Source organism: Ascaphus truei, chromosome 3 (genome assembly GCF_040206685.1).
Source record: "Ascaphus truei isolate aAscTru1 chromosome 3, aAscTru1.hap1, whole genome shotgun sequence".
In the NCBI taxonomy this organism is placed as follows: Eukaryota; Metazoa; Chordata; class Amphibia; order Anura; family Ascaphidae; genus Ascaphus; species Ascaphus truei.
This window is the reverse complement of record NC_134485.1, coordinates 37,638,542-37,926,899: the sequence shown is the minus strand read 5'-3', so window position 1 is coordinate 37,926,899 and position 288,358 is coordinate 37,638,542.

Below are 288,358 nucleotides of genomic sequence, written 5' to 3'. Positions count from 1 at the left end.
AATAAATAATAACATACATTGCAATGTTAATGACGTTTACCACATTTGGGTAATTTCACACAAACATGCATTGAGTGTTAACATTGCTCATGTGCATGAATGAATGTTTTACGTTGTCAAAATTACATGTTATGTAATGTACGTAATGATTTGAAAACACACTGCACAATAACCACCAAGTGTAAATAAATGCACAGACACAATACAGAAATGACATTTTTCAATTGTCACATCTTTTTCATTACGTTCTCTTTATACATCCTGTAACTATACCTGTATCGAGGTTTCTACATCTTATTACAGATGTGAATTCAAATACATACCATGAGCAGTCCTTGGAGTGATATACCTTGAAAAAGAAAACATGAATGAATATAAATCATTGTCATGACATGTTCATTAAGGTAAGCAACACACAGAAGTGACAATTTTGTATGTGATATGAAACAAAATCTAGAATACGTCAAATATGATCTTAAATACACAATAGTCTACACATCATTGTGACACACATGTCACACTCCAAAAGAAAAATTGTATGTAACCATATTGCACTAGCTATTGGCTACCGACATAGTACTGTAGGTTTATTGTGTATGCATAACCAAAAAGAGCATGTACAGAAAATATAGATTTAGTACACATTATTTCATCACGTACAGACAACACCTTATATTTGTAAGAAGTATAATACAACCTGTTGATGAATGACATACCGGTGCCACATGCAATTGTCCACACAGCAGAGAACAGAAAGGTGGGAGAACCATATTCATCTGTTTCCTAAATGAATGGTATTTGGACACATGTATTTATCATTACAATGAATTAATACATCTATGTAGTACTATGAACATATATATATATTTGCTTACATGAAAAATATATGTTTATGACATTCAGACGTGTCTCCACACCACAGGCTGTTTGCTCAGTGTCAGCTGGTAAATTTACGGGATGCTCCTCCTTCAAGCCTGACGAATGTCGGTTTCTAAATTATTGCGGAGTGCCAGATTGTGCAAAATGCAACATGCAATTATAATATCTGAAACTTTAGCAGGCTTATATTGAAGTGCCCCACCAGTTCTATCTAAACACCTGAATCGTGTTTTCAGAAGCCCAAATGTCCTCTCTATGACGGACCGTGTAGATATATGTGCCACATTATACCTCTCCTCTGCTACACATTAAGGGTTTGCCACCGGGGTCAACAGCCACGGCCTTATTTCGTATCCTGAGTCACCTATAATCCATCGTGCACAAATATGATACAATTTGTGTTAACATTATTACATTCAACAGTTCATAGAAAAACAAGAGTTGTTTGTTAACACATCATAATATGTACTCACCCACCAGCCAACCAGGTCCAAAATAGCCTTCTTCGAAAGCATGGAAGACTGATGAGTTTCTCAGGATAGAGGAATCGTGACTGGAACCAGGAAATTTGGCTACCACATGCATAATCTTCATCGTGGCATCAAATACCACCTGTACATTCAGGGAATGGTAGTGCTTATGATTGCGGTAAGCATGCTCACTCTGACTAGGCGGGATCAAAGCAACATGGGTGCAATCTATTGCACCCATCACACATGGTGTCCCGGCTATGGCATAAAAGCCATTCCTCACTTCCAGCCACTCTGTGTGCTCTTTAGTAAAATGAATATAATTCCTAGCGCGTCTATTCAGTGCACATAGAAACTGGGTAAAGGCCCACGAGAATGTAGATGGCGAGACACCGCCCACTATGCCCACAGTTGTCTGGAATGACGCGGAAGCAAGATAATGTAATGAGCACAGCATGTTAACAAGCCCAGGGACTGCACGACCTCTAGCTGTCACAAAATCTAAATCTACACGTATCTCTTCATAAAGAGCTAAGATTGCTGCTGAACTCAAACCATACCGACTTATAATCTCCTCCTCACTCATCCCATCTAACATGGTTCTCTCCCTGTACAAATGAGGATGAGGCACAACTTCTCTCCTCTCTCTTCTCTCATCTCCTTGCCCTCTCCCTTGCCCTCTCCCTCTCCTCTCCGCGTCCCTGTCCCTGTCTCTGTCCCTGTCCCTTCTTTGGCCTGTGACATCCTGTCCCTCAGCTAGCCTCTCCTCCAATAGAATCTTCCTCCATCTCATGAACATTCGTATCTATTTCAGGTCTGTAGCTGTCAATGCGCAGGTAATTGGCCTCCTTTAAATACCTATGTGATGATGTCAGGTGACTTGATGAAGTGCAAGGTGTTACATTAATATATCCAAGTAGTTAACTCCAAACGGGTATCCAGTACGAATTAAAAGGATTATTTATGTGTGTTCACCAGGCAATCATGATATTTGACAATGATGTAACGTTAAGCTTTGTACAACAATTTATTCGCAAGTATTTATGGAATGTTTAATGCATGTACCACTTCTGAACGCAACACTCACTCATCTCATTAGGATACAACCATGACATTGACGTTGAAAAACTACGTTGCAACATGTCTAATTTCGCATGTTATTGTCACATGTTCACATGAACTAATTGTAAAGTGCATATGCATAATTTAATACCATCAGGATACTTACTATTGATTATGTTTCAATCGTGTAAAAATGAGTAACTATTATAGATCTGTGTATAACTTAGCATGAAGTGATTATAATGCATTGTGTACAATGTAAATATGCAAGTTATTGAGTGTCCAATTGCTGACGTCATCAAAAGAGGGAGGTCACAAAGTACATGTAAACATGAAAACAAACAGCTACATTTACATTTGATCATGTGTTACACATTCAAAGCATTTTCTAATGTATACAAACATTACTATACGCTGGTTCTGTTAGATGTGTGAAATCTGTTACATCATATAATAATTTGAAGCAGACTTAAGTAACATGTTTCATATTATGTGACCTCTTCCTTTAACAATTTACTATAGGAGTTTACCTTGACACATCATAACATTAAGACTAATGTGACACGCAAATCATCATAACATAGAAAAGTACAATGTTCTGCCAATAAAAACCGTAAGCGGTGACACGATGAAGTGAATCACATCGACACTGTAATGCCAAGCACATTTGTATTAGGAGCAATAGAACGTAAACACTCCTATAAAGTTAAAAGTCCACGCTCCATTGACTCCATTGATGTAGAAATGAGCTATTTTTTCTACAGTAGCGACCAACTTTATTCTAACTTGGCTTGCTCCGCGAATTTCGGAATATCCCGGTGATGTGCGGTTTTGTGTCGTTTTCTCCCGGGGTGTATTGCGTTATTTTTGTGGCTGTGATTTAAGCATTTTATTCCCGCTGGCTGCAATACTGCAATGCCGTGTAAAAACGCATGGGGGCGTTTGCGAGCTGTTTTCTTTGAAGCCGAGAAATTCATGAATTGTAATGCAGTATATACTGTAAATATACAGTATATACTGTATAAAAACAACCCCTATAACCCCTAACATACACATACAGTACTGTATATGCACATCAATGATACTATAGGCCGTCCCCTGGCGAGATGTGTTTTCAGCAGAGAGAGAACCGCTGCTCTCTCTGCGTAAACATCAGCACATTAAAAATTATTTAAAATACATTTTTATTCATAGTGTAGATGTGCAGGGGGTCTCCGGAGCTGAACCGCATTGGTTTCAGGTCCGGGGACCCCCTGCTTCCCGAGAAACAGACCCCTTTATGAGGTGCCGGTATCCCTCTGCATTTAAAGGTCCCGATCACGTGACCGCGGCATGTAAACAAAGCAGAGGGATACCTGCACCCCCTAAAGGGGCCTGTATCTCGGGAAGCAGGGGGTCCCCGGACCTAAAACAAAACCTTTCTGCTCCGGAGACCCTCTGCACATGTACAGTATAAATAAAACACATACTGCTGCGGCACAGTTTATTCGAGCATTTGCCCGTTCTGTGCCGCAGCAGTAGCCTGGCGCGCGCCCGAGTGTGACGGGCGCGCGCCGAAGCAGCGGAAGAGCGCCCTCCGATCGGGGCGCTCTCCCTCCCGCTGCCGGGTCCGCCGGGTCCCCCGGAACCCCCTGCCGCCGTCCCGCAGATCGCGGGACACCAGGGCTCCCTCGGGGAGCCCTGGACGCGCGTGCAGGGGGCGCAGGCTCCCGAAGACGCGTGACCGCGCGTCTATGACGCGCGGCATGCCGAGGGGCGGCCACTAGCAAGCCGGGAAATCTCCCGGCTTGCGGATCTGGCCGCACTGCGATAAAGTGTGTCGCCAGTGTATATAAATAAACACTCGTTCCTTACCTTTGCGGCTATGTGCTATGGTAACGAAGCAGCATTTCTGTATTTTAATAATATTGTACAGTTAGCAGGAGGTTCCCTGAGCCAGAAATTAATGCTCAGGGGACCCCCTGCTCCTGCACAATATTATTAAAAATACAGAAATGCTGCTTCATTACCATAGCTGATAGCCGCTAAGGCAATGAAGGGGTTCACCCACCGTGCCCGCTTTATTGTGGGTAGCGGGGGTGGGTGAAGGGGGTATTTGGCCCTTGGTGTGAGTATAGGACTTGCGGGGGGGTTGCGGGTGCACTTAACCCCTTCACGGCCATAGCAGTTAATACCGCTACGTCATGAAGGGGTTCACCCCTCCCGCTACACCCCCGCAAGCCCTAAACAACCACCGTTGGGGCTAATACCCCCTTCACCCACCCCCGCTACCCACAATAAAAAAACTCACACACAGCAGCCGTCCAAAAAAGAAATAAATAAATCAAATTAAATAAATAAATAAATAAATGAATATAAATAAATACATTTAAAATACATTTTTATTCATAGTGTAGATGTGCAGGGGGTCTCCGGAGCTGAACCGCGTTTGTTTCAGGTCCGAGGACCCCCTGCTCCCCGAGATACAGGCCCCTTTATGAGGTGCCGGTATCCCTCTGCATTTAAAGGTCCCGATCACGTGACCGCGGCCTGTAAACCAAGCAGAGGGATACCGGCACCCCCTAAAGGGGCCTGTATCTCGGGGAGCAGGGGGTCCCCGGACCTAAAACCAAAATGTTTCTGCTTCGGAGACCCTCTTCACATCTACAGTATGAATAAAACACACATCAATAAAGAATCGTTCTTTACCTTTGCGGCTATGTGCTATGGTAATGAAGCAGCATTTCTGTATTTTTAATAATATTGTACAGTGAGCAGGGGGTTCCGTGAGCCAGAAATTAATGCTCAGGGGACCCCCTGCTCCTGCACAATATTATTAAAAATACAGAAATGCTACTTCATTACCATAGCTGATAGCCGCTAAGGCAATGAAGGGTTAAGGCAGAATAAACAATAAATACATTAAATACATATTTTTATTGTGTGTGTTAAACCTCCCTGCCTTGACTGTAATCTGTGTAAGACCCCCTCCCCCTATTGTGTGTGTTAAACTTCCCTGCCTTGACTAATCTATGTAAAACCTCCTCCCCCTATTGTGTGTGTTAAACTTCCCTGCCTTGACTGTAATCTATGTAAAAAAACCTCCCCCTATTGTGTCTGCTAAAATTCCCTGCTTTGACTAATCTGTGTAAGCTCCCCTCCCCCTATTGTGTCGGTTAAATCTCCCTGCCTGTGTTTCTGTGAGTGCAGTGTACTGTATTTAAATGTGGGGAGGGGGAGGGGGAGGGGGATCCCATGTAATTAACCACACCCACACCCACTACCCACTACCCACTACCCACCTGCACATGGCCCCTCCGCTGCTGCAAAACAGAGACAAAAATTATAACATACAAAGTAATGTCCCCTAACCCCTTAATCACCATTGCGGTTATTAACTACTACAGTCATTAAGGGGTTAACCCACCCTCACCCACCACTCGGGAGGCCTACATAACCTCCCACACTAACCCCCCCCGTGAGGCCTAACCACCCTCACCCAGTACCCACAAGGGAGGCCTACCCACATACCGATGGGGAAACATCCCCCCCCACCCCCAGTACCCACAATAAAAACAATACAGTGACCCACAATAAACATCATTCTATTTATTAAATACATTACCCACCCCCTGTGCCCCCCCATAAATACATGATTTATTCTTTTACATACAGGGTTCATAACGCAGCCCCACGCGAGTCCCCGGTGGGCTGGCGGAGCACCTGGACAGACCTACAGGGTACCAGCAGTCCTTTTTAAACAGGTTCTGGAGGCCTGCTGGTGGGTCCCGACAGCACCATGGCCCCCAGGTGGTCTCCTTGGGTCAATTGGTAGTGTGTAGGGGAGTGAACCCCAAATGTCCGGTGCTGCAAATGTCCACAACAGAACTGGTTCAGTGGAAAATCTCTGATGTGCATATAGAGTTGATGACTACTAGGCAGGCATGAATGTCCTGCACAGGGGGGAAACAAAAGCCAGGCTCCGGCAGATAACGATGACGATTATAACCTGGGTGGGGGGCTAGTGCACAGGAAAAACCGAGACCAGAGAAGGAGCAACCGCAGGCTACCCCTCTCGAGTACTCACGCTGGAGATGCCTGCTGCCCTTACCCAACCCGGTCTCTTCACCGCCTATGCCTGGTTGATCCCGTCTCCTCAGATGTCGCGGTAGCGTCTGACGTCATCACCGAGGGCCGTCGACTCAGCGATTGACGTGTGGAGGGAAATGCTGCGTCTCAGCGATCCTGTATCTCCGTGAGCAGGCAGAGTTTGAAGATGAAAGTCTGCTCACCAGGGGGAGGGAGACCTTGAATGTCAGCTCCCAGCTCCGCGTAGTAGCCTGCGTGCTCCACACCGATAGTATCAAGATTGTGAAATGTAGTTGATGGGTGGTCACAGCTTCAGGAACTCAGCCAATTACAATATGAGTAAAAGCAATTTTATTGCACTGTAGTGCTGCACATCACATCACAGAGAACACCTCTGACGCGTTTCGTTCCGTGCAGGAACTTTATCAAAGAGTACAAAGATCTCTCACACTGGAGTGTTATATACATGGTTCCCTAACATGATTGGTCAACACAAAATGCAAAACAGGTAATATCAATTAGCAATCAGTGCTTGACAATGACGAGGGTGCTATGTAAACATCACAGTGTCTGAATTGGAACAACCCCAACTAACCGTGATAACATATAGAAAATACAACAATAACATATAGATTAAAAACAAAGATCTGTGAGTAGCAGCATGTATAATTACAAAAGCAACATCCTTGAACATTTGTATAAAAGAACACAAGGATAGAGGATGTATATGGAGGAGTAACTGCGGGGACATATGTCAAGCAGACTTATACAACATGTTCATGGCTAAGTGTATATTAAATGATGAACATAAGGCAATCATTAATGTGTTTGTAGAAATTAATTCATAGCTTAACGTTCATTAAGTGGTATGTATGAAACAATAATTTTGTATGTAAATAATACAGATGATTTATGCAATAACAAATTATTGGCAAGGAAAAGGGAAGAGGATCATCTCTGATTGATAATCATTTAACTCCTTAGAGTATATATGAGGTGAATTAGTATATATGAGGTGAATTGGTATACACACTCCCAAGACCCTCCATATAATCAACCCTGCAGGAAGTGTTTCAACTCCCATTCAACATTGATCCCATAGGGATGGAGAGTGTTGAGAGTGTGTATCCAATACATCTCCCTTTGATTCAGTACATTTTCCCTATTTCCACCTCTGGGATGACATGGAACATGTTCTATAGCATAAAAAGAAAAACTGGTAATGTTGCCCGATGGCCCCCAGGTGGTCTCCTTGGGTCACCGTGGGCCACAATTGGGTCCCCACGGTAGGCCCGTGGATGTCTGGGAGCCCCGGGTCAGACCCACAGGTGTCTGCAGGGCCTCGTGTGGTTCCCACGGGGTTCTGGGGAACTCACGAGTGCTCACTACGGGTCCGCGGTGCCCTCACAGAAGTGGGACCACACCTCATCATCCCCGCACCTACGGATCGGCGGTGCCCCCACAGAAGTGGGACCACACAGCTTCATCTCCGCAGACTATGGGTCCACGGTGCCCCCACAGATGTGAGGCCACCGCTTCATCCCCGCATGTGTCACCCGTGGAACCACCAGCCTGGTACCCGTGAGATACCCGAGGAAACCACAGGTGGTCTCCAGAGGTCCCACGCGGAACCTCGGAACAAACCCTGAATGTAAAAAAAATAAACCTGGCCTATACATTCAATACATACACCCCCCCCCCCCCAACACCTACAGTACAATAATGTGCAAAATAACTATTATCCAGATAAGGATAATAGATTAATTGCCCATTATTAAAAACATTAACTAACATATTCAAATGAATAATAAAGTGCTACTGACCTCATCAAGAAGAAGTCTCCATCGCCAGCAACATTCTTGTCTTGTCCACAAAATACATTGCCAAAACAAAGCCAATACATTGCAATTACATTCAGATATCAATTAACCCCTTAAACACCTTATCGGATAATAACCGCAAAGTTAATTAAGGGGTTAAGCCACACTGGCCCGATACCCACTACATTACAATGAATTTCCTTTAATAATCCTAACCCCCCCTTACCACCCCCTCTCACGTCTTCCCCCCCATGTTTGTTTTGATGTTGTATGTCACAATGAAAAACAAGTGACATTACTGTGATACTGGCATGTACTGCACCGACACACTTTATTCGAGCAAATACCCGGTATGTACCTGGCAGATACCTGGAATGCGCCGCTCCTCACCTCTGACAAGCCCCGTTGCATTTGCCTTCCCAGCCTGGGTTCATGCCTGGCTGACGGGCGGCTGATCTGTTAAATGATAATGATTAGGATTTAATAGGCTGCAATGCTTCGCGTGTCTACCAGATGGCATAAATTCATGAATTGTAATGCAGTATATATATATATACTGTGCAGTATTGCAGCCAGGGGGAATAAAATGCTTCAATCCCTGCCTAGAAAATAACCCAATATACTCGGGCAGAAAACAGTCACAAACCTCAATACACCCGGGTATACCCGAATTCGTGGGACTAGCCGAGCTCGAATAAAGTGTGTCGCCAGTGTACTATCATTGAAAAACCCAATAAAAGAAAGTTATAAAAAAAAAAAAATAATCCTAACTGATCTTACAATCTAAATCATCAAATGCCAATGAAAAAACTGCACATTCCAATCAATACATTGCATTTACATTGTATAAATGATGCATAAAATCTATGCACCATATACATTCTGCAAATGAATGTGAACAATATCATTGCAAGCTAAATACAAATACAGTAAAGTACCTCCAAACAAGTCAACTATTTTAACCAATCAAGTAAACAAAAATCAATTAGCAATCATTATTTACATCCCTAAACAATTGACAGTCCATCCCGAACAATGAAACAATGAACTAATTCATGCCTCGAGCAGAACAATTCAGCATGTGAAAAAATATAAGTACCAACCAGAATACAAACTTTAAAACCAAGGCTAGCCCTGACCTCCCTCAAACACACAATATCAACAATTACATCTATCTAATTTTAAAATACTTTAAACTCACAATAAAGCATAGCAGCATAGACAAATTAATTTAAAACACATCAAATCAAGCTTTTAAAACAACATAATTTCTTACCCTGTATGTATATATCTCTCTAGACATATATACATACATACATACAGTGACAAGAAATGATATACCACAAAAAAAAATACACATGTTAAAAAAGCTTTTAAAAAAATTAACAAGTTAAATAAAATACATTTCTTTAGCTCACTTACCATTACTTGGCTCCTGTTGCGCAGCTTACTCACGAACCAATCCACGAACAGGAACCCATAAAATAATAAACCATACAAAAAAATAAACATTAAACTAAAAATCCAAATCAATCCACGGGTCTTCTATTTGTAATCCATCTTCATCTGTATTCTTCTTTCTTCTTTCTTCTTCCGGGCGGGGCGGGGTCTTCTTTCCATCTTCGGCCACGCCCTGGTCTTCTTTCTTCTCCGGAGGTCCTTCCTCCGCGGCGTCTGGCTTCAAAATCAGACGACATAGGCTTTTAAAGGCCTATGACGTCACATTTTCGTCATATGGTTCCCACGGCCCTGATTAGGCTGTGAAAACCATGTGTTTTGGCCGATAAAAATAAAAATGATGACGTCACTTAAAGGCAATGACAGCACAGCCAATCAGAATGGCTTTGCTTCAATTGCCTTTAAGATGACGTCATGAAAAGACACATTGCCGCCCTCACATGGTATGGTAGCCAATCAGAGCGTGGGAACTCCATCCCTACTTTGATTGGCTCTAGTATACCATGTGACAGAGGCTTGGGGGGAAAAAGGATGTGACGCACTACAGCCAATCAGAGTAGGGATGGAGTTCCCATGCTCTGATTGGCTCTAGTACCATGTGACAAGCTTTCAATGACGTCACATCCTTTCTCCCCCCAAGCCTCTGTCACATGGTATACTAGAGCCAATCAAAGTAGGGATGTTATTTGTAGGACAGTATGGTTTTGATAACCCTTCTACATTTATTTGTATATTGGTACATATATATACTGTATATATAGTTGCATGATGAAGCCACTGTACAAATTCATGGGTGAAAGGTAGGTATCGGGCCAGTGTGGCTTAACCCCTTAATTACCTTTGCAGTTATTATCTGATAAGGTGTTTAAGGGGTTAATTGATATCTGAATGTAATTGCAATGTATTGGCTTTGTATTGGCTATGTATTTTGTGGGCAAGACAAGGATGTTGCTGGCGATGGACACTTCGTATTGATGAGGTCAGTAGTACTTTATTTATTTTAATATGCTAGTTAATGTTTTTAATAATGGGCAATTAATAGTTATTTTGCACATTATTGTACTGTAGGTGTTCTCCGGAGAAGAAAGAAGACCAGGGCGTGGCCGAAGATGGAAAGAAGACCCCGCCCCGCCCGGAAGAAGAAAGAAGAAAGAAGAATACAGATGAAGATGGATTACAAATAGAAGACCCGTGGATTGATTTGGATTTTTAGTTTAATGTTTATTTTTTTGTATGGTTTATTATTTTATGGGTTCCTGTTCGTGGATTGGTTCGTGAGTAAGCTGCGCAACAGGAGCCAAGTAATGGTAAGTGAGCTAAAGAAATGTATTTTATTTAACTTGTTAATTTTTTTAAAAGCTTTTTTAACATGTGTATTTTTTTTTGTGGTATATCATTTCTTGTCACTGTATGTATGTATGTATATATGTCTAGAGAGATATATACATACAGGGTAAGAAATTATGTTGTTTTAAAAGCTTGATTTGATGTGTTTTAAATTAATTTGTCTATGCTGCTATGCTTTATTGTGAGTTTAAAGTATTTTAAAATTAGATAGATGTAATTGTTGATATTGTGTGTTTGAGGGAGGTCAGGGCTAGCCTTGGTTTTAAAGTTTGTATTCTGGTTGGTACTTATATTTTTTCACATGCTGAATTGTTCTGCTCGAGGCGTGAATTAGTTCATTGTTTCATTGTTCGGGATGGACTGTCAATTGTTTAGGGATGTAAATAATGATTGCTAATTGATTTTTGTTTACTTGATTGGTTAAAATAGTTGACTTGTTTGGAGGTACTTTACTGTATTTGTATTTAGCTTGCAATGATATTGTTCACATTCATTTGCAGAATGTATATGGTGCATAGATTTTATGCATCATTTATACAATGTAAATGCAATGTATTGATTGGAATGTGCAGTTTTTTCATTGGCATTTGATGATTTAGATTGTAAGATCAGTTAGGATTATTTTTTTTTTTTTATAACTTTCTTTTATTGGGTTTTTCAATGATAGTACATGCCAGTATCACAGTAATGTCACTTGTTTTTCATTGTGACATACAACATCAAAACAAACATGGGGGGAAGACGTGAGAGGGGGTGGTAAGGGGGGGTTAGGATTATTAAAGGAAATTCATTGTAATGTAGTGGGTATCGGGCCAGTGTGGCTTAACCCCTTAATTAACTTTGCGGTTATTATCCGATAAGGTGTTTAAGGGGTTAATTGATATCTGAATGTAATTGCAATGTATTGGCTTTGTTTTGGCAATGTATTTTGTGGACAAGACAAGAATGTTTCTGGCGATGGAGACTTCTTCTTGATGAGGTCAGTAGCACTTTATTATTCATTTGAATATGTTAGTTAATGTTTTTAATAATGGGCAATTAATCTATTATCCATATCTGGATAATAGTTATTTTGCACATTATTGTACTGTAGGTGTTGGGGGGGGGGTGTATGTATTGAATGTATAGGCCAGGTTTATTTTTTTTACATTCAGGGTTTGTTCCGAGGTTCCGCGTGGGACCTCTGGAGACCACCTGTGGTTTCCTCGGGTATCTCACGGGTACCAGGCTGGTGGTTCCACGGGTGACACATGCGGGGATGAAGCGGTGGCCTCACATCTGTGGGGGCACCGTGGACCCATAGTCTGCGGAGATGAAGCTGTGTGGTCCCACTTCTATGGCCTCACATCATGTGTGTGTATATACTGTATATACTGTATATATATATATATATATATATATGTTAGAGAAAAAGAGAAAAGAAGCGCCCGATCCTTGTGTAAAATCAGACGGAAATTTTTTAATACATCACGGACAAGACAAATGCACACTTACAATTTGTCTGATAAATAAGGCATAATATGGGACCAGCCCATGCACCAACTGAAGACTCAATGGTCACCTCTGTGTGTATTGAAGTCCACAATAGTTCCGAATCTTGTGTCTGTGTAAGCCGCTGTCTCCAAGATGAAGGATCTTTACTTTTCTTTCCTTTATGACCGCCATTCACCTCTCTCGTGGAGCACCGGGACCCGGAAAGGACTTTTTCACACGTCTTTACGTCCTCACGCTGGTGCTAGGAACTACTCGACCACCGTAGATTCAATGCCAGAAATCCCTACGCGTTTCTTCCGTCTTTGCGGATTTCATCAGGGGATGGATACCACACAGAACTGCCTGGTGTTAAATAGTCCCTTAGACCAATAAAAATCGTTTTTTCACAGCTGTGTTCAGTTCCATAGGTATCGTTAAGCTAATCTATACCTGGTGCAACGATGTTAATCTATTGCTGAATTAATTGAAAGAGAATATATTTATAATACATTTGAAACAAATAAGAGTGAAAACATATATAAAAACAGAATCAAATGAATTAATATGATGTAATTAAACTAAAAAATTCATGTCTACATAATGAAAGCAAATATAATCATAATAATGTTTAGCAACAAAGGCTAATTGCAAATAATAAATAAAACCTATTCAAACCTAATCAATATTAGTAATATTGCATATTAATTAATTAAACATATATATAAAAGTAATGAAACTCCTGTTACATGTATAATAGCCCTTGCTAAAAAACTCAAAAATTCAAATGTTATTAGAGGACAACATTGTATAAACTTTCTATTGATTAGTGCTAACCATAATAGTATAGCTAATTAGATATCATACTATTGTTATTAATTAGTGTTTCAAACACTACTAAGGTTTGGTTAAGCTTGTTTAGAGAGTGAATTAAAATTTGAAACTCTCCATATATAATGCAAAGGAAGAGATGAAAATAGTGCAATAATGCTTGATTAATTACAGTATTGAGACCTTATATCTGACATTAGATTATGTTTATGTAGGTTAAATCAAGTACTGGATAAAGAGTTAGTAATTCGTAATTTTAAAATTGCTTTGTTTTGTTTGTATTTATACTAACCCTGGAAAAATTAGTTATTTGGTGGGAGATTATAATAATACTATTCCCACTGGAGATCCACACTGGTCTCCTATGTGATTGAGCTACAAATAACATATAAAATATATCAATATTACATAAAAGCAAAATAATCCCCCTTAATCATGGAAGATTTGAGTTTGGAAGAATACAACCAGTACAGCATTTAGAAAGAGATGAACTAAGAGGCAGCAATCCAAACTGTTGTGATAAGATTGTATAAATAAAAATGTCTAAATAAAAAGTGTGTGATGTGCAATATGAGATGAAAAATCAATTTTCATTATAATATATGTGATAATTATACAACAATTTCAATATGTGAATGTTAAGTGATTTAATAAATTATTGGATATAGTGAAGATGAATTTTATAATATGTGTATTAATAAAATTATAAATTTATTGACATTAATTATAATGTCTCAATTGTGTCTATGTGATTGTGAATAATATATAATACAAGTGATAAAAAATATATAATAGAATATACACAAAAACTATATATTACATATATATTTGTTTGAAAAAAAATCTTGTGATATTTTGTTTCAATTCAGACCAGGGGTCCCCCATTGTATACACCGACTAAGAAATCAAAGGGAGCACGATAAACATGCTCAACCCAGACCTCTGAGATCCCATCAATGTAAACATGAGAATAGTTAAACGATGGTGCTTATATCGATACAGTCATTGAGACCTACTGGACTCAATGTTTCCAACATATATATCCAGTAGGTCTCCCTTAAATTCAGTTTCTTAACTCTATCACCACTCAGTACCGTTAAGGGGATGTGTTCCAAGCACAAGACTCTTAGAGAAGATGGATCCTTATTATGTTTGTCCAAAAAAGGGTCTAGACAGGTTATGAGTTGTAATTCCATGTATGATGTTTCGTCTGTGTTCCAGAAATCTTGTGCTTAGAGTTCGTGTGGTTCTCCCCACGTACTGGTACCCACATAAACATGTGATAACATATATAACAAAAGAAGATAGACAGTCCATATGGCTTTTAATTTTATGTATAGATTTATTGTGATAGGACATAATTTGGTCAGTTTTACACATGTGTTTACAAGTTAAGCATCTACTTCTACCGCAAGTAAAATTACCATTTGTTATTAGTCTAATAATGGGAAGATCATTGATTTGTTTCAGGCGACTAGGAGCCAACATGGTTTTTAAATTCCTGGCTATTTTATATACAATAGGAACATGTGTTGGTAAATTGTTCCCAATTATGGGGTCACTTAGCAGTATGTTCCAAAGTTTATTAAGAATTGTTGTGATACCTCTTGCCGAATTATTATAGGTCGTAATGAATAGTGGTGATTTGAAACTATCTTTAGAGTTACCATCTGTCCGTCCATCCCTTTTGGATTTATTAAGCAAGGATTCGCGATCTAACAAACTGACTTGTCGAAATGTCTCAAGTATGGTATGTTTATTGTACCCCTTGGCTAGAAACCTTTGTACCAATACCTCCCCCTGGGCCAAATAATCAGAATGTAAAGAACAATTCCTCCTAATTCTGAGGAATTGGCCCCTGGGGATATTGGCAAGCCATCTTTTATAATGATTACTATTATTATGTAAATAACTGTTTCTTGAAAATGTTTTGAAGTGGGTTTTAGTGATGATATCACCACCTGGACTAGCCTCCAGTTCGAGATCCAAAAACACTATACTATTTTTGTTTATATTAAATGTGAATTTTAAATCCATGTCATTAGTGTTGAATGCTTGCAATTTGTGTTCTAGATGTTCCAATTCTCCATCCCAAATTAAAATTAAATCATCTATGTAACGGCCATAGTACACAAGACTCGCCCCCAGATCCGCATCACCCCACACATGGAGTTCCTCCCACAAACCCATGTAGAGGTTAGCATAGCTGGGGCAAATCTCGTGCCCATGGCCGTCCCACAGATCTGCAAATAATATGTGTCCTCAAACAAAAAATAATTGTGCTCTAATATAAATAGAATTGCCTGTAAAATAAATGTGGACTGAGTATTGCCTATATTCATATCCAAGTCGAGGAAATGCTTGACCGCTTCAAGACCTTTATTATGTTTAATGCATGTATATAAAGATGTTACATCGCATGTAGCCCAAATGTACGTTGGTTTCCATTTTATTTCAGAGATGGAGTCGAGGACATGCAGCGTGTCTCTCAAATGGGATCTTAATCTGCTCACTAGTGGTTGTAAAAAAGAATCCACATATTGGGACACGCTGGACGTCCTCGACTCCACCCCCGAAACAATGGGTCTACCTGGCGGAATGGAAATGTGTTTGTGTAACTTAGGAATGTGGTAAAAAATAGGTGTTCTGGGATACCGTATATATAAAAAACTAAACTCCGCTTTTGTGATAATGTCCAAAGTTAGGGCTTTGATGAGAAACTCCTTGTACTGTTTCTGAAATTCCTCCATAGGGGCCTCAGTCAAGGCTATATAAGATGTACTATCATTTAGTAGCCTAAAAGCTTCTGACAGATAGTCCATTCTATCTTGCAGGACTATTCCCCCTCCTTTATCTGCTTGTCTAATTACAAGATCTTTCATATTGCTAAGCTCTTTTAGTGCAGTGTACTCCTCTTTTGATAGATTTCTATTTCGTATCGAAGTGGTATTAAGACACATTAGCTCAAAATCTTTAAGTACCATTGTGTAGAATGTTTCTACAAAAGATCCTTTTGAGTGGTAAGGAAAATACGTGGATTTGGCAGAAAAAGGGGAATGGACTATTTTGATGTCTTTTAGTTCCTGAATGTCAGTTGGCTTGATTGTACTTGGTTCAATCGCTAAGTTTGATGATGACACTACTTCTAATGTATTTGGAATAGGATTCTTATTTGATGGAATGGAACTATCTAGCTCATACATGGATAATTGACGATGATCTAACAAATGTACTGATTTTTCAGTTTGACTGTTTTCCCTTAATAATGTGGTCATTGCTTCAATGCAGGCAATCTCTTGCGTGTTGGATATACATTGTTGTTCTTTATTTTGCATAGTGAAATGTCTCATTAAGGTGATTTTTCTAATGTATTTATTTAGGTCTACAAACAGATCAAATCTGTTTGGAAGACTGCTCGGTGCAAATGAGAGGCCCCTGGTCAGAAGCGAAACATGATTGCTTGACAATATAAAAGTGGATAAATTAAAAATGCCGTGTGTCTCTGGATTGCTGGCTCTTAGCTCACCTTCCTTCTTTCTTTGCTCGCGCCTCCCTCCCCTGGCTCCTCGCAACTTCTTTTTCTTCATTGAGGGGTGTTTGAATGATAGGTCGGTTTCCGATCCCACAAAGGATAGGATTTCCCCCTTTCTCGGTTTTCTTCCTGTGTCACCAATTCTAAAAAAGAGGCAGTGTGAGATTTGACAGTGGGAACAGTGCTATCTGATCCATTTTTGCTATCTCTATTTTGAATTTTAGGTATAGCACCACTACTCTTAGTAACCACCAAATTCTCCTCACATGGTTCCCCTGTATCTTGTAGGGCCTCAAATCTATTCTCTGTGGGGCAAGAAAACTGGGCTTTTGCTGGTTTCTTTTCACTTATATTAGTGTCTGGTCCCTTTCCGTTTGATGTTGAAGGAGTATTTGAGTGATCTCTGCTATTGTCCCTATATCTATCATTTTTATTCTTCTTATAATATTTATTTGGAGTGTAGTGTTTGGATCAATCTCTCCTGTCATATCTCCTCCAGTCTCTAATTTTGTCTGTGGCATAATCAGTTTGGTCTCTTACATATTTACTACTCTTGCGTTCACTGATATCTTTCTCATATTTGAGTACCCTAGAGTCAACTAATTTATCGAGTTCTTGGAATTCTTCACTCTCCACATACTGCACCGACACACTTTATTCGAGCAAATACCCAGTATGTACCTGGCAGATACCTGGAATGCGCCACTCCTCACCTCTGACATGCCCCGTTGCGTTTGCCTTCCCAGCCTGGGTTCATGCCTGGCTAACGGGCGGCTGATCTGTTAAATGATAATGATTAGGATTTAATAGGCTGCAATGCTTCGCGTGTCTACCAGATGGCATAAATTCATGAATTGTAATGCAGTATATATATATATACTGTGCAGTATTGCAGCCAGCGGGAATAAAATGCTTCAATCCCTGCTTGGAAAATACCTCAATGCACTCGGGCAGAAAACAGTCACAAACCTCAATACACCCGGGTATACCCGAATTCGTGGGACTAGCCGAGCTCGAATAAAGTGTGTCGCCAGTGTAAGGGATCATGATATGCTGAGTTTCCTCTATTTCTTTTGCAATTTCATTTAGTTTATCCTCCCTATAATTGATTAGTAATTTAATTAGGGTAAAAGAGCAAGATTCCATTGCATCGTTCCATTTAGTTTTGAACTCAATATTTGTATCAAATGTGGGTTTTTTTGTAAACCTTAATCCCCTAGGGACTATTTTGGCATCCAAATAATTTTGTAGTGATAGGAGATCAAGCCAATGTTTCATCTCTTCCTTTGCCAACCTTTCAAGCTTAAAAAAGTTGTTTTTTAAATCAATGTTGTCCTCATTATGTTCTGTCATATCTATTTCAGCGGATTCAGCATATTGCTGTCTCCTAATGAGACGTTCCTTGCTAGTTTTCATCATCCTGCCAGATGTATCAGACTTTGCAAATTGCAGGATAGGTGTATATGGAGAGGGGTGCTATCTGGTTGAGATGGATGATAAAGTAACAGAAATATAGACAGCGCCCTTCACCCAATACACCTAAATTGCTGCAGTACTGACATATGTGGCAAGTGTTTGCACCAGGTATAATAGTTTATTGTAAATAGATAAATATCAGTATAAAATGGCATGAATCAAATGTATAACTTGCCTAAAAAATAATAAAAAACTCATTGGATGATTAAAAAACAAAAAAGAAGTGTGCATATAATTGAAAAAATGGGTAAAAAAAATTAAAAATAAAAATATTTTGAAAAAATGAAAATTAAAAAATGAATTTGCTATGCAAATCACAAAAATGACTCAATAAGTCATAGGACTATACTAAACATATAATATAAGTATAATAGGCTCATAAGAAAATTGTGAACACATAAAAAACATGTGAAAAATAATGAGCCAAAATCATATATAATAAAAAAAGAATACTTAAGTCCTCATAATGTCCATGATATGTGAGTAACAAAAGTCCAGGCTGCTTCTTCTTGGGCTCACCAAACTTTCTTTTTAGAGAAAAAGAAAAAAGAAGCGCCCGATCCTTGTGTAAAATCAGATGGAAATATTTTAATACATCACGGACAAGACAAATGCACACTTACAATTTGTCTGATAAAATAAGGCATATTATGGGACCAGCCCATGCACCAACTGAAGACTCCACGGTCACCTCTGTGTGTATTGAAGTCCACAATAGTTCCGGATCTTGTGTCTGTGTCAGCCGCTGTCTCCAAGATGAAGGATCTTTACTTTCCTTTATGAGCGCTTAGTTGTAGCGTGCGTCCGCCATTCACCTCTCTCGTGGAGCACCGGGACCCGGAAAGGACTTGACACACGTCTTTACGTCCTCACGCTGGTGCTAGGAACTGCTCGACCACCGTAGATTCAATGCCAGAAATCCCTAGGCGTTTCTTCCGTCTTTGCGGATTTCATCAGGGGATGGATACCACACAGAACTGCCTGGTGTTAAATAGTCCCTTAGACCAATAAAAATCGTTTTTTCACAGCTGTGTTCAGTTCCATAGGTATCGTTAAGCTAATCTATACCTGGTGCAACGATGTTAATCTATTGCTGAATTAATTGAAAGAGAATATATTTATAATACATTTGAAACAAATAAGAGTGAAGTACAGTATATACTGCATTACAATTCATGAATTTCTCGGCTTCAAAGACAACAGCTCGCAAACGCCCCCATGCGTTTTTACACGGCATTGTAGTATTGCAGCCAGCGGGAATAAAATGCTTAAATCACAGCCGCGAAAATAACGCAATACACCCCGGGAGAAAACCTCATATAGGGGGCTGTATCTCGGGAAGCAGGGGGTCCCCGGATCTGAAACCAACGCGGTTCAGCTCCAGAGACCCCCTGCACATCTACACTATGAATAAAAATGTATTTTAAATCATTTTTAATGTGCCGATGTTTGCGCAGAGAGAGCAGCGGTTCTCTCTCTGCTGCAAACACATCTCGCCCCCGCCGGCCTATAGTATCATTGATGTGCATACAGTATACAGTACTGTATGTGTACAGTACTGTATGTTAGGGATTATAGGGGTTGTTGTTATACAGTATATATATATATATATATATATATATATATATATATATATATATACACAGTGGTTGACAAATCACCAAAAAATCTACTCGCCACACAAAAAAAATCTACTCGCCACCTAGTACCAAACGTATGCTGCTTGGGCCAATATTTACTCGCCCGGGGGTTAAATCCACTCGCCCGGGGCGAGCAAATGTATAGGTTTGTCGAACACTGTATATATATATATATATATATATATATATATATATATATATATATATATATATATATATATATACAGGCATACCCCGCTTTAAGTACACTCACTTTAAGTACACTCGCGAGTAAGTACATATCGCCCAATAGGCAAACGGCAGCTCACACATGCACCTGTCATCACATCCTGAACAGCAATACCGGCTCCCTACCTGTACCAAAGCTGTGCGCAAGCGGGGAGACTATAGAGCTTGTTACAAATGCGTTATTTACATCAGTTATGCACATATACAGTATAATGATTGCAGTACAGTACATGCATCGATAAGTGGGAAAAGGTAGTGCTTCACTTTAAGTACATTTTCGCTTTACATACATGCTCCGGTCCCATTGCGTACGTTAATGCGGGGTATGCCTGTATATATACTGTATATATATATATATACTGCATTACAATTCATGAATTTATGCCATCTGGCGGACACACGAAGCATTGCAGCCTAGTAAATCCTGAACCATTATCAATTAACACATCAACCGCGCGTCAGCCGGGCATGACCCCTGGCTGGGACCGCGGCATGCTCCGGGTGAACAGCGTGGCATTCCAGGAACATGCCAGGAACAAACCGGTGATTTGTTAGAATAAAGTGTGCCGCAGCTGTAAGTGCCGTCCCGGCAACCTTGTCGATCCTTCTCCCCTCCAACTTGCCAATTTTAGTTGGCGGGACAAATTGCCGTAGAAATCTCCATTTTTGAGTGCCGATCAGCACCTATAAGCTGATCGGGGCTACTAGAATACAGCCGATTTCAAAAAGTGCCGAAAAGTGCTGATAAGTTGGTTATCGGCAGCCGCATGCCGATAAATTTTTGTCGGGAAGACAAAATGCCGATTTTGACCACTTATCGGCGCTTACTGAATCTCAAATGCAATTTTGGCGGGAAAATGCCGATAAAAGCCTTATCGGCGCTTACTGCATGAGACCCTAAGTGTCATTGGCTGCTGTTGACTAACTGTATGGTAGAGCAATCGGGTTTTAACTTGGAAATATAGAATATATAGTGTAAGAATGTAATTTTTCCCTTTTTGTATACCGTATTGCTAAGGGAGCACAAATGCTGTTAGCCAGGTGGCCAATGCTGGCTGCTGCTCAGGCTCACAGAGTGACTGACTATCAACAACATGATCATGTTCCACTTCACTACTGCATTTGCTACCACCATTATTAACAGCTATTATAGAATCAACAATTACATTAGTGTCATGCAAGTTAGCTCTTCAAGCACAATAATATTATGATCAGAGTACAGGTACAACTGCTGGTTCTATGCAACTTGTCTTGCATCATCTCCTTAGCCGCAAGATTCCAGCGGCCCGACTAATGGCCCATTGGATTAACACAGCGGGGCTCCCTCCATTTTTATGGGACTCGCGTTGGGTGAATCCTACCAGGTTCCACATATCTGTTAAGGACAAGCATTAAGAGATACACTGAATCAGTCACTCTACCTGCGTAACTCTAACAGGCGATTGCATTGTTTTAATTTGAATAACATATTATAACAGGGGGTCTCCTGAGCTGAACAACAGTGATTTCCCGAATTGCAGGCCCCGTTATGGGGTGCCGGTATGCCAGCGGCCATGTTAAAATTGTCACGTGTCACAGCTCACGTGATCTGGAGATTTAAACAAAGCAGTGGGATACCAGTACTCAATAGAGAAGTTACTCCAGTTCATCTCTGGAGACACCCTGCTACAATAATATGTTATCAAAATAAAAGCAGTTTAATTAACTTAGCGGCGAATTGCGAAGGCAATGAAGGGGTTAAGCCAAACTAACTGGTTTATTGGGTATAGAGGGGGTGAGTGAAGGGGGTAGTTTCCCCAGGGTGGGTGGCTATGCCCAGTGGGAAGGTCGCAGAATGGGTTAACCCCTTCATTACCTTTGCGGTAGTAAACGCTATGGTAATGAAAGGGTTTACTCCTCCCATTAAACATTTGAGAGTCCTAACCACCCACCCTGGGGCAATTACCCCCCTTCACCCACCTTCTCTGCCCCCAATAAACATTGCAATACACAAATCCATACAATACATTGAGCAACCCCCCTCCCCCCAACACATACAGTACAGTAATGGGCAAAATCCCATATATCCGAATCTGGATATTTGCTCATTTGCCCATCAAAAAATAAAAAATAACCAAACATCACCAAGCCAGCATATAGTAAATTAAAGTTATACTTACCCCTGCAAGGATGAAGGCCGTCATTGTCCTCCTCATCTTTCTCTTCTTCAGTGGACACTAACAGTAAATAAATAAACTAATTACTGGCCACTAACCCCTTAATCACCTCAGCGGTTATTATCCACTATGGTAATTAAGGGGTTAACCCCCTCTCTCAATATCCACTCGGGAGGCCTAACCACCCTCCCCCTCCCCCACCTCCTCTACACATTGATTGGCCCAGTGGCACACCAATTCCCTATAGGCATGGATTGCCACTATGGCAGTCGTTGTGCAAGCTGCAAATGAAAAAAAAAAACAGCACCAAATAAAAGAGACATTCAAATTTGTTGCCGTAACGGCTATCTGCTGTAGTAATTAAGCATTTTTAATGCCATTTTTATTAATAGTGTGCGGTAGCAGGGGGTCTCCTGAGCAGAAGTGCTTTGATTTCAGCCTCAGCGACCCCCTGATCCCGAGTTACAGGCCCTGGTTTTGGGCATCGGGTGCCAGTATTGCAGCCATTTTTAAATCATCCACGTCATGTGACACATGATACCCCCTCCATCCCCCCCAGCCTTCATTTTTTAGTGCAGCAGCTGTGTCTGAAAAGAAAAGAAAAAATGAGTGCAGTAAAGTGCATTTAAGGCATTGTGTACAGTATATCACTACTGTATATTGGACTATACAGTTACAACTGTCAAACTATACTGTATACTGTTTATTCTTCTTATAATATTTATTTGGAGTGTAGTGTTTGGATCAATCTCTCCTGTCATATCTCCTCCAGTCTCTAATTTTGTCTGTGGCATAATCAGTTTGGTCTCTTACATATTTACTACTCTTGCGTTCACTGATATCTTTCTCATATTTGAGTACCCTAGAGTCAACTAATTTATCGAGTTCTTGGAATTCTTCACTCTCCACATAAGGGATCATGATATGCTGAGTTTCCTCTATTTCTTTTGCAATTTCATTTAGTTTATCCTCCCTATAATTGATTAGTAATTTAATTAGGGTAAAAGAGCAAGATTCCATTGCATCGTTCCATTTAGTTTTGAACTCAATATTTGTATCAAATGTGGGTTTTTATTGTAAACCTTAATCCCCTAGGGACTATTTTGGCATCCAAATAATTTTGTAGTGATAGGAGATCAAGCCAATGTTTCATCTCTTCCTTTGCCAACCTTTCAAGCTTAAAAAAAGTAGTTTTTTAAATCAATGTTGTCCTCATTATGTTCTGTCATATCTATTTCAGCGGATTCAGCATATTGCTGTCTCCTAATGAGACGTTCCTTGCTAGTTTTCATCATCCTGCCAGATGTATCAGACTTTGCAAATTGCAGGATAGGTGTATATGGAGAGGGGTGCTATCTGGTTGAGATGGATGATAAAGTAACAGAAATATAGACAGCGCCCTTCACCCAATACACCTAAATTGCTGCAGTACTGACATATGTGGCAAGTGTTTGCACCAGGTATAATAGTTTATTGTAAATAGATAAATATCAGTATAAAATGGCATGAATCAAATGTATAACTTGCCTAAAAAATAATAAAAAACTCATTGGATGATTAAAAAACAAAAAAGAAGTGTGCATATAATTGAAAAAATGGGTAAAAAAAATTAAAAATAAAAATATTTTGAAAAAATGAAAATTAAAAAATGAATTTGCTATGCAAATCACAAAAATGACTCAATAAGTCATAGGACTATACTAAACATATAATATAAGTATAATAGGCTCATAAGAAAATTGTGAACACATAAAAAACATGTGAAAAATAATGAGCCAAAATCATATATAATAAAAAAAGAATACTTAAGTCCTCATAATGTCCATGATATGTGAGTAACAAAAGTCCAGGCTGCTTCTTCTTGGGCTCACCAAACTTTCTTTTTAGAGAAAAAGAAAAAAGAAGCGCCCGATCCTTGTGTAAAATCAGATGGAAATATTTTAATACATCACAGACAAGACAAATGCACACTTACAATTTGTCTGATAAAATAAGGCATATTATGGGACCAGCCCATGCACCAACTGAAGACTCCACGGTCACCTCTGTGTGTATTGAAGTCCACAATAGTTCCGGATCTTGTGTCTGTGTCAGCCGCTGTCTCCAAGATGAAGGATCTTTACTTTCCTTTATGAGCGCTTAGTTGTAGCGTGCGTCCGCCATTCACCTCTCTCGTGGAGCACCGGGACCCGGAAAGGACTTGACACACGTCTTTACGTCCTCACGCTGGTGCTAGGAACTGCTCGACCACCGTAGATTCAATGCCAGAAATCCCTAGGCGTTTCTTCCGTCTTTGCGGATTTCATCAGGGGATGGATACCACACAGAACTGCCTGGTGTTAAATAGTCCCTTAGACCAATAAAAATCGTTTTTTCACAGCTGTGTTCAGTTCCATAGGTATCGTTAAGCTAATCTATACCTGGTGCAACGATGTTAATCTATTGCTGAATTAATTGAAAGAGAATATATTTATAATACATTTGAAACAAATAAGAGTGAAGTACAGTATATACTGCATTACAATTCATGAATTTCTCGGCTTCAAAGACAACAGCTCGCAAACGCCCCCATGCGTTTTTACACGGCATTGTAGTATTGCAGCCAGCGGGAATAAAATGCTTAAATCACAGCCGCGAAAATAACGCAATACACCCCGGGAGAAAACCTCATATAGGGGGCTGTATCTCGGGAAGCAGGGGGTCCCCGGACCTGAAACCAACGCGGTTCAGCTCCAGAGACCCCCTGCACATCTACACTATGAATAAAAATGTATTTGAAATCATTTTTAATGTGCCGATGTTTGCGCAGAGAGAGCAGCGGTTCTCTCTCTGCTGCAAACACATCTCGCCCCCGCCGGCCTATAGTATCATTGATGTGCATACAGTATACAGTACTGTATGTGTACAGTACTGTATGTTAGGGATTATAGGGGTTGTTGTTATACAGTATATATATATATATATATATACAGTGGTTGACAAATCACCAAAAAATCTACTCGCCACACAAAAAAAATCTACTCGCCACCTAGTACCAAACGTGTGCTGCTTGGGCCAATATTTACTCGCCCGGGGGTTAAATCCACTCGCCCGGGGCGAGTAAATGTATAGGTTTGTCGAACACTATATATATATATATATATATATATATATATATATATATATATATACAGGCATACCCCGCTTTAAGTACACTCACTTTAAGTACACTCGCGAGTAAGTACATATCGCCCAATAGGCAAACGGCAGCTCACACATGCGCCTGTCATCACATCCTGAACAGCAATACCGGCTCCCTACCTGTACCAAAGCTGTGCGCAAGCGGGGAGACTATAGAGCTTGTTACAAATGCGTTATTTACATCAGTTATGCACGTATACAGTATAATGATTGCAGTACAGTACATGCATCGATAAGTGGGAAAAGGTAGTGCTTCACTTTAAGTACATTTTCGCTTTACATACATGCTCCGGTCCCATTGCGTACGTTAATGCGGGGTATGCTTGTATATATACTGTATATATATATATACTGCATTACAATTCATGAATTTATGCCATCTGGCGGACACACGAAGCATTGCAGCCTAGTAAATCCTGAACCATTATCAATTAACACATCAACCGCGCGTCAGCCGGGCATGACCCCTGGCTGGGACCGCGGCATGCTCCGGGTGAACAGCGTGGCATTCCAGGAACATGCCAGGAACAAACCGGTGATTTGTTAGAATAAAGTGTGCCGCAGCTGTAAGTGCCGTCCCGGCAACCTTGTCGATCCTTCTCCCCTCCAACTTGCCAATTTTAGTTGGCGGGACAAATTGCCGTAGAAATCTCCATTTTTGAGTGCCGATCAGCACCGATAAGCTAATCAGGGCTACTAGAATACAGCCGATTTCAAAAAGTGCCGAAAGTGCTGATAAGTTGGTTATCGGCAGCCGCATGCCGATAAATTTTTGTCGGGAAGACAAAATGCCGATTTTGACCACTTATCGGCGCTTACTGAATCTCAAATGCAATTTTGGCGGGAAAATGCCGATAAAAGCCTTATCGGCGCTTACTGCATGAGACCCTAAGTGTGATTGGCTGCTGTTGACTAACTGTATGGTAGAGCAATCGGGTTTTAACTTGGAAATATAGAATATATAGTGTAAGAATGTAATTTTTCCCTTTTTGTATACCGTATTGCTAAGGGAGCACAAATGCTGTTAGCCAGGTGGCCAATGCTGGCTGCTGCTCAGGCTCACAGAGTGACTGACTATCAACAACATGATCATGTTCCACTTCACTACTGCATTTGCTACCACCATTATTAACAGCTATTATAGAATCAACAATTACATTAGTGTCATGCAAGTTAGCTCTTCAAGCACAATAATATTATGATCAGAGTACAGGTACAACTGCTGGTTCTATGCAACTTGCCTTGCATCATCTCCTTAGCCGCAAGATTCCAGCGGCCCGACTAATGGCCCATTGGATTAACACAGCGGGGCTCCCTCCATTTTTATGGGACTCGCGTTGGGTGAATCCTACCAGGTTCCACATATCTGTTAAGGACAAGCATTAAGAGATACACTGAATCAGTCACTCTACCTGCGTAACTCTAACAGGCGATTGCATTGTTTTAATTTGAATAACATATTATAACAGGGGGTCTCCTGAGCTGAACAACAGTGATTTCCCGAATTGCAGGCCCCGTTATGGGGTGCCGGTATGCCAGCGGCCATGTTAAAATTGTCACGTGTCACAGCTCACGTGATCTGGAGATTTAAACAAAGCAGTGGGATACCAGTACTCAATAGAGAAGTTACTCCAGTTCATCTCTGGAGACACCCTGCTACAATAATATGTTATCAAAATAAAAGCAGTTTAATTAACTTAGCGGCGAATCGCGAAGGCAATGAAGGGGTTAAGCCAAACTACCTGGTTTATTGTGTATAGAGGGGGTGAGTGAAGGGGGTAGTTTCCCCAGGGTGGGTGGCTATGCCCAGTGGGAAGGTCGCAGAATGGGTTAACCCCTTCATTACCTTTGCGGTAGTAAACGCTATGGTAATGAAAGGGTTTACTCCTCCCATTAAACATTTGAGAGTCCTAACCACCCACCCTGGGGCAATTACCCCCTTCACCCACCTTCTCTGCCCCCAATAAACATTGCAATACACAAATCCATACAATACATTGAGCAACCCCCCTCCCCCCAACACATACAGTACAGTAATGGGCAAAATCCCATATATCCGAATCTGGATATTTGCACATTTGCCCATCAAAAAATAAAAAATAACCAAACATCACCAAGCCAGCATATAGTAAATTAAAGTTATACTTACCCCTGCAAGGATGAAGGCCGTCATTGTCCTCCTCATCTTTCTCTTCTTCAGTGGACACTAACAGTAAATAAATAAACTAATTACTGGCCACTAACCCCTTAATCACCTCAGCGGTTATTATCCACTATGGTAATTAAGGGGTTAACCCCCTCTCTCACTATCCACTCGGGAGGCCTAACCACCCTCCCCCTCCCCCACCTCCTCTACACATTGATTGGCCCAGTGGCACACCAATTCCCTATAGGCATGGATTGCCACTATGGCAGTCGTTGTGCAAGCTGCAAATGAAAAAAAAAAACAGCACCAAATAAAAAAGATATTCAAATTTGTTGCCGTAACGGCTATCTGCTGTAGTAATTAAGCTTTTTTAATGCCATTTTTATTAATAGTGTGCGGTAGCAGGGGGTCTCCTGAGCAGAAGTGCTTTGATTTCAGCCTCAGCGACCCCCTGATCCCGAGTTACAGGCCCTGGTATTGGGCATCGGGTGCCAGTATTGCAGCCATTTTTAAATCATCCACGTCATGTGACACATGATACCCCCTCCATCCCCCCCAGCCTTCATTTTTTAGTGCAGCAGCTGTGTCTGAAAAGAAAAGAAAAAATGAGTGCAGTAAAGTGCATTTAAGGCATTGTGTACAGTATATCACTACTGTATATTGGACTATACAGTTACAACTGTCAAACTATACTGTATACTGTACAGTACACAGTAACTGTATAACTACAGTATACTGTACAGTATATACTGGAACTCTATATTACATTATAACTACTGTATAACTACTTTATAACATGTTTTTTTTAGTGCAGCAGCTCTGAAAAGACAAAATGAGTGCAGTAAAATGCATGTAAGGCATTGCGTATATATCACTATATTGGACTATACAGTTACTACACTGGCGACACACTTTATTCGAGCTCGGCTAGTCCCACGAATTCGGGTATACCCGGGGATATTGAGGTTTGTGACTGTTTTCTGCCCGAGTGCATTGGGTTATTTTCCAGGCAGGGATTGAAGCATTTTATTCCCGCTGGCTGCAATACTGCACAGTATATATATATATACTGCATTACAATTCATGAATTTATGCCATCTGGTAGACACGCGAAACATTGCAGCCTATTAAATCCTAATCATTATCATTTAACAGATCAGCCGCCCGTCAGCCAGGCATGAACCCAGGCTGGGAAGGCAAACACAACGGGGCTTGTCAGAGGTGAGGAGCGGCGCATTCCAGGTATCTGCCAGGTACATACTGGGTATTTGCTCGAATAAAGTGTGTCGGTGCAGTACTGTCAGACTATACTGTATACTGTATACTGGAACTCTATACTACATTATAACTACTGTATAACTACTGCTGCGGCACATCTGAGTCTAACACATCGCCGGTTTTTACCTGGCTTTTTCCTGGAATGCGACGCACTTCACCTGGAGCATGCCGCATTCATTTTGCGTTCCCAGCCGCGAGTCATGCATGGATCATGTGCGGTTGACGCACTGTTGATGCGTTTATTGAGAATGGTTCGGATTTAATAGGTTGCAATTCATCGCGTGTCCGCCAGATGGCAGATATGCATGAATTGTAATGCGCATGCGCTTCAGTAATGTGTCGACTTGCAGGTGTTTCGTTTAAAAAATATATCACAGTGTGCTATTGTAACTTGGCCATGAGACTGAAGGAAGAGGTTGCAAAAATGTATCAATTTAGGCTTTTCATATTAAAGAAAGACAAAGACCAGTTTCGGTTACAGTATTCTCCAGAGACCCACCCAGCCATGAGTGTTCAAGTGCAGCCCGTTTTCCAAAAACCAGACAGAAGTTACGCGTATTTGATATGGGCCGCGATAAATGCAACAGATGATAAGATGGAAACAGTTGTTCAAATTTATCAGTATTTTATCGAAAACTATGACTTTTACAAATTTTCACCAGCTCCTCATACATGGAAGCGTGCAATAAGGAAAAGGTTATGTAGCGATCCCTGTTTTAATCGTATTGAGCCACAATTTGTTGGAGGGTATTGGTGTGTATCACCGGCTTTTTCCTGTATCTATGATCATGCAGACGGTAAAAGGCGAAGAGTCGTGTTAAAACTAACTAAGAAACGACAATCGCTGCCAAGCAATGCACCAGCACCGGCTTCCAATGACGGTTCCGCCGTCAGTGACAACCCTGATCCTGAGCCGGATTTCGCGTGCAGTTTCGATCAAGCTTGCATGTACCTAAGCAATTTCCAGCCTCATCAGCTGACTACAGGTGGACTAGTCCCGCTGCAAACTATCTACGTGGATGATCAAGAACGCTGGACTGGCAGTGGACCGGCGCCGGCGCCAGCTGAATGGGAAATTCTATGGTGAGTATTGTTGCCGTATTATTTTCTGTGTTTTTTTTATTTTGACAATACAGTATCAATATCGGTGCGATTCAAAAGTCAAGCGATTCTCCTGTAAGCAATATTATTGGCTGAGCGGCTTCTACAGTACTGTACTGCAGATACTGAACTACAGTATTGGTGGAACGCTAGGCGCATGCGCATTGGAACCTTCTTGAAACGCATACAGTATGCGTGTCATTACATCGACGGTAGGCGCATGCGCATGTGAACAGGAGACGCCCCCCGAGAAAATTATTGGTGGGACTGGCTGGGAACTTCTTTAGACCATTACAGTAAAACTTTTCTTTTTGTTTTTCCTCAGAAAATAAAAACGGCTAATGGAGGGATTTCGATGGATAATATCGCTTTGTGTAACAATGCATGCACATTGCTGAATCGGATTTAAAAACCCACGTACCGGAGTCTACAGTTTAGTGGCTGATGTACACTATGCTGCTGTTTTGCGGCCGTACAGTATACAATACTTTTTTATAAACAGTATACTGTGTAATAAACCCGAAAAAATAAAAACTATGCATTTATTCTACATGTATTATAGTACTGTACATACAGTATGTGTCTTCTATACAGTGCCAGTACATACAGTACAGTACTGTACTGTATGTCTTCTATTTTTTTTAATATTCTTGTACTGAGCATGCCTACAGTATACAGTACAGTGTGCCAGGACAGTAGTGTACATTCTAGAAACACTGTATTTTGTTATAGTAGCAAAGGAGCCAATGGAACAATGTAAAACAAATCAACATGTTCTTATATTGGTGGAGTAAGTACAAAAACATTTATTTACAAATACTGTACAATGTAGAAACATTTTAAGTGCACAGCAATTCAAAACATCAACAGGTGTATGGTTTACTGCTACAGCTGTGAAAACATTTATGTATAGAAAGTAAATGTATGGTTTACAGTCACATGTTTTAAAAACAAATTCTTTATTCATAAAATATACAAACCGCAACATCTCCTTTATCAAAGAACGGCAAGTCAAAACATATACAGTGGGATGGTATGCAAAACAGTCTGCACCAGTACAGTCCTCGAGCGCAGCAGACAGGCCCGGTTTTCAGAACAACCTTGAAAACCGTGCCTGTTTGCGGCCCTCAGGGGCTGGAATTGTGCAGGTCCTGTGTGTGTGTACAGCAAGTTAAAACATGTCTGTATAAATACAAGTTAAAAAAACACACAACATCTTCTTTATTTATGTACAGCAGGTTAAAACATGTACAATACAGTTCAGCACAACAGTATGGTCTTACCTCTGATTAAAAAAATTCTTTATTCATAAAATACAGTATACAAAACGCAACATCTACTTTATTAAAGAACCATACAGTATACAGTACAGTGGGATGGTGTGCAAAACAGTCAGTCGGCCTGCACCACTACAGTCCTCAAGGGCAGCAGACAGGCCCGGTTTTCAGGACAACCTTGAAAACCGTGCCTGTTTGCGGCCCTCAGGGACTGGAATTGTGCAGGTCCTGTGTGTGTGTACAGCAAGTTAAAACATTTCTGTCTAAATACAAGTTAAAAAACACACAACAACATCTTCTTTATTTAAGTACAGCAGGTCAAAACATGTACAATACAGTTCAGCACAACAGTATGGTCTTAACTGTGATTAAAAAAATTCTTTATTCATAAAATACAGTATACAAAACACAACATCTACTTTATTAAAGAAACATACAGTATACAGTAAAGTGGGATGGTGTGCAAAATAGTCAGTCAGGCCTGCACCACTACAGTCCTCGAGGGCAGCAAACAGGCCTGGTTTTCAGGACAACCTTGAAAACCGTGCCTGTTTGCGGCCCTCAGGGACTGGAATTGTGCAGGTCCTGTGTGTGTGTACAGCAAGTTAAAACATTTCTGTATAAATACAAGTTAAAAAACACACAACAACATCTTCTTTATTTATGAACAGCAGACCCAAACATGTACGGTACAGCACAGTTCAGCACAACAGTATGGTCTTACAGTTCTCGTGATTAATCCAGAAAGTCCACCACATTGTCCGTCCATGGCGGATTCCTTGCATGGCGCAAAACACCATTAATGCAGTCTTGAACGCCTTTCATTACAGGATCTGTAATTGGATAAAAGCACCGCATTTCATCCAGAATGTTCTTTCTGAAATTGGCAACCAGCGCCTTTTTTACGCGATTTCCGTCGTAGTTCACTTTGAAGGCCCAGTCGCAGTACAACGAGTAGGGAACATGGTGCTTAAAAAGTAACAAGGCATACTTGTGGGGTGCACCTGCACTCATCACCTTATACTTCTCCCTAAGCGCCGGTGTTAGATCACGCAGGGTGATGTCGGGCACCGTATCGATGCGAGCGATTGTAGGTCTTCTGCGAGCGGGTGAGTTTGAGGTGACGGGCGATGGTAGGTTGTCTGGGAGGAAGCTTTCCTCCGGTATTGGTCGCCGTGTTATCTCCTGTCGTGGTCTTGACGGGGTTGACATGTCCTCCTCAACGGCATACATGCACACTACATCTTCTGGTGGAGGGGGTGCACTTGGTGATGGAAGGGGGTCGACGCTCCCATTCATCACATCCATGTCACCCCCCTGCTCCAGCGTCGGGGAAATAGGGGCATTAACACAGAGCAAACGATGTATACCCGCTATGTCAGCCTCTATCTTCTCCATCCGTCGATCCATCCGTTGATCCATATCTAGCATCCGTTGATCCATATGTATCATCCGTTGATCCATATGTAGCATCCGTTGCTCCACATTTAACATGTCTCCAGAAGCAGATCTATCTTTGCTAGCACAATAGAGTTCCTGGGGAGATCCACACTTATCCCATTCAGCATCTGGTCTAACGAGCTGCTTCTTGTGCATGGCGTGTGGACATCTGGGTGGATGGGTGCAACGGAGGATGAGATGGGGGTTCCATGGAGAGAAGCGGCAGCGACATCGAAGAAGGGTGGAGGAGGTGACCTGTGGATATCCGGTAGAGGAGAAGCGGCAGCGTCGTCGAAGAGGGATGGAGAAAGTGACCTTTGGATTTCCAGGTGAGAAGCAGAGTCGTCTAAGAGCAAAGGAGAAAGTGACCCGTGGATTTCAGAGGCGGCAGCATCGTCGGATAGAACCGGAGAAGATGGCCTATGGTTTTCCGGGAGGGTAGCGACAGCGTCGAGGACGAGGGGTGTAGAAGACGGGCTGAGGTTTTCCGGTACAGCGGCGGCAGAGTCGTCTAAGCGTATGGGAGGTGGTGGTCTGCGTGTTCGATGGGTTGGCTGCCAATCGTTTTGCGTCGAGAGTACATCACCGTATATCTTGTTGACATAATAAGGCTGACGTCTATGAAAACCCTTAGCCTTAGGGGTCAGCAGAAGGTTTTCTTTATTGGCCTTAGCCTGTCGCTTTTGCCTTGGGGTGGAAACGGCAACCGCCTTTCGCTTTTTCTGCATGACAGGCACGGCAAAGGCGAGAGGGTTCCTGCGTCCATAGAATCGGGGTTGCTCCATGGAAGCAGGTGGCACAATGCAGTATCTGGACAAGGGCAAGTTCAGATAAAGATCATCGAGTGGTGGGCTATGCAAAGTGTGTAACCTTTTATGCATGGCGGCGAGGTACAGGTGCTGAAAGTGGGCGTACTCTAATGTGAGTCATTACCGTATAAATATACCATCCATTTTGTGGATTCACTGCACATTGAATACACATCGATTAAACATCGAATATACATTCTTGTGTTTGTATTTCTTTCTACTCGCAGCAATGGTTGTTAAAAAGATTTCCAAGGATCTCAGCATGCGAATTAAGGAGATGTACACGAGCGGACACCGAATTGCTGCTATCCAACGCTGGTTAGCTACTTATAGCCTTGTTGTGCCAGCAACCACCATGAGCTATCATGCACACGTAAAAAACAGAGAACGCAAAAGGGCACCAAGGGTAACTAAAGCATAAGAAATGGGCCAGATGAAGAGGTAGTCCCTCGAAACGTCGCCCCCCTAGCATACTTTCCGTTCTCTGTTTTTTTTTTGTATATATTCCTTGTGTTTCATGTTTTTTCCCCTTTTCCTTCTTTCCCCCCCCCCCCACCCCTCACTTTGTGACATGCCCATTTGTGATACTGGTTTCTGCTAACACATTTGATTTATTTCTGGTTCATTTTATTATTAAATGTTTATTCTGCATTACAACTGTTTTCATCATTTAGCTATTAGACAGTGAGTGCTGGTACTTACGTAGATTTGTTAGTACTATACAGGGGAATAAGGGTCCCCTTTTGTTCCGTGCACCCTGCAATTGCATATATTTAACACCATCAGAGTGCTGTCTATCGTCCCCTTTTACCCTCAGGTCTATGTAGTGGCCATCCTTGTGGGTGCTGGCTGCAGTCCACTGTTGAAGGCCAAAAGAAGAGGTTAGAGAAAGAAATCGGGAAGCCCAAGGGAGAGAGGGGTCATCAATGTGGCAATTGAAGTCCCCAAGGAGAAGAACAGGGGAGTCTGAGGAGAAAAAGAAAAAGAGCCAGGATTCAAAGTGAGAGAGAAAGGCAGAAGGGGGATGAGTAGAGGTAGGTGGGCGATAGATGACCGCCACATGGACAGGGAGAGGAGAGAAGATCTGGACAGTGTGAGCCTCAAAGGAGGGAAAAATAAGAGAGGGAGGAATAAGAAGGGTTCGGTAATGGCAGAGAGAGGAGAGCAGGAGCCCCACGCCTCCACCCCTGCCATCAGGGCGCGGAGTGTGGGAGAAGGAAAGGCCACCATAGGAGAGGGCAGCTTCCAGAGCAGAGTCAGACTGAGTGAGCCAGGTCTCAGTTATAGCAAAGAGAAGCAGGGAGTGAGAGAGAAAGAAGTCATGCACAGAGAGGAACTTGTTAGAAAGGGAGCGAGCATTCCAAAGTGCACAGGAGAAAGGGAGAGAGGAGGGAGGGTGGCAGGGGATGGGTATGAGGTTGGAGGGGTTAACACCAGAAGGAGTAGAAGTTGCATGTGGGAGGCGAGGATGACAGCAAGTAGAAATAAGATAGGGACCAGGATTGGGAGAGATATCCCCAGAAGCAAGGAGGAGAAGCATGGATAGAAAGCGGATGTGTGAGGATGATTTGTAGGGGTGTGTTTTAATGCAGGATGTATAGCTGTGTGGTGTCAGAGGATGCAGGTAAGAAAGGAGTTCATGTGAACTGAGAAGTGGGGAAGAAAGGAGAGATGGAGATTTATGAATAGGGTTAGAGACATAAGAAGACTGGTGGAAGGATGTGCATAATTTGAAAATGAGTGAGGTTACAGCAAATACAAAAAATAAAGGCGGCATCACAGCAATAGTTAAGTGTTGAGATGTGTAGTCTGTGATAGATGAGATCCTCCTTTCCAACGTAGATCAAAAGCAGGAATCAGAAGTAGTAGGTGTTGTCCACTTTTCCACTTCTTTTTGAACTTCCTTTTTAAACTTCATAAATACTTGAAACATATATACTTAAAAGCATATCTGCTTGGAAGCACGGCTGCAGGCAGCTAAGGCTGCTATGAGTTTACTTATATACCTTTACAAAGTCAAATGGCTGGCACAACAAACTTAATTAGCACATGTGAGGGACGTTTAAGCAAATGGTTTTCTAAGATTGGGTGTTGTCTTGCACAAGTGTGAAAGCTGAATTAAATTAAGACATCAGGAGATGATTTATAGACAGACAATTTGGAATATGTTTTTACCTAAATAGAACTAAATACACAGCAGAGGAGGATATCAGGACAGAGACAATTTGGAATATGTTTTTACCTAAATAGAACTAAATACACAGCAGGGGAGGATATCAGGACAGAGACAATTTGGAATATGTTTTTACCTAAATAGAACTAAATACACAGCGGGGGAGGATATCAGGACAGAGACAATTTGGAATATGTTTTTACCTGAGGAAAGAGAAGATATGAGATGAGATGAGATTGATTCAATAGTCTTCCTTTTTAAACTTCATAAATACTTGAAACATATATACTTAAAAGCATATCTACAGTACTTGGAAGCATGGCTGCAGGCAGCTAAGGCTGCTATGAGTTTACTTATATACCTTTATAAAGTCAAATGGCTGGCACAACAAACTTAATTAGCACATGTAAGGGACGTCTAAGCAAATGGTTTTCTAAGATTGGGTGTTGTCTTGCACAAGTGTGAAAGCTGAATTAAATTAAGACATCAAGGGATGATTTACAGACAGACAATTTGGAATATGTTTTTACCTAAATAGAACTAAATACATAGCAGGGGAGGATATCAGGACAGAGACAATTTGGAATATGTTTTTACCTAAATAGAACTAAATACACAGCAGGGGAGGATATCAGGACAGAGACAATTTGGAATATGTTTTTACCTAAATAGAACTAAATACACAGCAGGGGAGGATATCAGGACAGAGACCATTTGGAATATGTTTTTACCTAAATAGAACTAAATACACAGCAGGGGAGGATATCAGGACAGAGACAATTTGGAATATGTTTTTAACTAAATAGAACTAAATACACAGCAGGGGAGGATATCAGGACAGAGACAATTTGGAATATGTTTTTACCTGAGGAAAGAGAAGATATGAGATGAGATGAGATTGATTCAATAGTCTTCCTTTTTAAACTTCATAAATACTTGAAACATATATACTTAAAAGCATATCTACTTGGAAGCACGGCTGGACTGTACTGTACTATTGTGCAGTTTTTTGAGCACTTTTCTTTTCTTGCTATAGAAATCATGAATAAAGCTTTCTACCCAGACAACATTGTCCCTGAGATAGTGCAATACATCACACGCGAGTTCCCGAATGGTCACCGCTTCTACAAGGACAACGATCCGAAGCACAACGCGTCAACAGCGCATATCCTTGAGTGCGGTATCAACTGGGTGAAGACGCCAGCGGAGTAAGTGCGGTAACCGTGTCTCATTTGTTTCCCACAGTTTTTACTGTGTACTGTATCTCTTAAACTAATTGTCCTTTTTTTCCAATGACAGATCACCAGACTTTAATCCGATCGAAATGGTCTGGCATCAGCTGAAGGACCATATCCGGAAAGTGGTGAAACCCTCCAAAAAGGACGAGTTGTTGAAAGGCATAATGATTTTTTGGAATGACGTACTCACCGTGGAACGCTGCAATAAATATATAGACCATATTGCCACTGTGTTGCCCATTGTCATCGCGCGTAATGGGCAAGCATCAGGAAAGTAGTACTGTGCTGTAGTATTGTAAGTACAGTATGATACAGGTAAGTATGGCACAGATTTTTTCTTTCCTAATAGTTAGAGTATACAGTAGTTACAGTTTTTTCTTTACAGAGAGAGCAGCACCAGCCATCAGGTTACAGTACATAGTATTTAACAGTAGTCAGAGTATACAGTAGTTCCAGTATAGACTTGTTTGACAGTACTACAGTAACTGCCTACAAACTGCTCAATTTTGTTTCTTTCCAGAGAAAGCAGCACCAGCCGTCTACAGTAGTACTACACATTACACAATGCCATAATACAGTACGCACATAACTGCACTAATTTTTTGCTTTCTTGTCGTTTCAGGAAAAAAGGGTGGCCTGGGGGGAGGTGGGTTTTGTGTCCAGTCTAATCTGTTTGTACAGTAAAATGTACAGTATATAAACAGCAGTAATGATGTACACAAAACCTCTCCTCTCGCAATGAACTACTGTACTGTACACAGAATGAGGAACAAGATAAAGACGGAAAAAACAATATTACTATATATATATATATATATATATATATATATATATATATATATATATATATATATATATATATTATACATTACAGTATATATTATTAAATAATATTCTTATAAATGTGCATTATTCATGTTTCCCCATGTTTTAGAAATGTTTTAGAAATGTTTTTCCAATTTCAATCTGCCAAAAGAACTTAATAAAGACTGCATTATGTATTATTCATGATTATTTTTATATTTGTATTTTTTGGTTCCTGATAAAATAAAATAACTATTTATTCACATTCCTGCTAGTCATAATCATTTACAACAACCACAACCCCCCCCCCCACCCCTACAGTACACCAATGAATCAGTTAATGTTTTTTTAACTCTCAATTCTCACAATGCTGTGCAAATCGGATTTACATTTCAAAATCGAGAAGGGATTTTCCAAAGCGTTACCGTAAACAAAGCCTCAAAGGGTTGGTGGGGGGGTGATTACACGCAGGCGCGCTAAGGCTTTGTAGGTCGGCTATGGACGGATTAATAACACAATGGCAATATTCAGAAAATTAACGACTCTGTGGAGAGAGGGGGTTGGGTGACTCATGCGCAGTAAGCAGCAAGCTCCCATCTCTAAAAGGATTAGAGTACACGCAGGCGCAGTGAGGCGATTGACGCTCGGCTAGGGACAGATTAAAAACACAATGACTAACTAACTTCAGAAAAAGAATGTCTGTCGATAAGGGTTTGTGTGTGCGTGGGGGAGGGATGAAGGATTAGTTGTCCAGCAGTTCAAAGAAATAACATACTGTATTGTACTGTAGAGTACAGTAATTTCAAAAGGCAGTACATCATAATACTGTAATTTGATCCCTACACCCCCCAAATACAGTACATAAAAAGCACACAAATCAACCATGTGCAGGCAAACGCACAGATTTTAATATCGTAATATCAAGATTGTTTTTGCAGGCTTGTGGATAAAATAACAGTTAAAAAATCATAATTAAAAAATTTTGGGGGGGCACTCAAGCAAGCAGTGGTGGCTGAAGTTACAGGCGCATCTCAAAGAGAATTACATGCAGGCGCAGTGAGGCTTTGTAGGTCGGCTATGGACGGATTCAGAACACAATGGCAATATTCATAAAAGTAACGACTCTGTGGAGAGAGGGGGTTGGGTGACTCATGCGCAGTAAGCAGCAAGCTCCCATCTCTAAAAGGATTAGAGTACACGCAGGCGCAGTGAGGCTTTGTAGGTTGTCTATGGACGGATTCAGAACACAAAGGCAATATTCAGAAAATTAACGACTCTGTGGAGAGAGGGGGTTGGGTGACTCATGCGCAGTAAGCAGCTAGCTCTCATCTCAAAGAGAATTACACGCAGGCGCAGTGAGGCTTTGTAGGTCGGCTATGGACGGATTAAGAACACAATGGCAAGATTCACGACTCCGTGGAATTTCAAATCCTTGAGCTAGCGTTCATGGGGGAGGGGGCTGCAGGGTACAGCTGCATGTAGTTCAAAGCTAAAGACATACTTTGATTTCAAAAGGCAGTTCATCATAATAATACACCCCCAAATACAGTACGTAAAAAGCACACAAATCAACCATTATGAATCCTGGTCCATGTCAAGAGATGGCACCCCACACATGCAGCTTGACTGGGTATTTGGGACGCGGCTTCAGAGATATGCGTCCTTTTTTCTGGAATGCAAAAGTGGCAAATCTCTCAAGCGATACAGTTGACTCATCAGTAAAGATGCAATCCTGAAAAGTCTCGACACTTTCGATCCATGCCTGTGCCTGGTCCACTCTTTTGATCTTGTTGGTTTCCCTTATCATAGGATACGCTCTGTAATGACAAGGAATAATTTTAGAGGTACAGATAAACCACACGTTTACCTACTGTACTGTCCAGTACTAACCTTACACATCCATATTTCCATCCCAATCGGTTTCTCATCACTTTGATGCTGCTCTGAAATGCGTTTATATTGGGATTTTGCTCTAGAATGTACTTCACCCTTGTGGCACACCTCTCATCATTTTCTTCACTTATTTGGTCAACCAGAAGCGTTGTCGCCCTACAGTGTAAAATAAAAACAACAATTTGTTACAGTAGGCCACAAAAATTCTCTGTATTGTATTCTTTGTCATTTATACTCAGTATGTACTGCATATACAGTATAGTGTATGGGGGATACCGTATACAGTATGTACCAGTACAGGTATACACTTTTGCCGCTATATAAAAATACTGTAACATTATAATTTAATATTACGTGTACTGCATGTGTGTGTGTGTGTGTGTCATACTGTGTACAGTATACAGTATACTGTATACTGCATTGGGGGGTGAGTGAGTGAGTAATAATGAGTGATATTGAAATCAGTGATAATTAAGTGGGGGTGCAACTCACTTTGAAATACAATGGATGTCATGGGTGTCTTAAAATGAATTGATTATAAGAATGTAAATCTTGATCAAATATTAAAAACATGCACACGACGTTCTAAATCAAACTGTACTGTATGTAGAGGACAATTTTTTTTATCTCAAATAATTGCTTGGAAAAAGGTTCTTTTAAAAACACTAATGCATTTAATCTGTACTGTACAGTAAAGAAAACATACTGTAAATACTTACTCAGTAGTGACTGTTGGGGTCCGCTTAACACTTTTGGCCTTACCATGGGCATGATAGCTCACAGTGGTTGCTTGTAAAACGAGGCCTGATGTATTTAACCAGAGATGTATCTGTGAAATTCGGTGTCCTCTCTTGTACATATCCTGTATTCTCATGCTGAGTTCCTTTGAAATCTTTTTCTTCAGCATCGCTGCATTTAGGAAAAATTACAAGCACAAGAATGTATATTCGATGTGTAGGCGATGTGTATTCAATGTGCATTGAATCAACAAAATGGATGGTGTTTTTATACTTTAATGGGTCTTAACCTCACTCGACAGGTTTAGTACACAGTACGGAATATGGAAAATAGCTGAAGCGCTCAAATGCAGGTATATCTCAAAATGATAATAAGCCAGACCACTGTACCAGGGTACTAACAATTGATATAGTACCTATTGTGTCATATAATGGGTACTATCCTCCTGAAGACAGGTGGTGTGTGGTGCAACCCACTCACCATATGTCTCATTGGCAGGTTCCCCTGAAAAATATGCAAATACTCACATCCTGGTAGGGCAGGCAGGCAGGCTGTGCAGCTACTCAATGCAATACAGGGAAAAGGGAGACCAAAAAGCGCACCAGCACAAACGGAGCAGGAAGAAACCAGAACAAAAAAATGATTAAAAGGGCACTTTAATGTGGCAAAAGACCCATCCAATGCATTTCGAACGTCGCAGCGTTCTTTTTCAAGGATAAAACACAATGTGATAACATCCATTATATACCCTCTTACCTGTGGGCCATTTCGCGCCAAAAATCAGAACCTGATGACGTCATAACAGAGCGACTCAGTGCCGATCTAAGGGCAAAAGGAAGTACCAAAGGCAGTGTGGCCATTTTGGATGTGGGCAAACATAGGAACACAATAACAAAGCTTTATTGACCATTCCAGCAGAACAAAATACATTGCTGCTAACTGGACAAACATATTTAAACGAAATAAAGCTATATTAAACTAAACTAATGCTTAATAAAGGATACTATTATATCAAGGAAAAACATGAACAAGGTGGATTAAAAAACTAGCTGTGTTGCAACTAAGTTATATACAAAAAAAAAAAAAAAAAGTTAAAAATAAAAACCTCTAGACATGATTAAAAAAATGTGCAAGAAAAGTAAATTTAAAGACATATTACACATACATACTGCATAACACAGATTGTGTACCTAAATCATAGGAACCAGGGAAATACAACCATTATAAAATATGAAGTATTATCCACAAGATACATCAAAGAACAATTTAAGCTTACATATTAGCATAATATTTGCATGATAAGGCATAGGTTCAAAGGTTATAATGACAAGAATATAATGTCCAATATAATGACAATTGTCTTATTTAATCTGTATTACCAACTAATTACACCATAATACGTCTATCACAAAAATGTTTACAAAAAATGTGTTAGTTGCCAGTCAATGTTCAAGCCCATAGGGAAGCGCGTTTGGAGAGTGAAGATCCAATACGCCTCCCTACGGTCCAGAAGGTTGATATGATCACCTCCTCTAGATTTAGAAATAACTGATTCAATCCCCAAAAAGGAAAAATTATTAATTCCTCCCTGACCACATTCAGTGAAATGTTTTGAGACTGGATGATTAGTGTCTCTCAATTTTATGAGCCTTAAATGCTCTAACATCCTGACCTTAAGGGCTCTAGTCGTCCTCCCCGCATACCTCTTGCCACAACCACATGTTATTAGATAAATCACAAATTGACTTTTACAATTTATAAAACTGTTAATCTTAAATTCCTTATTTGGTAATATATTCACACCATGTGGCGGTGGCAAGGCAAACTGGAAAAAACTTTTGGCAGGCTTCATGTGTTTACATGCACTACAAGAGCCACATTTGAAGGAACCCCTAGTGATAAAAGTTTTTTTGAGACCAGAAGATTTGAGTTCACTTGGTGAAACATGAGATCCAATTGTTCTCGCTCTACGATATACAAAAGTAGGACCAGAATCCACATATTTTTTAAGGACAGGGTCCATGGATAAGACATTCCAATGTTTTGAAATTATAGAGTTTACTTTTCCACTTTGTTTACTAAATTGTGAAATAAAAAGAGGACATTTGTTTTTTGATTCTGTCAGTCCATGTGAGTCCTGTTTAATACCAATTGTCTTAACATTGTTAACAAGGCGAGAATCTCCAATTGGATGTGTGGGCAACAATGATGCTCTCTCTGTATGTAATGCATTTTCAAATGCAATTGCTAAATGTGATTTGGGGTATCCCCTTTCCAAAAATCTCCTTGTAAGCTCCTGAGACTGAGAAAGGAAACCACTCATAGTGGAACAATTCCTTCTCAGTCTGAGGAACTATCCCCTTGGTATGGCCTTTATGACATGGGATGGGTGGCAGCTGTCCGCCCTAAGAAAGGTGTTCCTGGCATTTTGCTTCCTATAAACATCCGTTTGGATTTTTTTGTCTATGTCTACAAATAATTGTAGATCCAGAAATTCAATGTGATGGAAATGAAAATTTAATGTAAATCTTAGATTATAAAGATTATTATTAAGATAAGATACAAAAGTGTGAAGTGTAGTGACATCCCCCCTCCAAATAATAATTAGGTCGTCCACAAATCTTTTATAAAAAACAATATTGTGACGAAATAAATTAGTGCTCGAATAAATAAAAAGTGCTTCCCACCATCCCATAAATAAGTTCGCAAAAGAAGGAGCAAAACTTGTACCCATAGCAGTGCCAATAAGTTGCAAATAAAACTTACCATTAAATGTGAAAAAGTTGTGCGTGAGTAAAAAGTGTATAGCGTCCAAAATAAAAGCCGATTGAAAGATTGATATTTCTGGTATCTCAATAAATTGGCGGACCGCTGCCAAACCATGGTCATGTTGTATAACAGAATACAGAGAGGTAACATCAAGTGTTACCCACAGGTAATCATTACCCCATTTAACATTTTTGATCTGATCAAGAAGATCACCAGAGTCCCGTATAAATGAGGGCAGTTTCCTAACAAATGGCTGAAGAAAACCATTAAAATATCTTGACAGACCATCTCCCAAAGATCCAATACTAGAGACAATGGGACGACCTGGAGGGTCGACCAATGTCTTGTGGATCTTTGGGAGATGGTGGAAGATAGGAATAATGGGATGAGATGGAATAATGAATTTAACCTCGTCCTTCGACAGAACTTCCATAATAACACCTGAGTCAACCAGTTCTACAAGGAACTCCAAGAATTGCGGTGTGGGGTCGGCGGATAGTACACGATAGGACCGGCCATCATCCAGTTGGCGTAATGCCTCCCTGATGTAACCGTCTCTGCCCTGCACCACCACCGCACCCCCCTTGTCCGCACTCTTAATGACCAATGCAGAATTATTTTTCAAAGATTTTAAAGCTAAACGCTCACTTTGATTCAAATTGTCATGATCTATATAGGATAGGGAAAATCCCTGAGCTAGAAGACGAAGGTCTCTTATAACCAGATTTTCAAACATAGTCAGAAATTGACCCTTGACATGAGTGGGGTAGAACACAGAACTCCTTTTTAGGCCTGAATTCCATTCAGAAAATGTAGGAATATTAACATCATCAACCGTCTGTTCAGATAAAAGATCATTCATATCTTGCAGGGTACAAAAATCATTAAATGTATGTAAAGCAATAGATACCGGAGGAACAGAGTCGGGTGAGGGGACATCACTCTCGGTAGCGTGTGATGGCCCCCCATCTAAATCCTCATCTCCGGTCGACCTAGTAACATTTGGAATAAAATTGTCAAAAAACTTTTTCAAGGATAATTTCCGAACAAACTTATACACATCAATAGTGGTTTCGAACAAATTAAAGTTCATTGAAGGTGAAAATTTTAGGCCTTTATCCAGTAGTGACAACTCTGTAGGAGCTGCCACCCATCCCATGTCATAAAGGCCATACCAAGGGGACAGTTCCTCAGACTGAGAAGGAATTGTTCCACTATGAGTGGTTTCCTTTCTCAGTCTGAGGAGCTTACAAGGAGATTTTTGGAAAGGGGATACCCCAAATCACATTTAGCAATTGCATTTGAAAATGCATTACATACAGAGAGAGCATCATTGTTGCCCACACATCCAATTGGAGATTCTCGCCTTGTTAACAATGTTAAGACAATTGGTATTAAACAGGACTCACATGGACTGACAGAATCAAAAAACAAATGTCCTCTTTTTATTTCACAATTTAGTAAACAAAGTGGAAAAGTAAACTCTATAATTTCAAAACATTGGAATGTCTTATCCATGGACCCTGTCCTTAAAAAATATGTGGATTCTGGTCCTACTTTTGTATATCGTAGAGCGAGAACAATTGGATCTCATGTTTCACCAAGTGAACTCAAATCTTCTGGTCTCAAAAAAACTTTTATCACTAGGGGTTCCTTCAAATGTGGCTCTTGTAGTGCATGTAAACACATGAAGCCTGCCAAAAGTTTTTTCCAGTTTGCCTTGCCACCGCCACATGGTGTGAATATATTACCAAATAAGGAATTTAAGATTAACAGTTTTATAAATTGTAAAAGTCAATTTGTGATTTATCTAATAACATGTGGTTGTGGCAAGAGGTATGTGGGGAGGACGACTAGAGCCCTTAAGGTCAGGATGTTAGAGCATTTAAGGCTCATAAAATTGAGAGACACTAATCATCCAGTCTCAAAACATTTCACTGAATGTGGTCAGGGAGGAATTAATAATTTTTCCTTTTTGGGGATTGAATCAGTTATTTCTAAATCTAGAGGAGGTGATCATATCAACCTTCTGGACCGTAGGGAGGCGTATTGGATCTTCACTCTCCAAACGCGCTTCCCTATGGGCTTGAACATTGACTGGCAACTAACACATTTTTTGTAAACATTTTTGTGATAGACGTATTATGGTGTAATTAGTTGGTAATACAGATTAAATAAGACAATTGTCATTATATTGGACATTATATTCTTGTCATTATAACCTTTGAACCTATGCCTTATCATGCAAATATTATGCTAATATGTAAGCTTAAATTGTTCTTTGATGTATCTTGTGGATAATACTTCATATTTTATAATGGTTGTATTTCCCTGGTTCCTATGATTTAGGTACACAATCTGTGTTATGCAGTATGTATGTGTAATATGTCTTTAAATTTACTTTTCTTGCACATTTTTTTAATCATGTCTAGAGGTTTTTATTTTTAACTTTTTTTTTTTTTTTGTATATAACTTAGTTGCAACACAGCTAGTTTTTTAATCCACCTTGTTCATGTTTTTCCTTGATATAATAGTACCCTTTATTAAGCATTAGTTTAGTTTAATATAGCTTTATTTCGTTTAAATATGTTTGTCCAGTTAGCAGCAATGTATTTTGTTCTGCTGGAATGGTCAATAAAGCTTTGTTATTGTGTTCCTATGTTTGCCCACATCCAAAATGGCCACACTGCCTTTGGTACTTCCTTTTGCCCTTAGATCGGCACTGAGTCGCTCTGTTATGACGTCATCAGGTTCTGATTTTTGGCGCGAAATGGCCCACAGGTAAGAGGGTATATAATGGATGTTATCACATTGTGTTTTATCCTTGAAAAAGAACGCTGCGACGTTCGAAATGCATTGGATGGGTCTTTTGCCACATTAAAGTGCCCTTTTAATCATTTTTTTGTTCTGGTTTCTTCCTGCTCCGTTTGTGCTGGTGCGCTTTTTGGTCTCCCTTTTCCCTGTTAGTACACAGTATACCCACTTTTAACACCTGCACCTCGTGTCCATGCACACGAAAAAATTCAAATAGGGACATAGTGTATAAAAGGTGACACAAATTGCATAGCCTACCACATGCTGATCTCTAACTGAACTTGCCCTTGTCCAGATACTGCATTGTGTATTATGCCATCTGCTTCCATGGATCACCCCCGATTCTACGGGCGCAAAAAGCAAAAGGCGGAAGCTGTTTCCAAGCCAAAGACAAAGTCAAAGGCAAAGGAGAATAAAGAAAATATTCTGACGTCTCCAAAGGCTAAGAACCATGGGCCTTATTATGTCAAGAAGAAATTTGTTGGCATGCAAAGAAAGCAAAACATTTGGAAACCACCAGCACCCATCCACAACGCTGCTCTCCTTGGAACACCCAGGTCACCTGTTCCAGCACCCATCCCCTACGACGCTGCTGTCGTGGGAACCCCCAGGTCACCTGTTCAAGCACCCATCCCTATGATGCTCTCCTGGGAACCCCCAGGTCACCTGTTCCAGTTCCCATCCCCTACGATGCTCTGCTGGAAACCCCCAGGTCACCTGTTACAGCACCCATCTCCTACAATGCTCTGCAGGGAACCTCTATCTCATCCGCTCCAGCACCCATCCACACAGATGTCAACAGCAATCCTCACACCAGATCCAGCTCGTTCGCCGGCATGCTGAATTTTATAAGTTGTGTCGATATCCATGACGACTCTATGGTGCAAAAGATTGATCTTCTTTTAGAAACCATATTAAATATGGATAGGCATATGGATAAGATGACGAGGAACATGGAGAAGATGGAGAGTAACATAGCTGGTATAAATTCTTTGCTTGGAGTTCCTGGCCCTGTATGTCGGACGCAGGAGAAGGAGGGTGGCCTGACGTGTACCTGTATGCCATTGATGAGAATGAGTTGACAACCCCGGTAAGACCACGACAGGAGATGACAACCCCGATAAGGCCACAACGACAGAAGGAAAGCATCCTCCCAGATCACCTACCCTCGCTTGCTGCCAGAAGCACAAACGCTTCCATTGAAACACTGCCAGACATCATCTTAAGCGACCTGCCCCAGCAAGTCCGGGAGAAATACAAGATCGGAAGTGCTGGTCTAGCCCAGAAATATGCCCTGTCCATCTTTAAACACCACGTCAGTTATGAGGTCTACATCGGGTGGACCCACAACGTTAATTATGAAGGGAATAAAATCATGAAGGCACTGCCAGAAAATTTAAGGAGAACAATTTTGGAGGAAGTGCAGCGTTATTTTAGTGTTACTGATCATTTAATGAGAACTGTGAGAGGCACCATCAATGGCCTTTTGAGGCATATAAGGGCTCGTTCCTGGAAGGACAGACTATTGGGGAATGATTTTGCTGCTTGATTGTTCTGTTGTTCAAAAGTTATACAATAATGTTTTACTCAAAAAAAAAAAAGTTGATTTTTTTAAATTGTTTCATTGTGTTACCTTTTATAAAACATAAGTATAACATTTCACATAATGATTGGTTAAAATAAGTCAGTCCTTCAAGAAAGCTACAAGAATTGTCATGAATGGCTCGGGGGGGGGGGGGGGGTGTTGATAAGCGGTTGCATTACCGTTGTCTTGTTAGTAAGACTTTGTGTGCGAGGTGGGTGGGGGTGGGGAACTGCTACTGTAGAAATTAGTGCAAGATTAGTTATTAAAAAAAATGAATTAATGTGTTTGCGGGAGGATTAGTTCCACAGTAAGGGCTTATCAGCCTACAAGAATTTTGATGAATGGCTCAGGGGTGGGAGGGGGGGGGGAATATGTGTGGTGTCTCTTGTTCACATACACGCTTGCGCCTAAATGTGATAACATGCATATGCTTTTCACACGTACTGTACGCATGTGGGTTTGAACTCGGGATCGGGAAGATTATACTAAGTCACAAAGCCAGCAATTACAAATCAATGGTTTGGGGGAGGTGTCTATAAGAAGTAGAAATAAATTAGCCTTGTGTTTGTGGTGGGGGGGAGGGGGAGAGGGCTGTATGCTGGATTATTAGTTCAAATAAATATTTTCAAAAGGTAATCATAATGTTTTGAACCCCATACCCCCAAATAAAAATCACAGTATGCCAGCCACCTCATAAAGTACATACATGACTAGTGTAGAATTTAAAAGCTACAGTATTGATTGATTCTCAGAATAGCAAAAATTGTTATGCAAACCCATGTCGAGAAACGAAAAAAAGTTTTTTTTTCCAAACATTAAATTCACATTAAATGAGAAGTCATACACGCATGTGCCTAAATGTGATCACACGCATATGCGTTTCAACAAGGTTCCATGAGACATACACGCATGCACATTAAATCAAAACAGTATTAAAACAATATACTGCTGCGGCCGAGTTTATTCGAGCATTTGCCCGTTCTCGGCCGCAGCAGTAACCTGGCGCGCGCCGGAGGGTGCCGGGCGCGCGCCGAAGCAGCGGAAGAGCGCCCTCCGATCGGGGCGCTCTCCCTCCCGCTGCCGGGTCCGCCGGGTCCCCCGGAACCCCCTGCCGCCGTCCCCCACATCGCGGGACACCAGGGCTCCCTCGGGGAGCCCTGGACGCGCGTGCACGGGGCGCAGGCACCCGATGACGCGTGACCGCGCATCGGTGATGCGCGGCACGCTGAGGGAGTGCGGCTAGTACGCCGGGGCATCCCCCGGCTTGCAGTGCTAGCCGTGCTCGGATTAAACGTGTCGGTAGTGTATGTAGAATACATACACTGTAAAATAAATACATACTGAATAGAATAAAAGATTATACATTTTTATTTTGAGGGTTTCTTATAAGCGTTAATTAAACATGCAAGTGTATTGCTGTACAGTATGTAAAAAAGTATTGAATATGAAAACAGCAGCATACTGTTTAAGATTTTCTATAAAGCTCACAATTATTCTATCCTAATCAATAAAAATTGCACTGTCACTAAATTGTTGCCTACTGTAATTGGATTTTTAAATCAGATTAATCAATGCGCTTAATAAGAACTAAATAACCATGAGCAAAGCATTTGATTAAAGGAGAACGGACCGATCTGCAGTATCTAATCACTTGTCTGTGTGCATAATGTATTGATATTTAAAAAAAAGAATAAAATACGGCAGCTTGAACTGCACATAGTGTAATACAAGTAGTGTAATACAGGTAATGTAATACAGGTAGTTACTGTAGTAAATTATACTGTATTTACCTTCATTATAGACTTTGCCAAACAGGTGGTGATTAGCCACTGTCACTCCTATAGCCTTCATTATACACGTAGTTGAAAGGTAACAGTGGGCCTGCTACACCTGTAGTTAACAGCTGATGAAGCTGGTAATCTTTTTGGTACATGCAAGCTTGCTGGTATCTCTATGTGAAATCAGGCTCAGGCTGGAAGTTGTGTAAGTATCCTGACGGGGACAGATACAGTATCAAGGGTTGCCGGTCACCAGGTTTTCACTGATGGTCAGACCGTTATTGTAAGCCGGTGCTGTCGCCGGTGCAGGTGCTGTTACATTGCTGGCCTGGGATTGACGGATATTATTTGGATTAAACCTGACCTTTCTCCTTTTGAAGTCTCCATGATCAAAGATACTGGAAACATCTGGCATCACACACCAATACCGTCCTCTAACTCCAGAACATATTAAAAATGCATAAGTACAGTCAGGTCTTTTGCACACGTACTGCTGTGTACTCATTGAGTCCAGTCATCAATTGTGCAGGACAGGAGAAAGAATGTAATAAAGACACAGAGCATTGAGTATTTATTATAAAAAGCCTAAATTGATACAGTATCTTCTTCAGTACAAAAGGTCAATTCACAATGGACACTGTGGTAGACTTAGTTTATACAGTATCTGTTTTTTTTAAATACCTGCAAGTTGACACATTACTGTAGCACAAGTTGTGTACACATTAGAATTCATTACAATTCATGAATATTTGCCACCTGGCGGATTCGCGAATAATTGCCCCCAATTAAATCCGAAACCCTTATAATTAAACAGATCAACGTATGTGCGGGGCAGAGCGAATGCGGCATGAACACGGGGATGCAAAATTTATAGCGCATGGAATACAGCAGATCCAACAACAACGGCTCTGAGAAGTTTTAGAATAAAGGCTGGCGCAGTAGTATAATGCATTGAAGTTTGGTTCACTCTTTTGTTGAAATAGTTACCATTATGCTATAGGAGAATCAAATTTAACTGGTAAGCTAATTGAGTGGGGCCTATTATTTTACAATACGCAGCATGTTATACTGTATCAATCCCACAAATTCAGTGGATCATTAATAGGCCCTACAGTGTTTTTCCCATCTTTATACCTAAAAAATGAGTTTTTGTTTGCTGTCGAGTCATAATGTGGGCAGAAGCCTGGGTGATACATTATGCAAAGTCCCAGTGCAGCGGCCATGCTAATTCCAGCCACAAATCCAGTTATACTTTATATAGGTGTAGTTTATGCATAAAACAAACAGACAAAATAAAACAGGTGGGATGAAATCTCCATGTATATCTAACATTTTACTCATGCATAGATACACACGCAGGCTTACACAAATTTAACTTTGAATTATCCTTAAATAGATAATTCATTAATATATGCCAGCTTTGAGTTGCTTGGGAAAAAGGGTAAGGACTATTGTTTTGTAGTGCTGGCAAGGTGAAAAGCAAGCTGCTTTTAGAGCATGCTTCTGTTGGTCTTGCATGGACCGCTTGTGTAGTAAAGGGTCCCTCTTCCTTTTTTTATATTTACCTTGCTGATAAAGGCAGAATGCAGGGGAGAGGATGTGAATGAATGGTAGAAGGATATATTACCTCTTCATGCTTTTTCTGTTATCCTACTGTACCACAGCTGTGTTAGATTTGTACTATATCTAGATTCAGTCTTGTGCCTTATTAAATAGTGTCCACTTAAACATCATATTTTAACTGAGCAACACATCATACTTTTTAATCAGTGAAGCAGGGTTTCCCCTGGGCACCCTTACCTCCGGTTGTGTGCGCGCACCCATGCGCGGTGCGGGCAGCACTGTGGATGATGTGGAGTGGCGAGCATATCATCCGAGGCTCTGGTGGCTCCCTGTGAAGGGTGCCGCCATCTTTGTTATGCGTGCACATGTGCTGTGTGGTTGTGCATTATCAGAGAAGTGCCAAAAGTTGAGGCAGTCATTAGGGAGTTTTGCGCATGTGCAGAAGCCAATGCAGGGTGGCCATTACATATAGAAGTCCCAGATAGGGACTACAAGTCCCAGCAGCACTCAGGGCTGAATCAGCACATGAGCAGGCTTAGCCAATAGAGTTTCAGCCTTTCTCCTGGACCCAAGTTGATACTTTTTGCATGCTGCAAGTCACAGCAGTAGAAGCTGGAACAAGGACAGGGTAAGAGGTATGCGCAGGTGTCTGTGGCACCTGCACTAAGCCAGAGACCCCCTGTTAGGACCCAGCTAGGCCCTGACTCCCACATTGCTTGTGGCTGCTGTAGGGACTTGCTCCTCAGATAGGGACACTGTCCTGCTTAGCAACATACAGTAAGTGTCAGGGACACAGTGAGACACCACACTGTGACTTTGGCCTGTGGTCCAGGACCGGAGCACCCTCTATTGAAAGCGACATTGTATGTTGATACACTACACGTGGGACCCACCCAACGTAGAGGTGAAGTCTTCGCGGAGGACCAGCTTGGCTCCGTGGATCCCATCTACAGCATCTGCGCACCCGGGTGGGGACACATCCAGCAGGTACCCATCTCTGCAAGTGCACTATCAAACACTATAGTGGGTAGCGCTGTACCACACATCGGGTGGGGCATTGACATTGTGGACACCAGGTTGGTTGGGTGCCCAAGGGCCCCCTAGGTACTGTGGGGATAGTGACCCCAGTGGAAAGGTACGGCAGTGCGTGGCCTGGTGGGTAGGCTGTATATTATATTCCTTGGCACATAGTAAAATTGTTCTGTTATGCCACGTGTGTTTTTCTTATGTGTCCTGTAACAGGGTCATTTTACACAATAGAATCCCGTACAGGTGGAGGTGCTACCGAGCATCACTCAGGTGCGCCCCAGGTTCCCAGCAGCAGAGGCTCAGATCTCCTGGGCATCAGCAGATATTGCACCCAGGGGGGTGGGGGAAAGTGCGCTACATCTAATTATTCAGAACTGAATAATCCCAATTTGCTATAATGTATTGTGTTAGTCAACTTTGATAAACTCAAAATATCAGTATGTGCATGTTGAACAATTTAAAATAAATAACCTACATTTTAAGATGCACTGCACATCTATGGAAAACACTGTCTCTAAAACATTATTGAAATAACCTAATTTTTAATTATACTGTTTTTGAACATCCACCTAATATACTGTACTAATTTTTAAATCAAAGAAATTAAGCAAATAATTAAAACAGTAGGAAACATATTGAAGTTATATACAATAATCAAGTGATTGATTTTCCGGGAACTCTATTATAGTTAATCAAATTTGAAACAATTTAATAAGCTCTCAAAGAACTTCAATTATTATGTACCTTGAAATTTCTCCATCAGTACTTAGTAAAATCACATTTTGGTTGAGTGTTTTAAATTCCATTTTAATAATACCTTATTCTACATTTGATTTTAATATTTTTTTAGTACTGCTAAATTAAATACAATGTTTGTGTAATGGCATGTTAAGATATTCAATTTAAAATTAGTCCAGTTATTAAATGATCACTGTAAGATGTGTTATGAATGCATTTTTCATACTTTGGGTAATACTTTACTGTAATATTTACAGTATCTATGAAGTCTAAAAATATAATTAACCAATACTTAATCAATAGTTATTTTAAGCTATTGGAGGAATCAGAGAAAGAAAATGTATGATTTCTGATCATTACTCTTCAGATCTTGTGGCTAACTATATACATAACTTTAAATTATATCATATCTTACCATGTCAAATATTTCCTTTTATTTCAACGTTAAAACACTTAAGGATTCTCTAATCACCAGTATAAAGTATCACACTGAACTGACGTTTATTGCACTAACTAGAATCATTCTGCTATAAATAATAATAATAATAATAGCATGTTCTGTATAACGCTGCTAGTTTTATGTAGCACTTTACAGATACATTTTGCAGGCACAGGTCCCTGCCCCGTGGAACTTACACTCTTATTTGTGGTGCCTGATTCACAGGGAAATAAAGTGACTTGCCCAAGATCACAAGAAGGAGACACCGGGAATTGAAGCAGGTTCCCCTGCTTCAAACTCAGGGGGTCATGCACTAAGCTCCGTTAAGTCGTTTTTAGAGTGCAAAGTGCTCTAAGAACGTGATGTTGCGCTGAACACGATGCACTATAGCCACGCAAACAGGCACTTTGCGCTCTAAAACTGACTTTTTTCAGGAAAGTCCAACTAAATCCAAGACGGCCGGCGTCTCATGGTATTTCAGCCAATCAGAGTGTGGAATTGGTTCCCACAATCTGATTGGCTGAAATACCTTGTGACGCTTGCTTCGTGACGTCATCTTAAAGGCAAATGAAGCACAGCCATTCTGATTGGCTGGCATCACTCCCTTTAAGTGACGTCATATAAAAAAAAATAAAGTCGGAACATGGTTTTAACAACCAATCAGGTGGCTGTTAACCATTTTGAGGCTAAATGTGATGTCACAAACCTTATTTAAGGCAACTTTGAGCCCAAGAAGACGACGAGACAACAACGGTTGGGATTTACCATGGGGTTTTTTGGATTGACAGGTGAAGATTGAAGATAAATAAGATCAAGAAATAGTGACAGATGAAGAAAGAAGAAAGTGATTAAAGAAAGAAAAAATAAGATTTGGGTACCTGATCCGGTTGGAGGCCTTCAAGGTAAGTGAGTTTTCTGTTACCCCGGGAGTCGGAGGGCCACCGCTTCTAATGGTAAGTAATATATTGAATGTTTGTAAATGTCTCTTTTTACAGGTTTTTTCATTGGATGTGTTTGTTAATTTTTTGGGGGAGGCACATTGACTGATAATATATTAATCTGTTCCACTATAGGGTATATGATATATGCATCCCTTCATCATCCTCTCAAGGATGCCCCACTGCACAAGTAGACCCCTCCCTCTCCCACTTTCACCACTCAAGAGGATGGCCTATAAGTATTTTAAACTTGGTAGGGAATTGATTTACTCTTTCTACTCCCTCTTTTGGGAAGTCACTGTGTGATAAGCAATTGCTTGCACAGCCAGAGTTCCCTCTCCTCATCTCCTCTTAATTGTTTCTCTGATAAGGACAGGGTGGGATAAGGGTAAAAAAATAACCACTTGATTGACAAACACTTCCCTATTCAGAGGTTTGTAAAAAATTAAACTAGACAATTATGGGGGATTGCAACTTTAATCGGCCCAATCATCACCTAAAAAACAAGCCTTTTAATGAAGACATGCAATACCTGGTAAGGCACAAGTGACTCTGGCATACTAGGTGTGTCTAAAGGTAACTTGTCCCACACGACCAGTAATGGCCAAATCTCCCACCGGGTGGGGGAAACACTGTTACAAAACCTTTGTAGTAATGTGGTGAAAATGTAAAAATTTTGACAATTCCCAAGCAATGTCAACTTTTGTAAAAATTTAGCAAAACAGTTATAGTTTACGGAAAACAATGAACAAGAGTTTTACAAAACAAATTTGTATACAGATGCAGCGGCTGTTATTCAAACATTTCTCGGAGCCGTTTTCATAAAGTCTGCTTATTCCGAGCGTGATTCACTCATTATTCTCGGTGAACACTAGCGTTAATGCGGCCAATCACACCAATCACACCTGTGTTTAGAGTTGTTGATGTATTTGAATTACCTGGATTCTGATTTGTTTGGGTGCAGTTCTTAATGTATCCATCAGGTGTCACAATGAATCCCCTTTGCACTAGCCAGTACATACCGTAGCACAGTTACGTGTCAATTGTATGTGTCAATTTGCAGGTGTTTAAAAAAGAGATAAAAAGAGAGTCCACCACAGTGATCCATTGTAAAATGACCTTGGTCGCTGAAGACGTTATCAAAATTAGGCGTTTTCATAATTTAAGTACTGATGAGGCGGCCGTTATTCGAACGGATCTCAAATTAGATTTCGTATTGACCGCTGTATTCCATTCGGTATTTCCGCGTTTTGAACACTATTCATGTCGTGTTTGCGCAATCCGGCACTGGGCAGCCACTCGCGGTTGATCTGTTTAATTTAATGGTTTATTGTTTCTTTGTCCTCGTCTGAATACCTGGAAAATTTCCAGCCTGAGCATGATTTCGCGGACAGGTACCAGCGAGCTTGCATTTACCAGTATCAAAATGATTTCCTGCTTCATCAGCTGTCAACTGCAAGTGTACAAGGTCAGCTGTCACCTGTCAACTATAATGCAAACTTGAGGAGTCACAGTGAGTCATCACCTCCCGTTTGGCAAAGTTTATAATGAAGGTAAATATACAGTACAGTAATGTACTACACTGTATTACACTATACTGTACTGTACAGTACATGACAATATTACTGTAAGTTTAAAGCTGCAGTTCAAGCTTGCGTGTGTCAAAACAAAATTATTTTTTAAACAATACTGTACGTACTTTACAATGCATCAAAACAATACTGTATGCTAGTTGAGGGGACAATACTGTACAATACTGTATGTGAGTTGAGGGGATGTTTCTCTGTTGCGTGCACTTTGAAGAATGATTTGATTGGCCGTAAAATTACGTGACGCTGCAGCTTAAAAATGTAGGGAGAGGGTGGGGCTGAAGAGTCAGAGCCAATCAGAAGTTTGTTCTCATCCTACAGACACAGATGTAGGATATTGCTTGAATGGCTGCTTTTATTCCCAATGACACGACTTGACGCATGTGCAATACCGGTAATAATAGCATATTTGTTTGTTTTTCCCCAGAAAAGAAACTTTGACATCAAGCGGAAAAAGACAAAAGAAGGGATTTGGATGAACCTCTAATATCGCTTTATTTAAAAGTTGCTTGCGCATTGTTTGCCAAGTAGGCAAACATTTAGTGACAGTGCCATTTTTATTGATAGAACAATTGGGAGCTTTATAGAAAAACTTATACTGTACAGTATGCTGCTTTTTTAATCTTCAAATCTTTTTTTTACATTGTACAGTCATCTTCACAACTTTTCTTATAAACAACAAAAATAAAAATGTATATATTTTATTCTATACAGTATGTATTATTTACTATTCAATGCTTTCAACTTTTACAACAGTACTACTGTTTTTCTTTTACTGGTATGCACATGCGTGTGCTGTATGTCTCATTTTGTCAATTTTTTTTAATAACAGCTAAGACAAATGTCCTTGCATTACATTACAGTATGTGAAGTGCAATGCTTTGTTGAACTGTTAATAAGAATTTCAGGTCTGCAATAGTGGGTCGGTCAAAAAATACATTTTATTTTTAAATTCAAGTTTTACAAATATATATTTTTGGGGTTATCGCCATGGGCTTGCATAGCAATTATGGATATTATGAGATTCAAACAGTACTGTTGCTTTTTAATTCCACACTTGTCATGTACGTTCTTTCTGAGGTGAGTGGCATACTGTAGTACTGTGATTTTTATTTGGGGGTGTGGGGATCAAAACATTATGATGACCTATTGAGAATATGTCTTGAATTACAGCTTTGAACTTCATACAGCTCGCACAGCTCGCACCCCTCCCTCCCACCCCCGCACACACACAAGGCTCAAGGATTTCAACTTCTTATCAACACCTCTGACAAACCATGCACCATGCCACGCATGCGCAAGTGCAATAAACTAAGCCCTTCTATCTTACCTTTTCTTCAACACAACACTTCCCCCCCCACTAGTAATAATATTAACATGTTGTGTGAGATACAGGCCTAGCTAAGCAAGCCCTTCTAAAACTGCTATTGTACTGTAACAAAATAAGTCAACTTGAAGTTCAAAGCTTATCAACAACACAACAACAGAGCCCTCCAACAGAGCCATTCACGTAAATGTACTGTCGCGTGATTATCATGAGCTGGGCAAAAGACATGTTGGATAATCATTAATGCAGGAAAATAGTATTTTTCTATAGAATTTTATTGCATTATTAACAGAAATGATTGATTAAACAATAAAAATATAATAATTTTTATAAAACATTTTTGTTTTTCTATATATTTTTTCCCAAACTAATGGGAAGTGCAATGCTTTGTTTGTTGAACTGTTCATAAGAATTTCAGGTCTGCAAGAGGGGGTCGGTTTAAAAAATAGATTTAATTTTTTAATGCATAATACAGTACAAAAATACAATACTGTAGCTCTTGTCTTTCTCTTCGTTATGGCATTGCGAGATGGGGGAGATCAGGAAGAGAGGGGGCTGAGGCTCTAAAAATACAGTATTTCAAAAGATTTTTTTAAAAACAATTTTTTTGGGGGGCAAAAACGAATTTCTATACAGAAACTACTGAGAGAGGGTGGGAGAGGGGGGGTTTGTGTAAGATACAGGCTGGTTTGTACATGACCACCGTACTATTATCTTACACCCCCAACCCCTTCCTTTTTTCATTGTGGCAGTTCTGAAAATGAAAAGAAACAATAAATGCAGACATGGTTAGTTTGAGTGCCATACAGTACTTACAGTGCTGTAAAGTGCCTGCATCATACTTACCTGTGCCTGATTAACAGAAATAAATTATTAAACAATAACAATACAGTATTTATTTCAAAAGATATTTTTAAAAACACTTTTTTTTTTGCAAAAACGAATTCATACTAACCTGTGCCTGATTAACATAAATAAATGATTAAACAATAACAAATTTTCAAATCAATAAAAATAAAAAATAAAATAATTAAACGCATTAAACCATAAATCCATTTTTTTTTGGTAAACTTTTGCACTACAGTAGAGTTTGGGAAAAGTCGTTAGCAAGAGGGTTGCCACTCCAAGCACAAGCCCTTGTATGCCTCAACGGGCCATTTATTGTATCACTCACAGCTCTCATAATTATTGGGGTAACACGGAAATATCGCTCCACTTCATTCAAAATGGTCTTCCTTAAATTTGCTGGCAGAGCCTTCTTTCTTTTATTTCCTTCATAATTTACATTGTGTGTCCAACGGCTGTACATCTCAAAACTGACGTGGTGTTTAAATATTGACAGGGCAAATTTATGGGGTGCACCAGCACTTCCAGTCTTGTATTTCTCCCGGGCGTACGGGGTCAGGTCTGTCAAGATGATGCCTGGCAGCGTTACAATCCTGGGTGCTGGTGTACTTCTGGCAGAGGTGAGGGTAGGCGGTCTGGGAGGATGCTTTCCTCCTGTCGTGTCCTTACTGGAGTTGTCATCTCGTCCTCAAAGGCATACTGGAACAGATGATCTGGTGATGGATGGGGTGAGCGTGAAGGGGCTTGGTGAGGGAAGCGTGAAGGTCACATCATGCAGGTCACCCTCCTGCTCCTGCGCCGGACATACTGGTATAGGGACAGGGACAGGAACTCGCAGGAAAGAATAATCCCCACAATCTTCCTTTCCATCTTCTCCATGTTCCTTTCCATCTTATCCATGTTCCTTTCCATTTTCTTCATGCACATATTCATACTCAACATGGTCTCCAAAAGAAGATCAACCTTTTGATCCGTGCTGTAGACATCTGCGTAGGTGGGTGGTGGAGGAGGTGGCCAGGAGAAAAGTGTCGAGGATGGTTGGTGGAGCTGATGATCAGGGGGTTGGCAGGAGAACAGCCTGAATGATGGGTTGTGGAGCAGGTCGGTACGGGGTTGACAGGAGAGCCGCCTCAATGATGGGTTGTGGAGCAGGTCGGCAGGGGGTTGACAGGAGAGCAGCCTCAATGATTGGTTGTGGAGCAGGTCGGCAGGGGTTTGACAGGAGAGCAGCCTCAATGATGGGCTGTGGAGCAGGTCGGCACCGGGTTGACAGGAGAACAGCCTCAATGATGGGTTGTGGAGCAGGTCGGCAGGGGTTGACAGGAGATCAGCATTATCGAGGATGGGTTGTGGAACAGGTCGGCACGGGGTTGACAGGAGAGCAGCCTCAATGATGGGTTGTGGAGCAGGTCGGCATGGGGTTGACAGGAGAGCAGCAGCGTTGAGGATGGGTTGTGGAGCAGGTGAGCGGGGGGGTGCAAGGAGAGGATCGGGACTACACTTGACTTGCACTGTGCTAAGGGCGCCAAATTTCTTCTTCACAAAATAAGGCCCAGGGGTCTTAACCTTTGGAGCCTTCGGAACATTTTCTTTATTCTACTTTGGTTTTCGCTTAGGTTTTGGCTGGGAAAAAGCTTCTGCCTTTCGCTTGGCCGGCACGCCAGAAGCAAGCTGGTTCCTGCATCTGTAGAATCGGGGTTGATCCATGGTAACAGAAGGACGAATGCACAATGAAGAATCTGGACAAGAGCAAATTCAGATAGAGATCAGTATGTGAGAGTCTATGCAATTTGTCTCACCTTTTATTTGAAATTTTTCGCGGGCATGGACACTAGGTGCAGGTGTTAAAAATGGGCGTACTGTGTTCTAATCCTGTCGAGTGACGTTGAGGCACATTAAATTAAAGTATAAATACACCATCCATTTTGTGTATTCAATGCACATTCAATACACATCGAATTTACATCGAATTGCTCTGTCTGTGCTCGCATTTTTTTTCTAACAGCAGCGATGCCAAAGGAAAGAATTTCAAAAGATCTCAGCTTGAGAATAAAGGATATGTACCAGAATGGACACGGCATTTTACAAATCCAACGCTGGTTACTTGCTTGGGGCTTAATTTTGGCAAAAAGCACTGTTAGTTATCATATGCATGGGAAGGCCAAAAACGTCAAAAGAAATCCGACCGTCACTACAGAGTAAGTACACTACTACTGTACATACAGTAGTACTTCTTGTCCTCCATACTGTAACTCTAACAACGTCTTGTACTGTTCTGTATGCCTGTGTTTGCCTGAGGTAACTAATAATCCTGCATTTACAGTACACACACACCCACAAAGCATCAACAGTACAGTACTGTATGTCACCAGCTTTTATAACAGTGATTGGGGGGTACAATAGGAGTGACTGAGTGTGTGACAGTGCAGTCTATTGGGATGCTTTATTTGAGGGTGGGATGCTTAATTTGCCTACTGTAACAAATTGTTCTGTTTTTCTTTACACTGTAGGGCGACAACACTTCTGGTGGACCAAATAAGTGAACAGAATGATGAGACGTGTGCCACAAGGGTAAAGAATGCACTAGAGGCAATTCACAAAATAAAAGTGACCAGCATCAGGCAGATGAGACGGAAATTGGGATGGAAATATGGGCGTGTTAAGTAAGTACTGTACAGTACTGTATACCCCCCACCTCCCTCCCTTTCCAGACTTGTGATTTCTTGTTTGCCCTCTATTTTCATGTTAGGCTCCCTCCTAGCCTACTGTACAATAGGGTTGGCCAACTGTACTGTATGTAATACTGTCCATACTGTATACTGTATTGTTTTAACACATTACTGTTAGTTTTCTATACTGTACAGGAGATGTCTTTGACTTATTTTTTAATTTTTTCAGTGCTGGGAACCATCATACTGTATCTCCATTATTAAGTACCTCTAACATTATTCCTTGTCATTACAGACCGTATCCTATGATAAGGGAAGCCAACAAAGTAAAAGAGTTGACCAGGCACGGGCATGGATCGAAAGTGGCGAGACTTTCCAGGATGTCATCTTTACTGACGAGACAACTGTAGCGCTTGAGAGAGTTACTCGTTTTGCATTTTACAAAAAAGGACATCTATCTCTGAAGCCGCGTCCCAAGCACCCAGTGAAGATGCATGTGTGGGGTGCCATCTCTAGACAAGGACCAGGATGCATCATTATCTTAGAGGGTAAAATAATGCACAAATACACATGCTGTGCCTGTGGCCTTTCCTCATGCACTGGACTGCTATACCGTACAGTATTTTGCACCCTAATGTTACTGTACATTTTTCATTCCTTATTTCAAGGAATCATGAATAAAACGTTCTTCCAAGATCACATAATTACACATGTTGTCGAATACATTAGGAATGATTTCCCATCGGGTCACCGGTTCTTCCAGGACAATGATCCGAAACACACTGCATCACCAGCTCACATTCTTGCCAGCAGTATCAACTGGGTTAAGATGCCAGCGGTGTAAGTTGGGTACCCATTTCTCATTGTTTTACACAGTTTATATCTCCTTACAGTAGGTAATTAACCTTTTTCTCCCCTCCTACTGTATTCCAGATCACCAGATTTTAATACCATCGAAATGGTATGGCATGAGTTGAAGGATTATATCAGAAAAGTGTGGAAACCGTCAAAAAAGGATGAATTGGAGAAAGGGATACTGCATTTCTGGAACAACATACTCACCGTAGCCAGATGTAATAAATATATCGATCATATTGCGACTGTGTTGCCTATTGTTATACAACGAAATGGCCAGGCCTCAGGAAAGTAATAAGGCAATGGTAAGTATGATACAGGTAAGTATGGCCCTAAAAATAACCATGTCTGCATTTATTGTTTCTTTTCATTTTCAGAACTGCCGCAGTGAAAAAAGGAAGGGGTGATGTGTAAGATAATAGTACGGTGTCCATGTACAATCCAGCCTATACAATATCTTACACAAACCCCCCTCTCCCACCCTCTCTCAGTAGTTACTGTATAGAAATTCGTTTTTGCCCCCCACAACATTTGTTTAAAAAAAATCTTTTGAAATACTGTATTTTCAGAGCTGCAGCCGCCTCTCTCCCTGATCTCCCCCATCTCGCAATGCCATAACGAAGAGAAAGACAAGAGCTACAGTATTGTATTTTTGTTCTGTATTATGCATTAAGAAATAAAATCTATTTTTTAAACCGACCCCCTCTTGCAGACCTGAAATTCTTATGAACAGTTCAACAAACAAAACATTGCACTTCACATTAGTTCGGGAAAAAATATATAGAAAAACAAAAAATGTTTTATAAAAATGATTATATTTTTATTGTTTAATCAATCATTTCTGTTAATAATGCAATAAAATTCTATAGAAAAATACTATTTTCCTGCATTAAGGATTATCCAACATGTCTTCTGCCCAGCTCATGATAATCACGCGACAGTACCTTTACGTGAATGACTCTGTTGGAGGGCTCTTTTGTTGGGTTGTTGATAAGCTTTGAACTTCAAGTTGACTTGTTTTGTTACAGTACAATAGCAGTTTTAGAAGGGCTTGCTTAGCTCAGCCTGTATCTCACACAACATGTTAATCTTATTACTAGTGGGGGGGAGTGTTGTGTTGAAGAAAAGACAAGTTAGAAGGGCTTAGTTTATCACACTTGTGCATGCGTTGCGTAGTTTGTCAGAGGTGTTGATAAGAAGTTGAAATCCTTAAGCCTTGTTTGTGTGCGGTGGGGGGGAGGGGATGCGAGCTGTATGAAGGATTACCTGTACCTTGAATCTCATAATATCCATACTTGCTATGCAAGCCATGGCGATAACCAAAAAAAAAAAAAATGTTATACAGTACAGTATATATTTTTAAAACATGAACTATCTTCCAAATGAATGAGAAGTTATACACGCATGCGCATTAATAATCAACAAGGTCCCAACCAAAGTGAATTACACTCAGGCGCAGAACTGTAAAAGCAAGCTCGGGAAGATTAATGAAACCACAAAGCCAACCATTTGAAAATGAATGGTTTGTGAGAGGTGTTGATAAGAAGTTGAAATCCTTGGGCCTTGTGTGTGTGCGGGGGAGGGTGGAGGGGGTGCGAGCTGTATGAAGGATTACCTGTACTGTAGTTCAAAGACATATTCTCAACAGGACATCATAATGTTTTGATCCCTACACCCCCAAATAAAAATCACAGTACAACAGTATGGCACCCACTTCAGAAAGAACGTACATGACTAGTGTGGAATTAAAAAGCAACAGTACTGTTTGATTCTCATAATATCCATAATTACTATGCAAGCCCATGTCGAGAAAAGAAAAATAAATACTGAAACAAAAAAAAACTTTTTTTTCAGACTTGAACTTCTACTGGGAAGTCATACAGTATATACATGCGCAGGAATGTACTAGAAGGCCACACTCGGGAAGATTCAAGCCAGAAAGCCATCCATTACAAATGAATCATGTGGGAGAGGTGTACTATAGATAAGAAGTTGAATCCTTTAGCCTTGTGTGTGTGCGGTGGCGAGAGCTCTGTTTGATGGATTATCAGTTCAAATAAATATTTTCAAAAGGTCATCATAATGTTTAATGCGCAGAAATGTGATACTGTGACATGCCTATGCATTTCACACTGCTCTGTGTATAATACAGATACAGTACACACACTGCTCTGCGTACTGTATACTACAGATACTGCACAGTACAGTACACACGCTGCTCTGTGTATAATACAGACATTGAATTGCTATTGGATTTTTATGACAACAACTCGCGATCACCCACTTGAGTTTCTCGACGGTATTGCAGACAACGCTAAAAATGTCCTTTTCTGACCCGGACAATACGATAAACAAGCCGCGTGTTTAAGTCGGCACAATTCAAATAAATTGCGCGAAATCGCGTGGGTGTTCCGATCTAAACACTGCGTTAAATGTTCAAATAACGGCCGTCCCATCAGTATCTACAGTAAACATAATGTTGTGTACATTATTCTCAATTGCTATACCCGTACAATTGCTGAATAGACCGAACCTGTACGCGCAACATCATGCCAAGTCTTTATTCAAAACAGAACATCAGTTACACATCACTAATATTTTCTACAATTAATGCTGGAACAGCTAAGATGGAGAAAGGAGAAAGGTCGGGTTCAATCAATTTAAGATTCGTATTTCCTGACTCCGCAATGTACCAACCCCGCTTTGCCAATACGATTGCAATAACAGGCCGATCATCACTGACGCCACTGAAAACCTAGTGAACCCGCCTGATTACAATCCTTGCTACCTGACCCCACCTGCCAACAATGATTGCTACTTGGCACTGTCTGACTACTGGCTTCAGCAGTCAACTGTCAACTGTAATGCAGACAACATGAGTGACCCCTGCTTCTACGCACAATACACCTATGACATTGGCTCATCTCCACCCGGTTGGCAACGTTTAAAATGAAGGTAAATATAATGAACTGTAGACAGTATTATCTTTAATTCCCAATGACAGTACAATAGTGTACAGTATGCTTGTAGACATGCACCATATAGTGCAAGTTGACACATGCGCAGTACCGGAAATAATAGCATAATTTTTCCCCCCAGAAAATAAACTTGAAATCGAGCAGCAATAGATAAGGATGAAGTTCGATGGAACTCTAATTTCGCTTTTTTAAAACGTTGCCTTTTTTAATTGTATACAGTCCGTCAGTATTGCCAGCTTCACGCTTTTAAAACTTTGCCACGCTAATATTTTTGACACACTACAGTATGCACTGTAGTACTGTACAGTACTGTACAGTATGTGAATGATTCAATTACTGCGCGTCATAGCCTGTACTAAAATTTAATAACAAGATTTTTTTTCTTTTGTTTTTACAGTATTCCTCTTCCTGGTTAATGGAAAACACTACTGCATGTTACTGTTTTCTTTTATCAATAATGTTGCATTTTGCAGTATACAGTAATTAGACTTTGCATGTGTCATTAATTCGGGTAACTAAATAAATAAATAAAGTCCTGCATTGAGATTTCTCAAGAATCACTTCACTGGCAATGTTAATTTCAAGCCTGAAAAAAAGAGGTATGTCTTTATTTTTTTATTTCTCGACAACGGCTTAATAAACGAGTGATTTTGAGAAAACATAATGTGATGCAATTATTTTATATTTTTTCATTTTTTATATTCATAACATATCTTCCTTTTTATTTCTTGAGGAGATGGCAAAAAAATGTATAAGGAGGGGGAATACTATTCAAAACCTTCCAATTTGTTTATGGAAATATCACACACAGAAGCATATTTTCAAGGGAGTTTAAACTTTTATTACATTTCAAATGATCCAAATGATTGTCATTCTACGATCATCAATGCTTCATTGCACCTTTCCCCACCCCCTCACCCTCCCAAAACTAAAGCCAAGGAAAATGCATTGGATGGGTTCTCCACACCTCCCCCTGCTTGGTCATGAGACGTGAATTAAAAAAATCAAAAAGGCACATTATCTTTGAGATTTTGATTCTAGACTGAGAAATGTTTATGCCATTTTCACACGCATGCGCAGGGGTGATAAGTGGTGCTTTGTAAGTTCTTCAATGTCAATGTTAATTGTAAGTCAGAATAAAGAAAAAAAAAACATTATCTTTGAGCCTTTGACTCTTGGCTGAGAAATGTCTTTGCCATTTGCACAGCTCTGATATGACCTGCATTGTGATTTCTCAAGAATGACTTCACTGCCAATGTTAATTTCAAGCCAGAAAAAATAACAAATAAAATAAAAAGGCAGATCTTTATTTTTTTTTATTTTTCGACAAGGGCTTAATAAATGAATGATTTAAAAAAAAACATAATGTGATGCATTTTTTAAATATTTTTCCATTTTTTAGAATCATAAAATCACTTCCATTCTTTTCTTGAGGCGGTGGCATACACTTTTTCTTAAGGAGGGGGAATACTATCCAAAACCTTTCAATTTGTTTATGGAAATATCAAGCACAGAGAAACATGTTCTCAAGAGAGTTATAACTTTTATTATATTTTTAAACAGTTCAAATGATTTTCATTCTACTGTCATCACAGCTTTAGTCAAAGATGGCTTAACTTCATTGCACCTTTCCCAACACCTCACCCTCCCAAAAGCAAGGAAAAAGCATTGGATGTGTTCTCCACACATCCCCCCTCATGAGACGTGAGTTAAAAAACAAAAAGGCACTTTATCTATTTTCCTTTGATTCTTGACTGAGAAATGTCTTTGCCATTTACACACGCATGTGCAGGGGTGATAAGTCGTGCATTGTGATTTCTTCAATGCCAATGTTAATTGCAAGTCAGAAAAAAAAAAAGGTACATTATCTTTGAGCCTTTGTTTCTTGGCTGAGAAATATCTTTGACGTTTTTACACGCATGCGCAGCTATGTTAAGACCTGCATTGTGATTTCTCAAGAATGACTTCACTGCCAATGTTAAAGCCAAGGAAAAAGGCATTCTAAAGTACAATACTTGATCTCCACACCTCCCCCGGCCATGAGGTTTAGCCGAGTAACATCACTCGGTGTAAAAAAGACTGGATTTCTTTTGTCATTGAGAGAGGGGGGATTAGGACAAACATTGTGATGACACGCATATGTGATTCAACAAGGTTCCAATTTGCCATACACGCATGCGCAGAAATGTGATGACACACATTGCGTTTCAACAAGGTTCCAATTTGAGAAACACTCATTCGCAGAAAACATATTTTTCATTCGTAAGAAGAGGCGACGTTGTATTGTTCTATTATTATTTTTCTCTTATTATCCTGTCCAAATAAAAATGTTCATTCATTAAATATACTTTATGTGTGTTCATGTTTTTACGGTCTAAACTCTTACAGTAGTACTATACCAAAAGTTCTAAAGGCATTTAAATATATAAAAATGTCATTGATACTGTATACTGTACAGAATACAGTATGCACAAAATACAGTATAAACTACAGTAGAAGTTTCCAATTTGCCATACACGCATGTGCAGATATGTGATGACATGCATATGCGTTTCTACAAGGTTCCAATTTGAGAATCAATCATTCGCGGAAAACATATTTTACATTCGGCAGAAGAGGCGATGTTGAATTTTTATATTGTTACTAAGGAGCCTCAGAAAGGACTTCTTTCCCATGTATACTGTATGAACTCATTACGTTATTCTACAAATTACAATTGCACACACTTGAAGTAATGTACGGCAATAAAAGACAGGTTGATTTGCAATTTGATTTTTAACACAACTCTTGATCGCCCACTTCAGTTTCTCTACGGTATTGCAGACAATGCTAAAATACTATTTTCTGCACTCAGTCAAAAGACAAGTAATCTCGCATCTTAACGTGAGAATATTTCGAGAAATCGTGCACCATCACATGGTAAGCAAAGGGATACAACGTGTGAAATATTCGAATAACGGCCACTGCATTTGTATGTTCACACAACTATTTAGAATATAATGAAATGTCCACTGGATGTTATAAGGACAGACATGAGTATTACCCTTGTGTCCTCCATTGTCATCACTGTTTTGCTTGTTTCTAAAATATTTAACTGAATTTGTTCTGTTATTTAGCTTAAGCACAGTTCTTAAATGTTGCACCGGGCAAGAAGGGAATGAAACATAAATAGAGTTAACTTAATAAGGAGAGACACATTTCTGGGGATGAATCCCATCCTCTGACCAAATCACAGAGTAAAAAAGAAACACTGGTAATTCCATTTCTTCTCTTTAAATATGCATAATGGGTGACTATTACCGTAGTAAAGGCGTCTCTACTACCACAAGCTCAACAGAAAAAAATATATGGAAGCGCTGTCAAAGGGGTACTGGTAAGAAAACACCTTTATATTAAATTATGTCAATATAATCACAAACAATAACAACAATTGTCAAATTAAACTCAAAGGCTAATAATAAAAAACAAGTGGAAGTGGGTGCATTACTGAAAGGCGATCAAAGCAAGTTCCTGCTAATTGAATGTCAGAGGGGTTACACCAGGATAACTCCTGGCTTGAGATCAAAGTCTTGTGACCAGGGAAGTGTCCCCAGATGAATACGTAAAACATAAGGGGATATGTTGTTGAGGGGGGTGCCCGTGGGTTGAGCATTGACATAATGTAATATAAAGGTGTTTTCTTACCAGTATCCCTTTGACTGCGCTTCCATATATTTTTTCTTTTGTACTACCTATCATCTCAAGGACTGGGGTTCCTTGTTTAGGAAGCTGCGTTATCATTTGGGTTTTGGTTTTTCAACACATTTACCTTTTTGTTGCCAAACCCTACATGCTCCGGATTGGTTCATATCACATTATATATTGTATATTTATTTGAATTATTTTATAAGAGTTAGTCCAGTATTTTAAGTTGTATTTTCTATTTGGCGCACCCACTATTCTTTTTTTCTTTTTGCTTTTGCTCTTACCACAAGCTCAACGTTTGTAATGGGAACTATGTGGGAACTCATTTGACTTTTCACTTTTGGACTCATGTTCAGTTATCCACTCAAATCACCCATTTGGCATATCTAAATAGGAGAAAGGGAAGTAGCAGTGTTTCTTTTTTTACTCTGGGTACAGGCATAAAGATGGGGTTCATCCTCTGAAACGTTGTCCCCCTTATTTAGTTAACTCCATTTATGTTTTATTCCCTTCTTCCCTTTTCTGCAAATTTTTTACTTCACCGTGCCTTTGCAATGTTTGGGACGATTCACTAGGGTTACTGAATTCGAGTTGCTGAGATCTGATGCCTCACTGGGCTGATAATTATATTATCTGTATCCCTTACTGTCTTGGAACGTCTATCCTTTTGTTTTTTGTGTGCTGTTTTGATCGAGAAGCCCCTGCTTTTTCCATATACATTTTTTTGTTATTGTGTATTTAGTTTCTATAATGGCTTTTTGTCGATAAAATATTCTCTTTTGGTAAATTTTTCACTGACTATAGTTTTTTCCTCAATGAGTGTTTGGAAAATGTTATATGTATGTTTGAGATTTTAAGAGGATAGGGCTTCTTTTTTTCCCCTTCCTATAGTATCACACATCAAATTAGTGTTATCTAACCACATTAGGAAATGTATCGCTGTCTAAAACATAGATCTCTCTAATTTATGTAATTTCAGTTCAGTACGTGTTTCCGGCAGGTGGCGTACTGAATGTCATCACCTACCTGTATGATACTCATTAGCCACAAGGGAGTCACAAATTGCAAATAGATGCTGAGGATTTACACTTGTCTTTTTGTTGGCACAGAGAACAGTACATTTTTCTACATACTGTATATACATCTATACAGACCTGTAAGATTCAATTATTGCATAGAATTATGCAAATGGCGCTGTACAGTATCTGTGCCCATGCATGCCAAGAATGTCATACTTGTTTCAGTTCAAGAAACCTGCAAAACATTAATGAACAGAAGAATTAAACAATTACTAATGAAAAAAAGGCACTGTAGTATAGCGCTACCAGTTCCTAAATAAAAAAAACAAATGTGTATATCCAAAAATTATCACAAACTTATTAGAGTGACGGGTGGCTGCCAAGATATAAAACTGACTACTTATGTCAGAAACAAAAAACTGTGCAAAAAATATGTAACTATTCCGGCGCCTAATGTATCGAGTCTTGGTTCAATATTACTAATATTGTGCAGGTGTAATAGATACGACCGTTTGTAATCCAAAACGCGACAAATTTTCTGGCCCCTCTGAATGAAAATTATTACGGATGTTGGTCAAAGCACATGAAAAAAGATAGATAATAACATAGCATAACACTGTTTTTAACTCAGACAACCGCACTTTAGTGTGCTAGATATATATGCCCTTGTCAAGGATTGGACTTTGGCTGAAGTGGATCCCAGTGGCAGGAACAGCAGGGAGCGAAGTCAGGAAACAAGCAGAGGTCGGCAACGAGGAAACTGGAACAGGATGATAGCAATAGCTAGCACAGCAGTAAACACAGGAACCTTGCAGAAGCTAAGGAACCAGTATAAACAGGCAAAGAGGAACAGGAAAGGGAGGTTTATATAGGCAGGCTGGGAGGTGGAGCACAGGTGCAGAGTTGTCAGGTATAAGAGTCTGGAATGTTCCTTAGTTTAGCAGCAGCACTCCCGGTGGGCAAGTATAGGTACTGCAGGCTAGAACCAGACATTGAGAGTGGCAGCACTCCCGGTGGCCAAGCATGGGAACAGCAGGCTAGAGAATATGACATTACTCCCCCCTCCCAAGAGCGTTCTCCGGACGATCCTTGCTAGGCTTGTCTGGATATCTCCGGTGAAAAGCTTTGACTAGTCGCGGAGCATGTACAAAATCTTTGGGTTCCCAAGACCTTTCCTCTGGGCCATAGCCCCCCCAGTGAACAAGGTACTGTAGTTTCCCTCGGTGTAACCTGGAATCCAAAATTCTCTCCACAATGAATTCCTCTTCGTTATCCACGAGGACGGGTTCAGGGGGAGGAAGTCTCCGTCCAGGAAACGGATTCTCACGGAAAGGTTTCAGCAGAGAAGAATGAAACACAGGGTGTATTTTGATGGTCTCAGGAAGCTCTAATCTGAAGGACACTGGATTTATTAGTGCTCAGATGCGAAATGGCCCGATGTATTTTTGGCTCAATTTAATGGTTGGAACCTTTAGACGTAGATTTCTTTTAGAAAGCCAGACTTTATCCCCGACTTGAAATTCTGGGGAGGGTCTGCGGTGTTGGTCTGCAGCTCTTTTGTACTTTACTTGAGTCTCACGAAGTGTCTCTTTGAGGGTCTCCTGGATGTCTCGCAGAGTCTCCAGTTTCTCTGTAACTGCCGGAATGGGGCCCGAAGATGGAAAACGAGGAATAAAGGTTGGATGAAATCCATAATTTGAGAAAAAGGGGCTCTTCTGAGTCGAAGAATGATGTGAATTGTTGTAAGAAAACTCAGCTAATGGTAGGAAATCAATCCAGTCATCCTGGAGATGACAAACAAAACATCGTAAGTATTGTTCCAAAGTCTGATTGGTCCTTTCTGTCTGGCCATTGGATTGTGGATGATAGCCAGACGATAAATTTAAACGAATTCCTAGAGAGGAACAGAAGGTCCTCCAAAATTTTGAAGTGAATTGTACCCCTCTATCGGATATGATCTCATCAGGAGCCCCGTGAAGCCGAAACAACTCTTTCACAATCAACTTGGCTGTCTGGTCTGCAGAAGGAAGATTCAGTGCTGCAATGAAGTGAGCCATCTTTGTAAGTCGATCCACCACTACCAGGATGGTATTATGTCCATTTGATCGGGGCAGGTCAACAATAAAATCCATTGATATAGACCCCCAAGGACGAGTTGGAACCGGAAGGTCTGCAGTAAACCCACAGGTGATGCTCGAGGGGTCTTGGTCCTAGCACAAGTCTCACAGGAGAGGACATAGTCTTTAACATCTTGTGCTAATTTAGGCCACCAAAAAGAGCGAGACAACAGTTCCTGTGTCTTGAGGACAGCTGGGTGACCAGCGGGTCGGGAGTCGTGCATTAATTGGAGCACCTCTAATTTTACCTCCTTAGGGACGAACAGACGATCCTTATAGTTCCAGAGACCATCACATACAAATAGTTCTGCTTCCGGAGGAGGTTTTTTTAGAAAAGAGTCATTTGAGTAGGCTCCCTTTATTCGTGTGAGGAGATCGTCGGAGAATGTGACGTCCAAAAAATTTCTTTTTGGAAGAATAGTTTCTTCTTGCTCTTTGTCTGAACTAGGATTAGGAAAGGACCGTGACAAGGCATCGGCTTTTCCATTCTTGGAGCCAGGGCGGTAGGAGATGTGGAACTGAAATCTTGCAAAGAAGAGAGCCCACCTGGCTTGTCGCGCAGACAGTCTCTTTGCGGATCGAATGAATTCTAAGTTCCTGTGATACGTAAAGACCGTAATTGGGTGATTGGCCCCCTCCAGTAGATGTCGCCACTCAGAGAATGCGGCTTTTATAGCCAAGAGTTCTTTGTTTCCGATGTCATAATTTCGTTCAGCTGTTGACATTTGGTATGAATAAAAGGCACATGGATGAAGGAGCATCTTGGGTCCAGTTCTTTGTGACAGAATGGCACCAACAGCGGAGTCGGATGCATCCACTTCCAAGATGAATGATAATTCTGGATTTGATGGATGAGGATAGGGGCAGATGTGAAGAGTAACTTCAATTGTTCGAATGCCGCATCCGCTTTAGGAGATCATTTGAAGGGGAATTCCTTCCGTGTGAGTTGGGTGATTGGGGCAATAATGCCAGAGAAATTTTTAATAAAACGTCTATAGAAATTTGCAAAACCCACAAATCTCTGAATGTCCTTTTCATTCCGAGGGATTTGCCATTCCACCATGGCTTGAATCTTGCCTGGGTCTATACTCAAACCCTCGGGAGAGATGATGTATCCGAGAAATTGCATGCTGGTTTTTTCGAATTCGCATTTTTGTAACTTGATGTATAATTTGTACTTACGGAGACGCTCAAGGACAATTCGGACATGTCTCTGGTGATCCATGATGTTATCTGAGAAGACTAGGATGTCATCCAGGTATGCCACTACGAATTGGTCCAATAACTCTCGGAGGACATCATTGATTAAATGCTGGAAGGTAGCAGGGGCATTACAGAGTTCGAAAGGCATCACCAGATATTCATAGTGCCCATAACGGGTTCGGAAGGCTGTTTTCCATTCGTCACCGGGTCGAATGCGGACCAAATTATACGCTCCTCTGAGATCTAATTTGGTAAAGATTTTGGCTGACCGAATTCTTTCCACTAGTTCAGGAATCAGAGGTAATGGGTACCTGTTCTTCACCGTTATCTTATTTAGTTCCCGATAGTCAATGCAGGGGCGTAGAGAACCGTCTTTCTTTCCCACAAAGAAGAGCGCAGCGCCTGCTGGAGAAGTAGAGGGTCGGATAAAACCCTTTGATAGGTTCTCCTGTAGGTAGTCATTGAGGACTTTCAATTCCGGTTCTGAGAGGGAATACATTCTTCGAAACGGAATAGCAGCACCCGGTAATAATTCAATGGGACAGTCATAAGAGCGATGTGGGGGAAGCGTATCTGCGTTCTTCTTGTCACACACATCTAAAAACTCAGAGTAAGGAGCCGGCAGAAGATTTTCTTGAGACGAGGAAATCTTATGTATTCCTACGCACTCTGGTATAGGAGTTTTAGGTTGACAGGCTAGCTGACAGTGCTCCGAGGGGAACGTGAGTGTCTTGGTCTTCCAGTCGATTAGTGGGTTATGGATCATGAGCCATGGAATTCCCAGAATCACTGGAAACAAAGGTGATGGAATGAGACCAAATGAAATCTTCTCCTGGTGATTGGGCTCCATGATTAGTGTTAAGTTACTGGTTTCATGGGTAACAGGTCCAGAGCTCAAGGGAGAACCGTCAACGACTTCCATCCTTTCTGGCGATTCCTTGGCTACAAATGATACCGAATTGTTCTTGGCGAATTCTATGTCCATAAAATTCCCTGCCGCCCCTGAGTCGACCATTACTGTGGTTGAAAAATGATGTGTTCCTTCCTCGATGATAATAGGAACCAGGAGGTGAGGGAGTAGCGAAGGAGGGTTATCTTTCCTTTGAGAAGCAGAGAGAACAGTTTTTGAAATAGCGTGCAGCTGATTTCTTCTAGGGCTCTGGAAAGAAGAACGCCTGGACTTGTTTGGGCAATCAGCGAGATAGTGCCCATCGTTTCCGCAATATAAACAGAGATCTTCTGTTCGGCGTCTATTCCTTTCCCCGGTTGAGATGGGTCCCCGCAGTGTATTTACTTGCATCGGCTCCTCCTCAGTCTCCCTGGAACGTCTTGGGGTACTGGCATTTCTAAACCCGGGGTTGCTTGGCATGAACCCCTGTCTCTCCAATCGTCTTTCCGTAAGCCTGCGATCAATTTGGATGCATAAACGGACAAAGTCCTGAAATCTCTCTGGGGTCACCACCCGGGCTAGTTCGTCTTTAACTTGCTCCGAGAGACCCTGCCGAAAATAATATTTCTGCGCGGCCTCATTCCACTCAGTATCGTTAACCCATCTGCGGAATTCAGCGGCGTACTCAGCTGCCGAGCGTCTTCCTTGACGAAGATTGTTCAGAGTTGCCTTAGCCTTTGGGTCATCAAAAATAAGACTCATGGCATTAATGAACTCCTCCAGGTCCGTTAGTAGTGGGCTATCCTGTTCTAACATAGGGGAGACCCAAGCAAGGGCCTCATCCTTGAGCAGGGTTATGATCAGTCCAACCTGGGCTTCATTGGTATTATAGATGGTAGGCTGAAGCTTGAACACATGTCTGCATTGATTAAGGAAATCCCGAAAAGATTGTCTTTTTCCTCCAAATTTTTCCGGAAGGGTTACACGGGGCGCGGTTTGCACAGTCAGAGTCTTTTGAACAGATGCGGTGATTAAAGCTGCACGTAGTTCATGGTTTTCAGCTTCTGCGGCAGCAGCTCGTTCCTCTGAGCGGAGGGCACATCCTTCCTCGCGGACGACACATTCTTCCCAGCGGGCATCACGTTGTACGTGGCAGGCATCCCGTTCTTTCCGGAGGGTATCCTGTTCTTCCACGTGACCAAGACGTTTGATAAGGTGTCCTTGTTGTTCTTGGAAACCAACCATGATACGTTGTAAGTCCTGCAGTGTCCAAGCCTGGGCCAGGTCTGTTCCGGTGGAAACCATGGTACACTGGCGACACACTTTATTCGAGCTCGGCTAGTCCCACGAATTCGGGTATACTCGGGTGTATTGAGGTTTGTGACTGTTTTCTGCCCGAGTGCATTGAGGTATTTTCCAGGCAGGGATTGAAGCATTTTATTCCCGCTGGCTGCAATACTGCACAGTATATATATATATATACTGCATTACAATTCATGAATTTATGCCATCTGGTAGACACGCGAAGCATTGCAGCCTATTAAATCCTAATCATTATCATTTAACAGATCAGCCGCCCGTCAGCCAGGCATGAACCCAGGCTGGGAAGGCAAACGCAACGGGGCTTGTCAGAGGTGAGGAGCGGCGCATTCCAGGTATCTGCCAGGTACATACTGGGTATTTGCTCGAATAAAGTGTGTCGGTGCAGTAGGGCCTGTTTATTCTGTCAAGGATTGGACTTCGGCTGAAGTGGATCCCAGTGGCAGGAACAGCAGGGAGCGAAGTCAGGAAACAAGCAGGGGTCCGAGGCAGGCGGCAGGTAGCGAAGTCAGGAAACAAGCAGAGGTCGGCAACGAGGAAACTGGAACAGGATGATAGCAATAGCTAGCACAGCAGTAAACACAGGAACCTTGCAGAAGCGAAGGAACCAGTATAAACAGGCAAAGAGGAACAGGAAAGGGAGGTTTATATAGGCAGGCTGGGAGGTGGAGCACAGGTGCAGAGGTGTCAGGTATCAGAGTCTGGAATGTTCCTTAGTTTAGCAGCAGCACTCCCGGTGGGCAAGTATAGGTACTGCAGGCTAGAACCAGACATTGAGAGTGGCAGCAGTCTCGGTGGCCAAGCATGGGAACAGCAGGCTAGAGAATATGACAGCCTTATAGGTGATTGGTAAATATATGGAACATGATAGGGGAGTGAAAAAAGGGTACATTTAATAAAAAATATTTAAAACACAGAAATACAAAAACAATGTACAGAAGGATAATACAGTTGAAGATCAGATGATGGTCCGCTATGTAAAATTGAAACCCTACTTATGAGACGCAGGTAAGAATTGTGCAATGGATATATTGTTGGAGAATGTCCTCTCTCAGCTGTGGCAGTAACAGCCCGAAAATCCAGCATGCTATCAGTGGTGGGATTCAGAAATTTTAGCGACCTGTTCTCTGTCCCCTTACCACCCTTTCAGAGTAAAAAATCACAATCATCAGCTTCTCCCTCTCATCATCAGATCTCCCCCAGTCCCCCTCATCATCAGATCTCCCACAGTCCCCCTCATTATACTACACAGTCCCCTCATACTCCTCACATCTCCCCTAATCACCCTCACATCTCCCCCAGATCTCCCCCTCATAACATCTCCCCCTCATCTTCACATCTCCCCCAGATCTCCCCCTCATCTCATTACATCTCCCCCAGATCTCCCCCTCACATCTCATCACATCTCCCCCAGATCTCCCCCTCATCTCCCCTTCACATCTCCCCCTCACATCTCCCAGGTCTCCCCCTCACATCTCCCCCAAATGTCCCCATAACATCTCCCCCGAAATTCCCCTCACATCCCCCCCTCATCTCCTCACATCTCCCCAAATCTCTCCCTCACATCTCCCCTAATATCCCCTAATCTCCCCTCATCTCCCCTCATCTCCCCCTCACATCTCCCCCTCATATCTCCCCCCCACATCTCCCCATCACATCTCCCCCTCACATCTCCCCTCATATCTCCCCCAGACCTCCCCCTCACATCAGCTCCCCAAGATCTCCCCCTCTGGTCTCCCATGCCTACCTGGGTGGACAAAGGCACAGGAAGATGGTTTGCAGCGGCAGAATAATCACTTGAAGCAGTGTTCACATCATCTTCACATCTCCCCCAGATCTCCCTCTCATCTCATTACATCTCCCCCAGATCTCCCCTTCACATCTCCCCCTCACATCTCCCAGGTCTCCCCCTCACATCTCCCCCAAATGTCCCCCTTACATCTCCCCCAAAATTCCCCTCACACCTCCCCCTCATCTCCTCACATCTCCCCAAATCTCTCCCTCACATCTCCCCTAATCTCCCCTCATCTCCCCCTGACATCTCCCCCTCATTCTCCCCCTCACATATCCCCCTCACATCTCCCCCCCACATCTCCCCCTCACATCTCCCCCTCACATCTCCCGCAGACCTCCCCCTCACATCACCTCCCCCAGATCTCCCCCTCCTGTCTCCCATTCCTACCTGGGTGGACAAAGGCACAGGAAGATGGTTTTCAGTGGCAGAAGAATCACTTGAAGCAGAGCAGGAGAGAGCAACATGAGATGAGCAGCGCTCTATAGCAGCAGACACCATAAGTTCCGGGTCAGACTGCTAGATGGTGCACCTCCCCTGCAATCCTGCTCTGACAGACACAACTGATTCTACTACTGGCTAATGCACAGGTTCGTCAAACTTGGGAAGTTCCAGGAATAGGTTTGCATGAACCGGTACGAACCGGCTGAATCCAACTACAGCATGCTATGCCGTATCCCAGGTGCAGGGGTATGCATCTCCACAGGAACAAAGCTGCATGGTGCTGGTGTCCAAGAGCACAATATTCTCCAGCTGCTTCCTGCTGTCTCAAACAACTTTCATTCCAAATGTTGTGGGATGTGAAAAAGCCGGTTCCGGCATATGAGGAATCATCTGGTGGCTCCTGGTCAGTGTCAGCATCCGTGTGCTGTACAACGTAAGCAACGCGGGGCCAACAAAGATTAACCCTATGCATTTCACGAGTTCACTCACTTCTTCAGGGGTACATGATGGAGGTATAGCTACTTCAATGTTATATAGTCTCTTCAATAAATCATTAATCCAATAGACCTGTGAACGCATCTCTGTACATGCGCAATTGACATGCAAACTGCTAGACATCTAACTCTAACTAAATTAATCCATAGTGGGAAGACACAATGTAAATATCATTCTATACTTCTTTCTCATTATGTACATTGAAAATGTATAGCAGATGTAAGCTAAAAATTACTAACTTTTGGACAATAAAGACTTTATTATCTGACTGCTGCTGTTTCTCTAAACATATGCTGATCACATATTATTAGTTTACTTACAATGTTTACATAATATCTACAATTTTAATGCGTACCAAGACTGTAATCTTTCCCTCAATAATTTGTTATCAGATGGCAATATACATATTTACAGCATAAAAATATTGTTATCTCTGAAGAAAGACATTTCATTATAGTGTATATTTGAAATTAGCCAATGGTGGAATCGATCACTACACCTTCAAGTATTACTTCATATATTTGGGGAAAACAATTATTTACATATTTTGATATGAATATTTATTTATCATTTTGATATATCCCATATCACTGTTTGTATGATATGGTACTACCCCCTTCACCCAGCCCCTCTAATCCTAAGAACTCCACCCCTTTTCCCATTCAAATACAGTAAAATAAATACAATAAGATACATAATAAATTAAAGTAATACATGTTTTACTTACCATTCCAGGATGAAGATGTCCTCCTCTTCTTTTGCCCGAACATGTAAGGACCAATGACAAACCATTAAAACACTAGGAAACCCTTAATTACCTTAGCTGTTACTACTGCTAAGGTAATTAGCAATGGAACATTTGGGTAACAGTGATCATAACATGGTCTCATTTGAAATAAATGATCAAAAAACAGATTACTTGGGTTCAACAAAGACCTTAAACTTTAGAAAGGCAGATTTTAATAAACTGAGGTCTAATCTAGTAGTAATACAATGGGATGATGTTTTTGCAGGGAAAAAAGTAGAAGATAAATGGGCAGTCTTTAAAACATTGTTAGAAAAGCACACTTATCAGTGTATACCCTTGGGTAATAAGTATAAAAGAAATAAGTCAAAACCAATGTGGATAAATAAACAGGTAGTGGAGGAAATGGACAAGAAGAGGAAGGCGTTTAGATTCTTTAAGTCAGAAGGGACAGAGACATCGTATCAGAATTATAAGGAATGTGACAAAAAATGCAAAAGGGCAATCAAATTAGCAAAAATGGATCATGAAAAAAGGATTGCAATAGTAAGTAAGGTCAACCCTAAAAAGTTATTTAAGTACCTTAATAACAAAAAAATGAGAAAAGAAAATATAGGACCCTTTCAGTGTGAGATGGGTAGGCAGATTATTGGAGATAAGGAAAAAGCTGAGTTATTAAACAAATTCTTTGCCTCTGTGTTTACCAGGGAACAATCAAGTTCAATAGTAGAGCCACAGGAGGAAGCCACAACCTCCATATTAATGAACAATTGGTTAACTGAGGAAGAAGTTCATAAGCGACTTGAAAACATTAAAGTAAATAAGGCACCTGGCCTGAATGGCATACATCCAAGAGTTCTCAAGGAGTTAAGATCAGTAATAGCAAAACCATTATATTTAATATTCAAGGACTCCATTTCCACAGGCTCAGTACCACAAGATTGGCGTAAAGCAGATGTGGTGCCTATATTTAAAAAGGGAGCTAGATCACAACGGGGAAATTACAGACCTGTAAGCCTGACTTCAATAGTAGGGAAACAACTTGAAGGTTTAATACGGGATAATATTCAGGAATACCTAATGGAAAGCAAAATTATTAGTAATAGTCAGCATGGATTTATGAAGGATAGATCTTGCCAAACTAAGATTATTTGTTTCTTTGAGGAGGTAAGTAGAAATTTAGACCATGGTAATGCAGTTGATGTGGTCTACTTAGATTTTGCAAAGGCTTTTGATACGGTTTCACACAAGAGGTTGGTGTACAAAATAAAGAAAATTGGACTCAGTAATAATATATGCACCTGGATTGAAAACTAAAGGACAGACAACAGAGGGTTGTCATAAATGGAACTTTTTCAGGTTGGGCTACCTGAGGGATCGGAACTGGGACCCCTGCTTTTTAACTTGTTTATTAATGACCTTGAGGTTGGGATCGAGAGCAAAGTCTCCATCTTTGCTGATGATACTAAATTGTGTAAGGTAATAGAATCAGAGCAGGATGTCATTTCTCTTCAGAAGGACTTGGAGAGACTGGGAACGTGGGCAGGTAAATGGCAGATGAGGTTTAATACAGATAAATGTAAAGTTATGCATTTGGGATGCAAGAATAAAATGGCGACTTACAAATTAAATGGAGATATATTGGGGGGAATCCTTGATGGAGAAGGATTTAGGAGTGCTTGTAGACAGCAGGCTTAGCAATAGTGCCTAAAGTCATGCAGTGGCTGCAAAGGCAAACAAGATCTTATCTTGCATCAAACGGGCAATGGATGGAAGGAAGTAAACATTATGATGCCCCTTTACAAGCATTAGTAAGACCTCACCTTGAATATGGAGTACAATTTTGGGCACCAATCCTAAGAAAATACATTATGGAACTAGAGAGAGTGCAGAGAAGAGCCACCAAATTAATAAAGGGGATGGACATTCTAACTTATGAGGAGAGGCTAGCTAAATTAGATTTCTTTACATTAGAAAAGAGGTGTCTAAGAGGGGATATGATAACTATTTACAAATATATTCAGGGACAATACAAGGAGCTTTCAAAAGAACTATTCATCCCACGGGCAGTACAAAGGACTCGGGCCATCCCTTAAGGTTGGAGGAAAGGAAATTTCACCAGCAACAAAGGAAAGGGTTCTTTACAGTAAGGGCAGTTAAAATGTGGAATTCATTACCCATGGATATTGTGATGGCAGATACAATAGATTTGTTCAAAAAAAGGTTGGACATCTTTTTAGATGGGAAAGGTATACCTGGATATACCAAATAAGTATACATTGGAAGGATGTTGTCATGCTGTGCTCACCACGGACAAGGAGGGACCCCGAAACTGAGGTGAGAAGAGTAACACCTGCACCCACAGCTACGGGGACACGCCTGGAAAGTGGAAAATAGGCGTCTGGAACGTACGGGAGTAAAAGATAAAGTAAGATACTCGCCGGACGAGAAGGGAGGTTCAAGAAGGATAGTTGGTACCGAGAGCCTGGTATCCACAGCCGGGAGGTAGATTGGAATCCGTAAGCCGAGGTAAAAGGTCGGAGAGTTCAGGAGGTCAGGATACAAGCCAAAGGTCGAAGTCCAGAGCGGATCCACAGCCAAGCCGTTTCGGTACACAAAAGATCACTAGAAAAGACAAAGAGACAGTAGCTAAGGCAGACACGACCGTGGTAAACACTGGTCATACAAAACTATGCTCAGCCAATGAAGGAATGGCTGAGCAGGGTATATGTAAGGAGAGAGACCAATGGGAAGAGGGGGAGGAATTGAGGCGCGATCCCATGGGGAAAAGGGATAGGTGGAAATACTGCCCCAGCTGATTTGCTTGACGCAAGCTGGTGAGTGGTGCACACGCATCAGGCATGTGCCCCGTGCAGGGGAGGTGCGCGTGGCCTGAGCTGGTGCCGGGAGTCCCTCTCGTGGGAGAAGATAAAGGTGTGCGAACGTGCGCGCGCATGCACGCTTCTAGTGGTAGCCACGGGAGCCCGGGAAGGGGAAGGAGAGGTCCGCTCGCGGTGGAGATCTTGTGGAGCAGGAGTCGGAGGGCTCCTGGTGAGTTGTGGCCTGGGGGAAACCCTCTTGGGGAGAGGTGTTCCTCGAGGTCTTACAGATGTTGATCCAGGGATTAATCCGATTGCGAATTCTTGGAGCCAGGATGGAATTTATTTTCCCCTTATGAGATATCATTGTATGATATGACACTGGGGTTTTTGTTTGCCTTCCTCTGGATCAATAAGTAAGTATAGATAAAGGATAAAGTATCTGTTGTCTAAATTTAGCATAGGTTGAACTTGATGGACCTACGTCTTTTTTCAACCTCATCTACTATGTAACTATGTAACTATGTAATTAAAGGGTTAATTGTGTTTTAATGGGATGGGTGAAGGGTGTACTGTAGTTGCCCCGAGGTGGGTGGCTAGGCATCCAGGGAGGGTTGAAAAATGGTTTACCTCTTCATTACTTTAGCAGTTGTAACCCCCATCCAACAGCGGCACCAACTCTTGCTCCATTGCACATTGATCCTCATCAACAATGATGCAAAGAAGCCCACGATCATCAGTTGCTTGCACATGAATCCTCAGTGAGTAGTTCTTTCTTTTATTTTCTTTGTATCTTTATTCTTTTCTTATTTCTTCTCTAACAGATCTAGAAGATGTTTCTCCGCCGGCTTCTTGTGGTCAAATGAGATGACATCACATGTGACTGACAAATGGTACATCTACGAATCCGATTGGTGGATGCACAATGAGATGGCTTCCATTTTTTTCAATGATTTGACAACATCTTAAAGGGATAGAAGCCAGTCAATCAAGTAGCATGACTCCCTCCCTTTTTGGTGAAGTCACATCGCTCCAAAAAGGAAAGGCATCACATGGTAGGCTGAGTCCATAGAAGGCACGTCCATGCTGAGCCGTGCGGACGCTCCGCGCTGAGCCCCTGCATCCTCAATGAGGCGTGCTGAGGCACTGGATTTTTCAGCCGACAGCCAAACTGTTTTTCAGAGTGCTGTCGGCTGAAAACATCCAATCAGCGCGGAGCAGCGTCAACGTCACGGTGCCGTGACGTCGGCGCCGTGACGTTGACGTCGGTGCGTCGCGGGCGATTGGCCCATCGACGTCACTGCCCCACCTCCCTCAGTCTCCCCCCGCCTCCCGATCGCGTCTCCCCCCGCCTCCCGATCACGCCCGCTGGCTCGCCTGCATGGGCATGAAAATACGCAGATTTCAGCAGACGAGCCTCAGCGTCAGCGCGCCTCAGCCCTGCTACTCCCTCTATGGCCTCAGCCGTATATCCAACAAGAAGATACAACCGCTAAATTAATGGGGGTTAACCCATCCTGCAACCATTCCTAGAGGCCTTGCCACCCTCCCCGGGGCAACTACAACTACTACACAACTAAACCCACCCCTTTAAAACACCAGTAGCGCCTTAATTACCTTAGCGGTAGTAACCACTAAATTAATTGACGGGTTACTGATGTTTTAATCATTGGGAATCGGCCCTTACATGTTCAGGCAAAAGAAGAGGCGGACGCTTTCATCTTTGCAGGGATAAGTAAAACATTAATTACAGTAATCAAATTTGTTATGTATTTTATGGTATGTATTTTACTGTATGTGTTTTACTGTATTTGAATGGGCAAAAGTGCTAGTAGCCATCATTGGATACTAGGGCATTTACTCCTTCCTTGGGGGAGGATTTTAGAGTTAAAGGGGGTGGGTGAAGGGGTTATATGTCCTGAGGTGGGTGGTTAGATCTCTCGGGTGAGTAGTGGGGCGATTAACCACTTCACTAGCTTAGTGCTTAGTCATTAGTCATGGCCTAACTACCCAACCCCTTCCTTATCTTAGCTGCTAGCCACTAAGGTAATGAAGCTGCTTTTATTTTATTTTAATGACATAGTATTGAAGCAGGGGGTCTATAGAGCTGAACCACATTAACATCAGCCCCAGGGACCCATGCTCCCAAGTTACAGGCTTGGGGTGCTGGTATCTCCCTGCATGTTTAATTCTCCCGCATCATGTGACCGGGACATTTAAATGAACATGAAATACCGGCATCTCATACTAGGGCCTGTATTTCGGTAAGCAAGGGGTTCCTGGGGCTGGTATTAATGTGGTTCAGCTATGGAGACCCCTGCTTCAATAATATGTTCTTAAAATAAAAGCTGTATGATTGCCTGTTTGAGATGTGCAGGGAGAGTGACTGATTATGTCTACCCTGACCTACGTGCCTCTTACAGAGAGATGAAGGCTGGTAGGAATCACACAGCGGGAGTCCCTTTCAGAAGCAGGGAACCTGCTGTTTTATCCAGATGGGCCATTTGTCTGGTTGTGGGGATTCCGCGAGCACATGGGAGCCAGGACCATACCCTTGGCGGATTACATACTTACTACGCAACCAACTATCACGCTACATCTGTAAACTATTGAGAGTACAAAGTCCTTAAACAAAGAAACATAAATACATTTTATCCCCAACATTGGAGCAAGTAAGGCACTTGCTTCAGATATTGAACTGCACTGTACAGTAACATTCAAAATCCTATAGGCAAAGATATTCAATGCGCCACCTGTCTCACACGCACTGGACTACAACAAGATAAATAATAATTACGTCTGATTACAAACACAATTCAGATAACACAAGAACGGTATGCCGCAGCACCCTGCTATTTGCCAAACGTAGTGACAGTGATGGACGTATAGAGAATCTGGGGACACTTAGATATACAACTAGCTGCATCTGTAGCTGAATCACAAGCAGTGGCACAAAGGCAAACTAAATGGTCCTTACTTTAGGTTCCTTAGGAAAGTCCACCTCAAGTGCCATGCACATCCTCTAGGCAGCTGGACTTCCTCCTGGCTAAACTGGTTCATGGTTGCAGGTCCTACAGCTCGCAGGTACACCCTTCTGGGCAGTCACCACAGCCTCTTGGCCTGTCTCTGCAGGTTCTGGAATGGGTAGCACTGACAGGGAGCCATCTTGCCTTTTAAAGCCCTGCTCTGGAGCTAATTGCCTACATCTAGGATTTGCTCTACCTGCCTGCAGAATGAGGGAAGTAATCCTTCAGTCCCTCACAGTAGATATAGCCCCACACCATGAAATGGCAGACACATTCTGATTTCTCTGGTGGGTTTTCCTTGGACATACTGTAACAAATTGGTTTGCAACATATCTTGATGGATACTTTGGTACAGTCTCTGAGGCCCCTACAAATCTCATACTTGGTCAAATTAATTCAGTTTCTTGGTCCCATTCCTCCAAATTCCCATCTTCAGGAAACCATGAAAGTGCGCCCGCTTTGCCATTTGAAAAGCCCGTACGAAAAGTAATTATAAAGTGATAACCTACAAAGAATAGGGGTCACCTCAATTGATCCGTGGTTAATTAATGTGCTTGTTTAGTAACTGGAGGTTTTGATGATCTTTGTAAATAGTGACCAAATTATGTGCTCCAATAAAATAATCTTCAAAGTGACTCTTACGGCCAAGAGCTCTTTATCTGTGATAGTATAGTTAACTTCTGCAGGTGAGAGTTTCCGTGCAAAGTAAACTACTGGGTGAATTTGACCGGTTTCTCGATGATGCTGTGAAAGAATTACTTCAACAGCAGCATTGGAGGCATCCACTTCCACTATCTATGGTGATTGGGGTCCAAATGCAATAAGACAGGTGAAGTGGTTAATATTCTTTTCAAGCTAGTAAAAGGCTCTTCAGCTTCTGTTTTCCAGTGTAACCTGATCCCTTTTTTTAGAAGCCGAGTAATAAGGGCAATCATTTTTGAAAAATTTCCAATAAACCTACGGTGAATTTTTCCAAATCCCAGAAAGCATTGGATGTCTATCACGGCTGTTGGAGGCAGCCAATCATTCAGCGCGTGAACCATTTTGGGTCCATCTTGATGTATTTTGGCATATTAATAAAACCCAGAAATTCCACTATAGAGACATGAATTTGACATTCCCCCAATTTTACAAATAGTTTATATTGTCTTCATTCTTTTTAAACTACCTTTACATGGTGTACATGTTAATCATAGATGTGGAGCAGATCAGAATGTCATTTGCTCCTATGGAGCATAGGACATGCCCGAAGGGTTACATTTTCTCAAAATACTGCTCATCATAAAGAGTAATAAGTAAATTTGGCCCTCTTTCAGCACAAAGCAAGCTCAGTGCAGCGAGGAAAGTGACACTGCTTGTGATGATTTATCTATATGTTTAACCATACAATGTCAAGGACGTGTATTTATAAATAACTTTGATAGCGAATACTATGCTACCACATCATTGGGCTGGCATTTATTTGAATCACATAATTAAGTTTTATTTTAATGAATTTTTAAGATTTTACGTCTTGATTAATGTAACATTACGCACCATTTTTGTAGGCACATAGGCCCAATCTCAATTTTCTGTGAAGCAATCTTCCCCTTACTGGACAAGGGTTCAACTCCATTCAAATGATTTACACTCATTTTCTTCACAATATATTAAATAGGATCCATAGAGCAGAAATGAACAACATACAGTGTAATATTGAAATATAATGAAATAAATAGGAAAAAGACTAATAGATTTCACTTTGTATTTATTAGCGAATTGTTTCTTACTGTTTTTGAATCCAATCTGTTAAGCATGAAAGGATATACTCAGTCTTCTATATGTACAGTATAAATTGCGACTTTCATAAACTGCATACTGTGGCAATTCAGTGTAAAATATTGTAGTATTTGACCTTTTTACATAAAGCACTATGCAGTATGATGTTGACCTACATTTTATGTAGTGCTATTACCAGCAATGCTTGCTCAATTTACTTTATTATTTGTACCTGTATTTATGCTACTTAATCTATTTTTATTACAAATTATTTTCACGTTTAAGGACTCCTCTTTGACTATTCAATGTTATTGCACACAAGATGTACTTTACAATTTCTGTTTCATTTTTTGTTATGTGAAGTTTTAGTGTAGACACCTGCCAAAATTAAATATGTTGCTTGCTATTTCACTTGAACTGATCAAAGCTATTTACACAGACATTTGAGTAACATCACAATACAATTCAACCATATTCAAGGAGGAGACAGCTATTTATTATTGGGAACCTATCTTCCAGTTGGATTACATCAGGTTATTTACATCAGTACTTAAAAGAGATCTACATTGAAGTTATTTAAAAGAACGCATATGAAAACACTGGGCCTTAAATTAAAAAATAAAGAATATAATACTGTATGTACTGTTATTTACACTAGATTTATTAAACATACATATACTGTAGATATAGCTGCATGTTCCCATGTTCTCTCTGGTTTGATATACTGTATTGGGATTTGTTGTGATATATTATGAGAACACTTAGTAAATCCTCTGTGATATTTTGAGGAATAGTAGGATATGTTGTATTATCTGGGGGACACAATGTTATGTGATTCATATGTTTTCCCATTTAATCCCACTGTCTCACATCATTGCTTAAAATTTTTTGAAATAGGGATTCTCTCTCATCAATATTTACGTTGGTTGTTCTCAGAACCCGAATTGCAATATATCTGACTAATACAGTAAATTAATGTATTTTAAATATTCTTTTATTATTTTTGAACTTAAAGTAATAACTTGCAGTTGAGCTACAAAATGCATTTTTCTTTTTCGTTTTTAACCAATGGCAACTGTGCCAAAATATTTTACATTTTAGAAAACTCTGCAGTTTAGACAGATGCTATTTACAATTTACATAGTAATGACACTAGACTAAGCAAAAATAAGCGTTCATTCTGAAGAATTATCTCATTTCTGTTGCAGGGGAAAATAAAAAGCAAATAGACTTTATCTCTTGAAAACATTAAATGTCACTTTTGCCAAATGTACACTTTCCGTACATAATGTATGTGCAAAAGCAATGACTGAATCTTTTCCCCTGGGTACTCCTTAACATTTTGAAACATCATCATGATCACCAAGGGAGAACTTAATGGTACCTAATCCTGGAATTCAGCTTCTAAAATGCAAAAAGAAACCTAGCAAAGTAATTTTTTCAGAGCAAAATTATTTTCTTCCTTTATACAGGGGCACTTATCGTAATCAGTATTATAGTGCAGTAGCCTTTAACTGCCCCATTTCCAGATAAAGCAAACTAATGCAAAATACATTTTAATGTTCAATTTTATCTCTTACATACCTGTACAGTACTGACAATTATGTTTCATATATTTTAATATTAGTTGAGTATCAATAAAATATATATGTATGCTATAAATGTTATATACAGTAGGTAAGAGGCACAATACTACTCTTGTCAGCTATAATAGACTTTTTAACAATTGACTGGCTTACCTTAAAAATATAACAAACAATCAAGTCTAAATATGTCACATTGCTAATACAACTGCTTAGCAACTATGATCTGAATGCATCATTTCATAATTGTATACAGTGAGCTTTATTTTGTGATAATTATTTTAAATATTTGTATAAAAATCACTATATATTAGACTGTTATATATATATATATATATATATTATATATACGTATACATGTAGAGGTATCAGTACCGTGTTAGCCGAGCTTCAATAATCAAAAAATAAATAAATAGATGATACCGTTCTGTGGCTAATGAAATGCTTTTATTTGTGCGAGCTTTCGAGATACACTGATCTCTTCTTCCGGCGATGTTACAATGACTGAAGCAAGCAAAAGGTATACTTAACAACAGTGTCTATTGGAATGTTATCTGTGCTAGTCCTTCCCCCGGTGTGGATGTGTTTTATGGCTAGAGGTGTCAAAAGGTTGCATATATGTATATGTAGCCCCGGTAAGAAATGGGGGCTATATATCTTTCTCCTACTGGTGTAAGTCCTGTTAAGGGCAGGCCGCCAGTAGTTATGAGATCTGCTACATCTGTATAAAAACTGCAGGTATGATAAATGGAGATTCTCCACTTAAGTTTCTTGAAATTGTGCACATGCACCCTAATATTACTTTTCCAACCATGAATCAGGAGAAAGAATATCATTATAGAAAAGCTGTATGCTTTAATATATGAAGTCTGAAGATATGATTAATAGAGAGCCACCACCCAAAGTTCTAAAGATGTTTCCCACACACAAATGCAGATGCAGTCACCAAAATTCGAACACATCTTGGGATAAAAAACTAGAAATGCCACAATTCCTTGCGAGTTGGACCGTAGCAGACTAATGGCCCAGCAGATTAACACAGTGGTTGTTCCTTCTGTGTGAATTCTACTGGGTTCCAGCTGTCTTTAAGAGAAGCGCAGTAAGAGATAATCTGAATCAGTCACTCTACCTGCGCACCTCTAATAGACGATCGCTAGGGTCTATTTAATTTTCATATTACAGTATTGTTACAGGAGGTCTCTGGAGCTGAACCGCATTGATTTCAGGTCCAGGGGACCCCCTGCTTCCCGATTTACAGGCCCCGTTATGGGGTGGTGGTATCCCGGCAGCCATATTTAAATTCTCCCGCGTCAAGGCCCACGTGATCGGGGAATTAAAAAAAAACCAGGTATACTGGCCCCCCATAACGGGGGACTGTAACTTGGGAACCAGGGGGTCCCCGGACATGAAATCAATGCGGTTCAGCTCCGGAGACCCACTACAACAGTACTGTAATTTTCAAATTAAATAAACCCCCTGCGATCGCCTGTTAGAGGCACGCAGGTAGAGTGACTGATTCAGTAATATCTCTTCTATGCTTCTCTTACAGACAGCTGGAACCCGATAGGATTCACACAGCAGGGACCCCGTTGTATTAATCCGATGGGCCATTTGTCTGCTGCGGTCCACCTCGTGAGGTATCTCACCGAAATCTCAACATTTGCGGTGAGAAATGGTTGAATCTTGGTGGCACCTTGATAAAGAGCGTTCTGCTTAAAACGCGTTGGTGGGGGCCCGTGGGCTCACTGTATTTTTATGGTTTGATCCATTAAATATTTTTATGGGACACACACTCTCTCGCAGACTATTCTTCTTTTTCCTGTGTCCAGTTTTGCTCCAACCTTCCTACACTGCTTTGAATCTTGGTGGCTGCATTTTTATTACACTCTCAATGAGGAGAAACCCTGCCATTATAGAAAGAACAGTGCACTTGAAGATAAGAGGAATGAATATATGCAGACTAAAGATTAGAAATGGGTGATTTTTTTGCAAGTTTAATGAAACTTGGTGAATTTTACCCATTTTGAACCTTTAAAGAAATTTACTTCAATATAAATCTTAGCAGAAAATTTGAGTAAACCCTAAAAGTGAGTAACTTTTCAGCTGAATTTAAGTTTAATCAAGTTAGATTTCAAATGAGAAATTTGATACTTAAGCAAATGTATTTACAAATTAAGATATGATGGATTTTATTCAGTAAGCTGTTATAGTGCTGAAATCTGATGACTCTCGCTTGAATTCCACACTATTCGCTATTCCGCACATGTACCAAAGATTGTTACATAGTTGTATAGTAGTTACATACAGTAGTAGTAGAAGTGACATAGCATTTACAAGCAATCTGGTGGCAGCATTACATCAGAGCAACCTGGATCGTATCCCAGGCCAACATACTATACTTAAAAGTCAACCATTTTGTACAACAGTGTCTGGAAGTTCACAAAATATTCACAGTATCTCAAAAAATCTGTGCCCACTTTAGATACTCCTGCACAGCATGTAATGTCCTCTGTTGAATGTAGCAGTGGAACAACCTGTGGCGCTACCAGTTCAAAGCAGTGGAACTCAACCATGTACATAAGGATGTAGAACGGAATTACTGTCTTTGGTACCATGACAAGGCGCAAGACTACACCAGCGGGAATAATTTGTTCACAGCGATTCGCCCGCAGGCAAGTCACCGTAAGATAGCATTATTATTTGTGGGGTTTATTTATTGAATTGCAATTCAGTATATATCTAGCATATGTCGCACTGAATATCTTTGTCTATGTTCGTGTTGGACTGGACAAAAACTTAACACGTTTCTATACAGTATCCAATGTAACAATCTCACTCAAAATTTCTACACAACACCAGCAGCATGGCTGTAGTTAGAGTAAAACTTGCAATACGTGCAAGCCAGTACATTACCTGGAGACCCAGCTGCACCAACAGAACCTACATCCCCAGCGGACACCACAATACCTGCCGATCCAGCAGATCGTGGATAAGTTACTACTATTGCCACATCTGAGAGGTAAGTTTCAGTGCTATGGGCTTAGTGTCACTTTCATGGGTTTAAGTGTCAGTTAACATTGTTTCTCTTTACATATTCTGTAGGCACTCTCCGGAGTATGTAGGGTTGAGTGTTTAATGTCAGTGCCATTCTTCGGTTCAATTACAGCAATATTAAAATTACTCTACTGTATGCATCTAAACTATGGGTTTAGAGAGTGAGAAAAGAGAGAGAACCCTCTTAACATATTTAAATTAGCAAACAGGTTTTTGTATAGATTAGTGTTTTGGGAATGATAGAAAAGGGGGATGAGAGGGCGTTAAGAGAGTTGACTGTTACTGCTTAATACAATAGTATTTTCAAAATGCTAGTGTGTATTAAATTACTTTTCTTTTAAACTGCAGTCTCTTTCACAAAAAAGTACTGAAAAGTTCTGTCCTCAGCACTCCTTGGATACCCTGCAGTTAGGAATATCTACATCAGCATGTACAGTACCAATCCTTGGCTACCCTGCAGTTAGGAATATCTACTATCTGGAATATAAAATGACATTATATTTTGTGGTGCTGGCATTCCTGCAGCAGTTATATTTGGAATCTACAATGACTAGAGATGGACAAAACATTTTTGATGATATGGATCTGCCTCAGATCTGCCATTCCTTTGGCCTGGAAATTTCTGTGCATCAGTCTCAAAAATGCCAATCCACTGTTTTATCACTGTAGCTTCAGATTTTATCAATCTGTACAATGGATTCATAATTTGAAACAAAATTTGTAATCCGTGTAATCAGTGATCTTCTGGATAAGGAGCCCAGAAGGAGTATAAATAAAAGCCATTTGTTTCAGGATTTAGCTGTGGATTGGTAAGTCACTGTGTTGCGGCTGTACTATTATACTGTATCTGAAAAAAAGAAATATTCACTTCATTATAGTTTTTGCATTAACATGCTGTGATTGAATGGACTTTCAGTGAAGGGAGGTTCAGCCTCATTCTACACATGTTTCTGTGATTGTAGTATATTATCTTGATATATATAGCAACAGATTATTATTGGTATTACTGTGAAAAAGTATCCCAACAATAATTTTTAAGCTTCCAGAACAGTTTAATTGTAACTCTGAGCACTGAAGAGAAGGTGACCAAGTTCACCAAAGGCCCCTTAGTATGCACTCATGGTTGGAAAAATATACAGAGGATATAATATCCAAAAGGAGGCTAACAAGTGCAAACTAACCAAATATCTAAGGAAAATAATGGTAGGGCATAACTGCTAAAATAAAAAAATAATAAATTTTTAATAATGTACAATATGCACACGGTCCATGTGTCTCACCAGACTTTATCACTTTTCATCCATTATCTAACTCAATATATTGTTCAGGACTTTATTGAGATATATGTACCCTATGCTTACTGAGCACCGATCTTTGGAACTTGTTCCTACTTCCCTACTACCCACCTCCTCTACCCCAACAACCCCCCCCCAGCGAGGGAGGGTGGGTTAACCACTTAAATTACTAAAGCTGTTATTAATCACTACAGTGATAAATGGGTTAGGGGCCATTAGATTGTATTTTTTCTTGCACTATTGCTGCCAACAAAGGACATGGACCAGGAGTATACAAACCTTTCATCATGGCAGGGATGAGTAGAAAAATGTATTTACTTTATTTATGCTGGCTGGCTAATGTTTGATTTTGAATGGGCAAATTAGCTATTATCCATATCTGGATAATAGTAATTTTGCCCATTATTGTACTGTATGTGTTGTTGGGGGTCTCGGAGGTGTGTAGTAGGGTTGTTGTGTTTTTGAATGTTTATTGTTGGTAGCGAGGATGGGGAAGTTGGCATTTGGCCCTTGGTGGCTGTTTATACCTATCGGGTGCATAGCGGAAGGGGTTAACCCCTTCATAACCTTAGCTGTATTAAACGATAAGGTAATGGGTTAATTCCAACTGAAACCCCACAAGGCCTAAATACCCACCAAGACCCAAATACCACCTTCACCGACACCCGCTACTCACAATAAACATGGCACCAGTAGAATTGCACTAGTTTCCAAACCTGCCGATAAGTGGCTTATCGCGGCTCACTTGGCTATGTGTTTTGGACGAGAGCACAAATAGCTAAACAATGCATTCGCTGACCACTTATCGAGGCTTTCTGAATCGCTGTAGGCATTTTTGGCCGATAACAGCTAAAACAAACCTCAATAAGTGGGTTATGAAGGCTACTAGAATAGGCCCCTTTAACTTTGTGGAGATACCAGCACCCATATTGGGACCTGTAACTCAGGAAGCAGGGGGTCCTCGAGGCTGAAATTATTGTGGTTCAGCTCCGGAAACCCCCTATTTCAATACTGTTTTATTAAAATCAAATAAAAACAGCTTCATCACATTAGTGGCTAGCCTCTAAGGTAATTAAACCTTAAAGCCGAAAGGCCCAACCACCCTCCCTGGGCAACTACCCCATTAACCCACCACTTCTACCCCCAAGAAACATTGAAATACAGCAACCCTACTACCCACCCCCTCTACCAACAACACCCCCCACCCAACACATACAGTAAAATAATGGAAAACATTCCAATTAGCCATATTTGGATAATAGCGCATTAGCCCTTTAAAAATAAAACAGTAACCCCTAAATCCCGTTAGGGCTTATTAACCACTATGGAAATTAAGGGGTTAACCCCACTCCCACGCTACCCACCCGGGAGGCCTAACCACGCTCTCTGGGGAAACTACCCCCACCCCCTCTACCCATTTATTGTAACTGTTATAAACCATGCCCACAATATGGGCATTGTAACAGGGGAGTAATCCCTGTTCAAGTAATGTGCCTTTAATCTAGCAGTGTGGTGGTTAACTGCTGTTAGTCAATTAATAAACACAACCTGCCTGATTTGATTGCTTACAAAGCCTGTCTGTTGAGACAGGAAGTGACTCCTTAGCTCACTTGTGAGCTGACCTTTGGAGACAGAGCAGGGGTTCTTGAGTCTCCCAGGAGAGACTGACCAAGAGACCACAGATCTCTGGAGCTGACCGTGTCTTGAGCTTTGTCAGAAGACACAGCAGAGCTGATCTCAAGACACAGGGAAAACTACTAAACCTGAAGCTGACACACCCTGAGGGAAGGGAGCTGAACCAGGAACTGAGAAGATTTTCCCTCCAAGAAACAGATGACTTTCATTCTTAAGAGACTTCTTATATCTGCTTATTTCATGCTATGTGTTTGGGGCTGGGAGAAATGCATGACTAAGGGAGATGTGAATTAATTGCATAGTGTTTCACTAGAAATACTCCCAAGTGAATAGAAGCTTTGTTCCCCCCCCCCCCTGTGTTTGGATGGATTTCCTGATGAAAAGGAAAAGGCACAATAAAGCCTTATTATAATTTCACCTTATAAAAGTCTCCAATTGTGTACCTCTGTGAACGTCCGTCAACAGGCATGAATTGCCACAACGGCAATGAATGGGAAAACTAAAAACCCAAAAAATGAAACACAAAACAATACACATTACATTTAAATAAAAACAAGCATTCAACATTAAAACCATTGTTTTTGACTGTGGTAAACCATGCCCACAATATGGGCATGGATTGCTACAATGGCAATGAATGGCCAACCTAAAAAAAAATAAAAAACATAACAAATACAATACATAACAATAAAATAAAAACAAGCTTTTGCTAAAAAAAAAAGCATTGCTTGTCACTGTTCTTATCTATACCCAGAAAGGAGCATAAATAAACACGTTGGTAGTCAATGGGCATCCTAACCCCCCCCCCCTTACAATTAAAAAAAAGACAATCAATGTGTTTCGTACCTTTGCCGGGCTTCACGCTTGTCATCCTACTGTGACACCAACTCTTGACCCACAACACAATGCACCTCATCTCTGTGATGCTAAAAAGTCTATGATCCACTGTTGATTGAAGAGGAATCACCGGTGAGCCCTTCAGTTCTTCCTTCTTTTCTTCTAAGCTAATTAAGGGGTTAATGGCCAGTAGTTGTTTTTTTAATTTTAATCTTGCTGCCCATGGAGGACGGGGAGGATGTGATGAGGATGAGGGTGACCTTTATCCTAGCAACTGTAATGTACTTTATGTTGGTTGGATAATGTTTTATTTTTAATAGGCAAATACGCTATTATCCATAAACCAAGAAGAAGGCTGCTCAAAGCTCAGAACGGAGAGCAATAAAATATATATGATAAAGTCAATGATGTATTGGACAACTGTGGTTGCACATGAGGGAAAATACAAACGTGGGATTCAGCATGTGTTGCTTGGAGAAGTGACCGGAGACAGAAATGTGCAGTGTGGGAGTTCCAATGGACAATGCTACCTGGGATAAGCATAAAACAGAGGGGAAATATATTACCTCTGTTGATCCCATAGTTTAGCACTCTGTTAACACTGCATATCTGTCCGGTCTTGGGCGTAGGCATCGTAGACTCCAAATCTGCTGCTGCTGCTGCTTCCTTCTCTCAAGACTCCTTGAGAAAGGGCTTTTAGAGCCTGAAACGCGTAGGAGGTTGTGTTTTTTTGTATTTTGTTTCTCTTTTTTTTCATTTTTATGTAGTTAAATAAACGTTTTTATCCATTTCATATCTGGTGAGCTGAGGGTGCTTTTTTTCTGGATGCTGCAGTCTCATACCAATCCCTATCCTCCTGTACGCTATTATCCATATCTGGAAAATAGGGATTTTGTCAAATACTGTACTGTATGTGTTAGGAAGGGTTGTTGGGTGTAGACGGGATGGGTAGTAGGGTGCCATTCATTGCCATTGGGGTTATCTTTGCTCCCATTGAGGGCAAAGGTAACCACACTGGCAGTTAATTGGTGTTTTGGCAAGTATTTGTGTTTGTATTTTATTTTAATGTTTATTAGGGGCAGAGGGGGTGGGTGATGGTGGCATTCAGCCCATGGTGGGTGTTTATGCCTACCAGCCTTCATTATCTTATCGGTAGTAACTGCCAAGGTAACGAATAGGTTCATTCTTCCCGCAACCATCCCGATAGGCATAAGCACCCACAATGGTCCAAATACCAGCTTCACCCACCCCCTCTACCCCCAATAAACCAGGTACCGGTATTTAACCAATTTGTTACCTAAGTGGTTTGCTGCTAATTTAATGAAGCTGCCCATAAATGTATTTTTATTACATAGAATGGTATCAGGGGGTCTCCAGTGCTGGTATTAATGTGTGTCAGCTCCGGAAACCCCCGGCTTCAATTCAATGCAGTAAAAATAAACATTTTCTTCAGAGTCACATTGCAGATACCACCCTTCAGGTGGCGAGATCAAAACCAGCAAGTTGCTGCTGCGATGTGAGTCTCAGAGCTACTTGAATAGCTCGATTTGACATAAAATGCGAGCTTGAGCCTTATTTTTGAGCTCCTGCATGGTTTGTCTGAGCGGGAGCACTACCGATCAGGAAGAAATACTTCTCATGTGAGTTTGGAATGTTATCAAAGCTTTCTAAATAGCTGCACTTACAAACTCGTTCGAGAAGTGCCCCAAATTCTCGATAAGTCACTTATCGAAGCTACTAGAATAGGCCACTATGTCAGGCTAATTAAAACCACCCATTATGCAAACATGACCTAGTTTTGAGCCTTTTCCATTTGCAAAAGTATTTTGGCTTCCTCAATATTACAGATATTTGGTGGTTTAGAGCATATCCCTACAAACATTTTCTTTGTACTTTTACCTCCACTGCTAATTTATATCCACAAGTTCTCTACATTTTAATCATTCCCTTAATAAACATCTTCCCTTATAATAGTTGTAGGATCAGATTTAACATATAAACATACTCCACCACCTCTTCTATTTGCTAAATCCTTTTAAAAAAGGGAATAACCCTCTAAATGAACTGCCCAGTCATAAAATTCATCCCACCATGTTTCTGTAATCCTACAATATCATACTACTCCTTTGTAGCTATTAATTAAAGCTCCCTCATTTTATCTGTCATGCTTCTTGCATTATCAAGCATGCATTTAAGGTTATTTTCCAGTCTGTGCTATTATCTTATCTTCTCTTGCCTTTTTACTGAAAATGTGTTTAGCCTTTAGAAGCTTTCTTGTATTATTGGTATTTAATATTGGAGTCTCCCTTTTTGCCAAACACCCACTTGCCCCCATTCTACCTCCATGACCCCTTGCTATTTCCCCATCCATATCTATTCTATTTAGTTCATTATCTGTTTCTTGTCCCTCCCCGTCTGTCCTAGTTTAAAATCTACTAAAAACTTTCTTTAACATCCTTCCCCCTAGCACAGATGTTTCCTCTTCATTGAGGTGCAATCAATCCCTACCATAATGATAGCACCACTCAGAAAAGGAATCCCAGTTCTCAAAAAAATGCAGACCCTCTTTCCTACACCACATTCTTAGACATGCATTAACATCCCTAATCTCCAACTGTCTCCCTTGGGTAGCGCATGGAACTGGTAGTATTTTAAAAATTACTATCTTGGACGTCCACGCCTTAAGTTTGTGGCCTAGATTCCTGAAAACATTTTTTAGGAATCTCCATTTTTCTCTTACTTTTTCATTAGTGCCAACTTGTACCAATGACACATACAAACCCAGTGAAATAAAAAAATTATATGTTTTGGGTTGAAATGATTCATTTACCCTCAATAGTTTCTAGATCACCCATTTACTGAAGGATAGTTCAGTTTCCATATACAGCATGAAAGTGACAATTATATTACAAAGCTAAAAATATATAAATTATATTAATAATAGACTATGTAACATATCAAAAATCTAATTGGCTTGACTGTCATTTTTGTTTATCAGTATACTATATTATTTGAAAACTATATTCAATTATTACCTTTGTTCTTTTTAATATTGGTTGATAAAAGGGATTATTACAGAATTGTTCTCAATTCATTTTAGACCAAATGTCAAAAATGGAAATAAATGTACATTGTATTTGCACACCCTCTATTCATACTGAAGGTCATTTCGTTATGAAGCTGCCAGTAATTTCTATAAAGGCTATCTCAGTTGTCTGACTGTCAATTAAAGGAAAAATGGTCAATTAGTTGATATAGAACATGCAGCAGACTAATTTGGTATAGAATAATAAGTTACTGATGATACTGCAAAAATACTTTATATAATTAGCTCAGAGAAAAAAAATATTTTTCATCTTCAGTTTACACTTTCATATCTCTGTTTTAGAAGTCATTACATTAACCTTTGAATATCCTACGGCTTTTATAAATGGCAAAATAATTTCATACAAGCACTGTAGTACTACTGGAGATGGTCAAATTATTTGCAAACATTCAAATTTGCTGCACATATGGTGTTTATTTGCAAATGAGAATATTTATGGATTGACAAAAAAATAGATTTGCCCACCTAAAAAAACTTTAAATATTAGTGTGTTTTTATGCAATTTATGTATTATGAAAAAATGGCAATAGTATCTGAAAATATCTTATTGTTTTCTTTCACATAATTTACAGATGTAGTAAGATTTATTTCCTCTGGTAAAACAGACCAACAAGACTGAAATCTGTGCACATGTGGTTGGTAAGTGGCCCCTGAAAGCAGTACATTCATTGTCCCAGGCCAGACTGTCTGTTATAGCTGCACAGAGTAATCCTAGAGAGAAAACTTCTCTCTGTGCCTGCCCAAAGCTACTCTAATATTCTCCGGTCTTTGGAAATAAAGTCTATAGGCACAATTTCCCAGGAGCTCGAATAGAGCTGGAAACAGTCTCTGGTCAGTGGCGCCTCTCACAACCGCTGTTACTCCTCTGGAGCATCTTCCTTCGTTCTGCCGCTGTAGTATTGAATCTGCAAACCTTAGTTCTTACGAACTCTTGACTTTGGTTACGATGGTGTAAAGTCTTAAAATTAAGCTTTGATGAATCTTGTTACATGATGAATATCAGGTTGGGCTGTAGGGTTTCTTATACACTAAACAGGCCTATACTTAACCCGTGCAGCCAATCTACACCATGGGAATAATATTCCCCACCTGTCCCGGAGTTGCCAATACTTTTCAAAGCCTGGCAGAGGGCTTCTTAGTTTTCCAAGGGCATGTGCGAACCTCGCACCTTTGACGCTTAGCATACATGACCCGGCCCCCATACCTGGCGACATTTTGTCTGAGCTGGTTGGACATCTGGCCCATTTGCCCAGACATTTACTAAGATGGGGATACTTGTGTTACACCTCCCAACTTGACACCTTAGTATGTCGGCGCCTTTCAACTCCGGACTTTTTCAGATATCCTGGCAGCATGCCAGCGGGGTGTCTTCGATGTCCAGGGCTGTATATGCGCCATTATCTTGCAGCAATTTCCTGCCATACATTTCTAAACGGAAGGATCTAGCGCTCCACGGATTTTAAAAGTTCAATTTTATTGCGCCATACACAACGACCGTTTCGACCTTAGTAGGTCTTTCTCAAGTGCCTTTTTCACTTGAGAAAGACCTACTAATGTCGAAATGGTCGTTGTGTATGGCGCAATAAAATTGAACTTTTAAAATCCGTGGAGCGCTGGATCCTTCCATTTATGCAAGACTGGATGATTGTTACAGGTATCCCTTGTACCAGCAGCACCGCTAATACTGTTATGTATATGATTTATGGTGTGCAGCATATAATTGTTTTTTGTAATACATTTCTAAACGACAGTACTTACAAATTAAGGGTTTCCGCTGTCTCTGGCGTGTCTGATGAAAATTCCAATATGCCTAACATAGTGGCACAGTTAAAATAGGGGGACTTTAATTCATCAATTGTTCCTGATTTTACCCGAACAGTGCTCACAGCAAATCTCACTGCACTAGGAGCTTCCTAGCGAAAGATAGCGAAAAGCCTCCTGCTATGCTGCTAAGTGCTGGGTTTTAAACCCATTTTTCCTTTGCACGGTTACAGGAAAACACTGCCACAGTAATATCTTTTACATTGAGAAATTAAATTAGTCTCGCCATCTTTTACCTGGTGGGAGACACATACGTTTATATTGAAATTACAGTGTTCATGCCATTACTGGGTTGCAGAGATGGCAATCTATGATTTCCCATTATGACTCAGCGGCACCCAGCCAGGCCAAATACCTTTATTAGTGGCCTGGATACCCACTTACCATCACAGTGTGTGGAGGGGGCTTTGTGTGTGTATGAAGGGGGCGTGTGTGTGTGTGTGTGTGTGTGTGTGTGTGTGTGTGTGTGTGTGTGTGTGTGTGTGTGTGTGTGTGTGTGTGTGTGTGTGTGTGTGTGTGTGTGTGTGTGTGTGTGTGTAGGGGGTGTGTGTGTGTGTGTGTCTGTGTGTGTGTGTGTGTGTGTGTGTGTGTGTGTGTGTGTGTGTGTGTGTGTGTGTGTGTGTGTGTGTGTGTGTGTGTGTGTGTGTGTGTGTGTGTGTGTGTGTGTGTGTGTGTGTGTGTGTGTGTGTGTGTGTGTGTGTGTGTGTGAGAAAGTTGAGAGTGTGATATGAAAGTGGTGGGGTCTGAAATAAACAGCACTAGGATCTAAGCAGCCATTTTGTTCACTGTTTGTATTCTCATTTCTGTGTGTCACCCATCGTAGTATCTGTCTGAATGAAAGCTGTATGAAAGTTTGAGTTTTGAAAGAAATATTTTTCCTTCCTTCGCTCTCAGCATATATTGTTGATATTAAGCCATCAGCTAGCTGCAAATCTTGACGAGAAGATAAGCCGTTGTGAAACTAGACAATGATAACAGTCACTTCTCACATTAAAGTTAGAAATAGAGGGTGGTCTCATGGTCAAATGTATCCCTGCAAGAAATACACAAACAAAGCAGACCCTGACGTATGTAGATGAAAGGTTACAAGCTTGCATAATGATTTTCTAGCTGACTCAATTAACTTTTTGTTATTCTTATGCATTTTATGTTATATATTAATGTTCTCATATTCATATTTGTTTATCTTATACGCATATGTAATGACGCACAAGCTTCCTCATGAAGGGGGTGTGAGCTTTAGTATTAGGTTATAAATATGTCTTGTAGGCCATATACCTGGCAGAGAGCTTTTGTTTATAAGCTGCCTCCTGTTTGCATATGTACGCAATAAATTCATTTGTCATTCTGCAATTTAACCCTCAACTTGTGTTTTTTATTCACACTTTCATAGATGGCGCCTTTTTGAATAGGGACCCAACATCCCGGAAGCTGAGCACCTGGAGAAACCACTCCTTGGTCACTCAAACCTGAGCGCTCATATGAATCAAAGTAAGGGCTGTCTGTTGCAAAAATGCCTACGTCTAAAAAAATGTTTGAGTGATGTGTAGAGAGCTTGGTCTGGAACGGTGTCTCAATCTGGGTGACGGGTAAAAACCCTAGCAGTTTCAAGTGAGTTTACTAATCTCTGCTCCTGTAGCCATTTTTAAAATATTACAGTTGTAAGGTTTTATAGGGACTAAGGTACAATCCCTTAAGCATACAAATATTTCCCTTCATCACCAAAACACCATAGCTTTTACCGGGACTCTTACAGGTGCGACGACGAGTATTCCAAAACTTGCCTTGGAAATTCTGGGGCAATATCCAGGTAATGTTGCCAACATTTCAGTGAAATTTCTGCAGACAGACTAATGGCCCATAGGATTAACACAGCGGGGGTCCCTTGCAGTCCCATTCAAACTGAATGAGACTGCCTGAGACCCCTGCTGTGTTAATTCGATGGGCCATTAGTTTTTCTGCCAAAATGTCACAGAAAATGTTGCAGCATTACTGGGGTATTGTTGGTGATTGCCCTAGATTTTCCAAGGCAAGTTTTAGAATACTCGTCGTTGCACCTGTAAGAGTCCCGCTAAAAGCTATGGTGTTTTGGTGATGAAGGGAAATAGTTGTATGCTTAAGGGATTGTCTTCAAACCTTACCTGGGTTATGGTACAGCATTTGTTGTCTGAACAGGACGTGTCATTGAGTGTATATTCACTTTGTCTTGTTAATAATATACAGTACCAAGTGAATTGTGTGTAATCAGGTTGTTTTACTCACAGAATTAGAGTTGTAAAGTACATTGTCAGTTAAATTTAATTATTGTATCACAGGATTGTACATTGTCAATTAAATTTGATTACTTTATCGCAGAATTGTACATGATCACTTAAATTTGATCATTGTAGCAGGAGAATAATGGGAAACCAAAGTTCTCAAAGTTTGCCGTTGGAGGTTATGTGTCTGCAGACAAACATAATTAAAAAATGGATAGAGGACAACTGTGCACATGTTTAGTTAAAAGAGGCATCTTTTTCTTTGTGAATCCCACAGGGAAACATACCTTATGTTAATATACTATAGGCCAAAAGAATTCTGTTGAGGATCAAGGAAAGAAAGTGTTATAATTGTAAAAAGTCAGGACATTTTGCCAGTAATTGCAGAACAGCCTAAGAGAGAGAACCAGAGAAATCAAAGTTATTCTCAAACAGATTTTGTCTAAACCAAAATGGGTCTTCCACACCAGGATTTAGAATCTCAGATTCTCAAGTATTGCAAGTCCCAGTGAAAATAAAAACACGCAAGTCCCAGTGAAAAACACGCCACCTCATGAAAAAAGTTTGTTTGAATCCCTGTGTGTGTTTGTGGCAGTATAAATCTTCGAATTTTATGAGTTATTTGTGGGTAAAGTTAGGCATTGAAAAACAAAGAGTGTTATCGATTCGCTCTTAAATCTATTAAATAATATTATATAATATTGATATAGGTGAATAATATACTCAAACAAAGTGATTTATAGTGTCTAATCAAAATAAATCAATCGTGAATTTTGTGCTTGTAAAAATAAATATACAAACAAGCTCAATCAGACGCAACTCAACCTTTGAAGAGGATTACTTTCTCAATCCACGCTATTCTTAGAAGTCCAGAGGGGTCAGGGAGCGCAAATACATGTAATAGAGAAAATAATATACAATTGTGCAATATGTCTTTAAATGCAGAGAGGTATTCATTCGCCCAGTAGAAATATACTCACAGATTTCTCTGTGTTTAGATGTATTTAAAGGTTTCTTTAGGCTGCGGTGCTTGTGAGATGATCATATATAGGAATTGCATGGAGTCAAATCCTCAATGTATATGACATGTAATAAAAGAAACATATGCAAATTGCTCAGTATATTTTTAATTCACAACTTGGAATCAGTGCTCATTCACCCTGTAGAAGTTATACTCACAGATTTCTCTGTGCCAGGGTGTTCATAAAGGTATCTTTGTATTGTTTATATGGAAAAACGGATACCTGGCGTTCAAATGACACTGTCCATAGGATGAATAGTCTCTTGTGAAAACCCCCCTGGAAAGTCCAAGTATTTGAGGATGGAAGATAGAAGATGGAAATTCTCTTGACTGGCCCAATTCTTAATGTTCCTCCTAAAAAGGTTAAAAAAAAGGCACACCATTGTGCAGTACCTCAGGACTATAAAAATCTTAACAATCAATATACAATGCCTACTTACAAGATTGCTCTTATTGCAGTGTAGTTGAGAGAATCTGTGCTTTGTCCCCTTCTCAGCTGATAACACGAATCCCATGTGTAGGTCCTCAATCTCTTGTGATCCGAGTGCTTCCAGATGTCCCCAATCGCAAATGGCCCTAATGGAGAGAGTAAGAGCAAAATATGGTGTAGACAGTACAACAATTTATTAAAACACGGCTACAACAGCCAAATGAACACTCACTTGTAGCCGTGATTTAATAAATTGTTGTACTGCCTACACCCCTGCGGATGGACCCCTCAATTCGAAGATCTTTACCCTTTGGACATTTTACTATCACAATGTGGCATGGATGGTCTCATGGACTATGGTAACTGATGTGAACTGTTAACCATTGTTGATCCCATACTAACAGTCTCTTTTTGGTACTGTGCCTGGTTTGCCTTGATTATACCAATTGCAGTTATGGTGTATGTATATAATATATGTATTTGACATCAGCATGTATTAGGCAATTTGGTGCATGTGTTATCTATGCTTGCTGTGTGGTTTTATATTTACTAGGGGTGAGGCCGGCCTTGTAGGTTCAAGGGATTATTGTTAACCCTTGTTCTACATATATTTTGTGCTTATATGCTTTTTTTCCCTTTCCTTGGGTATTAGGGGTCCATCAGTATCTTCATAGGGGATTTCCCCTGTCTGATACATATTCTATCACAGGAGGATGTCAGGGTTTGTTTAAATATTTTTGTATTTTATGTTTGATTATTTGTGCTGTTAAATAAATCATAATTTTCTTTGATATTTGTTCTGAGTATACTTGAGTGCTGAGTTGGGATGCTTTTCTTTTTCTTTTCATTGTTATATATATAGGTTCTGATTGGTGCTGGGATGTCTAAAAGCTACAGTATCTGATTGGACAAAACCTAATAGGCTAAGAACAGACTGGGGGAGGTACTAACATAAAATGTAAACATTACACACAATGGCTAATACACTATCTAAAAACTATATTAAATCTTTAATACATTAATAATAAAAAAAGTACATAACTAGACTAATAAAGTTCATATATAAACAATCTAGTAAAATACATGTTATGCAATATATTCAAATATAAAATCAAAAACGATAATGGCACAAGTAGATGGAACTAAGCTATCCCTAAAATGACTAACATTCAATACGATACTCATGATTCATAACAGAGCAGGGGGGAGATAAAGGAAATAAAATAAATAAAAATAAGAAAGTATCAGTAATACAATAAGGAATAATCACACATGAAAATCGATAATATATAAATAAATACATAGTTAAAAAAAGACGAAAGACCTCTACTTTTTTAGACGGGAAAAAGTCTCCCAATGTATTACGATAAAAAGAAACTAGTTAAAGCCTTTAAGAAGAAATTTGGTCAGATTTGGTCCGTTGTCAGAGAAATCTCCTCAGCTAGGCATATGAAGGAAAAGAGATTCAGAAGAAGCAGAGGTAGAAGAAAGGGTAAAGGTGTCAAAAATATCCAACCATTAAATATATTTAATTTTAGTCTGACCTTCACCCCCCACATCAGGTCCTAGCAGTTTTAATTTATTTTTTGATGCTATCAAGTTTTTAAGAAAATTAACTATAGGGGGCCTATGCAGAGAGCAGCGAATTTTCGAAATTCGCCATTTTTTGGAGATAATCGCGCAGAAAACAGCAGAAAATGGAGATTTCTGAAAATCGCGCCAATTTTTCATTTCTATTTGTAAAACTCGCCTCGCGGCTGGCGAGAACCGCAATCTCGCCAGTTTAAAATATATCCGTATGCAGAGAGGCGCGAACGGCATCTAGCGGCTGTTCGCGCCAATAAAATGGCGCGATTGTCTCCGTTTTGCCTCGCCAAAAAAAACTGGCGCTCGCGGCCATTGCAAAGGGAAAAAAAAAGGCGCGAATTTGTTTTTACATGTTTCCGAAGCGCGCATCTCGCCAATTTAAACTCGCCAGACGCATCCATGTTAAACATAGCAGAATTCGCACTTTTCTGCATATGGAGATTAAAACTCTCCAAAAAAGCTCCTTTTTATGAAATTCGCCATTTTTAAAATTCGCTGCTCTCTGCATGAGGCCCTAAATCTTTTTAATAAAGAACTTTGAAAATGCAATTTTAAGAAATAGAAATCTTAAGTAGTATGTTTGCTAATTCACCAACATCAGACAAATACAGTTATACAAAATTAAACCTAGGTCAAAATGTAATCCAAGTTATGTTAAAGGTCATCATTTGGAAATGTTCTTCCAAATGCTAAATAAAGATTTCGAAAAAATAGCCACAGATAAAAGCAAGTTTAAAAATAAACTTACAAAGAAAGAAAGACACATTGGAAAAGTTAATTGAAGATGAAGAATTGGTTAGCGCCTAAGCACTTTTTTGTCACTGCCACATCACACGAGGTATATGGGGTTAGCGGACTTATTGACCTGATCCAGATGTTGCTAGCCCCACGCACTTGGGGAATCTACCTCTGTGCTTGGCACATATGGCTAGTAATCAAGGAAAAGGACACAGTTGAGGTAAGCGAGGTAGCAATGCGTGGATCATTAACTTCCGACAGGCCCAGGACGCAGCAGGGGCAACACGGGCCAGTGTTGGGGCCATGTTTGCCGGTTTGCTTTTTTCCTAAAACACCACAACCGCAACGACATAACTAAGGATTTCATAGTAAGGAGAAACCTCAGAATGGGATGGGGCGAAGCCAAGGGAACTGACGGTAGGGAGCCGGTAACGCCAGACAAGCTTGAGGTATTGATGATGGCAACAAAAGAGGTATGTTTCAATACAGCAGAAAGGGATCTGTTCAGAGTAGAATTTGCCATGGCTTTCTTTGGCATCTTCAGGGTCGGCGAGCTTGTGGCGGCATCTAAAGCAAGCCAGGTTTTTGGCTTGTTTTTCGCGATCGTGTGGCATTTAGTATGGATAAATATCCATTTGCATAGGAACCAAGGGAAGTTACTCTGCCTCTGAGCTTCAAAGAATCAGCTTCAAAGGCCATCAAGGATGAAGGTGTTAACCATGGGTTAGCAAGGATATGGAGGTGTTAACCATTTGGTAGCAGGGAGGTGAAAAGGAAGAGACGTTCAATAAGCCATTCTGGCAAATGGCTACTCGGTCCAGACTCTCTGGCGCTGAGCCGGCAGGGGTCTCGCATGACAAGTGGGGGAAGATGGCGGTTCACACATGCTCAGTTGCTATACTGAAGCTCTCTGCCAGGTTCTGTAAGAGACTGGCAAAACCTGAAGATAGGTGGTTTATTTAGTTCCCACGCAGCAGTTGGCTGCAGACTGTACAGATAGAGATTTAGAGGGTTTAAAAATCTGTGCAGCCTCTCAGGTAACATTTCCATCTGACATTCACCTACTGCACCGACACACTTTATTCGAGCAAATACCCGGTATGTACCTGGCAGATACCTGGAATGCGCCACTCCTCACCTCTGACAAGCCCCGTTGCATTTGCCTTCCCAGCCTGGGTTCATGCCTGGCTGATGGGCGGCTGATCTGTTAAATGATAATGATTAGGATTTAATAGGCTGCAATGCTTCGCGTGTCTACCAGATGGCATAAATTCATGAATTGTAATGCAGTATATATATATATAATGTGCATTATTGCAGCCAGCGGGAATAAAATGCTTCAATCCCTGCTTGGAAAATACCTCAATGCACTCGGGCAGAAAACAGTCACAAACCTCAATACACCCGGGTATACCCGAATTCGTGGGACTAGCCAAGCTCGAATAAAGTGTGTCGCCAGTGTAAGATCCACCTAAGATTCATCATGCGGTAAAGAGTTCCATCTAAGATCTTTCCTGCAACAAGACATCACATTGTAACTACAGTAGCAAATGTATTTTCATGTTATTTTGTAAATCAAGCTGTGTATGTTCATTGTGTGAATAAATTACAATTTATTTTATCTTCTGCTTTTCTCAGTCAAAGGATCAGGGTATTAAGGTGTTAAAAGCATTGGTTTTCCATGACAATCTCCCCCTCCCATTTTGCAGTGCTTTGGGAAGGGGGAGGAAGCGTGGCCAATTGCTGGCTGCTGGACAAGGATCTCCTCCCCATTCACATGCTATGGGCGGGGGGAGGGAGTGCAGCCAATGACTGTCCGCAGGGCAAGGATCGCCCCTCCATTCACATGCTACGGGTGGGGGGAGGGAGCGCGGACAATTGCTGGCTGCTGGGCAAGGTTCTCCCCCCCATTTGCATGGAGCATGCTGGGCTGGAGGGTAGGCTGGTAGGATTTTAACAGCAGATGTTAAAATAAAGCTGTGACCTTTTCTTCCAAGATTATGTGTGGTCTCTGTTATTTAGTTTAGCGTTACAAAGTAGGGGTGGCGCATAAATCCTCATGGAATTAGTTGATGATCATGACAAATATGTGCAATACTGTAGATATTGACAATCTGCATTTTGGAAATGTATCAGTTTAGAATTGTTGCATGATGTATTATACTGTATATGTTTTTTTTAATGAATAATGGTGTAGGATGTTTCACAACCACTTACTATTCTAATTCTTCAATGTAAAAATATTTACATTATACTTTCTTCTGTTGCTTCCTCCATGACCTATTCCTCTGCCATGCTTTTGACAATGCTGCGTCTGCTGTTATACAGTTATACTGTTTCTAAGCCTCTACACAATTTATTAGATAAGTGTGAGTAAGTGCCAGAAATATTATAAACATTTTGAGAAATCTGTGCCCACTTTAGCTGCTTGTACAGATGCAGTCAGATCTCTTATCGCCCTGCCCCGCACTTGAGCGGGTGGACCGCGGACTAAGTACGGACTGATCACTGCCAAGGACAAAGCAGGGGGATTTCCCCGTTAGGATTAACACAGTGGAGGTCCCTACTTCTGAATGGGACTCCTGCTGGGGTAATCCTACCCATTGCACCAGTCTGGAAGAGCTGTGCAGTGATAGCAAAGAGAAGCAGTCCTCTCTGTCCATTTCTAACAGGCGATCGCACTGCTGTTATTTTATTTTAATTACATATTCTTGAAGAAAGTGGTCTCCGCAGCTGAATCACATTCATTTCAGATACAGGGACCCCCTACTTCATGAGTTACAGGCCCCTGTATGGGGTGCCGGTATCTCCTGCGCGTTTAATTCTCCAATGTCACGGTCCACATGATTGGGACATTTAAATGTGCAGGAGATGGTACTGACCTCCCATACCGGGGCCTGTAACTCGGGAAGCAGGGGGTCCCCGGAGCTGAAATGAATGCGGTTTATCTCTGGAGATCTCATGCTTCAATACTACAGTATATAATTAAAATAATAATTAAAGTAGTTTAATTATCTTAGTAACTTGCCACAAAGGTAATGAAGGGGTTAAAACAAAGTACCAATTTTTTGCGGGTAGAGGTGGCGGATGAAGGTTGTTGTTTCCCCAGGGTAGGTGGTTAGGCCTCCCGGGAGGGTTGCAGGAGGGGTTAATCCCTTAATTACCTTAGCAGTAGTTACACCAAGGTAATTAAGGGGTTAATCTCTCCCACTGTCCACCGGGGAGGCCTAACCACAACTACAATGGGGCAACTACCCGATTCACCCTGTCCCCTCCCCCCACAGAAATGGGCAAATGCCCTAGTAGCCAAATATGGCTACAAGCACTTTTGCCCATTCAAACATACAGTAAAATGAAATACATTAATACATGTTACTTACAGTACCCCTGCCAGGATGAAGGCCCTCCTCCTCCTCTTAATCTTCATCTTCATCCTCACTATCATTGAATAAAGAAAGGGCAGATGTTCAACTATTAAAACACCAGTAACCCTTTATTACCTTAGGGGTTACCACCGCTTAGGTAATTAAGACGTTACTGGTGTTTTAATGAGGTGGATGAATGGTGTACTGTAGTTGCCCCAGGGTAGGTGGTTAGGCTTCTGAAGGATAGTAGGAGGGGTTAACCCCTTAATTACCGTAGTGGATACTATCATTAAGTTAATTAAGGGGTTAACCCCTCCCGCTGCCCACACGGGAGTAGAGATGGACGAATGTTTCTGGCGGATTTGGATCCAAAGTGGATCGGCCAATTGCTTTGGCCAACGGATTTCCATGGATGAATTGTATCAGCGGATTACCGTTGTTTCTCTTAAATACCTTTACGGATAAAAAATATTTTTCATTCATTTAAAAATTTGCATCCCATCAAGGAGGGGGAGGAGTAGACTAAGGGGAAGGTATAAATACAAGTGCAATTTCAAGAAGCCATTTGTTTATCTGCAGTTGAGCTGTGTGACTGCACTAATTAAATTAATATTTACAGTTATATAGAAAAACATTATTATAAAATGTATTAACTTCATTTATTTTGGTATTTCTTTCAGTGAGGGGATCTCAGGGTTCTATGGATTTCCCATTTGTACCAATAGCCCCAGGCGGCTAAATTTGTGGCAGTAAATGTTGTGAAGAGGAATATTTTTTTCACATTTTCTTTTATAACCATAAACTTCACCACTGATTGCCGCTGTAAAATTCTTACCTTCTATTTTGTGCAGCCCTTCATCAGCTTTGTGACATGAAATGATGCTGCAAGGTCATATGTCGCATAACCATGGACATAACAGCATAATTTCTCGTTATGCACCATCCAGACTCTTGCGTTCTTCTCAAGGAAGTCTTCTTTCTACCCCCTTTGTATCTAAAGCCCTCTCCCGCCTTAAACCTTTTTCACTGACTGCCCCACACCTCTGTAATTCCCTCCCCCTCAATATCCGACTAGCACCTTCTCTATCCACCTTTAAGACCCACCTTAAGACACGCTTGCTTAAAGAAGCATATGAATAGCACTGTGAACATTCTGAACACATGATACATAAAGCTTGGCCCCCTGCAGACGCACTTACCAGAACTCCCTCCTACTGTCTCTGTACGTTCACCCTACCTAACAATTAGACTGTAAGCACCTTGTGGCAGGGACTCCTCTTCCTTAATGTTACTTTTATGTCTGAAGCACTTATTCCCATGACCTGTTATTTATATTATCTGTTAATTATTTGATTACCACATGTATTACTACTGTGAAGCGCTATGTACATTAATGGCGCTATATAAATAAAGACATACAATACAATACAATTTCCTGAAGTGACACTGAACAAAGAGAGCAGAGCTGCAGGAGGAAGTGGCCCGGGGGCACCAAGGTAAATGCCTATGTGCGGCAGATGTTTTAATACGCCGCAGACTACAATGATAAATTGTCTCCTAAGCTCCGACTTTTATTCATGATTATTGGAAATATTAATATTAAAATAAAAAATTATTCACGTATAGATAATTTGAAAAATGTTGCTACAATTTTTTTTATATTTGTATATAATAAATAACAGGATTATAAACAAGGAGTCACACACACACAGTCACACACAGTCACACATGCAGTCACACGCAGTCACACACATGCAGTCAAAAGCAGTAACACTCAGTCACACACACGCAGTCACATGCAGTGACACACTGTCACACACACACACAGTCACACGCAGTAACACACAGTCACACACATGCGGTCACACGCAGTGACACACACACAGTCACACACACGCAATCACACGCAGTGACACACACACAGTCACACACATGCAGTCACATGCAGTGACACACAGTCACACACACAATCACACGCAGTGACACAGTCACACACACACAATCACACACAGTCACACACACAGTCACAAACACACACAGTCACACACATACACCCACAGTCACACACAAACTCACAGTCACACACACACACAGTCACACACACAGTCACACACATGCAGTCACACATAGTGATACACAGTCACACAAATGCAGTGATACACAGTGACATGCAGTGACACACCCAGTCACACGCAGAGATACACAGTCACACACACACACACACACACACACACACACACACACACACACACACACACAGTGACACACACAAAGTCACACACACACACAGTCACACATACTCACAGTCACACACACATTCACCGTAACACTCACACAGTCACACTCACACAGTCACACGCAGTGACACACAGTCACACACACACACACAGTCACACACACGCAGTCACACACACACACACACACACACACACACACAAAGTCACACACACAGTCACACTCACACACAAACACACACGCAAAGACACACACACGGACACTCACACATACGGACATTCACACACACACACACACAGTCAAACACACAAACACAGTCACACACACACACACAGTCACACACACAAACACAGTAACACACACAAACACATACACAGACACACACACACACACACACACACAAAGTCACACACAAAGTCACACTCACACACAAACACACACGCAAAGACACACACATGGACACTCACACATACGGACATTCACACACACACACACACACAGTCACACACACAAACACAAACACACACACAGTCACACACACAAACACAGTCACACACACAAACACATACACAGACACACACACACACACACACACACATACGGACACACACACACACACACACACACACACACACACACACACACACACACACACACACACACACACACACACACACACACACACACAGTAACACACACACACACAGTAACACACACTCACACACTCACACACACACACTCACAGTCACACTCACAGTCAAACTCACAGTCACACTCACAGTCACACTCACACAGTCACAAACACACAGTTACACACACACAGTCACACACATACAGTCATGCACAAACACACTGTCATGCTCAAACACACAGTCACACACACACACATACACAATCACACACACACATGCACAGTCACACTCACACACACAGTAACACTCACACACACAGTCACACACACACACACACACACACACACACACACACACACACACACACACACACACACACACACACACACACACACACACACACACACACACACACACACACACACACACACACACACACACACACACACACACACACACACACACAGACACTCACACACAGATACACACACACACAGACACTCACACAGTAACACAGACACTCACACAGTCCCATAGACACTCAAACAGTCCCACACACACAGTCACACACACAGTCACAAGGAATTAACAGTTTGTATAAATATATTAGTGCCGTGCACGTGCATTCTAAGTCACACTTCTTTGTTTTTTGTCACAGAATTATTATTTTTTTAATTAAAAACATCACCATCATAAATACAATTTGTGTGACAAAAGACAAAGAAGTTTCGCTTAAAATGCATGTGCTCAGCACACACACCCTTTTTTTTTGGTGATGTGACCTCCCCTTAAAGGAAGGAAAGCATATGGTACCTCATTGGTTTGCTTCCCTCCCTTTTAAGGTGACACCACATCGCTCCAAAAAAGGAAAAAATCACAATTGGATTGGTGGATGTACCATGTCATTCCATCAAGTTTGGTAGAGGTGTCATGGGGGACACTATTTAATTGCATCACCCTGCTTATGTTTTTTTCAATCATGTAAATGATTGATTTGGAATTTTTCTCCTTAGGCTTCAAATTTGTGAATTGCAGTCTCTCTTGAGTGCTGTGGGTGTTGTGGTAAATGATATATGTTGTGAGGATTTGGGAGGTCCTTCATTCGCGTGCACCAATTCACGATGTAATCATTCATTTTCATATTTGGTAGTGCTGACTGACTTTTATTTTTTGCATCTATGCAGACTACTTAAACCTGTAAAGGTAGGAATTCATATACGTTTTCCACCAGCTGAACTGTTCTTTGGGTAATCCTGTTTGAAACAGGTGTGATTAAGTAATTCATCTTAACAATAGCATATTTCTAACATTCCTGTAATAAATTGTCTGGTTATTGCATTAGGAATGTTCCATCAGTTTGAAATATATTTCATCATTTTCTACTCGCTTTGCTTTTTATTGCATTGTATGTTTTTAACAGTTAACTTCATATTTTTTTATGAGCCTTTTACATGGAGTCTTGTGGATATAGACCCAACATTTTTTTAATTAATTGACTTGATTTTTGAATGAAGCCTCCATTCCTCTATAAATTATTTTTGAGCAGACATGCTTTACCTGACTCAGAATAATACAACAGTGCGTAAAAGCTGTTTTTAAAAACTACCTTTTGGATCACATTTCCTTTGCAAACATACTGAATTAATTTGGTACGGTTTTTCATTCTACTGGCTATAGATCCAATGTTGGTCTTTCTCCCTCCTAATACAGGTAAATGAGAATTTTAATCCTAAAAGAGGTATATTCATATTTTATCTGGTAGTGTTAGGACATGCAAACTGGGTCTGCCTTGATGTGGCTTGCAGGCTTACGATGTTGTGGCCAAATGGTTAAACTAAAATACTCTTTTTCAAGAGAATATATAGGTATTTTACTTTGTATTTTTGTCATATTGGATGTAGCATTGGGCTTCTCTGTATACATTTGCCCTGTTCAGTAGCTCTCCTTTTTGACACATGTATAGATATATATTTTGTGGGGGCTCAGTGGTTCCTAAAATGAGCTTGCTGGGGTTATGTGTGTTGTTTGTTACGGTATATACTGCAGATTGTATGTTTTAATATCAATTTCAACTCTATTAAATCTATGAAGTTCAACAGTGTTTCTGTTTTTTTATTTTGTAAAATATATTTTATGTAAATGTAGTAGAGAGATTATTAACTACAGGTTCAATAGTAATTATCAACTGTCTTTTAGTTACAAAGTTACATAGTAGATGAGGTTGAAAAAAGGCATATCCATCAAGTTCAACCTACTGTATGTTCAATTTAGTCAGCTAATATACTTATTCTATATTTATGTTAATAATGATCCAGAGTAATGAAAAAATAAAAATCCAATTGAAACATTAGACAAGTATGTCTTATAAGTGGAAAAATAAATCCCTTCCATCATCAGTAGTGGCAATCAGATTTCTCCCTGGATCATCAGCCTTCTGATGTTTGGCAAACAAAAATTGAAACAAGGCAGAGCACTACCAAAAAATGATTCGGAGGGGCTCACATTAGAAAAATAAAAAAGTGTATTGGATCATCATAAACCCCTGATGTAGTAACAACATGCGTTGTTACTGCATCAAGGGTTTATGATGATCCAATAAACTTTTTTATTTTTCTAATGTGAGCCTTCTCCGAATCATTTATTTGCAGTGCTCTGCCTTGTTTATATTTCTTTCTGCCTACCTTCTTTGATAAATTCTGCACACCATTTGATCTTCGGTATGGACTCCTTGGACAGACAGGATACATGGATACCCACTGAGTGAGTCATTTCAGCCCTGTTTCTATATTTATTGTTCATTATTCAATTGGGGGACATATATTGTACTTGTATTATTGTGTTTATGCCATTGGCAGCACTAGGTACTAGTTCCCCACTCCCTGGGTTTCTGATATCTTCTACAATTCATGTGGAGTCCAATTGAGGAGTGTTTATACCATTATATGGATACAATCCATCTTTGAAGCACTGGTTTGTCCTATCTCTACTATTGCCTTCTGATGTTTACCTGATTTAGTATATCCCTATATACTTTTCCTTTCATATATTTGGTCTAAAATGGTCTCAAAGATATCTATTGTATCTGTCATCACAGTTGCCATGGTTAGTAAATTCCACATTTTTTACTTTCCTTACTGTAAATAACCATTTGCTTTGCTACTGGTAAAATCTCCTTTTCTGCAATCTCAAGGGATGACAATGTGTCATTTGTACTGCCCTTGGAATGAAAAGTTTGTTCAAAGGTTTCTTGTTTTGACCTTGAATATATTATCTCTTAGATGCCTAAATTAGCTAGCCTTTCCTCATAAGCCTTCTATCCCCTTTATAATTATGGTGGTTCTTATCAGTACTTTTTCCAGTTCCACTGTGGGGGTTTTTATGGAGCCGGTCCAAAACTGTACTCCATATTCAACATATGCTTTAACCAAGCATTTATACAGTATCATAATGATGCCGTTTTCCCTTTCACCCATACCCCCTTTAATCCGGGATAATATCCTATTAGCCTACCTGATTTTGAGCACTATGGCTGCCTGCTGTTTCCAAGCACCCCTAAATATTTCTCCATCACGTTTTGACTTACAGATGTAAAAAATGGTTATTTCACCCGCTGGAGCGTTATGGTGGAAATATTTTTCAACAATCTGTGTTATTATCACTGCCTTTGAATCCTATGGAAAATATGTTAAATTCTGAGTTACAATGCACTATTATGCGTTATCAGAGGGTGCAATAACCTTTGCTACATTTCTAAATGTGTCCCATTTATTTTGCTTAATCTTGCATCCCAAATGCATAACTGTACATGTATTTGTATTAAATATCACCTGCCATTTACCTGGTCAAGTTTTCAGTTTATCTACTGTAATTTCATCTGTAGATAAATGTCTGTAAGCCAACCTCAAGGTCATTAATAAATAAGATCCAAAAGCAGCAGTGCATATACTTAACCTTGTGGTACAATAAGCCATTTATGAAAACTTTCTGCTGCCTGCAGTATACCAGTTTTCCATATGTGCAAATAATTTCACCTAGACTAATTTCCTTTTTTTAAAACACTAATCTCTTGAAACACTAACATCAAAATGTAAATGTATTTATTGTTTTGAGCAAGCCCTGTTGGCCTTTCAATGAATATTTATATAAGATGAATATTTATATTATTATTATTATTATTATTATATAAGAAAATGTAAATAAAGTTGCTATGGAATTAAAAATAGTGAATTAATTGTGATGGGAAAGGGGCCCAGGGACCAGTAAAACAAAGGTTAAGCCCGGTCCCTGGCCCCTGCCGTACTCACCAGACCCATGCGTTCCCTGTTCTTACATGCTCAGTAGCCCCTGGCATCATATGTTCTCATCAGCATATTGTAGGTCCATGTTCTCTGATGCCAGCAAGAAAACATGAGGAAATAAAATCTAATGGCCCCTAATCCCTTAATCAACTTAGTGGTTAATAACCGCTATAGTAATTAAGGGGTTAAATCCCCTGCAACCCACCGGGAGGCCTAAACACCCACCATGGGACATTTATAATCTCCCTGTACCCATTGATCGGCATAGCAGTACATCATACCCATATAATATGGGCATGAAAAGCCACTATAGCAGTCAATAGTCACCCTAATAAAAAAGCATGAAGGCCAAAAATACACAATAATAAAAGATATACACAAGCACCTAAACACCCCAAATAAATAAAAGCACTAGTCAACCAATTAAATAAATGAATGCACTAGCCATCCAATTAAATAAATATAAGCACTACCCAACCAATTAAATAAATTAAAGCACTAGCCAACCAATTAAATACATAAATACATGTGCTGTGTTTGCAGCCCATGTTTGAAGCAGCCAAGTTTAAAGTAGCATGCAGTGCTAGATTTAAAAGGGAGTTCAAAAGGAGTAAACAAGTGGACAACAACTACTGGCCCTGATTCCTGAATTTGATCTATGCTAGAAAGGAGGATATTACAGTATCTATCCCAGACTGCACATCTCAGGACTTTACTATTGCTGTGATGCTGTCTTTACTATTTATATTTGCTATGGCCTCACTTCTTTTCAAATTATGCAGCCTCATTTCTCCAACTCTATTCATATATCTCCATCTCTCCTTCCTTCTCCACTTCTCAGTTCACATTAAGTACTTTCTTACCTGCGCCCTCTCACAGCTCCCTGCACTAAAACACTCCCCTTCAAATCATCCTCACATATTCTCTTTCTATCCATGCTTCGCCTCCTTGATTCTGGGGATATTTCTCCCAATTCTGGTCCCTGCCTTATTTCACATGCTCTAATCCTCGCCTGCGAAATGCAACATCTGCTCCTTTTGGTTTCAACCCATTAGACCTCATACCCTTCCCCTGCCACCCTCCCTACTCTCTCCCTTTCACCTTTGCCCAATGGAATGCTTGCTCACTCAAATGATCTGCTGGTATATACTATCCCTACTTGCCTGCCTGGCACATACAGCTGGCAAGTGGCACTGGCAGCAGCAGACCATTTACCTCCCATCACCACCCACACCCCTCCCAGTCCTAAGCCAGCCATTCACCACACCAGACACTCCACTAGTTTGTACCAAATAAATGCACTTTATGATTATATTACTAGTTGTAGTAAAAATAAAAAATAAATTGTAATTATATATAATAGATTAACAAAGAACAAGGACACTGAGACCAAGTGAGTGGACAAGTGAGACACACAGACAGGGGTCAGTCCTGTCAGTCACAGATAAATAATTCAAGTTTTATTAAGTTAAAAGTTAATGTTTGAAATGTTTGTACTGAGTAATGTGGCTATAATATAACTAATATAAAAACAAAACAACTATATACAGCCCGCAGTCAGTCTTAAATTCAAGCAACCCAATTAAACTGATAGTTTGGTTTAGCAGAGAGAAAATGTGTAAATATTCTAATTAGATATTATATATTTTTATTATCATTAACTAGTGGTGGCCCTGACATAGCATGGTCACTGGTCAGTGGGCTTGTGTGTGGAATCTTGATTTGACACAGTGTACGATGGTGTACCATGTAATGTTAATGACATTTTTTTAATAACAAAATAGATAACTACTTTATTAATTTGATAGTAAACTTGGGTATAATAATAACAACAACAAGTGATAACTGTATAAAAAGTCAGAAATCTCTATAAGTTATAGTGTATAATGACAGTGAGATATGACAAGAGTGAGTGATTTTGATTTAATCTCGGTGCTGCTTTTGCACTTTGTTCAGTGTTCTTGACTTGCTTGGCTTGGTGCTACTCTTGTTAATGTAAAAATGACAGTGTACTGGCACCAATGTGGCAGCAACTCTAGTAATGGAATGGAAGTAGTTGCTGGTCTCTAAGTGCTGACAGAGACCGAGAGAAACTAAATGTGTTCAACCCTCCTTGAAACTAATTGACAGTATTGTTTTTATTATTATTATTATTATTATTATTATTATTATTAGTAGTAGTAGTAGTAGTAGTAGTAGTAGTAGTAGTAGAAGTAGTAGTAGTAGTAGCAGCAGCAGCAGCAGCAGCAACACCCAACACCCAAAACCCAACACCCATTACTACTAAATAATTAATTTAATAGACACAGAAAGTACAGGAGCCCATACCACTGAAGCTAGAAAGGCCCCAGCCCCAGGGAGTTGTCTGGACACACACACACAAACAGTAGTCAGTCCAGTCAATCACAGGTTAATATTTAGGCTATAAGTTTTATTAAGTAAACAATGTATAACCTATAGTTTAGTACTTCAGCAGCAGCAGTAGCAGGCCAACTAATCCCCATCCAAACCCTGGCTCCAACACAATGGCTTACAATTGAGGATGCACCCCTATTTATATTCTCCTCCTCCCATAATAATTCCACTGACGGATCCAAATTCTGTTTGCAGGTTCGGATTCAGTATCCGTTGGACTGATTTGAAGTCATTGGATAAAAGTTATACTGCCCTTTAAGATTCATCCGCAGATGAAAGAAATGTGCCAATACACAGCGAATTCAAAATTGTTGTCATTAAACATAACATTTATTCATACATAACTTTAGTGGGCTTATAATATGCACTACAAATATATGAATAGAGAGAACATTAGGGTGTGCTGCTTCCCCAATTAACCAATGCTGCAGAGCTGATTTCCACTTGAACAATAAATATATGTTGCTTTGTCCGGAAGAACAACTGTATTTAATAAAAGCCCTCAGGGTGAATCGCGTAAGAGTTGCGGGGGGTGCCTTCCCCTCTCTCTTTTTTAAACTTCCATGATGCATTAAAGAATTTTCTATGCCCAGCCCAGCCTCTGCTATCTATTGCGCGGCCGTGCCCGCTGTTTTTTCCTCCCCGGTGAGGATTCCCAGTCTACAAATATATGAATGACTGGGACTATGCTATGCCTCAATGCAGAGTTTCACAAACCAATCTGGTGTTAACTGCCAGTAAAGTAAATGGCAGGAAACCCTGGATTGGGGTGTGATACTCCCCATTGCTGCTTAGTGAAGACCGTCAAAAGTTTCAATTGCATGACACACATAATATGATTTTGCAAATTTTGCATCTTTGTACTGTACATCCTTTTTCTTATTTCTGTCTGGAATGTAAAAATAAATTCACCACGACTGAGGTGGTATAAACTTCTCCTGCTAAAAATCTTTGCCACACATGAGAGCAGAAAATGGTAATATATGTAAAGCAAACATTCAATCCAACTGACACACAGGCTATGTAATATTATTTTTTGAAGAAATTTTAGATGCCAAGGAAACAAAGAAGTTGTCAAATGAAAAAATAAACATGTTTATAAATTGTATTATTAGTGACAAAGAGCATAATTGGCATTAATGCAAAGTCAGTCATCACGGTTTAGTTTTGATGTTAAGAAATAGGAAAACCACAATGTGTCATAACATGTAACAATAGCTTGTCACATTAATATATTCCTAACAAACTGGTTAATTAGGTAACATTATTAGTTTAACTATTCAGTATACCCACCCGCCCAACCCCCCCCCCCCCCCAAAAAAATGAACTCTAATTTTACTGTGATTTTGTTAGAATATGCATACAGAACAAATGTTAATAATGTTAAATTAATCAACTGCACCTACTGTAAAACTGCACTACTAATTAAAATAAAACTAGCAAGCTTTAAAACAATTATCTTTGTTAGTTTCAGTTTTAATTTGTAGTATTACACACCAGTAGGAGGGTAGATTTGCTTTTTCAGAACAGTAGGTGGTATTTTCTTGTTGGTTGTTTGCATTACAACCCTGATGATAATTATTGTAATTGAGAATCTCAGCTAGTCAAGCAAATTATCTATATTACGGTATAATGTTTCTCTGGAACCATAGGAGGTACTTTAAAATATTGCTTTAAATGTGCTTTCAAATTGTTCTCTTTCTGTAACATGTAGAACCCTATCACGCAGGTACTTAATACAGTATGTTCTTCTTAAAGTTGATTGACATGATCATTATTTTTTTATATTCATAATATTAAGGATTCTTACTTACACCTGTTTGCCTCATATGTGCTGCTACTATTTGTAGCTACCTCAGCTGGGTTTTTTTTTAACAAAGAAATGGCATTGTAGTGACAGAAATAAACATCCATATGAGTAATACAAGGGATGCAAAAAAAAAGACTTGATGAATTAAAATCCTGTTGATTATTCTGTACTATAGCTCTAATCTACTGACAAATCTCCATAAAACATTGATTCAGTTTGCCTCATGTTGAAGGATGAATAGAGGGAAAACTATCATGAAAGCTATCAAGTCATCATTCGTGTGAACTCCATCAACTACATTTTGCCATCGCAGATGGAGGGTGTGGTGTGGGTGGTGTTTACTTGTACTGTAGATTCCTCAGTAATATTCAGGAAGGAAGTTTGTGTAAGAAATCTGGAGATTGGAAGATATTTAAGTTAAAAAAGCGTGGAGACTTTTAGAAACAAAAATAAATAATTTAGGGCAAAATAAAATATTTGTAACACTGTCCCCTTTTCATATTTGGGTGAGAAGCCCAGGTATTTGTGTGGAGAGGAATTTATCCAGTGTGTCCATAGAGGACAAAGTTTAATATAATATCTACACCATTGATTGTATCTTTTAAGGTGTCAACAAAAGGTTTTTAATCACATGTAACGGCATAATGGTTATATTAGCTACTTTCTGTGTGCATATCCGGTAAAGACTAGTTTGGGTTTGCTATGCTAATGTGCATATCATGTGAAACTCAACAGAGCTATTTAACATTTTCTATCCTCTTACCTTTCTTTAATTCACAGAATGGAATTATAGGATAGTATTGTAAGTGTTGCTAATACCTACAACTAAAGATAATTGTATAAAAAGTGTGTGAAGACCGCATTCAAGCTCTCCAACATTCACATATAAATGGTTCTCCCCTTGTTGCTAGTTTGCTGGAGCACTCCAATCAATTCCTAGGGAGATCTCCCAAAAGAAGTCGCCAGACACAAAAATAATACAAAGCAAATAGCGCACTAGGGATCAGTACGAAACAGTATTGTATTTAAATAAAAAATATATAATAAGAATTACTACAATATTACTTACAAAGCAAGTGCAGTATAACTTATAAAAATTAAAAAAAAAAAACATTCAGCCATTCTGTCACATGGGGAAGTATGGAGGATAGCTGAGGAGCTACAGTATAGATGTTTATTTTCCAAAAATGGCCTCCATCAGCACAAGATGGAACCTCTTACAAAAATCTCCCAGCAGCTATGGCATCAACCGTGACGCATTGCATTGCATAATCTCAAGTGTCATCTATGAAATTCGCACTTCACGTGCTTCCTCAGGGGTGACGTTTGAGGTTCATCAAAATAAATACCCCATTTGACCAATTCAAATAAAGCAATGAAGATTTGATTTAAAAATGTTAATTTAATAGGGTCAAACTTATTATATTCTGTTGTATCATCATAATTGGATACAAGTGAGTGAGTGATAATTAATACAATTATATTAACTAATTATGTTTTTCATGCAATATGTTTATACATATAATTTTATTATATATTAAAACATATACGGAATTGTGACAGTTAATATGTGCATAATACTTTTTCTAAATAATGTCTAGTATTGTAAAGTACTATATTAATGATGGCACCGTAATCTACAGTATAATGTCTCATAGGCATTGCAAAATGAATATTGCAAACATATTGCAAATATATATGTGATAATTTAAATATAAAATTTAGTATTGTTGCAGGGTACACGCAACCACACGTGGGTTTCTTGCAAAGGCTTATTTATTGAGCCTTAAAAAATACAGCACACAAAAACAAAAACAGCTTCTTTTCAGCATACAAAACAGAAATTAAGTCCTGAGCAGGGCTTGCCCTTTCCCAACAAGGGCTGTTTAGATTCCAGCATAAAAGTACACAAACAGTTTATCAAAATGTATTCTGAAGACAAACCTTATTGCAGTAATCCTACTTCAGCATTTCAGTACACTCTCTTGTTCAGTGTCACGGGAGACTCCTGTGGCGGGTAGGATCTCGGTGGCCGGAACAGCAGGAGTGTAGTAGGGATCACAATCAGAGGGTCCAAGGCAGGTTTCAGACAGTGCAGTCGGGTGACAAGCAGGGGTCCGAAGCAGGCGGCAGACAATGCAGTCAAGAAACAAGCAGAGGTCAGCAACGAGGAGACTGGAACAGAACAGGGGAGCAGGAACAGGTCCGGGGAGCAGGGACTGAGACCGGGGAGCAGGGACTGAGACCGGGGAGCAGGGGCTGAGACCAGGGAACAAACAGGGACAAGCCAGATTACCAGCAAGGGCCTTTATTATGAACAGAATCAAAATACAGGAACAGATCAGGATCAAAGACAGAGGCATGTGAATAGGAGTATGACTCAAAGCAAAGGCAATTGAACCAACCAGGAAGCAGAAGCTATAAAGGACAGAGACAGGAGCAACAAGAAGACAGACAGACGGAGGAACCCTAGAGCACACAGAAGGCAGCAGCACACCCGGTGGACAAAGAAGAACTATGGCTAGGCGGGAGGTCTAGGCGACCCTGACATTACTCCCCCCTCTCGAGAGCGTTTCTCCGGACGATCCTCCAGGCTCTTTAGGGAAACCTTGATGGAAGGCCAACTTAGTGTGTACGTCAAGTGGTGATGGGAAATCTGTGAGAGGTGCATTTGTCCTAATCACCGGAGCAACAGGTACATTGGGTGCTGCAAGGAACCTCCGAATGGGTGCATTCAACCCAAATGCAGGGGCAGAGACATCAGGAACATGGGCATCAAGGATGGGTGCAGCCTTTCCACATGAGTCAGTGGAGGACACAGAGTTCGCTCTCCATGGTCTTCTCTTGCGACTGCCGTTTCATTGCATCACCCAATGAAAGACCAGCTATTTGAGTTTTCAGCTGTTGAAGCTGTCCTTCTGCATTTCTTTTCCCACTCAAAGCAGTTGTCAGTTCAGCTTCTTTGGAGTTGAGTCGCGACTCCATATCTCCCAGCTTACTTAGAACAAGGCTTAAATGTGTTTCTTTTTCTTTATTTCTAACCTGTACTGCACCGACACACTTTATTCGAGCAAATACCCAGTATGTACCTGGCAGATACCTGGAATGCGCCGCTCCTCACCTATGACAAGCCCCGTTGCGTTTGCCTTCCCAGCCTGGGTTCATGCCTGGCTGACGGGCGGCTGATCTGTTAAATGATAATGATTAGGATTTAATAGGCTGCAATGCTTCGCGTGTCTACCAGATGGCATAAATTCATGAATTGTAATGCAGTATATATATATATACTGTGCAGTATTGCAGCCAGCGGGAATAAAATGCTTCAATCCCTGCCTGGAAAATACCTCAATGCACTCGGGCAGAAAACAGTCACAACCCTCAATACACCCGGGTATACCCGAATTCGTGGGACTAGCCGAGCTCGAATAAAGTGTGTCGCCAGTGTAGCTGCCGGTACTCCTCCCAGACCTTGTCCAGCTGCAGCCAGGCCTCCTCATGGGCTGTGTGATTCAACACTTTGCAGGCATCAGTCATCTTGAACCCATAGCGCAGTGTCAGGCCAGCCACTTGACGGACGGACACCTCCTCCCTCTCTTTTTTGGCAAGCTGTGTCTTGAGCTCAGCGATCTGCGCCTGCAGAGCTGTGAGATACTGTGATGTGTGTTCAGCTGTCAGCTATAGCTCTTTCATTTTTAGGTGTTGTTGCAATTTCCACTCCTCAGTGAGAGATCCCTGGTTAAGTGCATCCCGCAATTCTCTTCTCAGGGCTTTTATCTCTTCACTGTGATCATTTTGAGCTCGCTTCCATGCATCCCTCATCACGTCTTGGAGCTCTGCAAATTCCTTTGCTATGGTCTCAGCAGCTTGTCTTTTCCAGGTCTTTTTCTCTTGGGTGTACTGGCTGTTAGGGATGGAGTAGTGTCTCTTCTCCTCTAAGTCTTGCTTCAGTATCTGGACCACTTTGTGCTCCCTCTCATACAGGGTTAACTGGGCTCTAAGCTCCTCCTCCAGAGAGACTCTGGTTATGCTCAGTGTGGCCTTCAGCTGCTCATGCTGCTCTTTGGGGACACACTGGGTACTTAAATACTCTTGCAGCATTTTTACTTTGTAGGCATTCTGGAAACTTTCTTCCTGCAGAACTTGCTGCATTTCCTCAGCATTCACCCATTTCTCTTTCATGTCCTGCAGATGTGTATGCAGTTCTTGCAGCTGATTCTGTAGCATATTTTCTGCTTGTGTGCGCTGCTCCTGGGAGACACGTTCTTCTTGCAGCACGCTCTCTGCATCCTGCAGTGCTGTTTGCATGTCTATTTTTTCTCCTCTCCTAATTCATGGAGTTTCTTATCTCCTTCACTGACTTGGACATAGAGATTCTTGCACTCTTGGGTTACAGTTTCAAAACTGATATTTAACCCTTCGAAGATTTCTCTCAATGAACATAGTTCTGTGTTGAAGTGGCAACTCTTCTCCTTAGAGGCTTCCAACTCTGTAGTAAGCCTGTGAACCACTTTCTGAGATGCTTCCAGTGCTGTGTCAACTTGAGCCATGAGAGTCTGGTACTGGACAGAATCAGCGCAGGCCTTCTCCAGCTTACTTGACAAGATCACCCTGTCATTCTCCAACTGATATTTTTCATTTTCCCAGTCACCCTCTGCTTTTTCCAATGCTAATTGCATCCTTGACTTTTCTTCTATCAATAGTTTCTTCTCCTCTTCTGATTCATGGAGTCTTTTATCTCCTTCACTGGCTTGGACAGAGAGGGTCTTGTACATTTGTTTTGTAGTTTCAGACTCACTTTTCCACTCTTCGAAGTCCTCTCTTATAGAACGTATCTCTGTTTTCAAGTAGCATCTCTCCTGCCGAACGACTTCCATCTCTTTTTCAGCAGCATCAGCATATGCCCTCTCCAGCACACCTGACATGACATCCAGGTCACTCTCCTACTGGTGCTTTTCTTTTTCCTGGAGAACACACTTGGCAATTGCTGAGGATAGACAGCTTTGTAGTGCAGCCTTGGCTTCTTGCGTTTTATCTAAACGTCCATGAAGACAATCAATCTCTTTTCGTGCAGATTGAAGTGTCTGAGTTAGGTCATCTTTTCCTTGATTAAATACTTCTTTCTTTTCTTCCACTATTCTTGGGATAAGTCTGTGAGATGCCTTGAGCTGCAGCATATCTCTTTCATCAAATGCAGACCCTCCTGAGGTTAAAGGTTCATCCTTAATTCCTTCTGCAACTTCCACAGTAATACCTCCTTTCTTTTTCTTCTTCTTCCTTGCTTTGAGAAGATCTGAAGAATCAGTGGTACTGTGTTCACATTTACTGCTCAAGACTGTTTTCAGAGTGGGAGCCATACACTGGCGACACATTTAATTGCACTGCGGCCAGATCCGCAAGCCGGGAGATTTCCCGGCTTGCTAGTGGCCGCCCCTCGGCGTGCCGCGCGTCATAGACGCGCGGTCACGCGTCTTCGGGAGCGTGCGCCCCCTGCACGCACGTCCAGGGGCTCCCCGAGGGAGCCCTGGTGTCCCGCGATCGCGGGACAGCGGCAGGGGGTTCCGGGGGACCCGGCGGACCCGGCAGCGGGAGGGAGAGCGCCCCGATCGGAGGGCGCTCTTCCGCTGCTTCGGCGCGCGCCCGTCACACTCGGGCGCGCGCCAGGCTACTGCTGCGGCACAGAACGGGCAAATGCTCGAATAAACTGTGCCGCAGCAGTAACTTCGGACATACTGTAGCGAAACCAAACTTCCCAAGAAACCAGTAAAGCGGAAATGTGTCTTTAAAGCAGAAGCATTAGAATGAACAACAGGAATATTAGACACAGAGAGACACAAGATAGGAGAGTTGACCTTTTGAGACCTTAGCATAAGTCACAGAGGTATCATAAATGCAAGGAAAAAACATAGACAGAGAAACCTGTAGTTATATCTGAAAATTTAGACATCAGGCGTAGGGATATCATATAGACAGAAAACCTGCAGTTAAATCTGAATCTTTAGACATCAGGCGTAGGGATATCATATAGACAGAGAAAATCTGCAGTTAAATCTGAAATTTTAGACATCAGGCATAGGGATATCAGACAGAGAACCCTGTAGTTAAATCTGAAACTTTAGATATCAGGCGTAGGGATATCATAGGTTGCAAAGAAACAACTTTCAGGGGAACTTGCAGGTAAACCTGAAAACTTAGAACCAATCATAGGAAGAACTACAGATGCAGGAAAAAATTATAGCATGCAGTAACAAAATAATGGAAGCACTCTTGTCTTTTGAAAAGGGAAACCTGTGAACAGCAGTGGTCCAACCAGGGAAAGCAGTAAATCAAGGTAACCGTCTTAAATAGAAATGTGAGTCTGAAAATCTGCAGTGGCCCACCCAAAAATGCAGAGACAATCCTTATCCAGGCAATGAAAGTCTGAAAATACAAAAACAGGTACTGCAGGGAAGCTTTTTTTTTTTTTTAAAAAGGGAAGTCTTCTCAGGGAGAAAGTGGGACAAAAAACCCTGCAGAAACCTTTTTAGCAACAAAACCTTCAGGATCCCAACTGGGATTTCTAAAAAACAAAAAAAAGTACTTATCTTCCTCTAAGCGGATGGGGTCTGCTGAAGCAGGAAGGCAGAGAATCTGTTCCAGCGAGATCCAGAAGTGGCCTTTGTTTTCTGTCATGGGAGACTCCTGTGGCGGGTAGGATTTCAGTGGCCAGAACAGCAGGAGCGTAGTAGGGGTCACAATCAGAGGGTCTGAGGCAGGCGGCAGACAGTGCAGTTGGGTGACAAGCAGGGGTCCGAGGCAGGCGGCAGACAGCGCAGTCAGGTAACAAGCAGAGGTCGGCAATGAGGAGACTGGAACAGAACAGGGGAGCAGGAACAAGTTCAGGGAGCAGGGACTGAGACCGGGGAGCAGTGACTGAGACCGAGGAGCAGGGACTGAGACCGGGGAGCAGGGGCTGAGACCAGGGAACAAACAGGGACAAGCCAGATTACCAGCAAGGGCCTTTATAATGAACAAAATCAAAATACAGGAACAGATCAGGATCAAAGACAGAGGCATGTGAACAGGAGTCTGACTCAAAACAAAGGCAATTGAACCAACCAGGAAGCAGAAGCATTAAAGGACAGAGACAGGAGCAACAAGAGGACAGACAGACAGAGGAACCCTAGAGCACACAGAAGGCAGCAGCACACCCGGTGGACAAAGAAGAACTCTGGCTAGGCAGGAGGTCTAGGCGACCCTGACAATCAGGCAGCCTGCATGTGTGTACAGCCTGGGGGTATTAAAACTCCTTGATGAGGGCAGCTGAGGTCAGACTAATTGACTCAGCTGAAAGTTAACCTCGTCACTGCTGCACTGCAGACCTACCTATAAGTCTGCCAGGCATAGAGCTGGTGACATTCATTCACCCTGTCACAGTGATAAAGTGACTAATTTAACTACCATTATAAGTGCATATACTATACAGTATGTATATATTCTGGAATCTACATTTCCATTGCAGCAGAGTCCAACAGATATATGTAGTAATATAATAAAAAAAATATACTGTATCTCTATACAGCACATACATAATATATAATATTTACAAATAACATATTGCTATAATAAACATGAAAAAAATGAACATAAATTAAAATTAAATTACACGATACAAACTTGATTATACTACTAATAAGGCAGAATGTATCTAAAAAAATCCGTTGTGATCAAATGAAACCACCTGCAGATCAAGTTTGCAATGTATAAATCCAAAATGGTTCCCTTTTTAGTAATCGGAGATCTGCCTCCTAGGGGATTATGCAGTAAACATTCATAAGCCACTTATCAAGCCCTTATCGTCCAAAATGCCTACTGCTATTCAGTAAGCATCGCTAAGTGGGCGATAAATTACCGAATCAACGGAAAAAAAATTGTTAAAAAAAAAAGCCAAGAGTGAGCGGCGATAAGTTCCGAATGTTCATAAACTCCTGCAATTCTAGTAACCGCTAATTCGTTATCGAGGCCTATCACAGCTCAAGAATAGCGATTTTCTCCCCAAATCCAAACATCAGGAAAAGTTGGCGTGAGGGTGGTGAGAAGCTGCGATGAGCTGCGAGACTGGACTTAGAAAAAAAATGCATTTTTCCTGCATTAGATTGATGCCTGGGGTCTCTGGATTTGCTACCTATTAAGGAGACCCCTGGCAAGAATCCGATGCATTAAAAATGCATTAACAGGCAACTTCACTACCTTAGCAGCTAACCACTAAGGCAATGAAGTGGTAAACCACCAGTGCCATGCTTATTGTGGGTTTCAGGGGTGGGTGAAGATGGTATTTGGCCCTTGGTGGGTTTAAGGCCTTGCGGGGGGTTCTTTTCTGGTGGAGTTAACTCCGTCATTAAGGTAAGGCAATGAAGGGGTTAACCCTCTTGTTACCCACCCGGTAGGCCTAAACACCCATCCTTGGGGCTACTACCCCTTCACCAGGTGATGTTAGAATCACTTATCAGAAGAGTACTTATGATTCTGACATCACCTGTTTTAGCTACGTGCCTTATGTTTTGTTACTGTAGGTTGATTGGATTTTTTCATCCACCAATTGTTGTTCATTAAGGGGTATACACTGGCGACACACTTTATTCGAGCTCGGCTAGTCCCACGAATTCGGGTATACCCGGGTGTATTGAGGTTTGTGACTGTTTTCTGCCCGAGTGCATTGAGGTATTTTCCATGCAGGGATTGAAGCATTTTATTCCCGCTGGCTGCAATACTGCACAGTATATATATATATACTGCATTACAATTCATGAATTTATGCCATCTGGTAGACATGCGAAGCATTGCAGCCTATTAAATCCTAATCATTATCATTTAACAGATCAGCCACTCGTCAGCCAGGCATGAACCCAGGCTGGGAAGGCAAACGCAACGGGGCTTGTCATAGGTGAGGAGCGGCGCATTCCAGGTATCTGCCAGGTACATACTGGGTATTTGCTCGAATAAAGTGTGTCGGTGCAGTATATGCCATTGTATTCATGATGAACATACATCCTTGACGAAGTAGAGTTTTCTATGAAACACGTAGGATTGTACTATTACATGACACTCTCCTATGGTATCTGCACCGTGACATTAATCTGAGGCTATCGGTGGGACTTTGAAAGTTCCAGAGTGACGTCAACATCTAGCTCTACCAATCCGGGAGCACGGAGGTCCTCTGCTTCTTGGCGGGAAGCCGGGGGAGCAGCGGTTTAGGAGAGTTGTTCCAGTGTTACTTCAGTGTGTTCTAGGAGTTACTTTGCTACGGACATTTCTTTATTGACTGGATACCCATAGCTACAGTGTGAGATATTACTGACCGGACCGGATACTGTATATGCAGAGGGTTCCCTACAAGTCGAGTCATCTGTATCCTGAAGTGGTAACATGTACCCAGAACATGCCCTGCTTGTTTAACTTAACTTCTTTTACGTGCATTTATTACTTTTGAATTGTCACATTATATGTACTATATTACCCTATGAGAGTCGTGCACATTGTTTTCTCTTTTTTTACATGCTTTACTGTGTGCAGCAATGCTGCTGTTTTATTTCTACCAAAGAATCCCTGGGTCATCAGCAAAAGGGTGCCAGAGTTTGTTGCCATCTGCCAATGTTTCAACTTCCCCTGCCTTATAGATTGCAAGCGCCTTGATGCAGTGCCTCTTTTAACTCAAGACATTGCAGCAGACCTATCTTACCTCTTGTAACACAATTTTAATCTTGTCTGTAAATGTTACATATGCCCATAGCATAACTGTATTTTAAATATCAGTGGCGGATCCAGCGGAGTAGCGGCTGCAGAAGATGGTCCCTCTGTGGCTAAACGCTGGCAGGGAGTTGGTATGGTGGGATGCCCGCAAACAAAAGTCCTCTTTCACCTGGAGACTTTGATAAATTTACTCCCAAATTATGGGCTTTATGCAGTAAGCGCCGAAAAAGTGCAATCGCCAAGGGTACCTTATCGGCATGATTCTGTCGATTTTCCCTCGCCGTATGCAATAAGTGCTGAATCCCTTCCGAATCAAGCCGAAAAAATTTGTTCCCACTCTGGCGATGATTTGCCGATCACACACAGGTGTATCGGCGTGCATGGCGAGGTGGTGTTAGGTTCGCCAATTAAACTTCTTGCTGAATCTGCCGAAGCAAGCATGTTTTGGATTGAGCGGCCCATTTAAAGGCAGCGTGTATTTTTATTCATTCTCTGTGTTGTTGGGAGAGAGAGAGAGACACACAGAGCTGGCCGATTTACATATTTCATATTGACTGAGACAGTTGTGGTGTATTGGGAGAGGTTTGTCCTGTGTTGTTTTGTTTACATCTTTGGTTTGCTTTCACTTTGTAAGTGTTCAGTGCGATTGTCTTTAAATTTCTTTTCTGTTCTTTGTGAGTGCTAGAGGTATGGCCGAAAGGCGTGGGAAGAGTGATGCTGGTGTGAGTGGTACTGGTAGTCGTGTGAGTACGCGTCTGAGTGAACGTAGGATTCAGGGGAGTGCTGTTGCTGTGAGTGCGAATGGTATTGCTGGGAATGCGAGTGGTGTTGCTGTGAGTGCGAGTGCTGCTGGTGGCTGTGTTGCTTGCGCTGCTGGGGTGTCTGGTGGTGGGGTGGTTGCTAGTGGCCCGCTTTTGGAGTCTCTTCCATTGGAAGAAGGAGAGTCCAGTCAGCAGCAGCCAAACTCTGGGCCTGCACGTATTCGGAAGAAACGTGTGGAGCGGCCACGTAATCCTCGGTTCAATGAAGAGGAAAACACAGTTCTTGTCACAGGGATTCTGGAGCACTATGACTGTCTGTATGGGCATTTACTAGGTAAGTCTATCTTTGCATTGATTCTTCAAAGACATGTTATCCTAGGTCATGTGAGATGTCTTAATATCAAAATATTATTCTATAATATCTATCAATTAAACTTAATTGTTACACACATATTCCTTCATGCTTTAGAACGACCATAACAATTAGTCGTAAAATTTGGGCAAATTTCATACAATATTCATGCAAGCTTCCTTACATTTGTATGTTTACACATTAATGCTCATGTGGTACACATATTACACCTAAACCAGCATGTTTGGTATCTCTTGGAACAGGTAGCAGTTTAGGAAACTGATCGTTTTTATAATAATAATTAACGTCATATATTTTGTATGTATTTCAAAGGCGGACAAGTTCAGCATCAAAAAAAGAAATGTGGGATCAAATAACCTTGGCTGTGTCTGCGTGTGGGAATCATGTCAGGGACCAGGCGAATTGTCGGAAGAGATTCGATGATAATTGGGCAAATTAAAGAAAAAAATACAAGCACAACGGATGCATGCTTCTGGCACTGGAGGTGGGACGCCAGCACAATCTCTAATCTTAACACCATTGGAGGAGCAGATGCGGGAAAAATTTCTTCCTGTCGTCGTGGAGGGTTTGCCCGGGGACAGAAATATCGGAATTAATTCTGCTCCATTTCCACCAGGTGACAAATGTTACTGTACTAGGCATGTCGTAGGTTACAGTTCTTATCTATATTTCCGCTGCAACTTATACTTTCTTCCCAATATAAGCATACCTACATATTTCTGTATATATGTCTCTCTCTCTATATCTATATCTATATCTATATCTATATCTATCTATATATATATATAGATATATATATATATATATATATATATATATATATATATTTATATCTAGTTGTCCTACAAAAAGTAAAAATTAATATATATGGTGGCAAAAGGTGGCACTGAGTGCTCATTTGCATGTCATTTCCCAGAATCCCTTGCTGCAGTGGAAGCGCTGTATGCTGGCCGATAATGGGGAAAGACAGGGTTGCACACCTGTCTAAGACATGCAAATGAGCATACAGTAATATTTACAGTTGCTATATATATATATATATATATATATATATATATATATATATATATACAGTGTTCGACAAACCTATACATTTGCACGCCCCGGGCGAGTGGATTTAACATCGTGGTGAGCTCCTATTGGCCCAAGCAGCACACGTGTGGTACTAGGTGGCGAGATTTTTTTTTTCGGCGAGTAGATTTTTTGGTGATTTGTCGACCACTGTATATATATATATATATATATATATATATATATATATATATATATATATATATATATATATATATATACATAAATTAGTGATAATCTATGTTACACCTATAAACAGGCCATTACTGCCTCATCAAGTCGTGCATTCAAAGGCGAACATTCATAATTTGCACAAACACATTTTGTTATGTTTAATTAAAGCTCTTTTTTCGCTTCATGTAGTATACTGAGAGCATAAATAGGAACATGTACCATATGGTATTTAATTGTGTTCATATGTAGCTCACTTCAGATTTGACTTTCGCTCATGTACCGGTGTGTGAAACCAGCAGCAATAAATTTCATCACAGCATAGAGGAGAACACAGGGGGTGGGGTTGGGCACCGAGCCAGATCACAGGGTCATGTTACGGTCAAGTCTTGTGGGACGCCTTACAGGTGGTAGAAACAAATAAAAAGTCAGGGTGCTGTCACGTCTTGGGGGAGGGACTATAGTTGTTAAAAGCTGACAAGGTGAACAGAAGTTCATCACATTCATTTGAATTGGTAATTCTATGCAGAATTTCACCCACCAGGCCACTATATATGAAAACGTACATTACTCATTCGTTCACTCATATCTTCTTTTAACCTTATAGATACGCCACATTATCACACCAGTAGCATCTGTGAGCGGCACACTGCATGTGTTGATGAGTGTCAGCCACATTGAGCACTACACCTGCTTCTCTTAAATGTTCAGACAGATCATTAAAAACATTCATTCACATTTCCACAATTAGGTACTGAATTATAAGCAGAGTCAACTTTGCTGTCATGGTAGTGATGTACATTATTATTGTTAGATTACTACACAACATATGCAGTGTATGTACAACAGAACACTTAATTTTACAACGCATTCCTGCATGAACATTGTATGTTGTATGGTTTTTACAATAAATGTGCCAATTAGGTTCACATGTACATTGATGTTAAGAAGGAAAATGTACAGCTTGCCAGAAACATATTGTCATTTCCTTGTGTGATGCTGATATTTAGCCATAAATACTCCCACTACACAAACGTTATGTTAATTATGTACACATGTCAATAAAATTCTTATGTTATTCTTCTATATAGTTGCTCCTGAAGCTCATGTGTCACCTGACACTGAACATGTCTCATCACCTGGCTCATCCAGCTCATCATCAAGCATGGAAGGTGAGTGTATGAGGTGCAGCACATCTAATGTGTACATTTGTAGATGTTAATTTGCCATGCAAAATAAATGCCTTTCACATGTAATTAACTTCACATCAGTTATTGTCACAGAAGATGTAGTGTTTCCTGACAACATGTATTGTGTGTGTTGTAAACTATCAGCTAGGAGTTGTGAGGTTACAACAAACTTTCATCCATTCTTCTTTCACACTGAGTCGAAACATCATTGTTACTTCAAGCATAAACTTTTAATTTGACACAAATGAAAAATTATGGAAACATGTTGTGTTACACTGTGAGAACAACTCTCATTATATTGAAAAACAAGTGAAAGTTCCATGGCAGTTCATAATGTCTCTTTATTTGTAGAACCAGATATTGCCACTCAAGGACAAATTCACTCAAGTGACCATGAAGATGTTTCCACTCCTGGATTAACACAGCATTCAAGTCCTCCTGCTCGTGACACATACTCAGCTATTGCAGCTTCTGAAGAAAGAATCTTGGGTGAAGAAAATCGTCGCCATTCAGAAATGATGTCAGTGCTTGAAAGGATAATATCACTGCAGGAAAGGACAATATCACAAATGTCACAAATTGAAAGAGTTATCATCCAAGTTCCTAAAGAAATCCAAAATGTAAACAGGACATTACAAGCAATAGTTGTGAATCTAAGCCAAGCAAATCAGTTGCGAATTACTGGAAGAGAACAACAATTCCACTTTACCCCATCTGAGGATGGATCTTTACATGCTGCTACTTTTTCTCCAGAGTCATCAGTTCTTCATTCCCCAGTTGTGGATGATACCGGTACAGTAGGTGCAAGTTCTGTGCAGGTCCCTGTCAACATCCAACCACTTACATCTGTTCAAAATCAGGAACGGACACCTACAAATGAGACACGAAAAAGAAAGTTAGGGCAACAATTACTACTGTTTTATTTCCCATACGGGTCACTAAATCACTTATCACTTTTAATACAATTTATGAGCGCAGATCACATTTTTTGTATCACAATTACTACTAACCAGCTTTTGGAAAAAGATTAAAACACCAAAACAAGAAACTGCTCCAACCTCAGTCGTGCAATGTATAGCAACTGGTTCACAACTGCCACAGCCCACACCCAGTGCCCCTGAAGTGCAACAGCCCACACCCAGTGCCACTGAAGTGCCACAGCCCACACCCAGTGCCACTGAAGTGCCACATCCCACACCCAGTGCCACAGAAGTGCAACAGCCCACACCCAGTGCAACTGAAGTGCCACAGCCCACACCCAGTGCCACAGAAGTGCAACAGCCCACACCCAGTGCCACTGAAGTGCCACAGCCCACACCCAGTGCCCCTGAAGTGCAACAGCCCACACCCAGTGCCACAGAACTGACACAGGCCAGTACAAGTCATACAGTTACGGCCAAAGTACTTGGCAAAGGGAAAAGGCAATCACAACAGCCAACAAGCAGGCCTGTGACTCACTCTCAAAAGGATAAACAAAAATAAATAATCACATTCACTAAATGTGTTGGTGTCCTGGTGGTGTTTACTGCAGACTATTTCATGCATAGTGTATGTATGATCATGTACAGATGCTTGCTAACATTCAAGTATGTCCTTGTACACATGAATGTTTAGAAATGTTCACTGACTGAATTAAGGCATATTTAATAATATATGAATATGTATTAATCATCAGTTGATTAATGGTACAACATTACACACTTGCTATGTGTATAGAAGCTGACATTCACTTAGCTCTTGTTCAAGATGAGATGTATGTGGGTTTGTTTGGTAATGTAGATAGTCATTTCATGCTAATATTATTGACATACAACTTTAAGTAACTATCAATATAACAGCATACATTTTGATGTTGTGTTTTCTGGTGCCTTAACTCTGTAACACATTACTTACCTTAATCTTCTTTCATAGTTCATAATGTTGGCATGTGATCATGTATGATTTTTGGTTACAATAACAGATCTGTTAGTGTGTATGAATATATCTGTAGTCTCTCTGTATCTCTGTGGATATATGTATACACACACACAAACACACACACACACACAGACACACACAAACATACACACACACACACACACACACACACACGTGTGTATATATATATATATATATATATATAGATATATATATTAACTGATATATATATATATATATATATATATATATATATATATATATATATTAACTGATATATATATATATATATATATATATATATTAACTGATATATATATATATATATATATATATATATATATATATATATATATATATATATATATATATTTATTTATCTCTGCCACTGTTGTCAGCAAACAGGCCTTGTGTTAATGAGATATAAATGTTAGGACACTTGCTAAAATTATGGGATCAGTATGATTGAGCCCATAATTCACTCACCTGTATTTAACTTTGAATATGATTACAACAAGGCCTACTTACACACATCTATGGCTTCAGTTTAGCACTCTATATATAATATATATATATATATATATATATATATATATATATATATATATAATCAGAATTAACAGTAAAGGCCTTCATGGCTCAAAAGAGGCCTTGTTTGCTGTTAAATACAACTTCTACACAGCTGACTCAAATAGGACCTCAAACATACTCACCCAGTAATGTTATAAACTGTAAAGAAGTGTTAATAGAATTACAACAAGGCATGTTAGCACACAAGGCCTTCAATGTACAATATATATATATATATATATATATATATATATATATATATATATATATATACATGTAGAGGTATCAGTACCGTGTTAGCCGAGCTTCAATAATCAAAAAATAAATAGATGATACCGTTCTGTGGCTAACAAAATGCTTTTATTTGTGCGAGCTTTCGAGATACACTGATCTCTTCTTCCGGCGATGTTACAATGAATGAAGCAAAGATAACTTAAAAACAGTGTCACTTGGAATGTTATCTGTGCTTGTCCTTCCCCCGGTGTGGATGTGTTTTATGGCTAGAGGTGTCAAAGGGTAACTGAAAGCAAGTGAAGAAAGAGTGTGTATGTGTATCAGTGTGAATAAAAATTAATGGAGAGCCCACAGTATAAACAGTGCTCTACACAAGGTGTGTGTGGAGTGAGAGGGATATAAATGGTGTGGGTGGGTGTGGAAATGTGAGAGTTTTTAGCACAACTAAAAGTGTGTGTGGATACTATGTGGTCCCTATTGGTGTATAGGGATGGAAAAATAAGGAGTATTAGTATATGTGAGAGACAGCTGTGTGTGCATATATATAGCACAGTATGTACAGACATGGCCTTTAGCGCTCATGGGAAGAGAGTTCGCAAGTGTCAGTAATGACTCATAAAATTTCGATCTCTGTTTAGGCCACTGCTAAGTGTCCCGAACAGTTGCATAAATTTGTATTCATGCAACCGTCTCTCTTTCGGGGTTTTAAGATTACCTTTGAGTATGGCAACCCTCAGATCGTTCATCTTATGGCCAGAGTCAGAGAAATGTTCGCCAACAGGACTGTCTCTTGTTCCGCGTGTGATGCTGTGGCGACATTGCTGGAGGAACAGGTGAAACCCCTTACATACCTTCGCTACATCGATGACATCCTCCTGATTTGGACCTCTGGCGAACAGGACCTCCTACAGTTCTATGACAACTTCAATACTTTCCACCCGACCATCAAACCTCAAACTCACCCATTCACCGGATGAAGTACATTTTCTAGACACCACCATTACTATAAAGAACAACCAACTACAGACTTCTGTATACCGCAAACCTACAGACAGAGCCAGCTATTTGAGGGACAACAGCTTCCACCCGACACACACCAAACATGCAACCATCTACAGTCAAGCCATACGATACAACCGGATATGCTCCGACACAGCAGACAGAGACCAGCGGATTAAAGCCTTGAGATCAGACTTTATAAACCGTGGATATAACCACAGAATTGTAGACCAGCAAATTCACAAAGCCACCAGAATACCAAGAAGTGATCTCCTTGAATACAAACAGAAGGAGACAAGCGACAGGGTACCTTTGGTGGTCACATATAACCCACACCTAGGAGCCCTACGCAAGATCGCCAGGAAACTACAACCCATCCTCCAGGAAGATACAAGACTGCAACAGGTCTTCCCTGAAGCACCCTTATTATCATACAGACAACCCCATAATCTCAAGAATATTATGGTGAGGAGTAAAGTATTCAGCAGTACAACTGAATGCGGGACAAAACCATGCCAGGACCCAAGATGCAAAACCTGCGCAATGCTCTACACAGCGGACACAATACAAATACCACACAAGAATCGGGAATACAAAATCAGAGGAGGGTTCACCTGTTCCTCCAGCAATGTCGTGTACCTCATCATGTGCATGAAATGCCCAGAGGGCTGCTACTACATAGGTGAGACAGGACAGGGGCTAAACAAGAGAATGAACCTGCATCGCCACAGCATCACACGCGGAACAAGAGACAGTCCTGTTGGCGAACATTTCTCTGACTCTGGCCATAAGATGAACGATCTGAGGGTTGCCATACTCAAAGGTAATCTTAAAACCCCGAAAGAGAGACGGTTGCATGAATACAAATTTATGCAACTGTTCGGGACACTTAGCAGTGGCCTAAACAGAGATCGAAATTTTATGAGTCATTACTGACACTAGCGAACTCTCTTCCCATGAGCGCTAAAGGCCATGTCTGTACATACTGTGCTATATATATGCACACACAGCTGTCTCTCACACATACTAATACTCCTTATTTTTCCATCCCTATACACCAATAGGGACCACATAGTATCCACACACACTTTTAGTTGTGCTAAAAACTCTCACATTTCCACACCCACCCACACCATTTATATCCTCTCACTCCACACACACCTTGTGTAGAGCACTGTTTATACTGTGGGCTCTCCATTCATTTTTATTCACACTGATACACATACACACTCTTTCTTCACTTGCTTTCAGTTACCCTTTGACACCTCTAGCCATAAAACACATCCACACCGGGGGAAGGACAAGCACAGATAACATTCCAAGAGACACTGTTTTTAAGTTATCCTTGCTTCATTCATTGTAACATCGCCGGAAGAAGAGATCAGTGTATCTCGAAAGCTCGCACAAATAAAAGCATTTCGTTAGCCACAGAACGGTATCATCTATTTATTTTTTGATTATATATATATATATATATATATATATATATATATATATATATATAGTGTTCGACAAACCTATACATTTGCTCGCCCCGGGCGAGTGGATTTAACCCCCGGGCGAGTAAATATTGGCCCAAGCAGCACACGTTTGGTACTAGGTGGCGAGTAGATTTTTTTGTGTGGCGAGTAGATTTTTTGGTGATTTGTCAACCACTGTATATATATATATATATATATATATATATATATATAGAGAGAGAGAGAGAGAGAGAGAGATCTATATATATATATATAGATATATATCTACTGTATATATATCTATATATCTATCTCTATATATATATCTACATATCTATATACATATATATATCTACACAAAATATATAGTTAATTATATATAGATAAATATATCTGTTGATATATGTATATATATATATCTAATTATATATATATTTATTTATATATATCTATATTTATATCTATGTATGTATCAAGAGAGACTAACAGAGAGTAAAAGAGAGAGAGAGAAAGAGAGAGAAAGAGAGATAAACAGACAGAGAGAAAAACAGAAAAAGAGACAAACATACTGTACAGATGTGTGTGTATGGTTACATCTAGCTAAGTGTAACCAGAAATCTGTTCAGCATTGCACTGTAGATGATTTCACACACATTGTTATTGTAATTCAAAGAGTCTACTTGTTTTGCACATGTTGATTGCCTAAGCCGAAAGTAAAGTTTTGATGCTGTGAAAAGAGTATCTTACCCAAAGAATTTCAGCCAATTATTGTAACAAATTTATTGTGGGAGGAAACCTAGCTGTATAACTGCTACGTTGTATTATAACCTTGGAAGAAACCGCGAAGATAACATGTAACTATTCACACATTCAGCAGACATCCGTATGCGTTCAACTTCACACAATGTACACTTGGAGAGAAGAAATGGCAGAAGCTTCCACATTGCACAGCCATCCACGTAAATTATACAAATTTATGATTTATGAAGCAATCGAATCAACGCCAGAAAAAAGTGCAAACGTGGCCAAAATCTATGACTTGATCGAAAAGAAATATCCATACTACCAACAACCTGACATAAAACGAAATTTTAAAACTTCTGTATGATTCACTTTATCCGCAAATGAATGTTTTGTGCGTGTCCATGATCAGCTAGATCAACGATATGGATGCTGGCATGTTGCGCCATCATTTAAACTTACCATGGAACATGGAACATATCGTCTGTTAAATAGCATATTTTTGACTAATACCAGTTACATTGAAGCCGCACAGACTGTCGTGTCTGCTGATATACCTGCACCCTCCATTCATCAAGACCAGATGCAAGATGGACATAACTACTATGATATGTATCCAAACTTATATGGCCAATACGAATGTGGAGGTGAAAACAACCAACAACTCTACGTACCTCCGGACGTCTTTTTTGAAGAAGCCACTGCAGATCCATATGACGCCCTCATGGAGATGTGTGTGATTCAGGATTCAATGGTTGCCTCAACCATGGATGATACTGTTGTGCCTTCCTGCAGCGAGCAGTTTCAGCCAAATCAGTTTTGACTTCTACAAGAATGGTAAATACAAATTTCGTTATGCCTTTACTCAAATATATATGTCTACATTAATAATATACACCATTTGTTAGCCAAATGAGTGGATACAGCTTAACATTGCAGACAGGCTTACATGTAGCGTGCACAAAGACATTATTTCCTATAACATTATACTACATAATGAACCATTAGTACACATTGGTGACGGAGTTCTAAATCCTAGATTATTATCGCTTTTAAAGTATCATTTCAACATGTTACACTAACTGTAACACACACACACACCTCATTGTTTAGCATTCAACATATAAAAACAAAGTGTGGCCCACATATGACGTGGGACCGTGGTAATGTCCCAAGGCGTCCTTAAAAAGGTTACCGACGAGGCGCATGCGCGACGGCTAGGAGTATGGCAGCCTAACCTGACAGCTCCCTGCCTCGACCCCCATAAAGTCATATACAACCCACAAAGATCGGAACCAAACGGCACAGAAATACAGCCCCAGACAGCTTAAACAGCCAGGATGTCCCGCAAAACCCCCAAACCTGGAAAAACGGGTGATGCCAGAGTATTATGGAGCGGCAGAGCCGCGCGGTGCAGGCGCAGGAATGGCGCCATGTTTGAATGCTGGCTCAGAAACTGAACTTGACGGGGAAGAAGAGGATTTTACCCTCCAAGAGCAAAGACCGGCTAGGCAATGTGACATCACGAAACTGTGTAACGATCTCAAATCGTTTGTCCAGGCCGAACTGAAGGACTTAAAGAGGGAAGTAACTGGACTGGGAGAAAGAACAGGAGTCCTAGAAACAAAAGTGGACCAGTCTATTCGCGCTATCAGACGGCAGGATAAGAAATCCTTGGATCTGCAAGCGCAGATAAATGAATTAAGAGAAAGGCAAGAGGACGCAGAAAATCGCGATAGGCGAAATAACCTGAGAATCAGAAGGGTACCGGAGAGCGTACTGGACTGTGAAGCATACATTACACTTTGGGTAGAATCGCTGCTCCCTGAGACCCCCAAAGAAGCACTGGCTATGGACAGATGTCATAGAGCCCTCCGGGCTAAGCCCCTACAAAATGATCCACCAAGGGATATAGTGATTCGCCTACACTATTATAAAACGAAGGAGAGAGTTCTCACAGTCACCAGACCCCTTCCAGTGGTGGAGTATGAAGGGGTCAGGCTATCGATCTTTCAGGACCTGTCTCCGGTCACTCTTGCCCGCCGCCGAACCCTGCTTCCAATCACTAAAATCCTCAGGGAGAAGGGGGTCAGGTACCGCTGGACTTTTCCCTTTGGACTGATGGTGGCAAGAAGTGGCAGATCCTTCATGATAAAGGATGTGGAAGAGGGACCTGCTTTCCTGCACAAGCTGGGACTAGGAGAGGCCCCTGAAAAGTTGACCCCAGAAAGCTCTATGCCAGACCCCACCTGGTCCCAAGCCCAAAGGTCCCCCAGGGCACATCAAGATAACGCCTAAAATATGGCATAAAAGGACTATATGTTTGTTCTACTGTTGTTTGGTTCAAGTTAAATGGGTCACGAGCAACCACCAAACCCTGTAATGTGCTCCCGGTATCGTTCCCTTAGCGCAGTCCTTCAACCACAAGACAAAGGCTGTGAAATAAACAATTATAAGAATTCTACTTACCTGGACAAACTATGAGAGCAGCTGGGAAGACCCCAGAGGCATCGGCAGGGAAAAGCATGATGGCTCCCCTCCAAAGAAGATGGCGGCGACACACGAGGCAGCTGGAGCCAAGGTGAGACGCAGGAGCCGGAAGGCAGCTGCAGGCGGGAAGCAGGAACGCGCTCACACTCAACCGCCGGGGACGAAAGCTCAATCCAAAATGGTGCCGGACCGGAAGGACGTCATCATACATGAGGTGGATCCGGGAGACAGACGCCATCTTGAGTGTGGCAGCACAGCGGAAGGCCCCAAGAGGTGGCGAAAGAGCGCCTGCTGGATACAACGCCCCAATCAGGCACCAAATAGACAGCCGCAGCCAAAATTTAAATACACGCCCGCGAAACCAGAAATCGACGCAGGGGCAGCCCCAGAAAAGCCACAGAGGGAAGAGTAGGCAGCGCGAGGGGCGAAACACAGGTAGTTGAGAGTAGAGACGGAGGGACCACCACACGGGGAAGGGAAGAATAGCAGGTAAGAGGGCTAACAGTTTAAGGAGGTAATCTGCAGGCAATACAAGGCGTGTAGCGATAGAGAGAAGAGGGTACAGCAAGTGGTTAGGAAGGCCTGGGAAGTAGCAAAGGAGGCAGCAAAGATATAAGAAAGAACAGAAAGATAATGCAATAGTGCAAAAAGGGATGGCACACTAGGAGGGTATCCATAGCAGCGGGAGAGCAGAAAGGGGTAAGACAGCGAGGGGGAAGTAGTAAGGAGAGGAAGTAGGAGTGGAAGGAAATGAAGGAAGAGAAGAGAAAGTTACAGGAAGGGAGGCAGGAAGGTTGTACTGTGCCCAAGATAGATAGAGAACAAGGGAATAGGCTCTAAGTGAAGATAAGGGAATAGCACCTGCGAAATGACATAGAGCAATAGCCCGGGCAGGAATATACAATAAGCAGAGCTGCGAGGGGGGAAGGGATACAAAACCCAGAAGGGAGACAGACAGGAAATACCGTAACAAACGACTAAGGACTGCAATTGCGACAAGTCCAGCGCTATAGTAATAAGGGACACAGGATCACGGGGAGTTGGTGGGCTCACCCTTAGTTCAGTGGGTGAGAAGAAGTTCTACGTTTATTAGAGGGGGAGAGGCAGGAGAGGTGGGAGGAGGCCTGCCCTGAAGTCGGCATGGGCCTGGCGTTAGTAAATAGGGGAAAATTCCCTATGCACACTAGCGCAACCCTTTGGGTTGGATGTTCGGGGACAGGAGGTAAACACCCGGCCTCGAGTCCGAACATTCGAATTCTGGACTATAAACCCAAAGGAGGAAATCTTGGCGAAAGGAGGGAGGAAAGAGAACGCCGAGAAAGTTTATATGTTTTGATTGTTTCAGAGTTTTCCTGTGATGTTGTGTACATGTTCACCCCCCTGTTTCCCCATGTGTGTCCCCCTCCCTCCATCCCTACAGATGGGGTCATCAAGCTAAAGGTGGCTGGTGCTCACGTGAAGCGCAGAAGTGGCCTTGCCAGAGGCGGCAGAGAACTACTACGACAGCCGGAACAGCACAGCTCTGCTCATGAGTAAGGATATAGTTCTAATATCCCATAATGTTAAGGGCCTGAATAGCCCGGCGAAAAGGCGAGTAGCATTTTAAAGACTATAGACGTAAGGGCGCAGAAGTACTCTTCTTACAAGAGACACATTTCTCCCAAACTAACTTCCCCAAGTATTTTGATAAAAATTTCCGAACCCATTTCCTAGCATCAGATCAAGTTAAAAAAAGAGGGGTCGCCATTCTAATTCATAATCATATCCCATATAGACATGACAAAACATACCAGGACAAAGAAGGGAGATTCCTGATCATCACGGGTTTCATCCGAGAAGCTCCAATAACATTCGCTACTGTATACGCCCCAAATGATAACGCCACATCCTTTTTCAATAGCTTCTTCATTAAACTAAGTAAAGTTGCAAAAGGCAATATCATACTGGCAGGCGACTGGAACAGAGTCCTTAACCCTAGTCTAGACCGTTGCACGACCACTAACAAACCACATAGACAGGACGTATTAACTCTAACTAACGGTATAGCCAAGTGCCAACTAATTGACATATGGAGAGAACTACATCAAGGAGAACGAGAGTATACTTTCTACTCTCACCCACATAACTCATACAGTAGGATAGACTACTTCCTCGTGTCTAACGGTATGATCCCTGGGGTCTTTCGCACAGAGATCCATGATATTTCATGGTCAGACCATGCACCAATAGAGCTGCGGTGCACACTAATTCCGCTGGATAGACCTAGAGCGAACTGGAAACTAAATGAGATCCTGTTAAAGATCCCGGATCTCGGAAGAGAAGTAGGAGCTAGAATTCAGGAATACTTTGAGGAGAATGAGGGTAGTGTAGCATCACAAGCTACATTATGGGAAGCTCATAAGGCGACTCTCAGGGGGACATTGATGAATTTGGCAGCCAAACGAAAAAGGGAAAGAGAGAAAAAAACTAAGGCCCTAGAAACACAAATAGCAGAACTCTCTACCCTGCACAAAGCTAATAAACAGGCACATATACTCAAACAACTATTAGACACTAAAATTAAACTCAACCTCCTCCTTACCTCCCAGGCTGAGAAGGAAATGGCTTGGTCTAACCGGAAATTCTATGAAAAAGCGAACAAACCTGATACACTACTTGCCAATAAGCTAAAAAAGAAGCTTCCAAATAACGCTATTCACGCAATTCGAAACCAACAGGGAGACCTTACCTCCATACCTGGGAAAATAGTGGAGCAATTTAAAGCCTACTATGAAAAACTCTATAATGGAGACAAGGTCACCCACAGCAGGAAAACGAGGGATCTATTGTCCACTTTCCTGAAAGAGGCAAATTTACCAACCTTGGCAAGGGCAGAGCGGGAGGCACTACAGGCGGACTTTACCCTGAAAGAACTCAAAGAAGTCATCAAAGCATTAAAACCGGCCAAAGCACCGGGGCCCGATGGCTTCTCTAATCTATATTATAAGAAATATATTAAAATTCTAGCCCCACATATGCTAAAATTGTTTAATGGTATACTAGAGGGGAACTCCTTCCCAGCACAGATGCTCCAGGCGTCTATCTCGGTGATCCACAAACCTGGAAAGGACCCGGCAGACTGTAAGAGCTACCGGCCCATTTCACTGATCAATTCGGACATCAAAATCTACTCCAAACTTATAGCGAACAGGGTGGGTAATGTCCTTCCCAGGTTAATTCACACGGATCAAGTAGGGTTTATCGGAGGAAGGCAAGCGGCAGACAACACCAGAAGAATCATAGACTTGATTGATCTGGCCCAAAAGAAAAATATACATTCTATGGTGTTGAGTCTAGACGCGGAGAAAGCCTTCGACAGAATAGACTGGCCCTACTTATCAGCGACGCTTGGGGCGTTTGGCTTTGGGGGACGTCTCATGCGGGCCATCATGGCATTGTATGAGAGCCCTACGGCGAGAGTGAGGCACCAGGGTTTTCCCTCTGAGCAATTCCACATAAAAAGTGGAACGAGACAGGGATGTCCACTTTCGCCGCTGCTGTTTGCGCTATGTGTCGAGCCCCTGGCAGCCCATATACGAGATAGCCCTGACATCTCGGGAATCTCAATTGGGGAGCATGAGTTCAAGGCCGCCCTGTATGCAGATGATGTCATTCTAACATTATCTAAACCGCTCACGTCCCTTCCTAATGTTTTTGAAATCCTGAACAAATTTAATCATGTCTCCGGCTTTAAGATTAATCAGTCTAAATCAGAAGCCCTCAATATAAATCTTCCCAAAGAAGTCGAAAAACTGATTGATCTTAACTTCAATTTCAAATGGCAACCCTCCGCAATCAAATATTTAGGGGTATATCTTACACGGGACTACAAAACTCTATATAAAGCAAACTTTCCCAGGTTAATAAAGACGCTGAGAGAGGATCTCAGAGTATGGGCAAAGGGGGGCATCTCTTGGATTGGAAGGATACAAAGCGTGAAGATGAATATCCTTCCAAGGATGTTATATCTTTTCCAAAGCCTACCCATACCATTGGTGCATTCGGACATCCTCTCCCTCCAGTCAGCAATAATGAAATTCATCTGGAATAAGAAAAACCCACGAATTGCTAAGGGTATCCTGACGAGACCCACAACCAGGGGAGGCCTAGCGGTACCTTGTTTGTTCGCTTATTACAAAGCGGCTCAATTAGCCCAAATTCTCCAATGGCACACAGACCCAAGCCTTAGGAGATGGGTAGAGTTGGAGAAAAAATGTTGTGCGCCGATTGATATCCAATCGCTGATCTGGCTGCCCAAGGCGAGGGCGCGCCAGATCGGCACACCACTACAGACCATTGCCAACTCTATTCGAGTGTGGGAGGCCTCCAAATTTAGTTGTAACTTAACTACAAAGGCATCTCTTATGACGCCAATCATCGGCAACCCAGACTTCGCTCCGGGCCTAGCCAGTAAGAATATGAAATATTGGATGCAGGCGGGCATTATCCGACTGAATGATCTGAGGGACAGAATAAGTATACAATCATTTGATCAAATTAAATCCGCAAAAAATATCCCAAATACAGAATTTTTTAAGTACCTTCAGATCAGGGATTTCTATAACAAAACTGCAATTAGACCAAAACGCACTAATTTTGAGCAGCTGTGCTCCAGAGATACGGACACAAGGGGACTCACATCTAGGATGTATGGGGAAGTGGTCTGTCCAAAATTGACAAGCGAGACCCGGCCAATCTACATGCGACAGTGGGAGACAGACCTAGGGGAGACATTAGAGGATGAGGAGTGGGAGCAGATCATACAAGCAGCGGCTAAAAGCTCCATCTGTACCACACTAAAGGAGAACGCGTATAAGGTCCTGATGCGGTGGTACTACACCCCAACTAGATTGGCTAAATTTGTTAAGGGCTACTCCCCGCTCTGCCCAAAACAGTGCGGGGAGTCGGCCGACCTGCAACACATGCTGTGGTCTTGCGCTAAGGTGGTCCCGATTTGGGAACAGATTAGAGATTGGTTGCAGCGGATTCTCGGTTGGGAGATCCCCCTGGACCCGTGGTTGTTCCTGCTGGGCAGACGGATCCAGGGTATGCCAAATGCGACACACAAATTAATAACGCATTTCGCAATTGCCACCAGGTGCGAGATTGCAGCATTATGGAAGCAGACAGCAATTCCAGTTATCCCAAAGATTCGGAATCGAATTTGGCTCGTTTGTCGGATGGAACAATTAACGAGTTTGGTTAATGACACCGGCACAAATTTCCTGAAAGTCTGGTCACCATGGCTAGCACAGGCGGACATCCCCGGGGTGGACACCACCGTAATTCTGCTATAATAATCGAGAACGCGTTCTCCTTTAGAGGGCAGAAGCCAATAGACACATAGAGATGTACAGTTAGAAGACAGCCCCCTAAGTAACAAGTAACAACCCGACGACCCTACTGTGCAACAGCAAGATGATTCACTAGCACTAGAAACAGGTTTGCAAACAGCACTACCTCTACGGAAATGGCGATGAAACGCACAAGCGGACCCCTCGACGGCAGAAACTTCTGGAGCAGACCCCTCTCCGCCCCCCCCCCCCTCTTTTTACCCCCCCCCCTCCCCCCCCCTCTTGTCCGATGTCCGGTTTGTCCTGTATGTCTTTTATGTACTGTCCCTGTCATAAAACAAAGTAGCCTTAATAAGGGACAGATGTTATTAAAGAGAATAAGAAAATAAGATGTTGGGGGATGGGAATGCAATGGGCTGTGATATATTGTCAGAATATGTATCCCCAATAAAGAAAATTGAAGTTGGAAAAAAAAAAAAAAAAAGGTTACCGATGCAAGCCCCACCCCCAACCGACATGTGTGCGTGAAACCATATTGGCTGTGCCCGTAGCTTATTGTTACGGTCAGTGCAGTGTGTCATGCGCGTGCGTCGGTGTGGCGGTGTGTGCACAGCGCTGGAGGCCAATGTTCATTCAGTGGGAGGGGTGTTTGCGTGCATTTCACGGTGCCTTAACATGACGTCACACATCTTTTGTTCGCTCATTGGCTGATCGTCCATTTTTTCCGTGGGCACACGTCCGTTTACAAAGTTTAGATATGTACGTGTGTAGAAGTGAATTTGTTTCGCTTCCATATCATAACTTCCAGCCATGATATGCATACTGCTAGCAGCACCATGGAGGGACATGTATTGAACGCACAGCGTACACATCGTCTTGCGCATGCGCTAAGACTTAGTCCACACATCCGTGACGTGCGCGCGCAACATACATTATTATGTATACATGCACCGGAAAAAACATATCAGTAGTAATGCCAGCAACGCCATTCACAAAATGAGACAGTTCTGTATCTGCAGATTTATCCTTGCAGTTTAAACATATACGTTACTTATGCGTGAATATCCATAATCATATAGAGATGTGTTAAGCGTTGTCATGCTGAGACATATATAAATGTGCCATCTTTGAAAATCATGTTTTTGCTGTATTTCACAGATGTCGCGGATGAATACATGGGACCAATGTATGATTTCAGATGAGCCAATCGTTATATTAGATGATTGTGACGACTAGCGAACAACTATTTTAATAAATATGTAACAATGCTTTCAATGATTGGTGCGCAGATTAACAATCACTACATAATGTTATCCTATTATCCCAATATTTACTATGCACTTAATTAACATAATGATGTTGCTAAGCACTGAAGTTTGAACTTATATTGTTTTTTTGTTCTTTTCTACTAACATTATATGTATTGCCATATGATATATGCAACCAACATTATCACTCAGCAAACACATTAATCTACTATATATTATAATCTCACGTTTGACTTTTCAAAGAATGTAAATGCTACATAACAACTCGTAGACATTGTTTGTGAACGTTTGTGAACAATAGTGAGGTGATAGAAACTGTTTAGTCGTGTGCATTTTATATTATCAACTAAGATGCAGTGCTAACCTAACATGCATGAGCTAATGAATGTTAGTTAAAGATCATGAAACCATGAACATTTGTGTGTACATTTTATTCACACGACTAACTATAGTTTAGTGTTATTAGTAAACGTTCAACTCATAAATAGCTAAGTGAGGCCGATGATAAAAGCAACATTATTATGTTGGTTTATATTATTTCACGTAGAAATACATGCATCACACAAAAACTACAACACACACACACACACTGTTGCTGAAATGTGTGCCTATGCAAATGTCAACTTCATTTATGTTCATATGTTGACATTAGTTATAAAGGATCATGATCATTATGAATAACTAACGTGAATGAAATAAAAATTATATTAACAACATTGTCATTGTGTTGAATGAATTAGGAAAAGTTGAGAATCCAAAAAACTATACTTTGAAATGGTGTTAACATTTTGACACGTTACATGTACGTCAAATCAACACACATCTTTCACTTATACATACACATGTGACAATGTAGTAATGAACATGAAGATGAAGTGATGCAACAACTAATCACATACATTGCAATGTTAATGATGTTTAAAACATTGGGGTCTTTTCATACAAACATGCATTGAGTGTTAACTTCGCTCATGTGCATCATTGGATGTTCTCCTCCCATAATCAATAGCTGAGCAGGGTTTATCCCCTTATCTCCCCCCACCCCTATATTCCATGAATGGATGTTGTTACGTTTGCTAAAGTACATGTTATGTAATGTCCCTAATGATTGTAAAACACACTGCACAATAACCACTAAGTGTAGCTAAACGCACGTACACAATACAGAAACGACATGTTTCAATTGTCACATCTTTTTAATTACGTTGTGTTTATACATCCTGTAACTATACCTGTATCGAGGTTTGCACACCTTATGACAGATGTGAATTGAAATACATACCATGAGCAGTCATTGAAGTGATATACCTTGAAAAAGAAAACATGAATGAATATAAATCATTGTCATGACATGTTCATTAAGTTAAGCAACACACAGAATTGACAATTTTGTGTGTGATATGAAACAACATCTCGAATACATCAAATATGATCTGAAATACAAAATAGTGTACACATCATTGTGAATCACATGTCACACTGCAAAAGAAACATTGTATAACCATACTGCACTAGCTATTGGCTTACGACATAGTAGGTTTATTGTGTATTCATAACCAAAAAGAGCATGTACATAAAATATAGATTTAGTACACATTATTTCTTCACGTACACACAACACCTTTTATTGGTAGAAGTATAATACAACCTGATGATGAATGACATACCGGTGCCACATGCAATTGTCCACACAGCAGAGAAGAGAAAGGTGTGTGAACCATATTCATCTGTTTCCTAAGTGAATGGTATTTGGACAAATGTATTTATCATAACAAAGAATGAATACATCTATGTAGTACTATGAACATATATGTATTTGCTTACATGAAAAAAATGTGTTTATGACATCCAGACGTGTCTCAACACCACTGGCTGTTTGGTCAGTGTCAGCTGGTAAATTGACGGGATGCTCCTCCTCCAAACCCTGACGTATGTCTGTTTGTACATTATTGCGGAGTGCCACATTGTGCAAAATGCAACATGCAATTATTATATCAGACACTTTAGCAGGCTTATATTGAAGTGCCCAACCAGTTCTATCGAGACACCTAAATCTTGTCTTGAGAAGCCCAAATGTCCTCTCTATGATGGATCGCGTAGATTTATGGGCAACATTGTACCTCTCCTCTGCTTCACATTGAGGGTTTGCAACAGGGGTCAACAGCCACGGCCTAATTCCGTATCCTGAGTCACCTATAATCCATTGTGCACAAATAGGAAACAATTAGTGTTAACATTATTACATACTGTACAACATTTCCTAGAAAAACAAGAGTTGTTTGTTAACACATCATAATATGTATTCACCCACCAGCCAACCAGGTCCAAAATTGCTTTCTTCGAAAGCGTGGAAGACTGATGAGTTTCTCAGGATAGAGGAATCGTGATTGGAACCAGGGAATTGGGCTACCACATGCATAATCTTCATCGTGGCATTGCATACCACCTGTACAATCAGGGAATGGTAGTGCTTACGGTTGCGGTAAGCATGCTCACTCTGACTAGGCGGGATCGAAGCAACATGGGTGCAATCGATTGCACCCATAACACATGGTATCCCGGCTATGGTATAAAAGCCATTCCTGACTTCCAGCCACTCTGTGTGCTCTGTAGGAAAATGAATATAATTCCTAGCGCGTCTAGTCAGTGCACATAGAAACTGGGTAAAGGCCTGCGAGAATGTAGATTGCGAGACCCCGCCCACTATGCCCACAGTTGTCTGGAATGACCTGGAACCAAGATAATGTAATGAGCACAGCATTTTAACAAGCCCAGGGACTGCACGACCTCTGGCTGTCACAAAATATAAATCTCCCCGTATCTCTTCATAAAGAGCTAAGATTGCTGCTGAACTCAAACGATAGCGACTTACAATCTCCTCCTCACTCATCCCATTTAACAGGGTTCTCTCCCTGTACAAATGAGGATGAGGCACAACTTCTCTCCTCTCTCTTCTCCTCTCATCTCCTTGCCATCTCCCTCTCCCTCGACCTCTCCCTCTCCTGTCCACGTGCCTGTCCCTGTCCCTGCCACTGTCCCTGCCTCTGTCCCTGTCCCTTCCTTGGCCTGTGACATCCTCTCCATCAGCAAGCCTCTCGTCCAATAGAATATTCCTCCGTCTCATAAACATTCGCATCATTTTCAGGTCTGTAGCTGTGAATGCGCAAATAATTGCCCTCCTTTAAATACCTATGTGATGATGTCAGGTGACTTACTGAAGTGCAAGGTGTTACATTAACATATCCAAGTAGTTCACTCCCAACGTTTATCCAGTAGCAATTAAAAGGATTATTTATGTGTGTTCACCAGGCAATCATGATATTTGAGAATGATGTAACGTTAAGCTTTGTGCAAGCATTTATTGTCAAGTATTTGTGGAATGTGTAATACATGTACCACTTCTGAACGCAACACTCAGTCATCTAATTAGGATACAACCATGACATTGACGTTGAGAAACTACGTTGCAACATGTGTAATTTGGCATGTTATTGTCACCTGTTCACATGAAATAATTGTATGTTGCATATGCATAATTTATGCCATCAGGATAGTTGCTATTGATTCAATTTCAATCGTGTAAAAATGAGTAACTATTATAGATGTGTGTATAAGTTAGCATGAAGTGATTGTAATGCATCGTGTACAATGTAAACATGCAATGTTATTGAGTGTCCAATTGCGGACGTCATCATAAGAGGGAGGTCACAAAGTACATGTAAACATGAAAACAAACAACTACATTTACGTTTGATCGTGCGTTACACATTACAAGCATTGTATAATGTATAGCAACATTACTATAGGCATGATCTGTTAGATGTGTGAAATGTGTTACATCATATAATAAATTGAAGCAAACTTAAGTAACATGTTTGATATGATGTGACCTGTTCCTTTAAGAGTTGAGTATAGGATTTTCCCTTGACACATCATAACATGAAGACTAATGTGACACGCAAATCATCATAACATTGAAAAGTACAATGTTATGCAAATAATAAACGTAAGGGGTGACACAATGAAGTGAATGACCTCGATACTGTAATGCCAAGCACATTTTTATTATGAGCAATAGCACATAAACAGTCCTATAAGTTATAAGTCCCCGCTCCATTGACTCCATTTATGTAGAGATGAGGTTTTTTTTCTAAGTGCCGTCCCGGCAACCTTGCCGATCCTTCTCCCCTCCAACTTGCCAACTTTAGTTGGCGGGACCAATTGCCAATGAAATCTCCATTTCTGAGTGCCGATCAGCACCGATAAGCTGATTGGAGCTACTTGAATACAGCCGATTTCAAAAAGTGCAGATAAGTGCTGATAAGTGGGTTATCGGCAGCCGCATGCCGATAAATTTTTATCGGCAAGAAAAACTGCCGATTTTGAGCACGCACTTATCGGCGCTTACTGAATCTCAAATCCAATTTTGGCGGGAAAATGCTGATAAAAGCCTTATCAGCGCTTACTGCATGAGGCCCTATGTCCCTTACTCTGAGACATTCTATATCTGGCTAAAGTTAGGTAATATGTTCATTTGTTAATGTAATTCTGTATGTATCTACTGCAGCTTCTCTTCCTGGACATGCTGATTCTCTATATTATGCTGCTAGTTCCTTGAAATGCTCTAAAGATGTCAATCAGTAATAAGATAAATATACTTAATTATGACAGAAATAACTTCAGCTACAGTATGTAACAGAAGATGATCCACGACTTTGAAAAACAACTTCACTTTTAATATAGTTAAAAAATGTATACATTGAGACTGAGGACTACATTGGATTACAAAGAAAGAAGATTAAAGAAAAGAGGAAAATATTGCAAGAAGAAGATGGAATAAAATGAAAGAAGATGGAAGAAAGGTGATTTTTGTACCTGATGCTTAACATCGCGGAGGATGGCGGCGAATTGCAGAGGATGACGTCTTTGTTCGAGAGCTTCCTGATACACCAGGACTCGGAGGGTGAAGACCCTTAAAGGTAAGACAAAAATTGATGTAAGCCCCTTTAGGATACAGATAAACATAGTGACAGACAATGCATTTTTTGGCAAATTCTTTTTTTGAATTAATTATTATTATTATTTCTATTTCTTTTTATTATTTAAAGTTAATTGTTGTGTATTTTTAGGCCTGTGGATTTTTTTAAATGTTGGCAATTGACTTCTATAGTGGCTTATCATGCCCCTGTTATATGGGCATCATCAACTGTACCAATGAATGGGTGGAGGGTGGGGGTACTTGTTCCGGGGTGTGTGATTAGGCCTCCTGGGTGGGTAGCGGGGGAGGGTGGGTTAGGCCCTTACTTACTATAGTGATTATTAACCGCTAAGGTGATTAAGGGGTTAGGGGCCATTAGATTGTATTTTTTCTTGTTGTGTTCCTGCCAACGGAGAACATGGATGCGGAGGATGATGATGAGGATGCCCTTCATCCTGGCAGGGGTAAGTACAAGTTGTATTTACTTTATGCTGCTGTACAGCAGCGGCAGCTCTTATTCGAGCAAATGCCGCTGGCTGTATGAGGCTGGGAAGCGGGTAGCCGCGGCGCGTGGCGGCGCACTGTGACGTCACGGTCACAAGCGCGCCCGGCTTCCCCGTCTTCCCCGGCTTCCCCAGGCTTCCCCGACACCCCTGGAGTTCAAATCTAGGTAAGCGGGGGTGCGGGGAAGCAGAGGGGCAGAGTAGAAGCCGGGTTCGGGGTGTCTTTGGGGGGGTAATTGCGCGCGATGTGGAGGGGGGGTGCGTGGGGGAAACGCGGCGGCGCGCGTTTCTGACTGGCGGCAGCTGGGGTAGATCCCGGCATGCCGCCGGCATTTACTTTAATAAAGTATGTCGCTACTGTATATTGTTTTTTGTTTGAATGAGCAAATGCACTATTATCCATATATGGATAATAGTAATTTTGTACATTACTGTACTGTATGTGTTGGGGCGGGGGGAGGGTTTGTTAGGTGTAAAGGCGATGGGTATTTGGGTTGTTGCTTTTCTAATGTTTCTTGTGGGTAGAGGTGGATGGGTTTATTCCTACCGAGTGGGTAGCGGGAGGGGCTATCCCCTTCATTACCTTATTACATTATTAAGTGGTATTAACCACTTTGGTAATGAAGGGGTTAACTCCTCCCAAAACTGCTCCGCAAGACCTAAACACCCACCATGGTTCAAATACCACCTTCACCCACAATAAACATGGCATTGGTAGTTAGCCCATTCATTGCCTTAGTGGTTAGCAGACACAAACACAGCAATAATTTGTCTGCTGCCATTTGGAACAACGGAGGATTAGAAGTTATATGATCAGGTGAACGCTATCCTATATATATCCATTCCCCTATTAAATCTGAAGTTCACCATTAACCACAATTGTTGGTATTTCCTTAATATAAAATTAAGTTGGCATTGTAATCTATTTGGTTAAAAATTAATTCACTTTAATCATATATAGAGCTGAATTTTGGAAAGCTTTAATGTGACAATGAAATTGGAGCAACGAGTTTCTTTTGTAAATACATCAGTGCCAGTAATTAAACAATAGAGTTAGTTAATTTGTTCATTAATTTACTGCACCAATGTGCTCGTATAAATTATACCATATACCATGCAGGAATTAAACCAATGACCCTTCATACACTGGTAGTGATTCTCTACCTGCTACACCATGTGATTGGTGTTATGTCATTTACTCTATTATCAAACTTTACTTCTACTGCACAGTACTGAAAGGCAGTACTGTGTAATACGAGTTAAGTTTGATAATAGAGTCAATGACATCACACCAATCCTATGGGATAGCAGGTAAAAACTCACTACCAGTGTATGAAGCTTCATGGGTGCGATTCCTGCATGGTATGATAAAAATTATTAAAAAGAGGTGTGTGTATGTGTGTGTGTACCCCAAGCACTGTGTTATAATGGGGTTCAGATATATATATATATATCTGGATCATGTATGCAGTCTGACTTCTTATTATTGGAATTGTTATTCCCCTTATTTATGTACCCCATATATACCCCACACAAAAATCTCTACAAATTAACCATTCTGTATTCAAAGTAATGATTGAAGGAGTTTATCATTACATTTGTTTTTATCATACTGTAGCTCAATTTAATATCTGCATTTCTTTAAAACATGTAATTTTCTAATTTGGTGACATGCTGCACTGCTCATTATTTATTTGGAGAATAAAGTAAAAATCAACGGAATAATCTACTGTATGCAGACTTTTTTTTATAACTTCAATTTTTTTTTTTTTTTAGAACAAACAATGACAGGTCATACATTCAATGTGTCTTATCGACAGCAATAAAGCGTCAGCGTTAACATCTGTTCCAAAACCATATAGCTAACCAAATAAAAATAAAATAAGAGATGTGGAAGGGGTGGTTCCCCTCCTCTGCCGTCTACCTCTCCATCTGGGGGCCGGATCTTTGCTGGTCTCCTTATTTCGGGATATCGGTCACCTGGATCCATGCTAGTCCTATTCCAGATCTCCACCAAACTTTTCCATGCACTATCTACATATGTGTCCTCCTCACTAATCAAATGAGAACACATTTGTAACTATCACTGCCAAATTGTGTTTATCTCAACCCCTGGGATGTCTGTTTGGGCAGCCAAGGTGCCCAGACTTTTAAAAAATTGATGCCAGGGTCATTAACCAAACTGTAAACTTTTCCACCTGGCAAACAAACCAAATTCTGTTCCTGATCTTGGGGATAGATGGAATTTTGGATTGTTTCCTCATTGCTGCGATCTTGCATCTCATTGCTGTTGCAAAATGAGCAATCAATTTATTACCAGCTTTGGAGAGACCTGGCAGTGGTCTGTTTAGAAGGTCTGTCTCTGATTGTGTTTATGGGATAATTTATGTTGCTCTTCGGACCCCAAAGCGATCACTTCTCTATACTTCTGCATGTAAGTCCACATGTGTCCTTTTCTGCTAGACAGAGCTTCTCACATGTGGTCAATGGGGGATGGGGGGGAATGTTTGTTGTAAAATGCTCTGATCTGGAGGTACCTAAATAATTTGGTGTGAGGGATATCTCTGTATGATATAATTTGGTGAAATGATTTAATACTCTTGTTTCCCTCCAGATCCCTAAGTCTTTAAAAGCTTCCTTGTTTCCAAATTGACAAGTCACTACTAGACAAGCCTGGAGCAAAGTCTGGGACAATCCCCAGTTTTTATGCAGTTTTTACCCAACATGTACATTACATTTAAATTGTGCAACAAATTTCCATCCACACTTTATTTTCTCTATGGCACGGTACAGTATCTGAAGCTATACTAATAAAAATATATTGCTTAGTAGGACTCAATGTACACATAGGAAATCCTATTACCCAACAAGCAAAACAAGTTCTGCTTTACTTTTGTGAATTTAGATATTTATTTGCTATTTTTAAATCTGGACATAAGAATTTCATTAAGGCTTGTATAGTAAAAACATAATTTTATGTCATACTGTATATCACAAGAAAGGGGAAACATAAGAATTACTTAAACAACTGTAATAATTGGATATTGAGAAGTTTGAGATATGTTACCTATTTTTCTATATTTCGTCATATCTTAAATATCCCCTTCAGGAAACAATTAAATAATAAGGTTTCGAGCATAGGCATATTATTAGCTTGTTAAAACAGGAACAATATTTTAATTAAAGAATACTGAAATACATTGTTCCGAAAGATAATATACTTATGATTCATAAATACTGTAGGAACATAATGCAGTTAGTTTGACAGATTACAACATATGTTTAGTACTGTATTTTGCCATGGTTCAAAATAAAAATGGAAGAGGAAATGAAGTTCAAACTTGTGTATATATTCTGTAAATATATAACCCATATAAAAAGCACTCAGATATATCTCATAGATAATCCAACGAAAGATGCAATTGACAAATAAAAATAGCAAAATTTATTGAAACACATCTAACACGACAAAAAACCTAAAATGACATACATGAAAACAGACTGGAAGAAACCTCTTGATGCCAACAACATAGGATAATGGACCATGAAATAATATAACGAGAACTGAAACACATAGATCAGGGAAACCAGACCGGGGATGCAAACCTCAATATAAGGATAACTCTGGGGACAAAGTACCCAGAGTAACCTTTGACCGACCGGTCATCATCAATTATGTAAATATGACAACCTCCTTCGTGTCCCTATACCAGTGAACATGCATATATCAATATCCTTAGGAGCACATGAAAAGTCAATTGAATTGCGATAAGCCCTATAGTACGTATGTACTAAGCAAATGCAAGGGGAAAATCCACCTTACAGTGAGTAATTACAGTGGCCCCCAATAATGTAAAGGTTGCAGATAAAGGTAAAGGTTGCCCATAACTACTGTAATTAGAGCAAGAAGCACAAGCTCCATAGAGCAAAAAAGTAATGTGTAGGTTTCCTGTGACTAATGTCACTTCAGAGTCATGCTAATTGAACATGAACAACAATACTAAGCTCATGGATACTGTAAATGTCTTAAATCGAAAGTAGTGTTCATTCTGGGAATGGCATAGTAACTTCAGCGTGTAGAACAGTCTCTCAAAAAGAAAAGTCCATAATATGCACCACTGACGTGTTTCCCATTCGGGAAGAAGCCAAGCTGGGTGAAACGCGTTACAGTGCAGACATATGCCTCCAGTTGCCATATTATGGACTTTTTTTTATTGTTGAGAGACTGTTCTACATGCTGCAGTTACTTTGTCATGCCCAGAAGTCCCACTTTTATTTTTTTGGGATTTTTTCTGGCTTAAGATATCTTTGATTTCAAAAGGTTGTTCTGATTGCGTTATTTCTTTGTGTGTTTTATATATATATATATATATATATATATATATATATATATATATATATATATATATATATATATATATATATATATATATATATATATAAAACACACAAAGAAATAACGCAATCAGAACAACCTTTTGAAATCAAAGATATCTTATATATATCCTCTCAAACCTCCTTCCAAACAACTTAGGGAGAGCTGACTGTGCTGTAAAAGGAGAACACCTGAGGTACCCTGGAAGATACAGTATGCTAATGTTTATGCAAAGTATATTTAAATGATTCACATCCCACACCTTAAAAGGATTTCCATAAGAACTATATTGAGTTGATAAGCCTAAGGAACCTAGTGACTAGCATGGTGTTCTGGTGTCTGACCAACAGAACTAGAATGCACAACTACTGCTTTTCTAGACTCTAGTAGTGGGAGCTAAAACTGATTATGGCTAGCTCCACTGCTAGCTCAACTGTAACTGTTTAATATCTAATCTCCAAGGGATTTCTATTATATTGATTGTAACCTTAAAAAGACTTCAAGCACAAAGTAATATGACTGAGAGCTATGAGTTACTGAGGCCAGCAGAGATTAAATAAAATACAGGTTTTCTGACACACATAAGTAAAAGCAAAGTAAAGAACAGCCAATAATGCAGATGCAGAGAGAAAGTAATATACTGTAACATAGTGACCTAGATACTTTGTTCATTGTTCGTACGTCTACTCTTATAAAGTATAAAAACAGTGAGTCATATTTAGTAAGCAGTGTTCTGCCATAAACACCTTACATTATAGTCTAGTCAAATAAATTAACTGTAAGGCATCTTCATCTTATGGCGGACGACTGGTTATTAGATTTGGTTCTCTATCCCAGAAGAGGTCAAGTGCTTTGTATAGGTATGAGCACTGAGTCAGAATAGAGCTCAAAAGTGTGATGTGACAGTAATTCAAGCCATCAGCTAGTTAAGTTCACACAGCTAGAGCTGCTGTCCTGAACAACAGAAGTTGTATGGGTTCTAATCCTGTTGGGTCAGACACTATTATACCATTCCAGTCACTAGGTGCCTTAGTGCTTGCTATCTCAATTTAGTTCTTATGGAAATCCATTAAGGAAGTGTGGGATTTGACTCCTTTAAAAACACTTTGCATATGCATTAGCATAGCTCCAGGGTACCTTAGGCATGTTCCTTTATCTGCACAGTCATCTTTCCCTAATTTATTTGGGGAGGTTTGAGCGGGGTTTTATATACAACTGGACATAGTACTACATTGCAGTTGTCTTCTTCCTTCTTTGATTTTTAAGAATCTAAATTTGGATTCAAGACGGAAATCTAACAGGCTTAGGTCCAATGATAGATTCCAAAGTATTTGCTTGGATTTTTTTTTTTTTTTTTTTTAAGACTAATGTTTTGAATTCCGCTACTCAAGGGAACTGGTCAATACACATCGGATTCAGATTTAGGTGGAAAATGTGCCCATCTCTCCTTGTTTGTACAGATATAGCAGATGTTACACAGCTTCTATTAATGCAATCTGTCACATTAACACTTCAGCAATATTTAACGCAAGAAATAACCTGAGAGTCCACTAAAAAAGATAGTAACGTATGTTACCTCATTTTAATGCACATGTTTTTTTCAACATTATTTTTTTTAAGCAATGTCAACAGGGGTAATAACACTTTGTACTGTACATCTGTCCATATTTAACCGAGATGTAACTGTTCAAGCTGTGTCGCTTATTGCTGTTGCAGTAAGGTTTCTGGTTAAAAGGAAATGTGAAATTTAAAAGTGACATACTGTACTGTACTCAGCCTATTCATTTTTGAAACTGCGTCCTGAAATTGAATAGATGTGGCTTAAATATTATGTGATATTTACAAGTGAGGTACAGTGTATGTAGCTACAATCTTTAACATTTTCAATCTTATCTGTAATATCTGTAATATTATATACTTCATATTAAGCCCATTTACATTCAAATAGCTGTAGGGGAAATACTTTCCCTTGGCTCAAGGGAAGGTGCAACCATGAAAAAAAACCAGACATTTTCCTAGAGCCGTGGATTTATGCAGTGTTTTGTTGGCCTGCATCTGAACATCATTAATCTACAGTAAATTAAACCCTTTATCTAAAAATCTTTAAAGTTATTCTGATTCATTTGAAAAGATACAGTAAATGTTCCAAAAATGCTCATTGATTGCCATGTGTGTATGTAGGGAGGAATTTGTAAAAAGAGTTTATTGACTTGTATATCTTTGTATTTTCTCTTACTTATTATTGTATAGGTAGAAATGCCCTCCAATATAGTTTTCCGGTTCTCCATGGCAGTGGTAAAAATATGGTTAACTCCATCCTTATCTTGCATAGGACAGGAAATTGAATTCTGCAAATAAAAGCCCACATACTACCTGCATGTAGTCGTTTCCTACTTCTAGTAGTAGAGTTTGTTATTTTTAAGAGAGTTCACCAGACTGCAGTTACTGCAGTCAAATCAAAGAGGTGCTCAGTCTCGCCTCCTACAACTCAGATGTTCAGCGCTATGGGTGGCAGCTATTGGAGGCCCTAGCGACCATGGAAGACTGCAGGTGCATCTCAAAAAGCAGCATTAAGAGAGCAGAACAGGGACATTGGCACTACTGTTGCCCCACGTTGTCTATAGCACGTGCAAAAGAGTGACAGCCTTAAGTTTGAAAAGCCACTCAGCAGCATGGAGCTCTGTAAAGATGAAGACCTAGGGGAAACCTTAGACATACAGAATGGGATGATATCTCTTTGGCCACAGCAAAAAGCTCAATCTGCATGTCATTAAATGATAATGCATATAACGTTTTGATGAGATGGTATTTCACCCTATTATAATTATCTAATTTTTTTTCATGGTCCTCCCCATTGTGTCCTAAACTATGTGGAGAACAAGCAGACTTGTTACACATGCTGTGGTCTTGCCCTCGGATTCATCCTATCTGGCAAGAAATTCATATTTGGCACCAGAGGATTTTGGACCTCGAATCCTGTTCGATCCCTGTCTGTTCCTTCTAAATAGGCCAGCTCAACAGCTGTCCAGAGAAGAAAACAAACTTATTGTGCATGTATATATAGAAACAAGTTCAAAATATCGGTGCTCAGTATATTAAGGAAACAAATAGTTCAGATAAAATCCTGAATAATGAACGTAATTGCATGTTGGATAAACTCTGATCAAGCCCAGTGAGACTCATAGACCCAGTGATCCTCCGCTTACACAGGACGCATCTTCCATTATGGGCAGCTGATTGGGAGACAGGCTCCTCCAATAGGATTTGTCTGCCTGATTTTCGCGCCATTCTGCAGCACATCACTCCGTGATTGGGGGCGGGGATCATCTATAACAGTGTGAGTATGATCAGATGCGAACATACTCTTTGATAAAGGGCATTTGCCTGAAACGCGTCAGAGTGTTTTACCTAATGTTCCCCATGCATATGCCATAATTAAAGTATAACTTTTTAACCTCATATTTGCTGGTGTTTAGCCCCAATTTTTTTTACAGCTGTGCTCCATCTAATCCTTGGATTATTCTTCTCTGCTACTGACTGGCGTGATGCACGCAATAGGATAAACTGCCATTCATGTGAGTACTACATTTTCTCCATTATTCAGTTGGGGAGAAGCTGACCACTATACGTGCTACTCTAGAGGAATATTTTCCAGTGGTGTATTTTTATTGGATTAGTATTCATCTACACAGTAATTTGTCACCACTATATGGATGGTTATTGCATTTAACCCCTCATATGAGATGCTTATGCACTGGGTCTATGAGTCTAACTGGGCTTGATCAGAGTTTATCCAACATACAATTACGTTCATTATTCAGGACTTTATCTGAACTATTTGTTTCCTTTATATACTGAGCACCGATATTTGGAACTTGTTTCTATATATACATCCGACGTATATTATTCGGTTGCTCGTAAAATCAGATCATCTACATTTTCATCATTTTTTTATTGGGGCAATATACATCAAATTGTGATTCAATATCACTGCATACAATTTTTTTTATTCAAATTGAATATACGAGGGAACTTATACGATGGAAGAAGATATAGAAGATTTGGAGGACTTTTGACCTGTAATAATAATATTTTGAATATTTCTGGCATAGAACTGACAGAGGGTGAAATGGCCGTGTTGAACAAAGGATTGAACTTTGCACTCAGAGATGACTTTAAATTGTTCAGCACCGTAATTGATCTTCAAACTATGTCAGAAAATTGTCACTCAAAAAATTCTTTCTATCTAGGAATACTGTCGCTCCCGAGCTTCCTCCATCGGAGAGCATGGACATTAATTATCCATTATCCATATCCTGCAGCTGACGATGCTCGGGACGACAGATTATCGTTCAGAGCATATGGTGTTCTTCAGGACATGCACGATTTACTTATGGAATATGAATCTAATGACCAACAGGATATTGATACAGAGGAACAATCATTATTCTTGAGGGGTAGTAAACATACTGACTTCAAAAACAGATCCGTTTTTTGTCCATCCTGTACCAAGGGTCCCCACTTGGAGACATTTGAGAAGATGGTAGAGAAAGATTTACAAATCTTGGCCAAGGGCTTTACTTTCTCTGCCTCTTCTTTTGATAATGTCTCTAGAGAGGAACGACAACATCTACATTTACTCAATAATAGACATGACATTATAATCAAGAATGCAGATAAGGGAGGGGCAGTAGTGGTGATGCGCACAGATACTTACCTCTCTGATGCTCTCAGATAGCTAAACAATGCACAGGCATATTGCAAATTAGATAGAGATCCTACACTACCTTATCTTGCAGAGATTCGAGACCTTATTGATCTGGGCAGGGAATTGGGAGTTTTGACCAAACAATAATCTACTTATCTTTACAATCCATTTCCCACGGTACCTATTTTTCACCATCTCCCAGAGATCCATAAGTCTCTGGTCTGCCCTCCTGGCAGACCCATTATATCGAGCATTGGATCTTTGGGAGATGGTCTATCTAGGTACAGTACGTGGATCACTTTCTGCAAACACTAATGAAAACACTTCCCCCATATTTTAGGGATTCACTGGATTTACTCTTGGATATTCAAAATATTACTTGGTCTAACACATACATGTGTGTCACACTTGATGTGACCTCGTTATACACCATAATAGATCACACTTTGGGCACTAAAGCTATTAGTTATTTCCTTAATAATTCTAACATTCACTTAGCACAAAGCACGTTTATCCTGGATTGTGTTATGTTTTTATTACAACACAATTACTTTTTATTTGTCAAACAGTATTATTTACAAACACAGGGACAGCTATGGGCACATCTTTTGCACCCTCATGCTAACCTCTTTATGGGATTCTGGGAAACAATTCACATTTTCGGTGACACCAACCCCTTTAGAGAACACATAGTTTTTCACCGTCGATATATATGTAGCCAGGTCCCCCTCTGCCGGCGCCTTCCCTCCCTAGGCTGGCGATCGTGGGTGCCGCCGAGCCCAATGGCAGACCTGTCGGCGATTGCCAGGATGAGGGGCAGACGGAAACCGGAGCGGAGGTTGCTGGGAACGCGAGCGGCTGGTAGTCAGGGACGCGGGCACGTCGATAGGGCTCTCGGCGGCTCCCCGTGTAGGGCGCCGCCATTCCTTATGTGGTTGCGCATGTGCAGGGAGTCCCTGCATGCGGCGGGAAGCCAGGAACATTGCGCATGCGCAGTGATAGCGCGCGAGAGACAGCCAGTTAGCAGAAGGCTCTTGGAAGGGACTACAAGTCCCATGAGCCCCAGCAGTGCCCCATGTGATGCCAGGGAGCCAATAGGGCTGAAGTATTGCCCTGCTGACCAAAAGAGATACATTTCGCGGGGTTTTGGAGGAGCATGTTAGTTGGCACCAGGAGAAGCTAGGGGAAGGAGGTAGGGTGCAGGAGTCAGTGACTCCCTGCATTAGGCCAGCAGCCCCCAAGGCCCCAGCTGGCCCTGAGTAACCCAGTAGTGTGAGTTGTGTCAGGGACAGCCCCCAGGTTAGGGACCCTGCCACTTACTATCTAGAGTCAGTTGGGGGCCCAGCAGACGCTGCGTGTCCGTCCAGAGGTTTGGGCTCAGACCTTCGCTGTTGCTGCATCAGCCATCCGGGTGGGATCGCCCCGGACGGTAGTTCCTGTGTAAAGTCGACATCAGGATCTTTTGTGAAGTTCCTTGGCAGGCCCGGGCACCGGAGTGCCTGGCAGGTAATCTACAAGTGCACCAATGAGTCATATCACATTCACAAGGGACATAGTGGCTGCGCAGTCACACATATCTCTCTCACTTGAGGGTGGGGTAATACTGTGTGGGGTTACTGGACACTGGCTGGGATCATCCGGTGGAGGTGGAGGTGGAGGTAGCATCCTGTGAGACGCAGTAGTTAGTGTCTCCTCTAAGGAGGGACACCTGTTATAATATGCAAAAGTACGTTTCCTATGCTCACAAGTAAAGTCATTGGTTGTTTTACATACTGTGTGTGGAGTGATATATATAGTGTCCTTCGAGGAACCACTCCCCCTCTGGTGGGAGCCATCGCAGGTGGAGGCGCTGCACCAAGTACGAGGTTATTCATATTGTGTCATACGTGCCCCAGGCTCTCCGTGGTGGAGGCTTAGGCCTCCTGTGAGCCTAACAGGTAAAGCTCCACACTGGGTAATGCATATAGATCCCCTCATATACACCCTATCTGCGATTGGGGGGGGGATATGGGTTACATATAGATGACTTATTCATTCATTTGGAGTGGGGATTTACATACACTTTTTACTTCTTTTTTTAATATCTGGAAGCTAATGTTTACAACTTAAAATTTACTCATGTATATCATGATACCAAAATAGATTACTTGGATTTACATTTATATGTGGATGTCAATTTAAAAATACAGACTGACATCTTCAGGAAAGAGAACTCCCAAAATTCCCTGCTCAGATCAAACAGTGCCCACCCAAGATCCTTACTCTGGGGCATCCCCAAAGGGCAGTTCCTAAGATTAAGGAGGATCTGCTCAACTGAAGAGTCCTTTCTAATACAAGCTGAGCAATTAAGGTTGAGGTTTAAAGATTGTGGTTATAGAGATGGTGACCTTGAGGTTGCATTTGAGCAGGCGTTATGCACTGACAGGGCAGAACTTCTAGCTAAAACCAAATCAAATAAATATAAAATCAAAAAGGGGAAATTATATTCCCAGACTGATTCGACAAAAGAGACACCACTATTTATAACCACTTTCTCTAAGTTGATTAACAAATTAGATCTATCTTATATAGACAAATTGGGAAATTTTGAGACTAGACAAAGACCTGAACACTTATACTAAATCTAACCCAAAGATAGTATTTAGAAAAGCGAAGACTATTGGGAGTCATATTTCACCTAGTCTTTTTTGCTCGGCCAAAGATACCATTAAGAATATACCAAAGGGCTTCTTCAAATGTGGGGATTGTAATCTCTGTACTGTAGATATGCGACACCTATTAAATCAATTAGGAATATACACAAAGATCAGAAATGTAAGATCGGTTCCTTTATAACATGTAACACCAATTTTGTTATTTACTTACTTAGATGTGCATGTGGTAGTGGATATGTAGGAAGGACTATCAGAGCACTCAGAGTTAGAATAAATGAACATGTAAAAAGTATTAGAATTAGGGATGAAAGATTCCCTGTGGCACGCCACTTTACCAACTGCCCTCAGGGATCATTGAGTACATTTTCATTCAGTGCGATTGAACATGTGCACACCAGCGTTAGGGGAGGAGACAGAGAGACCCTCCTCAATTGCAGGGAGATGCATTGGATTTATGCCCTTGGGACATTGGTACCGAAGGGCATGAACTTGGACTGGGAATTGAAACATTTTTTGAAATAACAAGACCATCCTTCCATGGGTTACACCTGACCTTATAGCACTCTACCAGTTCAGGGATGCCTTGTGGAAAAGCTACAAAGTAACTGGCACTACCAAGGACCTCAATCACTACAGATGCATGCGGAACATGTGCACAAGGCAAACAAGGCATGCAAAAGCACAATATTACGCTGACAATCTCCACCAAAATACATCAAACCCAGCTAACTTCTGGAAGGTTATCAACAATATATTCCAGTCTCCTAACCATCAACAACCAAGTAATATCACTAAGGGGGATATTACTCTGACAAACCCCACTGACATTGCAAAAGCATTCAATGATTACTTTGTGGGGTGTGCAACTAACTTATTAGCGAAATGCAGCACAAACCCCAAACATAAATCTCATCCTGGGAGTATCCCTACAGTCCCACCCCCTCCCAACACTGCCCACAATTTTCAATTTAGCCCAGTATCTGAAGAGGAGATTACACAAGCGCTCCTCAAACTAAAACTAAGCATCCAATGTGGACCCTACTTACTACAATCTAGGTTCCTACGACTTGGTGCCCCAGCCATTGCCAAACCAATTGCGTCCATAGTCAACTCTATCCTGTCTGCAGGCCATATCCCTAAGACCTGGAAAACTGCCATAGTTGTCCCAATCTTCAAAAGTGGGGACAAAAACACTGTCTCATACTACAGGCCAATCTCACTTCTCCCAATTCTATCCAAAGTAATGGAAAAATGTGTCCACTCCCAATTAAGCGATTTCTACACCAAGACAAATTTCCCTAGCCAATTCCAGTCTGGGTTTCGTCCCAAACACTCCACCGTAACTACCCTGCTAAAAGTTTGCAATGAAATCCAGTGTGGAATGGAACGGGGACAACTCACTAGAGCAGTATTCCTAGATTTTGCAAAGGCTTTTGACACAGTTGATCATGTTATCCTGCTTAACAAACTCCAGAGCTCTGGAATAGGGAAACATGCTTTAAACTGGTTTCAGTCCTACCTATCAGGAAGATCCCACATGTGTCCATCTCAGGCTCTAACTCCAACCCCCTGGATATCACCTGTGGTGTCCCACAAGGCTCTGTTCTGGGGCCCCTACTCTTCTCAGTGTTCATTAATGATCTTCCCACATCTTGTAAGGAAGCCTCAATACACATGTATGCAGATGGCACAATCCTATATGCACACAGCCATAGCCTCTCTGACCTTCAACACATACTTCAGTCTGACTTTTTGAGACTCGAAAACTGGATTTCCCAAAACAAACTGTTTTTAAACACTGACAAGACTGTAACAATGGTATTTGGGACCAAGACTAAATTTGTAAAGATTCCAGTGACTGAGCTCCTGATTAGAACCAACGCTAACACCACCATAACACCTGTCACTAGTTTTAAATACCTGGGCTTATGGTTTGACTCCCACTTAACATTCGGGATGCACATTGATACCCTGACAACCAAGACCTATGCCAAACTAGGGGTACTTTACAGGAACAAATCCTCCCTAAGTCTCCTGGTCAGAAAGCGTATTGCACAGCAGATGCTAATGCCAATTATTGACTATGGAGACATAGTATATGGCTCGGCTCCTCAAACCCACCTTAGCAAACTTGACAATTGATATTAAACATACTAAAACATGTTTAAATATATGTTAAACTAGGATGTAGGATCTAGCTACCTTACCCTGTTGAACAACATGTATTAATGCTATTTGTAGATTCTATCATGATCAAAAATTAATGTTCATTATTTACCATATGACCTCGATTGGGGGTCTTCAATTATGGTTGGTATTTTATCAATTGACCACTAATACAGACCTTATTAATGAGATTGCATCGTTTTTCTCTACACATGGTGTTGTATTTGTTATGATTTTTAATACCATTATTGTTGTGATGTATGCATCTCTTCATGTCAATGTAACAGGTCATGCTGGGAGAGGTTTATTCTTTTACCTCTCTAACTACTTTCAGATGCTGTTTGAAGTCATCTTCTATCCTGTAATTCTGGACGTTTGTGTTATTTAGTTTGATACTTAATACATATAACTGGAATAATGACAACCCTATAGATATATATCCATATTTTCATATAAGGAGACATTTAAGCACTTAGAATACGATCATAGGTGCTTTAATTACTCTTATGTCTTCTAGCCACATAGGAAACTAGTTTGTTGTTTTTATATTTATTTTTCTTTCTTTTTTTATGTCATAATTAGATTTGTATAAACTTTATGTGTATTTGTATTTGTCAGTTTTGTAGATCTGCTCTGTCACTTGTGTTTATGATCCTCCGCTTACACGGGACGCACCTTCCATCATGGGCAGCTGATTGGGAGACAGGTTCCTCCAATAGGATTTGTCTGCCTGATTTTCGCGCCATTCTGCAGCACATCACTCCGTGATTGGGGGCGGGGGATCATCTATAACAGTGTGAGTATGATCAGATGCGAACATACTCTTTGATAAAGGGCGTTTGCCTGAAACGCGTCAGAGTGTTTTACCTGATGTTCCCCATGCATATGCCATAATTAAAGAATAACTTTTTAACCCCATTTTTGCTGGTGTTTAGCCCCAATTCTTTAAAACTTATTGTGCATGTTGCAAAATCTACGAGGTGCGAGATCGCAGCATTATGGAAACAAAAGGATTCTCCAGTAATCTCAAAAATTAGAAACAAAATTTGGTTTGTCTGTCAGATGGAGAATCTTACAAGCCTAGTAAATGATACAGACACCAAATTCCAAATAGTTTGGCAGCCATCGCTAGCTCAATCGGATATACCAGTAGGACCACAATTTTGCAATGATAGATCTAGGGCGTTCTCGTCTGGTAGTCGTCCATAGGTGGTGGAAGGGTCTATAAGCTCAATATAAACAGGGAATGAGGTCTAGAGGGTATGGAGTTGTACAGAGAGATGAGTGGGAGTACATAAGCATAGTGGGTCTTAAAGCGAAGGAGACACAGACATGGAGTGGAAATCCCCATCTCCTTTCCCTCCCCCTCACACACCAAAGTTATGTGTACCTGTGTTTATTACTCTCTGGACATGATGTAGTGGATGTCGGCATATGTCATATATTGTACTAAAATTACATTGTGTCTGTGCATATTGGAAATAAACTTTATGTTACTAAAAAAGAATACTGTATATTTTGCACAAGTTGCATAAAGGATTAGAAAATGGAAAGAGAAGGTTCACAGTGGTCCGTATTGTCTCTCTCACTGAACATCTTAGTGAGCATCGGGATATGGTTGTGGATAAAGTTCTTCTCTTAAGCTAATACCTCAAGAAAGGAATACAAGATGTACAGAAAACACTGCAATAGTGCATTACTCAGGGACACAAATTGTAAAGAAAGCAATTTAATATAAAACAATTAATTATAAAACAATTGAACCAAACATTGTATAATGCAATATAAAAAACTTTCATGTGCTTGTGCACTTGGAAGATGAAACTTGCTCCGCCTTGATAAAATTGAAATCCTACTTACCAAAGGTGACTTGGACATGCACATTTGTTTTAGGGTCTTTTCGCAGGTATACCGCTCGCCGTGGGGTGAAATAAGCCAGTCACTGGGGGAGGATAGCCTTCTATACTCAGAGTCTGCTTGCTGCCAGAGTCTGGTCGATCGGCTCCTCTGCTGACGTCACCACCTGGATCTAACTGCTACGGTGCACCTGCGATGCCAAAAAGCCTCCAACGCGTTTCAAAACTCCTAATATTGGGATTCTTCGTCAGGGAAACCCACTATTAGGAGTTTTGAAACGCGTTGGAGGTTTTTTGGCATCGCAGGGACACCGTAGCAGTGAGATCCAGGTGGTGACATCAGCAGAGTAGCCGATCGACCAGACTCTGGCAGCAAGCAGACTCCGAATATATAAGGCGATCCTCCCCCAGTGACTGGCTTATTTCACCCCACGGCGAGCGGTATACCTGGCGAAAAGACCCTAAAACAAATGTGCATGTCCTAGTCACCTTTGGTGAGTAGGATTTCAATTTTATCAAGGCGGAGCAAGTTTCATCTTCCAAGTGCACAAGCACATGAAAGTTTTTTATATTGCATTATACAATGTTTGGTTCAATTGTTTTATAATTAATTGTTTTATATTAAATTGCTCTCTTTACAATTTTTGTCCCTGGGAAATGCACTATTGCTGTGTTTTCTGTACAACTTGTCTTCCTTTCTTGAGGTATTAGCTTAAGAGAAGAACTTTATCCACAACCATATCCCTATCCTTGCCTCAGCGCCACAGGAGGTTCTCCTTCCACATTTCTATATCTGGTTGGGAGATACAAAAACAATCTTTTGGACAGCTCCAGGACTACCTTTTGGACTTTGTATCACAGGTTTTTTTTTATATATTGTAAATTGTATTAATTTGTTTGCACGAGCGCTATATTGCACTTATATTTTCACCATCTTAGTGAGCATGATAAACATTTGCAGAAATAAGTTATAGTATGCCTTCTCTTCTACAAGATTGTAAGTCAACAATTTAACTATTGGAGGACAGGGAATGGAAAATACATTTTCTTTTAAGTCGCCCTAGATGTACTGTACAGTCATTGTTTTCAATTATATATCATGTTTATAGTTTGATAGCAGCTTCAGTGTTTCAAATGAAAGGAGCTCACTTCAGGAGATCAATATACTTTTCCTTCTTGAGGCCATTTAATTTATTTTTAAATATAATATTATGTTTAATTAGAATTATAATTATGATTTTACAGAATTATGGGGCATTAAGGGGAAACTAGTAAAGGTACTGTAATAGTAAAGGTAATCGTTTAGATCTTCTTTTCAGGCATTTCCAACAAAAGCATAATGGTATTCATCAAAATGTCTCATATACTGTACAGGTATGGGGATAGATTGTGTAGAGTTCAATAAATGGTGTGGTAATAGATTAACCCAATTATTTAAAAAGAGGCATTTGGATTTTTACCCTCAACACAAAATTGCCTATTGGTATGAAGTTTGAATTTGATGTAACACCTGATCTTAATAAATATTGGAGTAAAAAAATTAAAAATGTATTTTTTTAGCAATGTAAAAATAAAGAGTTAATATTTTGGACGTTTTAATAGTATACAGCAAAGGTATTTAATCTAAATATTAAGGCAGACTAATGAGATTATTCTAGTAGCTTTGAAATGTGACTTAACACGTCTACAGTTCACTTTACTAGCGAATTTGCATGTTTGTTATTCTGTAAATTGTTATCGCATGTCCAAAGCGCCTGTAAACGGCTTTTTTAGATATGCTGTCACTCTTGCCTGACAATCCAATCGGTTGGGCAAAAAAGGGTGAAACTCACAGTTTTTGCCAACAATTGCTTTTCTTTTAACTCCGTAATGCAAATCGTGGCTGAAATACAAGCTATTTTTTACACCACCTTAAGGGTCGTGAGATAAGAATTGCGATTTCTCACCAGAGCTTGAAATAGGTGGTGGTGTTGGTGGAGGAGGACTTCCTAACCTAATAGTATCTCCACATGTATAGATGTCCCCTAAAACCTCCCTCAAATAAACCCACAACGCTGCAATTCAGGGCAGCAGCCTTAGCATTGAACTAACACAGATACTGTGAAATGCTATTGTCACAGCATACTTTTGAGCTTTACTACTCACACCTGTAGCCCCTCCCCCAAGCTTCCTTTAAAGCAGAAAAACATATGAAATCCTAGATGCAAAAACCATATTTTAGGCTATGGAAGGAAATCATACCTTCAGGTCATTTTGCTTCTAAGCATGTACAAAATCGGGCGGTTTGTAATTTGTCATACATGCGGTTTAGAAAATGTGATTTGCAATAGAGAATACCGTTTTTTTCACACATATCATATCATGAGTTCTGAAGATGCCAAAACGTGCATTATGGCAAGGACAAATTTGAAGTTACTAGAATAGGCCCATTAGTATTTAGAAGGATGTTTTCTTTCCTTTTTACTGTTCTTACATTTACTGTAAATATCACTTTGCTTATGTTTAGATATATTTATCAATTTCTACGTATATTAGAGTTTTTAAATATATACATCGATGTTATATAATCTAATGAAACTTTATGCCCATTAGTGGAATATCTATATATATTATATTTATATTCAGGAATATATCTAATGAAGGAAGAAAGCGGAGCACAGCAGTGAAAGAAATTATGGGACTTGAGCACAGCGGATGCTAAAAAAACAATTTATTGGTGGATGAACACATGGAGGACGGCATACGGGCACATCTGACGCGTTTCACGATGAACAGCACTTTGACAAAGCTCTGTTCAGCAATGTTTTGTAGGTGACTGCAGAAGACAGTAACAGCTTGTGCATGAACATAGTATAAAAAGGAGACCTCTACTTTATTAAGGCAATAGCTATGGGGCCTATATTTTATATACTGTATGTCTAGGTAAAATGGGTGCACTACTGACTGAACAATTTCACCAGATGAAAAGTATAGCAAAGATACTATTACATATAATTGATTTTGTTTACATCTATTTCATTGTACAGTATGTATATTTTCAGAGAAATGTTTGTATTCCTATTTTAAGCAGTAGCCCTGCACTATCCCCTATTACCTCTGTTGGCCATTCTGGTGTAATTACACGATTAGTTGTGCTAACAGTGAAATACAGCCATGTTAATGGAGCACTCACCTTTGCGGCATGCAAGAGAAGATGCTGTTTGACACATCTTGGCTGCAATTTGGATGGAATGGATGTGCAAACTGTGCAGTATAGAGGAGCCCCACATTACTCTTCAAGTTTTTTAATGCAATTTTTGTTTTTTATTTTTTCAATTATTTTATGGTTTTGTTTTACAAGCGTACTTTAACAGTGCACCAAATGGGGCCATTCTTCCCTTTGTCAAAGCTACCCAGTTGTAAACAATTGTCTCAACAAGTTTTGCAGATAATCTACAGTATAGACTTCAGGACAAAAATAAAATAAATAGTTTAAAGCCCTCCAGATCAACTTCTAAAAATATTTTACTTTATTCATTTACATAACTTGAGGGTATATTAACCAAGGAAACCTAATAGTCTGCAGTACAATAAATAAGTTAATTATATTATGTTACAAACAACTGTCAAAAATGAACAGCTGTATCAAAAAAGGATAGCAGTTTAAAGCCAATTAAAGTATTAAAGCAAGAACAAATTAAATAAGACTTATGTAAGTTGTTATAAAACTTACTGTGAGGCAACACATTTATACTGTAGTTGTTACTATATATGCCCCCTAGGAACTCTGCTCACACAATAAATCTTGCAAGCATTCAGTTACAGGAACTTAAAAACAAGAATTAATTGCCTATCTGTACACTGTCTAAGCACTATCTATAAAGGGATAAAACTCTCCAAACAAGAAAATAAATTATGTCAAATAAGTGAATGTTAATGTTATTGGATATATTAACTAATCTCACCTGCATAATGGATCCTGTTAGCTAATAAATATGATGGCTGCATTGTAAAGGTTCAATAAATAACAAAACACCTCATATAATCTTTGACAGACAATAAATACAGTAGAACAGTGTCGGCATATAAAAATAAAAATATTTTGTTACATGGATAAAGTAATTAATTATGAAATATTGACAAACAATTTTCTGAACTGTCCAGTATTGCAAACTGTTTCCGAATTTGCACACATCTCTATTAGAGATTGGATATGAAAAAGAAAGGTAGGGAAGAGGGTGGCACTGAGGAATGAAAAAAGAAATGAAGTTCATAAAAATGATTGCAAGAATGAAATGGAATAGATTTCCATTTAATCATTTTACTAGTTTTTAGCATGCAGTAAACAAATTAAATTAATGCAATATGTAAAACAATATGTTTTGTGTTACAATTACAAGTAACAAAAAATTATTATTGATAATATATGAAATGTAACCACTTAAAACTATCATCTACATACTATTCCGTGACATGAATTTAAAGATGAACCCCAGACCCCAGACTTACCGTGCCTGGAGATGTGCCAAAAAAAAGTCAAAACTCTATTGCTCTTGGGACAGTCAATCACCCCAGGTTGCTTTGTTTGAATTTCATGGATTGTGTGCAATTAAATGCAATTAAATGAATGAATTGTAATGTGTACAGTACTGTGCTACTGTGCTACTGTGCTACTGTGTCAATTTCATGTGTTTAAAAGCCAGAACACTAAAATGCCATTTTATGCCCTTGCCTGCACTTGTGTCTTACGGTGGTACGGTTGGAAAAAATCCCGGGCCATGGCATGCGTGTTCCGAGACATACACCGTGTGATTTGTTACAATAATGGCCGCTGCATCTGTATATTCATAGTATCTTCGATGCTGTTAAAACTGTACAGTAGGTTCTAAAAGTCTTAAAGCTGTAAAACATTTCCAAAAGATAATCACGCACAATTATTGCCCAGCTAAGTTTGTTCCCAGTTAAACATTAAAGTGCTAGAACTACAGAGCTAAGTTAAATCAGGGATATTAACTTGAAATTAACTAAATAGGTAAATTACGTTTTTTGCACTGAAGAAAAATATTATCAACAAAACTAATTGTATGCCAAAATGTCCTTTAGTCATCTCAATAGCATAGGTTTAACACCATGTTAAATTAGCACTGACTTCATTACTTAAAAAAACATGGTGTTAAGCTTGTTTTTCCCAGAGGTTGCATTACATGCAGTAGTTACATAGTTGAAGATTTAAAAAAAAAAAACAAATACATCCATCAAGTTCACCCTATGCTAAATTTAGAAGACAAATACTTTATCCTAGAGAAAGTCAAACAAAAAATCTAATGATATTTCATAAGGGGCAAAAATAAAGTCCTTTCTGACTCCAAATATTGGCAATCATTTTATCCCTGGATCAAAATCCTTCTCATGTTTAACTATTTGGTATATCCCTGTATACTTTTCATTTCTGAAAAGATGTCCAACCTTGTTTTGAAAATTTCTATTGTATCTGCCATCACAGTCTACATGGGCAATGAATATTACATTTTAACTGCTCTTACTGTAAAAAAAAAAAAAAAAACCCTTTACTTTTGAATTGGTTAACATGTCCTTTCCTCCCACCTTAAGGTATGATCCAGTGCCTTTTGTACTGCCCATGGGATGAATAGTTCTTTTCATAGCTCTTTGTCGTATCCCAAAATATATTTGTATATAGTTATCTATATCTCTTAGATGCCACTTTTCTAATGTAAACAAATCTAATTTAGCTAGCCTCTCCTCGTAAATCAGATTATCCATCTCCTTTATTAATTTGGTGGCTCTAGTTCCATAATTAATTTTCTATGGAGTGGATTCCAAAACGGTGCTCCATATTCAAGGTGTGGTCTTAATAATACTTTATAAAGTGGTATATTTATGTTTACTTCCCGTCCATAAATTCCCTGTTTAATTTAAGAAACGATTTTGTTTGCCTTTGCAGCTACTGCATGACTTTGGGCACTATTGCTAAAACTGCAGTCTACAAGCACTCCAAAATCCTAATCCAAAAATTATCCTACTTTATCCCCATTTAATTTGTAAATTGCATGTTTATTATTGTTTGCCAAATGCATAACCATACACTTATCTGAATTAAACATATCTGCCCTTTACCTGCCCAAGTTTACAGTCTATCCAACTATTTTTGGAGAGAAATTACATCCTGCTCCGATTCTACTACTTTACACAATTTAGTGTCATAAGCAAAAATTGAGACTTTGCTCTCGATGCCAACCTTAAGGTCATTAATAAAAAAGTTAAAAAGCAAGGGTCCCAGTATGATCCCAGAGGTACTCCACTCACAACTTTAGCCCAACCTAAACAGGTTCCATTTTCGACAACTCTCTGTTGTCTATCCTTCAACTAGTTTTCAATTCAGGTGGAAATACCTTTACTGAGTCCAACTAGCTTTATTTTGTACATTAGCCTCATGTGGAACTGTATCAAAAACTTTTACAAAATCTAAGTACATCACATCAACTGCATTATCCTGTCTAAATTCCTACTTAGTAGATGTGTGAGTGGCCGTGGGAGTCAGGAGAGTGATGGTGGTGTGACTGGTAGGGTGAGTGGTGTTGTTGTGGTGAGTGTTGGTGGTGGGGTAACCATTGGTGGTGGGGTGACTGGTGGTGGAGGTGTTTGCAGCGATGGTGGGAGTCTCCTGCAGTCTGTTCCATTTGAAGAAGGGGAGTCCAGTCTGCAGCAGCCAAGCTCAGTGGTTGTACAGTATCTGGGCGTAAGAAGCATATAGAAAAAAACGAAATATTTGTTTCAACGATGAGGAGAATCAAGTCCTTGTTACTGGTATTTTGGAGCATTATGACCGTCTGTATGGGAACTTAGTAGGTCAGAAATCCCTTTGCAATGACTGTTAAAATTTATATAACCACCTATTATCTAAGATTTATTCATTCACATTGAACGGATATTTACATATACCTTTCATAGTTTAGATATACACAAGTTATCCATTGAGTCTTTACAACTAGTATACGAATAGAGGAATTGTACAATTGTATGTAAATATAATATATTGTCATACTAATTATTTGCTTATTATGTATCAACCTTTTCTTAAACTTCATGTGCCACACATTATTTGGCAAACAGCATGTTTAATACATTTTTGAAGCATTCACACAGTTTTTTTTAAAAGAAATCTTTGATGTTAAGATATGTACATGATAAAAGTTATTTTGTTATATATTTAAAGGCAAGACCAGTGCACATGTCAAAAAGGATTTATGGGAAAAGATTAGACTGTCTGTGTCTGCCTGTGGAAATCAGGTCCGAGCTCATAATTACTGCCAAAAACAATTTGATTACATAAAACAGAAATTGAAGGCGAAATTGCAAAGTGTACATTTACATGCTTCAGGCACTGAAGTAGGACCTCCAGCACTCAATCTAAGGCTCACTCCATTGAAGGAGCAGCTGAGTGAAAATTTTGAACCTGTCATGGTTGAAGGCTTGTATGGTGATAGGGATATCAGTGTGCATGATCACCCGTTTCCCCCAGGTCAGTACTTTTACATGAATAAATGTTTTCAGTTAAAATGTATATTTCTAAAATGATAAAAAAAATATCATTAGTGTTTAAAGTTGTTTATTCTGTTAGGATCACATAATTTTATAGTGAATGTGAAGAAAATAATACTTAGTATATACTTAGTATATACTTAGTATATACTGTTTATGTAGACTCACAAAAGACTCACAGTCCCAAGATACTCGAGCAGCACATGAAAGAGAGAACAGTAAATCAAATAGCACACATGGACAAATATATACCAAGTGAGAATATAAAAGCAAATAAAAACATATAACATTGGAAGGGTCTAGCAAACTTAATCTTTATAAGCAAATTACAGAACTACAGTAGCTAGAGGTCAGCAAAGGCAGTAATAAGGTAATGTGCCACTGTCAAAATACAGAATATAATCTAATATCGCCCAAAGCTCAATTATCTTCTATCTAGAAAACAATTCAAAGATAGCAAGTCATTAAGGCCTCTGGGGAATACTTTAGCCAAGGTAAACATCCAGTATGCCTCTCTCTGTAGGAGGGCTTTATCTTTATCAGAACCTTGATGTAATTTATTTACTTGATCGATACCCATGAGCCTTAAGGATGATACATTATATTTAAAAAGTGCACAATGTGTGATCTGTGCGGTGTCATCTTTCTGACTGTTAATCTTGCTGCGATGTTCGATATAATGAGTCGTCAACATTCTGTTTGTTTTGCCCAAATAGATGAACCCAAAGGGGCATTTTATAGTGTAAATGATGTTAGTATACGTACAAGTGATTCTTTTTGTGATATTAAACTTTTGGCCAGTGTGTGGGGGATGAAAAACATCACCAGTGACACACTGAACAACTATAATATTTATAACAGCCTGGTTTAATAGTACTTAAAAAATGTCTCCCAGTATACAGTAATACTGTATTTAGCATCATCAGCCGAAATCAGCATATCACTGCGGTTAGGCCTTCTCGTAAACACAAATCTTGGCTGATCTTTTCAGACTAAATTAAGAGACTCTTCCCCAGTGTCTACGGATGCTATTCTGTATGAATCTGCTAGCAGTAGTATATCTGCTCACAATGTTAACCCTATCATAATCATCCTTGGGGGGTACAGAAATAATATCACTATCAAAGAAATGCTGTATATCAGTAATTTTATGTTCATGTGTCGTGAACCTCTGTTTGGTGTCCTTTAAGGTCTCCTCTAGCCTTTCTGGTCTGTTAACAATTCATGTTGCTCTAATTTTCTGAGAGAAAGGTAACATTTTTTTTAAGAGATGACGGATGAAAACTCGACGCATGCAGCGTTGAGTTTCAATCTGTCGGCTTGCGATAGAGTCAGTGTGTAAAGCATCACCATCAAAAGAAATCAATACATCAAGAAACGCTATCTGTGTGCTACTCAAGCTTTTGGTAAAACGAATTGCAGTGGGCAACAATTCTAGATATGTGAAGAAATCCACAAGTTCTTCATCTGTTCCAGTCCAGACGAAGAACAAATCATCTATGTAGCGACAATACAAGCACATCTTGTTGAAATATTCAGTGTTACAGATGTACTGATCAAAACTGTGCCATATAGAGATTAGCGAAAGCTGGAGCTACATTACTGCCCATGGCAGTCCCTGTTGTTTGCAAATAATAGGTGTTCTCAAATTTAAAATACTTTTTATTATATTGTATGTCTTTATTTATATAGTGCCAAAAGTGTACTCAGTGCTTCACAAAGAATACAGTTTAGGGAATTAAAATGATACAATAAGTGCAGCAAAATCAGACAATAGGAAAGGAAATCTCTGCCCGAAGAGCTTACAATCTAAGAGGTATGGTGGGAGACTTACAGAGACAGCAGGTGAGGGAATAAGTGCTGTGTATGGCAGTGCTTGGCCACAATGGGTGGTAGGAGTAGCTGAGTGTGGGACAGTAACCATGAGTGCAGGCTGTTGGGATGCTTAGCTTGTGGGGTGAGTTTTAAGGTTTGTCACTATTACATCAGAAGGTTAACACCATTTACAGGGGAAGTGATGGCAGGCTGCATGGGTGATATCAGGTGTGCGTCTTGGTTCAGGCTTAGGGTAGATCCCCAGCAGCAGGAAGGAGTAGATAGAGGGTGTGAATAGAGGATTTGTGTGGATGCTTTTTATTGATGGGTAAAGAAGTTTTTGGGATAGAGGTGTATAAATAAAGGTGCAGTGGGGAGTGGGGAAGTTGGAGAGAACAGAGACATTCACAAAGTAGTGAGGAAACAGTAAGCAAAAAAAGAAATAGGCAGGGCATGGATAGATGCAGGAGGAGACAGTCCAGGTGTTGGAGGATAGGAAGAGTACAAAGAATCAGCATTTAGAAAATCAAGTTCTCACAGATGCAGGGTTGTTGTTGTGCAGAGTCCAGATTTTCCTCCAATTTCAACTCCAAAATTAACTCCAGACACTTTCAATGTTACACTTTAAAATGTTGCACAGCCATATGGCTCACAGCCAAAAGATCCTGCCTTATATAGTTAAACACATTCAATTGACTAACAATTAATGGAGGGGTCGGCCTATTTAGCTCATACCAGGTTGATGTTAATTTGATTAAAGTTCCTTCAGTTGTTAGATAGAAATCAAACCAGTCATACCAGGTAGATGTTAATTTGATTAAAGTTCCTTCAGTTATTAGATAGAAATCAAACAAGTCATACCAGGCAGATGTTAATTTGATTAAAGTTCCTTCAGTTGTTAGATAGAAATCAAACCAGTCATACCTGTTTGAAGAGATCAGAATATTAGTCCAGATATTCAGAATGCATCCATGATTAAAGATGAATCTCCAAAATTAACTCCAGACACTTTCAATGTTACACTTTAAAATGTTGCACAGCCATATGGCTCACAGCCAAAAAAAACCCCACAAAATGCAGTAAGAGCATAATATAATCAATCGAAGGTTTAGTGAAGTGTTCATTCTCTAAAAAAACTTTTATCACCTCCATCCCTTCCACATGTGGGTAACGGTGTACATAGTGGCCCATGCATCCCCTGTCGGCACACAGGTGCCAGCACCTGCATCCCAAATGTCATCACCATTAATGGAAGGTGAGGTCATGAATTTTAAACAGTCTTGTGTGTGAATTTATATGCCACAACTACACATTCATATGACCATGGGGCAGTTGCACATGTGACTCACATCGGCAGAGTTAGCTATTAAAGATTTGGCCATCTGATTTTGCAGTCATATACAAATGTATTTACTGAGTTGTTATATCCACAGCATTAATTATGTGATTACACAAGTATTCCATGTTATGATACATGGCCTATTCTGTAGGTACCATTTCAATGGGCTAAAATTTCATATAATTTTTAAAATCCGACTACATTCATTAGGAGTGTGATGTCCTAATTGAATGTGTTACTGACAATTAAATCAGCACACATTGTTACATCAAACTATGTTAAAGATATTTTATATGCGACAAGCAATTAAAGTTATACTCATATTGTACAAACAGATATTCCTTGAACTTATTTATTTATTTATACAATATTTTACCAGGAAATAATACATTGAGAGTTACCTCTCATTTTCAAGTATGTCTTGGGCATAGAGTTAATTGACAAATAATACATTTTTACAAATACAGTTACAAACAGACGAGACCACGAGTATTCTAAAGCTTGCCTTAAACTAGCCCGGTTACATTCTGGGTATGTGCTGGGTGTAACCTGGCTAGTTTAAGGCAAGTTTAAGGAATTTCTGCATTGACTAATGACCTATAGCATTAACACAGCAGGGGTCCCTGGCAGTCCCATTCAGTTTGAATATGACTGCCAGGGACCCCCGCTGTTAATCTGATGGCCATTTATCAATGCAGACATGCTGGGTCTAGTTTAAGGCAAGTTTAAGGCATGCATCCAGCGTGTACCTGGGTGTACCTGGGTCTTTTTGGTGATTGCTACTGGTTTGTGTTAGAATAACCGTGGGCACTACAGTAAGTGAACAGGGTAAACATTATATACAAGATATTGCATGCACAGTAAAGATACTATATATTATGGGTGTATGTAACAGTTACAGACCCGAATCTAACATGTTTTGAATATGTTAGACATGTTGGTTAAAGGTTTAAATATATGTCACCTGTGAGAACATACAGTATGTCAACACTGTCACAATAATAAAAGTTATATGTTCAAGTTGCTGTTCAAATTTAGACTTTTGATATTACTAGTTCTCCTTATCTGTTTGACTGTGATGTATTTATACTCTCTTCTACACAGATATCCATTTGATAGTCTCTTGGCTATTTAATATAGGATTGTTCATCACTAGCTATTACTCATACTATCCACGTTGAGGAGTGTTTTTCCATCTGTCTGACCCTCCGTGGCAGCAAAACTATATACAAAGTGACATTTTGACAAATTAATTAGATGTTATATCATTACATATGTGCTTGAATAATATCTGCACACTGACAAATTATTAAAAACTTTACACGTATAAATTTGCATGTACTCGTTCGATTATTGGGGTTATTAAAATATTTTATTGCAAAGCATTGTGTGAAATTTAATCCATGTAGATAATATAACTGAGCAATTACTAGATACTATTGGTACCCTGCTAGAGAGAGGCCGGGGAGGAAGAGGACAAACCAATCAGAAGAGGAAGGGGATGTAACTTTAATAATGCATTATACATTATAAACATTGAAATATTCCATACAAATGTATGGCATGCTTCTTTGTGTCATTAAAAACACTTTTGCCATAGCACATCCATTCTTTATTATTATTTACAAACATGTTTGAGATTGTATGAACTGTACCTTTAAGAGGTTACCATAGGACTATCCCGCGAACATACTGATGAACTGAAAAATTCATGCCTTCCGTATATAATCATAACATCAACAAGTCAAATCTTAAAAAATACATAACGTACGCGGTGACACTACAAGGTAAATAAGGTAAACAGTTATATTTCTTTAACTTGTACTTTTCAAGACCATGGATCACAAATACAAAGTAATATGTCTCAGCTCAATAGACTCCATGCTTAAAACATATGTTAACAGAAAATATATATTTTTTTTCTAAGTGCCATCTCGACGCTTATCGGCAGCTTCTCACTATCTTCTTGTCAACTATTTCTGGCGGGACGATTTGGAGTTAAAATCTAAATTCTAAAGTGGCGATTACCATTGATAAGCTAATCGGGGCTACTAGAATAGCACAAGTTTGAAAAGCTGGCGATAAGTGGCTTATAGCCACACGTTTGGTGATTTTTTGTTTTCGGCAAAAAAAATGGTGCCATTTTTTCTTATCGCCAAGTTATCGGGGTTTACTGAATCGGTGTAGGCTTTTTTTGGCAATAAGTGGTTTATGTTACTTTATGAGGCCCTACTGTATGTCTGGATAATTAAAATCATCCATTATGCAATTGTGACCTTTGTTTTGACGCTATCTCCATTTGCAAAAGTATTTTTTCTTCCTCTATGTGACAGATATTTTGCGGTTTATAGCATACAGTATCCCTACAAACCTTTTCTTTGTACTTTTACCTGCACTGATAATTTCTATCCACAAGGTCTCTACATTTTAATCATTCCATTCATACACATCTTCCGTTCTAATAGGTTTTAGATCCGGTTTAACATATAAACGTTATCCACCTCTTCTTCTATTTGCTCGATGCTTCCAAAAAAAGGAATAACCCTCCAAAGTAACTACCCATTCATGAGTTTCATCCCATCATGTTTCAGTAATGCCTATGATATCATACTGCTCCCTTGTAACTATTAATTAATGCTCCCCCATTTTATCTGTCAGGCATCTTGCTTTATCAAGATGCATTTAAGTTTTTTCCAGTCTGTATTATTATCTTATCTGCTCCTGCCTTTCTACTCCAATTCGGTTTAGTCTTTAGAAGTATTCTGGTATTATATGTATTTAATATGAGTGCCTCCCTGCTTGCCAAACTCCTACTTTCCCCCATTCTAACTCCATGACCACTTGATATTTCTCCATCCCTATCTATTCTATTTAGTTCATTATCTGTTTCTTTTCCCTCCCCCTCTGTCCTAGTTTAAAATCTCCTCCAAACTTTTTACCATCAAGACCCTGAATATGTGTTTAATTGAAGTGCAAGAAGAGAAAACAGGAGGGGATAAGAACACTTTAAATAACCATATGACACAGTAGATAAATCATACCCCACTCTGGTATCACACTTATCCAGACCCTGTAAAAGACCAATGTCAGGGTATGGATGTACATTACACCAATTTTAGCCAGGACCAATTTAACATAATGTTAAATCTGACGGGTATCCAGTGATTGTCCCTTTGACACTGGGACGTCATCATGTTGCGGATCCGTGACATGGCATGCTCATGACGTCACAAACTAGAGATGCTTTTTTCACCCAGCAGCAGAACCAGGCACCAGGAGGGAAGTGGGTGGTGGCTAGTTAATTCTGGACACTATTTATTCATTTGTCATCACAGTAATCCTGATGAAGGTGCTTGTATACACAGAAACATTGGATGCTGCTATGACTTCTTTAAGTCATTCAAATGAACTTTTTTGTTCTTCACTAAATTCCTTCACTTTGTGGTGTGCTTGACTCCATTTTTCTATGATTGCTACATCTAGACCAGATTTTTTTCCCTAACACCCATTCTTGTTAGCTTGCATTGTCTTAGACCTCTGGTAAGGGCATCCCAATTTACTGTATCTGATACTCTGTTGTTTATTGAGGGGAGTGCATATTTGTATTTTCCTATCGCTAAATATTACTTTATATTTCTGACTATTTCAGTGCCATGGAGGTCAACAGCAAGACTGTCGTGGCACTTAAAGTGTTCATTGTCATTTTCAGTACTTATGTATATGAAAGTAACAGTTTAATATCGAAAAATTATAAATTGCTCCTGAATTTTACTACGCTATTTTAAATGGGCCAATTTAACATGCTAAATTCTTAGCATGGTTAAGTTTATATACAGATGTAGCCAATGTTATTGTAACCCGTGGCACACTCCCACAGGGGGAAAAAAAGCAATACCTGCACCCCATTCTCATGCTCCAAAGGTTAAAAAAAATGGATGCTTCTCCCACTGGTGCATTGTGTCCCGCTGGTGTTGTGTCCTGCTATGTAATTCAATAATGTTGGCTGCATCTGTTTATCAACATACAGTAAAGTAGGTAATATCCCTTCTATTATGCGATTATGCATTTTTAGTACATTAAAGTAGTTATTTGGCATTAACATGCAAAAGGTTGCATAAGCTAAATTATTTAAGGATATTTCTGTTTGTAATTTGTTAACAAGTATTTTTGGGGGGAGGGTGAGAATGGTCAAAATATTTGCATTAGCATTTGCATATAAGTGCAAAATGCAAGTTTAAAACAAATACACCCCTATTGTGTTATATTATGCATGTGTAAATTCTCTAAACTTAACATCCTGTTTCGTAGCTGGAATAGATTTCATCAGAAACTCTTACAATGAGCAGGGTAGGTATTGCGCAAGCACGTGCCACAGTGGATACCGGGCCCGTCCTGGCCCTGGATTGGTTGTCCGGGGCGGGACTTGTGGTCACCATGCTCGCATATGTATGTACAGTAGGTTCTTTGCACACACCATGGGTTCATTAGCAATCATTTAGGGCGGTTTAACTCTGTGCTATGTATGTGTATTGGTCAATTACTTTAGTTTGTCTCTATAAATGTGTTTATAAAGTTGGATATGTATACCTTGATAAAACGCTGTGTATAGCATGAAACGTTGGTGGGGCTCTCTGGCCCTTTTTTTCTAAATGACCATTAAATAATATTTTTTTATGGGATTCACACTGTCCTGATCATTTAATTTTTGGACACTTGTTGTAGTGCTCTGCCATTTCTCTTCCTCCTTGCTACATTGATTCACCGGACGGATGCAAACGCAAGGACCACCATTCCAGGATCACATGGACGTTGCAGCTTCATAAGTGAGTAACTTGCTTGCTATATGTTTTCCACATTATGGATCTTAGGACTTGTAGTACTCTCTAGGGTACTTTAAATGCTTAGGGTTCCTGGTGTTGTTGTGTTTACTTACCTACTTCGGTGGGGAGACGTACCCAGTACCTGTCTTCAATCAAGCAATTATTTGGGTGTCTCTTTACAAGTATCTTTTATTCTCCATTATCTCTTTCCTGGCATTGGTCTTTAGCATTACGCATTGATTTCTAAAATAAATACACCCCTATTGTGTTATATTATGCATGTGTAAATTCTCTAAACTTAACATCCTGTTTCGTAGCTGGAATAGATATCAGCAGAAACTCTTACAATGAGCAAATTTGCAATGTTACAAAATTAAGCTAAATGTATAATTTATCTTGACCACTAATGTGTTTATCCTACATAAACTATGGCAGGATTCATATTTGAGTTGTCTAAAATAGCTATCTGTATATTATTTCTTTGACAGTCATCGTTTCATTACATTGTTATTCTCAGCCAGTATTATCACAATTACAATATTAAAAAAAGATATTATCATTCAAAGGCAGATTATCATAATTTTTTCAAATTCTATTGGTACTTAAATTTGAGGTGTAAATTCAATCTTTTACACAAACTATTTAATTAAGTACCTAATATAAAGTCATATTAAATTAAGAGGATACTCAGATTTCCAGATCATTTCCTAAATAGTACAGCATTTTCACAATCAAATAAAAGCTGGACTCATCTGATTTTACTACAGGATTTGATAGATCTGTGAGAGAATTATTATCCTTAAGACATACTGTACTTAAGCAAATTCTGAAGACACTAATTTCCCTTGTCCAATATCGATGAATTTGTAAAAAATCCCCTATTGTTTTTCAATTTGTTCATGTTCTGTTTTATGTTAAAAAAAGGGTGTGCGTGCCGAGCAAGTGCATTTTAAGTGAAACTTCTTTGTCTTTTGTCACAGACATTGTATTTGTAATGGTGATATTTTCAATTAAAAATCAAAACACAATTTCAATGACAAAACACGAAAAAGTGTGACTTAGAACGCACGTGCACATAAGTAATATATTTATACTAACTGTGAATTCCGCGTGCGTGTGTGACTCTGCGTGCGTGCGTGACTCTGCGTGTATGTGTGTGACAGCGTGCGTGCGTGACTGCGTGTATGTGTGTGTATGTGTGTGTGACTGCAAAGGCAAACAAGATCTTATCTTGCATCAAACGAGCAATGGATGGAAGGGAAGTAAACATAATTATGCCCCTTTACAAAGCATTAGTAAGACCCACCTTGAATATGGAGTACAATTTTGGGCACCAATCCTAAGAAAAGACATTATGGAACTAGAGAGAGTGCAGAGAAGAGTCACCAAATTAATAAAGGTGATGGCCAATCTAACTTATGAGGAGAGGCTAGCTAAATTAGATTTATTTATATTTAGAAAAGAGGCGTCTAAGAGGGGATATGATAACTATATACAAATATTCGGGGACAATACAAGGAGCTTTCAAAAGAACTATTCATCCCACGGGCAGTACAAAGGACTCGGGGCCATCCCTTAAGGTTGGAGGAAAGGAAATTTCACCAGCAACGAAGGAAAGGGTTCTTTACAGTAAGGTCAGTTAAAATGTGGAATTCATTACCCATGGAGACTGTGATGGCAGTTACAATAGATTTGTTCAAAGAAAGGTTGGACATCTTTTTAGATGGGAAAGGTATACAGGGATATATCAAATAACTATACATGGGAAAGATGTTGATCCAGGGATAATTCCGATTGCCAATTCTTGGAGTCAGGAAGGAATTAATTTTGCCCCTTAATGTTTTTTTTTGTTTGCCTTCCTCTGGATCAATAAGTAAGAATATATATAGGATAAAGTATCTGTTGTCTAAATTTAGCATAGGTTGAACTTGATGGACCTACGTCTTTTTCAACCTCAACTACTATGTAACTACAGTATGTTACTATGTATGTGTGTGACTCTAAGTGTATGTGTGTGTGACTGCATGTATGTATGTGTGATTGTTTATATGTGTGTGTATTTGACTGTGTGTGTGTGTGACTGTTTGTGTGTGTGTGACTGTGTGTATGTATGTATGTATGTCTTTATTTGTATAGCGCCATAAAATGTACATAGCGCTTCACAGTAGTAATACATGTCATATAAATAACAAATATAAATAACAGATCATGGGAATAAGTGCTTCAGACATACTGTAAAAGTAACATTAAGGAAGGAGTCCCTGCTCCGAGGAGCTTACAATCTAATTGGTAGGTAGGGAGAACGTACAGAGACAGTAGGAGGGAATACTAGTAAGTGCGTCTGCAGGGGGCCAAGCTTTGTGTCATGTGTCCATGATTATCCAGTGCTACTCATATGCTTCTTTAAGCAGATGTGTCTTAAGGTGGGTCTTAAAGGTGGATAGCGAGGGGGCTAGTCGGGTATTGTGGGGAAGGGCATTCCAGAGGTGTGGGGCAGAAAGTGAGAAAGGTTTAAGGCGGGAGAGAGTTTTAGATACAAAGGGGGTAGAAAGAAGACATCCTTGAGAAGAACGCAAGAGTCGTGATGGTGCATAGCGAGAAATTAGGGCTGAGATGTAATGAGGGGCAGAAGAATGTAAAGCTTTAAAAGTGAGCAGTAGAATTGAGTGTGAGATACGCGATTTGATCGGAAGCCAGGAGAGGGATTTCAGCAGGGGAGACGCTGAGACAGATTTAGGAAAGAGTAGAGTGATTCTGGCAGCAGTGTTTAGGATAGATTGTAGGGGAGACAGGTGAGAGGTAGGAAGGCCGGACAGCAGGAGGTTGCAGTAATCGAGATGTGAGAGAATGAGGGCCTGAGTCAGAGTTTTAGCAGTTGAGTAACAGAGGAAAGGGCGTATCTTTGTGATATTGCGGAGGAAAAAGCGACAGGTTTTAGAAACGTTTTGAATATGAGAGGAGAATGAGAGAGAGGAATCAAGTGTGACCCCTAGGCAGCGTGCTTGTGCTACTGGGTGAATGATCGTATTTCCAATAGCAATGTGGAAGGATGTAGTAGGGCCAGGTTTGGGAGGTAGTATAAGGAGCTCTGTTTTTGCCATGTTAAGTTTCAGTCGGCGGATGGCCATCCAGGATGATATTCCAGAGAGGCATTCAGAAACTTTGGTCTGTATAGCAGGTGTAAGGTCAGGGGTTGAAAGGTAAATTTGTGTGTCGTCAGCATAGAGGTGATATTTAAACCCAAAGATGTGATTAGGTCACCTAGAGAGAGTGTGTAGAGAGAAAAGAGAAGGGGTCCCAGGACAGAGCCCTGGGGTACCCCCACAGAGAGATCAATAGAGAAGGAGGAGGTGTTAGCAAAAGAGACACTGAAGGTACCATGGGAGAGGTAAGAGGAGATCCAGGATAAAGCTTTGTTCCGAATACCAAGAGTATGGAGAATGTGAAGGAGAAGAGGGTGGTCCACGGTGTCGAATGCTGCAGAGAGGTCGAGTAATATGAGCAGAGTGTAATGACCTCTGTCATTGGCAGCGTGGAGGTCGTCAGTTATTTTAGTGAGGGCTGTTTCAGTAGAGTGAGCAGTGCGGAAGCCAGATTGTAGAGGGTCTAGGCGAGAATAGGTGTTGAGAAAGTGTTGCAATCGAGAGAATACAAGACGTTCAAGGAGTTTGGAGGCAAAAGGCAGGAGGGAGACAGGTCGATAGTTAGAAGGACAGGTAGGGTCAAGCTTGCTGTTTTTGAGTAATGGTTGCATGCTTGAAGGATGAAGGAAAGGTACCAGTGTATGTAACAGTGTGCATGTGACTGTTTGTGTGTGTGTGACTGGGTGTGACTGTGTGTGTTATTTTCCTTATGCTTTTATTAACCTGCCTGACTTAAAAGACTGTTTCTTTTACTATTGCATTTTTTAGTTTTTGTCGCTGCTCATGCTCTCTTCTGAAATACCACCATGCCAAAGAATCTCTTAAATAATTTATCATTTCTGAAAAGTCAACCCACTACAGTTTAGTGTAGGACCTGCATTAATTTGGTTATACCTTGGCATTGGTATGCAGGCTTACGATGCTTTGGCCAAAGGGTTAACTAAATAACCAAGTATTTAATATTATTATTATTATTGAAGTATTTTACTGTATACTTTTCACCATAGATGTTTTGTCAATTGGATGTAGCATTGGGCACCCCATGTCTCTTGTTATACTGTATACATTTGCCACGCTCAGTAGCTCTCTGGTTGACATAAATATATATATTCATCATGTGGTGGGTGTGGGAGTTTGAGCTAGCTGGGAATGTGTGTTAATCAATGTCTGACTGGTAGCAGTCAATTGGAGGCTGGTGGCACCTCCCCCCAGAGCTCACTCCTCCTCCTTCACCTTTTTAACTTGGTAGGTAATTTCATTTGCTGCAGGAACAAGACCTATAATGGTTCTTCCCCTCTTACAGAGGTAAAAGGAAGGGTTCACAGTGTAGTGTAGGACCTGCATTAATTTGGTTATACCTTGGCGTTGGCATGCAGGCTTATGACGCTTTGGCCAAAGGGTTAACTAAATAACCAAGTATTTAATATTATTATTATTATTGAAGTATTTTACTTTATACTTTTCACCATATATGTTTTGTCAATGGGATGTAGCATTGGGCATCCCCTGTCTCTTGAAACCTAAATAAATTCACAACCCAAGCAAAATAGTATTTTAATATTTGTATTTTTATGAAAAAGGCAATTTCAGAAACAACAAGAGTACTGTTGGAGAAGAACTCAAATACAATCATTAATCAATCATAAAAAAAGACCTGAACTAATACAGTATAGTATGTTTACAAAAAAAATCTAGTTTAATTTGAATGTAAATTGAACAATATCACAGCATCATAGAAAGCTAAATATCCTCTGGCACCATTATTTGGCTTGCTGTGGTGCTGTGATATTGTACAATTTACATTCAAATGAAACCAGCCTATTTTATAAACATACCATATTCGTTCACAGGCCTTTTTTTATGATTGATTAATGATTATACTTGAGTGCTGATCCCACAGAACTCGTGCAGCTTTTTCCCACGCCCTGCAGTGAAGGTGCAGGATGACAGCACCAAAGAAAACAACTTAATTTCCTCAAAGGTAGAAAATACTTTAAAAAAAAAACATGATGATATTTCTATGTCTTATTTCGATCAAAAATCTTGATGGAAATTGGGTATTGAACTCTAGAAATCTGGATCTGTACACAACATATAGTACAGTACATCTACACTATGTAGTATCATGTATATATAGAAATATAGTATCAGACAATCATATAGCTATAGCATCAAGCATGCTACAGGGTTCTAACTTTATGACACTAGGAAGAAGTTAAGCTGTAAATAAAATAGGTCAATGCTACTGTATATTAACTTGATTAATGCTAATTCCACAAATTAAACACATTTAAAATGATCAAATACAATGCCTACTTAAAATAAAGAGGTAGGTATTTTCATATGCTCTTTATACTTTATTATACTTTTAAGATGTGCAATTGTTCCAAAGAAATTATTTTTCTTACAGTATTTCAATCTCCTTCCTTGTCATGATCATTCTATCTTATTACTCGAACATTTGTGTGCTTCCTGCCTTTACAACCTCATCTATCTTGTTTACCATGTTTTACTTCATGCAATTCATTATCTGTACAACCTTGCACTTATTCCTGTACATACTATCTAAAGATTTAAGGAAACTGCAGATGAGTGAAACAACTGAAATAGACAAATTGACATGTAGTAACACCTAAAAGTTCTATACTCATATAATTTGTCACTGTGTATTTGTGGATTCGACTAAATAGATTGTACTGTTGACAACCAAAATAGGTGCAACATTTCTTACTGCAAAATTAAGATTTAGCTTAACTATTCATGTTTAATGGTCATAAAGATGAATCTTTTTTTCAGGTCACAATATAATTAGCATATTAACATTGATTTTCTATAACATTATTGGCAATTAGAAACAAATAATTACAATTCGAAAGAAATGGCAAGGTAGTATTCAGTTTCAGTTATTGTTTTCTGACATTCTGTTCCATTAAAATAAATTATGTCATCATTCAATGTCCTATAAAAGGGATGTTACATAATGCAATTGTTTGGTTAATTTCTTATCTCATACAGCCATTTTTAAGCTTTGTAATTGTACTGATTTATATTACTTTTAAAAAGTAATTGACTGATTTATATCTTATATATGACTGATGTATATTATATATACAATTGACTGATTTATATTACTTCACCTATTGAGACATTGCTCGTTTTCCAATACTCTCTATGATGTGGAACATTTTCTTATCTGGTATGCTGTCTGTTTTTCAGGTAATCATTTTAGTACTGTAATTCCGATGCATTGTAGAAACCTGTTATCCAAATCTCTAAAGACTAATGTTATTGACCTCAGTAATACTGCAGAGAATCTAATTCTTTACATCATCACAGCATAACAAATATTGTTAATTAAAAACAAAAATCATAATCCTGCAAACTTTATGCAATTCATAAAAAAGATTGTATAGCATGCATGGAACAATAAATAGTAGTACAAACCTATGCCAGCTACAAATATCTATACATCGTCCTAGAAATTAGGTCAAACAAAATTTACTATTTGTTAAACTGTTTTGTTTTGTGTGTAATAGATGTGCCTTTGACCCATTATTTTGATTTTGGTTCTAACATTTTTCAGAGGTCTTGATTTTTCCACAACTCATCACTTGGTTTTGGGTTTGGAGTATGGTGGGATATTTTATAAATCATTTAAAAAAAATGGTTAATAAATAAGTAAATATACTTCAAATAAAATTCCACTTTAGTAAATAAAGTGGATTTTTTTTTTTAATCTTTATAAAGATTTTATTGGAAAAATGAAATAAATATTCATTCATTAAATACATATCCAATGGGGCCTCTTGTATTATTAAAAAATATATATTTATTAAATGTATTTATTTTTTTGTTAATTTATTTTAAATAAGTACTAAATATATATATATATATATACTACCCACGAAGCCTGGTCCTGTGATCCCCCACACCACCGTGGGAGACTCAGGCCCTCCTGTTCCACACAGGTGTGCACCACCCAGTACATGTAATCCACCCTCACACACCCTAGATATGTCAGATGAGTCTAGGGGGGGGGAAGAAGGGTTACATATATATATATATATGTATATATATATGTGTATATGTATATGTATATATATATATATATATATGTATATGTAACCCTTCTCCCCCCCCCCCTAGACTCATCTGACATATCTAGGGTGTGTGAGGGTGGATTACATGTACTGGGTGGTGCACACCTGTGTGGAACAGGAGGGCCTGAGTCTCCCGCGGTGGTGTGGGGGATCACAGGACCAGGCTTCGTGGGTAGTAGCCTCCATTCTCTATACCTTCCCAGTATATGGGGTAGGACCCGTATAGAAGAGTGACCCCTGGTCCCAGGGTGGATGCTCCAGAATCACACAACAGTCTTTAGTAAAAGGTAATGTCTCTCTTTATTTCTCCGAGCCATGCTCAGCAGTAGTAGCAACAACAACAGCTGCAGCAACAACAGCAATCTCCACAGCACACACGACCCTCCACTCTGTACAGGCCTTTCCTCCTCTCCTTCCCTCCAAGTGTGCACTCCGACAGGATGGACTGTGGTGGGGCCTCAATACCCCACTGCCCACTTCAGAGGGTATCCTCTGGGTGGGGGATGGATTCTCCCCATCACCCCTTCATCGGGGTGAGGGCATTGGTCCACCTGAACTCGGCTCGCTCTCCAAATGTAATAGGCCAGAGTTCTCTCTTGCTTGCTCGCTTGCTCCAAGGAAGGAGCTTGGTCTACTCCTCCAACTCCCAGGACAGAACAGCTAACTAACTGTCACTTAAATATTTAGCCCCACCCCTCATGATGTCAGCAGGACCTCCCCTCTGTCTTATGCCTGCAGCAGAGTCAGGGGCCTGCATCTATCACTCAGGGCAGGGCTTGAAGGGGGGAAAACCCATGATTACTACTGGTGCCTGCCCTTAACAGGACTTACCTCAGTAGGAGAAAGATATGTATAGCCTGTGCTGTTTACAGGGGGCTACACTCTCCCTCTGGTTGAATCCAATGGTCCCCACTTGGACCTACCTCTAGCAGCACCATCCTGCGGTGAACAACCTGGGAAACAAACACATATCATGGCAGTGTTAGCATAACATAGGCACATGAGGTAGTTCAAGAAAACACACGGTTACTCCCAACGTGGAGAACCCTATTAATAATTTTTGGGATCTGGCTTTCTTACTCTTCTGCCATTGTGATCTGTGATGGTCACAAAGAAATATTGCACCGACCCATGCTTCGGTCGATATATCACGCTGTGCATGTATATGCACCTCCCTATGCTCCAGTTCCTAACCAACTCACTTATTTTGTCCTCGTTATGATAACCTCCCTGACCAAACTTGGTCCGAAGATATTCCTGCACAGCCTCCCTGAGCCAACTATCCCAATTTTCTTCGATTTCCCTCATGATGGGCTCAGGCACATAAGGGTACTCATATCCATGTGACTGCCTATACCTAGCCACTATGGCTCTGTCGGCACGGCTCAATTTAGTGAGCTTGCGGTTACCCGCCCTGCTAGGCAGTACCCAAAACTCTGGTTATTCCGGAGCAATTTCATCGTACAGTATACTGGGGCCTTTGGGCTGAATGAGTTTCTGCTCGATCTCCCGGAATCTATGGTCTATCTCATCCTCCACCTCCTGCGGAGTAAAGGCACCTGTCGCCCACCAATGATCAATGACATTGCTCTTAAGCAGGAACCATGTACGGTCCATCCCAGTGTGGTACCCAGTGAACAAGGGGGCCCACCACTTATCACGGTGCTCGTACTCAGTGGAATGGCTAGCGTTTTCTACCTCAGATTCTGCCTGTGATGAGACACCAGAAGTCCCCGCCTCCGTAGAGCGCAAAATCTCTCCTCCCCTTGGCATTAAAATACCTGGTAGGGTTCATCTTGTGAACCACCTCCTGAACAGGCCCAGCCTCTGCTGGTGTGTGTGACCCTCGAGCCCTCCCTTTAGCTACAGGAGAAAAAAGCACAGGGTTAGGTATCACATTGGAGTAAGGTATTTCACCATCTGACCCCTCATCGCTCAACTCCCAGTCCCGCAAGTCCTTGGAGTACTTAGGGTATTTGCTTAATTTATCCCCGCTAGGTCCCGGTGACAACACTCATGACGGGGCAGGGGCAGTGGCCGGGGCGATGGAGCTAGGGGTTGGGGCAGGGGCAACGTTCAAGTCTTTGTCCAGCAAGCGGGTAATACCGCGACCAAGGGACGCCTTCTTGGGTGCTTTCTCCACCATACTTTGCGCTTCCCTCGATGGACCTTTGCTCTTCAGGGTGGCCATTGCAGCGGCAATGGCTACTCTCCGTGAGGAGAACAGCGCTCCTGGGCCTCATTTTCCGGTGGAACCGGAAATGACGTCATCAGCAGTGCCCGTAGAATCTCCATTCGCTCCGTGGTCACGCACCAGAAGTGCGTCGAGGACCGGCATGGGCGTTGGCGGAGCATCCGGTTCACGGACGGACAACTAGGCCACAAGCCTCTCCTTCTCGTCCTCCTCATTTGCTGCTTTAACCTGGCGGGAGTAAGGGGGTGGTGGAGTCTCCTTACCGCTCCGCTGCTGTTTGGTGATCTTGGGATCCTCCGGGGTCGTTTCGGATGCCATCTCCGCCACACTGGGAGTCACCACGGCCGTGGGACTCTTCCGGGCCTCCGGCCGCACCAGCGCTCGCCATAGGAAGGTGTCCGGACTCGTCTGCTCCTTCTTGGTACCGCTGGGTGGTTCGCCGGTAGGCGCATCGCCACCAATTGCATGGCAACCTCTTCCTCCAAGGATATCAGGTTCGGATCCTCTGCTAGGGAGTCACCAGGTTCTTCTTCGATACAACCAGTGGGTATAGGTACGAGACAGTCTCGCTCCGGTAACTCCACTGCGGTCGCGCTCTACTCTGTCGCCAGCTCGCTCGGTTCTGCAGCGTGCTGGGCCTTGGTTGCTCCTGCTTGGTTGCAATGGGAAACCAGGGCAGTCTTTTCTTTACCTTCCGCCACCTCCGTTAATGTTCCCGGAGAGGCACCCCGCGGGGTCTCGATCAAAGGCCATGGCTCGTTCGGCCACAGGTAAAACGTGCCACATTGAGGGCATCGTGCCTTGGTGCTTAGGACCGCTCCGGGTATCCCGCAGTGTACGCAAAAACACCGGAGGTATTCGTGCTCCGCTACCTCCACTACCAGTAAGCCTCCTGGTAGTTGGTAGATCGTAGTGTTCATCTCGGCCATTGTTAGCTCAGGAGTGGAACAGTTCAGTGTTTCAGCTCCTTGCTCCTCAAATGCCAGACAGAAGTGAAGCTCTTCACTCTCGCTTCCTGTCCCTCCCTTTGCTGAGGACGCTCCTGATTGGCTATCCTTGTGCCCCCTCCATCTGGTGGAATCCAGAGGCGGGGCCATCCTTTTTTCAGTGTGATGCGACCTGGTTTGTTGACCAGTCAGAGCACAGGTGGGTGGGTGGGCTTTCGGCTTTCACGCCGCTCCGCTCTTCTTGCAGGGGTTCTGGTTTGACGCCAAACCCCAGCACATTTCCCGCCACATTTCTCGTACAGTTCTTTTGCACGATTCACGTGCGCGCTCCAGGATTGGTGGAAAACACCATTTTAGATCGGCTGCTATCTGCTGGGCCACTGATGGCGCCTTGGTCGCCATTTTGGGGGTTCTTTGCTCCGCGGAGCCCATGTAGTGACGGCCGCCCACCACATGTAATTGTGTACTCTCCTCAGTGTCTAAGGTGTAATTTGCTCCTAGACACGGACTAATCTCCTCGACACCTGCTACTTCTCTCTGCATGCTTATTCTGGTACCCACTAATATGAGGTGGCATACCCCAGGCTAGGCAGAACTCCTTCTGTGTGTACTGTGCTCGATGTTCCTTCCGGCAAGTGCTCTGTGGTGCATTCTGTGTGGGTGCTAGCTAGCGTACCGGGCATCTCCCTAGGTACGGGTGTCCCTCTATTGGCCACTCATTGTGCGGGCCCTGGGCCATGGTCTCTGGACTAGTTAGCAGGCTGACCCCCCCAGTTGCCTCACACTACCTGCCTCAAGGGACTAGGACAGGGATAGCTATGCACCCCTCTACGCCACCCGCTTAGGGCGCCCAGGGCGTACTGTGTGGGAGCGGCGATCCACGCTCCCCTGACTACCCCCGGTGTGCAATTGCGCCCTATGTTCCTCAGTACTTGACCGGAGAGTGCACATCACTATCTGTATCTACCCTCTTAAGGGGTCTCTAGCTGCATCAGTATCTACCCTCTGAAGGGGTCTCTATCTCGGGACACTGGGAGTCCCCGGACATTACATTTATGGTGTTACTTTCCGGAGAACCCCTTCTTCAAACTTATGTTAAAAATAAGAATAAAAAGTGCACTCATTTATTCTTAGCAGGTGCTTGGGAGACACAGATAGAGACTGTTTCTCCCTGGGAATCCTCTGTGAAGCTCTTACAGACTGGTGGCTGGCCTAGCAGTATTAAAGCTACATTGGTCCAATTCAGAAGATGTGACCTCTGCAAAGTTGATCATCCTGTGACACTTTCTCTTGCTGGGACTGTGATCACACGTGACTGCACTGCGGTCTGGAAGCCGCGTGCAATCGTGTCACTGAGAACAGTAAGTCTGACTACATCTGTACATAAGGTGATCCACAAGTCTTACATTTTTTGGTGAGTAACACTATTGTGAATAATATTGCTTCAGGGATTCGGTTAAGCGATCCTATCTGTGTTGCCATCACAGACAGTTGTACTCTTGTGATCCTTTTGTGCACTCACTATCACTTACTAAATTGCAAATTGTTGATTTTGCATATTAATTTTGATACTTATCTATTGTGCGCTTTTCTCATCTTTCTCTTTGTAGTTTTCAACAATGCCTTGATTAATTTATCTACTGTATCTCCTTTGCTGTGAACTTCAGCATCCTGATTGCAACCTGGTGTTTGTGAGGAACCACTATATCATGCCTGAAAAGATTCTGGCATGGACATCTTGACAACTTGACAGAGGTACTTTGTGTGAGCTAAGAAAAAGTCGTTAATTTACTCATATTTGCACTTTATTTCAAGTGTTTGATTTGTTGTGATGAAATGCACATGCGCATTAGAAATGTTAAAATGCTTGCACGCTAATATCTATAACACATGGGTGGTATTAGATGTCATTGCGGCTTGGTTCTGTAACACACATAATTTTCAATGCATGTGTCAGAAAGGTTTAAGATGTATGTTAATATACAGGTTTAGTACGTGACTCTGTCACGCGACCACGGCACTGAGAAAAATCCGCATTGCTACATCTGGATGTTAATACGTTTATCTATGCTAACATGTTTAACACACAAATACTCGCAACAGCATGTCAAAGTACTGTTAAGCCTAAATCAGTGAGAAAAATAAAGGCTGTTCTTTTTTCGCATAAAATTTGATTTATTGATCACCGTAGAGCTCAGGGAAATAAAATCCATTATCAATTTTAGATAACATGACGTTATGAACCCTGACTTAATGGAGCTTTGCAGATCTGGCCCTTAGGGGAAAATAGAAAGGACCTATCGCAACAAAGGGCATTCATGCAGAAAATAAAGTACCTGCCATACCCCTCTTCTCTACTTCATAATTTACCTTGGCCCAAGCATTAATTTATTGAATTTATTTATTGTATTTTATTTTTTCTTTCATGGCCTTTTCCTTTTCTTTTATAGTTCTTAAAACTCTGTTTTTATATAGATTTACATGCAATCGGATTACAATTGCACATTGCGGATCGGGTAGACAGATTGTTGGGGGGGGGGGCTGGGATTGACTCGGCGGTCTTGGTACATGTTGGCACCAATGACAAAGTTAGAGAAAGATGGAGGGTCCTAAAAAATGATTACAGGGATCTAGGCCAAAAGCTTAAGGCAAGGACCTCCAAGGTAGTATTTTCTGAAATACTACCAGTGCAATGCGCTACCGCAGGGAGACAGTCAGAGATCAGGGAGGTTAATGAATGGCTAAAAAAGTGGTGCAGGAAGGAGGGGTTTGGGTTTTTAGAGCACTCAGACTCCTTTTCTGAGAGGTGCCATCTTTATTCTAGGGACGGATTGCACCTCAATGAAGAGGGATCTTCTGTGCTAGGGGGAAGAATGCTAAAAAGGTTGGAAGAGATTTTAAACTAGGATGGAGGGGGAGGGGAATGAAACAGATAATGAACTAAATGGAATAGAGGAGGATACACGGTGATATGGAGGTAGAATGATGGCAAGTGCGAGTTTGACAAGCAGTGAGACACCCATAGTAAATACAGATAATACTAGAAAACTTCTAAAGACTAAACCAAGTGGGCGCAGAAAGGAAGGAGCAGATAAGATAATAGTACAGGCTGAAAAAAAACTTAAATGCATGCTTGCTAATGCAAGAAGCCTGACAGATTAAAATGGGGGAGCTTGAATTAATAGCTGCAAGGGAGCAGTATGATATCATAGGCATTACTGAAACATGGTGGGATGAAACTCATGACTGGACAGTTAATTTAGAGGGTTATTCCCTTTTTCGGAAGGATCGAACAAACAGAAGGGGAGGTGGAGTACAGTATGTTTATATGTTAAACCGGATCTAAAACCTATTATAAGGGATGATGTTTATGAAGGGAATGATGAAAATGTAGAGACTTTGTGGATAGAAATTAGCAGTGGAGGTAAAAGTATTAAGAAAATGTTTGTGGGAATATGTTATAAACCACCAAATATCTGTGAGATTGAGGAAGCTAAAATACTTTTGCAAATGGAAAAGGCATCAACACTGGGTCATGTTTGCATAATGGGGGATTTTAATTATCCAGACATAGACTGGGGCAATGAGATTAGCGTTACAACAAAAGGAAACAGGTTTTTGGAGTGCTTAAAGACAATTATATGACCCAAATTATTGAGGAGCCAACCAGGAGAGGGGCAATACTGGATTTGGTCATATCAAACAATATAGAAGGAAAAACAAATATTCAAGTCCTGGAACATTTGGGTAACAGTGATCATAACATGGTCTCCTTTGAAATAAATTATCAAAAAATAAATTTCTTGGGTTCAACAAATACTTTAAACTTTAGAAAGGCAGATTTTAATAAACTGAGAATCCAAGTGCAGTATGTGTGCAGCGCACAGCAAGGAATGAAGGAGAGCAGGTCTGGCAAAAAAATCACTCTTTAATGGGAAGCCATAAAATAGAGGGTTGCAGCCCTTCTACGCGTTTCGTGCAGAGTGTGCACTTTATCAAGAAGTGTCATATACAATACACAGAACATTTAAATAGCAGCTGACTGCCGTTTTGGCGCCAAAACCGATGACGTCATCAATTTACATTGACCGATGCGCATTGCCCCTCTCACGCATGCGCTGTACAACCAGGTCCAGAAGCAACCCCCACCATGAGGTATAGCCAATCAGCAGCCCCAGGGAGTAACACCCACCCTGTGGCTTATGACGAGCCAAATCACACGAGATGAGACCCTTCTCTGTCCCGTCGGTACGCGCATGCGCAGAGGGACAAGGCATAAGCCGATCGTGAGTTTCCCTCTGTCTAACAGTTCGCGCATGCGTGAATGAGTTAAAAACTACCATGGTCTCTGCAATTTGACAGCATACAAGCGCACCCAATGGGCAGAACACATAATTGAATAACACATGCAGCTCCCAATACGAGTGACACAAGGTACATAAGAATGTAGATAAATGAAAGTATACATATAAGACAGAGAAAAAGCTAGTATTCTACAGTCAGCTAAACCATTAATACAATACAAAAAGTGCAGAAAAAACTATTTAGTGATTGACCCAAAGATTAAAAGAAATTAGTATATTCCTATACCTGTTGTAAAAACACATGTGCAACCCTTCTGATGAAGCAGGGATATTATTCATAATTATAATCTAAATTATCATTGAAATAAACACTCAAACCATAGTGTGGATATATGATCCAAAATAAAGAATAAATAAATCTAACTATAGTGACAATTGTAATAGTTTTAGAATATTCCATAGATAATACAGTGAAAACATCTAATATCGAGATCTCTTTAGTCATAATCTCAGAGTTTAACACATTAATCTCAGATATTACAAAGGATAATATGTTTACAACAATTTTAAGTAACTCCACTCATATGTATTATGAATGTACATACCACGGTATCATTGGAAAAGATGTGACCTACAGTTCAAACACGATCAGAGAATCCACATGTGCATTATTCTGGGACACAAAAATAGTTATATGTAAAACCATAAACCCCATGAGTATAATCACTTAAACTATACAGTATCATATCGAGTATATCACTTTGACACAATAAACAGTTATATGTGTGAACAAAAGCCTCATAAGGATATGGTGATGACTACAATCATATATTTCCCAAAAAAATGCACATTGATAACAAAGCAATAAAACCATAGGGTCCAGATTTAACCTCATGATCTCTTAATTATAAATATAGTTTATTTATCATTACCATTATAAGACCTAGATTTTGATAAAAATAGTGAATCTGCTTAAAGAGGTTTTTTATGTCAAAAAATGATTTATATTCCAATCTATATTGATCCCATCTGGGAATCTTGTTTTTAACATGAAAATCCAGTAAAATTCTCTACAATCTAAGGTTTTAACTATGTCACCTCCTCTCTCCTTTCTAGTTATTCTCTCTATGCCTATGAAGGAAAAATTATTAATGCCCCCCTTTCCACATTCCGAAAAATGTTTAGAAACAGGATGCTGCAAGTCCTTTTTCTTAATAAGTCTACAGTGTTCCTGCATCCTGATCTTTATGGCCCTCGTGGTCCTACCAACGTATCTTTTCCCACAGCCACAATTAATGAGATAAACTACATAAGGAGTGTTACAATTAATAAAGCTGTTGATGTTATAACGTTTATGTGGCTGTGGGAAAAGACACATTTGGATGGCCTCATAAAATTACACATGTTACAATGGTTACACTTGAAAGATCCCCTTGTGGCAAAGGTATCAGGACCACCAACAGGAGTGGAAATGACACTGGGAGAAATAAAAGTTGCTAAGGTCTTCGCTTTCGATACACAAATGTTGGTCCCCTTTTAATAAACTGAGGTCTAATCTAGTAGTAATACAATGTGATGATGTATTTACAGGGAAAAATGTAGAAGATAAATGGGCAGTCTTTAAAACATTGTTAGAAAAGCACACTAATCACTGTATACCCATGGGTAATAAGTCAAAACCAATGTGGCTAAATAAAAAGGTAGGGAGGAAATGGACAAGAAGAGGAAGGCGTTTAGATTCTTTGTCAGAAGGGACAGAGACATTGTATAAGAATTATAAGGAATGTAACAAAAATTGCAAAAGGGCAATCAAATTAGCAAAAATGGATAATGAAAAAAGGATTGCAATAGAAAGTAAGGTAAACCCGTATAAGTTAAGTAACTTAATAACAAAAATATGAGAAAAGAAAATATAGGACCCTTTCAGTGTGAGATGGGTAGGCACATTATTGGAGATAAAGAAAAAGCTGAGGTATTAAACAAATTCTTTGCCTCTGTCTTTACCAGGGAAGAATCAAGTTCAATAGTAGTGCCGCAGGAGGAAGCCACAACCTCCATATTAATGAACAATTGGTTAACTGAGGAAGAAGTTCATAAGTGACTTGAAAAAATTAAAGTAAATAAGGCACCTGGCCTGGATGGCATACATCCAAGAGTTCTCAAGGAGTTAAGATCAGTAATAGCAAAACCATTATATTTAATATTCAAGGACTCCATTTCCACAGGCTCAGTACCACAAGATTGGCGTAAAGCAGATGTGGTGCCTATATTTAAAAAGGAGCTAGATCACAACGGGGAAATTACAGACCTGTAAGCCTGACTTCAATAGTAGGGAAACAACTTGAAGGTTTAATACGGGATAATATTCAGGAATACCTAATGGAAAACAAAATTATTAGTAATAGTCAGCATGGATTTATGAAGGATAGATCTTGCCAAACTAAGATTATTTGTTTCTTTAAGGAGGTAAGTAGAAATTTAGACCATGGTAATGCAGTTGATGTGGTCTACTTAGAGTTTGCAAAGGCTTTTGATACGGTTTCACACAAGAGGTTGGTGTACAAAATAAAGAAAATTGGACTCAGTAATAATATATGCACCTGGATTGAAAACTAAAGGACAGACAACAGAGGGTTGTCATAAATGGAACTTTTTCAGGTTGGGCTACCTGAGGGATCGGTACTGGGACCCCTGCTTTTTAACTTGTTTATTAATGACCTTGAGGTTGGGATCGAGAGCAAAGTCTCCATCTTTGCTGATGATACTAAATTGTGTAAGGTAATAGAATCAGAGCAGGATGTCATTTCTCTTCAGAAGGACTTGGAGAGACTGGGAACGTGGGCAGGTAAATGGCAGATGAGGTTTAATACAGATAAATGTAAAGTTATGCATTTGGGATGCAAGAATAAAAAGGCGACTTACAAATGAAATGGAGATATATTGGGGGAATCCTTGATGGAGAAGGATTTAGGAGTGCTTGTAGACAGCAGGCTTAGCAATAGTGCCTAAAGTCATGCAGTGGCTGCAAAGGCAAACAAGATCTTATCTTGCATCAAACGGGCAATGGATGGAAGGGAAGTAAACATTATTATGCCCCTTTACAAAGCATTAGTAAGATCTCCACTTGAATATGGAGTACAATTTTGGGCACCAATCCTAAGAAAAGTCATTATGGAACTAGAGAGAGTGCAGAGAAGAGCCACCAAATTAATAAAGGGGATGGACATTCTAACTTATGAGGAGAGGCTAGTTAAATTAGATTTATTTACATTAGAAAAGAGGCGTCTAAGAGGGGATATGATAACTATATACAAATATATTCAGGGACAATACAAGGAGCTTTCAAAAGAACTATTCATCCCACGAGCAGTACAAAGGACTCGGGGCCATCACTTAAGGTTGGAGGAAAGGAAATTTCACCAGCAACAAAGGAAAGGGTTCTTTACAGTAAGGCAGTTAAAATGTTAAAATGGAAGGATGTTGATCCAGGAATTAATCCGATTGCCAATTCTTGGAGTCAGGATGGAATTAATTTTTCCCCTTAATGGGGTTTTTTGTTTGCCTTCCTCTGGATCAGTTAGTAAGTATAGATATAGGATAAAGTATCTGTTGTCTGAATTTAGCATAGGTTGAACTTGATGGACCTATGTCTTTTTTCAACCTCATCTACTATGTAACTATGTAACAATTTGAATGGACCTATACACACATACATGTACAACTGCAGGGTGAAAAATTGAAAAACTAAATTAAAGCTGGGATTATGGTAATGTACAAAATAAGACATGCCAATGTGTTCCATAGTTCACTCATGCGCCTAAATTCAAAGAATTGTATATGCGTTCCATAGAACACGCATGCCCCTACATTCAAAGAACCACTTATGCTTTCCATAAAATTATAATGAATACTAGAATATAATATTTTCTACTTTTCAATATATTAATTAGAGTACTGTAGGCACATAGATACAATAAATACATTACTGTTTAATTTAAATACAAATTTAAACAGTTAGAACAGAGTTTCACTTAAATCAAATCTGTAATTAAATGTATAAAATAATTAAACTGTAAGCACATACAGTAGAGACATATACATCATTATACTTTTAATGGTGTGTTTCTTGTGTAATATTCACATTTATTGAGTGCTGAAATTAGTGATGTGGGAGTTGGGCAAAATACTGATACAACTTTCCTGCAATATCTACTGCATGAAAAAACACTGTCCAATTCCCTCCACCATTCCCTGCTTTTAACATCTGTACCACTGTTGTACCTATAAGCAAATAAAAACATGTGTGGTAAAATACCAGTGGCTAAGGTTCTAACTGTTTTTTCAGCCTCTTTTGTATGAAGGTAACCCTGCCTTCTTTTTAAATTCAAAGACACACATGTGTTCCACAGAACATGCATGCTCCTAAATTCCAAGACCAGCGTATGCGTTCCATAGAATACCAATGAATACTAGAATACAAAAATATTTTTTACTTTTTTGCGATTTTAATCAGAGTAGGCACATAGAGACATATACATAATGCCTCATTAATTGCCTAACTCAGGGGGAGCACCCCCTGAGACTTTTTTTTGGGGGGGGGGGGGAGTGCGGCTCACTTACCTGGCTTCAGTTAGCTTCTGTCCCCGCTTTAATCCACACGTCTTCATGGCAACAAGCTGTCAAATGAAGCCACAGGTCATGTTACATGACTTCAAATGACCCTGCGATGACATATGCAACATTAATACCTCATCATTAATGCCTCACTGATTGCATACATTGTTAAAAGTGATACAAATACAAAATAAAAGTCCCGGCGCTACAAATGTCCCAGATACCGTGATCCAAATGGAAAGTCCTGGATGAAAAATTCTCAGATGGATGGTACAGGATATTTTCACAGAGTCCCAGGGAGTTGATAATTCCCTTTAACGATGTCCGCAGTGATTCTGGGGAACCATAAGAGGTACACACCAATTGCGCAGTATGCCACTACTCCTGACCCCACTCTGAACCAACGGACAAAGAAACCCTACTTACAAGATGAATAAACGCACAAGATATTATCTTGTAAGTAGGGTTTCTTTGTCCGTTGGTTCAGAGTGGGGTCAGGAGTAGTGGCATACTGCGCAATTGGTGTGTACCTCTTATGTTTCCCCAGAATCACTGCGGACATCGTTAAAGGGAATTATCAACTCCCTGGGACTCTGTGAAAATATCCTGTACCATCCATCTGAGAATTTTTCATCCAGGACTTTCCATTTGGATCACGGTATCTGGGACATTTGTAGCGCCGGGACTTTTATTTTGTATTTGTATTTATTTCACAGGTTGGGAAGATCTGTTTATTAGTTTCTCTGGCAGCTTGTACACCACTTAGAAGTGGTTTTCACTCACATTGAGTGATCACGTTCACATCACCAATTCATTGCCATTTTTCACACTATTGTGAGTTAATTGCACATTGTAGATTAGCGCTTGTTAAGGGTATTATTGTTGTTTGTATTGTTAAAAGTGAGAACAATTATTTCACTGATCAACTATCCTTCTGTTAATCAGTGTAAGGAATCGGGGAACATGTCCTCCACAGCATTCCCTCATTACCTGCTGCTACTGTGTGCCTCCCCGCTCTGGTTACAGAGCGCACACACACCCACAGCTCTTCATGCTGTGCCATGGAGCTTAGCTCCGCCCCCCAGTTGCGTCGCGCGTTGCGCTCATGATGTTGTGCACCACTCCCCAGCTGCGTAGCAAGTTCTCATCAGGCCCACTTGTCTCCTGCAGCCAATCCTTGCCTCTGCAGAGTCTGAACCTCTGCTCCACCTCTCTTGCTACTGGTTCCTGTGTGCTACAAATACCCTGCACTTCCCTTCCTGCTTTGCTGAGCATAACTGAATGGGACTGAATGGTACTGCATGGACCCCTGCTGTGTTAATCCGATGGGCCATTAAGGATTTTACAGAAATGTTGAGGCAATGTTGAGGCAAGTGAGACTGCCCCATAATTTCCAAGGCAAGAGTTATAATACTCGTGGCAGCATCTGTATATACAAATATATTCAGGAACAGTAAAGGAGCTTTTAAAAGAACTATTTATCCCAAGGCCAGTACAAAGGTCTCAGGGTCATCCCTTAAGGTTGAAGGAAAGAAGATTTCACCAGCAACAAAGGAAAGGGTCCTTTACACTAAGGTTAGTAAACATGTGGAATTCATTACCCATGGGGACTGTGATGGCAGATACAATAGATTTGTTCAAAAAAAGGTTGGACGTCTTCTTTAGAAAGGAAAGGTGTACAGGAATATACCAAGTAAGAAAACATGGAAGGTATGTTGATCCAGGGAGTAATCCGCTGGCCAATTCTTGGACTAAGGAAGGAATTAATTTTTTCCCTTATGAGATATCATTGGATGATACTGTATGTCACTGGGGTTTTCTGTTTGCCTTCCTCTGGATCAATAAGTAAGTATAGAAATAGGATAAAGTATCTGTTGTCTAAATTTAGCATAGGTTTAACTTGATGGATGCATGTCTTTTTTTCCCCTCATCTACTATGTAAATATGTGACTTTGTAACTATGTAAATGAAGCAATTTTCACTTAAATAAAAATCAATATAAAAACAGACTTTTAAGAACTATAAAAGAAAATTAAAAGGCCATGAAAGAAAATATAAAATACAATAAATAAATTCAATAAATTAATGTTTGGGCCAAGGTAAGTTATTTACTGTAGAAGAGGGGTATGGCAGGTCCTTTATTTTCTGCATGAATGCCCTTTGTTGGGATAGGTACTTTCTATTTTCCCCTAAGGGCCAAATCTTCAAAGCTCCATTAAGTCAGGGCTCATAACGTCATGTTATCTAAAAATTGATAATGGATTTTCTTTCCATTAGCTCAACGTTGATCAATAAATCAAATTTTATGCGAAAAGAACAGACTTTATTTTTCTCATTGATTTAGGCTTAACAATACAGTACTTTGACATTATGTTGCGAGTACAGCTGCGACCGCCTTTATCCTAAGGCGGCCGTAGCCGCGCCGCTCTGATAAGCGGCCAGACGCAGTCTGTTTTCTTTTTTATGGAGCGCTTTTCGATATGTTAGCGCTCTGATTTTTAGCGCTGTCTGCAATACTGCAATACCGTCTAAAAACTCAGGTGAACGATCGCGAGCTGTTGTCTTAAAAGTATGTAGCCCCTGTAAGTAAGAGCGGGCTACTTATCCTTCTCCTACTGGAATAAGCCCTGGTAAGGGCAGGGGCCAGTAGTAACCATGGGGTTTTCCCCTTCCCAAGCCCTGCCTGGAGTGATAGAGGTAGGCCCCTGACTCTGTAGCAGGCCTGAGACAGAGGGGAGGTTCTGCTGACATCACAAGGGGCAGGGCTGGATCTATTAAGTGGGCTGTCCTGTATGTGTGTGGAGTCAGTTCTGGAAGGTGTTGAGTCTGAGAGTTCTGCCTGTGAGGGGAGGAGAGGCTGTCAGTCTGTGGAGTTGGAGTGTCTGGCTGGAGTGTCAGAATCTGGAGAGGGGAGTGGCAGTTCTGTATGGTGACAGGAGAAGCCATGCTGAGAGTGCTTGGAAGAGATACTCAGAGCCCCTCTGAGTAGAGCGGACAGAACTATAGAGGTGGACCAATGCCCCTCACCCTGTTCAGGGGGTAAGGGGAAAGACATCTAGCCTCACCCATAGGGCCTACCCTGGGGGTGGAGGCAGGGGTATTGAGGCCCCATCCAGACTATCCTGCCAGGATACAGTCTGGAGGAGAAGGAGGAAGGAAGAGACCTTGTTCATATGTGGAAGTACTGCTGCTAATGAACTGCTGCTGTGTATGAGCTAAGAGACAATAAAGACATTGCTGTTTTACACAAAGAGACTGTGTGAGAGCTGGATCATTTGCCCTGGGACCAGGGTTTTCTCTATAAGGGTCCTATCCCACATCCCTGGGACTTATAGAGATGGAGGCACTGCACCACCACTAAAGAATGGAGGCAATTACCCCAGAAGCCTGGTCCTGTTGTCCCCAATACCAACGCAGGAGACTCAGTCCCTCCTGTTACAAGCAGGTATAAACCACCATACACATGTAGCCAGCCCTCAATACACCTTAGAGGCACGATCTGTGTCTGGGGGGGGGGGGAGGAACATGGGCTACATTTGGAGGCGCTGCTGAGATCCAGAACAGGACAGGCTTTCAGCAAGGCAGAGCGGGAAGAGTGAAGTGCACCTTCCGTGCAAGTACTGGAGAGAGTAGGGCATGTAATACCAGGGGTAGTCAGGGGAGCGTGGATTCCCACACAGTACGCCCTGGGTGCCCTAGGAGGGTGATGTAAGATGGGTGTATTGCTAGTGCTGTTCTAGTCCCTTGAGGCAGATAGTGTGAGGCAACTGGGGGGGTTAGCCTGTTAACTTGTCCAGGGACCATGGCCCAGGGCCCGCACTATGAGTGGCCAAAAGTAGGAGATGCCTGTACTTAGGGAGATGCCCGGTACACTAGCCAGCACCCACATAAAACACACCACAGAGTACTTGCAGGAACCGTCAGCAGTGCGGTGCACAGAGAAAGAGTTCTGCCTAGCCTGGGGTATGCCACATCATACTAGTGGGTAAAGCATGCAGAGAGCGTTTACTGAGCAGTTGGAGTATAGTCAGTGTCTAGGAACGTGTTACACAGTAGACACTGAGAATAGAGAGATTATACATTTGGAGGGCTCATCAAAGATGGCGGCCGTCACTACATGTGCTCCGCGGAGCATGAAAGAGTTAAAAATGGCGACCGCAGCGCCATCCACGGCCCAGCAGTTAGCAGCCGAGCTAAAATAGCGATTCCCGCCAATCCTGGAGCGCGCACGTGAATCATGCAAAGAGACTGTCAGAGAAATGTGGAGCGAGATGTGCAGGAGTTTGGCGCCAAACCCAGATCCCCTGGAAAAGGAGCGGAGCGGCGCGAAAGCCGAAAGCCCACCCACCTGTGCAGTGACTGGCCAACAGACAAGGCCACGTCACACTGAGAGAAGGAGTGCCCCTCCTCTTGTTTCCACCAAAGGGAGGGGGCACAAGGAGAGCCAATCAGGAGTGTCTTCCCCAGCGAAGGGGGAGGAACTTCACTTCTGCCTGGCATTCGAAGAGCAAGGAGCTGAAATATTGAACTGTTCCACCCCTGAGCAAATCATGTCAGAACTGAGCACAAAAATCTTCAAAGTTCCAGGAGGCTTCCTGGTGGTGGAGATCGAGGGCCGAGAGTACCTCCGGTGCCTGTGCGTCTACTGCAGGACACCCGGGACGGTAGCAAACACCAAAGAACGATGCCCTCAATGTGGCATGTTCTACCTGTGGCCTACCGAGCCATGGCCAATGATAAAGACCCCTCGGGGTGCCTCTCTGGGAACACTAACGGAGGTGGCGGAGATGACCGACAAGGCTGCCCTAGTTCCCTGCAACCCTGCTGATATGGGAACCAAGGAACAGCCAACTACAGAGCCGAGCGGAGATCCGTCAGAGAAGAGCGTGACCGCAGTGGAGGTATCGAGCAGGCCCGTTTCGTTCCACTATACACTGGCAGGGCCGCAAAAGACCCAGGTGACTCCCTTGCGGAGGATCCGATCAAGTCGTCTTCGGAGGAAGAAGATGGCGTTTCATCGGTGGCGATACGCCTACCGGCGAACCACCCCAGCTGTAACAAAGAGGGCAGTCCACTTACCGGAGAGATGGAGCGGACGAGTCCCGACACCTCCCGACGGCGAGCGCTGGTGCGGCCTGAGGCCCGTAGAAGTCCCACGGCCGTGGTGACTCCCAGTGCGGCGGAGACGGCGGCGGAGGCAGATCCAGAGGGACCCAAGTACATCAGCCTGCAGCGGAGAGGTAAGGAGACTCCACCACCCCCTTACTCCCGCCAGGCGAAGATGGCCCCTGCAGAGGACGAGAAGGAGAGGCGTGCTGCCTACTTACCCGTCCGCGCACCCGATGAGCCCCCACCGCCCCTTCCGGTCCTCGACGCACTTCCGGTGCGTGACCACGGAGCGGATGGGGATTCCGCGGGCGGCAGCGATGACGTCACTTCCGGGTCTGACTGGAAAAGAGGCCTGGGGGCATTGTACTCCCCGCGGAGAGCAGCTATGGCAGCTGCAATGGCCACCCTGAGAAGCCAAGGCCCTTCTCGAGGAAACCGAAGGCCGAGCGAGAGGGCAGGCAAGAAAGTGCTCAGCGGTTGCGGCATTACCCGCTTGCTGGACATGGAACTGGACATTGCCCCAGCCCCAGTCCCTAGCGCCCTTGCCCCGGCCACTGCCCCTGCCCCATCATGAGTATTACCACCGGGACCTAGCGGGGATAAGTTAAGGAAATATCCCAAGTCCTTCAAGGACTTGCGGGATTAGGAGTTAAGTGATGAAGGATCTGATGGGGAGATACCGTATGCAAATGTAATTCGTATATCTAACGCTGTACCATTTTCTCCTCTCTCTAGAGGGAGGGCCCGAGGGTCTCATACTACTACTGAGGTCGAGACTGTAAGCACAGTGGTCCACAAAATGAACCCTACTAGGTACTTCAATGCCAAAGGGAGAAGAGATTGCTCGCGCTCTACAGAGGCAGGTACGTCCGGTGTCTCATCGCAAGCGGAGTCAGAGGTAGATACTGGTAGTCCCTTAGAGTACGAGCACCGTGACAAGTGGTGGGCACCCCTGTTCACTGGGTACCACAAAGGTATGGACCGCACCTGGTTCCTGTTGATCAGGAACAACATAATTGATCATTGGTGGGCGGTAGGTGTCTTTACTCCCCAAGAGGTAGTGGATGAGTTAGAGCACCGTTTCCAAGAGATAGAGCAAGGGAGCATCATGCCCAAGGGTCCTAGCATACTGTATGATGATATTGCTCCTGTAGAGCCGGCATTTTGGATACTGCCAAGCAGGGCGGGTCCCAAGAAACTACCTAAGTTGAGCCGGGCTGACAGAGCCATAGTGTTCAGGTTTAGACAGTCCCATGGGTATGAATACCTTTATGTGCCTGAACCCATAATGAGAGAGATTGAAGAGAACCGAGACAGTTGGCTCCGAGCGGCCGTACAGGAATATTTAAGAACCAAGTTTTGTAAGGCGGGTTACCATAATGAAGACCGTATCAGTGAGGTGGTCCGGGCTTGGAGTGTGGGGAGGTGCATCTACATGCACAGCGTGAAATACCGTCCAGAGTCTGGGTCGGTACAGCCATATTATATAACGATCACTGACCATAACGGGAGGAAGGTGCGAAAGCCTGACCCAAAGCACTATCATTAGAGTTCTCCCCGTTGGGAGTGACTGTGCTGTTACTGTTACGCCACCTGGTGGTTGGCTCAAGTAAATAACCTGCCATGCAATGTGTTTGTGTTTCCCAGGTTTGTTCTCCGCAGGATGGTGCTGCTAAAAGTAGGTCCAAGTGGGGACCATTGGATTCCACCAGAGGGAGAGTGTAGCCCCTGTAAGTAAGAGCAGGCTACTTATCCTTCTCCTACTGGAGTAAGGCCCGGTAAGGGCAGGTGCCAGTAGTAACCATGGATTTTTCCCCCTCACCAAGCCCTGCCTGGAGTGATAGAGTTAGGCCCCTGACTCTGTAGCAGGCCTGAAACAGAGGGGAGGTTCTGCTGACATCACAAGGGACAGGGCTGGATCTATTTAGTGGGCTGTCCTGTATGTGTGTGGAGTCAGTTCTGGAAGGTGTTGAGTCTGAGAGTTCTGCCTGTGAGGGGAGGAGAGGCTGTCAGTCTGTGGAGTTGGAGTGTCTGGCTGGAGTGTCAGAATCTGGAGAGGAGAGTCGCAGTTCTGTATGGTGACAGGAGAAGCCATGCTGAGAGTGCTTGGAAGAGATACTCAGAGCCCCTCTGAGTAGAGCGGACAGAACTATAGAGGTGGACCAATGCCCCTCACCCTGTTCAGGGGGTGAGGGGAAAGACATCTAGCCTCACCCATAGGGCCTACCCTGGGTGTGGAGGCAGGGGTATTGAGGCCCCATACAGACCATCCTGCCGGGATACAGTCTGAAGGAGAAGGAGGGAGGAAGAGACCTTGTTCATATGTGGAAGTTCTGCTGCTAATGAACTGCTGCTGTGTATGAGCTAAGAGACAGTAAAGACATTGCTGTTTTACACAAAGAGACTGTGTGAGAGCTGGATCATTCGCCCTGGGACCAGGGTTTTCTCTATAAGGGTCCTATACCACATCCCTGGGACTTATGGAGATGGAGGCGCTGCACCACCACTAAAGAATGGAGGCAATTACCCCAGAAGCCTTGTCCTGCTGTTGTCCCCAATACCAACGCAGGAGACTCAGTCCCTCCTGTTACAAGCAGGTATGCACCACCATACACATGTAGCCAGCCCTCAATACACCCTAGAGGCACGATCTGTGTCTGGGGGGAGGGGGACATGGGCTACAAGTGTAATAGCAATTCAACCTACAGTACAGACGTACATTTTCTGCAAGTCTGTGTACGCGCGCAGTAATTGTAAATTTGAAGATTTATACAGTATTACAAAAATATAACATTGCGTCTTCTTCGAATTTAAAATTATCACATTTCTATGGATATGTATTATTTAGTAATCTATACATTTACTTATTTTCATACTGTTAATTGTATGCGCATGTGTGTACTGTACAGTACAGTATGTCTCATTTGAACATTGTTGAAACGCATATGCGTGTTACAGTATCGCATTTCGGCGCATTAAACATTATGATGACATTTTGAAAATATTTATTTGAACTGATAATCCATCGTACAGCGGTCTCCCCCTCACCCCCGCACACAAACAAGGCTAAAGTATTTCAACTTCTTATCTACAGTACACCTCTTCCACACCATTCCTTGAATTTTGTACAGTATGGCTTTCTGGCTTTAATCTTCCCGAACATTCCTGCGCATGCGTGTATAACTTCCCATTCAATGTTTCTTTCGTTTCATGACATGTGCTGTGCCTGCATAACAATTCTTGATATTCTGATCATCAATCAGTACTGTTGCTTGTTAATTCTACACTAGTCATGCACATGCTTTATGACGTGGGTGGCACACTGTGATTTTATTTGGGGGTGTGGGGATCAAAACATTATGATGTCCAGTTGACCAGTTGAAAATATTTCTTTGAACTACAGGTAATCCATCAGACACCTTTACTCCCCAAGGCTCAAGAATTTCAACTTATTATCGAAAACTATCACAAACCATGAGGATTACTCATCCATCCACCCCCCAAACCCATCTTTGAGGCTTTGTTTACGGTTACGCATATGCACGTGTGATAATCCCTTCCCGAATGTAATATGTTAATCTGATTAGTCCTTCTTGGCCCTTCAACCACTCCCCCCACCACTTCACAAACAAGCCTTACAACATGATGGGTGGGGGGTGTCTCAATGATTATGATTATCGTGAATGTAAAGAAATATTTATTTTATTTTATCAAGAATAAATAATATAAATAATCATGAAAAATACAAATATCAGTCTTTATCTTCTTTGTACACTGTCACGCTTGTGCGAGCCCACAGACAAGACCTGACCCCGGAACTGAGGTGGGAAGGACAATGCCACACACCCACAGTAGCGAAGGCGGGCCCAGTAGGTGGTTTGTAGCGTTGCTAGGTCTGGGTATGAAGAAAAAGGGTCAATTCAATACTCGCCAGGTTCCAAGGGTAGGAGAGGTACACGTAGTCATTATCCGTAAGCCAGGGGTAAAGAGCCAGAGAGAATCCAAATGCAAAGCCAGCTCGGTACACGAGAGGTTAATCGATAAGCCAGGGGTCACGAGCCAGAGAAAATCCAAATGCAAAGCCAGGTTGGTACACAAGAGGTAACTGTAGAAAACAAAGCAAGACAGGGCTGGACAAGCCAGGCACACACAAGGCTACACAAAGTCTATGTTCAAACGGTATGCCAGGAAGAGGCAGTCTTATATAGGAGACAGGGACCAGTAGGGGATGGAGCGGAGGCTGGCCTCCGCAGATGCCAAGGATAGGCTGCAGGAGACAATGGCTCATAGCAAAGCTTGACACGTAGCTGGGGCTTGTTGCACGCCGTCATGCGCGTGCACCGCGCACAGTAGAGGTGCGGCGCGTCCCGAGGGGGTGGAGCTATGCTCAGTGACCGTGCATAGAAGGAGCAGGTGCGCGCACGCTCTGTAACAGGAACGGTGATGCGCACATCAGCGGGGGGCGAATCTTCGGCAGCTGCCGCTGCAGTACTATAGGTAAGTGAGGAGGGAAAGCGCCGCAAGGGACGCACTCCCCGATTCCTCACATACACGTACTGTAGTTCTTCTGTCAGTTGAAAATTAAGGGCCGGTGGATAATCATGGAAGAATGAAAAATACAAATAATCATGAATAATGCAAATTTATAATAATAAAAACAGTAATACAAATTTTCAGTCTTTCTCTTCTTCGTCATGGCCACATTGCATTCTGTAGTTCATTGAGAGAGGGGTTTTTCTGTGTAAATCATGAGTGTAGAAACACTATACACACAGTTTACACAATTTACACATGATTCCCCCCTCCCCCCGCCCGTCCATTTTTAGTGCAGCTGTCTCTGGAAAGGAAAGAAAAAATGAGTGCAGTTAAGTGCATACTGTATAATGACATTGTGTACAGCATAACTACTCAACTATACCGGTACTACTGTCAAGCTACTCATTATACATTATAACTACTGCATAACTACTGTAATAGTGCAGCTCTCTCTGAAAAAAAAAATAGTGCAGTTAAGTGCATACACTGGCGACACACTTTATTCGAGCTTGGCTAGTCCCACGAATTCGGGTATACCCGGGTGTATTGAGGTTTGTGACTGTTTTCTGCCCGAGTACATTGAGTTATTTTCCAAGCAGGGATTGAAGCATTTTATTCCCGCTGGCTGCAATACTGCACAGTATATATATATAAACTGCATTACAATTCATGAATTTATGCCATCTGGTAGACACACGAAGCATTGCAGCCTATTAAATCCTAATCATTATCATTTAACAGATCAGCCGCCCATCAGCCAGGCATGAACCCAGGCTGGGAAGGCAAATGCAACGGGGCTTGTCAGAGGTTAGGAGTGGCGCATTCCAGGTATCTGCCAGGTACATACCGGGTATTTGCTCGAATAAAGTGTGTCGGTGCAGTACTGTATACTGTAAAACAATCTGTACCATACTTACCTGTATCATACTGTACTTGGTGTGCCTGTACTTACCATACTACAGTACAGTACTGTACCATACTACCTTCCTGATGCATGCCCATTACGCTCTATCACAATGGGCAACAGTCGCAATATGGTCGATATATTTATTACATCGTTCGACGGTGAGTACATTGTTCCAAAAATTCAGTATGCCATTCACCAATTCATTCTTTTTTGAGGGTTTCACCACTTTTCAGATCTGATCCTTCAGCTGATGCTAGGCCATTTCGATAGGATTGAAATCTGGCGATCTGTCATTGGAGGGGAAAAAAAAGATAATTAGTTAAAGAGATCGTTGTACTGGTAGAAACGGTGACCATCTGGGATTTCACGTGTGATGTATTCCACAATCTCAGGTACTATTTGCTCTTGAAAAAAAAACTTTATTCATGATTCCTGTAACAAGAAAAGTGCTCAAAATAATGTACACTACAGTAGTACAGTACAGTGCATAAGGCCCGGGCAATAGAGGGGTGAGGAGTTCCGAGCCGCGCTGACGCTGAGGCTCGCCTGCTGAAATCTGCGCGATTTAATGTCCATACAGTCAAGCCAGCGGGCGCGATCGGAGGCGGGGGGAGACTGAAGGAGGCGGGGCAGTGACGTCGCTGGGCCAATCGCCCGCGACGCAATGACGTCGACGTCACGGCGCCGACGTCACGGCGCCGTGACGTTGATGCAGTTCCACGCTGATTTGGATGTTTTCAGCCGACAGCGCGCTGAAAAACAGCTTGGCGCTCGGCTGAAAACTCCAGCGCCTCAGCACGCCTGCGGACGCTCACGTGAGCCCCCTCTAAAGGCATCCTCATTGAGGATGCAGGGGCTCAGCACGGAGCGTCCGCACTGCCTGTCCTTCTATGGACTTGGCCTAAGGCTACAGCATGTGACTTTGTGCATTATTTTACCATCAAAGATGACGATGCATCCTGGTCCACGCCTAGAGATGGCACCCCACACATGCATCTTCACTGGGTTTTTTGGACGCGGCTTCATAGATATGCGTCCTTTTTTGTGAATGCAAAGGTGGCAAATCTCTTCAGCGATACAGTAGACTCGTCAGTAAAGATGCAATCCTGAAAAGTTTCGCAACTGTTGATCCATGCCTGTGCCTGGACCACTCTCTTTATCTTGTTGACGTCCCTTATCATAGGGTACGCTCTGTAATGACAAGGAATAATTTTATAGGTACAGTACAGTTTCTTAAACCACACTTTTACCTCCTGTACTGTCCATTACTAACCTCACACGTCCATATTTCCATCCAATCTGCGTCTCATCTTCTTGATGCTGGTCTCTGATACGGATATATTGTTATTTTTCTTTGACACTTGTGGCACTCTTCTCATCATTCTCTTCATTTTTTTGGTCAACCAGAACAGTTGTCTCCCTACAGTGTATAAGTAAAAACAACAATACGTTACAGTAGGCCACAAGTACAGTACATCATTTATGCGCAGGCCTACAGTATGGCTAAATATATATATAATACTGTATACTGTAGGTATATAAATATACAGCGATATAAATAATAATAGATAGATATATAATATAGTTATATAAATATACAGCGATAACAATAATAATAGATAGATATATAATATAGTTATATAAATATACAGCGATAACAATTATAATAAAATATTACTGGTACAGTACTTTATGTGTGTGTGTGTCATACTGTTTACAGTAAACTGTGTACTGAAATGGGGGGTTGTGAGTGCGTGACTCATAATGAGTAATAATGAAGTAAGTGAGAATTAAGGATAGAGATGCAACTCACTTTGAAATACTGTAGAAATAGAATTGATTGTAAGAATGTAATTATGATAATTGAGGAAGGAAGTGCAACACAAAAACAAATTGTACAGTATATCTAATCATTGCTAGGAAAATGGTTCTGTTAAAAACAATAAGCCATCTAACCAATAAAAGTGCTATTGCAGTACTGCACGGTAAAGAAAACATATTAAAAATACTTTACTTACGCGGTAGTTACCGTTGGTGTCTTCATGAATTTTTTGGTCTTACCGTGGGCAGGACAGCTCATGGTGGCTGCTGGTACAACGAGGCCAGAAGTACTTAACCAGCATTGAATATCCGAAATTCGTTGTCCTCTCGTGTACATATCCTTTTTTCTCATGCTGAGATCCTTAGAAATCTTTTTAACAGGCATCGCTGTGTGTAAAAAGAAATACAAGCACAAGAATGTATATTCGATGTTTAGCCGATGTGTATTCAATGTGCAATGAATCAAGAAAATGGATGGTATATTTATACTTTAATGAGTCACATTAGAGTACGCCCACTTTTAACACCTGCACCTTGTTGCCATGCATAAAAGGTGCCACACATTGCATAGCCTACCACTCGATGATCTGTATCTGAACTTGCACTTGCCCTTGCATTGTGCCACATGCTTCCATGGATCAACCCCGATTCTATGGATGCAGGAATCCGCTTTCTTCTGCCGTGCCGAAAAAGCGAAAGGCGGAAGCCATTTCAAAGCCAAGGCCAAAGCGAAAGGCTAAGGCTAATAAAGAAAACCTTCTGACGACTCCAAAGGCTAAGGCTATTAAGAAGCATTATTATGTCAAGAAGAAATTGGCTGAAAAATCATTAAAGCAAAACAAATGGAAGCCACCCCATCGAACCCACATTTCACCTTCTCCTGCACTCCTAGACGTTGCTGCCGCTGCTCTCCCAGGAACCCACATTTCACCTTCTCCTGCACTCCTCGAATATGCTGCTGCTGCTGTCCCGGGAACCCACATTTCACCTTCTCCCTCACTCCTCGACGATGCTGCCGCTTCTCCCCAGGGAACCCCCAGGACACCTTCTCCTGTACTCCATTATGCCGCTTCTCTCCAGGGAACCCCTATCTCATCCGCTCCAGCACCCATCCACTCAGATGTCCACAGCACACCATACACAAGATCCAGCTCGTTAGACCGCATTCTGAATGGGTTAAGTGTCGATATCTCTGAGAACGCTATGCTGTTAAATATAGATCTTCTTTTAGAGTCCATGCTAAATATGGATCAATGGATGGAGAAAATGGATAAGAAGCTGGAGAAGATTGATAAACGCTTTGAGAAGATAGAGACTGACAGCGGAGGTACATATTTTGCTTGGAGTTCCTGCCCCTGTATGTCGGCCGCAGGAGCAGGAGGGTGGTATGGCTGGGATGGATGGGACTTTCAACCTTCCATCACCAAACGCACCCCCTCCATCAGAAGAATATGTGTTCATGTATGACGTTGACGAGGATGACATAACAACACTATCAAGACCACAGCAGGAGACAACACAGACAAGGCGACTAAGACAGGAGGAAAACATCCTCCCAGACCACCTACCCTCGCCCGCTGCCACAAGCACACCCGCTCCCAGAAGCACACCCGCTCCCAGAATCCCACAACACACGCTAGCATTGAGACAGTGCCCGACATCATCTTGTGTGACCTGTCCCAGCCACTCAGGGAGAAGTATAGGTTTGCAAGTGGTGGTATAGCCCAGAAACATGCCATGTACATTTTCAAGCACCACGTGAGCTACGAGTTCTACTTACAGTGGGCCCACAAAGTCAATTACGAAGGGAATCGCGTCAAAAAAGCTCTTCCTGAAAATTTAAGAAAGACTATTGTGGAGGAATTGCGGCGCTATCATTGCATTACAGAACATTTAATGAAAATCGTGAGAGACTCCATAAATGGCATTTTGAGGCATACAATGCATCGTCCATGGAAGGACAGACGGGTGGGGATCAAATTCGATGCGTGATTGGTCTCCTGTTCAAATGTTGATTCATTTTTTACTTACTGTACTCCAACAAAAATAATGTAGATTGCTTTAAATTGTATTAATAAATAAATGTTTTTACTTACACCAAACACCTGTGAATGTTTTGACTTACTGTACTCCAATAAAAATAATGTAGAGTTTTAATGTGTAATAAATAAATGTAATGTAATGTAGATTGTTATCTTACTGTAATAAATAAATATTTTTACTTACACCATACACCTGTGAATGTTTTGACTTACTGTACTCCAATAAAAATAATGTAGATTGTTTTAAATTGTTTCATTGTGTCTCCTTTTATAACAAAATACAGTGTTTCTGTACAGTAAGTAATGGTTGGTTAATTAATGTACAGTAGTAAAAACAAGAATTTTGCGTTTCAACAAGGTTCCATGAGCCATACTGTACAGTACTGTTCTGTATACTGTAGGCATGCGCATTACATCAAAACAGTATTAAAACAATACATACTGTACGGGTATAGAATACACATACTGTAATACATGTAGAATAAATGCATACTTTTTATTTTTGTGGTTTATTATACAGTACAGTATGTAAAAAAGTATTTTATACTGTATAAAAAAAAGCAGACTGAACTGTTTCAGGTTTTTTATAAAGCTCACAATTATTCTATCCTAATCCATAAAAATGGCACTGCCACTAGATTGTTGCCTCCGGGATGTGGATTTTTAAATCAGATTCAGCAATGTGCAACCATCGTTACAAAAAGCGACATTATTCATCGAAATCCCTCCATTTGCCATTCTCCGTCTGATGACAGCGTTTCTTTTCTGAGGAAAAATAAAGGTATTACTGTAATGGTTGGTTCAAATTAGTCAGTCCCCTAAAGAAGTTCCCACAGTCAGTCCCCTCGGTCAGTCCCAACAATACTTTTCTTAGGGGGCGTGTCTTGTTCACATACACGCATGCGCCTAGATGTGAAGACACGCATACAGTATGCATTTCAACAAGGTCCCAATGAGACATACAGTAGGTGCATGTGCTTAGCTATCCACCAATTGTTCAGTATCCACTGTAGAAGCTGCTCAGCCAATGATATTGCTGGACTACATTTTAGCGAATTGTGACAAAAATAATAAGTCTAAATAACCATAAGCAAAGTGATTGATTACAAGAGAATCGCTTGACTGTGCATTGATATTTCAAAAAAAGATTAAAATACAGCAGCCATACTCACCATAGACTTGGTTGGTGCCGAGCCACTGCCACCAGACCAGTATTCTTGATTATACACGTAGTTGACAGGTGACAGCGGGCCTGCTACACCTGTATTTGACAGCTGATGAAGTTGGAAATCGCTTTGGTACATGCAAGCTTGCTGGTATCTGTACATCAAATCCTGCTCAGGCTGCAGGTATCCAGGCAGGGACAGACAGCAAGGGTTGACGGTCACCAGGTTTTTAACTGACGGTCGGACCGTTATTGAAAGCCGGTGCTGGCGCTGGCGCATTGCTTGCCTAGGACTGACGATTCTTAGTTGGTTTTACCATGACCTTTCGCCTTTTGAAGTCTCCATGATCAAAGATCCTGGAAAAATCTGGCGCAACACACCAATACCCTCCTCTAACTCCGGGTGCGGGATCAATACGAAAAAAACACGGATCGATACATAACTTTTTCCTTATTGCACGCTTCCACACATGAGCATCTGGTGAAAATTTGTAAAAGTCATAATTTTTGATAAAATATTGATAAATTTGACCAATTGTGGCCATCTTATCATCTGCTGCATTAATTGCAGACCATATTAAATAAGCGTAAGTTATGTCAGGCTTTTTCCACATGTACTGCGGCGGTGTACTCATCTCTGTACTCTATGGACAATAGAACACCAGACACTGTGCATTGAGTTTTTAATATGAAACGCCTAAATTGATACAGTATTGTAACTTCTTCAGTACCAAGGTCAATTCACAATGGACCACTGTGGTATTTTTTAAACACCTGCAAGTCGACACATTACTGAAACACATGTACAGTACTGTAGTGTACACATTAGAATTCATTACAATTCATGAATATCTGCCACCTGGCGGATACGCGAAAATTGCACCAAATTAAATCCGAACTATTATCATTAAACAGATCAAGCGCGGGTGACGGCCAGCATGAATGCGACATGAATACGGCATGAATGTGGCATGAACGCGGTCAAGCACATGGCATTCTGAAAAAGTCACATAAACGAGAAGTGTCAAAATAAAAGCAGCCGCGGCTGTATCTGTGTTAAACATGTTAGCATACATAAACGTGTTAACATACAGATGTATACAACAGACGACAGAGAAGCCCAATGCTACATCCAACATGACAGAAATACACAGTAAAATACTTATATATTCTCCCTCCTAATAGAGGTAAATGAGAATTTTAATCCTAATAGAGGTATATTAGTATTTTATCTGGTAATGTTAGGATATGCGAACAGGTGTCTGCCTTGACGTGGCTCGCAAGCTTACAACGCTTTGGCCAAAGGGTTAAACTAAATGACCCTATTTCAAGAGAATATAAGTATTTTACTGTGTATTTCTGTCATGTTGGATGTAGCATTGGGTCTCTCTGTCGTCTGTTGTAAACATATGCCACGATCAATAGCACTCCATTTTGACACAAATACATATATATATATTGTGTGGGGTCTCAGGGGTTCCCAAAAAGAGCTTGCTGGGGTTCTGTGTTTTTTTAACCCATTATCAGCTGTTCCAGCTGGTGGAGGTTAGTGGCTCCTCCTTCCCAAGTTTTAAGCCCGCCCCTCCCCACTTCCCTAGTTTGCAAGTGCCTCATTCTGCTGGATATAGACCAACTGTGGTCTTTCTCCCTCCTAATAGAGGTAAATGAGAATTTTAATCCTAATAGAGGTATATTAGTATTTTATCTGGTAGTGTTAGGCCTTGCGAACAGGTGTCTGCCTTGACGTGGCTCGCAAGCTTACAACGCTTTGGCCAAAGGGTTAAACTAAATGATCCTATTTCAAGAGAATATATAAGTATTTTACTGTGTATTTCTGTCATGTTGGATGTAGCATTGGGCTTCTCTGTCGTTTGTTTTATACATATGCCACGCTCAATAGCACTCCATTTTGACACATGTACATATATATATATATATTGTGTGGGGGCTCAGGGGTTCCGAAATAGAGCTTGCTGTGGTTCTGTGTTTTGTTAACATACAGATGTAGCAATACTGATTTTTCTCAGTGCTGTGGTCACATGGCAGAGGCACTTACCAAACCTGTATATTAACTCACATGCATCTTAAAACTTTCTGACACATGCATTGAAAATGATGTGTGTTACAGAGCCAGGCCCCATTGATAAATTAATGAAAGGCATTGTTGAAAACTATAAAGCGAAAGATGAGACAAGCGCACAATAGATAAGTATCAAAATGAATATGCAAAATCAACCATTTGCAATTTAGTAAGTGATAGTGAGTGCACAAAAGGATCACAAGAGTACAATTGTCTGTGATGGCAACAAAGATAGGATTGCTTAACCGAATCCCTGAAGCAATATTATTCACAATAGTGTTACTCACCAAAAAATGTAAGACTTGTGGATCACCTTATGTACAGATGTAGTCAGACTTACTGTTCTCAGTGACACGATTGCATGCGGCTTCCAGACCGCAGTGCAGTCACGTGTGATCACAGTCCCAGCAAGAGAAAGTGTCACAGGATGATCAACTCTGCAGAGGTCACATCTTCTGAATAGGACCAATGCAGCTTTAATCCTGCTAGGCCAGCCACCAGTCTGTAAGAGCTTTACAGAGGATTCCCAGAGAGAAGAAGTCTCTTTCTGTGTCTCCCAAACACCTGTTAAGAATAAATGAGTGCACTTTTTATTCCTATTTTTAACATAAGTTTGAAGAAGTGGTTCTCCGGAGAGTAACACCATAAATTTAATGTCCGGGGACTCCCAGTGTCCCGAGATAGAGACCTCTTTAGAGGGTGTCGACATCTCATGCAAGTTGAAATGTCCCACTTCACATTAGCCAATAGGAGGTTGCACCAGATGATGTCACAGCTTCCAATTGGCCCATTACGGAGCGGCTATAGGCACCCCCTATGGATGTCTGTTTCTCTGGAAGCAGGGGTTCAGCAGAGGCTCAGGGCTTTTATTGCTCCTGGTGTGTCCTTCCCCTTGATGAAGTAGATGCCCGAATATACATCATGAGGGGGAACACTATAGGACTATATTCAGTCATCTACTTCATCAAGGGGGTTGGACATGACATTTAAATAATTTAAATGTCCAGTCTAACCCCCTTGATGATGAGGATGACTGAATATGATCCTATAGTATTCCTCATTTTGATGTAGATATCAATATTTGGTTATCTACATTATCAAGGAGCAGGGAAGACATACCCCAACACCCCAAACAAAACTACCCCGTCCCCTTAGATGAATGCCCAATATCCCTATTAGATAAATGTGACTAATAGCAATTTGGGGCATTAACCAAAAAAATAAACATGCACATATAAAAAAAATAATAATAATAACTTCATCATTACCTTAGTGGCTAATGAGAAAGGAGGTTCCTGACCGCTAGATACTGAATATGCATGTCCAAACTGACATCACTCTATTTCCGTATAGCGCAAAAATAAAGGAGACAAACCAGCCGTATAAAGGTATTTACGTTTATTTCTGTTAACATTTGGTTGTTGTGAACAGTCTACCTGAGGAAGGGTATTTCCCTGAAATGTATTGCGTCTGACTAAGATACCTGCAGATTAAAATAGAAAAATTATTTAAGTCATCTCAGTTCCAGGCTTAAAAGAATGTGAGCAGAAAGAGACAAATCTTTATTTTTTGGGATGAAAAAGCCTTTTTTCTTTTTGTTACCAATTTAAATTACAAAAAATGTAATCTTAAAATTACGTGTGAGACATAATGATAAAATACATTATTAAGATTTGGAATTATATCTAAAGGAAGGATCATTACAATATATACCGGTACTTTCTTAAAGTATACAGTACTGTATGTATTAAATCTTATCTAGAACTTTCTAGAAATCATGATACTGTACTAGGTGTAAAGTACTGTATACAGCCAAATCCTCAGATTTAGGAGGAACTGTCTGGAAGAACAAACATTTGTTGAACAAGCTCAATCCTTGGAAAAATACATTTCTACAGACAGGGCATCAGAGTGAGGTTGTAGAATGTGCATTCAAAAAGCAAAAAAGAAACAGAGGTCATTGCTATTGCCGTATTAAAAAAACAATTTATACTGGATAAGGAGAATGATATAATACAAAGGAATGAGGTTAAGTAGTAAAGCATAACATTAGGGCCATCACTATGGTGAAAATTGATAGCAAACACTCACAAAACAAGCAGGTAGCGATAACTAAATTAATTCTAAATTTCATGGAATGCATCATAAAATGTAAAATATAATTGAAAAATAATGGAACATTTTACAATTACATTCCATAATAAAAAATGTTTTACCATCAAGGACAAAAGGGATTTTTAGTAAGGCAAGAGATCTAAAAAGTGTGCTGGCACCTAGTCAGCTAAAAAGTCTGCTGAGTAAGAATGCTTAATGTTTTTCTGTTAAACCTAAAGGATTATTTAAATGCTCAGGTTGTAAGGAATGTGTATTCACGATCCCTTCAGATACACTTAAATAATTAACGACTGGTGAATCGTTTTGCATTAACTTTTTAATCAATTGTAAGACACAATTTGTTGTTTATATAGTCCAATGTAAAGGTGGATTGCAGAATGTTAGAAAAACCAAGAGAAGCCTAAAAAAAGAATTTTTGTGCAACCTATTAAAAATATTAAGAAAAATGGTTTGGTTAAAGGAAATCATAAATTCACCCCCATTCTCATTGTTTTTTTTACGTCAATAAGGGTGATCCACAAGCTTTAACATTTTGGGCGATTGATACAACTGTGAATAATATGAGAGGTGGTAATAGGGACAATCTATTGTTACAAAAAGAGCAATATTAGATTTTTAATTAAAGTCCAACTATTCTATTGGATTTAATGATTCTGTAGATATTACAGATTTTTGATTGATTCATTGTTATATATGATTATGTTTTATTAAAAGTATTATATACATTTTGTCTGCAATATGTGATTTTGTCTAACTTTTATTTATTATGTATAATTTATTATTTTTTGCTTATAATGTATATTTTTTTCTGTATATATTTAAATATTTATATGTCAATCTGGATATAGTTATATAGATAATTTATTACACATTTTTGTAAATGGAATATATTGATGTATTCATATCAATATTTACATATAACTATTCACATTTTTCACGATTTACTAAATATGAATTTCTTTATAGTTAATTAATTCTAATGCAGTACTGTAGCTATTTCATTTTAATATGTTAGTATTTACACATTATTAAGTTTAGAAATAAATAGATTTAATTACTAAATTTATATAGATATTGATATTGTATATACAAAGTTAATATTTTAGCATTTACAGTACAGCCACTGAATCAAGTTTTTTTTTAATTCAGCTATTTATATTCTTTTATTAGCTATTCTTATAGTAGTCATTACAGTTCTTTATTTTAGACATGGTTTGTGCCCTTTTTTATACTATCAATTAGAAGAGTGTTGATTAATTCATTTGTTATTGATTGTATACACACTATTTACACATTTATATTTATCTATATTTAGAATTATATCTGTTTTTGAACTTGGAACTCCAATTGATAATCTGTTGTATATTGTTTACCTATGAATTCCTTTATTGCATCTACAGACTTCTTTAACTATTTGTTGTACAACTAAGAGGTAATCTAGCAAGGGTATTTAAAGAGCATTTGGCTCTGATGAAGTCACTACAGAGGAAGCATGTTCAGAGTACGAAAGGCATAGAGGCTACTGTACGTCATTTTTCCAGCTATTATGCTACCATGTGGTGATGCTGTTAGTGAATGCTGGGGATCAGAGATGTTTAGGAATTGCTGTAGAGATTCAGTTAAACGGTCCTATCTGTGTTGCCATCAGAGACAGCTGGACTCTTCTGATCCTTTTGTTTGCTCACGATCAGTTACTGTACGTTGTGTATGTTACATATTGTTTTTAATACATTGAGTCTGATACTTATCTCTGGTGCACCTGTCCCGTCTAACTCTTTTGGAATATGTATTCTGGTAAACAAAGTACTCTGAGAGATAGAGGTGCAAAGAGGTTTATAATTTGGATTACATTCGACAAAATGTATAAGAAGAAGCCATTGTTGTCGGAGGGACTATTTCTACAACATAGTTGACAACTATGCAATGCTCTATGTGGAAATATGCTATCACGCTAGTACTTGCGAAAATAATGGGATATTGAGGAATAGCCTAAAATCAATAAATGTGCTGGGTCATGCTTTCAGAATATCTACAGTAAGATGCTTAAAAAGAGATTGGCAGGCAGTAAACATAATCTTTAAAAATATTGCCTGATCATTCAAAGGTTTTGAAAGTAGGTTATACACCTGAGTTTCTCTACCTTGAGTAATTTGAGAAGGGAATGGTGGAGGTTACAGTAAACAGATATAGCCTGTCTGTATGTTAAGTTTTCCTTAACTAAAGTCCAGACATCAATCATTTTGAGTTAAACAGGGATATGGTATACAAATTTCAGATTTATTTGTTTGAAATTGAGCACCTGTCCACCAGATGGCACAGTGAATGTGTAAGTTAGTTAGTCTATGTAGAGTGCTGTAAGTCTCAAGCAGGTGCCAGACTGATCCAGCAATATACTGCAATTCATTATAATACCTCATTGTTTTATGGCCTTGCCAATTCCAGACATTATCAAAATTTGGTTGTTTTAATATTTTGTTGCAAAACATAAATGTTCAATGCTTTCGACTTATACTTTGTGTTCACTCACTCCAGACTGTTTCGTGAGCTGAGAAAGAGTGCAATGTCAGAGGCTTTGGAGAAACTAGTGTCTAGCTTAATTTTTCTCATATATTCAACAATTAATGATGCAGCAGATACTGTAAGAAAGCCACTGTAGCAGAAATATATGGCTATTTCATTGCCAATTATGAATAGTTCAGGGATTCAGCTGACTCTAGTAAATGGAAGAAGTCACTTTACTTTGTCAATTAATGATTGCTTCATTCGCATGCCCCACAATCCGGGTGTCAGAGGAGTTGTTTGGGTATTGGACCCATCTCTTGCAAATATGTTTTATCATGGTAACTTGAAAAGGAGAAGGAGAAGAATTGGGACCAATAGATCGAATCATACATCACAATTTCGCAAAGGGACACCATCTGAAAATCATGTGAAAAGCAGCCCAAACCTAATTATAACTTGACAGGTCCATCTGGTAACCTGGTCCTACCTGAAAATATCTACAGCAGTCGAACCTTGATTTTACCTCTAATGGATACCTATCCGAATATGATCCTGCCGAAAATCATCTGTATCAGCAAGGCTGGCAATGTTGGCAAGGTTGAAAAGGTTGGCAAGAATTCTAACGGAGGTAAAAATAATATAAAATAATATATTAGCTTTTGTGTCATATGACATGAATAGCCTGTTATACTGATCATTGATTTATATGATAAAAATCCTGTGCCCCCCAGTTTGCGCACCTCATGTGTATAGTACCGGTTTATAGTTGTTTAAGTATCCTGTTTTTTTTCCAGAATCAATAGCGTGCTAAATAAACAGCCACAGCACACAGCCATCAGATGGTGAGGTGGATGGCGTGAACTGTCGAAAAAACAATATATTACTGTCCCTTTTATTACTTTTGTATGCTTTTATATACTTTTTCTAAATATTCTAATTCACGCTTGTTTTGGCACAGTGCTTACAAGTCCACTGTATCTGATAGATACTGTGCATGAAATATTATCACGTTTAGTAAAAATTCACACTGAAATGTTTCCTGCTTTTTCCCCCTCACATAACTTTACTGCGAGTGGTTATGTAAATAAATATACTGCAGTCTGTGTGTACTGTACACATATATATGTTTGTTTATTGCATTGTCTGTGCTCCACCTTTTTTTGATGTTACAGTTAATGGATTAAGCTGGGAATTGACTCCGCAGTGTCTCCAACGTGATGCCTACAGTACTATTGCCTCTGCAGACTCTGCATACTGTATACACTATAAAATGACATCCCAAAACCCACAACCCCATCGCCAGCCAGCCAAACTCAATACCCCGCATCTAAGAGAATAGAATGTAAGGTTTGGAACACAGCATACTTCGCACACACGCATGCACAATATTAACTACCATCCCGCAAGAGAGGATTAGCATCCAAAACAAGATAGCAATTCAATTGCGAAGTGAAACAAATTAGGAGAGAAGTTTACACAGGATTTATTTCTCACAACAGTACTGTACTATATATACACACACATAGGTACACCCTTACTGCTTCCATAGGAATTAAGACGCTATGTAGCAGACAGGTGCTTCTAATCAAATGCCCTTGATTCATTGATCATCAGCAAGTGTGACCACCTCTATAAAAGCCGAAGTTATAGCAGTTTGCTGGTCTGGAGCATACAGGTGTGTGTTAACACATTGCCAAGGAGGAAAGACATCAGCAATGATCTTAGAGAAGCAATTATTGCTGCCCATCAATCTGGGAAGGGTTATAAGACCATTTCCAAACAATTTAAAGTCCATCATTCTACAGTGAGACAGATTATTCAAAAGTGGAAAACATTCAAGACAGTTGCTAATCTTCTCAGGAGTGGATCCCAGCAAATTCACCCCAAAGTCAGACCTTGCAATGCTCAGAGAAATTGCAAAAAACCCAAGAGTTGCATCTCAGATTCTACAGACCTCAGTTAGCATGTTAAATGTTAAAGTTCATGACAGTACAATTAGAAAAAGACTGAACAAGTATGGTTTGTTTGAAAGGGTTGTCAGGAGAAAGCCTCTTCTCTCTAAAAAGAACATGGCAGCACGGCTTAGGTTTGCAAAGTTGCATCTGAACAAACCACATGACTTCTGGAACAGTGTCCTTTGGACAGACGAGACCAAAGTGCAGAAGTTTGGCCATAATGCACAGCACCACGTTTAGTGAAAACCAAACACAGCATATCAGCACAAACACCTCATACCAACTGTCAAGCACGGTAGTGGAGGGGTGATAATTTGGGCTTTTTTTTGCAGCCACAGGACTTGGGAACCTTGTAGTCATTGAGTCGACCATGAACTCCTCTGTATACCAAAGTATTCTAGAGTCAAATGTGTGTCCATCTGTCCGACAGCTAAAGCTTGGCCGAAATTGGATCATGCAACAGGACAATGATCCCAAGCACACCAGCAAATCTACAACAGAATGGCTGAAAAAGAAAAGAATCAAGGTGTTGCAATGGCCCAGTCAAAGTCCAGACCTCAACCCAATTGAAATGCTGTGGCAGGACCTTAAGAGAACTGTGCATAAACAAATGCCCACAAACCTCAATGAACTGAAGCAACGTTGTAAAGAGGAGTGGGACAAAATTCCTCCACAAAGATATTGAGAGACTTATAAAGTCATACAGAAAACGATTACTTCAACTTATTGCTGCTAAAGGTGGTTCCACAAGCTATTGAATCATAAGGTGTACTTAGTTTTTCACACATAGCTTCAACATTTTGGCTTTATTTTTGTTAAATATATCATGACACGGTGTAATATGTCATGTGTTGTTGTTCATCTGAGGTTGTATTTACCAAATTTTTAGACCTGCTAAGGAACAGATGATTGTTATTATGTCCTGATATGTAAAACCATGGAATTCATGGAATTTCACATGACTGTATATACTGTACTGCATTCTGTGAACTGAATATACAGCAAGGTTTGGATCATACTTCGCACCCATTCGCACTATTAACTGCCATCATTCAGCCCCCATTGCCAATACAGTATTAGCCCCACAAAATACATGTTTCATTTTTCACAACAATAGGACTCAATACCAACACCACATTAAAGTACCTCAACAGTAAGCACCATGATACTGTCCTTGCTTTAGGCAGCTTTTAACATTTTTATGATTATTTTTACACCTTCAGGGCTACAGTATCTCACATTTTTCACCAGTGCAAGCAACCATAATTTCATATATCAATTTAACGCCTATTGTTTTAAATAATCCAATGGATACATTCTAAATACATGCCAGTAGCATGTCCATTACACTGTAACATAATGGCCAAAACACTGTAAATCTAATTAATATAGTTGTTGCATTTTTCTACATTGAGTATTTGCTCCGAAAGCTCGTATTTCCTTGTTGGCAGGATGTCTTTGCTCGGGTTATGTTTCATCTCATGCCACACCAGTTCTATGGGGTTTTAGTCAGGTGATCTGCAACATGAGGGACAAAAAAGGGGATGTAATAGCAAATATCCATACAGTAGAAATTAACAAGAAACAGTTACAATGCAGCACTTACTCTTGGAGAGTCTTCTCCCAGTTAATTCCGCGTGTATGAATATGGGTAGCCAAGGCACTATGTTTTGGGTCATTATCCTGGAATAACTGATGACCAAAAGGGAACTGAGCCTGAATATGTTCAGCTATGGAGTCTATATAATTTCTTCTTGAATTTTTTTTATCCATGATTCCTGTACAGAAAAAGCGATATAATGTCATACAGTACATTCTTACTGCCAAAAGTGATAAATTGAGAATTACCGTCAAATATTATTATGGACCTTGGTCCAAGTCTAGAGATAGCACCCCACACATGGACCTTGAGTGGGTACTTGGGACGTGGCTTCAGGGATAGATTTTTTTATATGGCAAAAGTGGCAAATCTATCTAGGGCAACTGATGTCTCATCTGAAAATATTACGTTGTCAAAAGTTTCCCCACTATCGATCCAAGCTTGTGCTGGCTATACTCTCTTAATCATGTTGGACTCCCTTATCATTGGATACACTCTGTAAGATAGAATTGTACAGGTACTGTTAACATGCACATGTGCATAATAAACAACAACTCTATTGCATTATACAATATTGCAGCAAAACACTTTACTTGACATGTCTGCACTTCTAGCCCAATTCACGTCTCATTCTCCTGATGCTGGACATTGCAAGGCTATGATCCTGCTGCAGAACTTCTTTAACTGCGGCAGCACAACGTTCATAATTTGAATTGCTGATCTCATCTTCAACCCGCTTTGCCACCCTACAATCGTACCAAAATGTGAATGATTATAAGTGTGCATACGTATTTGTCACACGACTAAAGTTAAATATGACAATTGATAAACATTTTGTTGCCATATAATTATCACAAAAAATTGTTACAAGAAACGAGGGAGAAGGGGAAGAGGGAGACGGTGAGGAGAAAGGAGGAAGAGAGGATGAGGAAGAGAGGATGAGGAAGAAAGGAGGAAGAGGAGATAGTGGAGAAAGTAAGGAACAGAAACAATAATATTCTCATTCAATAATATACAGTTAGACTGTCTATACAGTACAGTACTTACTCTGGTCTGACTGAGCGAATCCTCCTTATAATTTTAGTCTTTGCATGGGCATGATAGCAGACACAGCTATGAGTGATGTTGAGGCCGGAGCTATTTAACAGGCCTAGATATGGCTTACTTGTTGTCCTTTCAGCTCCATCTGCCATATTCTCATGCTCATCTTCTTTGAAATAACGGTTCTGGGCATTACTGTGGGGGGTTGCTGTAAAGAATGCACAGCATTTGTCATGTAACGTTAATGTTTGCACCCTCTTTTAACACCTGTACCATTGAGTCGGGGATACAGTGCACAAAAGGCCAACCAAAGGGGAACTTCCGGTGTCGTCACTCTGAATGGCAGGGTAGGCAAAGAGCTCCCGACGCCCTCCCCGCAAAGCTAATCAGAAGAGCACCCCAAACGACGCAATTACTTCCCAAAAGTGGCCAGCACCCTTCCTAAGACCTTGGTCATGGCGGGGAAACAACAATAGAAAACACAGAACCCCGTTTCGAAGTTTTTCCAGCCGACACAGAGACCGACGGAGCCGTCCTCAGAGTCGCAAGATGGCGACGAGGAGCACGAGCACGCCGCGTAGGCCGCGTTGCTCGGCCAATTTGTCCCGGCCCAGCAGGAGCTTAATAAAGAATTTTTTGAGGCTCTACTCCTCAGGATGAGGAGGGGATTTCTGGAGGACTTGGAGATGGTCCTACGAGACATCAGGAAATCAGCACCCTAACCGCAAGGACCGAGGCAGTTGAAGCACAAATAAACACCATCTCGACAGCCCACTCTAATATGGAGGATGACATGGCAAGGATGGGGCACGAGATTGCTGCCCTCAAGAATATCCTCGAGGACCACGAAAATCGGGACCGTAGGCAGAACCTACGATTCAGAGGAATCCCTGAATCAGTCTCACCAGAATCCATCCAGCCTAACCTTTAAAAACTCTTCCTAAATCTTGTCACCGAACTATCAGAGCATGATCTCCAGCTCGACAGGGCACACAGAGCCCTCGGTCCAAAATCTCCTGACCCTAACCGCTCAAGGGACGTGATCGTGAGATTCCACGTCTACACCGCGAAAGAAAAGATCTCAGCGGCCGCGAGAAGAGCGGGAGACGTCAAGATGGATGACCATACAGTCCAGATTTACAGAGACCTAGCCAGGTCCACGGTCATGAAGAGGATGGAGATGAAGCCCCTCACGGCTCTCCTACGAGACCGGGGAGTCACCTACCGTTGGGGCTTCCCCTTCAAACTGATAGTCCCAAGGAACGGAAGATTCTACACTATCTCAGAGCCGGAGGACACCAACGACTTCCTAAAAGCCATCGGCATCACCCCCTCGCGAGGAGAAGAACGCCCCCCCCGGACGGTACGATCCGAGCCCGCGGAAACTCCACGAGCTTCAGAACGACTCGCTAACCAAAGAGTCCACTGAGTCTACCACCACACAGCTGTGTCCCGAACAGCCCTATCACCCCTACGCCCCCACCTGGCTGCCCCCTTACCCGACAACACACTAACTCCCACTAACTCTCCCCTGCATTAATCCCTGAGCCATTAAAGAGACGATCCAGCTGGATATTCTCCCCCTTCTTATCCCCCCCTCCCTCTACCCTCCCCTCCTCCTCCCCCCCTCTATCCTCTTCCACCCCCTCTCTTCTTCCCCCCTCTCCTCTCCCCCCCTCCCCTCTCCCCCCCTCCCCCCTCCCTCTCCTCTTCCCCCCCTAACCCACACGAGGTCCTACTCCCAAACGGCCTCGAGCACACCCCCCCCCCTCCTTACCTCGTTCCGTCTAACCCCCTCGCATCTGCTACCTCCACGCTTCGGCTGACGTCCATCCTTCAGCGCGGATGAGCCATCCCCGAGGAGCAGCTGACGAGACACGCTGCTGAGGGACTCTCCTTCCTTCCGCAAAGACAGACCGGGATCAGCAGATGACAGCTGTCTAACGCATCACACCGTTCGACGGGCCTGACTGCCCAAGAGAGGGGGGCCTTAAAGGGCCAGAGACACTGGACTGCCCAAAACGCAGGACCTCCCTTCCCGGGGAACCCGACTCCCCGATCCCCAACAGCCTGGACAGAGCAGCTCTAGAACTCTAGGACTCTAAGCAGCGGCGCAAATCCGGAAAACTCCGGGTAGACGGCTGATTCCCCCCTCCACCAGCCCCCGATGAAAGGTTGTATAATCCAATCTACCCCCCTGCACCTCCCCATCCCCCTCCCTTTTTGCCCCGCTGCCCGGTTCAACGGTCCCCCCCATATCCTGCTTCGAACCTGCTTCAAATGTACTGTGTATAACCAATACCGCAAGCTTGACTGTACTCTATGTGTACCCCCACTCAATGCTCTATGATCGATTCCCCCCCCCAGAATGAAGAGGTCTACAAACTGAATATAAAGTGTTGCATCTTCCCCAACGCTAAGTCCCCACGAATACGTCCCCTCTCCACCCCCCCCCCCCTCACCCCCTCTTCCCTGTAGCTCCCTGGTCCAAAAATTGGTTATATCATGTTGTAAATGAGTCCCACTTCAACTAACGCTATATCCTTCCCCTCTCCTCCCCCCCCACACCCTATGCCCCCCGTGCACCCTGACTTAAGGGGTAATCTAAGAAGTCCACCGTGGACCTATTCGCCCCTCAGGGGCTCTCTGCGCCGAACCTCAGTCTAAAGTTAGGGGAAGATAAACTGTTGCATCAGTCAAATATTATGTACCAACGATCACTCACCACCCTTCCCCCTCCCCCCCTCTTCCTCCTTCCCCCCTCTCCTGCCCCCTCCTGTCCCCTCCCTCTTCCCCCCTCCCCCTCCTGTCCCCTCCCCCCTCCCCTGCCCCGCCCTTCCCATCCCCCTCTCTCCCCCCCACACACACCTCGACTGCAAGGGCATCGTAAGTCCGCCACGGCAGAATTATGCGCCCCCCAGCGGCCACCTGCGCCGAACAACAGTTAAATATATGGTGTAAATAAGCTGTGGTAAACACTAGTTGGTTTTAATGTGATGAAAATGTACTGCACGTCCATAAATGCCGGACCCCCCTGAGTCCTCCTCCCCCATCAAGCCCCCTTCCTCCCCTCCTCCCCCTTCCCCCTCTCACCCTCCGGCTGCAAGGGCAATGTCAGCCCGCCACGGCAGACATACGCGCCCCCAGGGGCTCCCTGCGCTTAACTACAGTTAAATATGTTGTGTGAATAAGCTGTTGCAACTGTGTACTGCTACTAAAGTGATGAAAAAGCACTGTACGCTCATAAATGACGGATCCTCCTGAGTCCCCCCCCCATCACGCCCCTCCGCCTAACCCGCCCCCTCACCTGCCCTCCCCCCTCCCACCACATCCGCACTCTGACAAACAGGGTATCCCAGGACCTCTATGATAGATCTTAGCTCTCACTGGAACTACTTGAAACAGACCAAAATTAATTGTAATATGTCGAAAATGTGCTCCACCTATGCCAGTGTCATGTCCCCCCCTCCCCCCCCAATTCCCCATACCGCCCACACCCCAAGGTTTGCAGGGCAATCTGAGCCCACCTCTATAGATCTATGTACCACCAGGGACCTCCTATGCCCAACCTCAGCTGTACAGAGTGCCAAGCCACGGGGTCACCCTTACACCAAGGCCAGCCCCCCAGGCCCGCACATTCCCTTCCCCTCCCCCCTCCAAGCTACCCTCCTCCTCTCCCCTTCCCCCCCCCCCTCCACCCCCTCTCCTCCCCCCCCTCCTCCCCCCGCTCCCTCTCCTCCTCCCCCCCACCCTTCCCCCCCCCAGGCACTACCCCTCCTATCAACCCCCAACACCAAGGGGTCCAAAAGTTAATAGGCTCTAAGAGCTACCCCCCCCCCAACTCCACGCTGTCCCACCATTGGGAATGTACGTAGTTCTCTCGAGTTATCCCCCTCTCCACGGCCACAGGCAGACCCCCCAGTTAACCTAGTTAGGGAGGGTGTCGGACCTCCCAGCCTGGCAGTGCCCCATGATTGGCGCCCCGGAAGGATCTCCAGGGGTTCTAAACCCCCTTCCTTTGCCACAATGGTGCCAAAGGAATTTACTATTGTTCTTCCCGAAAGCCCGCTTCTCTTTCTCCCCATGTGTGTCTTCCCTCCCTCCCCCCTCTCCCCCTCCCAGCCCCCCCCCTCTCCCCGATTTCTCCCATCAGTAAGGACCAAGAGGCAGGAAACATGGCCACCCTCTCCCCTCCCCTTAAGGAACCAAATCTCTCCCATCATGGGAAAAACACGGGGCCCAGACCACACAAATCTAGGAACAACCCCCCCAAATAATGTCGTCAATTAAAATTATCTCCCTCAATGTTAAGGGCCTCAACTCAGTTAAGAAACTCAAATTAGCACTACAGGAACTTAAAAAAAACCAAGGGTGACATTATCTGTATTCAAGAAACCCACTTTAACTCAAATGACCCCCCTAATACGTTCAAACATGCCTTCCCTCAAGCCTTCTATGCCTCTTCCCCCATTAAAAAAAGGGGAGTCGCTATACTGATAAAAAACAATGTCCCCTTTGTCCCGCTAATATAACTAGAGACCCGGAGGGAAGATAAATACTTCTGCAGGGCTCCCTGTCAGGAACCCCAATCTCTATCATCAACGTATATGCCCCCAACGAAAACCAGGTTCACTTCGTACAGGACCTTCTAGACTCCCTAGCCTAATCAATACTCGCCTCCCTGCTACTGGTCGGGGACCTTAATATGGTTCTCTCACCTGACCAAGACAAGTCTAACATGCCCACCACCACCCACACAGCCCAGACCCAGCAAAAGGCGAAAAAGTTCAGAGAGATCTTACAGAACTTTTCCCTCACAGACATTTGGAGGGCCCAGCATGTAGGCCAGAGGGACTACACGTTCTTCTCAGCCCCACATCAGTCTTACTCGCGGATCTACTATTTGCTAGGCACCACAAACGTTCTCCAGGCGGCCTCCCACTCCAACATAGGCCCGATTACATGGTCTGACCATGCCCCAGTCGAATTGACCCTCTCTCTATCTTTTGTTAAGAGCTCCACGTATAAATGGAAACTTAATGACTCCCTCCTCAATGACCCGCAAGTCGTGGAATCAATTCAGTGAAAATTAGCCTCATTCTTTGAAATAAATAAAGGGTCAGTCTCAGCAGCATCAACGCTCTGGGAAGCCCACAATGCGACAATCAGAGGAGACCTAATCTCTCTAGCATCCCACAGAAAAAAAACAAGCTAAAAGTACAGAAAGCACTAACGGACAAGATACTAGCCCTCGAACAACAACACAAAAAGGCCCCCTCCAAAAAACTACTCAGAACACTTGACAAAACAAGATCTGAGCTAAAATTATCCCAATTAGAAGAAGTAGAGAGAGCGCTCAAATGGACCAACCAAAGGTTCTACGATAGGGGCAATAAGACAGACAAACTCCTTGCGTCAAAACTAAGAGGTATTAAGGCAAAGGCCCAAATCACAAGGATCCGCACAAAAGGCGGCCACACTACTTATGTGGAGAAAGAAATCGCTCAGGATTTGCAAACTACTACACAGACCTTTATAATCTCCACCCCCCTAACCTAGACACAGACGCCGCAGATGTTGCCTCGCAATTTCTGGCGCGATGCAACCTACCCTCTCTCATTGACGAGGAGCTTACAGCCCTGAATCACAAAATCTCGCAGGAGGAACTGACCCAAGCCATAAGCTCTCTCAAAATAGCTAAAACCCCAGGCCCAGACGGCTTTTCGAATGCCTGCTACAAAAAATTCATATCGTCCCTTTCCCCTTACCTAATTGAAATGTTCAACTCCTTCCTAGAAGGAGAACCTATCCCGGGCACAATTTCAGCTGCCAACTTAGACATTATTCATAAGGAAGGAAGGGACCCGCTACAATGCGGCAATTACAGACCGATCTCCCTGCTTAATACAGACCTTAAACTCTTCAGCAAGATCCTTGCAAACAGGCTAAACCCTATTCTCCCCAGACTAATTCATATAGACCAAGTGGGTTTCGTGTCAGGAAGACAGACCTCTGACAATACCCGTAAAATCATTGATATTATTGACCACGTGCATCTCAATAAACTCCAGGCCATGATTCTCAGCCTAGATGCCGAGAAGGCTTTTGATCGGATCAAATGGACCTTCCTCGACCAAACCATGATTAAATTCGGCTTCTCAGGCCCTTTCCTCGAGGGTGTCCGAGCCCTATATCAGAACCCCACCGCATACCTAAACCTCCCAGGAGGACAATCCAACCCAATCCAAATAAGAAATGGAACCAGACAGGGCTGCCCCCTCTCCCCTCTGCTTTTCGCAATCTCTATTGAACCGCTAGTATCTCAAATTAGAGCCGACCCAAACATCAAAGGCATAACAATCGCTGATAAAAACTATAAAATATCCCTTTTCGCGGACGACGTTATTCTGACCCTCGCTGACCCGCACATCTCCCTCCCTAATCTACAGAAACTATTAGACCAATTCAGCCAGGTCTCAGACTATAAGATAAACACGGATAAATCCGAAGCGCTGAACATATCCCTCCCAGATCCCATTTGGAAACTCCTGCAATTAAATTACAAGTATAATTGGAACTCCTCCCACATAAAATACTTGGGAATAAAAATCACTAGTTCATACAGCTTACTGTACAGAGCAAACTACCCCCCCTATTTGACCAAATCAAAAGAGACCTAGACGTTTGGAACATATACCAGATCTCCTGGTTTAGCAGAATTGGCTCCACTAAAATGAATATCCTCCCCCGCCTATTGTATTATTTCCAAACACTCCCAGTCCCAGTTCCCCTAGTCGAATTAAGAAATATACAATCACATATCTTACGTTTCATATGGAAACAACGGAAGCCTAGAGTCCCGAGGTCGGTACTCCTGTCCGCAAAGACAAGAGGAGGATTGGGGGTCCCTGACGTGGTTAGATACTACCATGCAGCCCAGCTTAGGCAAGCAGTGGTTTGGAACAACCCCCCGAGCTTTAACTGCTGGCTAGAAATAGAGTCACACCACGCATCCCCCATCCCCTTCCCAGTACTATTATGGTCCCAAGAGTACAAGGAAAAAAGGCCTCAGAAGCTCGAGCTTGGAGAAATGAAATGCACGTGGTCCACTTGGTTCAAGAACAGAGGGAAATATGGCCTAACTTCATCCCCCTCCCAACTCACCCCCATACTCGGGAACCCAGAATTCCCTCCTGGGTGCTCCCGAACCCAGTTTGGTCAATTCCAGGACCTAGACATTAGCATGGTTGTGGATCTGCTGGAGAATAACAAAGCTCTGCCCTTCCAAGAGCTCAAAACGAAATTTACAGCCCCCAATCTCCCCATATTCAAATTCCTACAGATAAGGCATTTCCTTGGAGCTATATCCCCGACCTCGAAATTCCCCCCGCTGACCAGATTTGAGTCCCTCTGTCGAATAAGAGAATACCAAAAAGTACTAATTTCAGGAATCTACAGAATAACCGAGAACTCCCTCCCCCCACCCACTCATACCTACATGCAAAAATGGTGTGCAGACCTCAACGCACCAATAGACCTTGAGGACTGGGAGGACATCTGGGAAGAAGCTTCCAAAACTTCAATATGTACCGTCACAAAAGAAAACATTTACAAAAAACTATTTCAGTGGTACTGCACCGACACACTTTATTCGAGCAAATACCCAGTATGTACCTGGCAGATACCTGGAATGCGCCGCTCCTCACCTCTGACAAGCCCCGTTGCATTTGCCTTCCCAGCCTGGGTTCATGCCTGGCTGACCGGCGGCTGATCTGTTAAATGATAATGATTAGGATTTAATAGGCTGCAATGCTTCGCGTGTCTACCAGATGGCATAAATTCATGAATTGTAATGCAGTATATATATATATACTGTGCAGTATTGCAGCTAGCTGGAATAAAATGCTTCAATCCCTGCTTGGAAAATACCTCAATGCACTCGGGCAGAAAACAGTCACAAACCTCAATACACCCGGGTATACCCGAATTCGTGGGACTAGCCGAGCTCGAATAAAGTGTGTCGCCAGTGTACCTGACCCCGAGTAGACTGAGCCAGATTTTCCCCGGCACAGATCACCTGTGCTGGAGGGGATGTGGTCAAAAGGGTGACATGGCCCATATTTGGTGGGCGTGACCGGAGATCCAGAAGTTCTGGGCTTGAATCCAAAGACTCCTGGACGATACCCTAGGTCTGGAGATCCCCCTGGACCCCCTGACATACGTGCTGGGCAAACCAATAGAGGACCTCCCAGCCCCCATGACCAGGCTGACCTCTGCTATACTAACGGCGGCGAGATGCTCAGTTGCGGCGGCCTGGAAGCAAGTAAAGGCACCCTCAAGGAGGACAGTAGTGAATAGGATAAACATGGTTATGAACATGGAAAAACTCACGGCCATGCTGAAACAAAAAATGCCCCAATTTTACAACACCTGGGAACCCTGGCCCAACTCAGAAGCCCTACCCCTACCGCAGGTTCTACCAAATAACTAAATAACCATAGCTTGGGAACGATCGGAGAGATACCTTATCCCTCCCCCCCTCCCCTTCTTCCCCTCTTCTTGCCGTCCCCACCTATCGTCCCACCCTCTGTCTCCCCCTCTTTTTCTACTAAATAATCAGGAAAAGGATTTATTGAGACATCCGATATACTCAACAGTCATGTGCCAATGACTTCGTTGCTCAGTGTTTTGACTTGATTGTAACCACTGTTTGTAATCTTTATATATGTCTCTAATAAAGGAAAAAAAGATTGGGAAAAAAAAAAAGGCCAACCAAAATGGATCTCCTCCACAATGGCTGATCTGTCTCTGAAACAACTGCTTTCTGTCCAGATACTGTATTGTGCTTAATCTTCTGAAATGGATCAATCTAAATTCTACACACACAACAATGGGCTATCTGCTGCTGCCCCTGAGAATAGAAGAGAAATGCAGCTGCCTGCATGACAAAGGCAAAGATGGTCAGAAAGCCTATGGTGCCTAATGAAAGAAACTAAAAGATCCCAAGGCAAAATATCCTGGACCGGGCTTTTGCAGGAAGAAAATTAGAACCGTCATAAATAAGGAAATTGAATGGGTTCAAGCGAACATTGCCGAACCAGACGACCCTCGGTTAACCCAAGCTGAAGATGAAAAAGAAGTCAACAGAACATGAACAAGACGTCCCCTGCCCCAGTGATGCACAACCAGACAGCCCTCTGGCAACAGAAGCTTAACCAGATGTCCCCTGCCACATTGATGCACAACCAGACGGCCCTCTGACAACTGAAGCAGAACAAGATTTCCCTTGTTCCACCGACGTCCCCTCCGATCACCCAGCCTCTTAGAGAGAGAACACTATTCCACCCTCACACCTTTTGTCAGCCCGGGCTCCATAGGTCGCCTACTGGAATCTTTAAGTTACTACGGAAGAATTTGCAACACAACACAGCAATACAGGGAATGAATGGAGGCAACAAAGAATGGAGGCAACGTTGGATCAACTTCTGGAGACAATGGAGGTGATGGAGAGGGGCATTGGCAACATTGACAATTACATTGCTGGGCTCTATCATTTTGTTTCTGTCCCTCCCCATGTATGTCTGCGCAGGAGCAGGAGGGTGACCTGGAGGAACACCATCCACCACCTGCACATTCTTCTTCACCGGAATTGGCCTGCACACTTTTAATAAGTTGTGCTGAAAACCTTTTTGTTCTTATAACGAAATGTCAATTCTGATGGACGTAATCTTGTCTGTGAGTACTGTACTGTAGGTGGCACGGTCTTGGGCCATCAGGGTACAAGGGGGTCCAGGTACAGTACAGTTGGGTGGCAGGGGTGGGCGATAGGTGTTTATTTGGAAAGTGTAAGGCTCTGTACAATGTAAATTAAAAGATAAATCCCTGTTTTTCTTTTTTGTTTGCACCAAGCCACGAGTGCCTTAATCAACATTTTTAGTTAAAATCACCGGCTGTGTTGCTAGTGATAACACTCTGGGGCCTATTCTAGATGCCTTCATAAAAAAATTGCTGGACCGGTTACGCCACCAGTTTTTTGAGCGGTGCTATCACGGTATTCAGAAAGCCTCAAAAACCTGCAATAGCAAAATGCCCAAAATTGTCCAGAGCCAGCGACATGATATTTGCCTCTCTCAAAAAGGTTCACCCGTTGACCTACTGAGATCTGGCGGCGCATATCTCACCAGCGATAGCAAGATTGTAATAACAATTTTAATACTATTGTACATGAGCAGGGCGTCTCCGGAGCAGAACCACATTGATTTCTATTACAGGGACCTCCTGCTTTCTGAGATACAGGCCCTGTTATGGGGTGCCAGAATCTCCTATGCATTTAAATGTCTCACATCACATGACTGTGGGATATAAATGCATAGGAGATACAGGCACCCCAAAACGGGGCCTATTTATCAGGAAGTAGGAGGTCCCAGGACCTCAAATAAACTTGGTTCTGCTCCCGAGACCCCCTGATCACGTACACTAGTATTACAATTAATATTAAAATAGCTTCATTACATTAGCCGCTAAGGCAATGAAGAGGTTTAAACACCAATGCCCGGTTTATTGTGGGTAGCGGGTTGGGTGAAGTTGCTTTTTAGCTCTTGGCGGGTGTTTAGGCCTTGTGGGGGTTGCAGGTGGAGTTAAAACCTTCATTGCCTTAGAAGTTAATACCGCTAAGGTAATGAAGGAGTTAACCCCTCCCGCTACCGCCCGAAAGGCCTAAACATCCATCCTCGGGGTTACTACCCCCTTCACCCAATCCCTCTACCCACCATAAACAAAAATACACACAACAGCCCTACTACCCTACTCATCTACCCCCAAGCACACCCCCACCCAACACATACAGTAATGGGCAAAATAACGTTTAGCCAGATATGGATAACAGCTCATTTGCCCATTCTAAATTGAACATTTGCATAAATAAAGTAAATAAAATGTTCTACCAACCCTGCCATCATGAAGGGCATCCTCATCAGCATACTTCAGGTCCATGTCCTCTGTAGCCAGCAGGAGTACATAAAACATACAATCTAGTGGCCCCTAACCCCTTAATCACCTTAGCGATTAATAACCGCTATAGTAATTAAGGGGTTAATACCCGTCTCCCGCTACCCACCAGGGAGGGCTAACCACCCACCCAGACCCACTATACAACATTGATTGGCACAGTGGTATATCATACCCATTTATTATGGGCATGATAAGCCACTATAGCAGTCAATGGCCAACCTATTAAGACAATCAAGCACAGCAATACACAACAATTAAAGAAATAAACAAGCACCTAAACACCACAACAATAATAGAACTACAGTGGCGGCCAGCTTTAAACTAAAGCGGCTGCCTCTGCGGGTTAAAAATAGCCGCGGATGGCGTGCGGCTATCTTCGGCCATTTTCGGCCAGTTTTCCCCCGCCTCGGGCGCTTTCAATAATAAGCGCCATTAGTGCTTATCTATTGAAGCGGCTGCCGCGCGGGAAACTCCGATTCATTCGGAGAAAAGCCCCGCGGTTGGCCCGCATTTAACTCGGCAAGCTTTAGATTAAAGCTGGCCGGGACAGTAAGAAGCCTCAACAACATATCAATAAAATTATTCTAACACCAAAACCTAAAGAATAAAAATGATATTACTGTATACCAAAATAATAGAATACAATTAAAGAAACACCTAACCAACAAAATAAATCAAGAAATAAAACCACTAGCTAATCCTCAAATGTACTAAAAACAAGCCATCATAATTCCAAAAAATTTAGTCAAAACAATAAACAGAAATAGAAAAAATACCAATCAATACAAAACAAGCATTTGCCCAAAAATTGAAGACAATCCCATTGGTTCCTGTACCATGTGATATGTTACATTAGGAGGTGACGTCATCCCTTAAAGTGATGTCACATCCTTTTTAACTAATGTGACATATCACAAGGTGCATGCACCAGTGGGATTGTTTTCAATCCCATTGGTTGTAATAGCATGTGATATGAGACATGTGGTTTAAGGATGTGACGTACCTCCCTTGGAGATGACGTCACAGCCTTAAAAATCAAAGAGAGGCGGCAAATGATACAGTGTCTAATCGGATTGGTGCTGTACCATCTGACTCTAAAATGTGACATCACATAAACTTTATAAGACCTGTTCCTTCTCCTTTAGCTCAAGAAGATGTCGAGACAACATCCGTTGTGGATTTAACATGGGGTACTTTGGATTGAAAGAAAGAAGATTCAAGAAAAGAAGAAAAGAATGACAGATGAAGATAGAAGAAAGTGAAAGAAGATCAAAGAAAGAAAATGTTGTTTACATTATGCAGGAGGATGGAGATGGATTGCGGGTGATGACATTGCGGGTCGAGAGCTTCCTGATACGCCAGGATTCGGAGGGTGAAGACTTCTAAAAGTAAGATAAATATTGAATGTATGTAAATGTGTTTTTTCAGTTTTTTTAATTGCATATACAGCAAAACCCCGTTATAGCGCGACCCATTATAACGCGGTCTGAGCATGGCTCCCGAATTGAAAGCCTAATTTTGCCAGCTTACCTGCATCTCAAATCCTCCATTTTGCCGCCTTTCGCTCTCCTCTTCCAGCTGTCCTGTCCACGTGCTCATCTCTCTCTCTGCCCTCGCGTGCCATCGGGTTTTTTTTTTTTTTCAAACATTCAATTCAATGCTTTATTGACTACCAGACACAGACACAAATAAACAGTAATACATTTTGTACAAAACACATGCAGGGATTGAACTCGGGACCTTCTGATACCAATTCCTTGCCTCTTACCTCTACACCATAGGCTTGGTGTGACAAGACATAATCTATAAATATATTTATCCTCTACAACACAAGGTACATGTCAATGTTAAATCTTAAGTTTATTTCTTGCTGTCTATGACATCACACAGCTCCTGTGGTCTAGTGGTAGAACTCTTGCCAACATATGAAAGGGTCCTGGGTTCAATTCCTGTATGAAATAGTATAATTAACTTTTTTAATAAATTATTATTTTAATTATATTGTATAATTTATAAATATATAATTCTTTATTATTCTTTATTAAGTAATAATTATTCATTAATCAATAATGATGTATTAATAATAATTCATTATTAATCATTCTTTATGATTAGTTATGTATTATTAATAAGTATGATTATTAATTATTATTAACAGTTAATTAACTAATTAATAATTATTACTAAATACTTAATAATAATAATTATTAATACTTACTTATTAATAAAATTAATTAATAAAATTAACTAATTAATAAAAATGATAATTATTAATCATTAGCAAGTAGTAATAATTGTTATTAATAATTAAGTATTAATAATTACTTAATAATTATTTAATAATTATTATTATTATTATTATTATTATATTATTAAATTATTATTTAATAATTATTAACACCCAATTAGTAATAATAATTAATACTTAATTATTAACAACAATTATTAATACTTACTAATTATTAATAATTATTAAGTATTAATAAGTTTTATTAATAATTAATTATTAATAATTATTATTACTAATTGGGTATTAATAATTATTAGGTATTAGTAATACTTATTAATTAGTAAAAAATATTAATTGCTAATGATAATAATCATACTTATTAATCATAATATAATTAATTAATTAATATATAATACATAATTATTAATTAATTATTAATTAGTTACTTAACTGTTAATAATAATTAATAATCATACTTATTAATAATACATAATTAATCATAAAGAATGATTAATAATGAATTATTATTAATACATCATTATTGATTAATGAATAATTATTACTTAATAAAGAATAATAAAGAATTATATATTTATAAATTAAACAATATAATTAAAATAATAATTTATTAAAAAAGTTAATTATACCATTTCATATAGGAATTGAATGAAGGATCCTTTCATATGTTGGCAAGAGTTCTACCACTAGACCACAGGAGCTGTGTGATGTCATAGACAGCTGGAAATAAACTTAAGATTTAACATTGACATGTACCTTGTGTTGTAGAGGATAAATATATTTATAGGTTATGTCTTGTCACACCAAGCCTATGGTGTAGCGGTAAGAGGCAAGGCATTGGTATCAGAAGGTCCCGAGTTCAATCCCTGCATGTGTTTTGTACAAAATGTATTACTGTTTATTTGTGTCTGTGTCTGGTAGTCAATAAAGCATTGAATTGAATGTTTGAAAAAAACAATGGCACACGACAGCAAGACAGCAGAGAGATGAGCAGAGCAGAGAGATATGAGCACGTGGACAGCAGGAAGAGGAGAGCACTGGTAAGGCGGCAAAATTGAGGAGATTTAAATCTGTAATGAGGAAGCTCGCTGATGCCGGTGAAATTTTAACGCGACCCCGGTTGTAACGCGGTCTTGGGGTTGTGGACCCCAAGGACCGCGTTATAACCGGGTTTAGCTGTATTTATTTTTATGTTTTGATTGCCCATTGATTGCTATTGTATTAATCTTTGCAAGGGTACAGATAAATACAGTGACAGGCAATGCATTGTCTGGCAAATGCTTGTTTACTATTGACTGTTATTTTTTCTGTTTCTGTTTATTGTTTTGAATAAATTGATTGTAATTTGGATGGCTTGTTTTTAGTAAATGTTAGGGTTGGTTAGCTGTTTAAATTAATTAATTGTTTTGTTGATAGTGGTTTTATTTATTTAATTGATTTATTGCTAGTACTTTAATTGATTTAATGGATTTGTTGGCTAGTGCTTTTATTTCTTGAATTGGTTGGATACGTGTTTATTTAATTGCATTCTTATGTTATGAAATAACATAATTGTAATTATTTTGCTGTTTTGGTGATGCACATGAATCAAATGTATCTATTAGGATTTTTAGTTCTTTTATTGTTGGGGTGTTTAGGTGCTTGTGTATTTCTTTGATTATTGTGTATTTTGCCCTTAATGATTTTTATTAGGTTAACCATTGATTGCTATAGTGGCTTATCATGCCATATTATTTGAGTATGATGTACCACTGTGCCAATCAGTGGGGCCGGGGTGGGTGGTTTGGCCTGCCGGGGGAGTTGCGGGGGACATGGGTTAACTCCTTAATTACTATAGTGGTTATTAATCACTAAGGTGATTAAGGGGTTAGGGGACATTAGATTGTATTTTTTCATGTACTCTTGCTGCCCACAGAGGACATGGACCTGGAGTATGCTTACGAGGATGACCTTCATGATGGCAGGGGTAAATCCGGCCATTCCTCCTTCTCTTACCGTGCACCCCAAAACTGGAACAACCTACCGGAGACTCTCACATCCACCACCAGTTTAAGTTCTTTCAAATCTAAGGCTGTCTCAAATTATAATCTGGTCTGTAACTTTTTCATATGCCCATAATATATATTTTCTTTAACTGTGCATGCAACGTCTTGTATATAATATTCATTTATGTAACTGTATTTGTAACCATTTGTCTTAACTCTGTGCCCAGAACATACTTGAAAACGAGAGGTAACTCTCAATGTATTACTTCCTGGTAAAATATTTTATAAATAAATAAAATAAATAATAAATACAAACTTGTATTTACTTTATTTATGTTGCTGACTAATGTTTGATTTAGAATGGGCAAATGAGCTATTATCCATATGTGGATAATAGTTAATTTGCCCATTACTGTACTGTATGTATGGGGCGTGGAGGGAAGGTTGTGGGTAGAGGAGTACAGAGGGTGCAGACAGAGCACAGCTCCAGACGTCCTGCAATGTCAAGCAGGAAGAAACACACCAGGCCACTCCGCAGTAGTAAAAAATTAAAGATTGTATTGAAAGCTAGTAACACATACAGGGAACAAAAATAGGACAAGAGGAACGCACCTACGCGTTTCGTACAGGTGTACGAAACGCGTAGGTGCGTTCCTCTTGTCCTATTTTTGTTCCCTGTATGTGTTACTAGCTTTCAATACAATCTTTAATTTTTTACTACTGCGGAGTGGCCTGGTGTGTTTCTTCCTGCTTGACATTGCAGGACGTCTGGAGCTGTGCTCTGTCTGCACCCTCTGTACTTCTGAATCTACCAACGGACGGATTGCACGCATTGATCTGGAGAGTGCCCCTGGGAACCAGCAGGTAAAGTGCCATAGTGCCTTATTTAAATCCTGCTTTCCATGCTTATTGCCTTCATCAATATACTGTTTGGGCGATTATTGTGTACATCCCTGTGGTTGTCCCAACTGACTCCACTTGTCACTTCCCCTACAGTACTACTCAGTTTCTCTGCAATTTATTGAGGGGCACTCCATTATCACCGGACCACCATATAATGGTTACAATATGTTATATGTCTCAATAGGACACTTGCCCAGGTTTGAGCACCACACACACCACGTTCTTGTGGGTAGAGGAGGTAGGAAGTAGGGTTGTCGTGTGTAATTTTGTTTATTGTGGGGAGAGGGATTGGGTGAAGGGCATAGTTGCCCCAAGGATGGATATTTAGGCCTACTGGATGGTAGCGGGAGGTGTTAACCCCTTCATTACCTTAGCGCTTTTAACCACTAAGGTAATGAAGGGGTTAACTCCACCCACAACCCCCCCGCCCCTGCAAGGCCTAAACACCCAGCAAGGGCCAAATGCCACCTTCATCCACCCCCGTCTCCCACAATAAACATGGCACTGATACTTAACCCTTCATTGCCTTAGCGGTTAGCCGCTAAGGTAATGAAGTTGCTTGTAAATGCATTTTTATTGCCTGGGTGCTGATATTAATGGGTATCAGCTCTGGAGACTCCTGGCATCAATCCGATGCAGAAAAATTCAGTTTTTTTCTATGTCCTCTCTCGCTGCCTTCTCAGCAGTTTCTCCGCAGCCACACGCCAACTTTTCCTGGTGTGAGGATTTTGGGAGATAATCGCCATTCTAGAGACGTGATTAAACTCGATAGACTAATTGAGGCTAATAGAATTCACGAGTTTCAAAACCTGCTGATAAGTGGCTTATCACAGCTCACCCAGCGATGTGTTTTGGACGGCAGCAAAAATTGTCGATTCATGCTTTTATCGCTCACTTATCGAGGCTTACATGACCTAGTTTTGATGCCTTCTTCATTTGCAAAAGTATTTTAGCTTCCTCAATCTCACAGATATTTGGTGGTTTATAGCATATTCTTTCAACATTTCCTTTATACTTTTACCTCCACTGCTAATTTCAATCCACAAGGTCTCTACATTTTCCTCATTCCCTTCATAAACATCATCCTTATAATAGGTTTTAGATCTGGTTTAACATATAAACATACTCCACCTCCTCTTCTATTTGTTAGATCCTTCCGAAAAAGGGAATAACCTAAATTAACTGCCCAGTCATGTGTTTCATCCCACCATGTACTGTATGCCTATGAAATCATACTACTCCCTTGTAGCTATTAATTCAAGCTCTCCCATTTTATCTGTCAGGCTTCTATCATGAGCAAGCATGCATTTCAGGTTTTTTTTCAGCCTGTACTATTATATTATCTGCTCCTTCTTTTCTGCGCCAACTTGGTTTAGTCTTTAGAAGTTTTCTAGTATTATCTGTATTTATTATGGGTGTCTCACTGCTTGTCAACCTCGCACTTGCCCCCATTCTACCTCCAAAACCACTTGTTTCCTCTTCTATTCTATTTAATTTGTTATCTGTTTCATTCCCCTCCCCCCTCCACCTTAGTTTAAAATTTCCTCCAACCATTTTAATATTCTCGCCACTAGGACAGAAGATCCCTCTTCATTGAGGTGCAATCCACCCCTAAAATATATAGATGGCACCTCTCAGAAAAGGAGTCCCAGTGCTCTAAAAACCCAAAACCTTCCTTCCTACACCACTTTCTTAACCATGCATTAAAATCCCTAATCTCTGACTGTCTCCCTGCGGTAGCACATGACACTGGTAGTATTTCAGAAAATACTACCTTGATGATCCTTGCCTTAAGCTTTTTGCATAGATAAAATTACAACACACATAACTGCGAAATGCTCAAAGAACTAGATTGGTCATCACTCGAGTCTAGGCGCAAAGTTCACCTTTCCTGTCTTGCCTTCAAATACTTTCTGGGCAAGCAACCCATCTATCAGACTCCAAAAGACTGTTCATGGTCTCAAGGCTCAACAAAGTATCTGGCCGCTCCTCCTTCTTACCGTGCACCCCAAAACTGTAACAACCTACCGGAGACTCTCACATCCAACACCAATTTAAGTTCTTTCAAAACTAAGGCTGTCTCACATTTTAATCGGGTCTGTAACTGTTACATACGCCTATAATATACATCTTCTCAAACTGTGCATGCAATGTATTGTATATAATGTATACCCTGTTCATTTATGTAACTGTATTTGTAACCATGTATTACTGTATTTGTCATATTAACTATGCCCAGGACATACTTGAAAACGAGAGGTAACTCTCAATGTATTACTTCCTGGTAAAACATTTTTATAAATAAATAAAAAATAAGATCTCTGAACTCATCTTTTAGGACCCTCCATCTTTCTTTAACTTTGTCATTGGTGCCAACATGTACCAAGACCGAGGGCTCAATCCCAGCCACCCCCCCCCCCCAACAATCTGTCTACCGGATCCGCAATGTGCCGAAGCCGAGCACCCAGGAGACAACAAACTGTTCGGTTCATGCGGTCATGGCAATAATATTGCCCTATCTACTTTCCTAATAATGGAGTCCCCTACCACCACAATCTTTCTTGAAATCTGAGCATCCTGAGTCTCCTCTGTGCTGGAAGAACTATTCCCCTGGCTGCTTGAGGAATTAGTCTCCCCAGCCTTGCCATTTCTGCCCTAAAATATTATTTGTACTTTAAAGTACTTATACCATTCAAAAGCGTCACCGTGGCCATAGACAAAGATATTTACTGTCTGATATTTACCATCTGATGGTCAGACACTAAAATTGCAATTTAAAAAAAACACCTAATCATGGAATGTAATTTCATAGATTTCCATCAGCTTGCCCATCGAAAACCATGACTTCCCATGGGTGCACATCTCACACCTGGCTCGGATACAAGGAATAGTAAGTGTTGCGGCATCTGTAGTTCACAAAACTTTCAGTGTACTTTATATCAAAATAAATTGTTGTATTTTTATAAATATTTGTGCCTATGATGTTAGTTTTTGTCTTCCAAACTAATGTACAATTTTAACTTTTCTCTAAAAACTTGTAAAAACCATAAGAATTTTTAATGTAATGGACCAATGTATTCACAGACAAGTTTTACTTAACTAGATGTTTTTTCTTCTCAATAATAAATAATGTTGTATAATGCATTTTTGTATCCAGTTTATAGATACTTATTAGAAATAATGGTCCAATTGAATTTAAAAATGAATCATGAATAAAATACAAGTAGCTGTGTAAGTCCAGTTGCTATAGTGCAAAATAAATGAGTACTTCAGTATTAGGTGATATTTTTTTATTTGGACTAAAAATGTATATGTTATGACAAGCTTTCACAAATCTGGCATTATACCTTATTCTTACTTCAGTGTATTCATTGTCAGAGATAATTAAACAGTGATTACCTTAAAGGTTAACATAATGTAAATGCAATCTCCATTGAGTTATAAATATGTCTATGTGATTGTGAAGAGATACTTGTGAGTCTCTGACCAATTAAGATATGTGGAATTTAAACTTAATATTCATTTAGGGAAGAAAAATCAAATAATATTTTGACATTTGTTAACTACTGTTTTGAAGCAAAACTTAAGATAAGCTGAACATTTAAGAAGTTTTGTATTTTAAGTAGCATTCTCACCGACAGTATATGGTTGATTTCAGTTACAGAGATGTTGCACACCAATTAATGTTAAAGTATATTGGGAGAAAAATATTTAAGTGCATTCTAAGTGCATTTTGATAAAGAATTAATATTTTGTAAACACATGCACGGCAAAGTTTTGTAGATTTTCCTTTTACATTCCAGAAGCACTTTCACATGCAACAGTTTTTTAGCTTTTACATTATCTTGCAAAAATGAACTTTTAAATATTGTGCCAGTATAACAAACACACAGATACCCAACAAGCTCTGAGAAACCCCAAACATTACCACATAATATAAATGTGTATGTAAGTGTTAAAAGGAATGCAAGTGGGCATGCTAAATGTATACAACAAAAAACAAAGATGCACAAAGCTACTTCCAATGTGACAAAAATACATGGTGCAATACTATATATTCTCTTGAAAAGGGGTCATTTAGTTCAACCCTTTGGCCAAAGCGTAATAAGCTTGATAGCCAACTTCAAGGCATGACCGTTAGCAGGTCCTAACACTCCCTGAGTTAAGATTCTAATTTACCTGTATAATTACGGGAAGAATAATCAGCATTGGATCTGTCATAACCCAGCAAAATGAAACTGATCTGCCAACTTGGAAAGTGGGGAGGGGTGACTAACCTCCCAAAAACTGGTGAGACCAGCTGCACATAGTTAATAAACACACAGATACCCAACAAGCTCTGAGAAACCCCAAACATTACCACATTATATATATATATATATATATATATATATATATATATATATGTGCCACAAGGGTGCTAGTGGGCGTGGATAAATGAGAGAGAGAGAGAGAGAGAGAGAGAGAGAGAGAGAGAGAGAGAGAGAGAGAGAGAGAGAGAGAGAGAGAGAGAGAGAGAGAGAGAGAGAGAGAGAGAGAGAGAGAGAGAAGAGAGAGAAAGAGAAAGAGAAAGAGAGAGAGAGAGAGAGAGAGAGAGAGAGAGAGAGAGAGAGAGAGAGAGAGAGAGAGAGAGAGAGAGAGAGAGAGAGAGAGAGAGAGAGAGAGAGAGAGAGAGATCGATTGAAGAGAATTTTGTCTGCTTTTTGCTAGTCACAATATAGCTGAGAATAGATTATCTTTAACCGAGCATTTAGTAGTTAGAAGCACCTTGGGATCTCTCTGTTTTTGGACCCTTATTTTGTACCTTCTTATTTATTTGGTTATAATGAGTTGGTTCATTATTTTGGTTTAACAGTTGAGTTTTTCAGTCATGTGTTTATTCATGTTATGTATATATTTAATTATTTATTTTCTTGCTTATAATTTAGATTAACTGCCATCAGTGTTTATATGTTTTTAAATGTGAGTGTGATCTACTGTGTTTAATTAAAATCTTTTTTCATTGTGCTATATTGACTCTTGTCCTCGGCTTTTGCTCTGTATATTTGTCCAATTTTCAAAGCTTACTTTGAGTGCTTTACTTAGGGATTCTGTTAGTCTTGTTGTGACCACACACACACACACACACACACACACACACACACACACACACACACACACACACACACACACACACACACACACACACACACACACACACACACACACACACACACACACACACACACACACACACACACACACACACACACACACACACACATAGTGGTGATGTTTGGGTTTCTCAGAGCTTCTTGGGTATCTGTTTTGGGGAGGTTAGTGCCCCCCCAAGGTTTAAGCTCTTCCCTCCCACCTTTCCAAGGTCAGTTTCATTTTGCTGGGTTACGACAGATCCAATGTTGATCATTCGTCCTGTAATTATAGAAGTAAATAAGAATTTTAATTCAGGGAGTTTTAGGACCTGCTAACGGTCATGCCTTGAAGTTGACTAGCAGGCTTAAGATGCTTTGGCCAAAGGGTTGAACTAAATTACCCTTTTTAAGAGAATATGTATTGCACTGTGTATTTTTGTCACATTGGAAGTAGCTTTGGGCCTCTTTGTTTTTTTTTTTTTGTATAGTATAATAACAAACCTTTTTGTATGTATTACCTTCTTTCCTCCCTCCCAATTACTAATAACAAGACCATAGGAAGTTTTCTATTGCCAGACAAATCTAGAACCGAATATACACTGGCAACAAATACTACCAGAATGATAGGAAGGAAAGAAACATAGGACATGACTTATAATTTTATGTGTAGTAAAACAATCTATCATGTTTTTATATCCTGAAATAGTGGATACAGATTTTACTCCACTGTTACAATACATAATTTACTGTAACACTGGAACAAAAGCAGTACTATAACCAACATGAAATGCATGTTAGGCAATACTATGAGTTGCTACTTAAACCATCAAATATGTCACATTATGTACATAGGAATCTAAATTTAAATTACTGTTATAATTGGACTATCAAGGTTAAGAATAACTGCTCAGAATCACAGTAAATCATGAGTTGGAGTAAAGAAGATGACCATGAAATTATATTTTCAATGTATTTTTTGCAAATAGTGTAAAGTATATTTTCATAATTTTGTTTCCTTCACTTGAATATTTAAAATAAAATGCAATATACACAAGATTCACATCATTGAATATATTTGACTTTAAACAAAATAATGAATGTTAATGTTTTTAGCAAACAAGAAACCCTTTAGTCAATTATTACTGGTGGCAGAACTAATAATTTACGCTGGAGATGATCGATAGATAGATAGATAGATAGATAGATAGATAGATAGATAGATAGATAGATAGATAGATAGATAGAAAGATTTATTGAAAGATAGGAAGACATAGATACAGAAGATAGGTGTTCTTTTTTTACTTTTATTAGTTATGGCTGTTGTCTTGTGAAAATCTAAAAAGGATTTGATACAAACATATTCATTTTTCTGTGATCATGTACTGTGGTTTGTTGTATAATTAATGCGCACATAAAGATGTATTAAGACTTACTGTTTTCAGTGCTATGCTAAACCAAGGGTAAATCAACTGCATTGCTTTGCATGTAGCGGCACCGCAACAGCACAGCGGCTTCAAAATTGAGTTTTGAGTTTTGTGGCTGCCGTAGTACTCTGCAGTAATGATAGGTTGTGTTCTAATCTGTCTTTAATCTAAATACAATGTAACCCATACTCTATTCCCATACAGTACAATATGGAAAAAAAACTTCAGATGACTAAAAAGTATTTTATAAGTATGTATCTTTAATTAGAATAAATTAGGGCCTAGAGAAAAATAATAAAGATTTTGAAATAATACAATCTTCTTACAATAATAAAGCATTCTTCAACCGACATCTTCTTCTGTTTATCTCTTGTACAGTTTCACATGTAATATGCACCCATGCATAGCGCTGCGGGGAGGTAGCTCGGGTCCTGAGGATGTGCCGTCAGGAACGGGGAGCACGAAGGATGGAGGAGGTAAGGCGGGAGCGCGGCGAGGGCGGCATGACTCCTGGTTCTTTACAGTACCCCCCCACCCAGGAGCGACCTCCGGGCGACTCCAAAAAGGTTTAAGGGGATATTTAAGATGAAAACGTCAAAGGAGTCCGGGTGCATGGAGTTGGCGATGAGGAATCCAATACCACTATTCTGGTCCAAACCCCTTCCAGTGCACTAAGTATTGGACCGCTCCTCTAGAAATTCTGGAGTCTACAATTGACTGGATCTCGTATTCCTGCTGTCCCTGTAGGAGAAGAGGTGCTGGAGGTGAAGAAGAATCCTGAAAATGGGAGCTCAGGAAGACAGGCTTAAGTAAAAATACATGGAACACAGATGGAATCATCATCGACGGAGCAAGTTGTAGGCGATATGCCATTGGATTGATCCTCTCCACTATGGGAAATGGGCTAAGAAACCTGGGTGCCAGTTTGAGCCATATGTTCCTGGAAGATAGCCACACCCTGTCTCCTGGACTAAACTCTTAAATACTGCGACGGTGGCAGTCTGCCTGGAGCTTTTGTCTAGTAGTTGCAGATCATAATTTTGCTGGATCTTTCTCCATGAGACTTGTAAGAGATGAATTCTGTTGTCTGCCACTGGTACCCTAGAAGAAGAAGCGGATAAAGAAAATCATGATGGATGGAATCCATAATTAATTAAAAACGGCAATTCCCGAGTAGATTCGTTCCGTTGTGAGATGAGCAAATTCACCCAAAGGGAGGAGATCCGTCCAGTTATCCTGTGTATCCGATACAAAACAACGCAGGTACTGCTCCAAGGTTTGATTGGTTCTCTCCGTCTGACCATTGGTTTGAGGGTGATATCCAGAAGAAAAATGTAAGGAAATATCCATGTTTTGAGAGAACGCCAAAATCTGGAGACAAATTGTGATATCCGATCGGAGACGATGGTTTGTGGAACCCCATGTAGGTGGAAGATCTCCTTGACAAAAATATCCATCAGACTGGAAGAAATTGGAAGACCTCTTAAAGGGATGAAATGTGTCTGTTTGGAGAAACGATCAATAATGACAAGAATGGTGTTCATTCCCTTGGAAACAGGCAGCTCTACAATAAAGTCCAAATTGACAAATAGACAAATTGTTCCAGGGACGATCAGGAATGGGAAGAGGATTGTTCCAGGGACGATCAGGAATGGGAAGAGGATGTAAAGTCTAGGTGGCTTGTTCCAAGGAGTTTTATTGCGAACACAAGTGGAACATGCCTTGATGAATTACTTAATATCTCCTTGAATGCCGGGCCACCAGAAGGTTCGTTGAGGTCAGCAGTTCTTCTGGTGCCGGGATGTCCAGCAGACTAGGATGAATGACCCCACTCCAAGACCTTTCTCCGGTAACGTGGTGAGGCAACGAGGTGGCCCTCTGGGACCTCGAGACCCTCTGGAATACGGGATTGGTCCTGAAGGATGTTGTCCTTTACGTCAAATGTGTTGGTGGATAAAATGTACTTGGACGGAAGAACTGTCTCCATATGGTCCTCTGAATTGTTTTTGGTTAAGAACTGACGAGAGAGGGCATCGGCTTTCAGGTTTTTGGAACCTGGTATGAAGGAAATTATGTAATAGAAACGGGGGGGAAAAGTGACCAACGAGCTTGACGAGCACCTAGCCAACTAGCACCTTCTACAGTATGTAGAGTAAATTATTGTGGTCCGTTAAGATGGTGATCGGACTCTCCGTACCCTCCAACAGGTGCCTCCATTCTGCAAGAGCAAGCTTGATAGCCAGAAGCTCCCGGTTACCGACGTTATAATTTTGTTCTGCCGAAGAAATTATTTCGAAAAAACGGCGCAAGGGTGGAGCCTGGCCTGAGGTGACTTCCTTTTAGACAAGATGGCTCCAGCCCCAACATTCAATGCGTCAACCTCCAAAGTAAACTTGGAATCCGGTTGAATGAGGATGGGTGCTAATACGAATGTTTTTTTCAGGAGATCAAAGGCTTGAGTGGCCGCTGGTGGCCAGGAAGCAGCATCTGACCCTTTTTTGGTCATGGCTTTGATGGGAGCTATCATGGAAGAAAATTTCAGAATAAACCTACCGTAATAATTTGTGAAGCCCAAGAAACTTTGTATAGCTTTGAGAGTGGTAGGGCGTGGCCAGTCAAACCTTGAGTTTGGCAAACAAACAGTAGATGGCGCTCAAATACTTAAACTACAAAAGTGGATGTGTATAAAATATACAAAGGTGCAAAGTGATAAATATACAAATAAATATACAATCAACAGGTGCAATATGGGTACAATAAATCACTCAAACCCTTAGATGGACTGTTTCAAGGTCCAGAGAAACAGTATACACAGGAAAGCCAGGGGAGCGGTTGTACCTTAAAATAAAAACAAAATCTACATAGTGTAAAAATGTTAGCACAATGAAGTGATTTCTAAGAAGCTTAGAAAACTTGGTATAAGGCTATGTCACGTATAGCCAACAAACCGATGTGGTAAAGACCACAGAAGGAGCTAAGATCTCAAGCAGAGAAGGATAGACAAAGTCAAGGATAAAACAAACACTTTTATCCACACACGAGTAAATTGGAGGCTTACAAGATCCAAAAGGATAATCAGCATAGGGGTAGGTGATCTTCCGATCACTTCACGTCGCTGCTGCTGCTGCACGCCAACCCGACTGTGTCTCGAACAGCCGTCACGTCACTTCCGGGATTCCGGCCAGTTGGAGATGACGTCACAGGCTCAAAGTTCTCTTTCTCTCTCAGTCATAGGGTCACGCTTACGCTCTACGCGTTTCGACGTTCTAAATGACGTCTTCATCAGGAGTGTCTGTGACCTGCTCTAGGGGTCTTTTTATACCCACCTGAACTCATAGTAACCCCTCCTCCAAAAGGTTAACTATTAAAATACCCTAGCTTCTGGGCAGCTATATTGTCTCTCCCATATATCTAGGTGTAATATTAAGAACAAAAGTTTATACAAAGGTCCATAATAAAAAGATTCTCCCTTAAACTACATAAGGGAAGAATCATATTAAGATTCCACATACAATTTTATTATTATACACAAAATTCAATCAACAAAAAAATATTAAAACTAATTCCTATCTTTAAATTTAAGTTTAAGGAACGACGATGGATGTATCTTGAAAAACATGAAACAAAAAGGAGTTAGGTGAAGAAACTTTTTTTGGAAACAGGAAACTCAAAACTCATATATCAAAATACCCAAAAAAACTGTACACATATACAGAGCAGATGATACTAAATATATAAAAATATTAAAAATATTAAAAATATTTAAAAATATTTAAAAATATATCTGTACTTCATTAGAAAAGAGAGGCTTTATTTAAAAAAAGGAGTTTTCTTATAAAAGGCACCCAATTCAAAATCTACATTTCGGCCCTGAGGAACTAAAGTTTTCAATGAAAAAATCCAAAAGCTTTCTCTTTTTTTGAGTGCTGTGTTTCTATCACCACCTCTCCAATGGGGCAGCACATGCTCAAGGACAGTAAACCTCAGACCTGATGGGTCGCCATTGTGTTTTAAAATGAAATGATGGGATAATAAATGGGTCGTTACCCCCCTTCTAATATTACCCACATGTTCTAAAATACGTGTCCTTATGGGCCGAGTGGTTTGACCCACATATTGTAGCCCACAAGGACATTGTATTAGATAAATAACATAGTCGTATTTACATGTGGTATGTTGCTTAATCTGAAATTTTTTCTTAGAGATATTTGACATAAATCCGAATTTATCGTCTGCTCTGTATTTACATGCAGTGCATGTTGTGCATCCAAAGAAGCCCTTAATTTGTGGCAACCACCTATTATTGTTATTTTTAATCTTAGGTAGTGCACTCGGTGCTAATCTATTTTTTAAAGTATTTGCTTTCTTAAAAATTACCATAGGTTGTTCAGGGACTATATCATCCAATATTGGGTCATTTTTGATGATATGCCAATATTTGCGAACTATTTTAATTATCCTCTCAGACTGTCTATTATAGTTTGTTATAAACGTAAAATTAAAGTTCTTCTTGGGCTTCATTTTCACATTTTCCATCAGTAGGTTTTTCCTTTCCAGAACTTCTACTCTTTCTACTGCATCTTTTATGATCTTTTTTTCATATTTTTTTTCTTTAAATCTGTCCTGCAGGAAAAGAGATTATTCCTGGAAGGTATTGTCATCAGAACAATTTCTTCTAATGCGCCTCAATTGTCCATATGGCACATTTTTTAGCCATTTGGGGTGATGACAGCTGAGTGGCGATATATAATTGTTTATATCCACCTCTTTGAAGAAAGTCTGAGTGCTGATCGATCCACCATCAATGATGACAGTTATATCAAGAAAATTAACCCTTTCCTGACTGTATTCGCAGGAGAATTTTAAGTTCAGGGTATTATCATTTAGATAATGGATAAATCTCACCAGACTTTCTTCATCTCCTCTCCATATAAAGAAAATGTCGTCAATGTAGCGCCGCCACAGGCACAGGTCAGCACCCAGCTCCTCAATGGACCAGATGTAGTCCTCCTCCCATGCGCCCATGAGAAGATTTGCGTAGCTGGGTGCAAATTTCGTGCCCATGGCGGTGCCACATTTCTGGAGATAATAAGTTCCTTCAAATAAAAAATAATTATGTTCAAGAATAAACTTGATACCATCCAGGATAAAGTTGGCCTGTCCATGGGGCATAGTAGAATCTCTCGACAGGGCTCTATCTACAGCCTCATGTCCATCTCTGTGGCTGATGCACGTGTATAGAGAGGTTACATCACACGTAGCTAGAAAACAACCTTCTTCCCATGCTTGACCTCCCAGAATACGCAAGATGTCCGTCGTATCTTTAAGATACGACGGAAGTTTCTTTACATATGTCTGCAGGTAAGTATCTATATAAGCAGATGGGTTAGAGGTCAGTGAGTCGATCCCAGCTATAATGGGTCTCCCAGGGGGGGTAATCAGGCTTTTATACAGTTTGGGCAGGTAGTAGAAAATTGGTCTGATGGGGTGTTCTTTATATAGGAACTTATATTCACTATCATTGATTATTTCCTCCGCTTTACCTTTATCCAACAGCACCTTTATTTCTTTTTGAAATTCCACTGTGGGATCTTTTTTTAGAGGTGTGTATGTGTTTACATCACCCCAAATCCTGTTAGATTCCATGATGTAATCCTATCTATTGATAATGGCAACCCCTCCCCCCTTATCAGCCTGCTTTATTACCACACATGTATCATCTTGGAGATTTTTTAGAGCTTCTCTCTCACTTTTATTTAAGTTGTTAGCAAATTAGTCCTCTGATAATACTAACTTATCAAAATCTCTCTGTACAAGTTGGGTGAATACATCTAAATTCTTCCCTTTCATGTGTTTAGGGTAGAAGGTGGATGGTAATTTTAACCCTGAATGCACCAATTTGGGTGTTTCTTCAGATGGTAATTCATTCTGTTTTATTTTAGAATTTTCCATAGTTCTTAATTCTACATCTTTTTGTCTGAAAAATCTCTTGATCGTGAGTTTCCTTAGAAATCTCTGAGCGTCTATAAAGAGGCCGAAACTGCTTGGGCCCTATAGATAGAGCCTACAAAAGAGCATTAAACATTAATAGGAAGAAACTGATTCAACCTAAGAATAGTAAACCCAATGGTAAACAAAAGTGTGATACCACTAGAAAGACACTAGTTCAACCATTGGAGACTCCAGTGACTAATGGCTCTCTTATCACATTGCCCACTTCAGATTCCAGTGAAACAGACCATAAAAATAATAAAAGGAAGAATGAGAAACACGCACCATATTTCGTAACAAAATTTAATAGTTCTCATAGAAAGATCAAATATATTTTGAACAAATACTGGTACATTTTGCAGATGGATCCAATCTTGGCAAAAACTTTACCAGAAAGACCAATGATTGTGTTCACAAAATCCGACAATCTAAAAAGTATCTTGGCCCCTAGTCTCCTCAAAGGCAGTGATTCAAACAAAAAGAAAGATCTTAGGGAGATGTTAGGCATTAAAGGTAACCACAGATGCAATAGGTGCAAAATCTGTCCACGAATGCTTACTCAGGATTACTTTAAATCTAAAGCGACAGATATTAGATATGAAATTAATAGCTACATCGATTGCGTAACCACTTATGTCATTTATATCCTGCAATGTGGATGTGGTTTACAGTATGTGGGCCGTACTAAACGTCAGCTCAAAATTAGAGTGATGGAGCACCTCAGAAATATCACTAATATTCCCAAGCTACTGGCATCTAATAAACCATTGACACATCTGTTGTCACACTTTAAGGATGTCCATCAGTGTAGCACTATAGGGGTTAAATATATGGGCATCGAACATATAACAACTAATATACGGGCTGGTAACATAGATCTTCAGATTGCAAAAAGGGAGCAATTCTGGATATTTACCCTCCAATCCAAGTACCCGGGGGGCTTGAACGACTATGTGGAATTAACCCCTTTTTTGAGGTGAAACCATGCATACTGCAATTTGATACAAACATTGGTCTAATACCTTTTTTATCTGTTTTTTATCTGATTTTTTTAGCTACTTTATCATTACAGTGGTTTTTATTCATTTTATAAGACCTTTTTTTTTTTTTTTTTTTAATTTTTTTTTTTCCACCTCCTTTTTTTTTTTTTCCACTTTTTCTTCAATTTTTCCCCTCCCCCCACCCACCTTTCCATTTGTTCTATTTCCCATATTTTAAAAGTTATTTATATGTCATTTAATGTTATTAATGTTGTTATCCAGTATGCACATATACTTTGTTTTTTATGCTACTACTATGCATATTTTATTGCACTTGACTATTTGGGACACATGATTTTGGCTCCCCTTTAAGGTCTGTTTACCTTTCTATTTACACTTATATATATACTTAATTAGTGTAATTCATTACTGGATCAAATGCACTAACAGGGAGGTCTTCCTATCGTGGCCCGCCCCTATCAGTATATGAGCCTGATTGGCCATGCAGCTATTAGGTATTAACCAATGACGCACAGAATTAGACCTATAAAGGACCCCTAAACAGGTGTCCCAGATATTGCCTGAAGAAGTTTACTTTGTTAAACGAAACGCGTCGCGACTGTTGTGGCTGGCGGTTTTACTACCCACCACCAGTACACACTCAAGTGTACCGTTCCTGCTTATTTCCGATCGTTTCTATGCTATCAAAAACGGACAGGCATCCTAAGGACACCTATTGAAGGCCCCGGTTCCTGTACATGCGCGCTACACTCCGCACCACGCTACCACACGTGGAGGACAGGAGAGTGAACAGAGACAGCCCCAGCGCGCGGGTCTGATCTCTCAGAACTGAGATTACCCTTCATACTTCCTATGTGATGCCCTACTCCTGTGATAGACACCAGAATCGGGGATTATTTAAGAAATTTTATATGTAAGTTACTTATTTTATTATTTGTTGCTAATACAATATCTATCTCTCATCTTGGTGCGCTTTTGTGTTTTTTCTTGTTCTGCAGTAGAGCAAACTTCAAGCCCCTTGAGATAACTGATTGTTCAGATTGAGATAATACCTTAATAACTTAAGTTAAAAATATTATTCACTTTTTGCTCTTTTTGATGTGTTTCTTTTGTCCCTCTTCCCCGTTTTCGTCGTTTCTTCCTCTTTTCTTCCTTATACCAAGTTTTCTAAGCTTCTTAGAAATCACTTCATTGTGCTAACATTTTTACACTATGTAGATTTTGTTTTTATTTTAAGGTACAACCGCTCCCCTGGCTTACCTGTGTATACAATAACTTGAGTTTAGCTGGATCCATGGAGTCCGGGATGATATACCCCAAGAATGCAGTTGAAGTTTGATGAATTTGGCATTTCTCCAATTTGGCGTAGAGATGGTTCTCTCAAATGCGTTATAGTACCTGTTTGACATGACTGATGTGTTCTGGAAGGGACTTGGAAAAAATAATTATGTCGTCGTAGTAGACGATGAGAAACTGATTGAGAAGTCCTGAAAGACAGCCAGAGTGTTGAAGAGACCAAATGGCATGACTAGGTACTCATAATGGCCATCTCGTGTGTTGAAGGCCGTCATCCATTCCGCAAATCTAACTTGGTGAAGATAATTGAGCCTTGAAGGCGATCAAAAAGTTCTGAGATCAGTTGTAATGGGTATCGGTTCTTGAGGGTGATCTTGTTAAGCCCTCTATAGTCAATGCATGGGCGAAGAGATCCATCTTTTTTCTTGACAAAAAAACCCTTCTCCAGCTGGAGATGAGGATTTTTGTATGAACCCCCTTTTAAGATTTTCCAGGATGTAATAGTTCATGGCTTTAGTCTCTTGAAGTGAGAGTAGATAAGATCTTACTCTCGGAAGAACAGAACCTGGCAAAAGATCAAGGGGACAATCAAAATGACGATGAGACGGTAAAACTTCGGATCGTGGTTATCAAAAACGTCCCGGAAGTCTGAAGTATATGTCGGGTAGGTTTCTTGTCTCCTCTCTAGGGGTGACCAACCCACATATCTTCATGTAAATGGAGGGAGGCCAGCCAATAAGAATGGCTGTGCTTCCTTTCCCTTTAACATGATTTTGCAAAAATCAACAAGGCTGCTGTCACATGTATATCCCCAATCTGAGGGGTTGTAGTAGACCATATGACAGAGTCAATTTTTGGAAAGGATGGGATGTTATCCAAAGGGAGTCACAGGGTCTACTATAACCAATCAGATTGGTTATATACATCCTACAATCTGATTGGCTGAAATAACATGTGACTATGGTCATGTGGGTTTGGTGATGTCATGTTAAAAGGAAAGGAAGCACAGCCATTCTGATTGACTGGAATCCCTCCCTTTACATGATGTCACACCCCCCCACACCAAAAAAAAAGAGGCATATGGTTTTCACAGCCAATCAAATGTAATTTCTCAGCCTGTGCAGCCTAATTTGATGGCAAGAAGCCAAGGAAGGAGGAGAAGAAGGAGAAGAAGAAGACGACGAAGAAGACGAAGAAGACGAAGAAGACGAAGAAGATGAAGAAGACGAAGAAGACGAAGACCACATAATGGATTACAATTAACAGATGAAGAAAAGAAAGTAGAAAAGGACTTTGGATTTTTTTTTACCTTTGGGCCGTTGCTGTTTGGGATCGTAGATTGGTGAATTGGATTCAAGAGTTTGTGGAGACCACAGGAATTGGAGGGTGAAGACATCTAAAGGTAAGAAACAAAATTGAATGTATGTTATTTTTAATTTACAGGTTTTTTCACTGTATTTTTTTTGGTATTGGATTTTTAATCACTCATCACTACAGTAATGTATTTATTTACATACAGTAACAAGCAATGGTTGTTTTACCAAATGGTTGTTTTTATGTGTTTTACCTGTATATGTATTTTGGCTCTTTTTTTTCTATTTCTATGCTATGTATTTTGTGGTTTCATGTTGTGTTATGGCATTTTTGGGGTATTTTTAAATGATTATTTCTGGGTTTACTTTGATGTTTGCATTTTAATAGTGGTTTATTTTTGATGTTTTGATTTTCAATTATGTTGTTTATTTGGAGATTTATTTTATTTATTGATGGTTTTGTTTTGTTGTTGGAATAGTTAATTCTGGTGTTAATTTGGTATTTGATTAATTGATTGCTTGTAATTTTGTTGTGTTTACTTGTTTTTTTTTTGTTTATTTGGTGATTGTTTGGAATGCATTGGATAGTGCTGGTGATTGATTTTTTTGTATGTTGATCATGGGCATGATGTACCAACTGTAGCCAATGAATGGGTGTAGGGGTGTATTTGCCTGGGGAGGGTGGTTAGACCTCCTTTGTGGGTAGTAAGGGAGAGTGGGTTAACCCCTTAATTACTATAGCGGTTATTAACCACTAAGGTGATTAAGGGGTTAGGGCCATTAGATTGTACAGTAGAGGCAACTCTTATTCGAACAAAAACCAGTGGCAATTCCTCAAAAAACCCAGGAAACACCCAGGTACATTCTGAATGCATGCCTTAAACTTTCCTTAAACTAGCCCCAGCATTTCTGCATTGATTAATGGCCTATCAGATTAACAGCGGGGGTCCCTGGCAGTCCCATTCAAACTGAATTGGACTGCCAGGGATCCCTGCTGTGATAATCCTATGGGTCGTTAGTCAATGCAGAAATGCCTTAAACGTGCCTCAAACTAGCCCAGAACATACCCAGCACATACCCAGCACATATCCAGAATGTAACCCGGCTAGTTTACGGCAAATGTTAGAATAAACGTTGCCTCTACTGTAATTTGTATGTTTTCTTGCTGGCATCGGAGGACATGGCCCTGCACTATGCTGATGAGGATGCCCTTCATGGTGGCAGGGGTAAGTAGAACTGTTTTAATTTACTTTATGCTGGTTGGCTAAGGTTTGATTTAATAATGGGCAACTGAGCTATTTTGCATATCTGGATAATAGTTATGTTGTTCATTACTGTACTGCATGATGTGTTTGGTGAGGGGAGTGTATTTATTGAAATGGATGCCACCTTTATTTTACAACAGGGTTGCTACTGTAGACCAGCAGGGACCCATGGGGACAACCAAAAGAACCCCAGATGCCCATGGGGTCCCCTGTGTGGACCACGGACACCCGTTGGAATCACCCGTGGGCCCCCAGACACCTGTGGGAACCACCTGAGGATCCCCGGACACCCATGGGGAAAACCCGGGGACACTCGCTGGGCCTATGTTATTAATCCTGTGTTAAAATAAATAAATAATGGTTTTATGTGGGTGCACAAGGGGTGGGTTGTGTATTGGTGGTTATTACATATTTTAATTTTAATATTATTACTGGTGTATTGCAGCAGGGGTTCTGCAGAGCAGAACCGCATTGATTTCCGTTCCAGGGATCCCCTGCTTCCTGAGATACAGGTCCCGTTATGGGGTGCCGGTATTTCCTATGCATGTAAATGTCCCACGTCACGTGACTACTCGGCATTTTTGCAAATGTTGCTGTCACTGTTATTTGGGGCTTTCTGCATACCGTGATAGCAACGCTATAAAAAATGGCGATTTAAAAACCCAGGCGATTTTTTCTCAGACTTTACTGCACGAGGCCCTTAATCTTTTGTATTATCCGAATACAAAAAGAAGGGGTAGATCTTCAGAAGACTTTCACTTTTGTGCTACTAACTATCATTATCAAAATCGGGAATGGACCTTATTTTTCTTCAGTTTAAACGGTATCTTCAAAGCTTACGATATGCAAAGTGACATGCGTTACCAAAACTACTATTGTTATGATACCTGCATGAACAGGGATTATCATAGCGTTGAGACATATTAAACAATATACTGCACATGTACATTGGTAAAAAGTCTTATCAGGGCACGTCATATCGTAATGCATTACACATGGACATTACCTAACATAATGCCCATGAGCATGTTGCAATTTCAAATAAATACACATTACAAACTGAATAACTCAGTTATATCAGCTCAACTGCAAACCAGTTGACATGGCTGAGTAGGATTCTAGAGCTTCTGGGGCTGTGATGATTTGCAGACTCAAATTTATTGCAAAAGAGTTCAAAATTGTAATCAACGGAGTGGTGGAAAATCACTCCAAATGATTAGAGGCTTTATGCTCACGCACTAGCACCGCAGAGAAACAGGGGATTGGGGCGGCATTCTTTCCCTTGCAAGGGCAAGCTAAAGTGCAAGCTGTCTGACCATGGTGCAAACACGCAGAAGAAAGGAGGGGGACCACCTGCTCCACTTTGTCTCTGCCCTCTGGAAGAGCGTCTGATCTCTGTCATTGCCAGTGCCACCTGCCAGGTAGTGTGGCTTCCAGGCGCTGTGGATACTGATGATCTGCAGAAACCTGGTAAGTTAAAATTATCTCATGTATTCATGTCACTTTATACACAACCCTAAATATCAGAACAAATATTACTGTCTTTTTAGCAGTGCACTCACAAATACAGGTGTGGAGTACTTTGCTAAATCATATGTAATATGCTTGCATGTGTGCCCTCATAAGATTAGAAAACACTGAAGCGCATGCCTTGCATATAACAGTAAGGTATCAATCAATATAAAGGTATTTGGCTATTTGAGGATATATAACTGATCACTAATCACACTGACACTTGTTTAATCAATACTTAAAGAGACTCAGTACTGTATCTCAAAGAGTTCATGTAAAACCTGATTAATCATCTTATGAAAGGCATCTAAACACTCACTGTACCCAGTACTTAGTTTCTAAAATTCACTATCAGCAACCTGCTTATAAAATTACGGTTCACTGAAGAATGTTTTTTCTCTTCCTTCTGCTAACAATCATCCCACTGATTTATTAATTGACCTGTGCTCATATCATCTTCCTGTCTAAATGTATTCCAGACTTTATTTTCAGAAATTTTCCATCACAAGCATGTTTGAAATAGTCACTGTAAAAGTACTTTTCTTAACTTAGTACAAAGGACATACTTGAAAATGAGAGACAACTCAAATTGTAATTGCTACACAAATGGGCAATAAACTGTAGCATGCCTCAGTTCACATACATATGCATGGGAGTAAAGTCCTTCTAAAGTTTTGTAATAGTTTGTGGATCAGGGCCTCTATATGTTGTTATCTCTATAAATAAAGAGACATGGTAAAAAAAATAGATGTTTATGCTAACCATATCTATATAAATCTGGTTATATATACCCATATTCTTTATGACTGTAGTTGATGTTGATACTGTATGTAATTTTTTTCAGCCTTTGGCAGTGGCTGCAAAACCAATGGTGGAAGAGCGGGCTGAGGAAAAGATGGTGACCCTCACCATCACAGATGTTCAGCCTGAGATGTATGAGGTTCCTTCTCCTGCTGCTCCTGCCTCTGTTGATGCTGCTCCAACCACAGCTCCAGGTCCAGCTTCACGTGTTACTGCTCCAGATGCTCCTCCAGCTGCCAATGTTGCTATTCTAGCTGCTCCTCTGGCTGCTACTCATGCTGCTCTCAGGTGACCTGCTCCAGGACCAAGAGGTTGGCTGACAGCAGATGCTGCGGATGCATAGTTCTAGGAATGAGCTGGTGACCATAGGCAAACCTCATACTGGCAAGTTTGGATCCTGACCCTCTTGATGTGGCAGCATAGCCGTGCTCTCATCAACAGCATACACAAACTCATGGCAGCTGTGAATAGCTTGACATGGGCAGTTCCGCAGGGCATGGAAAGCCTGTGAGTACCCTCAATAGCAAACACACTAGAAGTCTCTAGCAAGTTTATGGCCTCATCAGTGGTCTCAATATTGAGGTTTACTCCTCCTCCTCCTGCATCCTCTAAGGAATTGCGCATGCAAAATCCTTTGCCCATGGGCAAGAGGGAGATGTGAAAGTCCTCGCACCAGGGGGACAAGCAAACTTGGCAGCACACCTGCCAAAAAGAGGTACTGAACATTTTTTCAAGTTTATATTGTTATATTTTGAGTTTTATATATTGTTAAAAATTAAAATAATTTCAGACACAGTCAATAAGTAGTGTGTGAATACATTAATGTATAAATTAAAATACATTAAGACTTAGTCGTATGGTAATTCTTGTTCTAATATGTTGACCCATTATTGTACACTCCTACTTAATACACTAAATATTTCATACCATAGTAGGCCTCACAAACATATCCAACATTCCCTTTAATCATTAAAAAGCATAGTAGTGTTCAGAAAAAAAAAACACAATTTCAGATGCATTTGTTGATGTGTTTCTGCCATTACTGTATGTTCCATCATATATATATAATTGTATTATATATTACATGTAATGTATGGGTTAAGTCCTACACTCAGTACAATCATGTGGGTATCACTGAAGACTTGCCTTTACCCCTAGTAGGCACGCTTTTGAAATAACACACTGTGACAGAGTCATAAACTCTGTATATGTTAATAGGAGGTTGCATTATGCCTGCTTTCCAGTACGTGATGAGTTAACTCCACTAGTTAGACAGGCCACAGGTGATCCTAATTAAGTGAGCTCATCTGCTTTAATAAGAGGAAGAGAAATGCCTCTGGGGCAGCAGTCTCTCTCAGACACTGAGAGAGGACAGAGGAGAGCTAACAGACAGACCCGGCTGCTCAGACTTACTGTATGTGTCCCGAATGGAATAAAGCTCCCAGGTAAGGAGCCAAGTTGTATCATCTAATATTGTTGGTCTGGTCTAAGTTTATCTAACAGCCGGGTAGATAGGCTTAACCTTGTATAGTTAGCTTCCATAACAGGGATAGGCTTTTGTTTTTTGTTTCACTTAAAGGGACAGAGCAACCATTGTTTTGTTAGGTTTATGGACAAATAAAACCACCAGCAGATTATTTCACTAGAAGAACTGTGTTGCCTCCTCACTAACCATGGTCATCCTGCCACAACACTTATAATCAGGTTGTGGATGTAACGGCAGCTTTTGGAATTTCTTAAATATCGTAGTGTTATTCCCATGCACTAACATGAACGAGGTTTGAGTATCTCCGTTGTTAGGTAAATTGCTCATAACCATATGATTTGGATATGAATAAGCCACATGTCCTTTAAACTTTAGAATTCCACTATTGTTCAGGTGAACGCGAGGGTATTGTAACGCAGATCTCTTTTGGGGATACGCGTTATAGATATTGTTACATTATCGTCCTTTAACGTATAGATAACAAATGAATGGACCCAGATTAGGCTAAATGCACATATAACATATAACATAAGAGCCGATGCACAATTTTGTTTTGTTGAATCGAGACCAAGTGCACGTTTCAGCGTAAAAAGCCCCTTCTTCAGGTATAAGACATTACTGTTTCTGCCAAAAAACTTTGTGTACTTGGTTTCTTTTCACCAATAAATGGTTTGAGTTGACCTTTATATTATATGTATTCATCTAACCTCTTTTTACTGTATATTCCGATTAATGCTGCTGGCAGTTTTGAGGGGATCCTGCAACAGAGGACAGTCTACATCACCAATAGGTTATTATATCACATTCTCACACAATGGAGTGCAAGGCAACTATATCTTATTTTAGTTATCTGTATAATCCATAAAGTGATTCTTTTAAAAATACAATACAGTATCTCCAGAGAATGGCCTACTAAGCTATTTCAACAGATATAGAATAAGCCCCTTAATCTAGTTACGAACTCAGGGAAGGGCTTTGGAGGGGGAAGGGAAGGAATATACCCTCGCAACTGCTGGAAGATAAATCTGTGGTGCTACAATCAGGGGTAGATAATGAACAAATACTTGTAGAGAAAAAGAACCCCAACGGAGAGCACTCAACAGTGCACAAAAACAGTGAAGGAGGTAGTGTAGGATGCAATGTGTATATTGAGTAAATTAAAATATCATTTATTGGAGTCTTAACTCAATTAAAATAAAGCGGACACTAAGTACCAGGGTGATATGTGCTAGTTGGCCTACTAGCACATATCACCCTGGTACTTAGTGTCCGCTTTATTTTAATTGAGTTAAGACTCCAATAAATGTTTTTTAATTTACTCAATATACACATTGCATCCTACACTACCTCCTTCACTGTTTTTGTGCACTGTTGAGTGCTCTCCGTTGGGGTCCTTAATCTAGTTACCAAACTTCTGGAAAAGAATCATATACACTTCTGTACTGTGAGAGCCACCTATAAGGAACAACTTGTACAGACTTTGATCAATGTCTATGCAAGTTTTTACATATAAACAGATTTTCCTGTGTACATGAGGGTTCAGAATAGAGTTAGGGTTATAGTTTTTTAAATATTTGAAACTGCTTGTATAACTGTATTCTAGCAAAAGGCATTTCTGGGAACAACAACAAGCCGCAGCATGAACCTTTCTTTAATTGTGTGTGTATTCTATTTTTTATCTCCCTACTTGTCTCTTGTACCATTTAGGAACCTTATTTATAAAGCATTATTTTTTACCTATTTATTAATTTCTATGAAAATATTCCATGGAAAATAGGTGCAGTGTTTAATCAAACAGATAAGTAAATGAAAAAGAAATAATCAATCTTTATAATGGTAGGGTTAGAAATAGCGTTACTGCTATTGCAATAAATTAAACATACCTATTTATATCCTTGATCATACAGAATATATGGAAAATCCATACAAATTTTCCTCTTGCATTACAGCTCATTTTGGCATATCATTACTGTAGCAACATCAGCCTGACTTATGAGCGTGTGGGTAGAGGGACAGTGTTAACCTACTAAATGCAATTTTGTCCCTAGTTCCCTGTTGTCCTAGAAGGGACTGCTATTTTAAATGACAATTCAAAAAATACTCATACAGTAAGTACACAAGGCAGATTCAGAAAATTCCTAGAGCAAGGATAGTGTACAGATGTATCCAAGATTATTGCACTCGCTCATAATGCAAAATGTCATGTTTTAATGCAGAATATTATAGATTTTTCATCGTTTCAAGGAAGTAATAACACAGAATATCACAGAATTTTTCACCAGCGTGTGCAATAACCTGAATATAATAATGCTATCATAAGATAAATATTGACTAGTAGCTGTCAGGGCCGCTCCTGGGCCACGCCCACTTGGTGCATCACCCCAGCAGGCCGAGGAAGAGCACGTAACAGGCAGTGCAACCAGTAACAGGCAGTGCAACCAGCTCACCCGGGCAGCGCCTGCTCCTCCTCTCCCCGGAGCTTCATGCCAGCAGGCCAAAGACGTGCGTGGCCGCAACAGGCAGAGCAACCAGCTCACCTGACCGCACTTGCCCCTCCTCTCCCCGGCACGTCACGCCAACCATCAGGAGACGCGTCGAGACACCCAGAAGCGTGCATCTCCCAGCTACAGGCAGCTCATTCAAACACATGTGGCGGCCGTGCATGAACGTCACTCTGCCTGCAATTCTTGGATTAACCTCAGCTGGGCTACACCTGAACCACAGGTAACATCCTCCTATCGGCTCTCCTCTTACATCTAACCACTCCCCTCTGCTCCCCTTCCATTGGCTCATCTTCCTTCTTATACCCATTCAGACCTCTGTTTGTTGCTGAGCAAAAACTATTGCCTGAGTACCTGTCTCTGTTCCTGTCTTGGTCTCCTGTTGTGATCCTGCTTGTACCTATCCCATCTGTTCTACCTCCCTGGACGATAATGGCTTGTTATCATACTTCTACTCCTCGACCTCGGCTAACGGACTACGACAATTCTACTCTCTCCATCCCATGACCTCGGCTAACGTACTACGACGATCCCTCTCTATCCAACCCCGGACCACGGCAAGAACCTCATCTACCTACACTCCCATACCCTGACCCGGCTACACGTCCCTGACTCTGCTATCTGGACCTGGCCCTGTTGTATAGAGTGGTGGTTATACATCTTCCCCACCTCAGCCCCGCGGTCTAGTCCAGGTTATAGTAAGCATCCATAACAGTAACACATTTAATATGGTTTTCTTTAAGAACACTCATTACTAATATTAATAACTGTTTCTTTTCTTTAGTGCTCTCATTGCCTTATATTTGGGATGGGGATCCGCTTAGTTTACAAGTAAGGAAGGGAAAATTAATTTTAAAGATGAGTTGTCATGTGATAATACAACCACAGGAAAGAGGTATCAAAGGGGTAAAAATAGCAATCTGGCTATCCCAGAAATGTTCTCTTAAAATGTAATCAATTATATTAAAAAAAATTATCATTACAATAATGAATGTCTTGGTAAGTATACCTTGCAGCCACCAATATATTCTGCATACATAATACAAATATAACAATGAATAGTTATGAATGTACACATGCATCAAATGTGCAAAATATTGAAGTTAGAGAAAAGGCTCAAAAAATGGGGAATTGGAGTCTGAGTTGATCCAGGAGGAGATGCCACATTATTATTGAAGACGAGGATTATTATACTCCAAGATATGACACAGGCAGATATGCAGTTTGTGCTCACGGGAATCCGGCAGAACCTACCCTGGGATGATGCCACAACTGAGGCCCTGTAGTTCCATGATTCTAAGAGCCAGGTCCTTCAGGCCCAATGGGAAGTAATGGCATTGCGGCAGGAGGATGCAGAACAATCTCTTGATTAGAAATATCGCAGAGACAGTAGTGGACCTAGAGGACTTATTATGGCAATGGTTCTGAGCCTTCTACCAGAGCTTCTTATGGAGAAGCTGTTTATGGACCAGTGTGGCAGTGGTCTCTGCCTTAAACTCCACTGGTCGAAAAGGCGAGGAGATGTGGTCCTTAGGCTCCACTTCTATAAAAAGAGAGCAATAGTAGGTATAAATGGCACACCTATTTGTAAAGAGTATATAAATATTATTTTGCTTCTGGTGCTTACCTTCCAATGGTCCCGGCGTCTAAAAGCTGGACCTGATAATAGGCACAAAATAGAGGAAAAGAAGGAGCACACAGGAGACTTGTTTTGAGTTTGAAAAAACTTCAATAAAGTATTCACAGCATTAGAGCTAATAAAGTTAACGTTTCAGGACTAATGCGTCCCTTCCTCAGACCCAACACCTCCCGCTGGGACACAAACACAAAACAAGTCTCCTGTGTGCTCCTTCTTTTCCTCTATTTTGTGCCTTCTCTAAAATGAAGGAGGCCCTCCTGCGTTCTACTCTGATGAGCGATCCCACACTATTGAGAATATGCCCGTTCAGGTATTTCAGTACACAGTCCCTGCCATTTTGGCCCAAAGGAGTACCTTGAGGCCAGTGATTTAACTACTCCGGGACAAAGGAGTCTGTTAATGATGGGATCCGAAGTAAAATCCTGGTGAGCTGAGAGGGACGTACCTACGTACTAGGGGTACTTGAAAGGTCGGCCCCATTTCTGGAGAGCCTTCACAAGGCCTACAGGGCCCTAATGCTCAGCGGGCTCCGGTGAAGTGAAGAGTACTGGAGAGATGACACACGCACAAACAACAGCCCTAGACATCACCCCAATCACAGAAAGATGGCTGATGGCACCAGAACACTCTTTTATAGAATCAACAAGAGACCTCAAAGGTTCAAGGTAACAGAAACATTAGAGGCCATCTAAAGCCTAGTGTTTGCTGATCTGAACAATGCTTAATTACACAACTGACCAACTGTACTGTCACAACCTGACTATAGTTTATAAAAACTATTATCAAAGAACTTTATAAGTATCCCTTAACTTACAAAGTACAATAGACCTACCTCAATGTAATAAATTATTAGAGAATTGTGTTTATATATACAGCTAAACCCTGTTACAATGTGAATCTGCTTATAACGCGATGCAAGCGTGGCTCCCAATTTTCGTATTTATGAATACTTTACAACACGATTATTGGTATCTTAAATACTTTATTGTACAATGCATACAATCGTACATTATTTCTAACGCGATCCGCTTGTAATGCAATGTGATTCTTTTGACCCCAAGCACAGCGATATAAGGGGTTGAGCTGTATATATATGTTGATTTCTCTCACGGGGAAACATTTTGTTCTATTGAAGCTTATGGAACATGCACCAAGAAATAATACTGATTGTTGGAGTGCCAGCTGCTTTAGTTTTGTTATATATATATATATATATATATATATATATATATAGCAACTATAAATATTACTGTATGTTCATTTGCATGTCTTAGACAGGTCTGCAACCCTGTCTTTCCCCATTGTCACCCAGCATACAGCGCTTCCACTGCAGTAAGGGATTCTGGGAAATGACATGCAAATGAGCACTCAGTGCCACCTTTTGTCTCAAGCTCGTATTACACAAGCCAATCCTCAAGCCAATGCATGCTGTTATATATATATATGTGTGTATGTGAATGTGTATGTGTATGTGTATGTGTGTGTACAGTATGTGTATGTGTATGTGTATCACTTGTGAGCACATTCACATGTCTTAGACAGGTCTGCAACCCTGCCTTTCAACCATTATCACCTCGCATACAGTGCTCCCACTGCAGCAAGGGATTCTGTGAAATTACATGCAAATGAGCACACAAGGTGTCATCTTGTGTCATACATACATACACATATACATACATACATATATATATATATATATATATATATATATATGTATATGTATATGTATGTATATGTATATGTATGTATGTATATGTAACCCATGGACCCCCACCCAAACTCACATAGGGTACCCTAGGGTGTCTCTTGCTCTGGCTACGTGTGTGGTGCATACCTGCTGGCAACAGGAGGGCCTGAGTCTCCCGCGGTGACATGGGGGACAACAGGACAGGTTTCTGGGGTTGTGCCTTCGTTTTCCTCAATGGTGCAGCACATCCATCTGTAGCAGGCCCCAGGGATATGGGTGCAATCCCTACCGCATAATCCCCTCCCAGGGACGAGAGATTCCAGTCTCACACACTGTCCCTTTTCTATCAGAACTCTTTATTCAAGTTCTCAGCAGCAGCAGCTTACAGCGGGTACAGCAATCACTCTCAGCCGACTGTTTCCCTTCAGGATGTGTCCCTGATGCCACTTTGGGCCTAGGGCACCCAGAGTGGGTCTAGCTCTTCCCCTGCCCCTAGACAGGGCAGGAGGTATTTGGTCCACCTATGTTCCTTTAGGTGTATCAGATCCACTCCTCTCAGTAGCTAACTCATAATCAACTCAACCACTAAATAGGAAATGGCACTGCTCTAAGTAGCTTCAGCAGGCACCGCCCCTGTGTCTCTTGATTGGACACAGATTCAGGTGACCTACCTTCACTGTCTCAGGGCAATGTCTGAAGCAGGGAAAAGCCATGATTACTCCTGGCAAACCTGTCCTTACACAGGGATTACTGCCAGGAGGAGAGTAGAAATATAGCCCATAAACTTACCAGGGTTACATATATACACATACTGTATATAATTAATTACATCTTTGAACCTGTACTACGCATAAATGCGACCAGTTTACCTGACAGATCCCACTAAAGGGAAAACAGGATAGAGTGAAGTACCAGGCATGGAAATTATGCCTGTTTCAACTGTGTGCTAAAGGTGTTACACTATACAAAAGTGATTTATAGAGATTATATATTTTTTTTTTAAAGCAGAGGTTGGGAATGTTTTGATATATGTGTATACTGTTTGGTTAAAAGGGCCCATTGTGCTTATGCACACATCCAATAGTTAGAGGAGACCACTTACACTGTATGTACATGAGCAAATTTCCAAAACTGGTAATTCCTCCTTCTCCCCCCTCCCTCCCCCCCCCCCCCGATCTGTCTCTCACTCCCACTGTTGGTCAGTCATGCGGCAGTGGAGAGTCCACGGTCATGCCCCATATCGTACCCCCAGTTTAATAAGCCTTGTTCCCCCCCTCCCCTAACACCCTAACTCAAGGGCTTTTTCGTCCAGGTTCTGTAAACCACCCAGATCCCTCATGTCAACTCCCCTCCCCCCCCCTTCTTCCACCCTGGTTCACAACTGAGTTCCCGCCGACCTTCACAGATTCATGATTATCTACTCATGATTAGTAGAAATCCCAATTCACACTAATTTCAATCAAGGTAATATCCCATAACACCAAAGGGCTTAACAGCCCCCAAAAGAGGTGTATAGCACTTACAGATTATACGAAATCTGCAGGCGACATTATAAATCCATTTTAAAATAGATTGTCTCCAACAAATTCATGACAAAAACTTCCTACATGTGTTCCTGGCCTTGGTGTTGGTAAAAAAAAGAGGAATGGCAATGCTCGTTCACAAAAGATTTCCACTCATCCCAAATAGAGAAGTGCCAGAGAGAGAGGAGAGGCACCTGATTGTATCAGGTACAGTACATTATATGGCACAGAGTTGACGATTGTGAATGTCTATGCTCCTAACACTAACTAATCTAAAATGTTCACTTCATTTAAAAAAAAAATACTGGGAAATATAGCAAAAGGCCCAACTATATTGGCTGGAGATTTTAATACTACACTCAGTAAATCTATGGATAAACCATCCCCTACTGTATGTCGCAGAGTAAGATGTCCCGGACTCCGGATGATCACACTTAATTGTTAGAGCAATTAATGGCATAGCCTACATGGTACCTGGTAGGAGTTAAACACGAGGACTAGAGATTTCACATTGTATTCTACCCTGCACAGACTATGTACCAGAACAAATGACATCTTTATCTCAGCTTCCCTAGCCCCCAAAACAGTAAGTAATCATTAAAGGAATTATTTGGTCTGATGTAGTACTCAGAGACTTAGTGGCCACTCTTTCCTTTCGCTCTTGGCTTTTAAAGAAATAACTTTTTTAAATCTCTGAAGTCACAAAGCCGTTAGCCCTGGAAATCACAGACTATTTTCATCATAGCATAAACCGTGGATCAACTCAATCCTCCATTTCGGAGGCCCATAAATTGGTACTTAGGGTCACAATTATCGGTATAGCTGCAGCTATGAAAAAAATCTGTCAAACAAAAATTAACTTGGTGAAAATGAAAATTATAAATCTAGAGTAAGCGCACAAAATGTACCCCTTCAAAAGAATTCTAAAAGAATTAACAGCCTGTAGAAGAGAACAAAATACTTGTTTATCCAATTCAGTGGAGAAAACCCTGACCTGCACTAAACAAAAGTTCTTTGACAAGACTTATAAACTGATCTCCACGTTGGTTCCCTGCCCAAGACATATTATAAGCAACCCATGCACAGGATCCATATGATATGAACTAAATTGGGGTGTTTGACCTCAAACCCATCAGTGATTGTAAGTGAATTCCAATCAAACTACAGCACTCTGTATGATGGAAAAAATCAGACAAAAATCAGGACTATAGCAAAGAGCTCAGGAAATACTCATCTGAGTCGGCCCTCCCCACTCTGTCCAAGCACGAACAAGAAAAACTAAACAAACTAATTACCCCAGAGGAGATAGTGGAGGTGATAGTCTTTGAAACCAAATAGGACCCTGGGCCCAGATGGGTTCTTCAAATTATATTTCAAGAAATTTGCTCACCTCCTCATTCCCACTTACAAATCTTCTTCAATTCCATATTAGACAGAGCATAGTTTCCAAACAATATGCTAGAAGCACATATATATCTAATTACTACAACAAGTAAAGACCCTTCATGTTGCCCTGGTTATAAACCAATATCTCTGATTAATATAGACCTAAAGATTTTTTCAAATACAGTATGCTAGCAAACTGCCTAAATGAGCTATTGCCTAGATTGGGCCATCCAGACCAAGTGGGGTTTGTCCCGAGTAGATAGGCATCGGACAACATGAGAAGGACAATTGACCTAATAGCCCATGCTAATAAAGCAAATATGCTGTCACTTATTCTTTCCCTTGATGACAAAAAGGTATTTGATAGGCTTGATTGGGACTACATTGAAACTTAAACATTTTGGATTTAGATAATGATAGCTTCCTCCCCTTCATTTTAGCCCTATACACGCCCCCCTCAGCCAGGGTACTCTGTTCAGGAACAGCTACTGATGCCTTTCCGATCAGAGGAGGCACTAGAAAAGGGTTCCCCCTTTCTCCTCTGTTGTTTGCCCTTTGCCTCGAACTAATGGCAGGCCATACAAAATACAATCTCAATATTAACGGCATAACAGTACGAGATAAACAATAAAAGATCTCACTTTTTGCTGATGATGCACTTATAACATTATCTAAATCACTTACATCACTGACAAATCTATTTCAGTAGTTTGGGGCTTTTAGCAGGCTCTCTGGCTTCAAGATAAATGGTAACAAGTTAGAGGCACTGAATATCAATCTGCCCAAAGCAGATACCAAAATAAACTCAATTTTTACTTCATATGGTGCAGAGGCGCTTTGAAATATCGGCACAGTATTGGCAGACAATTAAACCTCCCTATACCGGGCAAATATCCAGGGTCTAATCAAAAACCTAAAAGGGGATCTTGTTACTTGGTCTACACACAATATCTACAGGATTGGCAGAATCAAGCACTAAAAATCAATCTCCTTCCAATATTCTTTATCTTTTTCACACAATCCCCATCCCAGTTCCACTAAGTGCCATACAAGTTTTACAATCATACATAAAAAAACTTCATATGGAACAGGAAAAAAGCAGTGTGGTCAAGACAATACTACGTCAATGCAGACAGAGCGGGGGGATGGCACTTCTGTGCCTCCTCTCTTACTATAAGCCTGCGACCATAGTAAACACGACCGCCGTTGCGCGCTCTGTAAACAAAATGCCGGAAGGCAATGTGCACGGCCATAGTGCACACGTACGCATGAGAGACAGGGCTACAAATGCTTGAGGAGAGAAAATAAATTGATTGTGCAGTGCGACGGCCAGGTCACGTGAGCGACAGAGAACCAATGAGAGTGAAGCTCTCTATTCTGCCTGGTAATTGTCCAAGTCATAAAGTTTCTACAGGGGAGTTGTTCTTTCCTTAGGCCTTTTTACACCATGTATAATTCAACAATTGAACAACTGATTTCAGAAGAGATCCTTTGTGGAATCAGTGGTGCCAGTAATATCATCATAGTAATATTCATGAAAAATTGTGGAGCGAAATTGGTGAATTATTGTCCATTACAGGTTAGAAAATGAATTTAATCATTTTTAAATTGTGTATTTTTTTACTTGCAGAATGCTTATTCTATTGCATTCAATTGTGTATTTTAGAGATGATAAGGAAAAGGCATGGTTCCCCGGAGAAGGGGCTGAAAACATCAGAGAATCCCAGACAAGTGACCTCAGGGACAAAGTTAAAAAGACCACTGCCAGAAGAGGGAAAAGAGGAGGATCCTGGGTCCAAAAGAAAAGAATACTAAAAAGTCTAAACATTCCAATTGACAGAGGTATTTTTAACCTCTCTTTGGTCATCCTCACAGATGACCAAAAGAGAGTTCTTAGCAAAGGGCTCTCTTTCTCCATGTCCTGCGGAGCAAATTCGTTTCAATTGTATAAAGACTTACACAAATTTATTAGAAACATCACACTTAAGAGACACTTTTTGAAAACAGAGAAGGAATCTAATGTTAACACAAATTTAACCCCTAGTTTAGAACCACAGCAGGATGATGATGTGTGTATACATACTCCATTTAGAGCCCAATCAAAATTTTACCCATATCAATCAAAGGGTAATCATGTAGACACCTTTTTTGACATGGTGCAAAATGATTTCAACAGCATCAATGATAGTGGAAGGGGAGGTATGATTAGACATAATCTTACTAGAGCCGAGAATCTTGCTCTAAAGTTCCTTAAGAACAATGACCAACTCATCATTAGACAGGCTGACAAAGGAGGAGGTGTGGTTTTACAAGATCGCTCTGTCTATGAACAGGAAGCACACCGACTCCTTTGTGACCCTGTCTATTATAGAAAAGTGGCCTCAGATCCCACCAATGTTTTCCTAACCAAATTCAAGGTACTCCTTGATGAAGCTCTATCTTTAACCATTATCACGCAAAGGGAATATGATTTTCTCTATAACAACTCACCCAAAATACCGGTATTTTATCATCTCCCCAAACTGCACAAAACCCTGAATAATCCACCAGGCCGACCCATAATCTCAGGTATATCCTCACTGACCGCAAACCTATCTCAATATGTGGACTACTTCCTCCAGACCATTGTGGGGGAATTACCCTCCTATCTTAAAGATTCCTCCGCGGTATTGAATCTGTTTGCAGATTTTAAATGGAAGAAGTCGTACAGATGGTTAACGTGCGACGTACAAGCTCTGTACACGAGCATTCCACATAGTAAAGGTATTGCGGCGGTTGACGATTACCTGAGAAAAGACCTTAAATTAAGTGATTTAAGAGGATTTATCCTCCAAGCCATTGAGTATGTACTCACCCATAATTATTTCCTTTTTCTCTCCCAGTTCTTCCTGCAGGTTTGCGGAACTGCTATGGGCACACGCTTTGCCCCCAGCTTCGCAAACCTGTACATGGGGAACTGGGAGGAACTCTATATCTGGAATAACAATCCATATATACACCAAGTAGTGGTATGGCGACGCTATATAGATGACATTCTCTGTGTGTGGGAAGGTGATGAGGACTCTGTTGACTGCTTTGTCAATTATCTTAATACCAACGACCTTAACTTGGTCTTTACCCATGTCACGCACACAGAGAGTGTCACCTATCTTGATCTAAATCTAATGGCATCAGAGGAAGGAGTTACAACAACAACCCACTTCAAAAAGGTTGACACTAACACTCTACTATTAGCCTCCAGTAACCATAAAAGATCTTGGATTACTAATATACCGGGAGGCCAATTCTTGAGAGTCAGAAGGAATTGCAGTAATGAGGCTGACTTTGAGCAACAAGCTCAATTTCTTTTCTTAAGATTTATGGAACGGGGATATGATTATAAACATTTAATAATGGAACTAGATAAAGTTAGGAAACTAGATCGTCAAAAGATGCTGTTACCAAAAAATAAGAAAACATTAGAGACTAATGGAGATAAAATCACAGTTCCCTTTATCACTAACTTCAACTCAATGCACAGACAGATAGAGGGGGTAATTAAAAAGCACTGGGGTATTATAGCCACAGATCCAATTCTAAGTGGCCATATTAGTTCATCCCCCAGGTTTATTTACAGGAAGGCTCGAATCCTGAAGGATGCGCTGGCACCAAGTGATATTGGGAAAAATGTAGAACATAAGTCTGGCCATTCTTGGCTAAGTAATAAACCACTAGGTAATTATTCGTGTGGAAAATGCTGTACTTGCAAGTTCCTTCACCCAGTGAATAACACGTTTAAGGGGCCTATGCAGAGAGCAGCGCTAGAATAAATTGGAGAGTTTCAGAAAAAGTAGCTTCAATGGAGAGTTTTATTCTCCATATGCAGAAATGGGCGAAATCCGCTATTTTTAGCATTACTGCATGTGGAGAATTGTAAATGAGGAGATGCGCGCAGCTGAAAGGGAGAGAAAAAAAAATCGCGCATTTTTTTTTTTTTTCCTATAGCCGGCTTCTTGCCAACTTTAGTTGGCGGAGAAAATTGACGAAAATCGCGCCAAAAACAGCCGCTAGATGGCGAGCGCGCCTTTCTGAATTAGAATATTTTTCAGACTGGCGAGATGTAGTTTCTCGCCAGCCGCGCGGCGAGATTTTCAATTGGAAAAAAAAAAATGGCGCTTTTTTCCAACCTCGCCATTTTCGGCTGTTTTTAGCGCGATTTTCGCCGGAAAATGGCGAGATTGTTCATAGCGCTGCTCTCTGCATGAGGCCCTAAGTCTAATAAGACCAATAAAGTGTATAATATTACAGACTTCATAAACTGCAATACAAGTTTTGTAGTCTATTTATTAGAATGTCCGTGCGGCTTGCAATATGTGGGCCGCACTAAACGTAGTCTTAAACTCCGCATACAAGAGCATGTGAAAAACATTAGGAATGCTTTACAGACTCATAGTGTAAGTAGACATTACGCTACCCATCACAACAAGGATCCCTCATCCCTCATGTATAAAGGGATAAAGTTTATACCTCGGAGCAGACGAGGAGGTGATAGACTAAAAGATGTTTCAGTCCAAGAAACATACTGGATACAAAAGCTAGAAACATTAGGTCCAGATGGTCTTAATGAAAATATAGACCTATGGTGTCTTTATTAAATATTATGTTTGTCTCGGAAATTAGATATCTAATTTTATTTTTTCCTATATGTCCTGCCTGATTTACTGATTCTTACTAGACAAGGTATAAGCATAATTGCCTTGTCATTTTTATTTCTTTTACAAGACTAACTGATTGTCTGTTTTATTTCAGAAACCTTACCATTAATAAATATATATAGTTTTTTATATCTTTTAAAATATGTAATTGTATGATTTAGGTTGTTTCAATAATGTTGTGCCCTGGTTAATAAAGTTTATTATTTGTGTTATATGTACATATACCCTGACCACACCAGATGGGGTTAAACTCATTTGGCATGTAGGTCATAATGACCTACTTAAACCCACATATGTGGGAGTCACCTTGCTATGTACCTGATTGGTTACTGCTACAATTAAGCTAGACCTATCAGATGTGGTATTAGGGTATATATTTCCCATTTATTCAATGTATTAATATCCCTGATGAAGAAGCTTGCGCTTCGAAACGCGTTGGATAAATTTTAGCCCGATTTATCACTTTTATTATATATCTGTGTGCCAGCTGAAACCTTTGTTACTACGTGGAGCTGATTCTCATAGGCATTTTCCCGCGATTGTGAACAGTGTGGTAAAACATCCACACTTTACGGCCGTCCTCACTTTGCGGCCGATCGCACAGGAAATACGGGACACTTGAGGTAACAGCTTGCCCGAGAAGCTGCTAACCTCCATCGCTGATGGCGCCGGGTAAGGAGGCTAGGAGAGCGGAACGGAGCCTCCCTCAAGCAAAGTTCCACTAAAGACTCCTTTAACCCAAAGACGGATGCAAACGGAGGTTTTTCTTCAGCTGCGGGGTGTGCCTTGATGCAGTAAAGAAGATCCCCAGATGGTTGGCGGCAGCTGCACTACTTCCACTCACCCATGTTTATGTACATGAATTGCTGGTAACTTTTTAATCTAATGTACGCAGATATCCATATTATAAAGCAATTGGACCAAGTGTCAAAGTTAATGGTACACCAGGAGATACTAGAGTAGGTTTCAGGGCGGTACAAAAAAATTGAAGAATAGAAGGCCCAACAATAGTAAAAGAAAAAAAGACACAGTGCACAGCTCTAATAGGGTTAATAAGTAATTAAAATGTCACAATAAATTTGGTAATAATTGCACGTCCAAAATAGTTAAACAGGCAGGGCATGTTTGACGTACATGCTACCACTCATGGATAAAGATGACTTGCTTCGTGGATACCCCCTGCGAACTTCAGCCTCTGGTCCAGATAGGACCATCTTTGTATCCGGTGCTTTTATCATCCAAGGGGTCCTCCACTTGATATACAGTCCACAGGTCAATAACCAAATAGCAGCACACAACTGGAACAAATGCTTCCGTCACTGATGGCTCTAAGGCTCTCTCATTCAAAAGTTACAAGCCTGTAGCTTTGGTGCCACAGAACGGGATAGGTGACATCACTGAGGTGCGCCGCGATTAAGCGACAACCGGCATATAAACAGTGAATCTTCAGTTAGTTACGATTAGCGCTACACAGCAGTGATCACGGGAACAATGTCTCAGAGCAGGCAATAACACATTAATCCTACGCATTTTGTAAACTCACATCTACTTCACGAGGTATAAATAATGTAGTAAGACTATTGACATTTAAACCCCATGTTTGCCAATGATTGTGAATCAAAAAATCCAATCAACCTATCATGGCACGTATCCAGCACAGGTGTTCTATAACTACCACAGCTTAAAACACAGATTGTAATACCTATATTTTTAAAAATACTAATACAATTGATTAAAATACAGAATTTAAAAATGACTAACAACGACACATATAACATTTTGTATTTGAATTTGCCATTGAATCAGACACTGAAATGAGAAAACAATGTTAGTAGTCATAATGTTACATACAAAAACATAGCTACTTTATCAATAAAGCAAGAAAGGAACAACCAATATTTTTATTTAAATTAATTGTATTGTAGAATAGTAAATGATAAGCAAACATGCAACATGAATCTGATTACAGATAATAACATGCTCTAAGCATACATGGACTAGTAAATAGTGCCTCTAATTTTAGAGACTTGATGGTATTTTAAGGACATATATTGAAACCCACATAAACATATGAAGTTGAATTGTTTTCATAATAACTACAATCATGAACCTTAAGAAAATCAAAAGAGAAAATAGATATGTATTATAACGAATGCTACTTTGTTAATAATTATTATATTTAGTCCATTATGAAAAGATTAATCTGAATTCAGAGACACGTAAACACACAAAGACAGCTTGTCATTACATGATTATGAAAAAATGCAATAGTTGAAACAAGAAATGGAATATTGAAAATATAGAGCATTATATTCTAAAGATAGACATCCACATAATATGAAATAATACATTCTCTGAAAGGGTCCAAAACGTCAGGGACTCTTATTATTTGTCTCAGAGAAAAATGTCAAAAACTAGTATAGCTGTGGCTTTAGATAATGTGAGGCGAAGGAAGGGGAGGTGGAGGGGGGGAAGGGTGGGGCTGGCAAGAGGGAAAAACCATGTTATTAGATTATAGATCCTATAGGATATTTAAACCATTGGGTATCAGGGTATCTAAGGTGAAAATCCAATAGGCCTCTCTTTGATATAATAGAGAGGTCCTATTGCCCCCTCGTAAATGTGTTTTTAACATGCTCTATTGCTATACATTTAAAATTATTCAGACTGCCCATTTGGCAAGTGCTGAAATGCTTGGACACAGGATGTATCTGATCTTTCTTTGATATCAATCTCATATGTTCAAGTACTCTCTCTTTAAAGGCTCTGGTAGTGAGACTTATGTTCCTCAGGTTACATCCGCAAATGAGCATATAGACAATATAATCTGTTTTACAGTTCATAAATGACAGAATGCGAAATTCCTTAGTCCCCTCTTTATTATCAAATGTATTTGCTTTTAGGACAAATCTACAGATTTTACATAATCCGCATGCATAACAGCCATGCAGATGTGGAAAAAATTCCTTGTTGGATTTTGTAATAGGCTTAAGCGTACTGGGAGACAGTATATTAGCCAGCGTTTCGGATATTTTTTTAAAACGAATTTGGGATGCATTACGACCATATCTTTCAAAAGGGGATCTGTTAATAGAATATGCCAGTCATTTTTGACAATAGATTTGATGCTGTTTGCCTGATTGCTATATTTTGTAATAAAGAAGGGAGGCGCTCGATTGGAGCTGTAAAGTTTGTGATCCTCAGTTCTATCTCTACTGTTCTTATTACAGTACGTAATCAGATCAGAGTCAATCAGCTCCACTCTCAATTGTGATCTTGCATTGAGATATGCATCATTGAGTATTTTGAATCTATGAATTAACGCTAGAGATCTACACTGGCGACACACTTTATTTGAGCTTGGCTAGTCCCACGAATTCGGGTATACCCGGGTGTATTGAGGTTTGTGACTGTTTTCTGCCCGAGTGCATTGAGGTATTTTCCATGCAGGGATTTAAGCATTTTATTCCCACTGGCTGCAATACTGCACAGTATATATATATATATACTGCATTACAATTCATGAATTTATGCCATCTGGTAGACACGCGAAGCATTGCAGCCTATTAAATCCTTATCATTATCATTTAACAGATTAGCCACCCGTCAGCCAGGCATGAACCCAGGCTGGGAAGGCAAACGCAACGGGGCTTGTCAGAGGTGAGGAGCGGCGCATTCCAGGTATCTGCCAGGTACATACTGGGTATTTGCTCGAATAAAGTGTGTCGGTGCAGTAGTATCATAATCAGTAATTATGGAACAATTCCATCGTAGACATAAGAATTGTCCACGAGGAATGCCAGAAAATAAGCTGCGACGATGGCAGCTACAGTACAGTATGTGCATGTTATAATGTATTACGTGAATTTGGTTTTCTGTAAATGTCAGTATAAACCTTCAAGTCAAGATCCACAAAAAGGCAGAGATCTAAAAAGTGAATGTGATGATAGTGATAGGAATGTGTGAAAGTGAGATTGAAGGGGTTAGTGTTGAGAGTGTCAATGAAAAGGTGTACTATATAGCAGTGATAAGATGCAAAAAGATGTCTAAAGGGATTCCCATCTCCAAAATTGTGGGACTGTTCCCACCAACCCATGAATAGGTTGGCATATGAAGGTGCAAAGCATGTCCCCATTGCGGTCCCATATGTTTGGAGATAGAACCTCCCCACAAACATGAAATAGTTTTGTGTAAGAAGAAATAATATGCTGTCCAGAATAAATGTAATATGTGCAGGTGATAATGTGGAAAAGTGTTCTAAATAGTGTTGTGCAGCAGTGAGACCGTGATCGTGTGAAATAACAGTGTAGAGTGAAGAAACATCTAATGTGACCCATAGATATCCAGGTGCCCAAGTGAAATCGTGAAATAATGATAAAACATGTGATGTGTCTAGAAAATAGGAAGGTAATTGACAAACGAGTGGCTGTAAAAAGTGATCAATGTAAATAGATAAGTGTTTTCCCAGGGACCCAATGCTGGAAACTATTGGTCACACGGGAGGTGAGGGATTTGTGAATCTTGGGAAGGTGATGGAATATGGAAGTAACTGGATTGGTGAAAAGCAAGTATTCAAAATCATTGATTGAGAGAACCTGGAGAGCTCTGCCCATGTCTAGGAGCTCCAATAGTTCCCTTGAAAATCAATATGTAGGATTCGTATTCAATAGAGTGTAGGACTGAGGATCACTTAACTGTCGTTGGGCTTCTTGGATGTCATGGTCCATTACGTCGAAAGCTCTGCCTTTATCTGCATTCTTGATTATGACTGACCAATTTTCGCTCAAGCTTTTCATTGCGTTCCGTTGGTTTTGAGAAAGATTGTTAGAGTACGTTTTCATATCCTGAATTGTGAAGAAACCTTGAGAAAGGAGTGTCAAGTCCCTTTGGACAGCCGGTTGAAAAACATCAATAGCATGATCCCTAAGAAAAGTATGGCAGAATTTAGAATTGTTTCTCATTCCCGAATCAGTTCTACCCAGTAAAGCATTGGTTACATTGTTGATTCTGATGAGCAATTCAATAATTGAGTTAGATCTTGCATGTGACACTGATCTTTATGTGCCAATTATCCCCTAATATCAAATATTGGAACGGACGGTATCTAGCGTCCTTATGTCATATGACATGGGATTGCTTCCAATTGGGGTATCTGTTTTTTTTTGTTTGAAGAACCTTTTTAAGGATAGCTTCCTAGTGATTTATATAAATCTATCATAGTGAACAGATCAAAGTTCTTTCCTGGTGCGAAAGTTAAACCAAAATCCTAGAGTTCTAATTCAGACTGTTTAAAAACATATCGTGAAATAGTAATAACATTGGTAACATCTATATTCAGTACATTCTCTAGGATGGATTGGTCCAACAGTCTATTCAGATATCTTCTCCGTCTTCGTCGTTTTTTGACGGTTGTTGGTTCATTATAGCTGCATATTGTAACGGCTGTCTGGTTGTTATGTCATAATTTGAGGAGGCCTGGGACACGTTTTCTGAAAAAGAAACACTACTGCTGCGGCAGACTTTATTCTTACTAATCACCGGCTTGTACCTGGCATGTTCCTGGAATGCCACACTGTTCACCCGGAGAATGCCGGGCTCCTTTTGCCTTTCCAGCCAGGCGCATGCCCAGCTGACGTGCGGTTGATGTGTTAATTGATAATGGTTCAGGATTTACTAGGCTGCAATGCTTCGCGTGTCCGCAAGATGGCATAAATTCATGAATTGTAATGCAGTACATATATGTATAAGTATATATATATATATATATATATATATATATATATATATATATATACTGTATAACAACAACCCCTATAACCCCTAACATACTGTATATGCACATCAATACTGTACAGTACTGTATATCCAGTACAGTACTGTATATGCACATCAATGATACTGTAGGCCGTCCCCTGGCGAGATGTGTTTGCAGCAGAGACAGAACCACTGCTCTCTCTGCGCAAACATCGGTACATTAAAAATTATTTAAAATACATTTTTATTTATATTGTAGATGTGCAGGGGGTCTCCGGAGCTGAACCACGTTGGTTTCAGGTCGGGGGACCCCCTGCTCCCCGAGATACAGCCCCCTTTATGAGGTGCCGGTATCCCTCTGCATTTAAAGGTCCCGATCACGTGACCGCGACATGTAAACAAAGCAGAGGGATACCGGCACCCCCTAAAGGGGCCTGTATCTCGGGGAGCAGGGGGTCCCCAGACCTAAAACCACAGCGGTTCTGCTCCGGAGACCCTCTGCACATCTACAGTATGAATAAAACACATATATAAATAAACACTCGTTCCTTACCTTAGCGGCTATGTGCTATGGTAACGAAGCAGCATTTCTGTATTTTAATAATATTGTACAGTGAGCAGGGGATTCCCTGAGCCAGAAATTAATGCTCAGGGGACCCCCTGCTCCTGCACAATATTATTAAAAATACAGAAATGCTGCTTCATTACAATAG